This window comes from Haliotis cracherodii, unplaced genomic scaffold, assembly GCF_022045235.1.
Source record: "Haliotis cracherodii isolate W230 unplaced genomic scaffold, xgHalCrac1.p SCAF_5, whole genome shotgun sequence".
In the NCBI taxonomy this organism is placed as follows: Eukaryota; Metazoa; Mollusca; class Gastropoda; order Lepetellida; family Haliotidae; genus Haliotis; species Haliotis cracherodii.
This window is the reverse complement of record NW_027266308.1, coordinates 46,226,902-46,515,259: the sequence shown is the minus strand read 5'-3', so window position 1 is coordinate 46,515,259 and position 288,358 is coordinate 46,226,902. Positions and strand designations below refer to the sequence as shown.

Genomic DNA, 288,358 nt, shown 5'->3' with positions numbered 1-288,358 from the left:
CAGATTGGTTGTTTTATATCTGAAGATATACTTGCACATTGGTTATTTTATATCTGCGGTATACTTGCACATTGGTTGTTTTATATCTGAAGGTATACTTGCACATTGGTTGTTTTATATCTGAAGGTATACACGCACATTGGTTGTTTTATATCTGAAGATATACTTGCACATTGGTTATTTTATATCTGAAGGTATACTTGCACATTGGTTGTTTTATATCTGAAGGTATACTTGCACATTGGTTGTTTTATATCTGAAGGTATACTTGCACATTGGTTGTTTTATATCTGTGGTATACACGCACATTGGCTGTTTTATATCTGTGGTATACTTGCACATTGGTTGTTTTATATCTGTGGTATACATGCACATTGGTTGTTTTATATCTGTGGTATACATGCACATTGGTTGTTTTATATCTGAAGGTATACACGCACATTGGTTGTTTTATATCTGAAGGTATACATGCACATTGGTTGTTTTATATCTGAAGGTATACTTGCACATTGGTTGTTTTATATCTGAAGGTATACATGCACATTGTTTGTTTTATATCTGAAGGTATACTTGCAGATTGGTTGTTTTATATCTGAAGGTATACATGCACATTGGCTGTTTTATATCTGTGGTATACATGCAGATTGTTTGTTTTATATCTGAAGGTATACTTGCAGATTGGTTGTTTTATATCTGAAGGTATACATGCACAGTGGTTGTTTTATATCTGCGGTATACATGCACATTGGTTGTTTTATATCTGAAGGTATACTTGCACATTGGTTGTTTTATATCTGAAGGTATACATGCACATTGGATGTTTTATATCTGAAGGTATACTTGCACATTGGTTGTTTTATATCTGTGGTATACATGCACATTGTTTGTTTTATATCTGTGGTATACTTGCAGATTGGTTGTTTTATATCTGAAGGTATACATGCACATTGTTTGTTTTATATCTGAAGGTATACTTGCAGATTGGTTGTTTTATATCTGAAGGTATACACGCACATTGGCTGTTTTATATCTGTGGTTTACATGCATATTGGTTGTTTTATATCTGTGGTATACATGCACATTGGTTGTTTTATATCTGAAGGTATACTTGCACATTGGTTGTTTTATATCTGAAGGTATACTTGCACATTGGTTGTTTTATATCTGAAGGTATACATGCACATTGGTTGTTTTATATCTGTGGTATACATGCACATTGTTTGTTTTATATCTGAAGGTATACTTGCACATTGGTTGTTTTATATCTGAAGGTATACACGCACATTGGCTGTTTTATATCTGAAGGTATACTTGCACATTGGTTGTTTTACATCTGAAGGTATACATGCACATTGGATGTTTTATATCTGAAGGTATACTTGCACATTGGTTGTTTTATATCTGAAGGTATACATGGACAGTAGCTGCATCTATAAACAGCTGCATGTAACGAATTCCAATTTACAATTTACAATATTTACACTATTCATTAATGTTTAAAAAGTATCCTGAGTAAGCATGGCGTTCGCCTCCCTACCTGTACGGGGGGGTGGGGAGAGAGAGAGAGAGAGAGAGAGAGAGAGAGAGAGAGAGAGAGAGAGAGAGAGAGAGAGAGAGAGATTGAAGCCCCACACCTCAAACCTCCGCAGGACAGGAATGTTTCATTGATACATTTGGCATCGCTCAGTTCCAAGCAATATTCTCGTGGTGCAGTCTGAAATACCAAGATATAACACGAGGGATTGCCTCGACATCCACCCAGAGCAATGGGAGCATGACTGAAATCACTCTTCCCATGATTACACATTGTCATTACATGTTAACTCTGAATCAGACTTCCATAATCACATATTGTTATTACACCTGGATTACTTGAAAACCTATGCCCAGTTCCCATTCTGGGTCAAACTGCAAGAGAGATAAACAAAAATCAACGAAAACAAAACTAAAAACATGTAAAAACCTAAGTGACTTGGGTTACCTTAATGTACTACCGACTGCACACATCGCTGTTAAGTCACCTGTACCGCGTTATAAGATATATTATTCATCCAGTAACGGCAATGTGGAATATTAGCCAGAGCCAAGTATTGTGTGTGTGTTAACATCGCGTGATGGGAAGCTTCACCTCAAATTATGATAATAAATACCTCGATATCCCGCTGTGCGGCTCCTGTTGTACATGTTGGGTAATCCCTGCTCAGTGTGGAGTGTCATGTTGGCGATACATGATGGGATTAGAACACCATAGAATCTGATCAGACAGCATTAACAGTGTAACACAGGGACAAATCCTATAAAAACCTGGGAAAATGTTACACTAGTGTTGTGATACATCAGGCATACGTTTTTCTGACCATTTTTATTCCATATTTTCCTATAATTTTGATTATTGCTCTGACTGGTGGTATATTGTTACATACGAGTACTGATACCTTTATTCAGATCGAGCCCCGAATATCTCTCTCTCTCTCTCTCTTCCTCCCCTCTCCTCTCGCTCTTCCTCCCCACTCCCTCTCTTTCTCCCTTGCATCCTCCGCCGCTCTCTCTTCCTCCCCTCTCTCTCTTCCTCCCCACTCCCTTTCTCCCCTCTCTTTCTCCCTTGCATCATCCCCCTCTCTCTCTCTCTTCCTCCCCTCTCCTCTCTCTCTCTCTTCCTCCCGACTCCCTCTCTTTCCCCCTTGCATCCTCCCCCGCTCTCTCTTCCTCCCCTCTCCTCTCTCCCCCTCTCTCTCTCTTCCTCCCCACTCCCTCTCTCCCCTCTCTTTCTCCCTTGCATCATCCCCTTCTCTCTGTGTCCTAAAGGTTGTTTCATACGAGTTCACACTTGACAGTAAGCGACATTTTATGGATTGTCTTTGTGGACTACGCGATTTATTCCGCGCTATAAGTCGTTGAGATTTCTGAACGAATCCGTGATATGTTCATCCTGCTGGTGAAGGTATTGCAGTACGCCCCTGGCAACACGCCACGAACCTGTGTTTGCAGACTCAACCTGTGGCAGAGCCACTTTGTCACACGATCATCTGTCGGATCCTGTATGTAAAACTAGTCCCCCTCCCCCAACATTATAAATCTTTAAACCCCTTTTTGTTTCTTAAGTTAAGAAACGCCCTCATAAATATGATATAAACACAGAAGTCGGTTTTGCTACAGATACTGAACCGTCTCCACCTACTTAGAACACTGTACGTCCTATAAAGCAAAATCAGTATTAAATTCAGGTGCAAATACGTTAGTAGCCGAATTACGCAACGCAGGCAAAAGAATGGGGGCTTGATTTAATTTAGGATTATCGATTTCTGCTCGCAACCCGCTTGGTTTTATTTTAAACTCCCCCTAAGAAGATTTGCTGATGTTTACTGCGCATAAAGCGATTGTTAAGCGTCTATTGGAATATCTAGCTTTAAAGAATTTGCAATAAAATGGAATTAACGTTTATTCAGTGAACAGATGCATATCTGGTCATTCCTTCTGGTCTGTTGGTCTCAATCAACATTCAAATCCTCATTGTCCGAGTTTCACACCAAAACGAATATGCACGTCAACGCAACGACACCTGGTATTAGCCGATGTTGTTTGATACATGATTGTTTCCTGAAGAAATCCTGTTCTATTAACAGTTGCACTATAATGTACAATTATGGCATTACTTCCGTCCAATAACATACTTAGCACCAGCTTTGGATTGTAGCAAAGGATATCACTTCCTTTATCACTCTTATCAGTAAAAGTATTCCTTCATATCATAAAATGTCAATATCCGATATTATCAGAGCTTATCAAAATACGAAGCAATCACTCAACTGCCCCGGAGACTTATAAGCCAAAGTGTCCCTACCAATCACTCTCAATCGGCATTCGCCGTAACTATCGTACCTCACTATCTGAAGAATATTGTGAGTTATCTCCCCTGAGGCGCCGCCATAGCGGAAGATCGCATGCGGTCCCAGTTGCTATCGACAAAGCGAAAAGCCAAACTGTAAGACGCTTCCTCATCAATTATGTCAACTTGGCGCCGTGCTGGACATGCCATCATTATCAATGACCGCCGTTGGGTGCTGGTCAGTATATATATCGACCACGGGTTCAGTGTGTTCACCGAACTAGAATAGTAGGGGGACGGGCATTATTATGAGGAATTAGTGAATAAACCTGTCTCGATTGTATGAATATACCACTTTATTGTCTGGTTTATCGAGTTAATTGTCACACTACATCTGTCGATGGTTTCTTGGCTGAATAGACTGGTTGAACGGTGTTAAGCTTTGACTACTCCAAGAAATCTTGAGGCATAATTGATACGCTTATATTGGCGGTATGAATATATAGAAATGTAGGGCGCATCAGGATTAGTCTAAAGATGATGTTTGGTGGGAGTCCAGGCGGGATAGGAGTGTGTTATCTCTGGACTCTAGTCTCTCACACACACCCCAGAGCATATACTTGATAAAACAATCATCCCTATTCAACCCTTTATCTCCTTCTCAGCTCCGTCGGCTTATGTTCGTCCTGTTCGCAGCTTCGTCACTTGAAAGTAAAAAGCTTGAGGGTTCCTAGATACTCGAGGGTCCCCTCATAGTAATATTTTTAAGAAACCTCATACATAACTTTATTTCAAAGAGGTGAGTTGAAATGGGGATTAACGTCGCGACCAAAATTATTGCACTCATATAGCGACGTGCATGTGTGTGTGTGTGTGTGTGTGTGTGTGTGTGTGTGTGTGGCTGCTTGTACTAGTCCGGACTGATGCCGATTTAAAGTGCTTGCCCACTAAGATACCTGACATAACATGCCGCAGTTTAACACTCAGACACATACCGACTCCGAGCCGACAAGTCCTTGTTTTAGCCCCTTAATGCCGAGCGCCAGACAGGGTAACAACAAATACCATCTTTTAGCGTCTTTTGGTATGACGCTGCCGGGCGGACGCTCTACCACTAGACCACGGAGGCGGTCTTATTTCAGAGACTATATGTTAGTTCATGGTGATACTTACACAACAGAGTCCTGGCGACCTTTACATTCCATTTCATGCCCACCACAATTAGTTGGGTAATGTGTTTACGACATAACCACCGACGAATATATATTATAAAAACACTCATACTTCCCCATGGAAATTCTGTGTGGGCAGTACTCACGTGTTGATGTTCAAAGTTAGCCGAACTTATGAAACGTCTTGAGTTGTCATGTTCTAAACCCCAGCATGTATACTTATCCTTTGTGGGTGGAGAATTTATATAAGTAGGTACTTGATAGAGACAATACACACAATTAACACAGCATCAGCAATGGCGACTTACAGAGCTGGAGATAAGGCTTGACGTCGCATATCTCTCCAGCACGTCTTTATATGTGAGTTGCTTTCGAGTGAGTTTTGTTAAACACCGCCTTGAACAGTACCTCAGTTTTATCACTGTGCGTCATCTTGATGTGGGAGGAAAGCCCAACGTGCAGGTCTCAGAGATGTTTACCACTTTAGTAAAGTACACCAGCAGTATGGTTCTGATTATCCTAGAAACATAACCAGATCAAATCTGAAATTCGATCCAAATCATTCGTTTCTAGCACGCCGAAGGGCCGCAACTCTGCAAGTCGAATTGCGGCACCTTACGCAACTGCGCAGCTCGTGCTTTTATTTTAATTTATTTCTTTATTCTAATGGTTGAACTAACACAAGTGTTTAGTTGTATCCAACAGTAGAAATGTCGTTTTATATGAAGAAGTCGGTGGTCTGGTAGTTAAAGCGTAGCCTGGTCACGCCACCGACCAGGGTTCTAATTCAAACTTGGGTACAATGCGTGAAGTGCGCGCTATGTGTCACTCGTAGTGATAGCCTATATGTTTGCGGAAAGTGAACGAAGCCTCATTCATTCATCCAATATTGTAAAAGCACATCATCACTTACCAGTTTTACAAGACCGCCTTCGTAGGGTAGTGGATAGACTGTCTGCCCGGAGGACAAAAGGTCGATGGTTCGATCCCTGGTCGATAAAAAACGATAAAAGATGGCACTTGTTGTTACCCTGTCTGACATTTATGGGATAAAACAAGTTTCGGAGTCAGTATAATGTGTCTGAGTGGGGTATCCAACTCAAATTGCAGCATAGTATGAAACCGACAGGAGTCCGGACTAATTCAAGCATGTCACACACACACATGATGTTTAATAATAATCTTGAACGCGACGTTGAACCCAATTGCAGCTATTCTCCCCAACCAATATTACAGAATAATCCGAGTGCCAGAAGAAGACGAAGCACCTCCACCTGAAAGCTGCGTGCAGTACCTCTATAATGGCCTACTTCCTGAAGTGAACAGTATTGCTGTTGTAGTGATCGCTATTAAAGATAGATATGATAGGATACTCGGTTTTAAACTCGGTATTAAACTAAATCATCATTTACAATTTTACGATATTAATAATATGCAACTTTCCCATTTTGACGTTCCATTTTTAGAAATAGAAATAGAAATGCTATATGTATAAAATTTAATTGCCATAGATTGTTTTTAATCATGCATGATTATCACATGTATAAACACTTTGCCACGATTACCCATGATGACCCTAACATGCCACCCCGGTCACTGCACGCCAACAATTCCATGAGTAAGAAATTCGTCACCCATTTACAGTACACGTGGAACCGAGGCAGTTCAAACACCGATTAAATAGTTGACGTGTTTTATCTGTGAAAAGTAACTTTGTCCACGGTCAAACCTCATAAACGTTATACCACACCTGTCTGAAAAAGAGCGGTTGCATGCAGTTGGAACCGGAGTTGCACCAAATGTTGTTGCTATGCGTTTTGGTGTTCATCGTAACACTACACAGTCACTCTTGGGTCGGTACCAACAGACTGGCAACTTCAAGGACCGATCGTCTTGGACGTCCATGAGAAACGTCACGTCGGCAGGATAATCATATCCGTCTGGTTCACCTGCGAAATCGGTTTCAGACTGGAACTTTGACGGTCCGCAGCATCTCTGGCTTACGTCCGATTAGTACAACGACTGTGAGGAATCGATTACAAGAGCATTACATCCGACCCCGACGTCCAGCTGTACGTCCAATTTTGCTACCAGGTCATTGAACTGCACGCCTGGCATAGTCAAAACAACATCTGAGGTTCAGGTTAGATCTCTTCACAGATAGTCCAGGTTTCATCTTGACAGCAGTGATGGCCACCAGTGCTTTTATCGACGTTGGATGAAAAGTTCGGCTGACGCCTGTGTTCGATGGTGGGACTTAAATGGTGTAGGAGGCATCATTGCACATCACAGGACCCCTCCAGTGGTCATCGATACCAATTTGACAGGTGTAAGGAACCGTGACGGCTTTCTTTTTCGTCACGTCCTTTCGTTTCTTCAGACCCATGGACGTCACATGACTTTACAGCAGGACAATGGACGCACGTTGCATGTGTGATCACAGACTTCATTTGACAACAGAACATTCCTACACACCCTTGGCCTGATGTTTCTCCAGATCTGTCGCTCATCGAACATGGGATGAAATGAAACGTCGTTTCACCGACTTCCAAACCGACCGCGAGGTTGGTTCATCCTTGGTCCTGGACAGGCCTTTGTCCAAATCAGTCTGATCTGGAATGACTTTCCACAAGCTTTCCTCCATCATCTCGTGTCGTCAATAAGGCCTCGTTGTCAAGCTTGTGTCACTGTTTATTGTGTGTGTCTTTGTCTCTGCGTTGGTTTTTAGACCTCATTGAAAATTATTTCAGTTATATCATGACGTGTCAGCTTCCATTGGGAAGATAGCCTGAAGTGGCGTTTACCACTTTGTTAAAACCAACGAGAACGGGTTGGTGCGTGTAAATAGAGAAACATAATCTGTGATTCGAATCCGCGACAATAGACTTCTGGCGCACGAAAGGGACGCAACTCTGCGTAGCAGATCCCAATGCCATTTCACACACACGCATACTTTCACACACATGCATGCATGCCCTTTCACATCTTCATACACATTTACACACGCCTACACTTTCACATACACGTATGCACATGTCCACAAAACAGATAGTTAAAAAGTTTCTTGACACAACCCATGTGCTTTGAGGTAGTTTATTGTAGCTGCGTGGTTGTTCCAACTCGGCATGGCGAGTGTAACTTTATATCAATCACTGTTGGCGTAATGTTAGCCAGTGATGCATGGTCCCGCCATTTCACCGAATGGAAAATCGGCATGTCGTGTTGTCTCAGGAAACTAAGCAAATACATCAGTGAGTTATGTTGCTTTGCTGGATGATTTTTTCCATTAGGTCGATTCAATCGGAGCATTTATGAGGAGGCCAGATATAACGCAGTGTTTAGATACAGCCATATATTGTCAAGTCCCAGTTTGTCATTCTGCACAGCAACGACCAGGATGGCTGTTACGACTACTTTTACGACGACCATTACTACTACGTACAACTACTACTACTAGTACAGCTGAGACGACGATTGTTATAAATACTGCTACAGCAATTACTTATATCACCAATACTAGGGGGCGATGGGTGGTTAACGCGTTCGTTCCTCAAGCTGAAGCCCCAGGTTCAATTCCCATCATTGATACAATGAGTAAAGCCCATTGCTGGTGTACCCAGCCGTGATATTGATGGAATATTGGTGAAAGCAGCGTAAAACCATACTTAGTCACTTATTCACCACCATGGTATCACCACGACTACAATTTCGACGTGGATTGGCTGTCATTGAATCACTAAGAGCGTAGTTGCTACTGATTGACGTGTACAGTGACGATACTATCGATTGCGAGGATGGTGATTTCGAGTACCACTACGATGGTTAAAATTCGTTTGCAATATTATTGATTTTTCCTCCCTCACACAAAATCTTTAAAATACGCTCAAATCAGCTTTAGCTTTTCCATTTATTGCATTTTGCTTCTACCTGCTGTGTCTCCAAACACATTTCACTTCCTGTTATGAGCTCAGAGAAGGCAGAAACGTTCTGAGGAAATTCTCAAATTTCTCTTGGTTCCATCCCAAATATCTGTTACAATGAAAACTCCAATCTATTCCCATCATGATTTATTTAGTTTGTTTTGTTTAATTGTTTGTTGTAAAACACCGCACTCATAAGTATTCCAGCCATATGACGTCGGCAAGTTAACAATCGAGTCAGTCCAGTGATTGACATCATGAGCATCGAACAAATGGGATACGGCGACATGCATCTACTAAGACAGCAAGCCTGTCCACCTGATCCCGTTAGTCGCCTACTACGATAAGCATGGGTTGCTGAAGACCAATTCTAACCAGGATCTTCACGGGTGATGTATTTAGTCATTAAGCCATTGCTCCCTGTAAGTAAGACTACATATGGTAGTATACCGTACACCTGTCTCTATAGGTGTTTCCAAATCTCACAGATAATCACAGATATATGGCAACACTAAACAACAACTAAGCAACAAGGACACACACCGCTCATAAACTCGTTAAACGTGCTTCTCAACCAAACGTTTGGCAATGTTGCATCTGTCCGAACCTATACAGAGAGATGAGTGAGGTTTCCCGCAGCTTTTAGCAATATTCAAACACTATCACTGGGAGCAGCTTTGTTTGTTTGTACATGTGTTGTGTAACGCTGCAGTCAGCAATATTCCAGCTACATGACGGCGGTCTGTAAATAATCGAGTCTTGACCAGACAATCCAGTGATTGACATCATGAGCATCGATCCACACAATTGGGATACGATGACATGCATCAACCAATTCAGCGAGCCTGACCACCGAACCCCATTAGTCGCCTCTTACGACAAGCATAATCGCCTTTTCAGGTAAGCATGGGCTGCTGAAGACCTATTCTACCCCGGATCTTCACGGGTCTGTGGGCAGCTAATGACCCCTGACCTACAGACCCTGAGGAGGGTTATTAAAACATTGGCCATCTTAAGTGCTTTAAGTTTGCTTTTTGTCTTCTCGGGGAGGGTCATGAAAATGTACAAGGACATTGGGGGGTGTCATCAAAATATGACAAGCAGTAGAGGAGGGTCATTATTGTCAGTACCTTAGTGCATCAAAATCCTCTGAACCCCAACCCATCCTTTAACAAATGACCTGTCCCTCAACCATCTGGCCTCCTCTTTTCCTTACAGAAATACAGAAGCCTTTCGCTCCAGCCCTTTAAAAGCTATGTGCCCGAGTCCGTCCCGGAGAGATTTATTTCGGACACACACTGTGGGGATGAAGCGATAGCAGCCGGCGACAGCCGACCGCCGGGACCGCCAATATTGTTACACACATACATAATCCGTCCACGAAAATCAAATACAAAACATTAATATGTCTGAACGTCAAGCCCACATTGATCAATCTAAATTGATTACATTGCTAAGTTGAAGTTTTGTATTCCGCTAAAACAGAAAATATTACTTGTTTGCTTGCTCGGGCAGAGAAAAAAGAGAAACAAGTCTGATAAAAAGCAATACTGAAATGATTTGTATGTGGAATCATATTGATTTCTTCTGAGATACTGGAATAAAGTACATGATTCATGCGATTTACTTTTTCCTGTGTGAGTTTATTATGTACATAGTAGGGAAACAGCTAATAAGGCGACGCCTTTCCATTTCATGTCGGTGCCTTTCTGATTTAGAGGTTTCCCACTATTCTTAACGATTTAACACTTTACGGCAAGTGAAAGGTTGTCTCAATTCCTTTTCAATTAACAACTCGCCAGCAATCCTCTGGCTTCTAAAGACGCATTTAACGCTTCCACATTTGCTCACAGCATATTGTAAAGATGGACGCCATGAAGAAGACTGGTTTGCATGTGCTTAGTGCCATGCGACCCTTATTTCGTCCATCGACCGTGTTTTCTTGGACACTGGTCAAGCGAACGGACTTGATGTCCGCTAACGGACTTCTCTGGATGTAATTGCGAAGTAATTTCCAGCCTGCATGCGGTGCGGATGTCGATACTGCCCATGATACTACAGTATCGCTCTGGCTAATCTTGCAGCTGTTTTGCCCTAGGTCAGAGCCGAAAACAAATAATGTCTTGAACTTGTCACACGTGGTAATTAACGGCAGATTATTCATGATCAGGGCAGCATATCTCCATCACCTTTATGACCGCGTGTATTAACATTACAATCCAAAATGACGCTTTGTTGAGGCTTGAATAATTGGCGAATGAACCAGCACAGGCGTTTAAACATTCCGTTGGTGTGTGAGTATTGAATAATAAGATTCGATAATACGTAGGTTATCGTATTTCGCATCAGAGACGGGAAGATGAACCTGGCCATGTTGACCAAGACCCGGCGAGCCAGGCCGCCAGGGTTGAGGTCGTCGTGATGTGGACACACGATAATGCGGTCATTGTTGTGAATGAGGTCGTTACGAGGGAACAGGTCAGTGTTGGCTTGACCTCTCGGGTGTCCACATCAGCATCAATAGCCATGGAGTGATGTCAGAAGTGACATCGCTGCTTGTTAGCTCAGAAGAAATGACAAGGAAACGCCATTCCTTCTGTGCGAGCGAACATTGGGCGGATCATTGGGTAGACAAATTAGATAAAGATGGACGCCAGGAGGAGTATGCTCATCTAGATAGAAAGGGTTTAGATAGAGAGATGGTATATCATTTTGATAGGCAAAGGTAGATACACCTACTGATATATACGCTATTCGCTTGTATTTCGCCATCGATTTTCCCACCTTTAAGGTATGTAGGTGAGTGGTAGGAACGTATTTCGAAGTCATATAAAAAACCCGGATCGTGTCTCGATATAACGTGAGTCTGTGAGAAGACGGAAAGCTGTCGAGATTTCTTCTGGGAAATAACGGGCCTTGTGCCTCGACACAACAAATGTCTGTACAATATTAGGGATTTCATTTCGAGTTAAAGACAATGTTTACGAGAAAACACGGTATTTTCGAGATGATGGACATTTTTTAGACAAGGTAACACATGGCGCAAGACACATACCAGATTCTACTTTTGGTTAACGGAATCTATTATATTTGTAAGGATGAAATACCGTTTTTAATTCGTTAAAATGAACTATTTCACTTATGAAAATATCACTGCGAACCATACCACTCGATGAAAGAAACATCGTATTTCATAGCTTTCGTTAAATATCATGTATTTCGAGGAAACGAGAGACTTCTGAGAGTTAAAGGGATTCCTATTAGTGTTCACGAGAATCTTATTTAATTACAATTTTTAATTTGTTGATTTAATAACGACGATTCTCCATGAAAGGGAAGATATCTCATTTCGATATTACATGAGTCTTCGGAGACATAACTGGGAGTCATCTGTTACAACAGGTCTATGACATGAAACAGGTTTTCACGGTGTAACCGAACAGCGTAAAGTATTAACCGATGACACAGCAATAAACTACGACCGAGTAAACACAATGTGACGATAGTTCACACTTAAAGCTTCATAACGTCAGAAACAAAACACATTTCGTTATCAGTTTGCGTGAACACGGAGCTCAGCGTTTTCATACAACAATATTGATTGACACTTGTCATTAACAACGTCAATCAAACCAAGAGGTCATTTTTTCAACCGAAACAAGTTCAAAGGCGATCTGTCCCCAGATAACGTTTAGACTTTGCATGTCATTAGCATGTTCTTGTCAACAGGGCCGCCAGTAATGTACAAGAAAGACCACATCAGGCCCACAGTTGTCAATAGCTGATAGGTTTCGGCGCCTAGAGACGCCCGTTGACCAATTTGCCTTGTCCATAGCTTGTACATTGCTTGTTCCACGAAATGCTTGGTACGGTTGACAGCTGATTGAATGAAGCACACGCCACGCTGAGTCTTAAAACCTTTGGCGCACTGCCAGCCTCTAGCCTTTAAGAATCTGTTAAAATATCCTCGTCGAACACAAAAGTCAAGTCCCAGTTTAATCAAGCGAAATTTGAGATAATTGAAAATAGAAAGCTGCAATGAAACGGGTGTTGCAAATTTACCATCTCCTCTGTATGACCTGGGTCCAGGTTGTTACGAGATGTGACAATATTAATCAAGAACACCCATAGTGACAGCGGTTAAGGCATCGTATTGCCTTTACCTGCGTAATAGTCCTTCTATATGAAGAGTTCCAGACAGAAGGTTTTCATTTCTTATTACGGAATCTGACATCAACAGAAAGTCTAGATCAGTTTGCAGACCTTTCAGGTTTGATGTACTCAAAACCAATAAAAATTACAACCTACCAGCATGTATACCTGTAACCGCGGAAACCGTGTCTCTGTGCTGCTTTAAAACGATTTTTATATGACTTGTCGTTACACAGAGCTAGGGTCTGTACCATAGTGTTTTCCCCGATCCAAATCAGCATCGCACTTTATATGCTTCAGCATCGAGCCTGCGTCGTGATGTAACGACACATGCAACATGATTCCCTTCCTGGGACTCTTGCCTTCAAATATGAGTACTTATATTGTAGATAAGCTTGCGTGAGATTACGATTTATATACATTATGGCAGGGTGGTAATCCCGTTGGTTCAGAATCGAGGATCTATTAGGAAAACACTGTGGAACGGCTCGTAGCTCTGCGTAGCGACAAGTCAATATGAAAATCGTTTATAGGGAGCAGCGGAGAGATACGGTTACCGCAGCTGGTATAATTGCATGTTTCGCCAGTAACGCTCAACGTTCAAATATATTTTTAGATGTTTCTAAGGAAGTTATACAAAGCTTTAAACAACATTGAAGCAACATTATGGTCGGACACAAAGAAATGCCTTCACACATTGTATCACTATAGGGAATTGAACCCGATCTCTACGCTTTGACCACTAGACTACCGAACTGCTTCGAAATACTCTTGAACCAGCATAAATCGGCCTATCGTGTCCAGCGACAAATGAGATCGCCGTCTTTCAGGTGTTCGGGTTTGACTTCTCTTACATGCGAGCCTTCAGTTTCGTTCATTTTCCATGGCCTCGCCTTACGGTGTAACGGTATATTTTCACTCACTCACTCATTATCTCCCGTCCTCGCTGACACACTCGCTCACTATTACTCCGCTTTCCGTACTGTATTTATTTAACAGTCCGATTATTTTGAAAGTTCACTAAAGCAGGGGTCGGGTCAGAACGAGAATACGGTTTATTTCATCTGTCATGATTTTTGCTTGAGCACCAGAATTCCTATCTGGTGGAGTGTTTTTATCGATGTTGGTGTAAAGCAAAAACGAATTCTTGAGAAATGCAGTTATCGATACATTTGATTGATTTGTGCATCCCGATGATGACATTCAGTCTTTTCTGTACCAACAATCTATGCAAATGTTATTTCTGGAAGCATGTAAATGTCACGTACATAACTCTATCACATATGTTTTTACGTCACCTTTCTTTTCATTTATGCACGTTCGTAAGGTTATATTTAATGTGCCTTCTGCTACCAATCAATATTACACATAAAAAGAAATATTTAAATACTCAAAACATATTTATATGTGTAGTTGTTTTGAACAGTTATTTTATTGAAAGTAATTTAACATATTTTATTGTAAGAAGGTTGACATATTTTAATGTCCGAAGTAACAATGGGGCAGAACATAAGGAATACACTTTATACATCGTCTTCTCCAAATGTGGCAGTTCTTCACAATATTTAGGTATGTTGAATAGATACAGCTCCGGGCGACTCCTGTTTGAACGCCCGCGCACAGGTCCAAAATACATTCAGCTACCCATTGAAATGATCCGGTTGATCAGGGAAAGTGTCATCCGGATCTACAGGTAAGATTATAGACGAGAGTTGATTGATAAGTTCTGAGCCTCACATGGAAAAACTTGACCTAAAGACTTTAAAATGATATATTTTTCAAAATAATCCCCTTCTGCATTGACAACTTTTGCCAACAATTTTTGAGGGATTTTTATTCCAGTTTATTCCAGAAGTCCTTTTCTTGTCTGTCCAAAAGTTTCTCCACAGCCGCTATGGAGTCATCGTCAATGTGTTCTGGTTAGATCCTTCATCACGTTTGGGAACATATGGAAACATGACAGAGCCAGATCAGGAGAATAAGGCGGGTGATGAAGGGGTTTGAAGCTACACTCGTTGATTGTTGCCATGACAATGATTTGTGCATAGACTCATTGTCCTGGTGGAAGAGCACACCTCAGCAATCCAGGTCTTTTAGTCTTTTACGTGCAGCATAGTATGCTCCGTTTATTGTCTGACTTTTTGTCTACCATGATGGAGCCCTTGGCATCCTAGAACACAGAGGATGATGGGTCAGTCTTTGCCTTCTTTGGTCGTGTTGATGACAAATGCCTCCACTGTTTTGATTGCTGTTTGTTGTCACAAATCGTTGCAAGAACCTTTCTGGTCAGCTACAAACAGAGCTAGATTATCACGAGGCATGTGGCTGGTGCGTTTTTGAGCTGATACTTTCTTCCTACCCAAAGATTCTGTGATAATGGAACGTGCATTGTCCTGGGAAATGCCTACTTAACTAGCATTATGTCTTTCAACTCTGCTGCCCACCTCTTTACGGTGGTATAGGAAGGGACATCCTTCTCCAGTGTTGAACCCATATCTTCATGAATGGCTTTTGGTGTTAAGCCCATTTTCTGCAAGTACTTGATCAATGCATGTTTCTCAAGTTTGTTCATTTTAAAAAGGTCACATCTCCCGGACACAGACGGGGACATTTTCTCGAGTGAGTGAGTATGGTTTTACGCCGCATTTAGCAATATTCCAGCAATATCACGGCGGGGGACACCAGAAATGGGCTTCACACATTGTACCCATGTCGGGAATCGAACACGGGTCTTCGGCGTGACGGGCGAACGCTTTAACCACTAGGCTTCCCGACTGCCCCCATTTTTTCGAAGTTATACTACATATGCACGTTTGATAAAAAGAAAACCCGGACAGGGGTATTTTAACTAGGTAATGCTAAACATGTATGTTTAATAAAAAAAAAACGGACGGTGACATTTGCGCGGGGTAATACTACACAATGTCATGTAGGTTTGATACAAAACAGACGCGTGCCTATCAGCGCGGTAATACTACAAATGTAGGTTTAATATAAAAACAGACGCGGACGGGGTAATACTGCACGTGTCGCCATGATTACCTCACACGTGGGTAAAGCCGAACTGTCTGGATTAACGAGGTTATCGTATACATACAGATTGGAAATAAACCAGAACTGACCCGATTAACCAAATCATGTCGTTAAAAAATACACTAATTCTTAACCCTCCACTGGGATGCGAACTGCCACGTGGAACACTATTGCGGGAGTATCTCCGGGACAACTGAAGCCGCAGTGCTCTTTTGTCCAACAACTGTCATCTCCGCTGACGGTAACAAGTGTGTTGTTCTGCCCCTGGGGACTACTGTCGTTATTCGACATTAGACATGAAACAGCCGAATGTATCATCGGTACTGTCCTCAGCTGAAACTGCCTTTATCTAAACGAGAAAGATGACTTGGTAATTTCCTTGATGTCACGTTACTATATCATGCTTCCCTTGATCTACACTAAGCGAGAACGATGCAATATTCGTTTTAGTCAAAATCGATTAGAATAGTCACGATATTTTTCTGAATACACCACCTCTCATCTGTCTCTAGTGCCTGGCTTTTAATCAGTTTTATTGTACTGTAGTTCCACGTAAACACCATTATCTGAACGGCTGTGGGGTCCCAAGAGAAGCTCTATTAGCATTATCGTCTATATCAGCACCCCGTTTATCTCGAGCTCCGGATAACACGACATATTTTTGATAAGCCAACATTTCGCTTTCTGTGATCCATTCATCGAAGTTTCCCTGCTATTTTGCCTTTTACGCCCAGTGGAATCTCTTTCGATCTGTGTTGATGTTTTATATTTGCGGTCACCCAGTTATCTTGATATATTGTTTAATACGATGTAACTTTAGTCCCGGTAGGACGCTCATTGGAAATGTGGCCTAAAGTTAGCAACCCACTTGACTCGTACTATGGATAACTCGACATATATTCGACGGTACAAGGACTTCGAGTTTCATTTCTTTTGCGAGAACATGCGCTACCAACATGGCCACTCAATCGCGGACATCCCATAGCCAGCTCTGGTCATATCTTTGGACCAAAACACTAAAACATATCATCTCCATCCTTCAAAGGCATTTAAACGCATTGCATCCATCTCATTCTATTACAGGTGTCAAAACCCATGTAGCAGATCTCTTTAAGAAGGAAATCGTATGTATCTGTCCCTTGCATCACGCTGACCTGTCCTGTACCTCGATCGGATTGCAATCACGGTAGCTATTTCTTTAGAGAAAACGAGACTGGGTTCTTGTCTTGAGGTGGTCAGTGTTTTGGAAGCCAATCAATACGAGACAATTGACGAGTCAGTACACAGACCGAATGTTGTTGTCGAAGGTAACTACTGTGACATGGATGACAGGTGCGACACCGCCAACATGGCCGACACGTTGCCGCGTCTGGAACACGTCCCTTTGCGCTGACGTAGGTGGACAGGCAATTAGCGGCTGTGAAGACCTTAGATCTCAATGGCTGAAGGAGGTAGATCTATCATAGCTTGACATTGAGGCGGCACTGGAGCTCAATTTTAGTTGATGCCAGCGTCTTCTGACTCACGAACATCTGCATTACCTTGCTTCTCATAATGTCCTTATATGGGATGCTGGATCTGAATAGGCTACAAAAGATAAATAAGTCAGTTTAATTTACTCACTCATTCGAATGTTCATGGTGTAGTTGAATTAGCAATACATATCCCCTTTGGAATGCTTTAAGGTTGTGTCAGGGAATGGGTATCTATTGCTATTGGCTAACGTGATGTGGTGGCACGTGGTCCTGTGCACAGTGCAAGGTCACAAATCAGGTGAAGTTAAGCCAGGTCGGTCGCGGAGAGTCCCTGGATGGGCGACCGCGTTTCGGCAGCTTGGCTTCTGAGTTCCAAGGGCTTCTGTCCTGCCCAACCCTGAAGCACACGTGGCGTCTCATTGGGCAAGTTACAAGTGACTTTGCTCGCCTCTGTTAACCCAGCAGTGAATAGGTACCCGGTAGAATGAGATGGCATTGTGGTTGTTAACCGTCGAGCACCTAACAGACAGCTTGGGTTATATACTCCCACGGGAGCTGAAAATGATCTTTGAGTGCACAGTGACCGGGGTAATAAAAGCGCTTTGAACATGCCCCTGATTGGTGTGGAAGATGCGCAATATAAATGGCCTATTATTATTATTATTATTATTATTATTATTATTATTATTATTATCCTTCATCACGCCGATGATCCGGTTGATTCCACACGTGGATATACTCTGTGAAACTTATTCGTGACGTCCTCCGCTGACGCATCGCTTGAAGGGGTTGTGGCTCACGACACTACCACACTGTTTTATTCCAGATACATCTTTATAACGGTGGGCTGACATAATATGTTATTCCCCAGACTGAACTACCTATTATCCGACATATGAATACAACCAGAATCGATAGAGACATATTACAGCGACGGAGGATCTACACAGAAATATTGCTGCAGTATATCAGACATGAAGAAGCAAATCAGAAGTGTAGGATTCAGCTGACGATCTGTTACATACGTCCTGGAGAACGTCTGGCCTAGTCATCTAAGACGCCGCAATTTCCAAGTGAGTTGTGTCACTTGGTCGTGCCAAACACCCGTGGTCGTGGATTCGAATCCAAGATTCGCGATTATACTTCTAGGTTTGGTCAGCCCATGCTCGTGACTTTCATCGTAATGCATCACATTGGGCTTGATTCCCACATGACTCTAACACGCCGTGCTACCAAAGAAATAAACCAAATTCATCACTCTACACATGCCAACTTCTATTAACAGCATATACGACAGTAAAACATTAGATAGCACTAGTCAACAATAAGCGAATTAAGGAAAGGTTCCTAACATTATTTGTCAATGGGGTGGAAATGTGACATACAAAAGCAAAATCGATTCCAACCGGTAATAGAAGCAAATGACATATCCCTGATACGCTGTCATCTTTGAAACGAACCACAATATTGATACAAATGAAGGATGTCCGCCTAAGGCTTGGAAGCATTACATTAAGAGACTCGCCTGTCATTTGTGTTTGACGAGGGGAAGATGTTTACCAGTTCGAGAGGACATGAGCAGCAACAGGGAGGGAGGTGGTAGTTGGGAGGGGGGCGTGATAGCACTAGGGTCACGGTGGTAATGAGTACTCGCTACACGGAAGAATTTCCTACAAATTTTAAACCGGTGTCTGAACACACGTAAGAGCGATCTTCATCCAAACACAATCCCCAGAATGAAACTCCCGCCAAGCTCTCGGGCTGTCTAATCACATGGCGTACTGGTAGTAAATGAGCCCTCGAGGTGCTATTAAAGACATTTTCCAACATCCTTGCTGCGCTTGAATGTTAATTTGCGCCAATGGAATCGATTGGGTATACGTGATTTCGCGGAGTCGACATGAACTAGGATATTTGCTGACAGACCCTCCTCGGCTTCTGGTGGAATTCGTTCCCCAGTCAACGGTAGGGTCCCGCCGTCGTCTTCCAGTTCTCTGCCCTCCCGACCCAGTCGAATTGTGACATTTTCCCAAAACATATTTTGCTTTGAGGGAAGTAAGGGTAAACAATACACACTGCGCTGACAAACTGCTCGTCTGTCTGGTCCTGCAGGAGCAAATAACACCACAAGACGAACAATCGACGTTCGACAAATATTAGGTCAGAGAGATTAAAAGATGAGGCGCGGATGTATTGATCCCAAGACCCACATGGTTGCATATTTCATAATTAGTGAACAAAATATGCCCCCTCTCAGACGACGGGCTGTGTGTTTGTGCATGTTGATACTCCCTAGATAGATAAACATGATGTTCCAACTCTTCGACCCCCTGGCGCCTAGATCCACCAATCTAACCAAAGACAGAACTGCTCGATGGCACCAGTGGTTCGGTAGCCCTTTGCCTGCCTTCAACAATTGTTTGGGCATGACTCCATAAAGGAAACATCATAGAAAAAGAGCAGTTCATACATCGAGCTGTGTCTACAGCTCACAGATCATGTGAACATGTAGTATTAAGTCCTTTTATCTTGACCTATATACCAAGTGGTGCCAAAATAATCAAATTTGTATTCATTATTTTGTTATCGAAACAAAAACATCTATCATGATAAGGATCATTCTGGTATTATCTCCCCTCTACCAAATTTGTCCAAGGAACTGGGCTTGTGAGCACAGTCGTCAATGGATTAGGTTTCCAACTGGCAGTCTTCATGTCTCAGAATTGCACTAAAGAAAACTCATCAGTAATATTAGTCCAATTCCTGTATTCTTCGCCCGCCAATATCGATGCTCCGTTCGAGACTATCAAAGGAATTAGAGAAGTGCTAAAACGGTAAATTCGGAGTATTTCTTTTATATGGGGATACAAGACAATGCATTAAGGCTGATATACCCCATCCATGCTTTACTGATTATATCAATAGCTTTGATAAAGAACTGTGATCTGTTTAGTACATTTGGCCTGGCAGTTTTCTTTTCCCAAAATGGAACCCTCCGTTTGTCCATAATGCCATATAGGGGTTTCTTGTAAAGGTCCACTTGAAAAATAGGCCTTTACAAAGTAAGAGGCTAGCAACATCAAACAGGAGATCATTTGGTGTTGAAATGTTTTCCAAATTACATGAGTTGTTTTTATACATAATAACAGTTTCTTCTTGGCACATGTCGTCAGATTTCTATGGAAGGCTAGAAGGGGCATTGTCGCGTTGTTGCCATTACAAACACAAGCAAACGACGCGACATGTTGACCATTTGTGGCATTGTCGCGCTTCTGATATATTACCGATTTTACTAAGGACGACAATGCGACGACGCGACATCATTTTTAAATGTGCAACAACGCGACAATGCGACGACGCGACATTATTATTAAATGTGCAACAACGCGACAGTGCGACGACGCGACATTATTATTAAATGTGCAACAACGCGACAATGCGACGACGCGACATTATTATTAAATGTGCAGCAACGCGACAGTGCGACGACGCGACATTATTATTAAATGTGCAACAACGCGACAGTGCGACGACGCGACATTATTATTAAATGTGCAACAACGCGACAATGCGACGACGCGACATTATTATTAAATGTGCAACAACGCGACAATGCGACGACGCGACATTATTATTAAATGTGCAACAACGCGACAATGCGACGACGCGACATTATTATTAAATGTGCAACAACGCGACAGTGCGACGACGCGACATTATTATTAAATGTGCAACAACGCGACAATGCGATGACGCGACATTATTATTAAATGTGCAACAACGCGACAGTGCGACGACGCGACATTATTATTAAATGTGCAACAACGCGACAGTGCGACGACGCGACATTATTATTAAATGTGCAACAACGCGACAATGCGACGAATGGTCAAAATGTGGCATTGTCGCGATGCCCGCTTTGGTTAATTATGATGCTTGTTTGGAAGGGCGACAACATGACCATTTTTATTATCCGGCACAATGATAAGAAGCATTTGTAAACCTTACACACTTTTATATTACTTTGACATCGCCATCCGCGTTCAACCAGTGCATTATATCTCTATTCTATTCGATAAATACTCTGTCTTGGGTTTGAACCAGATTTGAATGAATGGACGCTAAGAATAGCCACCAAATAAAAAAACTCTCCTTAGCGAGAAATATTCTGTGTTAAGTTACTACAGATCAGGTTAGAAGCATTGGGTGCACGTTGAGAAAACGGACATTCACGTTGGCTTGACATTAGCGACAAATGTTACTTTGTAACGGGTCGTCATTTGTTTGTAATTTGAACTGTGGTGGCGAATGGATTTCATCCAGTTGTCTTCTTAATCCACTGAGAGGTCCTCAGTCTCTTTTCATGAGATGGGCAGGCGGAGTTATCATGTACTGTTCCAGTCCCCGTGTGTATCCATCAGGTAATATTCCCTTGTAGATTTAAACACCGACTACACTCTCCCAATGGTCGTGGGTTGCTCCAAAGTAGTAAACATCTGAGACCAGCATCACTTCGGGCTTCCATCACACATTAAGCTGACACGCAAGGGTATAACTGGACAATTGTTCAAAACGACGTTACCCAACTAACTCACTCACTCAATGACACAGGAGATCCCGTTCCAGCCGTGATGAGATGATTTGTATGTAATATTATTATTTCCTGGAATGGAATTAAAAAAGATACGGTTTTAAAACTATTAATTTCATATAATAATTTGAATCCACAAGGAATATCACCTTACTTATAAATACACAATTTTAAGCATCACTATATGCTAAACTATCAAAGGATTTGTCTCAAAAAATATTGAAATCATTTAAATCTGTAAGAATTTCTCCCCCAAACTCTCCATTACTCTCGCCGTTCGTCATTATAAGCAATCGTCCGGGACTCAGGTTAAATGTGCGGCCGTACGTTATGGGGGTGTTATATTTATTTAGAACACGACATTATTAACAGAGAAACCAACGCTGTCTATGAGATAACACGTAAATTGTCACCGTAATATATCGCAAGTGTCCGTTACTTTCTCTAATTATATCCCGATCTGTGAAATAATCTGCCCCAGTGTGTCAGAGACATATGCCATATCGTGTTAATATCATTTACGGGTCTTCATTCCCCAACACTGATACAGCGGTATGTGAAATTGATTAACCAACTTATGTCAGATGTCAGCCCCAGTAGACGTACATTCTCGCTGTGGCGTCAGGATGTCATAAGAGCATTGATTTGGGAGAAAATAGCTTTCATCAAAAGAGTGAAAAATTTCGTGTGATGCGTCCTTTTCCCATACTTACGTAACCGTTAAATGTACATGACAAGTTATTGATGCAATTACCAAATGCTATATTGCTCTTTAAATATTAAATATCCAATCTTTACAAAAGGGAACGGGTGACCCAGTTCTTCTAAAGCGCCACAATCCGCTGTCTGCGTCCTGTTGGAGAGCCAAGAATCGATATGGTCATGGGTTCGAATCCTGGTTCTCTCTGATTATGTTTCGAGGTTTCTCGGGTTTTAGTAAGGTGCAAAACGTACAAGACCTGAATTACTTGGGCATTTTCCTGAGAATTGACATGCGTGATATATAAAAAATACTGTTAAAAAGAATTCACTCGAATCCTTTAATGCACCAAAATATTCAAAACCCAAAAGAATTTCGGGCTTAAACTGATCCCATGTAACCCACGACTGTCGTACACTAAAAACGTGTTAGATCCTAAACACAAACTTAAACACGTTCTTTGTCCCATAGTTTTACATGTTAACCGCCTGTACTATGGAGACTGTTGTCGTGGTGTCTAGCCGGGAGAGCCACATTTCAGAAATGGCTATTGCCGGTAAAGCCACATTTTCAGCTGAGTGCATTTCGCCTATTCTAGCGGGTAAATAATTCATCCGATTACCGATACCTTTATATGAGTGTCCCACATTTAAATTACTAAGCGCGGTACTCCCAGACTGAGGGAGGCGACCAGTTCCTACACCGTTTTAGTGACGACATCATCATCTTCACTACAGACAAGAACATTGAACATTTGTGTACCGCAGACATTGTATTTTGTGATGGTACATCTTATGCCTGTCCCAAGTTGTTTGATCAGATTTATTGTTTACATGCTGAGGTGTTTGGCCATATGTTTCCATTAGTTTACTGTTTGTTGTCCAATCGAACAAAAGTTATGTCAGCATGTTTCAGTACCTATGCGATTTTGCTAGTAGAGGAGGTCTAGAGTTTGCCCCACTTACAATTCAGTTGGACTTTGAACGTGCAGCTCACAATGCCGTGACTGAGGTATTTCCTTGGACATTAGGTAGAGGGTGTTTCTTTCACTTCACCCAATGTATCTGGAGGAGGGTGCAGAAAGAAGGTCTGGTGTTGGACTATAAGGAAGATGAGGAGGTGAAGAAGCTGGTGACAAGAGCTGCTGCCCTCCCTCCAGTACCTCGTGACAAAGTGGATGATGTGTGGCTTGATGCCATTGCTGACTCTCCTGCTGGCCCTAAAGTGACTGCCTTCATGGACTACGTGACAACCTGTTGGGTTCAAGGGGGGGCCTTCATGCCAGAGATTTGGAACCATTTCGAAAACCAAGGCCACCATACCAACAATCACCTGGAAGGGTTGCACAACAAGATAAAGAAACTTGCCAAGAAGTGCCACCCGAACATCTACGAGGTAGTGAAGCTATTTCGGCGAGAGCAGTCACTCAAAGAGGTTGCAGTCCTGAGACTCTCACACCAGTGATCAGAACCTTCACGAAGAAAGAAGTACAAGGCAATCGATGCACGTATTGCGTCCCTGAAGATCCAGCTCCTGAACCCACACCTGAGTGAGATGGAATTTGCTGACCACGTGGGCGACCTCCTTCATCTGCATTATGATATGCATATGCTATTCATATTCATCAATGTAAAGTTTTGATGAATATGTTATCCTTGTTGAATAGAAAATGAGAAAACAAGACTTGTTTTGTTATATACGGTAACCTGTTAGAATCACAAAGCATGTTTTGACTGCATAACCGCGAGAGCCACATTATACAATCACGCAACCATAACCATTGCCGCGAGAGCCACATCAATTTGGGCTATCTATTTTCGAAATGTGGCTTTGCCGGCCTGTAACCGTTGTCGCAAGGGTCAATTCCTCGTCAACATCAACCGAGTTTGGTTAAGTTGATAATTTGTATGTTGATATTTTAGCAATTTCCCTGCAAGTCCTGGTTTTATGTGTATTATGTAAGTGCCTGGCAATATAATTTTCACATATCATTTCAATATATTTCATATATCTCATCCATATATGACTTATTGCCTATTAGTATGCACTTTATTGAAACAAATTAAAATTCGAAACTTGTTTTAACTTCAACTTTAAACATGTTTAAATTCGAAACATGTTTAAACGTGTTCAAATTCTGAACATGTTTATATTATGGGGATGTTGTGTTAAGGTGGTGTTTAGGCTGTGAGACGAAAGCTTATTTCAGTTTAGACCTACATGCGTTTAGATAGAAATCCGTTTAGGATTTAAGCAAATTCCTGATCATGTTTAGATCTAACATGTCTTGTCTGTGTTTACATTCTAAACACATGTTTACAGTGTAAGAGATGAATAAAATGGTCGTGTGGTCAAGTTCAATAACTTGGTTGACATTGCCCATATCAACCTCATGCTTATCTGGCCACGGTTCGATTATTTACAATCCACGGAAGACGCAAAATTTCTGACTCCGATGTAGATATAGAACGTCAACTGAATAATCGGTCTCGATTATGTGCTGTAACAGATTCAATTGGCGTAAAAGGCAAAATACTGGTGAAAATTACATGAAACATCTCACAAACAATAATCAAAACACTGTCGCATCATTTCACGAATGTAGCACTGAAAACTTCTTTCTTAACGCATCTTTCGGCGTCAAGTATTATCATTGAGATTTTAAAGAGCTGTTCTCTCCTCATGAAAGCATGATACCGATTTAATATCATATTCTGATTCATATTTTCGTTGAACAATAACTCAAGAATAAACATTTGACAGTAGTCACCCTTTCAGAAATATAATATCATTGCAGTGCCCATAATTGAAACGTTAGTATTGAAATATAAATCATTCATACACAACGCATGTTTTGTGGAAACATTTCAATAACGTTATCCTCCCACGAGAAAACGCGATATCATTCGTTCCAAAACTACAGTAAAACAATAACATGACAGCTGGATAGGCATTGTAGCTCGACTACAGGGATATTTTATAGCCCCCTGGGACTGTTCCACCGCTAGTTGTCAAGTCAGGCCTCACGAGTGGTACAATTCTGTCAATGGAGAACCGTTACACATAATATAATAACCAGCGGATACTGCTCGCCCAACTGAAGGGACACCTTGTGATGACCATCCATCTCCACTGCAGGTTGTTCATGTGTGAACTGTAGGTGCTGACCAAACTGTAGCTGCGGTCTGAATTGTAGGCTCTGTCAGTAAACATTGTCGTTACTTGTTGTTTTCTAAACCGTATGACTTTGTACTATCTGAACAGCAGATCCTGTCTGAAGTGTATTCTCGTTCTGAATTTTAAGTGCTGCTGAACTATAGTCTCTACCAGAATACATTGTTCTTTACTTACTGTATGTTCTGACTGAATTATATGTAGTGTCTCAACTGTAGGTTGTCACTATTGTCATCTCCTACTGTATTGACTAAACTGTAGGCTGTAAGTATACATTCTCTATTATATTGACGGAACTGTAGGCTGTAAGTTTCCATTCTCTACTATACTAACTGAACTGTAGGCTGTAAGTATCCATTCTCTACTATATTGACGGAACTGTAGGCTGTAAGTTTCCATTCTCTACTATATTGACGGAACTGTAGGCTGTAAGTTTCCATTCTCTACTATATTGACGGAACTGTAGGCTGTAAGTATCCATTCTCTACTATATTGACGGAAGTGCAGGCTGTAAGTATCCATTCTCTACTATATTGACGGAACTGTAGGCTGTAAGTATCCATTCTCTACTATATTGACGGAACTGTAGGCTGTAAGTATCCATTCTCTACTATATTGACGGAAATGTAGGCTGTAAGTATACATTCCCCACTATACTGACTGAACAGTAGGCTGTAAGTATCCATTCTCTACTATACTGACTGAACAGTAGGCTCAAAAAAAAGTTCAGAAAAATGCAATTATCAGCAAAGTAGGCAGACACTGAAGCAAAGCCAGAGAATTGATTTATCGTGCTCGGTTAATTAGAATATGACCTGTTAAACATATCTGAAACCACTCCCGAAAACAGAATTGTACTATGGATCAGAGGCCTTTCAGTATGGATTAAAAAATCATCCATATCTTTAGCCCTACTGACTGAAGTGTTGGCTGCCAGTATCCATCCCCTACTATGCCAACTAAACTGTAAGCTGTCAGTATCCATACCCTACTATACTAACTGAGCTGTCAGCTGTCAGTATCCATCCCCTACTATGCTAACTAAACTGTTGGCTGCCAGTATCCACCCCCTACTATACTGACTGAACCGTAGGCTGTCAATATCCATCCCCTATTAATCTGAGTGAACTGTTGGCTGCCAGTATCCATCCACTACTATACTAACTGAACTGTTGGCTCCCAGTATCCATCCCCTACTATACTGACTGAGCTGTAGCCTGTCAGTATCCATCCCCTACTATACTAACTAAACTGTAGGCTGTCAGTATCCATTCCCTACTATACTAACTAAACTGTAGGCTGTCAATATCCATCCCCTACTAGTATGACTGAACTGTTGGCTGCCAGTATCCATCCCCTACTATATTGACTGAACTGTAGGCTGTCAGTATCCATCCCCTATTATACTAACTAAACCGTAGGCTGTCAGTATCCATTCCCTACTATACTAACTAAACTGTAGGCTGTCAGTATCCATCCCCTACTATACTAACTAAACTGTAGGCTGTTAATATCCATCCCCTACTATACTAACTAAACTGTAGGCTGTCAGTATCAATCCCCTACTAGTCTGACTGAACTATAGGCTGTCAGTATCCATCCCCTACAATACTAACTAAACTGTAGGCTGTCAGTATCCATCCCCTACTATACTGACTGAACTGTTGGCTGTCAGTATCCATCCCCTACTATACTAACTAAACTGTAGGCTGTCAGTATCCATCCCCTACTAGTCTGACTGAACTGTAGGCTGTCAGTATCCATCCCCTACAATACTGACTGAACTGTAGGCTGTCAGTATCCATCCCCTACTATACCAGCTAAACTTTAGGCTGTCAGTATCCATCCCCTACTATACTAACTAAATTGTAGGCTGTCAGTATCCATCCCCTACTAGTCTGACTGAACTATAGGCTGTCAGTATCCATCCCCTACAATACTGACTGAACTGTTGGCTGCCAGTATCCATCCCCTACTATACGGACTGAACTGTAGGCTGTCAGTATCTATCCCCTACTATACTAACTGAACTATATGTGGTCAGTATCTACCCCCTACTATACTAACTAAACTGTAGGCTGTCAGTATCAATCCCCTACTAGTCTGACTGAACTGTTGCCTGTCAGTATCCATCCCCTACCGGTCTGACAGAACTGCAGGCTGTCAGTATCCATCCCCTACTATACTAACTAAACTGTAGGTTGTAAGTATCCATCCCCTACTATACTAACTAAACTGTATGCTGTCAGTATCCATCCCCTACTAGTCTGACTGAACTGTAGGCTGTCAGTATCCATCCCCTACTATACTGACTAAACTGTAGGCTGTCAGTATCCATCCCCTACTATACTAACTAAACTGTAGGCTTTCAGTATCCATTCTCTACTATACTAACTAAACTGTAGGCTGTCAGTATCCATTCTCTACTATACTAACTAAACTGTAGGCTGTCAGTATCCATCCCCTACTATACCAGCTAAACTTTAGGCTGTCAATATCCATCCCCTACTATACTAACTGAACTGTACGCTGTCAGTATCCATTCCCTACTATACTAACTAAACTGTAGGCTGTCAATATCCATCCCCTACTAGTATGACTGAACTGTTGGCTGCCAGTATCCATCCCCTACTATACTGACTGAACTGTAGGCTGTCAGTATCCATCCCCTACTATACTAACTAAACTGTAGGCTGTCAGTATCCATCCCCTACTAGTCTGACTGAACTGTAGGCTGTCAGTATCCATCCCCTACAATACTGACTGAACTGTAGGCTGTCAGTATCCATCCCCTACTATACCAGCTAAACTTTAGGCTGTCAGTATCCATCCCCTACTATACTAACTAAATTGTAGGCTGTCAGTATCCATCCCCTACTATACTGACTGAACTGTTGGCTGCCAGTATCCATCCCCTACTATACTAACTAAACTGTAGGCTATCAATATCCATCCCCTACTATACTAACTAAATTGTAGGCTGTCAGTATCCATCCCCTACTAGTCTGACTGAACTATAGGCTGTCAGTATCCATCCCCTACACTACTGACTGAACTGTTGGCTGCCAGTATCCATCCCCTACTATACTGACTGAACTGTAGGCTGTCAGTATCCATCCCCTACTATACTAACTAAACTGTAGGCTGTCAATATCCATTCCCTACTAGTTTGACTGAACTGTTGCCTGTCAGTATCCATCCCCTACTAGTCTGACTGAACTGTAGGCTGCCAGTATCCATCCCCTACTATACTGACTGAACTGTAGGCTGTCAGTATCCATCCCCTACTATACCAGCTAAACTGTAGGCTGGCAGTATCCATTCCCTACTATACTGACTGAACTGTAGGCTGGCAGTATCCATCCCATACTATACTAACTAAACTGTAGGCTGGCAGTATCCATCCCCTACTATACTAACTAAACTCTAGGTTGTAAGTATCCATTCTCTACTATACTAACTAAACTGTAGGCTGTAAGTATCCACCCCCTACTATACTAACTGAACTGTAGGCTGTCAATATCCATCCCCTAATAGTCTGACTGAACTGTTGGCTGCCAGTATCCATCCCCTACCAGTCTGACTGAACTGTAGGCTGTCAGTATCCATCCCCTACTATACTGACAGAACTGTAGGCTGTCAGTATCCATCCCCTACTATACTAACTTAACTGTAGGCTGGCAGTATCTATCCCATACTATACTAACTAAACTGTAGGTTGTAATAATCCATTCTCTATTATACTAACTAAACTGTAGGCTGCCAGTATCCATCCCCTACTATACTAACTAAACTGTAGGCTGTCAATATCCATCCCCTACTATACTTACTAAACTGTAGGCTGTAAGTATCCATTCTGTACCAGTCTGACTGAACTGTTGGCTGCCAGTATCCATCCCCTACCAGTCTGACTGAACTGTAGGCTGTCAGTATCCATCCCCTACTATACTAACTAAACTGTTGGCTGTCAGTATCCATCCCCTACTATGCTAACTAAACTGTAGGCTGTCAGTATCCATTACCTACTATACTAACTAAACTGTAGGCTGTCAGTATCCATCCTCTACTATACGGACTGAACTGTAGGCTGTCAGTATCCATACCCTACTAGTCTGACTGAACTGTAGACTGTCAGTATCCATCCCCTACTATGCTAACTAAACTGTTGGCTGCCAGTATCCACCCCCTACTATACTGACTGAACCGTAGGCTGTCAATATCCATCCCCTATTAATCTGAGTGAACTGTTGGCTGCCAGTATCCATCCACTACTATACTAACTGAACTGTTGGCTCCCAGTATCCATCCCCTACTATACTGACTGAGCTGTAGCCTGTCAGTATCCATCCCCTACTATACTAACTAAACTGTAGGCTGTCAGTATCCATTCCCTACTATACTAACTAAACTGTAGGCTGTCAATATCCATCCCCTACTAGTATGACTGAACTGTTGGCTGCCAGTATCCATCCCCTACTATATTGACTGAACTGTAGGCTGTCAGTATCCATCCCCTATTATACTAACTAAACCGTAGGCTGTCAGTATCCATTCCCTACTATACTAACTAAACTGTAGGCTGTCAGTATCCATCCCCTACTATACTAACTAAACTGTAGGCTGTTAATATCCATCCCCTACTATACTAACTAAACTGTAGGCTGTCAGTATCAATCCCCTACTAGTCTGACTGAACTATAGGCTGTCAGTATCCATCCCCTACAATACTAACTAAACTGTAGGCTGTCAGTATCCATCCCCTACTATACTGACTGAACTGTTGGCTGTCAGTATCCATCCCCTACTATACTAACTAAACTGTAGGCTGTCAGTATCCATCCCCTACTAGTCTGACTGAACTGTAGGCTGTCAGTATCCATCCCCTACAATACTGACTGAACTGTAGGCTGTCAGTATCCATCCCCTACTATACCAGCTAAACTTTAGGCTGTCAGTATCCATCCCCTACTATACTAACTAAATTGTAGGCTGTCAGTATCCATCCCCTACTAGTCTGACTGAACTATAGGCTGTCAGTATCCATCCCCTACAATACTGACTGAACTGTTGGCTGCCAGTATCCATCCCCTACTATACGGACTGAACTGTAGGCTGTCAGTATCTATCCCCTACTATACTAACTGAACTATATGTGGTCAGTATCTACCCCCTACTATACTAACTAAACTGTAGGCTGTCAGTATCAATCCCCTACTAGTCTGACTGAACTGTTGCCTGTCAGTATCCATCCCCTACCGGTCTGACAGAACTGCAGGCTGTCAGTATCCATCCCCTACTATACTAACTAAACTGTAGGTTGTAAGTATCCATCCCCTACTATACTAACTAAACTGTATGCTGTCAGTATCCATCCCCTACTAGTCTGACTGAACTGTAGGCTGTCAGTATCCATCCCCTACTATACTGACTAAACTGTAGGCTGTCAGTATCCATCCCCTACTATACTAACTAAACTGTAGGCTTTCAGTATCCATTCTCTACTATACTAACTAAACTGTAGGCTGTCAGTATCCATTCTCTACTATACTAACTAAACTGTAGGCTGTCAGTATCCATCCCCTACTATACCAGCTAAACTTTAGGCTGTCAATATCCATCCCCTACTATACTAACTGAACTGTACGCTGTCAGTATCCATTCCCTACTATACTAACTAAACTGTAGGCTGTCAATATCCATCCCCTACTAGTATGACTGAACTGTTGGCTGCCAGTATCCATCCCCTACTATACTGACTGAACTGTAGGCTGTCAGTATCCATCCCCTATTATACTAACTAAACTGTAGGCTGTCAGTATCCATTCCCTACTATACTAACTAAACTGTAGGTTGTCAGTATCCATTCTCTACTATACTAACTAAGCTGTAGGCTGTCAGTATCCATCCCCTACTATACGGACTGAACTGTAGGCTGGCAGTATCCATCCACTACTATACTAACTGAACTGTAGGCTGTCAGTATCCATCCCCTACTATACTGACTGAACTGTTGGCTGCCAGTATCCATCCCCTACTATACTAACTAAACTGTAGGCTATCAATATCCATCCCCTACTATACTAACTAAATTGTAGGCTGTCAGTATCCATCCCCTACTAGTCTGACTGAACTATAGGCTGTCAGTATCCATCCCCTACACTACTGACTGAACTGTTGGCTGCCAGTATCCATCCCCTACTATACTGACTGAACTGTAGGCTGTCAGTATCCATCCCCTACTATACTAACTAAACTGTAGGCTGTCAATATCCATTCCCTACTAGTTTGACTGAACTGTTGCCTGTCAGTATCCATCCCCTACTAGTCTGACTGAACTGTAGGCTGCCAGTATCCATCCCCTACTATACTGACTGAACTGTAGGCTGTCAGTATCCATCCCCTACTATACCAGCTAAACTGTAGGCTGGCAGTATCCATTCCCTACTATACTGACTGAACTGTAGGCTGGCAGTATCCATCCCATACTATACTAACTAAACTGTAGGCTGGCAGTATCCATCCCCTACTATACTAACTAAACTCTAGGTTGTAAGTATCCATTCTCTACTATACTAACTAAACTGTAGGCTGTAAGTATCCACCCCCTACTATACTAACTGAACTGTAGGCTGTCAATATCCATCCCCTAATAGTCTGACTGAACTGTTGGCTGCCAGTATCCATCCCCTACCAGTCTGACTGAACTGTAGGCTGTCAGTATCCATCCCCTACTATACTGACAGAACTGTAGGCTGTCAGTATCCATCCCCTACTATACTAACTTAACTGTAGGCTGGCAGTATCTATCCCATACTATACTAACTAAACTGTAGGTTGTAATAATCCATTCTCTATTATACTAACTAAACTGTAGGCTGCCAGTATCCATCCCCTACTATACTAACTAAACTGTAGGCTGTCAATATCCATCCCCTACTATACTTACTAAACTGTAGGCTGTAAGTATCCATTCTGTACCAGTCTGACTGAACTGTTGGCTGCCAGTATCCATCCCCTACCAGTCTGACTGAACTGTAGGCTGTCAGTATCCATCCCCTACTATACTAACTAAACTGTTGGCTGTCAGTATCCATCCCCTACTATGCTAACTAAACTGTAGGCTGTCAGTATCCATTACCTACTATACTAACTAAACTGTAGGCTGTCAGTATCCATCCTCTACTATACGGACTGAACTGTAGGCTGTCAGTATCCATACCCTACTAGTCTGACTGAACTGTAGACTGTCAGTATCCATCCCCTACTATACTAACTAAACTGTAGGCTGTCAGTATCCATCCCCTACTATACTAACTAAACTGTAGGCTGCCAGTACCCATCCCCTACTATACTAACTGAACTGTAGGCTTTCAGTATCCATCCCCTACTATGCTAACTAAACTGTTGGCTGTCAGTATCCATCCCCTACTATACTAATTAAACTGTAGGCTGTCAGTATCCATCCCCTACTATACTAACTAAACTGTAGGCTGTCAATATCCATTCCCTACTAGTTTGACTGAACTGTTGCCTGTCAGTATCCATCCCCTACTAGTCTGACTGAACTGTAGGCTGCCAGTATCCATCCCCTACTATACTAACTAAACTGTAGGCTGCCAGTACCCATCCCCTACTATACTAACTGAACTGTAGGCTGTCAGTATCCATCCCCTACTATGCTAACTAAACTGTTGGCTGTCAGTATCCATCCCCTACTATACTAATTAAACTGTAGGCTGTCAGTATCCATCCCCTACTATACTAACTAAACTGTAGGCTGTCAGTATCTATCCCCTGCTCTACTGACTGAACTGTTGGTGCCTTCCGAGCTGTAGGCTGTCAGTTTGCATGATAGCTTTAAGAACTGCAGAACCTCATGTACTATCTGAAATGCACCGCTTCACTGACCGTGCTGATGATCCCCCAATTAAGTTGTCAAACTTATGGACATGATAAGATTGTCTAAGCTGCAACCTTGTAGGGTTTCCTGGGTACAACTGGTCCAGAACCTGTGCTTGACGTGAGAGCTGGCGTAATGGATAGTGAGGTCGGACTCCGTGACTTGGTTGATAGCGTAGCATCGGACCACGAGGGTGGAGGGCGTTACATACTATATCCACCTCTAGTTTTCATTGTTCCGACTCGATAATGTACAAACCTCCATGATATAGTAAGTGTATTGCAGATTGCGGCGTAAACTAACAAACAATATTGAACTGCATGCTGTTGTATTTGACTGTATTGCTACTTAGGCCCTGTTTAACAATACATCTTAGCTACGTTTTAGTCCTTCGTACTAACTTGGCGAAAGATATTGAAAATTGTCTGACGATCTTACTTTGGTTGTCTGAAAGGAAAGAAATGCTTCTGATGTTTTTCAGTCTTTGGGCAGGGCGGAAGGTTTAGTCACAGTTTTACAAGCAAAATTAGTCCCAGATCATAGAGAATAAAATAGAAAAGAAATCCAGCTTGAATGATTTAGCATGTCTAGATTAAATAGAAATAGATTAGAAAAGAAATTCAACTTGAATGATTTGGCAAGTCTAGAAGTCTAGATTGCCTCATCTCTGAAGATCAACATTGCCCTATTTGGCCAACATTTGTATCCTATTTGATATTTTGTAGATATAAAGATAACTTTATTTCTGGGAATAAATGTTTGTCTAAAGCAAACTATGAAAGGTATGTTAAATAGTTCTCAGGATGGTCTCTGGTAGAAGGGCATAGTCATCAGAAACCTGATTGGTTTGATCCAACATAAAACCCCGAGTTACGGGAGGTTGTCAGGAACGATAGGTTGAGACGAACTGAATAAGATTTTTGTATCACGCCGATATACCGTTGGAATTAACTGTATGAAACAATGATACACACACAAACTGGCAGCTATACATGGTTCATGGCCATGTTGAATTCGCCACTACAATGGCAGCCAGACACATTTCAGACAACAAAACGACAACAATATGTTCAATTCAGGATGCAAAAATATCACACAGGCAAATGATCTCGTCTGGTTCATAAGATCGCACTTTCAACATACATGCCGACACATTTCTGAGGCACATCATTAAAAGACAAAAAGCAAAGAAGGAGAAAAAAGTTGGACAAAAGGCAGACGTGTAATCAGCATTCATGGCGCATGCACACATGAGTAGTGCTGCAAATCATATTTAACAGGGCGTATTTACTTCCCCGGACACAGACACAATTACAACCTTGCCTTGCTGTCTACACGGGAACCATTAATCCCGCTACCAATGACTCTTGTGATCGTGACGCTCTGCACAAACAACTGGTGCTGGTGGTGTTGGGAGACACTCGTGCTGGAAGGAATCACCCAACACAGCGCAGCGTGTCGACAAGAAGGATGTGTGGTTCTTGAGGAACCTCACATGTGTGTGTGGATTGGTTTGGTGCAAGGGGTGGTTTACATGTGTATGTGTGCGTGTGTGGATTGGCGCAAGGGACAGTTTACATGTGTGTGTGTGGATTGGTTTGGTGCAAGGAGTGGCTTACCTGTCTGCGTGTGGATTGGTTTGGTGCAAGGAGTGGCTTACATGTGTGTGTGTGTGTGTGTGTGTGTGTGTGTGTGTGTGTGTGTGTGTGTGTGTGTGTGTGTGTGTGTGTGTGTGTGTGTGTGTGTGTGTGTGTGTGTGTGTGTGTGTGTGTGTGTGGATTGTTTTGGTGAAAGTTGTGACTTACATGTGTATGTGGATTGGGCTGGTACAAGGTTGGCTTACCTGTCTCTGTGTGGATTGGTTTGATGCGAGGGGTGGCTTACATGTGTGGATTGGTTTGATGCGAGGGGTGGCTTTCATGTGTGAGTGTGGATTGTTTTGGTGCAAGGGGTAGCTTACATGTGTGGATTGTTTTAATGCGAGGGGTGGCTTACATGTGTGGATTGGTTTGATGCGAGGGGTGGCTTACATGTGTGGATTGGTTTGATGCGAGGGGTGGCTTTCATGTGTGAGTGTGGATTGTTTTGGTGCAAGGGTTGGCTTACATGTGTGTGGATTGTTTTGGTGCAAGGGGTGGCTTACCTGTCTGTCTGGATTGGTTTGGTGCAAGGGGTGGCTTACCTGTCTGTTTGTGGATTGGTTTGGTGCAAGGGTTGGCCTACCTGTCTGTATCTGGATTGGTTTGCTGCAGGGGTTGGTTTACATGTGTGGATTGTGTTGGATATTAGGTTTCTTGCATACCTGGGGGACACAAGCTCTTTTACGTGTCTGACTGCTCTCCGACTTGGATGTTAATCATGCTACCAACCACTGGTTTGTGTGTTTGTTGTCAAAGTCGCATTGTGTGATGTGGTCTTTCTCTGTGACTACACTTCCAACTGACGACAAAGAGTTATGATCTGCGAGGCATGAGTCAGAAAATGGTAGAGAATAGTTTGAATCACCAGCATGACATGCCCTGTTGTGAATGACCTGCTTCATTTCAATTGTGAAACGTCTAATTTTAATACCTTAGTAACAAAGGCATTTTTATATCAACACTCAATTATTATTTTTTCACATATTTCAATTTCACGTGGACATAAACGACACCTTTAATTGACATTCTAAAGTCTTTGTTATTTTTATCTTTTGTGTATTCCATATCTCGATATAAAATTCCTGTTCAAATGGGAGGTGTTGTTTCAGCGCCTGTATGGCCGAAATTGACACTTCAAATTGATAAATTCATTTGATTTGCATAACACAGGCGAACATCAAGATGAAATTGCAATAAACTATCGAGTTGTGCCATTTTCACGATAATTAATTTCACAATTTGAATTTTTGATTTCAGATAAAAGTTTTAGAGTCATGCTTTGCAAAGCTTTGATCTTTGGAATGAAATTGTTATTTCTTACATTATTCTTTAATCCCGTGATTGATTCTGTTCACTTCTGTTCAAACATCCCACCTAACCGTGGTGTTAGTCACGGGGAGCCCTCATCACTAATCAGTGTTTGATGTCCTTTGAAATGCAAACCTTTGAAATGCATACAACGCGTTCTTTACATAGCACATGACGTGTGTATCGCAAGATATTGACAAGAAGAGCAATTAAACACACGTCTATCGATCACGTTGTCTTCAGGCCTGGACGCAAGCAGCTCTGTACCATACTGTCACTTACAGCCGGTCAATGTGAAATAGATGCCATCGACAGAACGATGTACATAAATACAGTTATGAGAGAGACGGGGTTATCTAATGGTCAATGTCGAGCCGAGTTGTGGTAAATGGAAGCTCGGTTTATATTCCAGAGTGACAGGTTATTGGTAGCTGTAAGTGATATGAGCACCACTCAATCACAGGCTTCACTAAGGTAATAGGTAGGAACAGCTGGTTGTAATGAAATGCAGTTCAGGTGACGATCCGGGAGACTGAGGAGGTGTGATTGTTTTGGAAGAGTTCATTTCAACTGGGACATGTTCATTAATTGTTCACTGATTGTTCACTGATTGGGCACTGATTGTTCCCTGATTGTTCATTGATTGGGTATTGATTGACCACTGATTGTCCATTGATTGACCGTTGATTGTCCACTGATTGTCCATTGATTGACCGTTGATTGTCCACTGATTGTCCATTGATTGACCGTTGATTGTCCACTGATTGTCCATTGATTGTTGTTCTACGCCGCACTCAGCAATATTCCAGCCATATGACGGCGGTCTTTAAATAATCGAATCTGGACAAGACAATCCAGTGATAGACATCATGAACATCGATATACGCAATTGGGATACGATGACATGCATCAACGAAGTTAGCGAGTCTGATCACTAGATCCCGTTAGTCGCCTCTTAATGTCGTCTTTGCACATGGGCGTAATGCAAGATTTTATCTCAATTTTTCATGTAATGTAACGTTGTTACAGTGAAGGTTTGATTATCACGAAGCCTTAAGTCTTGTTTCGAGCGATATGCATATGGCAATGATGGCATGTCACATCATTTGATGTTTATCAAGCCTTCGCTCATGTCACCAGTGGGTTAACAAATGAATGAAGACGTGGGACATGATTCAATGTTCATCAAGCTTTTACTTGTGTTACCAACGATGTAATGATGTAGCCGCGGAACATGATTCAATGTTAATCAAGCCTTTACTTGTTTTACCAACTTTGGAATAATGAAAGGCGCGGAACGTGATTCAATGTTCATCATGCCTTACTTGTGTTACTAACGATGTAATGATGTAGCCGCGGAACATGATTCAATGTTAATCAAGCCTTTACTTGTTTTACCAACTTTGGAATAATGAAAGGCGCGGAACGTGATTCAATGTTCATCATGCCTTACTTGTGTTACTAACGATGTAATAATTATAGAGTGGAACATGATTCGATGTTACCATGATTTACTTGTACTACCAGCGACGTAATGATAAACACTCGTAACATGATTCAATGTTCATCAAGCTTTTACTTGCGTTACCTAGGATGTAATGATGTTAGCGCGGAACATGAATTGAGGTTCATCAATAATTAAAGGCGCGGAACGTGATTCAATGTTCATCAAGCTTTTACTTGCGTTACCAAGGATGTAATGATGTAAGCGCGGAACATGAATTGAGGTTCATCAATAATTAAAGGCGCGGAACGTGATTCAATGTTCATCAAGCTTTTACTTGCGTTACCAAGGATGTAATGATGTAAGCGCGGAACATGAATTGAGGTTCATCAATAATTAAAGGCGCGGAACGTGTTTCAATGTTCATCAAGCTTTTACTTGTGCTACCAACGATGTAATAATAAAAGGCGCGGAACACGATTCAGTGTTCATCAAGCGTTGGCTTGTGCTACCAACGATGTAATAATAAAAGGCGCGGAACATGATTCAATGTTCATCAAGCCTTTACTTGTGTTACCAACTTTGTAATGATGAAGGCGCGGGACATGATTCGAAGTTCATCAGTCCTTCACTCATATTAACAATGATGGAACAATAATGGTCATCAAACCTAGGCCTTTAATTCTACGAATAGTTTGAATGTGACGGCGTTCTTCACGCCTTTGCTCGTGTACTAGTGACGTAGCAGTGATTACATGGAGCTTGTGATGCCATGTTCCTTCCTCCTTTAGTCATGTTACAAATTTGACAGTGACAACATGGAGTATGCCGTACACCTATAAGTGACAGTAGTGGTAGTAGATGCGGCAGCAGCAGCAGCAACAGTAGTAGTGTTTTTAGCCACGCTAGCAGCAGGTGTGGTATATAAAGACGTAGCAGCGGTGCAAGTGACACTGGAAGCGATAAACGCGACCAGCGACAACCGGCACGGTAATAGTAGGTACTGTAGTAGTCGTTGTAGAGGCTGCAGTAACAGCAGTGATGGCATCACTGACAATAATCGAAGTCTCGACAACAGCAGCTGTAGAAGATGTGTTGAAAACAGTGGTAGAGACACGACATCCACTGCAAAAACGGCAGTAGCATGACACGCGTGACAATACAAGCGGTAGCTTTGGATACTAGCGTCCTTTGAACAGTCAAGTCGGTGTTGACGTCAGTGTTCACATTTTTAGATACAATGGAGCATGCTTTTTCTTCTACGATTTCAAAGAACGCCATAAGACTCTTGCTCTAACGTTGTTTGATCGAGACTATGCAACATTCGAGGCCCCAGTAAAGCTTTCAAAATGTCTTTTGGTAGACATCCAAAGTACATTCCAAATGTGACCTATCAGTGACAAAACTGATGTCCCATGCAATTCCCTATTCCCTATGTTCCCGTGTTTTTGTCAGGTGAACAATTGACTTGCCTTTGCTTGTGTTTATGACTGATATCGTCACTGTTGGATAGTGATTCAGAAACACTTGCTCATGATATAGTCGGAATCGTACAATCGACTTTGCTTTTAGCAGATTTCTTATGAATATGGGAAGGGTTTTGTCGCCCATATTTACCAAGCTGTGCATAGGACTCCCCACCACAACGTGTTACAGGTCGCACCACGCAGTTCTGCAGCATGTACTCTCCTACACTGGCAGCATGAAATGGATTAACGGTATAGGTGCGGGCTGACTGACAGGTGATTGACGCAACTGACACATGCATTCCCTAACACCAACACAGAAATTCGTACCATTCAACCACGCGGTAAAACTGACAGACAGTTCTGAACCCAGAGTGAAAAGCGCTTTCTAATACGTTCGTCTCACAGGCGGCACTCCCGGGCAAATGTCTGTTTGAAAGATTGAGTGATATTACGATAATGGAAGGAGAATGTGCAGAAGCCCGTCGTCAAGAGTGGCCCGCGGTTATAGAGTCCTCTGATCACTTTCCAGCAAGGTCAAACCATGTTTAATCTACTTGAGAAAAAACGCAATAATCCTGAAATATTTTCTGTTTTTCTCCTATTTAATTTTCCCTGAAAAGATTTTGTTTGATGCAAACTCGGCAGCAGCTTCTTGCCAAAGTTAAAAATGTTGCAAAAAATAACACCAAAACAAAATCAATATTTTGTCATCAAGAAACGACATATCATTTGGACTCTATTTTCTAACTTGTTCAAATGTATCTATTGTTTCGATGGAAATATGTAGAATTAAAAATATTATGTTTCTATTCAAACGTTCTTTCTGATGGCAATAAATGTCACAAAGATATGTTTCACACAAATCATCGACAACTCAATAGTATTGTTGTTGACATTTGACCTTTGATAAATAAAAGCTTTATCTTGTTTTGAATCAGCTATGAATCCTTTTGACATTGTAAGCACGCCTTTGAACCATATGAATAACGGAATTGTCCGACTGATCCGTTGATCGAAAGAGTCGATCTGTAATGTTGGTGTGTGAATGCGTTGATGTGCTTTGTGTGAGTATTCGTGAGTGCGTGTGTGCATGCGTGCATGCGTTTGTGTGTTCGTGAGAAATATACTTTGATTTTCTCCCCCCCCCCCCCCCCCCCCCCCCCCCCCCCCCTCCCTCGTAAATTGTTTTACCAAAGGTCAAGCTTGCTATAACGTCTGTACACTGCTCCATACATGAACAATACCCTGGTCTCTTGTGTGATTTTCAGCATTTTTCAACCTGAGTTTTAAAATTAAATCGTGAATCTCCTCCAGGGAAATTAGTGGAATTGACCAGTGCGAGGAAATCACGACGGAGACCTGGTTGGCTAAGTTCAAAACCTGATATCATCATCTGAGAAATCTGTGACACGATTCATACAAGTAACAAAAAACGGTCGATAGCAAAAAACGGAAATACTCATTACGGAAACATCATACGAAATCATTTTTGGCATACACATTTCAAATATGAAATCATGTTTTTTCTCTCAACGTTTCCACCGAATATTAATGAAACTATTTTTCTTTCTCTGTGATTAATCAACTGTTGCCAAAACATTTTTTACGACGATCATATCTGGAATAAGACAAAATGCCAGCGGTTGTGATGACTGAAAATGAGTAAACTCCTTCACATAATAGAAAAGACAAAAATGACGCTATTGCGGTTGGTACGTTTGGAATTATATTGCCAAGACAAGCAAAGATGTTTAATTTAGAAAATGGATGATCTTTGCAATCATTAAGAACATATTAGAGACACTGTTGTATTGCTACTCTGTTTGGCCTCTGACATGACAAAGTTAATGTTTTGTCCTGTCAGCCAGAATCGAAAATACCATTGAGTTGAGGTTCTGCATCGGGGTTGGTAATCCAGTCTGCAAAGGAAATTGACACATTCTCTTCATCAATGTCGTCAAATATGGAATTATCTCCAGATAGATTTATATTCAGCCTATGAAACGGGCGAGGGAGACATACGAATCTGCTACCATGCATAAATTAATGGTGTCGCAATGAGGCAGTGTCTTGTCATTTGAAAGCAAAATATAAATGGAAATGTTAAACATCTAATTAATAGTGTTTGACCTCAACCACCAGCCATCCACTCGTCGTCCTTCAGGCTATCAATTCATCCATCTTTCACCTGTATTCGTATACATCATAGTTGTCGATGGATCCCACCCAACGTCTACTCACCTCTCCTTATATCTGCTCTTTATATCTGTCCATGTATAAAGGAACCCTTATCTACCTCTGTTTATCTATTCAACTAAAACCATTTTTATATCTCCGTACCTAGCAATTCATATATCTATCGATCCATCTAGTGTCTATCTCTTCATTCGAAGAAATGTAGGATTCTGGTATGTGGGATCTATCTTTACATTTATCATTCTATGCATTTTGAAACTATCTATGTTGGTATCCGTTGGTATCCGTCCTTCTATTAACCTACCCGTCTACGTTCGTTCCGGAAGTGACGTCGCCAGTTCTATCACCCTTATCACTATCTCAGCACAGATGTTCTCCCGTACCAACAAATCAAAAGCATTTCTGAATACGAGTCAGGCGTAGGTCTCCCTCCAAAATCGCGACGTTGTCCGTGAGAATCCTCAATATGTTTCATAGAACCAGAAGACTGTCATAAATGAACTTTCAGCTAGTGACTCAATATCTTTCATGAGTTCCAAGACAGGAAGGGAATGATTTAAAGTCTTATTATGCTGCAAGCCGTTCCAGTTCTGTTTGAGACGGAATGTAAAAATCGAGTCGACTACTTATGATATCGCCGCTTGTATCAATCAGTCTATTTTGCAGTTTCATATTATTTAAACCTGTCAACATCCAATGTTGTGATGGCTGATGGGTCGTGAGTATTAATCATATTACATTGATGATTTAATACACTGGGTAATGGAGGATAGCTCCTCCGAAGACCAGGGTTGTCTCCCTACAGGTTACAAAGCGTCCCCCACTCCCCTGATACACTGCAAATGGCGTCGAAAGCTATATCTCCGCATTACTTCTATCGTCCTGTCAGCATGGTTCTCTGTGTATCAATGTATGTTAAATTTCATCTGTGTGTGTACATCTGTGTCAGTAACTTCTTTGATTGTCTGTTCATTCATCTATCAAGCATTCTGTCCGTCCGTCAATCCACTCAACTATTTACCAGTCTGTGGCTATGGGTGTCCCTGTTGTCTCAGGCACGATACTGTAGGTACCAATCCAAGATTCACATCCCGGGTCAGTCTGCATCTGAGTCACACTTGGCTCCCTTGTCCCATACAGATACAGAGACAGGGAAAGTTCTGATACATGCCTCCCTTTCTGTTTCCTTCTTCTACGAGATCTGTCCTTCATCCGCCTTTCAAAGATTTCACGTCCCATCATTTCATTGAAAGCACCCACAAAGGATGAAGATGCCCCAACTGAAACCAATCACCAAGCTCACCCTGCACCGCAGTGGAACACACAGGCGATAAATTCCCTAAACCTCATTACACACAACATGGGGAAAAACATTATTTAGCAGATAAACCTCTTAAAAAATCCGTCTCAAAACGATACACGATAAAATCACATACACCCAACCAATTTCATATTTGGCTCCGAGGACGAGATCCCCAGATAAAAAAGCCATCATTTCTGGAAAGGGAAACATGGCATCAGAGTGTATTTCATACGTCGGAGGGATAACCCAGCAAGAACCATGTCTCAATCCTTTTCCATTGTGTCCTGCGTGTACAACCAAAGGTGCTTGACCAAGAGGTCTGGTGAAGCGGGTCCCACTTACGTAGATTAACTCTGTTCTCCGATATACCAATTCCACACAGAAGCTTTGTCGGAACCTTCTAACAGGCGAACCGGTATTAATAGAGGAAAATATCGTACGTTATCCATGGATGTCCGTGATCTGTATGGCCGTCAGACCGAGTACGGAAGACTTACTACCTTGTCTGTCCGTATCGGCAACCTTGGGTAAAGTTGTCAATAGTTTCATATGTGTAGTGTGGGTTGACTGGGGTGTGTGTGAATCTGATCCAGCGTAATCAACACGCACGTGTTTAAATCTATATAACTGTCGAATTCTGTTATATTGCTGTCAGTTTTTATAAGGATTTACGATTTAGGTGTAATTGTGTTCGTGAGTTATACATTTGTCGAATAGTAATTTTAGAAAGGTGTCTTTTTTTTAAACCGAGTCTGTTACATCACGCATATGATTGGCACAATGGAATGAAAGTGCACGCGTTATAAGGGGGTAATCAGACCAACTGTGTATTCCGGCATGTTTGTGCTAAGATTAAAGGTAAGCGTCCATATGTTCAAATACGTGTACATTGAGTATGGTCAGTGTACTGTATTTAATTGGGATATACTTGAAGAAATTTTATCAAATAAGTAAATTGTAAATATGAACATTATTTCTCATCTGGGTCTGGTCGTTTATCATAAATACAATGGGGAGACACACACACACACACACACGCGCACGCACGCACGCACGCACTACACACACACACACACTACAATAAATGACCAGTCCTTGAGTGCAATAAACGTTAAACCCCATTCCAGTATTATGGCAATGGCATTAAACTATTTGAGCTAGTTGCCTTCAACACAGATTGTCTTGAACATGGACTTTATTTGAACCAAGCAATATATTGGAGTATATACTCTCTGGCTGAACATTGGACGAGTCCTTGATCAGTGGTTGCGTCGAACAGGCCGGCTATATACACTGAACACAGTGAACGTCGATTGTCTTTGAACGGATACTCATAATCAAGGGTTGCTTTAAAATCTGAGTGTGTTAGTGAGATTTTGGCCAAATATCAGCAATATCACAGTAGGGGACATCAGAAATGGGCTTCAGCCCTATTGGGAATCGAACCCGGGCCTTCGGTGTTAATACAAACGAACGCTTCAACCACTAGACTATCCCCCCAGCTCTCTGAATAGGTAACGTATACCATCGACCGTAGCAGCCTGAGTTGACTTATTCAAGCGGATGCGAATTTATCTTGCATTCCCAGACTTTGATGACCGTAAATCTGTGTTAAAGCCAATCAACACCCGTGGTTAATCTCGTTCGTGATTCGTAAATTCACCTATACCTTTCCATCGAAGTAAAACCATTTATGAGGCAACCGCCACATAACATAGAGTACCTCTTCTTCCAGTGACAATGCTTTCTCATTCCAACCCAGTTTTCTCCCGATCAATGGCATTAACAATCGTGATCGGTGTCATTTCAGTAACGCTGTAATGTTTTAAGAAATCGTACCACTCGCACTTCCGTATCAAGGTAGACCTATTTTTACCGTCAAGATCGGCGGTCAATCCGTCGGACGGGATAAAGACTTCGTCTAATAATGTCAAAGGTTGTTTTTTATTCGTCTGTCCTGTTCGTGATCTTTAATTTCATCGATTCAACATGCCTATGCACTTACAAGATTATTGGTTTCTCTCTGAAAGGCTATCGGATAGTGGGGACATGCTCAGATAGACCTTTATGCGTTTCAGTGCCATGAGCTGTAAAAAAGCATAACACTTGCTCTGTAGATGCATTCCATCACATGGCACATCAATAACGATAATGACAGGGGGTCGTTTTCCAGGCATATCTATTGAAGCCCGCGAAGAAATTGAACCATAATTGTATATACACATGTACCATTTTTATATACACTAACAGAACGTTTAGGTCTTGAAACTTGTAATCTGATTTCCTTGAGGTGACATTCTCCAATGTATCTCGACATTGCAATATGGGAAATGATAAATGTAGGATTTAAGGGAGAGGAGAAATAAACATAAAACACAAAACGTCTTAGGACAACAAGCCCTGACCATCCGACGAAATAGATGCTGCTTGGAGCAAAAGGCCTACACTCTAACAATACAACAACGTAGATGTCGAAAAATAATGAAAGTTTCATTTCGACAAGTGTTTAATATCATCTTCTAAAAATATGTGTTCCATTCATGTGGGAGAAGCATTTCGAGGTTTTATAGATGGTCGTGTCAGTGTGTCTTTTTCACATGGAATTAACTTGGACAGATGGCATTATTTGTGAACTGTCTTGCCTTGCATTGGGGTTGACGTAGTCAGTGTGTGTTACTTACTTTGAGAATATTTACCGCATTCTTTCATTGATGTGTCACAGACATCCACGTCAATTTCTCAAGCATGAAAGTTTTTCTGTCCCAAGTGTAAACGGACATTCTTTATTCACCCAGTAACAGCCATATCAGTGGAAAAGAGCATTACGTTCTTTGTACACATTAGTAAACACACTTTTCGAAAATGAAATGTGATAGAATATAGTTCTTTTAAACTGTTCCTCGAATGTTAATGAAAATATTTTGATACTTTCTTCTTACCCTTTAAGGTTTTGTATGAATCAATTTTGGTTCAAATAGCATCAATACCCCATGGTACTCTAGGATTTGAACATGAATAATTACAATGACATTTTCCCCTTATACGACCACGTGTTATATATAGTGCGTTTACAAACAAATGTACGTGATTGTTCAACTGACGCACAATCTTTGTTATTTCTACGTTGTTCGAATCACAATATGAAAAATGTATTTATGCCCGTGCTTATGTTGCAAGTATCAACTATATATAAGTATATTTATAGTTATCCGTGAATACGCGACTCATCAGGTTTAGGCATTGCTGATCAATAATATAGGATTCAAACTCGGGTTATCTGTGCGACGTATTACCACACAAACCACAGGCCTATTGGGTACATATTTAAAAAGTTGAAGTATTTGAAGTTTTACATGATGTTATAGCACATGCCTTTTCAGTAAGCCTTGCTTATATTCTTGGAGCGTCGTTGTGCACTTGCTCAAGAGTTGTTTGATCAGGATTGTAACACTCAGAGCCTTATTGAAGCTAAACGAAGGGTTTTGGGGTGGACATTTAAAATCACATTTCCAGGTTTGACTCATCGGTCACCCAAGTGGTGTCCAGTGCTATTATCTGTTTTGGCTTGTGTCGTGTCTTTCCGTATTTGCTCGGGTGAACACTTGCAGTTGCCTTGCCTTTGCGTGTGTCGCGGGGGCCACCAGTGAGGCTTTTATCTAGTAAATGCCTAGTATCATTGCAATTTGAAAATGATTCATAAACACATGCTCATGATATAGTCGGAATTATACAACTGACTCTGCTTTTATACAGAGATTTCGTATGCTCATGAAAGTTTTTTTGCCATTATTTTGTATATCCGAAGCAGGGTTGATTGTATTTTCGCATGTCGTTTTTTCAAACTCAATGTGTCATTGTAAACGAGACAGAAGCGCCTTCAAACCATTCTTAGTCGTACCAGGCGGTGTTTCAAACGTATTGGTTACCAGCATCTCATCATGGAGATGATGCATAGAGGTGCGAAACCCATATCAACTTCAAACTAGCAGCTCGAGTTTTGTATTATTCATGAGAAGGAACATAAACAGTGGCCATTTTCTGGTGCCTCTCACAAACATGTGCTTTACAAAGGAAACCATTTCTGTGTAAAGAAGATCTACAATGACAGAGATATGCTAATAGTCGCTTGTATTGAGTTGTTGAAATGCAGAACACACAATCAAATCTTTGTGATGAAAATTTATATTGTCAGCTCCTTACAATACACGGAATTCCTATTATTGGATTTATTTTATTGTCATCAAGCCTGCAGTATTGACCTTCTCTTGTGGAGCCAAGGGGCGTCTCGGCATATTCCAAGTTAGAGAATAATGCATGTGATTGTTTCATTCTATTTGGTCAAAAAACATAGTTATTTGGATCCAATTAGTAATTTCGATATGCGTGTGAAATATTATCATTGATGTAAATTGCCGACTGCTGCTATGCCTTCATGACATGATTGAGTGGAAGACATTACCGCTATTATTATCTCATCTCGACACTCCATTTGTATCTAAACAACGGATAACTCTATATCTTTCAAATGTTCTACAGACACTCGAGTAAACGAGCTTTCAGAGTACCCGTGTATGTGGTTCTAAGTGCTATGTTTATATACATTGAAATCATTCAGCTCGATATGTCGGTTAAGACTGTAAACCTATTGTCCGGGCAAAATCTTTATCGTTTTCATTGACTATTTCAACACTCCGCTTGTTTCGAACTATGGATGACTCGAGTTATTGCTTTGGGGCCCCTGGACTTGAGTTAGACATGTTTTGCAGTTTCACATCTAGCCTTGTCACCTGACAGCACGACCGGGACTACTGCGCATATTCTGTCAAAAAGACATCAATAATGATACAAAGAGAGTAGTGTGGAGGTGGAGGGGCTGCACTAATTCGGTGTAAAGAGTTGCTTCACTTAGGCGTGCCAGGAATCTGTGATCGTTAGTTCAAATCCTGGTTTGCCCTGATTGTGGGTTTCACAAAGAGGTCGTCCAAGTCCTGCATCACTTCGGATATCCTCCCGCATGAAGCTGACATATAACTGAAATAGTTTTCAAAGTGGCGTTAAACCCGACTCATTCCCACTCAAAATGGGCGACTATAATTCAGCTGACAGCTCATGAAGATAACTACAGGCGTACGACTGCAGAAAATATCATGTACACTTGTTGTCGATGCATATTGGTGTGTGCTAATACCCGGACAACAACCATCTGTTACCTGGCTCTAACATCTTAGTCTCCTCAAAGGGATGAAAGAGTTGAAGGATGTAAGGTTTCTCCCCAAAAGTGCATTACATCGTCATTTGGTAAATAGATCACATGCATGACGTCATACCGCACTTGTATGACGTCATACCACACTGCCTGTATGTTCTTCATATTCATATATAAAATAGTTACGCGATAAATTGCAAAGAACAATGAAGAAAAAACGTGGTTTATTTCACGATAAAACATCGTCCTATCATGACGTCATTTCTCCTGATTCGAATATGCGCTCGCAATTTGATGACGTCAGATATTGGACGAAGTGATTTTTAGAGGGAATCTCTATTTGTTAACCATCTGTCCGTAAAATGGACTTGTCCCACATTTATCGTACCATAAAACACTGCAGGGAGAATAATCAAACGGTTTATTCTCTTTGCAGTTTTTTTATTAAACGACAAGCAACGACCACACGTCGTTTATTTCCTAAACATGACATGCATGCATTACCTAGAAGAATAGAACTGAAGCAACCCATGCTTGCCGTAAAAAGCGACTATACTCGTCGGGAGTGGGATCGGGTGATCAGTCTCGCTGACATGCCTGATGCATGTCATCGTATCCCAATGGCGTTGATCGATGCTCATGATGTCAATCACTGCATTGTCTGGTCAAGACTCGATTATTTACAGACCGGCACTGCATTGGAATCTTGCTGAGTGCAGCGTTAAACAACAAACAAAACAAACAAAAATCGTTAGAGCCCTTTAATGGGAATCGGGTGGTTACATTGTGTGAACTGGTTTATTGTGTCATAGTATACCGACGGCTCGTGTCTTTGTTCATGCTGTCAACCACAGGTTTGCCTGGCTCAGACTTGAAGACTAGTATTTATATGATATTAAATTGATTAACTTGGCTATTGCTGACAGACTTCATATCTTAAACCAATCCTTCCACTGGAAGTTGTTCCTTATTGTCATAGGGTCGGGTAGCCTAATGGTTAAAGCGTTCGCTCTTCACGCTGAAGACTTGGGTTCGATTCCCGACATGGGTACAATGTGTGAAGCCCATTTCTGGTGTCCCCGCCGTGACATTGCTTGAATATTGCTAAAAGCGGCGTAAAATCAAACTCACTCACTCCTTATCGTCATCACTTCACTTTCCTTTGACAGCTGTATACCAAAAAAACCTTTCAAACCACCATACTACATGAAAAAGTATGACAAGGAAGATGTATCCTCTATATAGAAATCCCAAAGATCGATAGATATGCATGCCGAGTCGGACACCAGTTATTACTTCAGGCTCCGCTCACAGCGGCCTTGACCTGCCAGCTTCCACTGAATCAATGTCATGAGGTCATCTGTGGTCCCAGCGCCGTAGCTTTAATACTTTCAGAATCAATATTAGATATACAAAGGATAACAGTTGGTAGAGGGTGGAGTATTTGAAGTGATTTAGTCGCTGTCAGTACAAAGGAATTGTACACATTGAGTCGAGAGTAGTAACTTGATGGCTGTATAACACAAGCAAGACTCTACGGCACCTGTGTTCCAAGATAAAAGTGCTGTGATTGACGCATATTTTGAGTTAACAACAACAACTGGGGCATTTAAGCAGAAATCTACGAATTATAGATAATTGTACATTTTGTTAAAACGGAAACGTTTGAGACACTGTGGCTGATTAATATCCAAAGTAAGAACACAAGGATGATTTTAACTTGACATAACACACATAAAACCGCTTTATACCTTGACGTCAAACCACCAATGGCTATGAAACAAAAACAAAACTTCAGACCGCGACCGTCAGTAAATCAGATTCCTCTGGAAGACGTGCGGAGAGATATACAAGGCGCCAGAGTCCGCGGGAGGGGGACTACCTTTCTGGACCCTCCCGATGCCAGACGGTGGAAATTGGCGTTTGTGATGTATTTGTTGCTGTGGAGATTTCATTCTGTGTCCAGTAACCTCATAATTTGCCACATTGCCACAGATCGTGAAAGAACATTCTGTCTGTCCCACAACCTGTTTGGATGGGGTAGGCAATGCTGGAAGATCTTTAATACAATCACTATCTTATTGGCTTGCTTCACGTGTCTCCCTCACGTCTACTCGAACTCGTGTAGTACTATCACCGATAGCATCTCCTTTTCAAAAACCACCCATGTCTCTCTCTCTCTATCAATTACATAGCTCCTCCAAGCCGGACACTTCGGACCTTGTTGGTCAGTCGTGTTGGTCACCTCACTAACCACAGACAAATTAAACTTGTCTGACAAGATTCCGGCCTTTGATCACGTTGTAATGACCAGCGAGTGGACAATGATTGTAGAGGACTTCAACAACATACACCCCGACGCGTCTTTCTCGGTGTTACAATCGCTTCCAGTAGAGGGGCACAGTGTATACACCAGACACTGATTCGATCTCGCCGACAATTCCTTTGAAGGACTATGCCTCCAGGACAATGTTTGTAAATACTAACATCTAAAAAGTGCTCACTGCAATTGATAGAGTTTGAATAAGAATGTGTGGTAGATCTGTTTACGTCGTAGTAGTCAGTTAGTTGAATTACGACGGTCTGGGTGTGAATTCGGGTTTGGTAAAGATACACTGTTGGATAAAAGAAAGACATCGAGCGTTATCCAAAGGCGAGACGACATAAAATAACACGTGACCGCATACGACCCAGGTGGTTGTACTACCAGTAAGGACTTATATGTAGAAAATCCACTGACGGGATGCTAAATGCCTTGTTTTGGAGATTAAGCAGCGTTTGGACTGAGCGATCGATGGCTACCTTTAATAGCATGAGGATGAATTCGCGCCATCCCTGTACACTGTCGCACCAAAATAGCAAGTGATTCATTTAACATGCTGAGTTGGAGTTCAGGAGGCGTTGGGCAGTATTTCGGTTATATTACGACGTGACATTTGTTTTAATTTAGAAATGGCAATTGCAGCTGTGAAGCAGAAATATAATTATATGCATAAATGCTTCACTTATGAGATGATTCCCTTGAACAAACCTTTTTCTACAGAGACGTGTGAGTACGTCATACCACGGTGAGTCATCATAATGTGGCAGAATGGTCTAAAGTGAAGCAGGTCTCACACGTTTAACACTATGGTAAAACTTCGGGTATGGTCTTACAAACCATGGATCATAATCAGGATGAGTCTGTGAATCAAACCAGTCAGCGGATCCTGGCAGGGTTTAGGGACACAACTCGTAGTATATGATGGAGCGGCGCACATATGTGACCCAGGTTCCCCCTAAAAAGTATTACGACAACCTCATGGACAGTGATTATTTTGTGATTTTAAGAACGACCTAGTTTTCCGTTCTAGTCGATGAACAAGCCGTCTACATAAGGTTTTCTGAATACCAAGCCTGTGTCAGTGGTAGCAAGTTCCATTATCGTAACAATACCGATAACCCGTCCATCATACACGAATCAAGGTACTAGCAGGTGTTCTCCGGTGGTGTAAATGCTAGTCGACAGGTGGTCACTGAGAGAGTGATTATTTTCTACATCATGTAAGGCAAGTCATGTGTGAAGACCTCGGCTATGCACAGAAAGGAAATAATGGATAGCCTTGACCCCACAAAATAGGTCAAGAGTGATGGGTTTGGTTTAACTGCTTCAGTTACATCACGGCGTGTCAGCTTGATGGGGTAAGAAAGCCAGAGATGATGCAGGTCTTGGGCGTTTAACACTTTGGAGAAACCCACACGCTGAGGTATGGGGCTGACACACCAAGAAACATAATCAGGGTGAATCTTATAGTATCAAACGCACGATCATAGATTCCTGGCAAGCACAGGGGACGCAACTACCAACAGCGAATTGCGTCGCCTGAGACGATTTGGGTCATCTGTGATGGATAAACAGAATGAGTGAATGAGTGAGTTGGGTTGTACGCCGCTTATTCCAGGAATATCACGTCGGGGGACACCAGAAATGGGCTTCACACAATGTACCCATGTGGGGATTCGAACCCTGGCTTACGGCGTGATGGGCGAACGCTTTTACAACTAGGCCACCCCACCACACCACAAACATAATTAATGTATTTTGTTTTGGGTTCGCAGCTGTATTATAATAACCTTGTGTAAATGTAGACGTAGATTGACCATATCTGTACCTTAGGGTACTGGCTATACATTGGTTTGATTAAGTAGACGAGTTTCGTCCCTTGTAACGTTCCAGGATCAGCTGGCCGTGCTCGTCAGTTTTGTTGTTCATGTCAAGCATCCAGCTACCAGAATATAACAACTAAATGTTACGCCAGACCGTTTTTCCAGCAATATCACTCGGCCCTACAAATAACTGAGTCTGGGTCAGGCAAACCAGTGATTGATGACATAAGCAACGATCGAGACATGATTACACACAATCAGCCAGTCCAAATATTATTATTTCAATTCTTGTTCGTCGGAGAGGCGGCACGGTAGCCTAGTGTTGAAAGCGTTCGCTCGTCACGCCGTAGGACCGGATACGATTCTGTGCTACTGCAGGAATAGGGCCTAAAGGGGCGTAAAACCCAACGTACTCACATTTTAGTTGGCTCTTATAACAAACAGGGGACCGGGGCGTCTGCTGCTCCGAAAAACTCCACATGGCCCACGTGGCCTGATCTGTAAAATTGACATGGCAATAAAACATTACACAATTACGTCATTTGCAAATGTTCCATAAATAGAGAACACTAGTTGCATCATTTTCGTATTTTGTTCAATTCGGTATTAGAACTTAGATCCAGCTCATCAGATTGAACATGGCGAAAGAAGCAAATATGTGTTGCAGCGTCCATGTTCCGTGACATGTACTGTATCATGCCAACACTACGTATATCATCCCCACCAGTCTTTCAACCTTGACTCAAATAACATATCGTGCGGACACAAGATTTAAGTATTCGCATGACGGCGCGGTGTTTGGCACACTGGTATTATTGTTACCAGTATTAAATATCAGAACCCCTGTTGAGTAAATGGCAACCTATGTATGACCCCAATTAATATCCGCCTTCCGTGTAATAAACATGAAACACAACACAGACAGTCCCCATTATACGTATTTGTACAGTGTTATTTACAAGCCTATATACGGAGTGGTCAGCGGGGGATATATTGTTATATTTACCACCCATGTTTGTCCAGACAGGTAAACACGTGTTGGACAATGGTCAAACACTCGCAGGATATCTTAGTCGAGCTGTGCATTACGTTTATGTACAAGATATATGCGATAGTGAAAGGACGTGAAATACACACACACTATTACGGCCTGGTCAAAGGTTTTAATGCATTTTGGGTCAATCGATATGGTCAAATATTTGCTTCTCAAGTAAGAAGCTGGTAATAGCTTTAATTTCAGGTACTGCGTTAGAGCACGCCCCAGTAAAGATCTGGTGAAGCCTATGCGCAATAACATGATTACAAAAAGCATAGCATTAGAGACATATTGAATGTGAAAAGGGCTCGATAAAAATCCCCTTGAGAAGCATTTGTCGACCAGGGCAACGCCTGATGTACCATCTAAGTGCAATCTATTTCCCCAACTTTGTACCAGTGAAATGAAGCTAGCGTGTGAAGGGATGACACAGTCAGCATTATTCCAGGTGGATCTTGTAACCAAACGTTGATGGTATGAGCACCGCGCACGCCTACGGGGGACAATGACACACAGATCTGCCAGATCACACGGTGTGCTGATCCTCATATATAAGAAGCGATGGAGGGAGGTACGTGTTGTGTCGCAACCGATTGCACTTGCACTTGCTTTTGCTGACAACTGTAGACAGCAGTCGAGATATTCGCACCACCGTTGAAGATTTCAATCTTAGCTAAGATCGCGATCTTAAATCCAAGCCGTCTTACAATCGCGCTAAGATCGGTTTGTGCAAGAGAAACAGGACAATTGTATGGTGATTGCAATTGTAAAGTTGATTGTAGCGGCAAAAGATCGAGTGTGACTAAGATTGTTCTGTGGAAGTGAGCCCGAGAATCATCACAGGGAAAAGCATGAGGTACTAGGGACCCATTCAAACCGAGAATCATCACAGGGAAAAGCATGAGGTACTAGGGACCCATTCAAACCGAGAATCATCACAGGGGAAAGCATGGGGTACTAAGGACCCATTCAAACCGAGAATCATCACAGGGGAAAGCATGGGGTACTAAGGACCCATTCAAACCGAGAATCATCACAGGGGAAAGCATGGGGTACTAAGGACCCATTCAAACCGAGAATCATCACAGGGGAAAGCATGAGGTACTAGGGGCCCATTCAAACCGATAATCATCACAGGGGAAAGCATGGGGTACTAAGGACCCATTCAAACCGAGAATCATCACAGGGGAAAGCATGGGGTACTAAGGACCCATTCAAACCGAGAATCATCACAGGGGAAAGCATGGGGTAATAGGGACCCATTCGTACATGGAATCATCACAGGGGAAAGCATGAGGTAATAGGGAGCCATTCGTATCTGGAATCAACACAGGGGAAAGCATCAGGTTCTCACGGGGAGACAAGCATTGTACAGTAAAATCTGATCTTGAAGCTCAACGTCTTCATGTTCTCATCGCCGACAACCACCAGAGCCAAGTTTCACATTTCATGATAGCGACTATGATTAAATGTTGTTTAAGTACATCTAAGTCAGTTTTCACTTCCAGTTAGTCCTGCGACCCTAGCTTAAATGTCGACAGGTAGATTTTATAGTTGTATTTGATTACGTTGGAATCACATTGTTGAGGTTGATATATTTGGTATTTCAAAATGGTTCGACCGAAATCACTCCGCCTCCCCTCTACCTCCCCAAAACACACACACACACACACACACACACACACACACACACGCACGCACCCAAACACGCACGCACACACACACACACACACACACACACACCCACCCAAACACACACACCCAAACACACACACACACACCCAAACACACACACACACACACACACACACACACACACACACACACACACACACACACTGTGAGTAATTGTATATTGCATTAGGGCGCTTTTACAGACATTCCTGTCATCACAGCGACCCAGCACACAGCTGGAGTGAGTGAGTGAGCGAGAGATTTTGTGAGCGGGTGGGGGTGAGTAAAAGTTCATTAGTGAGTGAGTGAGTGAGTGAGTGAGTGAGTGAGTGAGTGATAGTATGACTAAGTGGGCGAGATGTGTTTTTAAGACTAAGAAAGAGTGAATGAGTGAGAGAGTGACTAAATGAGCGAGTGAGTGAAAGTGTGAGTAAGAGAGCGAGTGTGTGTGTGTTTACGCTGTAGAAGCAATATTACGGCGGGGGACAACAGAAATGGGCTTCAAACGTACCAATCGGACCCGGGCCTTCGGCGAGACGAGTAAGAGAGGGACTGAACATTTTTGCAAACTTTGTAAGATATCACTTAAAAGAATATGGTTTTTCACGTTGCCCCAAAACAAATCCTGCCGATAAGGACAAACAAACCAATAAAAGATGACTTAACAATAAAGAATCCATAAAAGGAAGGCATGCACGATTAAAGAGCTGTAGCAATTAATTTTGCTTCCCTACGAACTTCAGCTCTAAAGAAGACGAAATAGTGCGTGTTCGTCCTTCAGCTAATTAAATACCATGATTCCATCTATGATTAAGTTATTGAGACATACGTATTGTTCTTCGCCATCGTACAGAGAAAAGTAGGTAGGTCTTTAGTTTTTTAAGAAGTTCAACTCGCATTGTGTTTCTGCTGTTTATAACGTTTGTTTAAAGAGATCATGAACCATATCTTGGCTGTAACTCATTAGATGGGTCTTTGAAAGGAGATGAAATAAATTGATGATAAATACAAATGTGCTGCTGACGTGCAGTGAAAGCAATCATCTACAAGATTGAAAGAGCTCGTTTAATACCGTGTCGAAAGCGACCTGACATTCATCATACTCCAACTGCTTTTTAATGTAATTATGATTATTTTTTAAAAATTCTAAGTCACTCGTGAAAACATCGACGACAGCAGTAGTTTTTAATTCAATTCCAGAAAATTGTCATTATGAAAATAATCTTAATGGAATGAATTCAATAAAAACAACATGAATAAATTCAACACCGTCAATTTCAAAGTAATGAAAACACTGATATGATTAGCCGAAACATAAATCAGTAGCCTGACAACTTATGGAGCGAAAATCGAAGAATTCTCTCGAATATTTATCCGGAGTTAAAGAATAGGAATGAATTATCACATCATATAGAACATTTTAAGATGGCGAGTTCCCATCAGGGCACCGATACCTCTAATAGCACACATTGTAAAATGATTCTCGAGTGTAAAGTTTTGAGTAATTTTTGATGAAGGTATTGATTTACTCGGTTCAAAGTACATTTATCAAATTACGAGCATTCCCGAATTCCTAACTTATAATGTTCTCAATCATTAGCTTCATAAATTAGATGGCCAAATTATTTGGAAAATTGGTATTGAGGCTGCAATTTATTACTTAGCAAGACCACTCCAGTTATAAATTATTTTGGATATGATAGGCCCAATGACGTCCAGAGAGATCACAGATGCATGACATGCTCGTATTGGCGTAATTCAGACCTCACAACGTATAAAGTTCCAACTATGATTGAACTAAATTTTTCGGTTCGGATGCTCAATTTTTCAACCAGATGGAGAATTCTGAATTAAATCCTCTTACATTGGCTAGTTGCATCGCGGCATACAACCCCGGAATTCTCTGATGTTTAATATTTCAGAGTGCCCGATTAAAATATGTCTGGCTGAACTAGACGACATTTAAAATGTTATCGTTTCTTCTAAATATGTGAAGACTTCATTATCTTATTATAACTTCGCCTGAGAAATGATAATTGACACCTCTACATTATCATTCACGTTGGGTAAAGTAGACATTATTAAAATATTAGAACTGTCCATACTGTTAGTTTACCACTTAGTCGGGTGGTCTTTTTTTTCAACATCGTGGACAGGCATAATCGTGCAAAGGCGAGAAAAATGTTTACTATTATAGAAATGTTCTTTCTGTCAAACTTTCATTCCTAACAAACATACACTACTGTTTAAAAACGACCAAGACTCGTGGAGGCGTATTAAAACACACAACTAACTTAGTTTGAACTCCATAACACGCCAACTAAAAACAATTGTTTGGCGACTCACATGTATTTGTATTCAGTTGGTATTTTAAGTGCACAACACACCTCAGAAGCTTTATCTGGTTTGTTTTGTTGTCCAGTACCTGTAATGGGATGTCCTCAGATCTTTGTTTAGCTGTAGCGAGAACTAAGGCCTGATTTTAATGAGATTGGTTCTGTGTGGGCTCTGTGGGGGTGATTATGAATCCAGGGATGTACAGAGTGAGTCATATTTCCGAGTCTCCTTCCAACGCAATCTTATCTTAATTATTACTAAGCCAGAGATTAGATCACAGATCCTATCTCTACGAAGGTTAGTGACATGTTGACATCAACTTCGTGTAGCCCACACGCATGTTCCCGAGGATCCAATCAGGTGTGAGGCGTTACAGAGACCAGAGCAAGTTGGTCTTAACACAACACATCTATCTTGTCATATGCACCTAATCATACAGTCGAAAAGATCCTTTCCATATTCACAATGAATGTCTGCTAAAAGCATAGTCAATTGCACTGTTCCGAATGTATTGAGAAAATAGTTTTATGAATCACTATCAAAACAGTGATGATACGATGTGCTCGCGAAAAGGTGAGCGTATCACGTCGCACCGGATCGCTCCCGTCATAAACACATGCAAAGGCAAGTAAATTGTTCACCTGAAAAAACACGGTAGCATATGGTACAAGTGAAAATATGGAATTGCTTCAGACATCCTTTTAGCGAGTAATGCGTCAAATTTTGAAATGCCCTCCACATCTCTACCATAAATTTATTTGAAGGCTTTACTGAGGCCTTGAAAGTTGAAACCTTGGTAATAAAACAAGCTTTTGAACAAGAATCTTATGACCCTTTTTAAAATATTGGTAGGAAGAGCATGCTCAAAAGTTGTGAAATGTAGACACCAAAGGCTGGTGATGTTGGGACAAGACATTGAGGCAAGAAGGAGGCATCAATTGTGCTCCCTTTCTTGCTGATCTTTTTTTATGAATATGAATCGGATATTCTCAGACTGGCAGAACACGAGAAGTTTAACTTAAGGTTCAGGTACATCGATGATCTGATATCGTTCTTTGAATGTTAAACACCCAATTCCTTTCACTTCATTTCCGCAAATGAACTAGAAATAAAATAGACCAGTGAAACCGCCTCATCTGTTTCTTATTTAAATCTATGCATACATATTTTGTTTGTTTGTTTGTTTGCTGTTTAATGTCGCACATATCCCAGTTATATGACTGCGGTGGGCAAATAACCGAGTCCTGTCCAGACAATCCAGTTATTGACATCAAAAGCATTTATCTTCGAAATTGGAATACGCGAGTCTGACCACCCGATCCCGTTAGTCGCCTCTTACGACAAACATGAGTTGCTGAAGACCTATTCTTACCCTGATCTTCACGGGTCTATGCATAAAGATACAGGTGAAGATAATGTATCCACATGATAGTATGACAAGAGGGATGGCTTCGATATTCCAATAGTCAACATTTCCCTTATGTTGATATTCCATCAGCCCCAGCCTATGGAGAACTTGAATGCTGTAATCCTGATCAAGCGACTTTTGAAGTAGAGTCGTAGGGCGCTCTCCGAAATCTTCATGGAAAGAACATGCCCATTCGTACCTCAAATTTTGTGAAATGTAGACACCAAAGGCTGAAGCTAATGGAATATTGCGCGACATGAAGGGAAAATTGAATATTGGAAAGTTGAAATCATTCCCTTGTTTTGATTTTACCGAGGAGAAATTCAGATTCATATGCATGAAGAAACAGACCAACAAGGAGGGGAGCAAAATTGGTGTCCATGGGGATGCCTAAATGTCATATCCCCAAATTTCACAGAGATGCTATTTATGAGGAATTTTTGGCCAGTGCCAATTTGGGGATATCAGAATTTATTAATGGAATTTATACCTAAATTAATATTGCATAAAGTAAACTCTGTGTCTTACCCAGCTGCATAGAGCAGTGGTTTATCTTGTTAGCTTTAAATCGTTTTCGATTTCTTAAAATCTGAAATACTATGACAGCCTGAAATAAATGATGTTTGGCTAAGTCCTTTCTATATATTGAAATGCAGACGAAGAAGCATATTTCATTTTGCACGCAATATTGGCTTGAAAGTATATACAATAACTGGGTATTGCTGGTTCTGAGATCTGATTTATCTAAAGTTAAGAAAGTTGAGGAGAAATTCTATGTTATTCCAGCTTATTATTATTACAGCTTATTATTATTACATACATAATTCATATTAAACTTGATATGGAAATCACTTTCTGTGTTTTAATGTTTCTACAATTGTTCAAGTTCCATTATTTTCTTTGCTATATTTGTTCGTTTGTAACTACGCTTTGAGGACGAGAACAGTGGTGTCTAGATAAGAATGAAACTGTTACCTTGTGCCCATGGTATAACTGGTCTCAAGTACCCTGTGTCCGTGGTATAACTGGTCTCAAGTACCCTGTGTCCCGGGTATAACTGGTCTCAAGTACCCTGTGTCCGTGGTATAAGTGGTCTCCTGTACCTTGTGCCTGTCGTATTACTGGTCCCCAAGAACCTCGTGTTTCTCTTACAAATGACCCCAAATATACTATATATCTGTTTTAACTAGTCATAACACGTTCGCCGCACACTGAACGTAAAACTGGAATCGTTTGGACTTAACAGGAACATGAAGCATGGAAGCATGGTGACTAACTAGTAAGATCCTCACTCACTTAGATGACGTGAATCAGTGCTCATAATGTCATATATTATATACTTCAGTGTGGAGGACTGAGATTTCTGAAGTTGAGAAAAGTGGTATTTTCACTGCAGTGAGCATAACACTTGATATTTCATTGCTGTGAACATAACACTTGATATTTCATTGCTGTGAACATAACACTTCATATTTCATTGCTGTGAAAATAACACTTGATATTTCATTGCTGTGAACATAACACTTGATACACTTGATATTTCATTGATGTGAACATAACACTTGATATTTCATTGATGTGAACATAACACTTGATATTTCATTGCTGTGAATATAACACGTTGATGGAAATATTGTCATACAATAGTTACCTTCCCTCAAATTATCTCCCTTTGTCGTATGAGTCTGGCCCGTACACTAAACTGTTGACTTCCTTTTTACGCTAGTTCCACATTGACAAGGCAAATTAATGACAGATGTTCATTTATGGAGTTAATATCGTTTCATGCCGGTTGCTATTCTCTTTAAAATGTTTCGTTATAAATTGTAAATTTCTCATTTAACTCGTCAATCGAGACTTTTTGTTTTGCTAAGCACCATTTTTGTTACTTGACCAGCGTGTATTCTTTGGCTTCCAACAGCGGTCTCGCAGCTTTCAAGAATACTTTTTGTTAAAGTTGATTTTGTATATAACCATATTTATATATATGATACAGAAGTTTCGTGACCCTAAACATTTTTTGTTACTCTTGTTTATATTTTTTAAGATTTTGCAAACACGAAACTACGTTTTTAGTCACAAATACAAGGGCTGGTGAACCGTCCCTGTGTGTTAGGGAAAGGTTTAATTTACGTCTCAAGGTTTTACATGTGTCATGAAAAAATAATGTTCCTGTAGACTACACAAAAAGTATGTAATAAATAGGATATACAATGTGTCTGGTGAAATATCATGTTTTTCTCATCTCGTGAAGGGGGAACAGGAGATCTTTTCACTCGTGGCTCATAATCTCATACAAGTTCGTTGCAATGCCACATGATATACTGCACACATCCACAGTGTCGTCTGTTCACTTATTCACATGATCATACAGACAGCACTGGGACCCCAATTCTTTCACACATAACATATCATCTTGTTCTTGTATCTCACACATAAGCATCAAATGGAAACTTATAATCTCAGCTTGGTAGAGGAATAAAATATAAACATACACCTATTTCAACTTCAGTTTTGCGCTTTATGCACTCGTACTCCTATTTCCATTCATTTTCGTTGTATTCGTGATTTGTTAATCAACCGATGAGCAACAACTGTCACTGAACTTGGAGCTCCGCGCTTTGAGGTGTTATTCTTTGCGTAAGTTATTCGGCGTTCATGTTGTCGCCGAAAACAACTGACGAGTTGAGGGAAAGCTGTGGAATAATTCCAAATCTAAATACATTAGTGACAAATCTCACCCGCCAGAGGATTTGCTTCAGCAGGAGGTAGCATCATCCATTATCGCAGCAAGCCTTCATGTGATGTCTGACAGATTACCCAGCCTCAACAAATGCATGATTCACCTCTGACAATGCACAGTTTTTGTTCAATTTTAATAAGCACACGTGCGTCCTTGGCGGCTGCTTGTACTGTGCCGATAGATGGTCAAAAACATTGAACTGCACTGTTTCTTGCACTGTATGACTCACGATTTGCAGGTCTTCTGTCATTGTGGCATCGGAATTTTAACACGATTGCCATTTTGGAAGTTTTTATCACTTGCTTTTAATTTATAACCCGCATATGTGCACAGCTTCACCATTTGGCCTTTATAAGGAGACGTCTTTATTAAAGTTATCGGAGCAATTCTAAGATTTTAGGTGGGCTATGTTTGCTGTTAATGTGTTATTGTAGTTAGATGCCTGTTGCAACAAGCAAAACTGTTGATGAATCTGCCCACACACTATATTTTCCAGTTTTTATCATTTATCATTTTGTACATACAGGAGTACACTTATATTTACAGTTTAATCATGTATGGTGTTGGATGCAGCCATAACTTCTGGTTCTGGTCTTCAGCTACATTACTAAGATGTATTGCCTGACCATAGGCATTTATAAAGGGGCGACATTTGTTGAACGGGTCAGGATACATTCATGTTTTTTTGTTGGTCATAGGTAATAGCGTTGACACAATTCACCTTGAAGCACAACTATATTTAATGTCTGAGCATCCTCAACTACAATTCCAACCATAGAATTGACAATTCCCTAATCATATTGTAATCCGACCTCCAAAGAATGTGTCATTGTAGTAAGTCAGTGTACAAATTCAATATGGCGTCATATGAATAAAGGATGTCATGTTTTATTTATTCTGCAGTTCTTATTTTCAAATGCCCATTAAAACCCCAGATATATAATAAGGCGTAAATAATGTATCCACTAATAATGCCAACGGCAAGAAATGTGGTCCCAAATATTAAGCGATGAACATTAATACAACAATAGTTGCAGATTGATAAGTATTATTATTCATACAATCAAGGAACACGAGTCATCCACGAATACGTATTTTGTTAGAATGCGTATGTTTCTAATTAAATTAAAGCGACATAACCCTTTTAATAATAATAAGAAATTTCTGCTGATAACAGAGTCCATTGTACGATTCCGAGTTCACTATAATCATGATGTCCGCTGTCACGAGTGGCCGTGTCGAATGTGTATCATATCATTTCTCAAAACTTGTTATCTTTCATGATTTCTGATGGCGAAACATTTAAGATCTATATATTGAGAAATATATTGCTGTACGGAAATATATATCATTATTATAATATAAAACACTATCCTGAAAGTTGATTTGAATAATATCTATCATTTTGATACCAATCTGACAGGTTGTTAGTTTTAGAAGCAATAGTGGATTGTGTTACAAGTAACAGTGTCTCTCCGGACTTGCTGATTGGTCAACTGTGCAGTTACATTGACAGGTGGCGACATTACGTGATCCATATACCTCTTGCCTTTGTTTACATAGGTTGGTAAAGATAAAAAATAAACACTCAATTCCAGTAACAATATTTCCGATGCTATTCCGTATTTTGACTTAGTCTTCCCGTTTTTTTCAGGTAAATAATTGCCTTTGCATGTGTTTGTGACGGGTGACATCATTGCTACAGGACACACTCGCCTTTTCGCGAACATCTGGTATTATCCCATTTTGATAGGAATTACAATATACATACTTATGATGCAGTTGGAATTGTATAATGGACTTTGCTTTTAGAAGAAATTTCTTATGAATATGGAAAGGCTCTTGTCGCTTTTATTTTATGAATATGGAGTTTTATGAATATGAAGCTCATATTTATTGACATTCACTCGACTCACCTCAATTCCATATTAATCTTGCCAAGCATTGGGAGGAATGGAGGAACTCATATTGGAGCAGGATTCACAATGGAACCATGATGTGTGACCTCTCCATTGCTTTCCGAGATATTTGGCAATAAGGCGATGTGACTGGAATACATATCCATAATTACGAATAGTAGAATATTGCGAAAACATTTTCATTCTCAAATGACAGTTGTTTTTGCACCCAGTGGAATGAGTTGGTGGCTGCTTGAGTGAGTGACTGGGTTGAGTTTAAAGACATTGTTTGCAATATCACCACGGCGTCTCAGATTCATGAGGGAGGAACGCATGCAGTGATGCCGGTCACGCATAAAGGACACGATTCGACACAGCGAATTGCGGCGTCTTAGAGAACCAGGCCACCGTTCCCCTCTCCCCTCAAACTACCAACTAAATACCATACCATACATCCACGTAACTGCGAACGATGTAAAATATCTATGAAAGGAAACGTTTTGCCTAGAGCATACTTCTTCACAAGTTGACATGTGTACCTCCTGCGTACCCAGACTTTAAAGAGAGCTCTTAATAAAAAACAGCGAAATACTTCCAGCGCCCGATTATTACACCGCCGTGGAACTCTTAAGTGGTGGCTGAAGATTTTCATCACCCCATGTCTTCCATTGCCAGATGAGGAACAATGGTTTTTTTCATTGGGATTGCATATTTGTGTCTTTGCGGGTCAGAAAAACGATTCTTCTCCTCGGCTTGCTAGTAGAGTACAGTAGTCATTATCATCAAATTCAACACACGTACACTTCTGATCTCGCTTTGAACAAATATCTTGATTTGAAAGAAAAGGAACACTTCTCCCAAAGAACACGTGAAGAAAGAGGCGAGTAAAGAACAAAGAGTTAAAATAATTGACACTTAAAGAACCATACTGATTCTAACGTGCAGATTCATTGTGTTTGGGAGTGACCATACTAATGACAACCTGTGCACTTCCATACTCGGGAACATTTTCCTGCACAAGCACGCAAGCTATAAGCACAAACATACACACACGCAAACCTTCTCATTCAGTAATGAGTCTCACGTGCATACTTAAGGTTAACAATGAATGATACGTGATATTACAATGCTCAGCAATCTCCAGCTATGTCTAAGTGAGTGAGTGAGTGATTGTGAATTTTTGAGTCGACATCAGCAATATTCTATCTATAACATGGAGATCTGTACTTCAATATGCACGGACCAGGAATATCAACGGTTGACAGCAAGAGCAACGATCCACACCATACCAACTAGCTTAACCCCCCGATCGTCTCGAGTCGGCTCTTACCACAAGCATGACTTACTGGAGAACCCCGAATCTAAACATCGGTTCCGTGGATCTCTTGCACACATCGTCTTTGTATGTTTGTTGTTTCACGCCGCAATGTCATTATTGTCATTATTGTTGTTTATTTTATTAAAATGATACGCTGATGATGATGACTGGTGTTTGATTGGCGGACCGTAAATAATCGAGTCTTGCCCGACAAACTAGTGATTGACATTATTAGCTACGTACAACGTTATCGATGTACTATGACACGCGATCAACCAAGTCAGCGGACCTGACCACCCGATCTATTAAACCGCCTCTTACAACATGGGTTGCAGGGACCTATTTTAGCACGGAGGAGGAGAATATACCTTGAACGTATCCAAGAACTGCAGGTCGTAAAAGACTTCGTGTATGGTACGCCTTAATTACGTCTGTAAGTAGATATTCATATCAAACTCTCCATCATTTCTCTTACCAGCGGGGTCAACAAGTCCCTGGAGGATTTTAGGAAACCTTTTTTGCTGAAAATCCTCATCATATAACAACAATTCAATGCTGGCGCTGTTTGAGCTCTAGATCTAGGTATATTTAAATCTTGTGTCCTATACACTATACAGAAGACGTGACGGATCATCTGTCTCGCCCTCGTTAAATTCTCACGCTATGTTCCGTGTCTAATCAGGCCAATTGTGCAGGACAGTGATACACGAGTATGTGACAGACACCCCTGCTAGACGACACGGGTTCAGACACGGGTTTTCACGGCTTTTGGTATCACTCGCATCTCTTTGAATGTAAATTCAACTGGCCATGGGTGAAGAGCAGCAAAAGACACAACAAAACAATAAATAAATTATATACTAATAATGATGTATATCTACATGACGTCATACAAAACTCCAAGGAGATTACCTTAGACCATATCAGGCAATGGAAACTTATTTTCCAGCTTTAAAATGGTCATCAAGGTAGGATATGTGTTTATTGGTCTGCTTGAGTTCTCGATTATTCAGTGTATTTGATAGAGAATCTAACCCTCGTGTCTTTTGCCATCACATATATCATGAGTCGATACACGTTTAAAACTCCAAGGCTTGCCCAGAAATTTTAAACTTTTATCTATTTAATATCCCCAAAATCATTCTTCCAAATTGTTCAGTTGTACACAGTAACAACCAGTGTTTCTGACGGGTGCCACCGGTGGAGCAGGATAGTACGCTCACCTTCTCACAAGCACGATATAATGGCAGGGGTTTCTTATGATTAAGGAAAGAGTTTTGTCGCTTTTATTTCACCTGAGCGGCAAACGTAAACCTTCGACCTTGGTCTGTTGTTATATAATGGAAAGATTGTTCAAAGTGGCGTTTCACTCTCACTCACTCACTCACTCACTCACGTATCTTATCAGATAGAGCTGGAGATAGCTGAGCATTGTAATATCACGTATCATTCATTGTTAACCTTAAGTATGCACGTGAGACTCATTACTGAATGAGAAGGTTTGCGTGTGTGTATGTTTGTGCTTATAGCTTGCGTGCTTGTGCAGGAAAATGTTCCCGAGTTGGAAGTGCACAGGTTGTCATTAGTATGGTCACTCCCAAACACAGTGAATCTGCACGTTAGAATCAATATGGTTCTTTAAGTGTCAATTATTTTAACTCTTTGTTCTTTACTCGCCTCTTTCTTCACGTGTTCTTTGGGAGAAGTGTTCCTTTTCTTTCAAATCAAGATATTTGTTCAAAGCGAGATCAGAAGTGTACGTGTGTTGAATTTGATGATAATGACTACTGTACTCTACTAGCAAGCCGAGGAGAAGAATCGTTTTTCTGACCCGCAAAGACACAAATATGCAATCCCAATGAAAAAAACCATTGTTCCTCATCTGGCAATGGAAGACATGGGGTGATGAAAATCTTCAGCCACCACTTAAGAGTTCCACGGCGGTGTAATGATCGGGCGCTGGAAGTATTTCGCTGTTTTTTTATAAGAGCTCTCTTTAAAGTCTGGGTACGCAGGAGGTACACATGTCAACTTGTGAAGAAGTATGCTCTAGGCAAAACGTTTCCTTTCATAGATATTTTACATCGTTCGCAGTTACGTGGATGTATGGTAGAGTAGTATTTAGCTGGTAGTTTGGGAGAGGGGAACGGTGACCTGGTTCTCTAAGACGCCGCAATTCGCTGTGTGGAGTCGATTCCTTTATCTGTGCCAATCGTCGGTTCGAATCCCTGAGAATAATCATTAAAACTATTGTCAATATGTTGTTAAGGTAGACTGATTCTGAACTTACGAAGGTTTTCCGTAACGTAAGTATCTTTGATGACGTTGTCTCTCCTAAATCCGTTTCGGTATTAGAATCAAGGTTCCCCGTAACCGTGCCGGTGAAAGTAGGGCGACTGGTGTATAACTGGATCGCCCTGCGGCAGTGGGGCGACCCGAGGACCTACTCCTCAACCAGGGGTTGTGATAAATTACAACCCGTTCATCTCACAGCTAACCAGTTTCAATTTCAGTGTTGAACCCCAGTCGAAATTTCAAGAAAAAAATGAGACCGTCTCGTTCGGCATTAATAATTGCGCTCACTTCGACCCAGTCAAGCCAAAGGGAAGCCGTAGACCTTCTTCCAGTATCTCAGGCCTGTGGGAAGCCGAGTATTTTGGAGATAATTGCATTTTGATACCATTGAGTTTTCTACAACGAAGTTGCTGCGAGGAATAAAGGTTTCCAAACTTGATTTATCGAACAATACAAAACAGGAAAAAACATCAAGAATCTTCTACATGGAATGATTCCACCCCAGGGCTCTGTTTCATCCCCAACCTATCCTTGATCATTCTGTCAGTGTCAAGCATCCATACTCCTTAGCACCCACTCGTAATAAATTGTTCTCCGTAACAGAAAACGTATGTACAGAACGGAAGCTGTATTCCGTTTAGCAACCATGACATTTGCAGCAAGCGCCCCTATAACTGTTAAATCCTTGTCACGCTCACTTCAAAATGACAATATGCTTGCCCGTAAAGAACATTTCAACGTTTTGGCAATCTTATGCCTTTTTCACGAGTCCTTGACTAACATTTTATCCCCGAAATAAGTTATCTTTTCTGAAAATGCATATCTACAAAATATAAAATCAAATCCAAATGGAATCCAGAAAAATGCTTAATTTCTGGCCTTAAGCTGAGGTAATCTCGACTTGCCAGATCATTCTAACTGCAGTTGGATTTAATTTTTTTAATTTATTCTCAAGGGTCTGGGAGACACTCCCTACGAAATCAATTCGTGTGTAAAAATGTATATTCGTTCGCACTTCCTACAGAAAGTGAAACATTATTTAAGAGAAGCGTCTTTCGAAACTCCGAAATTCCAAGTGAACACCAAAATCGAACAAGAAAAATATTGAAGAAACTAATGAAAAGAGAACGTAAATCATGTACATTGAAATACTGAAAACATTTAAAGCTATTTCCACAGAGTAAAGTATTTTCATCGTGGTAGAAATAGACATAATTTGCAACACTAAAAACTAAAATGGAAATCACGGAAAGTAGAAAGAAACAACAGAATGGTATTCCGCTGCGAAAATTGCGATTATTTCCCTGATGGGCGACCGTAAGAAAATGTGTTTTTGTATATACGTTTGGTGATGTTGCGCCGAAGGACACGTTACAACATTCAAACCTGGTTGTAGAAACGCAAATGCTATTTTGTCGTATACTGGGTTTTTTTTAACCGACGTAAAATGGTTGATATTATTGATACTAGTCACGTTTAATGTTTAAAGAGCAAATAACTATAAATAATTTTGGGACGCCGTTTACTACTAGTGTAACCATATGCTTTACATACTGTCAGTGCCGTCTTATGAACTGACGGCCAAAAGAAATGTCCACTTTAAAACTCAAATTGCAAAAATTTAAGAACACAATTTCAAACTTCATCAAGGCAAAAACACAACAATGCTCTATGTAGAGGATGATCCGCGTCCGCGGTAGTTTTTTGTTGTTGTTAATTAGAAAATGCGATAAAGTGAAAAATACGTGCCGCTTTAGCAGCAGAAACTACACGTGCAGTAAGGGTATAGAAAAGATACGGACAGCATGTCAGACTCTCACACTTATAGAAACCCAACACAGAAATGCAAAGACTGACACCCGAACAACGCGAGCGAGCCTCGGGTATGATACAGATGGGAGCCACCCATGCCCACATTGCTTGAACGTTTGGTTGATCCCGTGTTGCTGTAACTAACCTAATGAAACGTTCCAGACAGACCGGGCAGACATCAGACAGGCCCAAAACAGGCAGACCAAGGGTAACTACGCCAAATGAATACCGGTACTTGCGTACTTTGCATTTCCGGATACTATTCCTGACAGTGACGTCATGAGCGACGAATGCCTTAGGGCATATGGTTAGTCGACAGACAGTGTCCGGGCGACTCAGAGCTCTAGGAATTAGGACAGAGGACAGTTGTTGACTGCGTAACATCGTCGTAAGAGTTTTAGATTGGCCCCAACTAGGGCTGGGACGAGTCCACATTTACTATCCGAGTACCCACCACCCTATTACCCGACCCTACCCAGGTACCCGCTGTAGATATTTAGAGAATGGTACAAACTGTCCGATTTGGAAAAGTTTGACCGTAGCCCTGGCAAAATGTATTTAGATACACGTGTAATAGGATCAGGTCATGCATTCACTGAAGATGTACATTCACAGAAAGAAATGGAAACATTAGTGACTTGTAGTGTAACCACAGAGTTTTAGATAATGTTTGTCTTTAAACAATATCTCACGTGACTAACCACAGGTCCGGGTAGGACCCACCCGACCCGAGTACCCGAGTAACCCGTCCAAGCCTTGCCCCACCTGTACGTCGTTGGCAGCGACTTGAAACACTAGACGACTGACTTTTGGGGCGCCGGAGTGTTTTGTAGCAGGGTGTGGTCATACACACTATTACTGTGAATTCATTGAACTTGAGCCGTTTCAGATGAGTGTGCCCTTTGTCCATTACGTTGAAAGCTTGTTTCTGCTACCCCACCTTAATTCGGGCAACTGTCGTGCCAATATCGAATTCTGTATGACTGTCATTTTAAATATTTATTTCGTTGATATTTTGATCTTTTCAATACATGCATCTATTTTTTGTGTTTTCTAGACTCGAGTGAGTTAAAACTATGGCAAGTTTCTTTTGGCCGTCTGTTTATACTCATAATTGTTCTGCTGTGAAATCTCCTCAAGTCAAACTCCGTTAATTTATTATATACTGCCCGACAAAAGAAAGTATACACCAACATTTGATGATGGCTAAAATTAAACAAACAAGAAATGGTTATGCGATGAAGCTGCATTTGATACTGGTATCAGAGGCGATATTACACGCATCATTTCAATTAGTATCTCACAACAGGCCAGATGAGAACTTAAACATTTCGCCAGCGTAAGTTCCGTTTTTAATAATATTCTCCACTTTCTTGTCCATTTTAATGTGGATTCTTGTCATAACGCTTGATTACCCAAGAAAATAGTCAAGAAAATTTACACGAATATTATCAATATGGGTTTCGGCGTCCTATTTCAGACGCGCATCGGTCCGTGCTAATTACCAACGTGAGCAAGAGTATTCGAGTTCGCATACAATAACACAACATATTGGCGATGAATAATGTCACTTGATGACTTCATAACCACTTTTTATTCCAGCCATATCGCAGCAGAAGACCCCAGAAATGGGCTTGTCACATGATGCTCATGTGGAATCAAACCCGGGCATACAGCGTGACGAGCGAATGTTACAACCACTAGACTACCCCACCAACCCCTCGAATCATCAAGCAAAAAGAGAACTTCAAGGAATAATGTGGACGGTGCAAGACAGGTACTTCGAGAGAGCACCTCGAATAATCCATATTCGAGATAAAAAATACTTTCACGTACATTACAGAATGTATAAACCAATGCTTTGGTCAGTCCAAATCGGATACCGAATAGTGTTTGTTGCTTAAACCTTGTTGCATGTCAAGCAATAAATCGTTCCGACATGAAACAGCACTCATATATTCAATATCGTATCGATTCTTCAGGAGATAATGGTGTCAATGAGAGCTAATTTTAACGGCCACCAGTCTAACTCCTCTTTGACGTTACAAACCAGGAATCACTATTACATCACAGAATTGTACGGCGCTTATAGTCGTCATACCGCTGTCGCATACATCATAACGAAGCTTTATTGAATTGCAACATGCGTTCCCAGAGGAATCAACGGTTTGGTCGAGAATATTAGTGAAGACAAATAGGGAAATAATTGGATTAACATTTCGCTGAATGGTACTTGGATAGTTAGCCGTTACCCCATGTCACATACGCCTTCGTTTATACATTTAGATGGACAACAGCCTCTTTATAGATCAATGAATCACAGGGACTTATGTTCAGGTAATATATACAAACAGGTAGGCGGCAATCATTGGCATTTGGTTTTCTGGGTGTGTTTTATAAATCTGCTAGGAAGAGTAGAATAACTAACAGTTTTATTTATCAGTGACATCCAAGGTTACCACGTCTACCTCCACTGATATATCATAGTGTTTCAACATCATGTGGGAGTTGAAGTGATGATACTTACTTGAAAGCCACGAGCGTGGGTATTGTGTTGACAAACCAAACATCACAACCAGGGCAAATCAACACAGCGAATTGATGCGTCGTAGGCGTACGATTCACCCGTTTCAAGCAACGAAAGGTAACCAACAATATTACCCATAGGGATGGGGAAGTCAAGTGTTATACATTTCAGATAGTTACACATGTTCGTTTCAGTGATTCTCAATGGTGATTGGTCAGATTTAAGAACATGCCGGCACAATATGATATGACGTCATAAATTGCTGACATTACGTCATCTGAAAAGTAGAGTCTTTGTTGAATAGCTTATGTCATACTTTTTACCTAATTTTCTTTCTTAAAATGACAATGAGTACTATATAGAAAACTCTACCCAACCCCTGGTGAGGCTCGTAGAAAACACCATTCCTTCACTAGGAAGAGACGGTGCATAATGCCTCGCAGGTTGTTAGTAAATTTCTCTTTGATCAAGCTATAGATGTACACAACTATTTAACGTCCCGTGAATATTCCGGGTTAGAATTTGTCTTCAACAACTGATGTTGTCGCCAGTGTCGACTCACGGGATCAGCTCTATTTGACTTGGTTGATGCACATCGTCATATTCCAATTGCGTAGAACGATGTTCATGATATGTCACTAGATTTTGTTTGTGTGCGGCGTCAAACAACAACAAAAACATAACACATCTATACTTGACATTTAGAGACGTTTATATTAGCGAACCGGTACATGCATTTACACGGGCAAAATGTATACAAATGTATGTAAGGGTGACTTCGTATTTTAACCGTTGTTATCAAGGATTTTATTGCCGCCGATTAAAACTGTGACTATCCCGATAGCTAAAAATGTCCCATTGCAGAAACGTAAGTGTTATGTTCCATTAAAATAATGGCGTTTTTTCTGTGTTGGCGGTAGCTCTGGTGACAATTAATAATGACCAGATAAACATAAAAATCATACTTTTTATTCGCGATGCTAGTACGAAGGAAATTGCAAGCGGGATATTTAGATGGCGAAGAGAGATTCGCCAGTGTAAGTTAATATTTTCCCCACATTCTTGTCCATCTTAATGTGAACTCTTGTCATAACGCTAGATTATCAAGAAAACTGACACGGACATTATCAATGTGGGTTTCGGTGTCCCTATTCAGACGACCACGGTTCGTGCGTACCAACGTACCATCGTAAGTAAGCATATCCGAGTCAATCCGCACGAAGAAATATATTTTGACCATGTATAACGTCACGTGAGGACCTATTGCTCAGATCATACCCCACCCCCAACCCCCACCACCACCCCCAAAAAAAACAACCCTGTCTTCAATGAACAGAGTTCGTGACCTGAGAAAAATGTTAGGAGTCAGGAGTGTTGCCTTAGCCCCAGCCCAAGACAAGCATATGTACGTTTTGGCCAAATTCTGGTCAGGTACCAAACTCTTCTCCTCTCCTGTCGTGAAAGCTCATATAGCACTATCACTATCTACTATCGTCTGACATGCCTTATTCAAGCGAGATATGTGCTATCCAGACAATATGTATCTAGACCCAAGGAGCCAATCCGCTCATTAACAATGGAGAAGGGCGAGACAGCCGCACCGAGATGTCTTCCCCTAGATGACCACGATGAGGCGAACATGGTCCACCGACTCCGTCCAGACTCATAAACAACACAAATAGGAAGCCACTAGCGGGGAAACGATAAAGAATTTTGGCTATCAGCTCTTACACCTTAGTCCAATGAACTCCCGGAATATAGAGGGGGAAATAGGTGAAGTGGTAAATTGGATCTATGTCGTGGTCAGCATGAAAATATGCATCGTACTAGCTGATGTAAGAAGAAAACAAGTGATCGAAAGTAAGAGCGCTGATTACGTTGCCATGGTAACACAGGTGTGCGCTGATCCTCCTAGTTGGTCAATTACTGTTCGCACTTGCGAGGCGTTGCGGCCAACCAAATTGACCGGGCTGACGCCGACCTAAACGAGTAGACAGGCAGGGACCGATTTCACTTTGGCTGCGATTGGAGGACACTAAACATTACATTCATTGGTCCTCGGTATGGAATGTAAATGGCGGACTATGTGCAGGTTTCGAGTGAGGAAAATTTAAACCCGACACAACATCAGCAGAGCAGTTTGTAATAATTTATCACCCCAAACAAACTGTAGATGTCTATACATGTCGTCATGTTCATTTGCATGCGGACGTTACGCATGCGCATCTTTAACCGGACACGGTACAAATGCAAGAGAAATATATCCTTGCATACTGACCTAGCACAAATACTTGTGAATATGTTAATACGTCAGTAGTATTACTTCAGCACCACCTGTAAATAAAGTCTGGGAGCCAGATTGTCCGGAATCCTCACAAGATTTTAACTAAGTCAATACCGATCCTGAGAGATATGCTATTTAGCTGTAGCACGTAACAAATAATCCTTAACGCCCTGCAATTCAGCCCGGAAAGATTTCTATCTAAGTAGCATTAGGACGTTAACACTTCAGAGGCCGAAGGAAAAGTCAGCTACAACCCTCCATCTATTTCTTGCACAAGGGCGTTGTTACAAATTAGAAAACCCCAGGATCACCATAGACCCACCAGGGGGAAGAAAAACACATCATTACCTTCGCAGGCATTGATAAAGCTCTAGGTGGTCCATTGAGACTCGACCTAAGAGTTTTATTTTCAGTGATTTATGCACACAAGGATGGAAATGTCACTGATGTGAAGTCCTCACGGTGACGTAATAAGAGGACGAGGACCCGGTTGATTGATTGCTTCTCAGCCCCCACACGCTAAGACATAGTCAGAATGTCAGACAAAATACAAAAATACATTTGGATACTATTTGAAACAAAACGATTGGTAAGGAAGAGGCAGAAAAAAAAGAGTTCTAATGAGGAAAGATGTTCCGATCCTTGTACCAGCTGCCTTGGATGTATATATCAGGTGAAGTGGCCAGTCATCAAACTGAGGAGTCTGGTTGTATAACCTTACTACGACATAGGACATGGAAACAGTACAACACAAATCTAACAATAGCAAAACTCCTACCCCAGTAGCTCGAGGGTCCAGTTATCAAGCCTAGAGTGTGGTTGTATGACCTTACGACATCGAACAGGGAAACAACACAAGGCTGACTTTAACAAATCCCATACCAGTAGCTCGAGGGTGCAATAAAGGTAAAAGTGTTATCTGCTGCCGTAAAGGGAAGACGTACAGTAGACAGAACTTATAGCCGGGGGATTGCACGTTTCTCTTGATTCCAGTGATCAAACCTTTCAACCGTTTTCTGGACTTTGGATTGGAACGACCGAAACCTAATAAGTGAGAACATTATGATGGTCTGACTTTTGTAGAGCCAAGTTCTACCTCTTTGCGGTGTTTTCTTTAAGCCAGCCTTTTTAACGCCGGGGACCTATCCTGGCCCGTATTAATATCTTATCACTTCTGTAACATGTCCTGAGTGCAACCCCCAAATTACCCAAACCGTTATAATGTCAGTGTTCAACGATTGGTCATGATCATGACTCTTGGTTTGTCAGCAGCATACATGTTCATGGGTTTTGGTGCCACTCAAAATAGAACAGCGCTAACACGGACCAGTTAATTTGGACAAAACTTCCATTTTTCTAGTCAAAACGGATCACTGTGGTAAACACATACCACATTTATACAAGACATTTATGAAACAGAATTTGCGAAATTGGTTTGTCCGCATCTTTGCTCATGAGTTTGAACGATTTGCATCATGCTGAGCAATCTTCATCGCATTGATTTGACCAGTAATTACATACTGAACCGCAAAAGAAACGTCACCATGGATAGATGTATGAGAACATTGTCCAAACACTGTAAACATACTTTGAGACATATTGAAAAGATGAAACTTGGCAAGACTGATCATCAAGGTTGACATGAAAGTGTCAAATGTTTTTAAAGTGAAACACAACAAAAGATCTCTGAGAAAATGGCATCACAAGTCACTATCTCGTGTGTCCGCCATGTGCATTGATAACTGCCGTGCAACGTCGATACATGGAATGGATGAGGCGGTTGATGAAGGCCATAGGCACTTGAACCCACACTCTGAGGAACGCCTGACGCAGTTCAGCTGCAGTTGTCGGCCTTGGTCGGACGTCATTCAGCCGTCTTTGAATCTCGTCCCACAGGTGCTCAATGGGATTTAAATCGGGACTGAGGGCAGTCCACAGCATGGTACTGACGCCATTCTGCTGGAGCAAGTCTATTGTTGCTCTCGCAGTGTGGGCACAGGCGTTGTCATGCTGAAACCCGTGGTTGCGGCGATATGCCAAATGAGGTATGGCGTGTATTCTCAAGACTTGATCAATGTACCGAGCTGCTGTTACACCATTGCCTCTCCCTGGACCTATGTTCTGGAAGACCACAGGGCCGACCCTCTGTGCAAGACCAATTCCACCCCACACCATGATACTCGGACCAACCCAAGAGTCTCTCTCAACAACACAAACATCCGAATAACGTTCCCCACGGCGTCGCCCCACTCGCCCACTGAAGACGATCCCGGCGATGACGTGATGTCAGAATGGGTCCTCGGTATGGCCTGTGACAGTGGAGGTGTTTGCTCGTCAAACGTCGACGCACGGTGTCCGCACTAATATGTCGCTGGTCTGTCGATCAGTTTCCGCAGCAGTAACAAAGCGATCTTGAAGATGCTGTCGCACAATCTGACGATCCTGGCATCGGGTGGTGACTTGGTCTTCCACTACATGGTCAGTCATCTGTAGTGTTGGTGGTCTGGTACCGTTGCTGGAGCCTGTATATGGTCCTTGTGTGGACTTGAAATGCATTGGCTGCTTGCCGGGCGGTTTGTCCAGCTTGCAATTATCCAAGGGCTTGGTGTTGCTGATTTCTTGTCAACCTTGGCATGTGGTAGCAATTCAATAACAAATGAATGTTATCCGATCTGGGTGGATTTTTATGGGGCAAGAAATGGGGGAACGCATGTGCATTTCAATTTGCACGGAACTCACGTGCATCGGGTTACCATGGCCGTTTCCTTGATGCGTTTGGAGCGATCGGTTTTATTGTCATCTGCTTTGTTTTTTTATCATCAAATTTTCTGGACAAGGTAATGTTAAATTTAAGAGACTATGACAAAAATTACCCAGATATTTAAATGACAACTTTTCATGCAATGTCACTTGGGGTGACGTTTCTTCTGCGGTTCAGTATATAATTACATGTGACATAATGTTGAAAACAACGTTAAACCCATCTCAAACAATCACTCACTCACTCACTCATTCACTCACTCACTTTGTTTAACAACGTGTTGATCAGTTGTCCAGTCATATCACGGCGTGTCAGCTTAATGTGGGAGGAAAGCCAAAGGTGGTGCAAGTCTCAGACATTTACAACTTTGCTGAAACCCACGAGCACGGGTAAGGTGCTTACAAACCTAGAAACGGGATTCGAACCCAAAAACATAGGTTTCTGAGTGCCAGTGAGGTGCGGGACTTAGACGACGTGGCCATTTATAGAATAAACCACAGATGCTGTCATCCACGAATTCATGACAATTGCACGTGGCAATCACGAAAGGTCACGTGACATTATATTAATAAGTAACACAATATCAGGAGCAAATTATTACAATTTTACAACGCGGGTACTATACAGGGACCCCACACAGAGCACTTATACAAGGATCCGGTCCCACTAAACACAAGACTACCTAACTGCCCATTTCAGGTTTGTTAAATGTAACATATGTTATAAACCACAGTGTTTGATTAAGTAGTATGCCGTATATATTTGGCACCCAGGAGTCTCAAATTGTAGTGCGTGACGTATGACGTGACTTTTATTTCTCCCGTGACAAAAAAAATGAACTCGTTCCTACTGAGGAAACGATGTTCCATGTCACAGCGTTCACGTCGCCGTGGTCGAACTTTACAGCAAAGACATAAACAACGGTAATGAATCTGAGTGCCTAATTCTAAGACCTCTAATACTGAAACCTATTCTCAACGGATTGCTAAATTTAGGGAAAAGAAGACAGCTTGTCACCAAAGTACCAGACTGTTTAAAATATCCACTTTGGGTCAAAATTGAGATATCAGTTTTATCTTCTGTGGTATTAGGCCACAGCATGGGAAACGGCGTTGAAGGAAATTACGTGTGTAAAACACTCTTTGACTGTCGAGTTCAAGTCGTTTTTGGCCCAATGGATCACACGGATAAATCAAGATGGCGTCGGTTTTATAGCGAGCAGACGACAGGAGAATTTGGCAGACGCCGGTCATGTTGTCTTCGCGCCAGAGGTCGTAGATCGCAACCACAACGTCGTAGACGATGACTTGGCGGAAATGACATTCATTTGCTTATCCCATTTCATTTTGGATAACGGGATAGAGGGGCCCTTGTTATACAATAGGTGTCAGACGAACGAAACGTAATCGCTTCAGATAATGCTTATTATTCTTTATGAGCCAGATCGATTTGAGTGTCCCTGAGTTCGCTTGGTAGCATGTACAGACGTGTACATTACAAATTTTACCAGAATAATACATCACCTTCCCCAAGAATGTATAGTTAACTTGACAAGGATGTACTTCGGACGGTCCAGATATATAGAAGTCGGATGTAATGAATACAATGAAACCTCGTTTACTGCAACCCGGCGTAAGTGTCCGGTCATTTATCCACACCTGCGCTTGTCACCCTGTTTGTTGTTTGGGGATAAGATATTTAGGCAAGTAGAAGACATTCCCAATTGCGTGGATCGATGCTCGTGATATCAATCACTGGATTGTCTGGTCCAAACTCGATTATTTAGAGACCGGCGTCATATAGCTGGAATATTGCTGAGCACGGCGTAAAAGAACAAACAAACAAAACAAAACAAAACAAACAAGAATCCCCTTGGACACCGATTGCGCTCCTCTCCCTGCTGATATGTTTTTTATGTAAATGAGACAGAATTTCTGCTCGGATTGGCAAAAACAAAAATTAATAAAAAGATCGGGCCAAGAAGTTTAGCTTATATCGTCCTATAACTGTCAAATACTCAATACCCTTTCACTGATTTAAACACCTGAACTAGAAATAGGAGAGACTAGTGAAACAGCCCCGTCTGTTTCATTATTAGATCTATGCTTAAAAACATGGAATGACAGGAGATATGTCCAATTGTTTATGACAAAGTGATGACTTCATCCTCCCAATGGTCATATTTCCCTTTATGTTCCAGCAGCTCCAGCCTTTGGAGTTCACATTTCACAACTTTTGAGGTAGGATTGATCATATTCCTTCCACGAAGACTTCAACGAGCGTTATAGGACTCTAGCTCATAAGTTGTTTAATTCGGGTTTCAACATTTAAGTCCTTAGAAAAGCTTTCAACGGGTTTTATTGGTGAACATTTGGAGAGGAAATGTATGATTTTGACTCGTCAGTGACAAAACGTATGTCTGATGCAATTCCTGCTTTGACTGGTATCATAATTATCTTCCTGTGTCATTTTAGGTGAACAGCTGACCTGCCTTTGCCTGTTTGTGACAGATGTCGCCGGTGGGGCAGGGTACACACACCTTTCCGCGAACACCTGGTATCAACACTATCTGATAGTGATTCATAAACACATGCTTACGACAGAGTCGGAATCGTACAATCGACTGTGCTTTTAACGCAGATTTCTTATCTTTATTGACAAGGTTTCAATGTTACCTTGTCCAGCTCTTCTGCGACTGCGTAGACGGCCAATAGTAGTGGCACAATAGGACAGCATCAGTACACACACTTATCATGGTATGGACAATGCTTTCGTCAATACATGAATGAATGCTGTTTTCGGCCGCGGTCAGCTATGTTCTGGTTTTATCACGGCTATTTGTAGCTTATCGCCCCGTCCCGGAAAACCAGGGTGGACATCATGAGCAAGAATCCACGGCACTGATGAAAACACCATCAGCTAGGTCACACATAGTAATGAACCAATGATCCTATGTTTAGTCGACTTTTCAGACCAGCATTGTTATTGGCAAAGTTACCTATTGTTCTTAAGCATCCCTGCTGTGAGTAGACATGCTGGAATCAAGGCTCTGCAATGTAAACAATAAAAAAATCGATAACGATTTTATTCAAATTTAATTATCCAAGAACTAAAACTGATTTACTGTGCATGTAACTGACGTTTATCATCCTGATGCCATTTCAACACAAACGGCCAGTCTATATATTTCCTATACAATTTACCAAATTGAATTTAACAAAATAAATGTATTGCAGCATGCTACTTCATCACAATCAATATGAAATCGCTAACGTGGGCATCTAGCATCTCGTGGTCAGGCCGGTGTAGTCTAGGCAATAGGACAGCAGGGCAATTTCAGTAGGAAATATGGAGCCTTGATTGATAGGCTGATTACGTCCCTAGTCGTAAACTGACCATAAGGAGCCTGGTCCACGTTAAGCTACACGCCATTGCCCAATCACTGATACGTGTTAAATCGGAAGAAAAATGTACAGTGTTTTGGTCTGCATACTAGTCTAGATTAATGATAAACGGTTTTTCATAACTTTTCATTAAAAGTTTTATCATTTTTACGTGCGACAAGATACGAATATGCACACCCCAAGAGTATTGACGGATTCAATTAGATATAAAATATCGTCAAATGAAATTCTGTTAAAAAACGTACGGGTCTTGGAATTAAAAATTAATGCATTTGTCGTCAATGTATAAACATGGCTATATATTGTGCATACATTAGAATGTACAATCGAATCCTCATATGTCTGGAATTCTCGTGGTCAGGCCGGTGTAGTCTAGGCAGTAGGACAGCAGGGCAATTTCAGTAGGAAATATGGAGCCTTGATTGATAGGCTGATTACGTCCCTAGTCGTAAACTGACCATAAGGAGCCTGGTCCACGTTAAGCTACACGCCATTGCCCAATCACTGATACGTGTTAAATCGGAAGAAAAATGTACAGTGTTTTGGTCTGCATACTAGTCTAGATTAATGATAAACGGTTTTTCATAACTTTTCATTAAAAGTTTTATCATTTTTACGTGCGACAAGATACGAATATGCACACCCCAAGAGTATTGACGGATTCAATTAGATATAAAATATCGTCAAATGAAATTCTGTTAAAAAACGTACGGGTCTTGGAATTAAAAATTAATGCATTTGTCGTCAATGTATAAACATGGCTATATATTGTGCATACATTAGAATGTACAATCGAATCCTCATATGTCTGGAATTCAAGTATTACAGTTCGTATGTACCTGAAACTATTTGGTACCGATGGCCCAGCGGACTAAGTTGCGTCCCATGGAATGCACTGGTCGCAAGTTCGACTTCCAATGTTGCCCGATTGTCACCATATATAATTGTCAGCGCCGTACCCATGCTCTCATGTTTCGTTATAGACGTCAAGTCCCAAGCTGGTTATTACAGTATAGAAAAGTGAGGTTCATTTTCAGACCAGAACCTAAATCTAAATGTGTTCATGTAATCTACAACTGTTTCAGCCCCTGGTGTAGTGATCACTTGGTTGTCTTACCTTCTTGCATCAGACGTTTACATGTTGTATCATATATGGCAAAAAACTGCACTTCCCAAATGCAAGTGTGGGGTGCCTTATTTGTATGTTTAAAATATTTTAGCAAAATGTTTATCACATAAATTCCTCATTTTTTACCAACCATCATTATAAATTTTGAACAAACACATTTGAATTGTCTCAAACTATTTTCGTATTAGAAATACTTTTAAATACCAAAGACATATAATATATAACCTTTCAAACAAATGATCCGATAATTGCTTCGAAACAAATGTCACGGTGTCAGTTTCAGACTATCTACACTAACTGGTAGTCTCACTGAGTGTAAAGCGGGAGTGATTGAGTGTTGTTATGCGCCGCAGTCAGCAATATGTCAGCTATCTCACGTCGGCCCATGGCTGAAGCAAACTAATGGTTCAGAGTGGTTCATGAAAACCGAATCAGTACTATGTATACATGACTATATGGAGTTCTGTGGGCACCGGGGGCGGTCGGGTAGCCTAGTGGTTAAAGCGTTCGCTCGTCACGCCGAAGACCCGGGTTCGATTCCCGGCATGGGTACAATTTGTGAAGCCCATTTCTGGTGTCCCCCGCCTTGATATTGCTGGTATATTGCTAAGAGCGTCGTAAGACCATACTGACTGACTGGGCACAGGGATTCGCTGTGCACAGTCACTTCTGTGTACGGAAATCCGTTTGTTGTGGGTTCGAGCACAAGAATAGCTCTGATTATGATCCTTGTTTTGTGAGTACCCGTGCTTTTGTTTTTACTAGCAAACGCCTTCAATCTGCGTCACTTCTCTTCATTAAACTGACACGACGGCATACAACTGAAATTATGACAATTTTACTCAACCCGGCGTTAAGCTCAACTCACCCGTGTACTGGTAATCCGGGATACGTTTGAACCAACACACAAAACGCGTTTGAGACAAGTGCACAGAATTTGGGCAAACATTTGCCGTTTGGCTCCAACTGAGAACGATGAACTGCAAAATAACTAAAGATCGGTAAGAGTCTAGTACATGTCAATACGGTACACGACAATGAATATCCTGTACCCAACAATATCTGCTGTTTGTTATTTAGTTGATTAAGAAACTTTAGAAACATCTTGAACATTTCTTCACAATGGTACGCGCCAGTGGGAGGACCTCATACATAGTCATATGGGGTTAATTGTCAGGTCACGTCTCAACTTATCCTGGCCCACCATGGCCAGTAGTTTTGCATATTGTCTATCAATCGGGACTGCATCAAACCGATTTGTCCTTCTCCGACCGATTAATTAGCATTAATTTGGAACATATATGCTTTTTTAATTCAGTCAAATACCCATGCATTGTTTAAAACCCTTTCCATCTCTCGAAGTGACAGTCCCATCTCATCCAAGGTTATTTCCAGACAGTTTTGTCTTTAACGTTGACAGGTACAGTTGCTGTATGACTTATAATCAGAGATACCGTGTGTTATTGTCTCCTGGCTAATAAGGCTGACCATCATAACAACAGTCCCTGGTGTTGTAAAATCCTTCATTATCATAAATCCATATACTAGTACACCTATGTCTTTTCCAGTCTAGCTACGCGAACTAAATAAATACGATGGCATCCATCCAAACAGTCACTCTAAAATATCATAATAGATGCAGATGAATAGGTACATCTGCTCAGCTTGTAGGTGTGCTTACGTTCACTGGTGCAGCTAGGCAGCAATGAGGTGTAGGCCATTCACATGAGTACTTTGTATCGTTCAGTTTAATTGAAATTCAATTATTTCTTTTTTTTCCGTCTACCTCGGCATTATAGCATAATGGTAATTTAATAAAATATTTTATGCAAGTAATATATTCTGTGTTATGTACGCGTTCGAATAGTTTTTGCTTTGATTTGACAGAATACGTATGTACTCCGTACCATAAATGTTTAGGGGGGCACGGGTGGCCCAGTCGTCGAAGGCGCCGCGATTCCTTGTTCGCCCCGATTATGTTTCTAGGTTTGTCAGCACCATACCCGTGTTCGAAGTGGTAAACGTCTGAGACCTGCATCACTGCGGGCTTTCCTCCCACAATAACCTGACACGCCGCGATATAACTGGAATACTGTTAAAAGCGGCGATAAACCCAACTCACTCACTCACTCACTCACTCAGAAATGGTTAGACATTAGGGACCCACCATTTGATATTCAGTGGTGGGGATTTGGTGTGGAGGCTCCAGATATTTCTGTTTCAGCTACAGCTTTAAATCGGACACAATCACTTGTTTAAGAAATGTCTGGGACAATGTATTATTTTTGACAAATTCCCAGCGCCCCCAGTACTCCCCTCGCTTCTCCGCCCCAGGCTTTGAAATTGTCGGTTCCATACTAAGCTAAGGCTATTTTTGTCCGTCTCCTGGGCTTACTTACATATTTATGTGACATCTTTTATTGCCTATGTTGACAAATTCTACGTAAATATTATCATATATTCAAAACGCCAAGGGAAATCTGAAGAACACAATATCATTAATATGTTTTGACTAAAACTATCAATTTCCTATTGCTAATTATCTGTATAAATATTTCTGAGAAGCACTGACAATTATAAATTGGGAAGATAGCAATTGCTTTGTGTTAGTACTAAGTGGCCGCAGTCGAGGCGAATTATGAGATACCGGTACATTGGTGGTTTGTAGGCCCAATATATCAATGTCCATTTAACGCCTCATTTCCGCACACCATTATATCTGCTCTATGTCGTGCTTTGACATTTTACTGGCATGGTGCTCATCAAACCTTTATGTCTTCATGACGATGTTTACCATTCTGCAGGTATCCGGGTCATAACCCAAGAAGCATGGGTCAGATATTCTATGCATCTCTGTAATCCTCTTAGAGTGGACAGACAACAGTGATAGTTTAAAACATGCACTGTTTCAATCGCAACCCGATGTAAATTCCACAAAGATACTAAAAGATGCAAATTCCATTCGAGAAAATAGCCACAAGAGCGCTAGTGATCTATTGGGAATAGTAGAGCGAGAAACTGCGAGAAAGCACGCGAGATCGAAGTGACGATCGCCATGTAACATCCCCACGCTCCTGGCAGCTGTAGCATGTGTTTTTTAAAGACATTCGGATGCACATGGACGGGGTCTTTTTTGCAACCACAAATGCTTTTATCTAACACATGCTTTGGTATTAATGGAGAGTGAATGGGACAATACCATGTGTGAGTAATACGACCTGTAACGGGACATCTGCAGTTATCCGCATTCGTTGAAATATCCTGAAACTGAAAATTTCCACACCAGCAGCATAATTTGATTTGAGAAACAAAAATACGAAAACTGTGTTTTCTTTTTAAATGTTTATTTTGGGTTTACACGCAATGGTGTGAATCACAATCAACAACACAGAGAAGGTTGAAAGAGTAGGGCTTCAATTATGAAACATTGTGCTTTTAAAAAATCTGCTACCAACACAAACACGGTTTTGTGAGAGTATAGCCGAATTATGAAATATGACACGTGCATGTGACATTATATTGACATACATGTGTAGGATAATATGAGACTTTAGCACGGAATATAACTAAAACAACGTTTCAGGTTCAATACAGCTACGTTGTGGCCTGGGCAACCAGCGGGAGGGAGTGAGTGAGTGACATTTTACGCCGCTTTTAGCAATATCACACCAATATCACGGCGGGGAACACCTTCAATGGGCTTCACACATTGTACCCTTGTCGGGAATCGAACCCGGGCCTTCGGCGTAACGAGAGACGCTTAAACTATTTGATACCCAAATGTGTGTGTGTGTTTGTGTGTGTGTGTGTGTGTGTGTGTGTGTGTGTGTCACTGTGTGTGTGTCACTGTGTGTGTGTGTCACTGCTCTGTGTGTGTGTGTGTGTCACCGTGTGTGTGTGTGTCACTGTGTGTGTGTGTGTCACTGTGTGTGTTTGTAGTAGTCCGGACTAATGCCGATTTATAGTGCTAGCCCACTGAGACACCATGTGCTGTGTGCTGTTTAACATGAATACCCCTCTCAGACAGTATACCGACTCCGAGTTGACCAGTTCTTGCTTTAGCGCCTTAATGCCGAGCGCCAGGCAGGGTAACAATAGTACCATAACGTCTTTCGGTATGGCCACGGAGACGGTCTTGGAACATAAGTGAGTGAGTGAGTTAAAATTCAACGTGGCATCGGCATTATTACAGCCATATAGAATGGGATGTTGAAACAAGTATTCTAACAAAAACATGGGAAGTGTCTATAGTATTCTTTAGAATGAGAGGGGTAATGTGTATGTGCACTGGACTTAACGGACCTCTGAACAGTATTTCAGTTATATCACGGCGTGACACCTTAACGGGATGGTGGGGTGGGGGTGGGGTGGGGGCAAAATGATGCAGGTCTTCGGCGTCTACCACTTTGAGCAAACCCACGCTATGCATGGGCGGATACAGCTTTTTTGAAAAGGGGGGGGGGGGGGGGGGTGCACAATTAAGATCTATTTATTGTCTTTGGTGGTAATGCGCACCCCACCCCACCCCACTCTCTGTATCCGCCCATGCTATGTGAACTGGCCCTGACAAACAAAGGATCATCACCAGGGCGAATCCGAACCCACGATCACTGAATCGTGGCGCTGACAAGGGACTCCACACTACAGCGAGGTGTGGCGCTCACAGGGGACTCCACACTACAGCGAGTTGTGGCGCTGACAAGGGACTCCACACTACAGTTAGTTGTGGCGCTGACAAGGGACTCCACACTACAGCGAGGTGTGGCGCTCACAAGGGACTCCACACTACAGCGAGTTGTGGCGCTGACAAGGGACTCCACACTACAGCGAGTTGTGGCGCTCACAAGGAACTCCACACAACAGCGAGTTGTGGCGCTCACAAGGGACTCCACACTACAGCGAGTTGTGGCGCTCACAAGGGACTCCACACTACAGCGAGTTGTGGCGCTGACAAGGGACTCCACACTACAGCGAGTTGTGGCGCTGACAAGGGACTCCACACTACAGGGAGGTGTGGTTCTCACAAGGGACTCCACACTACAGCGAGTTGTGGTTCTCACAAGTGACTCCACACTACAGCGAGTTGTGGCGCTGACAAGGGACTCCACACTACAGGGAGGTGTGGTTCTCACAAGGGACTCCACACTACAGCGAGTTGTGGCGCTGACAAGGGACTCCACACTACAGCGAGTTGTGGCGCTCACAAGGAACTCCACACAACAGCGAGTTGTGGCGCTCACAAGGGACTCCACACTACAGCGAGTTGTGGCGCCTGAAGCCAGTGGGCCCACACTGCCCCGCCATTCTTCAGACAAACACACGGGTGGAGTAGTGTTGTTCCTCTGAAATGAACAGTCGATTGAAGTCGATGGCGTCATCAGTAGACCTGATTAGTGAAGCGACACTAATGTCATTCTTTACAATAAGGGAAAGGAAGACAATAATAACCTCAGAACAAAACAGTGAACTGATGCCAAGAAACTATTGATGTAGTCTGTCTTACAGACCCTGATACAAATACATATCAAATACAGCCCATGCAAGTCTATAATGTTTGGCAAGTCTAGATTACTGCAGTATCAGGAAAATGAAGAGAGTCACTGGGCTCCCTTTTATTATATTTATATTAAGATAACTGAACAACTGTGTTTTCTGTACGATATGTTCATTTCAGAGACTAGATGTTAGTCTACTATTGATGTAAACGAACATGATCCTAGGGTTTCTCACACCATACTTCCAACAGAGCAGGGCAGAAACCACAAAGCTCCCAGAAACACCATGTTGTCAGGGGGGTGTAGTAGGCCTAGTTACAATATAAAGAACGGCGGCTGGGGATACCTCCTGCATGCTGTGACTGACTACACAGCGTGACAGTATTGTAATAGAGTTCCAATATACGAGAAGATTCTACTTCGATCCACTATGTTTCAGAGGCATAAATGCCATGGCGGTAAGCCAAGGGAGAAATTGCAAACGCGTTTGTTTCATAAACCTTTCATGAAACATTGTTTTCCAGAATATATTACAACCCGCGTCGCCATCATCAACAGCAGCCCAACGTGGTGCCAATGCAAGGTTTCTATTCTTCACAAATGGTTACACATATCAAGCTCTCTTCAAATATAAAAAAGTTTTAATCAGATTGTGGCACGGATATTTGGTTCAAACACCCCGTGCTATATTATCTATATATCACCCAACAACCCATTGAGGAATAAACTTTAAGGTAATGGTAACCGCAAATACTGCCGCCAAATCGCCTACGTTTGACCTGTTTGACCGAGTCTGCTCCTAAAACCAAGCGAACTCAAACACTCGGTCTGTATCAAATCAAACAGAGAAACAAACACAAGTTTAGGATATTTCTCTCTTCTAAATAAGAACGTGAGGCCGTTGCTATCAACAGGGCGTGTACCCATCTCGGTTTATCATACAAAGTAAGAAAAGATGGCAATATAGAGACGTCAGGTTATATTTCTTTGTTTAAAAAGCAATCAGTCCTGATGTGTCAAGCATATAAATAAAGTTGGCAAAAAAATGCCTGCTGCCGTACAAATCACGACCTTAATCTCCTTGTATATCACACTGCCATTCTCTCATGTTTGCTTTCAGGGCTAACCCTAGGAATCAATGTATTAGGTGGTGTTTTTCAAAGCCAAATAAATGCGAACATTAAGTTTGGTTCTATCAGTATACATAATCTTTCAATGAGAGCCAACGAAGGCACGATGTGATAAGAATGAATGTCAAATGTTATTTATTCTTGCTGAATGCAAAAGGTGTTATCTCTCATTTTACTATTAATGATTGGATGAAGCAGTAATTGGTACTACTGGCTTCATTAAATGATAATTATTAAATTTTGATAGCTAATTCTGATAAGAACAGCAATTAAACGTTGAAATGGGAACATAACAATAATCTTGTGCTTAGCTTTTTCAGAAAATTAAATAAATCAAAACGTGTTTAAAAATCCATTTCATTCCTTTCCCCAGGGTTCAGGATTACTGCGATACGTTAAGTGCAGTAAATGCAATTGAAAAACTTTTCCACTCAGTAAGGATAATTTAAATACATGGTGATTCTAATGAGTTACATACTCGTATATTTACTGCGCAACTATTTAACATTTTCAAAACAACATTTTGTCTACAGTTATCTTAACATATTAATCTCCGGGTTAGAATGGATCTTTATCAACCCATGCTTGTCGTAAGAGGCGACTAAGGGGATCGGGTGGTCAGTTGATGCATGTCATCGTATCCACACTGCGTAGATCGATGCTCATGATGTCAATCACTGGGTTGTCTGATCAGGACTCGACTATGTACAGACCGACATCATATAGCTAGAATACTGCTGTGGGCGGCGTTAAACAACAAACAAACAAACTTAACATGTATCATGGAGATAATTCATATACTAAATTTAAACTCTCTTTCAGTATTCACCTTTATCCTGTCAATTTACCAGGTAGGCAAGGCATGCCTACAAATGTCCTATGCTGATCTCCATACATTGGTCCTCCATCCCCCAATGCTAATCCACTACACACTACTAGTGCTCCCATACTAGTAATATGCTGATGTCCACCTGCCTGGGGAGCGGGAGGTCGGCGGTTCGATCCTCGACCGCGTCATACCACAGAACGTTACACGATGGTATTTGTTGTTACCCCGCCTGTCGCTCGATATTAAGGGCGTGAAACAAGTAGTGGCCTGGTCAGCTCGGAGTCAGTGTTATGTGTCTGAGTGGGGTGTCCCTGTTTAACTCGGCATGGTGTCTCCGATGTCTAGCTTCATAAAACCGGCACCAGTACAAGTCCGGACTAGTACAAGCAGCCACACATTTACAAGCACGCACCCACGCGCACACGCACGCACGCACGCACGCACGCACGCACGCACACACACACACACACACACACACGCACGTGTATGCACGTCACCATATACGTGCAATAATCTTAACCGTGGTGTTAAACATCATTTCATCTCACCTCATGTGCTGATTTCCATACGTTAGTACTCTCGCCATACATCCTCTTATGCTCTACCTATACTACTCTCTCCGTGGGGATTTCAGTCCCCAGCAACCTGTGTTTGTTTGTTGTTTAATGCTGCACTCAGTAATATTCCAACTATATGGAGGCGGTCTGTAAATAATCGAGCCTGGACCAGACAATCCAGTTAATTGATATCATGATCGATCCACGCAATTGGGATGCCAAATCAGCGAGCCTAAACCACCCGATCCCGTTAGTAGCCACTTACGACAAGCATGGGTTGCTGAAGACTTAGTCTAACCCGGATATTCATGGGTGCCCCATCAATCTATGAGTCGACAAATGGATCGGGTGATCAGGCTCGGTGACTTGGTTGATAGCGTGTCGTCGTACCTCGACGGCGTGGATCGTTAACAATATCAATCACAGGATAGATAATGTCCAGGCCGCTTTCATAGAACTGGAATAGTGCCGAGTGTGGGGTTAAACAACAAACAAAACACCTGTACTAGTTTTCCCATACTGGCCAGCTGCTAATTTCCATACACTGTCCACTCCCAATCCATCGTCCAAGTCTGGTCCACCTACTCTAGTCCTCCCATTCTAATCATACGCTGATTTCCATACACTGGTCATCTTACCATGTTCCAATACTGATCCACCCATTCTTGTGATATGATGGTTTCAATACACTAGTCCTCTCCCCATATATACACCAATTATCATCTACCTATACACTGATCTTCTCACCATCCTCAAATTCTGACCATCCGATACTAGTCCCTCCAAACTAGTCATATGCAGATGTCCATACACTATCCAATGCTGATCCACCTACATTAACTCTCTGATACTTGCCATAGGCTGATTCCCATACACTGGTCCTCTCCCCATCCCGCGAACCTTATGTTAGAAACTATGGAAGCGTATTAGTGCCACAGTCTAAAAACATATCTACGTAGATAAGTCTTTCATCTACGTAGATAATACTTACATGTACGTAGATGTCGTGCTTTATTAACGTACGTATCGTTACTCAGACAGTGATGTTGTCTTGTGAAGTTGCTACAAGTTGGATACACACTAGTCTATAAACACATTTATATGTTAAATTGATATTCCACTTTGTCAAACTATCAGCGCTAAAATATTAACACAAACTGCAGTTCGCTATACACGTCACTAATTATAATAGTGATAGATGGGCTTGTCCGTGATCAGATATCACTTCGCTGTATCCGTTAGTTCGCTATAGAGAGGTTGTAATATACGTAAATTTTACATGATATAATTATTTAGGAGATAAATCGGGGATTTTTTAACAGTTCGTTGTATCCGTTTGTTCGCTATATCCGGGTTCGTTATATCCGGGTTCTACTGTAGTTTCTATATTTTGAGTTATTCTTACCCCTTCATATTTGCGTTTTACCTCTTAAACCTTATTTCCGCAAAGGAGGAATCATGAATCAACATATATGAGTGATTTCTCCGGCTTTCACCATGTTATTGATGAATAATTTCGTTAAAATTTGGCATAACAGTTGCTGACATATACCGTATTCGACGTAATAAGCGCTCGCTCTAATAAGCGCCCACTGATATATTGGCTAGTGAACAATCCCAAATAGCAACCCTTCCGTTTGATCATTGTACACAAGACTTATTTATTAGCGTATAATACACACTCGTGTTTATATGCACCCTTAATTATGGACAATTAAATTCTGGAAAAATATATCTGTCGAACACAAACATTTCAGGCTGTCACTATAAACAACGAAATTTATCTTTCAACTCTTTTTTTTTTTTCATCAACATATTATTCTAATAAGAGCCCCCTATTTCTAATTTTGAGAGCGCCCTGGGCGCTTATTACGTCGAATACGGTAGTTGTTTGTTTGTAGTTGGGAGAACATTTTGTGCTCTCCTTTCTTAATTGCGGTTGTAAGAGAGTCCAGTAATTTCGACAAATTGAAATGAAGATTTGCTTTATGCAGTGTTTAGATAGTGCCTCAAAAAAGTCATATCAAGGTAGAAAGTCAAACAAATCGCTCGTTATTAATTAAACCACAGGTTGTAAATGTCGAGTTCGGAACTAGTGTCGATTACTCGAGAAAATAATGTGACCTTAGTCGATGAAAGCATTATCTACGTAGATTATTGTATATTCTACGTAAATGTAAGTGTTATCTACGTAGATGAAAATATCAACCACGTTGTTGTTAGTATCCTCTACGTAAGAAGCGGTTTCGGTTTTTGTTGATCGTTTATCGAACGCCTGAAAACAATTCAGCAGCGGGTTCGTTATTCAAACGATGTATATTTAAACAACTATATGCAGTCAATCTAATAACCCATTACATATATCGTCATGAACATGAGAGCAGGTTGTCTGACAGGTACACCTTCCAACAGCTGTGGGAAGCCAGGCTATCTAATAACTATAACATGTATTTTACAAAGACTGAATGACAAACCGCTGGTGGTTAGGTTTTAGTTACTTGTATTCAAACGTTTTGAATAAATGGACAGCTATCTATCGGACGACAAGCTCTTATTTCTAGCATGGAGACAGTTTTAGTGAGTTGTTAGACTGAATCAATATAGCTGTATAATAAAGATTGAATACCCTGCTGGCTTGTTTGTAGGTATTCGAAAAACGAATAAAAACGTTTTGCGAACCCGCTGATTACTTTATGTTGTCAGAAATGGAGACAGGACCATACAATGGGGATTAACACATGGCCAGTATGGAGAACTAGTATATGTAGAACCACGTCTCACATCAGGTTCCTCACAACCCGTCAATGCTGATCAACCTAAACCTGTCATAGGCTGATTTCAATACATTGGTCTATCCTCATCATGTGTTTGTTTGTTTGTTGTTTAACGCCACACTCAGCAATACTCCAGCTATATGACGGTGGTCTGAAAATAATCGAGTCTGAACCAGACAATCCAGTGATTGACATCATGAGCATCGATCCACGCAATTGGGATACGATGACATGTTTCAACCGTCAGCGAGTCTGACCACCGGATCCCGTTAGTCGCCCCTTACGACAAGTATAGTCGCTTTTTACGGCAAGCGTGGGTTGCTGAAGACCTTTTCTACCCCGGATCTATCCTCATCAGCCAATGCTGACCCACATATACCAAGCCTCTCATTCTATCAATATGCTGATTTCGATACATTGGTTTCCAATCACCCAGTGCTCACCCACATACACCCACCACTTCTATTATAGCCATGTGCTGATTTCAATACATTAGTCTGTCCTCATTATCCAATGCTGGTCCACCTATACCGGTCCTCTCATACCAGCCATATGCTGATTTCAATACATTGGACTATCCCCATCCGGCAGTGCTGGCCAACCTATACCGGTCCTCCCATACCAGACATATGCTGATTTCAATACATTGGATTGTCCCCATCCGGCAGTGCTGGCCCACCTATACCGGTCCTCCCATTCCAGACATATGCTGATTTCAATACATTGGACTATCCCCATCCGGCAGTGCTAGTCCACCTATACCGGTCCTCCCATACCAGACATATGCTGATTTCAATACATTGGACTATCCCCATCCGGCAGTGCTGGCCCACCTATACCGGTCCTCCCATTCCAGACATATGCTGATTTCAATACATTGGACTATCCCCGTCCGGCATTGCTGGCCCACCTCTACCGGTCCTCCCATACTAGCCATACGCTGATTTCAATACATTGGACTATCCCCATCCGGCAATGCTGGTTCACCTATACCGGTCCTTCATACCAGCCATATGCTGATTTCAATACATCGGACTATCCCCATCTGGCAATACTGGTCCACCTATAGCGGTCCTCCCATACCAGACATATGCTAATTTCAATACATTGGATTATGTTCAGCCGCCAATGCTCATCCTCCAGTGATGATACCGGTTGTATGATGCTGTTCCAATCCTTCCATACCAGTCACAATATATTTTTCCTTTGCTACGAGTTTTCTTAACTCACATTGCCTGCAAACAAGTCAGCCCTACTGTTTGCTTGTGGTGTACGTTTAAACACGACCCTTTTTACAACACCAAGAAGTTTGCGCAAGTGAGTACCTCGAAATATTGGCATTTGGTGCATCACAAGCGCACAAAGTTAGAGAATTATTGCAACAGAGGCGAATGCGGACAGAAAATCAATCGATGATCTGGTAATCGCGGAAGGATTTTCAATGCTATATTTTTCTATTAGAAGGTACACTCGGAGTAAAAATGATTAAACATGTTGTAATATCTTATTATCAATACCGCGGCACCATTGTCAAGTTCAATATAGTGTGGAGAGCGTAAATTATCACCTCGATATAACAAGTGACTCGGGAAACATGAAAATCCCCTTCGTTCGTTGTATAATTTTCATAACGTTCTGGATTTATCGTCTGGCACGGATTTGAAACACGTGGTATGGTTTCGATTTCGAACCACTGATGCTTTAATTATTATAATGATTCAGAGCGCTATATTGGAGATCGATCTGAATCTGCAGCACTGCCCGGATGCGATTGACAAGCAAGTTCTTCATAGAGGGCGTTCGTCGCAGCAGGTCTACGCTTTTGGTGAATGGAAGCGTCGGCGCTGTTTGCTTGCGAAGAAAATGGTTCCTATTGGGAGTTCTGGTCAAAATGACACATTGGATGCGCTTTAAATCTCGCAATACTTTACAACAGTGATTTCAATGAACATTTTAGCTATGAGTTTAAAGGTAAGTGTCATGGAATGTGTTAGATCAGTCGTGTGGCAGGTGTTCTGGCGCTAACATTAGCAGACGTCACAATCAAAATTGATATCGTCTGTTTCCAACGAACGAAACCTGTCAAGCTGCATCACATACCTAATTTGATTTTACGTTGCTTTTCCCTACGAACCAGTAACAGACATAAAAGTTATCGTAGTTTATAACAGAATACTACTCTCTGACAGCGACCGGAGCTGCCACATTTCATTTTTGATAAATAGATATCGATCCGAGGTATCCATATCGAACATGTCGTCTGCTTCGCCGGAGTGATGGGAATTGCTATGTGGCGTATATCTAATTCATAATATACAAAACAGACTACTTCTTAATGGCTACTTGATTAATGATTCAGTTTATTAGTAAAATTTATTTTCACCATCTCTTCGTGAAATCTAGAAATGTCAAATGTATCTCATTCTGCTGTCGTTAGAATTTTCTTTCCGACCGAAATGTTCATGCTTCCCTAACCCGTGTTCTGTGACAACGGGGAGCGGTCATGGTGTCATTACACACTATGGACGTCCATTATCACAGGTAGGAACTCCCTTGGCATAACGCTATTACAACGAGCACGTGTTCTGTTGTGACTTCGAAGCTCGTTTTGTCGACACAGTTTGACGTCTTTGTATTATTTAACAACTTCTGTGAGTGATATGTTTTATGTGTTCTGGTAAATTTCTTTCTTTAAGTAATATGGTCTTAAAGACGTGTGTATTCACGGCTAACTGAGTTTGGGAGTGTGCAGAATTGTAATGAAAATATTGCACTGGCATTTGAAAGATATTCAAGTTTTGTTTGCAGATCTATATTATTGTTTAGAGTGAATAAGAGATGGGCAGTAACTAAGTTTGAAACACTCATTTAGTTATGTCAGGGTCTTGTCATTTTTTACAGGGAGTGTCAGTTCTATTTTTTTCCAAAAGAAAATATCTAAATTTGAACATTTAATAACTGTTCAAATTTACATAATTTCATTATCTATATGATTTTAATGCTGTTGGTAATATTTGTGATTAGATATGGTCTTTATGTGTTTCTTGTACAAACATGTCTTGCTGTTTTGAGAGAGAAATTAATCAGGTTATCTCTACAGGTTCTTCAAATTTTTGGGCAATTTCATGGAGGCATAAAAAACATCTGCTCTCCGTCAAGGAAGTGATTTATCGACCGATTCCATTTCCCCTCCTGGAGCCATATGCTCTACTAGTCAGTGGAGGTGGACTTGTGATTTACATATTTATGGAATGCAGTGTAGAATAGACATCTTGGGGGAATTTACATGACTAGACCAATTGCATGGACAAAATTACTTCGAAGCAATGATAGGATAAAACCTGGTTTAAAACCATGGCTTTTTTTTCAAGAAAATGAAGTATTGAAATCTCCATCACATCTTCCTTTCAACTTCAAGTAAGACTTCTTGATGATACAAATGCAATGTTCAAAGATCTTTTAAGTATGCATTTGTCTGAGAGTACTGAAAGTGTCCCCAAAGCAATGGCAATGTGTGTGTCGTCTGTTAGCTGCGAGGAAGCTTTTTGAAAAGAAAACATATTGGTGTTTGACAGGGCTTGTAAAAACAACATATCTGTAATTGAATGGATATGAAACCTGTCAAATGGCCCAGGGAGAGAAAGATATCTCCAAGATGATGTACAAATAGTTTTGGATTTTCATGTCACTTATGTGGAATGTATGGATTGATCTTTCTGGTGTGGTGTTGTGTGAGTAACTTCAACTGACTGCTCCATCAGAATTTGTTTTCAGTCTGTCATGGTATTGATGTAGTAACTGTAGTTCAGAGAGAATGTCTTTAGCTTAATTTGTATTCTGAGTTTTTCATCTTCGATTAGGGGCACGGGTGGCCAAGTCGACTAAGGCGCCGCGATTTGCTGTGCAGAGTTGCGTCCCTTGGGCACGCCAGAAACCTATGATTGTGGGTTCGAATCCCGGTTTGCCCCGATTATGTTTCTAGGTTTGTCAGCACCATACCCGTGCTCGTGGGTTTCACCGAAGTGGTAAACGTCTGAGACCTGCATCACTTCGGGCTTTCCTCTCACATTAAGCTGACACGCCGTGATATAACTGGAATACTGTTAAAAAGCGGCGTTAAACCCAACTCACTCACTCATCTTTGATTATCCACTGCATTATATCTTCAATCGATAATGTAGATGTAGTAATACGTTGGATAATCAACAATGGACTTTTCTGACGGGAACAGAAAGTAATTACCAATTATTTTATGTTAAATACTGTACGAAAAGTAATAATATTGAGCGAAAATTGGGAATTATGTATATTGTAAATAAAAGCAACAACATCCTTTGCATAATCATAACAAATCTCTGTATAAAGCAGATTCGGTTGTATTCTGACTATATATCATGAGCAGGTGATTAAGGTGAGCACATTATTCATCACTGGTGGCATCCATCACAAACACATGCAAAGCCAAGTAAATTGTTCACCTGAAAAATCACCGGAACATTGGTACAAGTAGACATAGGGGAATTGCATTGGACATCATGTAACACATGTAAAAAACATATGAAAATGACTATTAACTGTGTTGAGAAGAATTCAATAGGCCAATGAACATTAAAGACCACAGAACGCTTGATAAAACTGCAATATGGATGAATCACAAGTTCATTTGAAAAAATATTCTGCCATTGCTGGATTTTATTACCCTAGTTAAAGAGTAACTGCATCGCTGAACTGAAGATATTTATTGGAAACATGCTGGTCTAAAGATTGTTTAGGATTATAATACATTCTTGATGAATCCCCATCTGGACAAATGATGATGTTTATCCAAGTTTATGTGTCTGAATCTTACTGTCTTCTAAGGTTGCCGCCAAACAGATGTCAATATCTCAACCAGGTCTGCCTTGCTAGCCCTTCTTTGTGTGATTGCTGTATTTTTATTGCGAGAAATTACATGATTTCTTGTCTGTTGGTGTTGTTTGGGTAAAACAGGTATTTACCAGTCATAGATATGATGTATAGGTTCAGCAAAGATAATATGTGTGCTTGTCTGAGAATGGTTTAAATATAACTTTAGGCGTTGATAACCTTTTTTGTGTTCCATATTTGAAATAACGAGAATGATAAAAGATGAAAAAGTAAAATTTGTGTGGCAACATGTGGTCAATGGCTTCACAATTGGTTTGCGGTTCATGTCAAACAATCTCAAATGTGATTGCTGGTGTGTAGACAACAGACACAAATCTGTAGTATTTATATATATCATGAACTGAAGTTGAAAAGAAATATGTGTTATTCACATCTGACTGGTTCAAGTGTTCAACTGACCCATATCTGTTGCATGTAGTGGCAGGTGCTATGAGGAGGGCAGGACATGCTTACCCTTTTTTGCGAACAACTGGTGTCATCACTGATTTTCAGTGATCCATTACAATAATTTTCACCACTATTTTGCCGTTCACGCCCAACGGAATCTGTTTCATTGGATGATCGATACTGGTAGATTCATATTTGATTGCCAGGATCCTATGATAGTGGGTTTCAAATCCCATATTCACCCTGATTATGAACCTTGATTTGCCTGCACCATACCAATGCTTATTGGTTTCTAAACATCTCAGACCTGCGTCACTTTGGCAGGTTTTTCCTGTAACTTCATGATTTAACTGAAATACTGTTCAAAACTTCGTTAAACCAAACTCAGTCACTCACTTAATGGACTCACATTGTTACAGTTACATGAAATTCTGAGGATCATGTTCGGTCATGCAACTATCAATATGACAGTAGCCAAAATGTAGATTTTGAATAGCAGCTAAATGATTAGTGATTTGACATTATTTCTACTAAAGGGGGGTACGGGTGGCCCAGTACTCTAAGGTGCTCCAAAAGACTTTTCAGAGTTGCATCCTTTGGGTACGCCAGGAACCTACAATTATGTGTTCAAACCTTGATTTGCCCAGATAATGTTTCAAGGTTTTTTGACCATACCCTTGCTCGTGGTAAACGTCTAAAACCTGGATCACTTCAGGCTTTCCTCACACATTAAGCTGAGATGCTATGATGTAACTGGACTGCTGTTCAAAGCAGCGTTAAACCCAACTCCCTCCCTCACTCACTATTTATCAAACCACTAGTCTCACAGATCTACTATCATTAAGACCATGAACTGCTGACATGAACCTTGGTGCTTTTATATCGTGAACCAATATAAAGTTCATATTCATGAACATCATGTACTTGTGTCTGATACGCTACAGAAGGCTCAATTTAAAAGAGTGATTTGCATCAGTGAAAACAATGTATCTTTATATTGCTTCAAAAACATTTTTATGAATATTTCATAGAATTCTACAGAAATAGTCATTTAGTAAGCTTGGTTAATTGTAAGGACTTTTTTAAAATGGCCATTGTAATTTATTTGTGGTATATTCAGTATATTTCATTTAGATTTTTCCATAATTGTTTTCACACAGTTGCACAGATGGCATACATGAATAATTGCTAAGTATTAACAAGGCATGATGGGGTTACAGGTAATAATATTTTGTACATATAGCAGTACACAGATTTATTGAAATATATTGAAATACAAACACATTGGCAATACCCATGTGTAAATCTTATTGCCAACTACATTTAAATCAATAAGTGAGTCATTCTAAAGAAACCACTGGAGACACTGATAAGAAAGCACCAAGATTATAAAACAGCGCTTGTGTTAAGATGTGGTTAAGAATTATGGCATTATGGTTTCAATTGAATCTGTAATGTGATACAACCAAATAAAGCAGTGAATGAAAAGGAATGAAATTAATAAGTTAGTTGCCCTTTAGCTTGACTCTGAGGATGTCTTTTTACCACAAGATATATATGGGTATGTCACAATCGGGGAAACAACATGATTAACAACATTTCAGGCGCAATATGAAAAACACTAGTCAAGTCCGGTTAAGTCTTCTTCAGACAGAACAAATGGCCCTTTCCCATAGAACACCCTACTAGAAATAGATCATCACACCAGCCTCTCCCTGTTCGACTGTTGGCTGAAAGGGCAAACTTCCAAGTGATATCAAACAGTCTAAGCCCTATACAATATTCTTCAGCCATGGACTCTCACCCCCAAGAAGAATTCCAGGAAAAAAAAAATATCCAAATTGGGCAGTGGAGTTTGTGGTCAGTTGGCCTGGAGGAGAGTTGGGTATTGATCAACGCCCATGGCTTGTAGAGCAAAGGTTCTATAAATACCATGTCAGGTGGTCTTGCATCAAACATTGATGACCCCCTCAGCAGGCATTTTGTCACATTTATAGCAGATCTTGAACATAGTGTTACGACATCCCTGTTGGTCATTGCAGACAGCAGACTGCATTAGACCTACCTACTGACAGCTTTCAAGACAAAGTCACAATTATTTTCTTGTTTTATACATAGATAGATTATTGATTTCCTTTAATGTGGATTACATACATCATCTTGAAGAGAATATTTTACATGATGTTAACTGATTTGTTCCTTTTACCAAGTCTCACGTTTGCAGATCTTTGTTATTGTGGTGAAGAATGACCAAAAAATGAACAATAACTTACAAAGTGTCTGTTATTGTGACTGACATATTTTATAAACAGGTGGCTGTGATATAGAGCTGAACTACTTCTGATTGCATGCAGCATTAAAACAACATTCACTCACTTTTGTGTTCTTACAACATAATGGTGTTATTTGCACATTCAATATTTCTAAAATAAATTCCATGATACTCTCAGATGCCTTTATGTTTGGCTGCAGAAGTAAACCTATTTACTTGTTTCTCAGCCAGGCTTTGTTATTGTTAAAATGATAAAAAGTCAATTACATTCCTGCTACTTTATGTATAAAGGTTTCTCAGCCTGATGGGGTACCCGTGAAAATCAAGGTTAGAATAGGTCTTCAGCAACCCATGCTTGTCGTAAACAATGACAATGCTTGTTGTAAGAGGCGACCAACGGGATCGGGTGATCAGACTTGCTGACTTGGTTAGTGCATGTCATCGTATACCAATTGCGTGGATCGATTCTCATGATATCAAACATTGGATTGTCTGATCCAGACTCGATTATTTACGGTCCGATGTCATATAGCTGGAGTGCAGCGTTAAACAAGAAAGAAAGAAACACGCTTCAGGGCACAGTTCGCTTGCACGTTTGGTACAATGTGTGAAGCTCCTTTCTGCTTTCACCACCATGATATAGCTGGAACACTGCTAAAATCCAACTCACTCATTCTCAGTAAGGTGAATGTTTCTATAACCTTTTTTTCATGACAGCTGGAGAAGAAATACATAGATCTACTAGCTCATGGACATTTTAGTTGTCAGAAATTATGGTAATATGTATATGACAATAGAGGCTATTATCCTTGATTTCTGACACTTTTCATAGTGTATGGCCTGTAAAATGGCCTTCAGCTACACAAGGTACACTGTAAGAAATATCTATCTCTACTTAAATGTCTTTGCAAGACTAATGAATTATTGTAAATATGACATTTACGTATAGGTAAGAGCATGAGGACCTGGGCCCACTGGCACAAAGCGATCTTAACGCTAAGATGATTGTAACTCCAATACTTTAACATAGGCTTACAATAGTCTTGCGCTAAGATTGCTTTGTGCAAGTGGGCCCTGGAGCCTGATTGTTGAAATGATTAATCAGATTTTAACTGACCATTTCAACGATTAGACGACAAGGTCCAAATGCCATTTTTAGAAAGATGTTCAAGAACTCTATCCTTAAATGTGAGAACACTGTGCGAGTCACCATGCGTGATGCATGTGAAATGTGTTCCCTGACCCATTCGCACATGCACTTTGCTCTTTGGTGACTCAGGTTATGAAATACATGTCCTGGGGCTAGTATACAATTCATATAGGACCAATTGGAGCACATTTATCAATCACCTAAATTTTACTTGCCCATGTTGATGGGCATTATATTAGCAAACAGCCCTGATCAAGATAAAAGTAATTTCTTTTCTGTTTCTTTCTTTCAACTTAAAGCTACCAAATCACATGTACATATAATGCATAAAATAACATACAGTGTATTGTATAAAATCATAACGTATCTATCACTCCGAATGTATATTGTATAAAGTATATATTCCTTGTCACTGAGGAAGAAGACGACAATCGCTTGCCTTCGGTGTGAACTTTGCTGGTTCGAACCCAGCTTATAGTGAGACACGTTTTTCTTGTAATTGTTCCATCATCAAGGGAAATGATAGGGGCAAAAGGATGTTCCATCTTTGCCAAGTTGTGTTTAACTATCAATTCACTTAGTTAATGCACGGTCAAAGCCAAAGAGCCATAGTTTAATTGCAATTATCATAATGTAGGTTTACCTTTTTGAAATGAAGTCAACTTAGCAATAATTAATGTCACTATTCACACACATGCTGATGTTTCCAGTAAGTGGTATCTGGAACAACAGTCAGGTTTTGAGTTCATGAATTTGTTGGAAGTTAAACATAGTTGAGTGTATTCTTGAATAAATGTCAGGCATTTATTTATTTCAGAGGGTCCCGTGGACAGTTAATATAGCGATGCTTTAACACATATGATGCAACCTATTATTCAAGGCTGTTGGACCTGGTGTTTATTCAAGGCAGGAATTTATTCAAGGATTTACACTATATTAAAGTCGGAGTGACTGGCAGATTGAGGATTTGAAAAAGGGATGCAAACTACCCAAGTCATGAAGTGAAATAAAACACATGACATAAGTCTAAGGTTACAAGTAAGTCACTAAAAACTTTACAATCTAATGTAAAAGAAATATGAAAGCAACAAACAAACTCTCGATAATCATAAGAAATCCCTAAAAGAAGGCAGAATTCCAACTACAGTAAACTAGGGTTATAAAAAAAATCAAAGAGACCACTAATTTTAGTTTGTAATAACCGTAGTTTGTTATGAGCATATATACAGCATATACCGGTATACAACAAATGGCCAGGATGAAAAAATAAGTTCATAATATTGGTCTTTTTTTTTTAAGTGTGTTCGATAGTTTACTATATCTAATTAGGTCATTGAAAAGTTTAACTGTGCAGTTGGCGCTCTTTATTACAAGGAATTATGAACCCAAATTGAATTTGATTATATTTGGTGATTAATTTATATATCATGCTACATTCAACATAAACATTGATAACTTTCAAGTAACTTCTTAGTTCTGGTGTTGGAAGGATAATTAGCCTCCGTGACTGTTAAAGCATCATGTGCTTCGTCATGGAACACATTTCCGGACCAGACACAGATGTTGCATGCACAATAGTGTTGGTGTTAATGAATTATTCTGTGCATGTGAAATGAAGCATCTTTAACATGCATCGGCTTGAACATCGTGAGCAGAAATAATGCTTTGAACTGAACTACAGTTTGAATTTATATACCATGTTATATTCTGTAGACATGATGAACTAAACATTAACAATTGATTTCCTTCTTTGTATGTCATCAGTGCTGAAAACTATTACAGTTTTGCACATAATGGAAATGGTATAACAACAAACAGACAAAAAGGTGAAAATTCTTTCAACTATATCAATTTTTTAATCTGACACGACTGTAAAAAGAATATCATAAGAAGTGTTCTGTTTGTTTCTTTTCTCACAATATTTTTATACCACCAGTAGTGAAGTGTTGAAGTTGTTTTATGGAAATTAATTATTAATCAAAATCCATACAGCAGAAAAGTCAAGTCTTTCACCTTGTGCTCCAAAGTGGGAGAATCATTTTCAGCATCTTCTTAAATAGACACATTCATTCATCCTTATTTACTGCATGAGAACAGGTTTCTTTGATTTCAGCTCACCCAACTAAGTATAGAATGTGAACTCTAGATAAAAGAATCTATCAAATAACATAAACTTTTATATGCAGTTTAGCAAGAAGGTTCACAAAAACATTGTCTACAGAGGCATGCATCTGAAACCCAGAAGTTAATTAAGGTTTCTTTTGTGACAGTTGTTGTTCTGAATTTCAAAGGTTTTCTTGCATGCTGAAGTCTTTGATTGTAATATGTGCCAAATTACAATCTCATCTCCTTGGGGAGAATACTATTCTTGAATGCAAATAAGGGTAGTTTTCAGTCAAACAACATCCGTCAGTTAAACCATCCTTTTTTAAACTGAAGCTATGTGACAGGATATTTATAACAAATGCTGTGCATATGTGTTGGCTGGAATAATGATGACCATGGCACAATGTCAAAGACCATCACTTGTGTATCTCTCTTAGATAGGATTATTTTCATCACATGACAAGTGGTAAAATCAGCATGTTTAATGAAAGTGTACTGTGGTGTTAGATAGGTGTTAAAAAGTTGAAAGTACAGATCATGAATTTGTGGATGGCAACAACTTTGTAGATAGTTAGAAATCCCAACATTTCAGGCTTATTTAAGCTTCTTCTTTAGTTTTTTTTCCACATAGAGATGCTGGAATAGTGAGCTGAGTGAATGTTGCTTTTTGCTGCACTCTGCAAAATTCAAGGTCTATCTCAGTAATTAATCGATTCTGAACCTGACAAGACATTATGACAGATTTCCAGATGGGATGGGATTTATCGTCATTTTCAAGATGATTGCACTTATGTAATGACGTGTGTGTGTGTGTGTGTGTGCGTGTGAGCTCAGACACAGTATACTGACTCTGAGCTGACTTCCCTGGTTTTATCCCTTTCATGCCAAGTACCAGACAGAGTAACAACAAGTACCATCTTTTAACATCTTTTGGTATGACAAGACTTGGGATTGAATCACCCACTTTCTGCTCTCTGGGCAGACGCTCTATCCACTAGACCATGGAGGTGATAGAATATAGAGTATGTTTTTACAACTGACTGAAATAGGTATGGCAAGTCTGAGTGAGTCTGCCTGGTGAGACAACACATGGATGAGCAATTGTCAGCAACTTGAGACATTTTGGATTTTTACCACTGGCTTGTCTGGACCAAGCTAATGATCTGACTAGATGATCTATGATTATCTATGATTGTAGTTGCTGTGGTAACACCATAGTAATCACTCTGTGGTCAGATTATACTAGATGGGACAGGTGACACCATGATTCATGCAGAGTTCTGTCCCTTGGGGCAATGTGGGTTCGAATCCAGGTTCACTCCAATTATGTGTCTAGATTTGTCAGCACCATACCAATGCCCATGGGATTCACTGAAGTGGTAAATGTCTGTGTCTTGCATCACTTCAGGCTTTCTTCCCACATAAAGCTGACATGCTGGGGTATTACTGGAATACAGTTCAAAGAAGAGTTAAACTCAATTTACAAACTCACTCACCACTCAGATTGTACTTGATAAAAAATGTAGGTTACCCACCAGGGCATAATAATACTGATTAAAGGCAATGTTAGTACAGCAGAAATTCTTACCCATTGTAAGGGTTTATGAAGACATTTATTATTGGTATACAATATTGTTTGATAAAAGAGAGATGGTACATTGTAATAATAAGGATGAATACTGCCACTTGACAGTGTGTACAGCTATTCATTGTGGTAGTGTATTGCGATATGTACTGATACATAAAGGAAAAACAACTCCTTGGTGTAGTGGATAGAGCTTCTGCCCAGAGAGTGGAATGTCGTGGGTTCGATCCCCAGCTGCATCATAACGAAAGATGTTAAGAGATGGTACTTGTTGTTACCCTGCATGATGCTTGGCATTAAGGGGGCTAAAACAAGGACTTGTCGGCACTGAGTCAGTATACTGTGTCTGCGTTGGGTATTCATGTTAAACTGTGGCATGGTATCTCAGTGGGCTTTTACTAAAAAATCTGCATAAGTCCAGAGTAGTACAAGCACATACATGCATGCATGCACGCTGCTATATAAGTGCCTTAATCTTAGATGTGACATTAAACCCCATTTTACTTTACGTCACCTAATGAAAAAATACAATTGGGTATTTGAAAAGGACATAATGTTTTGCATAACAAAGAGTCAGTGTAGTGTTTCCATTTTTCAATATTCCAGCCCTATCACGGAGGGGGACAACAGAAATGGCCTCCACAAATTGTACCCATTTGGGGAATCGAATAAGAGACTGCGGACTGACGATGAATGCTTTAACAACTAGGCTACCCCACCGTCCCACATTTTTCCATCAGTTTAGCTGAATAGATTGTTGATAAGTTATATTGAAATTTTACTTCAGGAAACCTTCCTCAATAACGTTGAATATGTTTTCATTCACCTTTGAGCCCCATGGAAGGGCATATGTCATTTCCTGCTGGTTGTCTCTTTTTGTACAAGCCCTTTGAATTTTGATGAAACAATTCCACTAGGATATTTTAAGCATTGGTGCAACAAGATGTGATGTTTAGAGAGTTAGATTGCCACATACAGCAGGTGTATGTTAAGTGGCCCAGCTGAGAGCATTGTCATCCTCCATCTTAACATTCACCTGCAATGTTTGGTTAGAGATAGTGGATTTTTGTGTGCCTTGTGGTCTCTGCTCATTGAGGTTGCAGTCAATATACTCACTTAAGTTGGGCAAGAGAACTGATGTGAATGACATTTACAGACGGGAGCAGAACACATATTTTATAAAAAGTGCTTTTATGAAGATGTGTAACAGTTGTCTCATTATGTGGAGTGGGTTCCAATTATATAATGTTCATTTTTGGCTCATTAGGTGAAACCCGGAGACTTCAAAAACATTTGTGCAGGCAGGCAATTTGTTTTGTTTTAAAGAGTGACAAATTTGTTTCTGTAGTGTCTTAATTTCATATTTTGACCTTGATCTCTAAATAGGATACTGTAGATGAGGTGTTATTTTTAGTCTGAAGTATTATTTCCACCAAACTGGAGCTTTTGAAGATGAATTACTATTGAGGAGTGTGTACAATCTATTGTATTTGTTGTCAGAGTTACCGCAGAAGAAGCAGTGAATGTTTAGAAAGTATCACTAAGTTTCAAAACTTGAAAGTTGTCAAGTGTTCGCTTGACAGCGTGAAAGAATTGACAGAGATTTTTTGGAGACATGTATTACTTGCAACATACTAACACTCCCAACACTTGAAATTGCATTTTCGATTTAGCAAATTTTAGAATAAGAAACTATCTTTAAAATGACATGTGCCTGAAAATCTATAATCTGCAATCAAAAATGGCTCTTCTCAGACTCTTGGATTGAGTTTCAATTGAATGTAAATGAAATTCGCAACTTTTGGAGCCAAATTCATTTTGTAAAATTGGAAATGGGTTTTGCACTAATTGGAATATTCTTTTGAAGTTTTGAGTCGTGATTCTCAATGTTAGAATCGTGCTGACTTCTTCATAAGATACCACAGAATTCAAAATCATGTTGTAGGAAGTGAGCATGAAAATGGTCAGCACAAATAGGTTTTTATTGATTTGGAAAAGTTTTGCCTGAAGGGTAATGTGAAAGATTAACATGCCTGTTTTCCTAACCTAGATAGGGGTCAGTTGGGTAGTTGCAACAAGCTCTTTTTATGCTTGCTTGTCTTTCAGATCCTAGGGACTGAAGGGGCCAGGTTTTGTCTGCCCTCCCGTCCTGACCCGATCAGAGGATGTCAGGATTAGATCCTGCAGCTTCTCAAAATCAGCATCAACTATGACCTCTGTTCTGATTCTTCTTGACATTATTAAATGGTAGTTTGAAGGGCATATAGAGCCTAAAGATGCAATGATATTTATCTGGACGTTTACTACTGTATTATATTAATCTAAGGACGCCTTCAATCTTTATTTGATTAATGCTGAATTTTGTACACGTAAAGAATGGAAAATTAGCACTAGCCCGCTAGCGTGGACAAGTTCTGTTAATGTTAAAAGTATCCTAAAGCTAGTAGAAGTTCATACATTTTGGGTGGGTATTGCTATGTGTTATCACTATTCAGGCTAGTAGATGTTCTTGGTTAATTTCCATCTCTGCACAGCAATGGCTCCTGGCAGGTATTCAATTTGGGCCAAACCCATTCAAGAGATTTAAAAAAATAGATGGCTCTGCAGCTAACCTGAATTATTGAGAATAAATGACAGCCTTGTGCAAAGTCAGATTGCAATTTTGTGCAATATTTAGAGAAACCATAGCTGGGAATATTCATACAAAGTTTAAGATCCACAGTCCTTGTAGTGCCAGAGAAGAGGTGTATAAAGCAGTAACACATTTCCAATGCGACAACTATGATGGCCATGTTAAAAGTCAGATCAGAATTCTGTAAGAAAACGTTTGATACCCCACAGCTGGGATCATTCTAAAATGTTTCAGCTCCATGTGCAATGTTGTTTCAGAGATGTTGAAAAATGTAAAATTAACGAAGGATGGATAACTGGACGATGGTCAATGTGCTGAGACATAAGCTCATTGGTTTTCAGTCGGGTTAGCTACAAAGGTATGGCTTCTTTGTAATGGTAAGCCAGCACCATGCCCATTCTCGTGGGTTGCACCAAAGTGGTAAATGTCTTGGATCCGTGCCACTTTTGGATTTTTACCCACATTAAGCTGACATACCATAATATAACTGGAATACTGTTCAAAGCAGTGTTAAACCCAACTCACTCGCTCATTATCAGGGGTAAGAGAGCCCCATGCCGATTGAAGTTAGCGTACCTATTAAAAATGACATTTGAATGTGATCATACTGGGTTAAATGCTTTGTTTGTTGTTTAACAATGCACTCAGCAATATTCAAGCTGTGTGATGGCGGGCTGTAAATAATTAAATCTGGTCCAGACAATGCAGTGATTGACATCAAGAGCGTCGATCCTTGCAATTGGGATATGATGACATGCATCAACCAAGTCAGCAAGCGTGACCACCCGATCCCTTAAAAGTCACCTCTTACGACAAACATAGTAGCTTTTTATGGCAAGCATGGGTTGCTGAAGACCTGTTCTACCCCGGATCTTCACGGGTCAGGTTTATATGCATTTTATGCATATGCAGTCATACTGATTCATAATGTTAGTGTGCATATGCCTTACAGTGATATTGTCGATGCTCTGTATGCTCGATGCTCATTATTTCACTGAAATTGATCCATATTTATGTTTGTTTATATACTTTCACTGCATAATTACATGCTTGGTTGAAGTACAAAATCAAGGTTAGATACAGCCATGAATCCGAGTCCTAAGACTAGAAGTTACCTAATTAAAACTTGTCCTAAATATGCTGAATTTAACTCATGTTGTCTGACACAACTCATAATGACATTACTCCTGAGGTGTTTCTGTGAAATAATTCAATTATTAAACCTAATGAATTTAAACAAATACTCCTATTCCTATTGTGTTTTGAATCCCCATGAGCAAATTTCAGGTGTTTGTGTTCTTGTGATACATCTTGTACTCCATAAAAATATCACACTGGATAAGTTACTTTGACCATGCTATAAATGTACCAACTCAAGACATACTTTCAAGTTTTTTGCTTACACATTCACCAAATTGTCAGACTAGTGCCTAGAAATTAAAAAATCTTTTGAAGAAGTAATGTCTCCTGCCCAAGAGGAAGCCATGGGCTGAAGGAAGTGATCTTGCAGCATGGGAGTTTCAGGTTTCATGGGCTTAACTACAAATCGCATTCTTTAGAACATTTCAGGCCAGTTCGTTACTAAGTTTCAGTCTAAAATCAATACAAGTGATCCTGGTCCGGCAGAGTGTTTTATGCTTTCTTGAAGAAGAATAGGAGCAAATCTCTTTGTTCTAAATGAAGATTGATAGGGTGTTTCAATGTTTTCATCATGAAACAGTGATAGGTTTGAAGTATGCACCCTCTGCACAATGTATCGTGTGGTAATTTACATAAACTGATCGGGCCCTGACTCCTAAAAACACTCCTGTTCTCTCGGGTGGAAAATTCCTTTCAGAACAAAAGATCCACGTGGCCAGATTTTGCAGCTTTCGCGTCTGCATGGACATTTTGGATGAATTTAATCTCTGTAACTTACTCAAGTGGAATGATTAACATTTTTTCAACGACCACAAAATGTTCATGCAATATCTGAAGAAAGTACTTGGTTTCAGCATATTGAGGTGATGTTACTAGTTGCTGCAAATTTGATATTAACAACAGATTTCATGCTTGAATGACAACAGTTGGAATGCTTGCAATGGTCATGCCATAATGGTATTTTTGTGCTTGTGTATCAAATTTGTAACAGGAACTGTTTTTCCTTAGGGAATAATAGTTTTTGAATGATTTTTGTATAGGGTGAGCTGAAATGAGGTTTAATGAAGTGTTCAAAATTTCTGGACTTGTATAGGAATGTTCATGTGCGTGTGTGTGTGGTTGCTTGTTAGGTCTGGACATATGCTGATTATATATTGCTAGCCCACTGACATACCATGCCACAGTCTGACATGGATACCCGACTAAGGCACAGAGTATACTGAGATGGAAGTGTTCTGAAATTTGTGTAATAGAAAACAAAAATCCAAATTCTTGCATATATGATATGTATGAGAACTGTTTTGCAATGAGTATCTTAGAAATGCTCTATAAAACATGTTAGTCATTAGTATTATTGAGTTTTCAAATTTTCCTTCACAAATATCTAAGAGAAATAAAATATTGGTTGTTTTTATTAAGGTAAGCAGACATGTGTTTGTAACTGGCCTGAAATGGTTATATGTACCTATGGTTATGTATATCTTATCTTGATCATGCTATGTATACACCAACATTAGCAATTTTTTAATATGGTCACAGTGGTTTTATTATCATGAGTTATTTGAATAAAATTATTTTTCGTCAAAAAGGCATGCCACAGTGACTATTCATCATTTGAAAAAATACATTAACCAAAAGGAATCAGATTTGTCAAACAAAGTCAAACATGTATGCACATGATTAAAAGATATGATGTAAGGGAATCAGCAATGAATTTTGGAGAAGGTATGTCCAGTTTGGCAGGGCAGTAAGTGTTCGCTGTCCATCTGAGTGGCAATTGCAGATCACCTCAGACACGATTCCTGACAGCCTCTCTAAGTGTAGGACAAAGTTCCAGAATGTGTGTATGTGGATGTGCCTGCAAAGGTCATCTGTCCTTCAAATGGATTTTGTAGCTGTGGAATTCCTTTTCAAAAATCAATTTGTGTCATTTTAGCTTTCAGTTATATATACCTTTCCCCCAGAAAATCAGTCTGCTCACAGTTACGTAGCCTTTAGCCTCCATGACTGCATGGCTTACAGGCAGGCAACATGGGTTTTGTCAGTTTCTGAAGTGTAGACAACAATAGATGAAATTTGTGATTGAAGGCATGATAATGTTATGTTCCTTAAGTGGATACTCGTTCACATATAGACAGAAGGACGTGGGTGAACTTATGACAGCCATAGCCATCTTGGTAACACTTGACATTATGATTACTTGCATCACATTAGGTTTTATGATTTATTGCAATTGTTGCTGTCATTTTCGAGACCTACTGTATACAGCCCCCATAGTCAAAATAATGGAGAAAATTATATGAATGGTGCACTGAAAATCATTGATGACACTTTTTATAGCCACTGAGTTTCCTTTCAGAATTTGATCTCAACAAGTATCCTTGTTTCCTACATGTGTTTAGGATGTCTTCTGGAGAGCAGGTCATAAGGCATATGTTTCATTGTTGTCTCAATACCTAGGGGAAGTCGGCTCAAGCAAGTCAACTAAGGAACAAATTGCCAAAAAAGTATTTTGCTCTTTCTAATTGTCTTTTTTCACACAAAAACAACTAGACTGGAAATCAAATACAAAAATGGCATTTTTAAGAGCCTTTGGTTCCAAAGTCTAATCTTAGAATACACTAAGGAAAACTGCAAATGTTTTTGACAGAAAAATGCCAACTCAAATATCAAATTTGTGGATTTCTGGGGAAAAGGTTTGTTTTCGCCTTACAGCTAAAATGGATAGAATTAGCATAAAATGGTGCACAAGTTATCAGGCAAAGTGCATGCCACTCTAATTTGATAATGGCCTTCTCTTGCCTGAAAAAGAGCCTAAATTCAATCAGTCACATATTGCCATATACCAGATAGCTACGAGATAAATCCCAAAGATCAATGAAGAACGAAGCGTGGTGTATTTCACGATAAAACATTGTTCTATCATGACGTCATTTCTGGAGATTTGAATATGCGCTTTAAACTTGATGACGTCATGTATTGGTCAACGCTATTTTATAGAGGGAAGTGTCTAGTAAGTTGTTCCCAAAAGATGTAGCTGGGCTGTGCAGCTAAATGTAGTGGCCGAACGATCGCATCCAAAAGTGAGAGAGGTGTGACAATTGGTATGAGGAAAAAAGATACAGAGAATAAATCATGAAGCGACCACATAGTTAATGTAGCAGGGCATGGAGTCATCCCACAGGTGACATCCTTACCTTGTCAGTTTGCTGACGGGGTTAACCTCTTTGGTCATGTGGACAAGGCGTCCGGCCTCTGATCAGAAGGTCCGTGGTTGGAATCCCATCATGGGACTCTGAAATTTTATGGCCGCTACATTGGCGCCCAACGTGGGGCTGAGCATGTTCATGTTAGATATGAGCAAAATACGCCTCAGTACCCTATTATGCGGCCCGGGACGTGCCTTCTGTTTATGTCAGCTTGCTGACGGGGTTAACCTCTTTGGTCATGTGGACAAGGCGTCCAACCTCGGATCAGAAGGTCCGTGGTTCGAATCCCATCATGGGACTCGGAAATTTTATGGACACTACACATACAAATGTAAACAGGCATCCGACTGTATCAGTACAGCTCTGTCAACTTGTTTGATTGACCTGGCACCTCAACTGATCAACTGATAAAATGTGGTCTGATGGTGTCCCATGTAAATGTATAGAAGAAGCAGATTGAGGTTAAATCTAACTATATATCCTATTGCTACATTTAGGCAGTAGTCTGATACTTTGACCTTCCTTGCCGGTGCCAGTCATCATTGCACTGTCAGTCATTGCAATATCAGTTACAGTGTCAATGTCCAAGAAATTCCGTAAATTGGTATTCAAAAAGCTCACAAAATTTTCACCCTGTTGGTGGAATTGAAGGTCAAGGCCAAATGCTGCTCTCGATCTTTGTGAGGTCCATTTTTAATTTTGTGTTTCAAGGCCACTGACCTCTCTTGTGTTCTTTATGTGGGTAACAACTGCTAATCATATGTTAATTGGTAATTTGTTTTGTTGAGTTGTTTCAGGGATATGATATCCAAATTTTATATATAATTACAGAATTTTCGTTTTTCCGAGCATTATCATTTGCAGACCTCATTCTGTTTAACTGACCTCATATATACTTGAAGATATGAAAGCTTGTTCTTGTCGCAATATGGCTGAAATAATGACAATGTGGTGTTGAATGTTAAGTCACTCACTGACCTCCTTCATCGGGTAGTTAATGGCAGACCTCTATCTTTCTGCAAATGAAATGCAGGGGCTGAAAAAAAGTCTAGGTCTAGGTCAAGGTGTTGTTGTTAGTGTATTATATGAAACTAGGACATTGCCACTGTTTATTTATGGTAATCAATTACTGGCAGTTTTATGTTCATTTTAAACTTTGAGTGGCGAGACGGTGGGAATTGAACATGACTTGCTTGAATGTAGCCATTGATCACCTTTTCCAATCACTGCTAATTCCAGACACGAGGCTTACATTACTGTATCCTCACCTTATATCTGTGATCCATTCATATGATTATCACCACTATTTTTCCATTTACGCCCAATGGTATCGGTTTCGGCAGATAATCGAGACTCTGGCCTTGATATATTACCTTTGTCATGGAGTCGCTTGGTTTATCAACACATAAGTGGTAGATAAGACACTGATGTAATGTTCAGAAAGGACCAGCAATATACTGCTTGTAAGAAAAAAAGAATGGATTTTCTAGGCATGTGGATGTCTTTTTTAGAATTTGGTCTCCAAAAGAATCCAAGGTTTTTCAATTTAACATATTTAGACCACATGCTACTTTAGGTCTTCCAGACTTTTTACTTACTTGCACTGCCATTGGCCAAAGACAAGCTATTTGTATTTTTAAAAAGAAATTGTCTGCCACTGCCACCAACTTTGCTTTCTAACCATGATTCATCTCTCAATACCTATAGAAAATACTTCAGCATGATATGCAGACATTGAAATTCAAGTTACCTATAGAAAATACTTCAGGATGATATGCAGACATTGAAATTAAAGTTAAGGTAACTGGTTTGAATATGTAGTCTGTGTCTTTACGAATTTGTCTACATCCTGACCCTGAGTAAATATTGGTTTGGCCTAGTAAGGACAGATAATAATATAGTCCATACTAAAATCCACTGAAGATGTTGCCAAGAGCCAAGTTTGACTGAAATGTCAATCAAACATAGCTTCTTTTCATAGTGTGTAGTCTATGCTCTACCAAGATGACCTGTGTTGCTGGTTTATGTCTGGTATTTTGTTATTTGGAATTTTTTCACAGCACATATTTGGCCATGAAGTTTAACTGAAGCTTAAGGTGACCTGTAAACGTTCAATAATGGGCAAAAAACAAATCCCTTTGACAGATTTTACTACCTGAACTAGAAATAGAAGTGATCACTGAAATATTCTCATGTGTTTCATATTTATGCATACAAATTCACCAACGAAAAGCTATCTACAAGACTATGACAACATCCATGACTTCAACTTTCCAATAGTCAACATTTCTTAATTTTGAGAAATAGTCCAGCAGCTCCTGCTTTGTTGTATACATTTAACAACTTTGGGGGTACAATCGACCATGCTCTTTCTATGAAGATTTAAAAGATGTATGACAGTTGCTTAAAAGTTGTTTGATCAGGGTTACAACATTCAAGGCCTCATTGAAGCTTTCCAAATGTTTTATGGTAGACATGTAGAGGACATTTCCAAATTTGACTCAGCAGTGACCAAATTGATGCCCAGTGCATTGCTCTATTTTGTCTGATGCAATTTCACATTTGTTTTTATACAATATGTTCACCTGTTTTTTTCTGGTGAACACTTGACTAGCCTTTGATGGGTTTGATCACCTTCTCATGAAGAAATTGTATCATCACTATTTGATAACGTGAGCTTTCGTGGAATGAATTCCATGTATTGCTTTCAGGGAATATTCAGTTGAAATGTGCATAAGAGTTGTCAAATGAAAGCAGATCATTTTGCGAGGTATTTTCCTTCATAGCGAAAAGCATGGCTCTACCAACAAGACATACATGTTTATACAATGCAGAACATTTCTTCTTTTGCACCAAACAAAAAGAAATTCTATTATTAAAATTCTTGAATTGAAATGATTAAGTTTTCATTCTAAAAGCAAGACACCAGCTTCTTTTTTCCAGTTCTCTGAAATGTCAGTTTTAGTTGGACATTTCTTCTCAAATTAATTTCATTCTTGAGGCTCTCTCCTTTTTGAGAGAATGAAAATGTGCAAGATATGTGTTGGACAAAAAGTATTCGCCACTTTCATCCAAACCTCTGAGTAGAATGTTAGCTGGTTGGTTGCTTTGTTGTTTAACGCCGCACTCAGCAATATTCCAGCCATTTGACAGCAGTCTGTAAATAATTGAGTCTGGACGAGACAATCCAGTGATTAATATGAGCATCGATCCACGCAATTGGGATCGATGACATGCATCAACCAAGTCAGTTAGTCGCCTTTTACGACAAGCATAGTCACCTTTTACGGCAAGCATAGGTTGCTGAAGACCTATTCTACACCGGATCTTCACAGGTACTTGTATAAAGTAACAGCGTTATTTTAAGAAAGAAAAGACACAAACAACAAAAAGCGAGTCGGTGGAGACAGTGATAAAACACATCATGGCAGTGAAAGCTATATGAATATGTACATAAATAAGTTGCGAACAACTGGCAGTTGGGACCAGTATATCAATTTCAACTACACATTGACTATGTACTGTCAAGTGATTCCACTGCGTGGTCATTGTTCTTGCCCATTGCCTATCCAGACTCAGGCTGCTGTGATATTCAGAATATTGCTGAATGTGGTGCAAAACAGCTTTCACAGACTTACTGTTATATTTGTACAATTACTATCTGTACTGATCATTACACAATTTCAGTGTCGGTGAAGTATACATAATTTAATAATGGGATAGTTCTGATAATCATTTTGTATTTCAAATGTTAAAGTCTTGCCGTGATGAATTATATTGCTGCAAACTGAGGCATTAAGACAAACAGTAAATTTTGAAAAATGAATGTACTGAACATTATCCTTAAAACTTTTCTTGTGTTATCACTGGTGAAGAGTTTGTAATGCGATTTCTGAATGTTGAACAAAATGTTAGGTGGTTGATATTTGTTGTAAAATAGGAATTAACCTTTTACATTTCCATGTCTGATAATACAGTGAATCATTATTAACCTTCATTATGTATGGTGTAAGTTACACAACTGTGTAAATTAAGGGTTTGTTTCATTGTATGTACAGAAACAAATCCAGGAATAGTTTAGATACACATTCATTAAAACTGGTTCCTGCTGACATTTTTAACTTCAGAGTTATTTATCCCCATGCAATATATGGGGTGAGGTGAGTGGTGGTGATATTGTTGACTCCTCATCTGTCTGTCTGTCCATCTGACCGTAATCATTTAGTTTCTGGAGAGTGACTAAAAAAACGTTCAATATTTTTCAACAAAAATTGACAGATATATCAAGTACGTCCTGAAGTGGTGCATTTTGCTCTTTACAGATTATGCATTTTTATGTTTCTCGATTACCATGGAAACAGTTTGGACTTAGACTTATAAGGGGGCGGATTTTGTTTCCGAAGCACAACTCAAAAAACATTCAATATCTTTCAACAAAACTTGGCAGATACATCAAACAGATCCTGAAGGGTTTTTTTGCTATTTGCAGTGTTTTGTCATTTTTGGGGGATGATTTCCATGGAAACAATTAGTCTCAAAGGTGGGGTAGGTATTGTTTCCAGAGCACAACTTGAAAACTGTGAAAGACTTTTCATCCAAACCTGGTACATGTATTATTCAAGGGCTGAAGTGGTGCCTTTTGCTATTAAGGAAACTAAAATTAGACTTAGCTGAAACTAATTTTGGTGTTGTTTCTGGAGCAGAACTAAAAAACTATTCAACATTTTTCCTGTTTGCATGGCAACAAGTTTGACTTTGATGCTGTTCATAATAGTGTGTTTGTCCGGACCATATCTCTAAAACTGATAGGACCTCTTTCTTGAAACTGTGCCCACACAAAGACCTCCTATATGACAGCGGTCTGTAAAATAATCAAGTCAGTGATTGACATCATGAGCATCGATCCACGCAATTGGGATCAATGACATGTATCAACCAAGTCAGCGAGCCTGACCACCTGATCCCGTTAATCACCTTTTACGACAAGCATAGTCACCTTTTACGGCAAGTATTGGTTGCTGAAGACCTTTCTACTCCGGAATCTTCACGGGTCTGGAAACTTGGAGTCTTAAGTTTCTGTGTGACAATTAGACTACATTCACAAAAGCAACCTGATCTGTGGAATGTTTTTCATGCACTTAATTTGGAAAGGTATAGCTTTGAAAGCTGAATATGTAGAATAACTTTGTAGTTGTGTAATGAAAACCATGTGGAATGTTTTCAATTTGGAGAGCTTAATAATGTCCACTGTTTTTGTTGTTGTAATTACAACTTACTCAATTGGTGTATCTGGCGAAAGTAGAAACATTTGCAATCACTGATTTTCAGTGATCCATTCATGTGGTTTTCTCCACTATTTTGTCTTTTACGCAAAATTGAACCTGTTTCAGATAATCGAGACCTATATTCTCTGGCATTGACGTTATGTATTTGCTCAAATCACATGGCAAGTCAAGGTGTCTTCACATTCTAATGGTTATGGTATTAAAATGTGACTAAGTGTATACCCCCGTAGTCATGAGCCCTTTTGACTTGTGCATAAGATACCCAAAGGTCTTATGCTTAACTTACAGAAAAGTTGTTTAGAATAAGTGGGATGAATTTTATCTTAAGATATTTTAGTATTGCTTGTGTATGTCTTTGTCTGATACTATGTAAGGGAGTAAGTGAGGTGCTATTCTGAGGTGTTTTTGCTGCAACCATCAAACCCTCCTCTTCCCAAAATGCTTAGAACAAGTATTGCATGTTTTATCATTTATCATGCAATTGACTTGCCTTGGCATGTGTTTGAATGACTTACCTTTGTACGATGGGTGCCACCAGTGTGGCAGGATACACTTCACTTATTTGGTATCATGACTATTTGATTGTAATTCGCAAACACGTGCTCATAATTGTCAGAATTGTACAATAGACTTTGGGTAAAAATCTCAAAACCGACAAATTTTCTGATTATTAACTTGCAAAAATAAAAGTGTCCCTAATATAATTTTTCTCTTGATATTAGAGACTATGATACTTGAGAAGTACTTTCTAGTTCAGTGCAGTGCAGTGATGTGTTTAATTAATTAGAAAATAATTAATGAATTAGCCTAATCTGCTAGGACATTCAACTCCGTTACGGATCACAAATGGAAAGTAATTTTAATAGCGCTAGGTTGCTTTGAAATATAAAATCATATTCAGCAATTAACATTAAGTGTGAATACAATTTAGTGTTAAAGAAATGGAAACTGGCTAAATAAAATGTATGATTGGACATTTGTAAGTGCTCGCTCCATATTTCAAAAGTTTGCCTAGACAACAAAGTCATTTACATGAAAGAGGGTATCCAAAATATAGTATTTTTCATCTTTTGTCACAACATATATTATCATTAATCCTAATCTAAAGTTAAAACTCATAAAAACAACAAAGTTTTTCGTCAGTTGTCAAAAGAAGTCATCTATTAAAAAAATTCTGACGTAACAGAGTTGAGTTTGTTGTAACTGAGTTGTAACTCATATATTTTGTTATTGCTCTCTAGCATAAAATAACAACCTTTTCATCCCTTTTGAGATGAAATGTGAAAATACATGCACTGTGTTGTGTTACTTGTCAGGACTTTGGTACTCATGGTTTATGAGCCAGTTTCTGCAGTAATGGCATACAAAAGTGGGTCTACTAAATTACTAATGTTCAACCCTTTGTATAGACGTTGAAATAAATAAGCACAAAGTTGCTTAAAATGCTATTTTAGATCACTATAATATAGTTACAAAACTTCAAGATCAAATCTCAGATCAATCATATCATCAACACTGTCAGAAAATATGTTGTTTATACATGCATAATGAAATTGGTTTCTGCAGCCAAAAGACAATAGCCAGGCACTCCCATCAATGTAAAAGACAACAGTTCTGTCTTCAATAATTAGTCCACTGTCTGAAAGAGTGTTATCAATAGTATCAAATCCACATTTTGCACAGGTCCTAACATCTTGTTCATCCGAAACATCAGAGCAGTCTGAGTGACTATTTTAAAAAAAATTTTCTTACTACAGACTGTGGGAAATTATTTGTCAGGTATAGGGTTAAAATTAAATAAAATATTCTTGAAGAACAAAGCTATGTACAGACAATAACTATCGAAATTGTGCAGATGCACAAATTTTTCCTCTCCGTTACGCTGTACAGCATTACAGAGTTGAGTATAACGGAGTTGAGAAACCTTACTATAAATGGCTCATATCCCAGCATGCTTTGCTTTTTATGGAAATTAAAATACTCACTGCTAACATGGTCTTGCTAACCAATTTCTCTTGGAAAAGTGAAGGAAATAAGAATGAGATATAGATCTATAGACAGTGTAACAGAGTTGAGGCTCAGAAAACATACTGTACTTAACAGACATATGTTGATGTCATTGGCTTGAACATTGTACATAAATGTGGCATCTATCTATCACCAGCAGATGAACTTCATACACATGTTGCCAAAAGAGGAAGCGTATGAGAGTTATCTCCCATAGCACAGTTATTTTTTTAGTATTGGTACGTTGTAACGGAGTTGAGTGCCTTTTGAGGGACATCTTTTTTTTCCTAATTTATTTTTTTTCAATTAGGTTTTAGATAATAATGATAGGATACGTGTAATTAATGTTCATTTGAGAGTGTGAAAAACAAAATTTGCTACATTTTTAGAATATTTAGATATAGATAAGGTATTATTTTTTATTCTGGTCCAGCTGAGGGACAGCCATGTTTTTAGTAAATCCAGAAAATATTTGCTTATAAACAAACAAATATTAACTTGAAAGTACATTTTTTTAGCATTTTACATTTGAAGAAGTAGAATCTACTTGTGAATAGTCTTGAAAAGGAAATCAAATATTTTAAAATACATTTCTGCAAACAAACTACTGATGTACAGGTCAAGTGGGAAATTGTTACGGTGTTGAGATTTTCACCCCTTTGCTTTTGGCAGAGATGTCTTATGACTATGGAAATGGTTTTGTCGCTTTACCGGGTATTTGAATGAACATTCTATCGAAACATGTCCCTCTACAATATGACGTATTAAGTGGGTGATGTTCTCTTAAGCACAAACAAGTAACTTTCCTTGTATTCTTAAACATTTCATTTACAGAGGCATCGGAAAGAATTCTTTGTCACAGAATGTGTCTGATCCATAAGAATCCATCACAACTTGTCCAGCTGAAGGTCATCAGTCAACTACATTTAGCAATTGATTGGTTGAAGTGACAAGGTCACATGACCTTGTTGACTGGTGGAACCTCTGTAGTAGCAACAATTGGCAGTCACAGTAGTGCCAATCTGCCTGATTATCTAGTGTACTGCCCATAAAGTGAGACTTAGCAGGCACACCGAAAAACACCAGCAATAAGTGGGCTTTATGATATTAAAGCTTGATTGAGAGATAAATAACTCAACAGTTTTTTGCACAGAGCTCAGAATTAAGTAAATCATATGATGGAGATGATGTTACACTTCTTTGTCAAAGTCATGATTATTCATGATTGTTTCCAGAATGATGTCATGACTTGTTAACTTAACTGTCATCACATTTTCATTCATTTCTAATAGTTGTGAATGTGTTGTGTTGAGTTTCAATATTAACATGTTTTACACAGGGAATCTGTTGTGGCATTGTGAGAGAATTAAAGATGAATCTCCTACAGTATACTTGCCCATTGTTTTTCGGAAGTCACAAAAGTTTTATTAATATTTATAGAAATCATAAAACAATGTTTGCTGTGTTGGAAAACTACCGTTGTGACACAAGAGAGAAAAATTCACCAGCAGAATGATGACAGATTACAGACTAAAAAATAACATGAGGTGAATAAATACGTATATGACATTATCCAACATCAATGTGGGCTAATGGCAATGTCTAGGAATCTAAAACATCATGATATTGGGATACAGATTTGTTCATGCCAATAAATTTATACAAACAATCCATCAAACTTTGAATATTAAGGAATACTATTCTGAGAATAATACCAAGATCCAGAGATGAGAAACATTACAGGGATGTGTAAAAGTATAATATGACTTTAGATTAGTTGTTGGTACGGGATTGAATAAATTGAGAAGTCTCAGAGATGTGATATTGTCATAGGATATGTAACACCATAATGGTATATAAATTTACTCATGGCATTTAGTCTTCAGATTAGATGATTATTTTTGTGCAGCACCGTTTAATCTTGCTGTGGGTACTGTTGATGATGTATGGTTGAAGAAACTGCTTAACCACATCCCATGATACTATACACGGGTGCTTGTTACCTTTAAATGTAAAAATATTACACTGAGGTTATCAATGAGTCCACATTACAGAGCCAGACTGCCTCCGTGGTCTAGAGGTAGAGCATCCGCCCGGAGAGCGGAAGGTCCGGAGTTCGATCCCCAGCCGCGTCATACCAAAAGACGTTAAAAGATGGTACTTGTTGTTACCCTGTCTGGTGCTCGGCATTAAGGGGCTAAAACAAGGACTGGTCGGCTCGGAGTCAGTATACTGTGTCTGAGTTTGGTATTCATGTTAAACTGCGGCATGGTATCTCAGTGAGCTAGCACTATAAATTGGCATCAGTCTGGACTAGTTCAAGCAGCCACATACACACGTCCATGCAAGTCGCTATATAAGTGCAATTATCTTGGGACGCGATGTTTAACCCAATTTCACCTCACCTCACCTCACCTCACATTACAGAGCCACACTTTCCTTACTAGATGGCTATTAATTTCATACAAATATTACATGTGGATCATTTTGAGCATATCTGGTGAGCTGAAGAACCTTACCTCTAGTATGGAAATGTTTACTTTTTGTTATTTGAATAAATCATGTCCTTAGATTCAATGAAAGGTGGGATTTGTTCCCAAAGCAAAATATAAAACTGTTGAATATATATATATGAAACATTGTTTGCTTGTCAACCTTGTAATGAAGTGGTGCCTTTCCTGTATATAGGTATACAGATTCATTGCAAGTTATCCAGTTAAATGTTGAATTGTGTTGTTCAGTTCAGATTCAAAAAGGATTTCGTCTTATGTTTGTATCTGTTCTTTTGCAGAGATTCAGAGAAGAATATTGATCTTCAGAAAGATCTCCAAATTCACAGGTAAGATCAGATTACTGTATACATTTGGGTTTCATTGATAATAAAATAAAAAATGGGTGCAAATGAAAATCTCTGCCAAAAGCCAAGTCCACTGCATGATTCCAACTATGTCATAAGCATGTGTTTATGAATCACTATAAAAAAGTGATGATACCAGGTGATTGCAAGAGTAATGAGTGTATCATACCCCATTGCTGTCACCTGTCACAAACACATGCAAAGGCAAAGTAAGTGTTCACCTAATCAAACATTGAACATAAAATATATTACATGTCTAACAAGGAATTGCATCAGACATTACGTTTGCCTCTGATGCGTCAAATTTGAAAATGAGCTCCACATTTGGAGAAAAACATGTTTGATCATTTATATATACATGTATGACTAAAGTGAAGTGGTTATGTATGACTTTAATTGATTTTATAAAGGTACATTATGTGGTGTTGTTTTTTTGTTTTGTTTGCAACATTAATGTACAGCATTGTACCTTTTAGCATGTTCCAGATTGTTGTCAATATTAAAGAATAGCCCAACAAAATCTATACGTCCCTAATTATATTAAGACCCAAAAGATACATCCATGAAACAAACGTCAACATAGGGACACATGTGGTTTTAGAACTGCATTACTTTACATAGTAGAGTTTCATCAGTAGTCATGAAATATGAAATAAATAACATCAACACACACCAGTAATCCTGTAATACAATACAACAAACTCCTTTCTTTAATCAGAAGACACACAAGAAACACATAGGAGATGGGTTTTTTCAGTGCAAGTGTTCATGTACTTGTTGAATACATTAATTATCTCAGGGTTGGTGTTGCAGTGAGGGAGTGAGTGAGTGAGTGTGATTTTATACCGCTTTTAGCAATATCATGGCGGAGGACACCAGAAATGGGCTTCATACATTGTACGGATGTGGGGAATGGAACCCAGGTCTTCAGCATGATGAGTGAATGCTTTAACCACAAGGCCACCCGACCTCCTCCAGTGATTGCAGTGGTAGTGGGTGATAGCAACCCTAGGTGCATCATTTTGACTGCATTTTCAAAGGCATTCAGTATCATACCACAATAACTGGATAGGCATTGCTATTGTTGGAGCCCACATGAAATGGAGACATATGCAGTCATAATTATCGTATTCAAAATATTGTGAATGCCCAGCTGTTATTAGTAGCTCATTAATCACCTGGGGAAGGCAATGGGTTACTGTTCTCAATGCTGCGTGGCAGTGAATGCCGGGGACTAAATATCTCCAACGATCTGGTATGAATTCTTGATAATGCTTAACTCTCCTGTAACTTAATCTGCACAGATAGCAATAGAAATACCTTTCTTTGATGGCACTGAAGAAATTGGTTTTAAAGAGCAAATGTCTATACTCAGTTATTTTGGTTCATTATTTATTTGTGTACACAAGTAAGATGATTTATTTGTAATAATAATTTTGGACGTTGAGGTTCTTATGATGTATTCTGTGTTAAAAGGTCAGATATGTCCAGTGCGTAGTTGTAAGTACAAGTTCCAAAATTCACAGTGCACAAACATAGTGGCATAGGAATTATGCAAGCTGCGCAAGGAAGAAACTACAGCCACATCTATTCGGTCATTGGCCTTAGACCAGGAGGTGTCATGATAAAGAATTATAGAAACTTCCACCATAAATTTGGCGAAACCAAATGTGAGAGAGTTTACATTTAATTGTTTGTTTGTTGTTTAACGCCACACTCAGCAATATTCTAGCTATGTGACGGCGGTCTGTAAATAATCAAGTCTTGACCAGACAATCCAGTGATGGACATCATGAGCATCAATCCATGCAATTGGGATACGATGACATGCATCAACCAAGTCAGCGAGCTTGACCACCTGATCCCGTTAGTAGCCTCTTACGACAAGCATAGTCGCCTTTTAAGGCAAGCATGGGTTGCTGAAAACCTATTCTAATCCTGATCTTCACTTTAATAGTAATTGCTGTTTAATCCTATGGTATTTGACTGTCTCAGTGAAGAGTGAGAGTGGAAGGTCTGGGGTTTGATCCCCGGCCGCATCAGACCAAAAGACGTTAAAAGAGGGTACTTCTTGTTATGCTGTCTGGTGCTTGGCATAAAGTGGCTATTACAAGGACTGGTCGGCTTGGAGTCACTATACTGTGTCTGGGTGGGGTATTCATGTTAAAATGCGCCATGGTATCTCAGTTGAATTGGCATTAGTCTGGACTAATACAAGCATCCACACACACACACACACACACACACACACACACACACACACACACACACACACACACACACACACACACACACACACACACACACACACATGCACATCACTATTGAGTGACCCTTACCTCCTACTAGATCCGGGTAGAATAGATCTTCAGCAACCTATGTTTGCCATGAAATGCGACTATGATTGTCGTAAGTGGCGAACAGGATTGGGTGGTCAGACTTTGTTGATGCATGTCACCGATCCCAATTGTGTGGATCGATGCTGATGATGTCAATCACTGGATTGTCTGGTCCAGACTCAATAATTTACAGACTGCCATCATAAAGCTGGAATATTGCTGAGTGTAGCGTTAAACAACAAAGCAACCAACCAGCTAACATTCTACTCAGAGGTTTGGATGAAAGTGGCGAATACTTTTTGTCCAACACATATCTTGCACATTTTCATTCTCCCAAAAAGGAGAGAGCCTTAACAGCAAACAAAAATGAACACCTCCTATGGTATCCTGAAACCTCAATTATGGTCACCCTGTAAAGCTAGTACATGATCTTTTCTGTGCTTCAAAGGATGTATGTACACTTTTTATGAGCATCGTAGCATCTTAATGAGTTTCTTTGAATGCCAGACACCCAAAATGACAGAAAACCAAATTCACTCAATCACTATTTTCAGAGTACCAAGAAAAATATTTCTTCCTGGAGGTTTTAAGTTTTACCTCACCTATGATGGATGAATATGAAAAATCCATATTTACTTTTTAAGAGACCAGGAAGAGCTTTTTAAGAAGGATTGGTATCTGTCCCCACTAAACCACATGTGCCTCATCACACAAATTGGTAGTCCCTGTCCTCACTAAACCACATGTGCCTCTTCACCAAGCAGTCTTAGTAACTGTCACCACTGAACCATGTGTGTCTCTTCACAAAGCAGTCTTAGTATCTGTCCCCACTGAACCACATGTGCCACTTCACAAAGCAGTCTTAGTTTGTATCCCCACTGAACCACATGTGCCACTTCACAAAGCAGTCTTAGTTTGTATCCCCACTGAACCACATGTGCCACTTCACAAAGCAGTCTTAGTTTGTATCCCCACTGAACCACATGTGCCACTTCACAAAGCAGTCTTAGTTTGTATCCCCACTGAACCACATGTGTCTCTTCACAAAGCAGTCTTAGTATCTGTCCCCACTGAACCACATGTGCCACTTCACAAAGCAGTCTTAGTTTGTATCCCCACTGAACCACATGTGCCACTTCACAAAGCAGTCTTAGTTTGTATCCCCACTGAACCACATGTGCCACTTCACAAAGCAGTCTTAGTTTGTATCCCCACTGAACCACATGTGTCTCTTCACAAAGCAGTCTTAGTATCTGTCCCCACTGAACCACATGTGCCACTTCACAAAGCAGTCTTAGTTTGTATCCCCACTGAACCACATGTGCCACTTCACAAAGCAGTCTTAGTTTGTATCCCCACTGAACCACATGTGCCACTTCACAAAGCAGTCTTAGTTTGTATCCCCACTGAACCACATGTGCCACTTCACAAAGCAGTCTTAGTTTGTATCCCCACTGAACCACATGTGCCTCTTCACAAAGCAGTCTTAGTATCTGTCCCCACTGAACCACATGTGCCACTTCACAAAGCAGTCTTAGTTTGTATCCCCACTGAACCACATGTGCCACTTCACAAAGCAGTCTTAGTTTGTAACCCCACTGAACCACATGTGTCTCTTCAACAAGCAGTCTTAGTATCTGTCCCCACTGAACCACATGTGCCACTTCACAAAGCAGTCTTAGTTTGTATCCCCACTGAACCACATGTGCCTCTTCACAAAGCAGTCTTAGTATCTGTCCCCACTGAACCACATGTGCCACTTCACAAAGCAGTCTTAGTTTGTATCCCCACTGAACCACATGTGCCACTTCACAAAGCAGTCTTAGTTTGTATCCCCACTGAACCACATGTGTCTCTTCAACAAGCAGTCTTAGTATCTGTCCCCACTGAACCACATGTGCCACTTCACAAAGCAGTCTTAGTTTGTATCCCCACTGAACCACATGTGCCTCTTCACAAAGCAGTCTTAGTATCTGTCCCCACTGAACCACATGTGCCACTTCACAAAGCAGTCTTAGTTTGTATCCCCACTGAACCACATGTGCCACTTCACAAAGCAGTCTTAGTTTGTATCCCCACTGAACCACATGTGTCTCTTCACAAAGCAGTCTTAGTATCTGTCCCCACTGAACCACATGTGCCACTTCACAAAGCAGTCTTAGTTTGTATCCCCACTGAACCACATGTGCCACTTCACAAAGCAGTCTTAGTTTGTATCCCCACTGAACCACATGTGCCTCTTCACAAAGCAGTCTTAGTTTGTATCCCCACTGAACCACATGTGCCTCTTCACAAAGTAGTCTTAATATCTGTCCCCACTCAACCATGTGTGCCTCTTCACAAAGCAGTCTTAGTTTGTATCCCCACTGAACCACATGTGCCTCTTCACAAAGCAGTCTTAGTTTGTGTCCCCACTGAACCACATGTGCCTCTTCACAAAGCAGTCTTAGTTTGTGTCCCCACTGAACCACATGTGCCTCTTCACAAAGCAGTCTTAGTTTGTATCCCCACTGAACCACATGTGCCTCTTCACAAAGCAGTCTTAGTTTGTATCCCCACTGAACCACATGTGCCTCTTCACAAAGCAGTCTTAGTTTGTGTCCCCACTTAACCATGTTTCCTCTCCTCACAGCAGTCTTAGTAACTGTTGTAACTATGCCACCTCACAAATGAGGGTTGAAGCTTTGCTATAATTAAGGCCACATGTCACCTAGTGCCAGTGTGTTCTCACTTTCTAAGACTTGACTAATAACACACAGATTGGTTAGACCAGTAATATCATTTAGACCCCAAGCTTTCAACTAAGGGAAGATCTTAAAAGCTTAATGGCTTGTAACCTGATCATGAAGAAATTGACTTTGTCAGATGGAGTTTTGCAGTTGGTTGTATGGATTTGAAGCCTGGTAGAACTGATAGTTCCAGTGTGAATATTTCATGACCAGGGGGCTGGCATTGCATCAGATAGCTCAGCAATGAGGGATGTAGGTTTTCCAAGTGTCTGTCAGATTGGCTGCAGGATCATGTTGTCAAACAGTTGGCAACTCATACATCTTCCTGTAATCCTAGAGTTTATCCATGTGTCAGGATGATGCTTCCATGATGGGATTTGGTTCAAGTTTTTGGGAAACCATTACCAATATGATTTCACTCCTGAACATTTGTTCATGAATGCGTCTATGTTCTTGCATCCAAGAAACATTGCTTTTTCTGCTTTTGACACCTCCGTGACTTTCAGTTTTGTCAGACTTGTGAATGCAGTTTTCTCTGTTGTAAATTTGTACCTGAGATATTTATGCAATACAGGGGCTCGTGGATTTTTTACTTTTTTTCATATGAATAAGAAACTAGCATTGTAAGATTGCAAGGCATGGCTGAGGCAAGAAACTGAACCTTCAATACGTTTGTGTCATCTTCAGATGCAGTATTAGTGACACATGCGCATGAATGTATTGACCTCATGACTAAAATGGAAAGCAGCTCATAGTTCTCCTCTGACCACTGTCTGCCCTTTCTGTCAGCCGAACCAGAAGACATATCAATATTATTTGTAACTGAGTATATCATCTATTCAGCTAATAAGACCAGAGCTGATTATGGTAAAGAACTGGACACATTTGACTTTCTTTGACGTGATATTTCTAAACGTACAATATCTCATTAATACATCATAGATTGGCTATATATGAATAGCTACACATCAGTATTATGATGAATGTAATTTATGAATATTTTGATTCTGTTTCTATATGTATTTATTGGCACAAGTCATTTAGGAGAATGTGATTTCTGTTTGAAATATGATTAGAAGGCTAGTGTTTTGTCTATAAATTGAGATACCTATATTGTAGATATGGTTGAAGGTTCATACCAACAATACTATTAAAGACATCAAGCTCACCTGGGTTGTAAATGAGTAGCTTCCTGTAGAAAGTACAGTTAAACATTTCTGCCATGCATATACAACATGTTATTGCCTTACGCCTAAGACACTAGCAAAGGATGGGCTGTAATTGAAGGCCAAGATCGCAGATTATGAAATAGAGAGATTTCACTTTTAACGCTTTTTCAGATACGATGTCCAGTAATATATTAACAAAGTCAAGTCTTGTGAGTTACACAAACTCTGAGTTTTGTACCAATTAATTCAAGTCTGACCTGAGTTGCAGAATCTAGAGTTGGGTACCAGTGAAATCAGGTCTGACTTGAGTTGCAGAATCTAGGTTGGGTACCAGTGAAGTCAGGTCTGACTTGAGTTGCAGAGTCTAGGTTGGGTACCAGTGAAGCCAGGTCTGACTTGTGTTGCAGAATCTAGGTTGGGTACCAGTGAAGACAGGTCTGACTTGAGTTGCAGAATCTAGGTTGGGTACCAGTGAAGTCCGGTCTGACTTGAGTTGCAGAATCTAGGTTGGGTACCAGTGAAATCAGGTCTGACTTGAGTTGCAGAATCTAGAGTTGGGTACCAGTGAAGTCAGATCTGACTTGTGTTGCAGAATCTAGGTTGGGTACCAGTGAAGTCAGGTCTGACTTGAGTTGCAGAATCTAGGTTGGGTACCAGTGAAGCCAGGTCTGACTTGTGTTGCAGACTCTAGGTTGGGTACCAGTGAAGTCAGGTCTGACTTGAGTTGCAGAATCTAGGTTGGGTACCAGTGAAGCCAGGTCTGACTTGAGTTGCAGACTCTAGGTTGGGTACCAGTGAAGTCAGGTCTGACTTGAGTTGCAGAATCTAGGTTGGGTACCAGTGAAGTCAGATCTTACATGAGTTGCAGAATTTAGGTTGGGTACCAGTGAAGTCAGGTCTGACTTGAGTTGCGGAATCCAGGTTGGGTACCAGTGAAGTCAGGTCTGACTTGAGTTGCAGAATCTAGAGTTGGTTACCAGTGAAGTCAGGTCTGATTTGAGTTGCAGAATCTAGAGTTGGGTACCAGTGAAGTCAGGGCTGACTTGATTTGCAGAATCTAGGTTGCGTACCAGTGAAGTCAGGTGTGACTTGAGTTGCAGAATCTAGAGTTGGTTACCAGTGAAGTCAGGTCTGATTTGAGTTGCAGAATCTAGGTTGGGTACCAGTGAAGCAGGTCTGACTTGAGTTGCAGAGTCTAGGTTGGTTACCAGTGAAGCCAGGTCTGACTTGTGTTGCAGACTCTAGGTTGGGTACCAGTGAAGTCAGGTCTGACTTGAGTTGACTCTAGAGTTGGTTACCAGTGAAGTCAGGTCTGATTTGAGTTGCAGAATCTAGGTTGGGTACCAGTGAAGCAGGTCTGACTTGAGTTGCAGAGTCTAGGTTGGTTACCAGTGAAGCCAGGTCTGACTTGTGTTGCAGACTCTAGGTTGGGTACCAGTGAAGTCAGGTCTGACTTGAGTTGCAGAATCTAGGTTGGGTACCAGTGAAGTCAGATCTTACATGAGTTGCAGAATTTAGGTTGGGTACCAGTGAAGTCAGGTCTGACTTGTGTTGCAGAGTCTAGGTTGGGTACCAGTGAAGTCAGGTCTGACTTGAGTTGCAGAATCTAGGTTGGGTACCAGTGAAGTCAGATCTTACATGAGTTGCAGAATTTAGGTTGGGTACCAGTGAAGTCAGGTCTGACTTGAGTTGCGGAATCCAGGTTGGGTACCAGTGAAGTCAGGTCTGACTTGAGTTGCAGAATCTAGAGTTGGTTACCAGTGAAGTCAGGTCTGATTTGAGTTGCAGAATCTAGAGTTGGGTACCAGTGAAGTCAGGGCTGACTTGATTTGCAGAATCTAGGTTGCGTACCAGTGAAGTCAGGTGTGACTTGAGTTGCAGAATCTAGAGTTGGTTACCAGTGAAGTCAGGTCTGATTTGAGTTGCAGAATCTAGGTTGGGTACCAGTGAAGCAGGTCTGACTTGAGTAGCAGAATCTAGGTTGGGTACTAGTGAAGTCAGGTCTGACTTGAGTTGCAGAATCTAGGTTGGGTACCAGTGAAGCAGGTCTGACTTGAGTTGCAGAATCTAGGTTGGGTACCAGTGAAGTCAGGTCTGACTTGAGTTGCAGAATCTAGAGTTGGGTACCAGTGAAATCAGGTCTGACTTGAGTAGCAGAATCTAGGTTTGGTACCAGTGAAGTTAGGTCTGACTTGAGTTGCAGAATCTAGGTTGGGTACCAGTGAAGTCAGGTCTGACTTGAGTTGCAGAGTCTAGGTTGGGTACCAGTGAAATCAGGTCTGACTTGAGTTGCAGAATCTAGGTTGGGTACCAGTGAAATCAGGTCTGATTTGAGTTGCAGAATCTAGGTTGGGTACCAGTGAAATGAAACCTTAACCAAGTAACAAGAACTGAAGGTCAGTACCAGTTTAATTAAGACTGATCGGAAAAATTTTGAGGTCTGCATGTCCAAAGTGTTTGTGTTTGATCTGGTATGATACTTAAGCCTGCCCTAAATTATGGGATATTGAGATGTGTTATAAGGATAACATGTCTAACCAGGCATCATGATCTGTCAATGAAACCAATCGTGACCTGGATTACACAATCAGCAGGTTTGTGTGAATTAACCTGGCTCTGAACCACAAGAGGATGAATATCTGTACACATGTTGCGTCCAGGGACAGAGAGGCAATTGATTTCCTTGTTTGATTATTTCATGACTTGTGTCTATGCAGGAAATGCACTGCCCTGTACAGAGCTACTGATGGAAGCTCAATGGAAGATTAATGATTGTTTCACATCCATGGAAGGCTAGAATCACTAAGTTATTGAAACATGATTTAGACGCATGGAAGAATTTAGTCTTGTATGGTATTAGTTTCTGTCTGTTCAAATTACAAACTACAGTGTACTGTGGCACAGTTGGCTTCTGAAGGTAGTCATTTGAGAGCATAAGAATTAAACACACATACTGCAGTTCAGATCATGTGTACTAAACTTAAAGAAGTTCAGATATAAAAAAGCCACTTTGATTTGTGCTAATAAGTGTTAAATTGGCCAAAGTTTTTCAAGGTTGTTTTCACTCGATCTGCAAAGCTTAATTACATCGTTCCAGAAGTTTGAAACAATCAACTCTCAATGAGGCATGCATGTGCATTATTTAGTATTGTAGGTGCAGTTAACTGTGGTATACCCACTCAACCTTTAGTCAGCAGTCCGTAGCCTCAAGCACTAGCTAATCAATCTGTTCAGGAATCCAAATGCACTTGATGCCTTCCTGATAACACCAGCATTATTAACAGGTGTTTGATTTATGATTTGGATTAATCTCGGTGAAGACAAATAAGAGGATTGCCAATTGCACTGACTGATGGACAGGGTGGACAGGCAGCAGGACAAACATACCTTCCAATCAGCTTAGACATTACATGCTGATGTTTTGAGGGTTTTTTTTATTGTGTAAGAGAGTCAAAAATTGTAATTTTTCAATTGACTAGATTACCTTAATATGAGAATACATATGAATAATGATAATACATATCACTGAAAATGAATGAAATATTACTTGACAGCTTAACATCTTGATCTGAGCAGTGTTGCTATGGTTTGAAGGAACAAGTTTTACCAAGATTTTAACTTTGGATTTTAATATTGGAATGGTTTTGTTAAATACAGAATGTTTTCCTTTATTCCTGTGTCTTCAATCCTCTTATTTGAGCAACCTGTTGTAAAGTACTCTCATGTACCCTCTGTTTAAATGAGTAACAAGGACTCCAAACACAAGGCTGTGTACTTCTATATGTTATTTCACGTATTCCACATAATATTACAATGTAACTGGAAGTCTTGGAGGAAATTGATGTACTCTATTGTCCCTTTTAGCCTCTAAAAAGTTAATTGTATTCCAAGGAAGATAGATACTGTTTGTTAATCTGAATGCAAAAAGGCCAGCTCTTGACGCATGAAAGATCATTTTCAGATTAATCTGAAAAAGTAGAGTGCAAATTGTTCTTACTACTTGTGCATGTCAGTTTTAGAAAATAATTCTTTGAGCTCTTTCTTTATTTTTAGTGGTATGTGAGTCAATGATTGTTTTGCTGAAGGAAATGTTTTACCGTATTTTCTTGAGTATAGTGCGCACCCATGTATAATGCGCATCCCCCTCTAGCGGGTTCAATATTTTGGAAAAAAAGAAATTTGAATATTATGCGCAGAAAAAATTTACACCGTACCCTTTCAGCGAAGTCCGGCAAACGAACGGGTGCTGAGAAACTTTGTCAGTACAAATTCGAAATTTGAGATAAAAAATCACCAGACATGTTTATTTACCGTTTAAATAGTATTTATTGTTCTTTTAGGCATTGTTATATCTAGGGATTAAGATTACCTTGTGTATTTTCTCGTAAACAAAGCCGGAAACAGCAATCAGCTGTACACACGTTTTCTTGGAATCGACCGGTGATTCGGTCAAGACACACCCAATGATATAACTTTATAGGATTTTTAATGCAAGGATCGGCAACAATTGTGTCTGAAACTGTTTTATTTATCAGGAATAATATATTCCATTATTTTCTTAATTATATGCATCCTTTACTAAACATATTTAAAATAATAATAACCCTAAGCGAAGCAGCTGATCGCTATTCCCGGGTATTATTTTTTACATGGAACATGTCTGACTAGTCACCGTCAAGGCTCACGCACACGTGATTACGTGAGCGCGAGAATTTCATGTTGACATAGAATCGTCAAACAAAAACAAATATGTCTTTTAACGAGTCAAAGTATTTCATTTATGATATATGTATCCATCCTCTGTCAACTAAAGTTCGTTTCAAGGCGTCAATAGCGGTATTCTGACCGTGGTTGCTGTTAATAACGGTGAGTTGTGCGATCTTCCGATCGATTCTCACACGATTTCGCCGAAATTAATAAAAACAATATCATAAGGAAGTTTGAATAAAATTAATGAAGTAAGTTACAAACATAAGTCCAGAAATACAAAGAACACAGACAGTGTAATTACGTAATTATTTTGCATACTTCAGTATGGATTTGTTGACATGGTATTTCTGGTGTTTCGTGCTCACGGTAATGTCTTTCCATGGGGAAAAAACATCCAAATCATAATTCGTGTATAATGCGCACCCCCTTCTACACAGCTGTGTTTTTTCGAAAAAAAGTGCGCACTATACTCAAGAAAATACGGTATTTGTTGGAGTCAAGTTGTTACCTGATGTCAGACCGTGATTACCAGAGACAGCTGGAGCTAGCTCATTATTTTTGTCTGGTTATTTTCTGTCAAGCTTACAGCCCATGGTACTTAATGACATTGGACCCGTGAAGATTGTTGGGTAGAATAGGTCTTGAGCAACCCATGCTTTCCATAAAAGGTGACTATGGTTGCTGTAAAAGGCGACTAACGGGATCAGGTGGTCAGGCTCGCTGACTTGTTTGATGCATGTCATCAATCTCAATTGTCTGGATTTATGCTCATGATATTAATCACTGGATTGTCTGGTCCAGATTCGATTATTTACAGACCGCTGTCATATAGCTGGAATATTACTGAGTGTGGCGTTTAACAACAAACCAACCAACCAACCAACTTAATGACATTGTCACAGGTCAAATTCACTATGAGACTATGAAGTTGTGAAGACTGATGTTTTGCATAATTTGGTTTTAAAGAAATTAGTTAAATTACACAATTTAATGAAAAGAAAAGTTAATGAATATGGTTTGATAATCATTTCTTTGAATAAAGCATCAATGCCAGATAAGAACCAGTATTGATTATCCACCAAAACAGATTCCATTGGGCATAAAGGCATAATAGAGGTGAAAATTGTAAACATGGATCACCGAAAATTAGTGCTGACACCAGGTGTTTGCAGAAAGGGTAAGCATATCCTGCCATACTTGTAGCACCCTGCCACTCACATGATTTGCTAAAAAGGTAAGTGTTGGTTTTTTCCAGACGCCACACAGCAGTACTCTTGCCATGCATCAGCAACCTAAAAACAAACCAGAATTATTAGAAATTAACCAACATTATTACAAGATATAATTGTACATTTTGCTTTTTAAAAAAGTTATATTTTTAAATTGTTGAAAAACATAATTTATTCCCATGTTATCTTGATTAGACTGTTTGTGGAAAATACTTGATTTGATGTGTCTTAACAACTTATGTCCAGGGATCAAAATGCATTAATAAACAATTTTTGGTTACAAAATCATTTTCTCATGAGGGAGACCGGGAGATTTCATCAAATTGCAGGAGTTTCACGCAAAATGCGGGAGGGTTGACAGGTCTGAAAACGCTTGATAACCTATCTAAATTGAACAGTGAAGAGAGAATGAATATTTGTTTGAAAGCCTGTAGTGTAATTTTGTTCTGTTGGAGGTCTTATGGAAACTAATCCTGAAACAATGTCTGAGAAAATTCCATTAAGTTCAAATTAAGAATGAATCATTACTGCAGAGCAAGGTACTTTGCTGTCTTAATGTGGAAGCACAACAAATTCCTGCACAATGTTCACTGTGATGTTGAACCAGTCAATGTCAAGAACCAATTTGTGAAGTCAAAAATGGCGTTTGATTGCAATTTGTTATGGAAACTGATTCCATGGTTCGTAGTGACCTCAATGAGTGGAAATTAGGTAAATCTACTTAGGCTTGAGGATGGTCAGATAATGGTCTTGTATTGATTCAACATGGACTTACCGACATTGCAATGCTATCTAAGCTACTGACCTTGTTTCCATGTCTTTTATTCTCAATATTGATCATCAGGTTTAATAAATGCCACATTTCAGCATACTGAGACGATTGCAAGCCAATTTTCATCATTCCTCTGATAGTTTGAATCTAATGTCGTCTTTTATCTTTCTTTTGTTAATGTCCCTCTTTTTTAACAATGCTTCTAGAAAAAATGCAACGTCCTCGTAAATGAAATACTTCATATGTCAACATGGTCAAATTAAGTGAATCTGTACTGAACAAATTTATCAACATAATTGGATGTCGCGACATGTTCTAATCTCTATTTTGCCCATGGCTGTTTCCCTTACTTCAGTCTTCACCATGGATGCAATCTTCTGCTCTTTGGAGAACTTACCAAAATCGCTTCATGATTTAAAGAAGCAAACATAATCAAGGCTCTGTACTTCCATTGGCAGTGTAGATTGGTAGTTGAGCTATTTTTGTTTATAGAAAAATTAGCACTATCAATGAGTTGATAATGAAAATTCATTCAAGTGCAGTCAGAACCGAGAGCCAAACATATTAAGTCCTCTCAGCTTGCAACGTGTGTGCATGCATGCTTTAAGAGGTAATGGCTCTATCAGTTCAACACGAGCATTGGTTGCCTGGATTTTCTTTTGATATGAGCCATAACTGAGATTTGATGGAAGTGAAGGAAAGCGATTTATATTGATCCTAGGCTTTACATTACGACCCCACCAAGCTCACATTTGAGCAATGCACCGTAGAAAGATGGACCACCTTGACCCGAGGAGTAAGAGTCAGAGATTATGACCATTTTGTGATAGATGGGTAGTGTGTAAACAGGCCACACATCAGCCACTGCTTACCCTTGTTATTGGTATTCGTCATGACTTGGCGATTGGCTACGATAAGGTAAAGCTGGTGAAAAAATAAAATAAATCATTTATTGATTTTTCTTTAAGGCAACATGCATACTCTGGTTTGGGCACTCTTGTTTTTATGGTCTGTCTATGTAGGAATAATTTCTATCCTGCGAGAGAGTAGTGGCCTTGATTAAGTTTGTTGGTGAGAAAGTTTTGTTATCTTCTTGGAAAGGTCATATCATCATGCATATTGTAGGCGTGGATTTCTCTTAATTTCTTGAAGAGAATGTCCTTCCTGTAAAATCTGCACATGATGTCTGGCTTTTTTTGCCTCAATGTTGATGGTAAAAGTATTGAACATGCAAGCATTAGATCATTTCGGAGAGTGTTTTTGAAAAACGCTTGAAAAACTCTGATCATAATGGTTTAATGCACAATTCTCATGGAAGAATTCCCATGAGATTTGAGACCATTACCATAAAACACCTAATTTAAAGTTCAGTAATGGAATGAAAGTGCTGACTTGGATTATATATGTAAACTTCCGCTCCTGTGGTAGTTGACCAACATACAAGATCATCTCTGAACATGACTTAAATTCTCTGACCTAAGTGTCTTCATCCATTATGACTGTCATTTACCCAATAGTAGATAGCCTATCTATGTTAGCAAAGAAAATACACCCCAATGTTTATTGACTGTCCATACACTTTTGCAACAACAAAAAATAAAAAAGGTAAGATATTCAATACAATTTTCATAATATTTTCCTCTTGATAGATTTTGAGCTATCTCATGCTTCTGCTTTTGAGGGTTTAAATAGATATGATGATTTTATTGCATGAAACATAATCCATCACAGCAAGACAGTTTGTCAATTTCAAAATTTCTTTGATTTATGTTGCCGATTATGCCAATTGATTTGGAAATCCACAATTCTGAGCAGGGAGAAACAGGGTCACTGTTCATCTTTTCCATTTTCTGTTCCATAAATTGATTGCTTTGCATTTTTTGTATGCCCTAAATCATGAATAGAAATTTTGTTAAAGTAATATAGGTGCAGTTCTATTTATGTTTTCAAATTGGGTTTATAATTGAAATTGATTTGACCATGGTTTATTACAAACAGATCTATTGATTACTCAGAAGTGGAAGGGTAACTCGTTACTTGGTGAGGATTGGTTATATGTGATCAATGCCTTAACATTGAATTTTCTTCAAGAAATCCTGACCTGGGATTGTTCATGCGACCTGGATAAGTGAAAGTATTTTAAGATGTGTGGTATTACTAACATTATCTGGGTTTTTTTATCATATGTTATGAGTTTGAGTGATTGAGATGGTGTTTTTGCTTCAGTTACAGCATGGTGGGTCAGTTTAATGTAGGGGCGACATGATACATTGGTTTTGAATGAAAGTTTCATCCAAGTATGTGATACACAATGTTTTTTTCTGTATCAATACAAGACGGTACACTTGCAAAAATAAATTATTTATTACTACCACCCCTCACAACCTTTGTGTCAGTCAGATATTGCAAAATGTATTGTAATTAGTGTTTCAAGTTCTCAAATTCACTATTAAAAATAGCCGCTATGAACATATGTCTGCAGCTAGATATTCTTTTGGATCCTGCCCTGAAATATTTATAGCCAAGAAAGACATTTCCATCTGATTTGACTGGTACCATATTCAACATAATAAGCGCTCAGGCCTCTCTCAAAATTAGAAGAGGGGCCATAATTAGAATGTAATTTTGGTTTTAAAAAAACAATGGAAAGGTCGTAAATTTTGTGTTTTTGCAAACTCAGAAAACGATCTGTCTCAGTATTTTACCCATTTAGATATATATGTCTCTTGCAAATAATGCTACATGCATGCATGTATTAACTTACATATCTACATATTTGTGTTAATGCAGCTCCACACATTAAGAATGAGTAAAAAAGATTGTCAACACCATTGTTCCAAATAGGAAGTACCGGTAATCAGGAAATAACCCTAATCAGCCGGTACAGTTAAAAAATTAAATGTAAACATGCAGTTTGTGTTTGTGATTTTCTTTATTTGTTAGATGTTAATGTGTGTTTGTTAAAAACTATCATGTCATATAATATATACTGAACCACAAAAGAAACATCACCATGGATATATATATATGAGAAACCTTATTTGTCCAAACACCGTAAACATACTTTGAGACATATTAAAATGATGAAACTTGGCAAAACTGATCATCAAGGTTGAAATTGAAGTGTCAAATGTTCACAACACTAGTCTCTGAGAAAATGCCATCACAAGTCAGTATCTTGTGTGTCCGCCATGTGCATTGATGACTGCTGTGCAACGTTGATACATGGAATGGATGAGCCGGTTGACGCAGTTCAGCTGCAGTTGTCGGCCTTGGTCGGACGTCATTCAGCCGTCTTTGAATCTCGTCCCACAGGTGCTCAATGGGATTTAAATTGGGACTGAGGGCAGGCCAGTACATGGTTCTGATGCCATTTTGCTGGAGGAAGTTTCTTGTAAATGTTGCTTTCTCAGTGTGAGAACAGCCGTTATCATGCTGAAACTTGTAGTTGCGGCGATGTGCCAAATGAGGTATGTTCTCAAGACTTGATCAATGTACTGAGGTGCTGTGACACCATTGCCTCTCCCTGGACCGATGTTCTGGAAGATCACAGGGCAGACCCTCTGTGCAAGACCAATTTCACCCCACACCATGATGCTCGGACCAACCCACGAGTCAACCCATGTGTCGCTGGTGTCTCCATGGTCTGTTGAGCAGTTTTTGCAGCAGTAACAAAGGGATCCTGAAAATGCTGTCGCACAATCTGACGATCCTGACGTCGGGTGGTGACCCTTGGTCTTCCACTATATGGTTGGTCATCTGTAGTGTTTGTGGTCTTGTATCATTGCTGGAGCCTGTATATGGTCCTTATGTGGACTTGAAATGCATTGGCTACTTGCCGGGCAGTTTGTCCAGCTTGCAATTGTCCAAGGGCTTGGTGTTGCTGATTTCTTGTCAACCTTGGCATGTGGTAGCAATTCAATAACGAATGAATGTTATCCGATCTGGGTGGATTTTTATAGGGTAACTGGGGAAACGCATTTGCATTTCAATTTGCATGGAACACACGTGCATCGGGTTACCATGGCCGTTGCGTAATGGGTTTGGGCGATTGGTTTTATTGTCATCTGCTTTGTTTTTTATCATCAAATTTCATTTTTCCTGCCTAGGTAAAGTTAAATGTTAGAAACTTTGATAAAAATTTCCCAGATATTTAAATGACAACTTTTCTTGCAATGTTACTTGGGGTGATGTTTCTTTATATAAGAAATAACAGTTGTTTAACATCGTCAATGCACAACTTGTGTCAGCGACACCTCACCTGTGCCAGCTCTGCATGAATCACCTGGTCACATTTAGAAACAAGATATTAATGTGTAGTTAACTTTTAAACTTTAGTCATTCAATTGTCATTTTAAAGGCATAATTTATTTCATCAGATGATCAATCAGGTCATTACAACAGCTGATTGACAAGCAGAGATGTTTGCTATACAATAAACATACACTGAACTCATTGAACTGTATAGCTTTTCAAATGTTTCAAACTGAGTGACAAGAAGACGTCTATCGAAGAGCTTTTATCAAACATACAACATGTACATTCTGTCAATTTCACATGTCCCATGCCATACTTTATAAAGTTATCAACATTTAAAGACGAAAAGAATATAATGTCTTTATGAAACAACTTTGATACTGCTTTCAACTGCTTGGCTAGATTGTGAAGTATAAATGGATGCTTTGCACACACAAAGAAATACTGCATTATGTTTGCCTTGCTTGACAACGGCAATAAGGATAAAGAAGTTATCAATAAATGGTATCTACTCTGTCATCTGCCAACTTCTAAGTAATGCCTTTGTTGTTTAATGCCAGACTGCAGTATTTCAGCAATATCTGTAAATAATTGAGTCTGGACCAGACAATCCAGTGATTACATCATGAGCATTGATCTGCACAACTGGGATACAATGACACGCATCCACCAAGTCAGCCAGTCTGACCATCCCAAAAGTGGCCTCTTATGATAAGCATTGAACATGATCAACGAGAAAACTTTCTGAAACTTGAAATAATGAATATTTTGAAACACAGTAATTCTGGGATTATGAATGAATGTCCCATCAATCTATAACTTGGACTGTATTTTTTACTGGTCAAGCATAGAGGTGTCAATTAATGACGTATCTGGGGACCTGTACTTGTATGCGCTTTAGACTTCTTTATGCTCAAACACAGGCTCACTCAACTCATTGACGGCGTCCAACTCCATACGTAGATTATTTTGCTTTGCTGATTGGCTTCAAGCTTCCCAGGTGTCGGCTCATCAAATCCATCAAATGGGTCATTGGAGTCTGAGTTGTCTGCAGAGAGAATGGCATCCTCGGCCCCATCTAAGGCAATACTTATTCCACATTTAAGGAAGGATTTCTGTACTATGTCTGGAGAAACAGAACTCCACGCCTGCTTCATTCATTTAAGGACCAAGGTTTTTTCTTGGGACTTCCTGTTGTTTCCTTGGTCAGAACTGGCTTGGCATTGAATAGCAAATTTTATACTGGTCTCTGTATGCATCTTTGAAGTTTCATAGTTGGAGACAGTGTGTGCCAGAACCAGGAATTATAGCAAAATCGCTGTTGTAGTCACATGACAAGGATTTCTTTCTGGCGGGCGTACGATGTGCTGAGAAAGCATCCCAGAAGTGTACAAGTTTGAGCATTCAAATATGGTGCAACCAAAGCCCAAGCTTTTGGTGTCTTCATGATGACTACGTCAATTGGGACATTTTTGATAGGTCAAACACCTTTAATAGGACAGGTGGGGGCATTATAGTATCATCTGTATATGCAGCCAAACAGACAGTCAGGCTTGTTTTGCCCTCCGTTTATCATGGTAATGGTTTTAGTTCCTGTATCCTCCTAAGTTGAAATGCCAGGCATATTGATCAACACTGGGGTTTCATCCATGTTTGCAATCGCTGAGAGTGGCTAGGACTGACGCCTCCTCATGTATATCATGTAGCCCAGAAATGACATCATCGTGACACGCAGTATAGTTTCACTTTTTTTACCTACATGTGATGCCCTACAGAAACTGATATTAGACAACAACCAACTGCAACTTGCTAAAACATTGGATTTCGAGCTTGCTTCTGCAAACTCAATGCCTCTTGCTTTAATGCTTTTCCTGTAACAATTCTTACTGCGACAATCTCTCATCCATGTAAGTACCCTTTTTTCTATGTGAGGAAAGTTTATTTTTCGACCAACTCCAGATTGACATTTGGTTTTGTCACACATAGTTCGCAGTTCTTGCTTCTGCATTTTCTATTCTCGCATACACTTTCTATGAACCCCAAAATGTTTTGATCCACAAATTGTATGCTCCCTTTGTGACTTGCCATTCATGCTTGCACAGTGAACTTTACACTTGCCACAAATTACGGTTGCACTGGAGACCTCGTAGTAGATGCGTATTGATGCATAATTGGTCAATATAGTAATCATGTGACTAAATTTTATATTTTTATCTTGTACTGTCGTTACTTTGAATGCAACAAGCATGGCCGATGTTTACATGTTTGACAGTTCGATCGGAGGATTTTATGTTTATTGTGATATGTGGCAGGAGTAAGGAGAAGTATTAACAATGAATCAAGAACCTGATAACCCATCCAATGAATTTGCGGTGTTTGTTAAAAATGGTGCGTGTGTAGTGGGACACTTTCGTGTTTCAAGCATGACCGTTTGATCAATTGTGTCATCACCGATCCAAAATATAAACATTCAGAAATTGCAGTCTCGAGATACTGTGTCAACTATGCTGTTTGGGTTCATCAAGATTTGCTGCCTGATTGAAACAAGTTCTACAGTTAGATTACGCAAGTTTTTTGTACATAAGTCAGTCAGAAGGGGCGCTTATTGGGGTTGTTCACTTGCCAGTATATACTGAACCGCAAAAGAAACATCACTCCAAGTCACCCGATGTCAGTTCCATGCAAATTGAAATGCAAATGCGTTCCCCCATTTTTTGCCCTATAAAAATCCAACCAGATTGGATAACATTCATTCGTTATTGAATTTCTACCACATGCCAAGAATGACAAGAAATCAGCGATACCAAGCCCTTGGATGAGTGCAAGCTGGATGGACAAACCACCCGGCAAGTAGCCAATGCATTTCATGTCCATGTTAGGACCATATACAGGCTCCAGCAACGGTACCAGACCACAAACACTACAGATGACGGACCCCGTAGTGGACGACCAAGGGTCACCACCCGACGTCAGGATCGTCAGATTGTGTGACAGCATCTTCAAGATCGCTTTGTTACTGCTGCGGAAACTGCTCAACAGACCATGGGGACACACCAGCGACACATTAGTGTGGACAGTTGACGAGCAGACACCTCCATTGTCACATGCCACACCGAGGATTCATTCTGACGCGTCATCTCCAGGACCATCTTCAGAGGGCACACAGCACCAGCATTGGCGCCACCAGCAGTGGAGAAGAGTCCTCTTCTCAGACGAGAGCCATTCCTGTATCTCAACAGCAGATGGCAGTGAGAGAGTCTGACGACACCATTGGGAATGTTATTCAGACACTCATGTTGCTGAGAGAGACTCGTGGGGTGGTCTGAGTATCATGGTGTGGGGTGGAATTGGTCTTGCACAGAGGGTTGGCCCTGTGGTCTTTCAGAACATAGATCCAGGGAGAGGCAATGGTGTCACAGCAGCTCAGTACATTGATCACGTCTTGAGACCACACGCCATACCTCATTTGGCACGTCGCCACAACCACGAGTTTCAGCATGATAACGCCTGTTCCCACACTGTGAGAGCAACAAGAAACCTCCTCCAGCAGAATGGCATCAGAACCATGCAGTGACCTGCCCTCAGTCCCGATTTAAATCCCATTGAGCACCTGTGGGACGAAATTCTAAGACAGCTGAATGATGTCCGACCAAGGCCAACAACTGCAGCTGAACTGCATCAGGCATTCCTCAGAGTGTGGGCTCAAGTGCCTATGGCCTTCATCAACTGCCTCATCCATTCCATGTATCGACGTTGCATGGCAGTCATCAATGCACTTGGCGGACACACGAGATACTGACTTGCGATGCCATTTTCTCAGAGACTAGTGTTGTGTTTCACTTTAAGAACATTTCACACTTTAACTTCAACCTTGATGATCAGTTTTGCCAAGTTTCATCTTTTTCTCAAATTTTCTCAAAGTATGTTTGCAGTGTTTGGACAAATAAGGTTTCTCATACATCTATCCATGGTGACATTTCTTTTGCAGTTCAGTATATAATCACCGTGGGTGCTTATTGTGTTGAATACGGTGCGTGTATCATGATATGTATCATATCATGATCTTGCTGTATTGTTTCACCACTAGTTTTATGTGTGAGGTAAACCCAATTGATGCAGGTCATAAATGTTTATCACATTGGATAAATAGAACCTATAAGCATGGGCATTTTTGTTACATGTGTGATGATGTGGCGATACAGTATTGTATAGCCCACAATATACTATGTTGATTTACACCCACTGTGTCACGATACATACAATACATATCATTTCAAGTTATATTGATGTAAAATTACATGAATAATGACATATGTAAAATGCTGAACAAAACTGTTCAACAGCCAGCTTATGCAGATTCTCCTGTATTTCCAGGTTGGCTATAAATAGCGCAACATTCACAGTGCCCTCTCGACAATATGTTTCTGCCCTTCAATATCCCATCTTCAATCTCTGAAATTAAAAAAAACACAAAAGATTCAGGGTTGTCATTCACCAGCAAAAAGAAAGAAAATCGTACCGTACTGTATTAGGATATGAATCACCCATTATCTCAAGATACGTTTGATAACCCCACCATATCCTTACACCGCTAATTGTTATGCTGCCAAAGCAAGGCGAATCTGGAATTTGAACCTTTGATCAACAGCTCCTGCCACAGCCATTGGGCACAACCCTTCCCAGTGGAGTGTTGCACTTTAAACCACTGTGCCCTTCATGAATTTTGAATGTAGCTCAGTGTTTTACTGATTATCCCCACCAATATACCAACCAAGGTTGATTCCCAAAAAAAGTACACTGAATGAGGGGCCTTTGTCATTTTTCTGTGTGGTATTGTGATTAATGTCGGTGTGAACCAAACTTCGTTCATTGTGAATCTAGATAATTGTGTTACTGCATATAAATTTGAAATGTATGGGTTCTTATAAAATGTAAAGTTAAAGTTTATTTTAGAAAAGAAACGTATTTCCAACATATTGCTAATTTTGCTGTATAAATACCATGAGTCTGTAATGATACTTGTACTTGAATCTGGAAGACTGATCCAAAGTGGAATTAACTGTCCAGTATCTTTCTGGCAGCTTTTTCCAACCAAGTAATAGCAGAAAATTGTGAAAATGATGTGCTACACTGCTAAATTCCATTTTTTGTGAGCAATGTTTAAAAGACGTCAATACTGACTTCTTCAACTGGAATCAGGTGCTTTAATGGACAACTAATTTTATATTTAGGTTTGTAGCTTGATGTCAAAGAAATAGTACTTGGTGCAACTATATATGGTAACCAAAACATGTTTGATGTTTTGATAACGTACAAGCTAGAATGATCTGCTTTTGGCTTAAGCGGCAAACACGAAGTATTTCCTTCTCTCACTATTGAAGTAGCAAAGATACTAAAACCCATAATTGTTCTATCATTAGTCAACCGCCATCCATGATGTAAAGATCAGTGATTATATTGGAGCTCTGATTCTTTATGTTGCATGTTCTGTGTTCCTCCCCATCCATGGTTAAACTCCCTACTTTGAAGTCTTAAATATTCTTCTTCAGACCTAATATTCATCTGTTACATTGTAGTGTCAGTCAAGATCTAGAACTTCATTTTAATTTTACTCTTTGATATCTGATATGCTTGTGTCAGTGGATGAATTCCTTTCTTACAAAAACCTTTGTTGTCTTATTTTCATGTCATTTCCTAGGCCCCAGGGCATTTTTTAAGATTGCAATGCTGGGAATTTGCCTCAATTTAAATGTCACATCTGAGGTCGGATCAAAAGTGCTTCAGGTGTAGCCATTCACCAGAAACAATGCTTTAAAGAGTTGTTTTGTCTTCTGCAACATACTGTTGAGGGATGCTTAATGTTTACACAAACACATTTCATACAACAAAAGGTAGGAATTCATGTCTATATGTGTTATGAATCCATCTGTTGCTCTATGGTCAAATATGGTAAACTCTAGAAGAACTAAGTCATCCTGTGGATCTTTAATACAAACTCTTATTCACAAGAACAGTAATATCAGCTGACATATCTTAGAATAACATTACATATGTTATATGACATTTTCATTTCATTATGGTTGACACTGAATCTTCTTCATGCTATTCAAAGTTGACTGTAGTTTGTTTATGTGGAAGTCTATCATTCGATTCAATATTTTATATTTTGATTAAATCTCTCTCCAACAATTGAATTGATGCTTTGGTTCCTTAAGGGTAAAAGTTAAAGTTACACTTTGGCATCAAGATGATGACCAATGATATTCAGTAGACATACTGCCAGGCAAAAGAAAAAATACTCTTGAAAATTGAATTTGATCAAAACATTACAAATGATATTGAAACATTACTATGCTGAAAACATTCACCAAAGCACTAAAAACTTAATGTCCAAAACACAAATTATGATACCTGTTTCAAATACATCGCCATTGAATAACCGTTTTGTTTGTTTCATTTATAATCACCATCAAACATGAGTGTGTACTCTCTTTTGGTCGGCAGTTTTGTTTATCATTTTAAGGAAAATACATCAGGGCAGGGTACGCTGAAAAGGCGATGTCCTACAATTCGCTCATGTGAGTAGGACTTTGAACCTTCTGCATGATGACCATGGCAGTTCCCCACCTGGCCAACCCTAAGGTTTACATGATAGGGTGTCTTTCAGCAATCCTATACTTAATGCATTGGTGTTGATGAAAGGGAATACCTGAAGAGCATATGGCCTTCCTTGTAATGCAATACCATCTACATTATGTCTTGTACTCATATTCCTTAATATCTGTTAACCTTAATATTTGATAAATAGCAAATGAACAAATCGTTTAATGAAATATCCCAGGCATTACCTTGAATGTGAATGGTGTTTCTAGGCTGAAATTTCTCATACCTTGAGATGACCTGTTTAAGAGAACATTGAGACCTTGTATCTTTAGGCTAGCTAGTCTGCAGAGATGATTTCGGTGAGTCATGTGACAGCTCTTGCTTTAGACATTACCAGTTGCTATAAAATAGATGAGCCAGCTCACAGTGTTAGTGGCGGGAGGGATGCTTTGTAACTATGGTCCTTTGAAACTAGGTCTTGGAGAAGCAAGAACAATGAGTCAGGGTGGAAATAACGCATTTAATTACCAAGCTGTACTCTACAAAGCTTTATTGTGTTCGGATCAATATTTAGAAAATTGCTCTTTTCCTTACCGTGAATGTTTAAGTACATTTTTATTAACTTTAAAATTCCTTCTGGAAATTTCTCATTCCAGTGTAGATGCTTTATGACTGATGTTTACTTGAATCATACAATATTAACTGTCAGTTGAAATAACACTGTAAGAAAATTCATGTTCATGGGGAGACTGCAAAGCAAATATCAACTTGATTATACTGTGTATGATATAAATGTGTTTGCTGTATGTTGCCATCAGTAAATGTACAATGATGTCACTGGATTTTCAGGTCCATCGCTTCATTGACAGGTTTGTTTACAGAGGGCCATTGTCGCATGGCAGGAGTATAGTTGTGCAGAGTCGGGCAACAAACAAATACTTTTTTATGTGAATGGTGAGTGCTACCGGCAGGGCATGATGTACTTACCCTTTTCGTGAACACCTGCTGTCCAGTCCTATAATGTTCACTACTGCTATTTCGCCTTTTACTAGCAGTGGAATCTGTTTCGATGGATCATCAAGATTGGTTATTTTCTGATATTGACACATTTTATTATGGATCTATGAAATACCATTTCATTACTTTCTTTTGCTTTATAAAGTGAAACAGTTTGTGAAACATTTGTCTGCATGACCAGTGACCATCTGCAAGCAGAAGCAGAATTGTGAACAACACATACACCTGTACTGAACCGCAAAAGAAACATCACCCCAAGTAACATTGCATGAAAAGTTGTCATTTAAATATCTGGGTAATTTTTGTCAAAGTTTCTAACATTTAACTTTACCTTTTCTGGAAAATTGAAATTGAAAGTTGATGATAAAAAAACAAAGCAGATAACAATAAAACTCATCGCCCAAATGCATCACGTCAATGGCCATGAGTTCCGTGCAAATTGAAATGCAAATGCGTTTCACCATTTCTTGCCCTATAAAAATCCACCCAGATCGGATAACATTCATTTGTTATTGAATTGCTACCACATGCTAACATTGACAAGAAATCAGCAACCAAGCCCTTGGATGATTGCAAGCAGGACAAACTGCCCAATGCATTTCAAGTCCACCTAAGGACCATATACAGGCTCCAGCAACGGTACCAGACCACCAACACTACAGATGACTGACCATGTAGTGGAAGACCAAGGGTTACCACCCGACGTCAGGATCGTCAGATTGTGCGACAGCATCTTCAAGATCGCTTTGTTACTGCTGCGGAAACTGCTCAACAGACCATGGAGACACACCAGCGACACATTAGTGCAGACACCGTGTGTCGACGATTGACGAGCAGACACCTCCACTGTCACATGCCACACCGAGGACCCATTCTGACACCATGTCATCGCAAGGACCGTCTTCAGCGGGCACACAGCACCAGCATTGGCGCCACCAGCAGTGGAGAAGAGTCCTCTTCTCAGACGAGAGCCATTCCTGTATCTCAACAGCAGATGGCAGTGAGAGAGTCTTGTGATGCTGTGGGGAATGTTATTTGGATGCTCGTGTTGTTGAGAGACTCGTGGGGTGGTCCGAGCATCATGGTGTGGGGTGAAATTGGTCTTGCACAGAGGGTCGGCCCTGTGATCTTCCAGAACATCAGTCCAGTGAGAGGCAATGGTGTACAGCTCAGTACATTGATCAAGTCCTGAGACCACACGCCATACCTCATTTGGCACATCGCCACAACCACGAGTTTCAGCATGATAACGCCCGTGCCCACACTATGAGAGCAACAAGAGACTTCCTCCAGCAGAATGGCATCAGAACCATGCAGTGACCTGCCCTCAGTCCCAATTTATATCCCATTGAGCATCTGTAGGACGAGATTCAAAGACAGCTGAATGATGTCCGACCAAGGCTGACAACTGCAGCTGAACTGCGTCAGGCATTCCTCAGAGCGTGGGAGAAGTGCCTATGGCCTTCATCAACCGCCTCATCCATTCCATGTATCCACTTTGCACAGTAGTCATCAATGCACTTAGCGGACACTTTAATTTCAACCTTGATGATCAGTTTTGCCAAGTTTCATCTTTTAAATATGTCTCAAAGTATGTTTACAGTGTTTGGACAAATAAGGTTTCTCATATATCTATCCATGGTGATGTTTCTTTTGTGGTTCAGTATATTAGGTTTGGGGTTGAGTCCAAATTTACTACCTGGGTACTCACCCCCCTACTACCCGCTGTAGATATTTAGAGATAGGTACAAACTGTCTGATTTGGAGAAGTTTGACCGTAGCCCCGGCAAAATGTTTTTAGATACACGTGTAATTCGATCTGGTCATGCACACACTGAAGTTTACTGCATGAAGTTTTATCTTTATTCAAACATATAAAAGTCAGAAGGAATGGGTGCATTGTCAGAAAGAAATGTGAACATTAGTGACTTATAATGTAACCATAGAGTTTTAGATAATGTTTGTCATTAAACAATATATCACGTGACTAACCACGGGTCCGGGTAGTCCTGTGGGTACCCGGGTCCTACTCAGGACCCACCCAACCCAAGTACCCGAGTTACCTGTTCCAGCCCTAACACTTATGCTGTAACACTAATCATTGTGGAGATTCGTAAAAACAACTAATGATCCAGATGAAAGATTTAGAACCTCATTGTTAAATAATGAGACATAATGAGACAAATAGTGTAGATAATTGAAGATAATTATTACATAAATAACAGACTGAAATATTTCTCACGAGTGAGTGAATGATATTCCAATATTCCTCCTATATTGTGGTGACCTGTAAATAATTAACCAGGCCAACTCGCAGAAGAAAGTTGTCAACACCATTGGTGCACAGTGACATGCAATCCATTTTATGTATGTATGCGGTGCCAACAAACCAACAAAGCAAAAATTCATAATCAGAACAAAACGCTGTACAATGACATTTTGGTACCTTAGACCATAGGTTCACCCATGCTGCCATGTACAGCAATTAAACAAAGTCGGGTGCCAACCCTTGTTGAAAACAACTTGTGTTCCTTGTGCGATATATATCCAATCACGATACCACTGACAGACCAACAAGTAACAGATTTCAACAGTAAAGTTGCTTATTTCTTCCATATTGCTTGTCATAATTAAGTTGGCGACTAACGGGGTCAGGCTTGCTGACTTGGTTAATGCATGTCATGGTATCCCAATTGTGAGGATTGATGCTCATGATGTCATTCACTGAATTGTCTGGTCCAGACACAGTTATTTACAGAACGCCATTATATATCGATAAGTGGGTCGTCTAAAAATAGCACTGCATCTCAGTCATTGCGATAAGCATTTAAGCATCTAAAAAAGGCAATATAACTTAGGCAAGTTGATTGAAAACTTTGAACCACTTCGAAAATATTTGTCTTCACATATTTTTGGAATAATTTCAGTGCAGGAGCATTCAACAGGTGATGGGTGTTGTCATAGCAGTGGCCTCATTTTCTGAACTAGATGTTGATTTTGTAAAATGTTCTCAGAATGGACTGTTGATTTGTGCCATAGTTCTCATATTTAAGCATAAAAAAGTAGGCTTGAAATGGCAAGGGAGAAAACTAGACTTTGATATCATGGACACTCTTGTCTTGGGAATATGTGTTTACCCTTGTGTTTTGAACTGTATGCACTTACATCTAGGGGGCATGGGTGGCCCAGTCGTCTAAGGTGTTACAATTCACTGTGCAGAGTTGCGTCCCTTGGACTCTCCAGAAATCAGTGATCTTGGGTAGAATCCCGGTCCGCCCTGATTGTGTTTGTAGGTTTGTCAGCACCATATCCATGCTCATAGGTTTCACCAAAGTGCTAAATGTCTGAGACCTGCATCATTCATGGTTTTATTCCCACATCAAGCTGACATGCTGCGATATAACTGGACTACTGTTGAAAGCAGCGTTAAACTTAACTCACTCACTCATTTACATCTAAAATACAGGAAGATTCAGGTGAGCTATTATCTGTCACTGACAATTATCAGAAACTTCACAATTGACAAACGTCCTTCAGTGTTAATCTTAATGACACTGTTGTAATAATGAGAATAATTAATGTGCATTTTTCATGAAATGATTAACCACAAATAGCTGAGTGACTACCAAGGTACAATTTGAAATTATCAGGCTATTACACTTACCAGGTGAACTACAACTAATAGATCAGACAAAATAATCACCAGATATAAAGACAGTAAGTGGTAATGCTGCTTTGGTTTGGTAACTGTCTACAGTGTGTGTTATAAATATTCTGGGATTAATTTCTCATTTTGAGTTGTTAGATGGGAATAGCCCAGACTGATCCTTTCCTCTGGGTATCATTATGTGGAAATAGCAGTCAGTAAAGCACCAAGACAGGGTCAGCTTTGGTTAAGTGATTTGTATTTGTACTGGACTTTACCCAAGTACTGGACACAAACACTGACATAGACTTCAATCAAAGACTGTGCTTGGCAATGAGGACTATTAGTCAAACAAACACTTCACAAATACAGAAATAGATTGGAGGCTACCTGATATATAAGGTCTTCTAGGTATACAGAGTGAGGTGAAATGGGGTTTTACGTCATGTTCAAGATATGTGGGTATAGAAAAAAAACGTTATAGTGTAATTTCTAATACATTTTTTATATCATCCCCATTTTCTATCGTTAAAATTTTCATTTAATATTATCTATCAATAATTGTTTTGTCAATAATGCATATATAGATTACTTAACGAGTCACTGTTTTTATTTAAAGTGTATTTAAAAATGTATCAAATGAGCAAAAGCAAGTAATAGAAACGGTATCTAATGGGAAAAGGGTTGTAATTTATTTATTACTCATTTGAACTTAGCACATTATCGAAAATTCAAAGTTGAAACAAAACATTTCAGTTTAAGGATGGAGTATGAATACATTACATTCATTGCTTATGATTCAGACCACAGACTGTTCTCGCCAAGATAGATTATTAGAAACGAGAAAATTCCAATACTAAAAATAATGTTCATAATAGCATTTATATACACAAACATCACCAAGTTAGAAACATCTGCAGTCAACAGAAAGTATAGCTTCTAACTCAGTTTCCGCATGTAGGTGAGGAAAAAGCCTGTGTGACTCATCGAGTCATGTCATGTTGGCTATGTGACTTCATACAAGTCATCAGATGGTTTCTTTGTTATAAACTTAGTTTTAATTTCTGTTAAGCTGCAGCTTCTGTACACGACATGAGATTGTGTGAGGACGACATTTCTAACAACTCACACTTAGTCCAAGGGGCGTTACTTTCATTTACAACACAAAGTTGAAGGTCTTAGGAAGACATAGTGATGAATGTTATGATCTTTCAATATAAATGATTTGTTTGTAAGTGATGCTATGGACCTACATAATGCCACCATGCTTGCACTGCAACCATACAAAAGTGAGAATCTGTATGATTGCTCTGTTTCTAATGCATTTGTTCGCGAGTTCTTCAATAGGTCATAGGTAACTGAAAAAAGTAAAATATGTCCATAATACAGTATTGAGTTGTGCATGCATCTCCGGTGATTTGTGAAAAATGTTAGTGTCCATTGGAAGTAGATGAATGTGATGTTATTAAACACTGCTTAATAATGGTGTTTAGTTATTAAAAAGGCAGTGAATGGTATTTAATGATTTACTGATCAATAAAAAGTCATGAATCATTTGTCATTTGACTGCAACCTTTTCTTTTTAATTAAAAATATATATGTTGTAGTGATTTTTATCCCCTGCCGGGCCAGAATAGCCAAAGGGAGATTATGTCGTAGCGCAGTCCGTCCGTCCGTCCGCCCATCCCTCAGAGGGTACTAAGCTTGTGAAATCAACTCCTCCTACAGTTTCCTGACACTCTACACACAAGATGTTGACATGTTGATGATATGCATATCGCAGTCCCATTTCATATCGATACATTTTGACAGAGTTACTGCCCCTGTTTTACGGAGCTTCATTTGCCTAATTGTGAGAGAGGGTACTAAGCTTGTGAAATCAACTCCTACAGTTTCCAGAGAATATCCCTGACACTCTACACACAAGATGTTGACATGTTGATGATATGCATATCGCAGTCCCTTTTTCTGATTTTGACAGAGTTACTGCCCCTGTTTTATGGAGCTTCATTTGACTCGTTAAAAAGATTAGTGTGGGGGATGTTGAGCTCTCAGAGCACTCTTGTTTGTAATAGATTAAAGCTAGTAAATTTAACTGAAATTGGCTTTCACCATGAGAATCCTATGGCATATAAAGCTGAAACCTAAACTACATCTTGAAATACTTATCAGAGTGCTATGACCTTCATTTCTTATGAAACAAAGAATTATTTTAGTACTACTTTCATTGTAACTGAAAAGTTTCTGAATTCAGCTATTATTTATTGGCTAAAACACTGCTCTACCAATGTTCAATAGGGAAAAACCCATGGAAAAACCCAGAATACATATTCACGGACATTACACGGCAGGTAGGGTAGCTGGGTGGTTAAAGCGTTTGCTCGTCACGCCTGGAACCAGGGTTCAAAATGTGTGAAGCCCATTTCTGGTGTCCCCCACAATGATATTGCTGGAATATTGCCAAAAGCGGCATAAAACCATACTCACTACTTGCGGCAGTTTGATAGGTGTATATAAAGGTGGAATGTGTCGACAGCAGACTCTTAACTTCTGTTAATACCAAAATTATTACGATGTTATTTTGTCATGAAGTAAAATTTGGCTAATCCAGACTTCCTTCACTCTGTATTCCGGACTGAACTTATGCATGATTAATGCTGTCTGGTCGGGATTCAAATTTCACACAACTCATGCAGTACCTGGTAGGCTGTTCTCATCAATAAGCTGCCGTGTATTATTGGGTAGATCTATAGTTTGAGCCTTTACAATCTTCACTGGTCGACCTGACCTGTCTCATTTGAATATGCCTTACTTAGCATTTCCTTGTTTAGCATAAGGTTCCGCTGACTTCATGGAAGTGAGACCACATGTGAAGCATACAAAGTTAAACAGTATTATTCAATCAAAATTGATCAGATTATATTCATCAAAACTATTTACAATGAATGATTATTTTGAAAACTGAACGCAGGGTCATATTTCCTAGACAAATCAATTTTCTGATAATTCAGAGGAAATAGTAAACACTATGTAACAAGCATGGCCAAGCACTTCTTTTCATTTATGTTTACAAGTCAGACACTTTGTAAAAGTTTTAGATTACATTTTGCACACAACGCAAGTAACAGAATGTATTACGGAGTTTGTAAAAGTTTTGCAAGGATAATTCTTTCAGTTAATTTGTAACATCATCGATACAGGGACCTGACTCTTCTATAATTTCAAATAAATATTGTCGGTATTGGCAGATTAAAATGATAAATGTACGTTCTTTCAAAGGATACCTTTACACTCGGTATATGGCTTTGGGGTACAGTGCCTATAACTTCCCTGCAGTTCCCTACATTTGTCCACAGTGTATGACAAACACTAATCAATAAATCAACACTATGTTCCACTATGTTTAGAGAAGTAGAAGTCAACTTAGGCCACATTACTTTTTACTTTCTTTACCGATTTTTTACAGGAAATACATTGTCAGAAGGTGAAAATAAATTGAATAAATAAAAAATTAAAAAAGCAATTCAGATTTTCTCACCAACTACATGTTTTTTCTTGTTTATTTGTTTATTAAGCATTTATACAAAATCATTAATAGTGGGTCCTTGTTTAGAATATATATCTTTGTGTGCAATAAGTTATCAGCTTATTGGAGGGATAAAAATAGGATCTATATTTTTTTCCATTTCAACAAAATTAAGTCAATGGATTTGTAAAGCAAGTAAAAAAAGTGTAGCCTTATGAAGAAGTCTGTGGTTATGTAATGGTTACAGATGCGACCTTGTCGTGACACGTAGGCCACTGGAGTTACCTCTTCAATCTAGTTAGGCTAGGGCTGTTTCAACAACACCCATCTATCTACATCTGTCATATTTATGATTACCAGCAAACATGTTGATTAAAAGTTGGTGTTTAAAAGTATTGAATATATTTTTACTTTCCTTTGGGTCCAGTCAGTTGGATATATTTACACCAATGTGTAGACATGTGTTTTAGATATTTTAGCTTTAACACTTTTTCAGAAGACTTCGAATTTGTATCTGTTCGTGTGTTGCATAAACTCACTAGAACAGTGTACATGTCCAACTAACAATAGTGATAAGTTTTGCATGTTTTACACAAGCATGCAGCTTATAAGGAGCTCTGGTATAACTCGGTCATAAATTTGTTTTCATCGGTGAGATTTTTAACAGAACAGCAATGAACAATCAATTACCATAATGCACAGAGCAGTAACAGTAGCAATCTCCATTATAATATTGACATTCCTCAACACAAGCTTTTACAATAAATTGACAAGGTCGTACCTCCAACCAATAAGTGAATAGCCAGACATGGCTCTTTACCCCCCAAAATTTAGCCATTGTTCCCCTGTCACGGCCCATGGATGCAAACTGTAAGAAGGGACTGTGTATGCCCCAACATTTAACGATTGACCTGTCCATATCTTGTCAGAGAAAGAAAGGCTAGGCTTTGAAGGGACTCAGTAGTGAAGCGAGATCGCCTGCTAGTTGGAATGTCGCCAGTGGTTGGCTCACCTCGGTTCAGCGATGAGCTCTCTCCCTCTCTTTTTCCCTCGTGTAACACGTGAAAGGGTCCCAGTGCATGAATGAATGTGGGTGCTGGATTGGCTCTCTTGACACAGGTTATCGTACAGTACGCAAGGGAAGGCAGTGTGCCAAAACGCTATCTGTGTGTCTGTCATACGCACTTGTGGATATACATTGCTGCTGGATTTTAACCAGTTCAGACAGAATATGTGGGATTTTCATATTTGAAAACATGTGAGGTAGGTGTTTGTTTTAGGTGTGAGTTTGTTGTTATTTGTGTCATGAATGAAGATATTTATTGTGGACAATGTTGTCCTGTGTTCTGTTGAATGTACTTGTTTATCCAAAGGGCAGACACAGCGCTACCTGGGCATAGCATGTTGACTGAAGACAATCGAATCAGGGTTATTTATACTTTCGTTATCTTATAGTTTATTAATACTTCATGACTAATAAATGTGGGAAAGGAATGTTCTATCTATTTATCTATTTCTAAACTCAGATATGATTCCTATTATATTGTGTTTTATGCTTTTTATCTAATTTTACTCTTTATGAATAGGAAAATAATATTTTAAGTTTAGGTATTAATAAATCATCAACCAGGAAGATCATGAATTAAAGTAGTAGGATCTGCAGAAATGAGAACATTCATTCGTGTTATAGTAAATATTTCTGCATAATTATTCATGCTATTTGATTGTTGTTCACAGAAATAAGGATAGAATGAAAATTAATATTTCGCAAATTGAAGGCTGATCTATGGGGAAAAGGGGTATGGTTTTGATATTGATATCTATATTGTTGGCATAACAAATGCAACAGATTAGCCCAAAGGCTGATATTGGTTGCCCTGTCACATTGCCTTGGGACATGTTGGTGGGTAACAAATGTTTATGTAGAAACACAAGTATCTTGACAGATGGTGACGTTTGTGGAAGGAATGTCATGTATATAGCTGTGTAGAACATTTCTGGTTTGCAGCGAAGGCACAGTTATTGACACGTTATTCTTTATTTACTGAATGTAAAAAACACAAATTTCTTGTTGCAAAATATCTTTTGGGTAGTAATATGGTATTTATTGATATTTTGTGTAAAGGAAAACTTACGTAGGAATCTCCATTGAAACATTGTTGTATGTCATAAACCAGAAGTTGTTGTCCATAAAGTTTTACCTTTTTCTTATTTACTCACCAACTTCTAGAATGTCATTCAAACATATTCTGTGTATGTATGCAAATTGTTTTCATTTGATATCCTTTCTAGGGTATGAATAGCAAGTGAGTGAATATTTATGCCATAAAAACATCAGAAGCATGTAATATGTTGTCACATGAATTAGTGAGTGAATGAATGTATATTTTTACTCACGTTGTTTTGTCATGTCTACCTGAAAACTAAAAGGTTCGAATCAGATAAACCAGTGGTTGATAGCAGAAGCAATAATTGACACTAGTGTCGTATACATATTCTGACACAATTTCATCATGGTTTTCCATTGTAACCAACAGATCCCCATGTTTGTCAGGTCCTATCACAAACATGGGGCATTGGGTTCTTGTTTGGGTCCAGGATCCTTACAGGGATACCTGGAAGACACAAAAGCAATAGTGAGAGCATTGACCCTTGCCTCTGGAGTGTGACGACATATACCAGGAAACTGGAGATTTCTAGACAGTCACTGGTCTAATAAAGTCGTTCATCTTAGGAAAACCATTGTGACCACCTGAATCCCATGTCTGTTGCTTTGGGGACAAATCTGTGGTTTTGGAGACCTACAGTTAATTTTGTTGACTCAAACTACTTGAGGATGTAAAGATACATTTAAAGTTACCTGTATAGTTCAAGGCGAACCTTGTACAGATACCCAAATATAGTTCAGATAAGGATTCTGTTGATACCAGAAAGTTAATCACTTACATGATACATCAAGTTAATTGAGTTTCTTCAGTGTTATAATTCTAGAGTCTATGGATGGGGTCATCATTTATATGAGTCCTCTCATGCTAAAATAGCTATTGTGAATTGTTGTTTTGACACGTTTCCACATCGACTTCTTTTCCAATCATTAATAACATGGTCATATTAAAGTGCATATCAGTGAGAAACAGGCTTTATTGTACCACATCTTTCTGTTATTGACAGTGTTCCTGGGTATTGACCTACAACCGCTGTGTATGGATATTGCAATGGGCAGAACAACAGGACACACTGGGGGGGGGGGGGGGGGGGGGGGGGAAGCACAGGTGTTCAGGCACATAATGATAGCACACGTTTGAAATCAGACACAGCAGCTGGATAAGGTACTTTAAACTCAATATAATCAGAGAACCTGGGGCTATATTTAAAAATACTAAACAAAAGCTTGCTCTGTGCTATAGATTTCATGGTAAATTTACATTTGAGATCATAGAATATAGTTTGAAAGTGAGTGAAGATATATTTCAGGTGATGCATGTTGATGTTATTCCTATTGCTATTGAAGTGGATGATATGCAATAATATTATATGCATCTGTGTTAATTGTCTTCTCTTTTGGAAAATTGCATTTGATATGTCACATATATTATCATTAACTATCATTTACTATCATAACAAATTGTTGTGCTTTTGGATATCTGACCAGTCCTGTCTTTGATGCCAATATTAAACATTTATTGATGTAATGATTTTGTTCAAGTCACCTTTACTTTGTATTTAAACAGCACTTTCTGCAAGAAATATGTATAAAAGAAAAATGAAAATCTCTTAATTGATATCCTTTAGAGCAATATCATTGACTTACTTTAACCATACTTATGTTAAGTATTTCATAGGATTTTTTATGTTGATTATATTAAGTTTTCAGAAGAATGCCTGTTTTTACTTTTGAAAGAAAGTCATGTGTGAAATTGTTACTACATGCTCATGTTAATGTTTTTGAAAGGAAGAAATTTCTGCGTGTTGATATATATGATTATGATTACTGTTATGTATTCGAGAAAGACATCTCCCCAATGATTGCCCTATTCTTCAGCAATGTCAATTAGTAATACAGTGATAAAAATAGGCCATCATCAGGGCAGTATCAAGCCAGACAATAAACAAATCAAGAGCTGCATATTTCATCAGTTGTGCTGTGTGCAGCCCCATGAGTGTAGAGTTGTTGAAGAGAAGCAGTGTTGAAGCTGTGTGCTCATGTAGCTGTCCCGCATAAAAAAAAACTCTCTTTGATATCACAGATAAGGAAATAAGATCAAGCATGCTTTGTGGTGTAATCGCATCAAGGTAAACTGGGCCATACAGGTGGCACAAGTGATACACGTATCAACTGTCACAGTTTATGCTGCTTCTATTGATCAACTACCAGGAACTTCAGGACACACAGAAATGCATGCCAACTGGTATATATCGTCATTGGTGACTGATGTACATTGCATTCTGAATCAGGCAGTTGTTGCATAAAATGCAAAAGAAAGATTTTTTATTTTTTTTCAGCTACATTACACTTATTGCAGTTATTCGACATAAATGAGGAAACACATTCTGGAATGGATTAGGTTCATAAATGCAAGATTATTCCAAGCATTGGTTGGTTCGCCAGCACATATGTGGATCACATTGTATTTAACGACAAGACAGTTTTGTGTAGGTGTTCAGGATGAAACAGTAGTATCAGGTGCTGTAAGTTTGTTCATGCAGTGTGGGACACTAGTTTATCACACTGATAAATGATATTGGCAGTGAATGAAGAACAATAGTATACAGATTATATATAACCTATATACGCATGGATGTGAAATTATTCTTTTTACCAGATTAATGGTAAGAATTTATTCACATTAAACACTATCATCTGCAATGTAGATGTGCAAATTTCCGACATTAAAATAGGTTTCATCACCTCAGTACATCATTATTTATTTTATTATTTTGTACATGCACACATTTGCTGTTATTCAAAGTCCCCTCCATAATTACGTCATTCAAAACTTGCCCAACTGGAATAATAAGCATACCAAGCTGGCAAGACCAACAGTGGAAATTGCTATAAAGAGATGTTTGATGATATGATACAAAGATAGTGCACATGATGCATACATAGTTAAATTAACGTGAAATAGACGGAAATTGCAGTCCACTCCCTGTGTGGCAATGATGATATGGAGAGTCTGCAACCTGAGGCTTGTATGCTTTGATCATGAACAACAGAAATTTACGCTCCAGGTTTTGTTTGTGCAGCGGAACATGCACGACCACTTGTCTGTGATATATGGCTTGATATTGCTGGCAGTGACAAGACTAGTTTATGATTCTCTAGGTGAGAACAATAAACCTTCTAAAGCTTTGTATGTCGTTGGCATGTGAGGTTTATTTCTCTTTAGGGTATCTTTTTTTACAGTGAATTTTCTATTAAGTGAAGACAAGTACCACAACTTGAAGGCTTTAGAAAGATTACAGGGTCTCACTTGATTTGGTGAAAACTTAAATCTCAATGTGAGTACATATTAGTTTGAAAAACAGCTACAAAATCCTTATGTATCAATATGTAGTGAACAAAAACATTAGGGATCATGAATATTTCAGGGGATAATTTTTGGAGTGAAGACTGAGTACATTATTTCATAAAAATATCCCCAAAAATAATCATGATCCCAATCTTCTTTTTGTTCAATATATGTTATATGTGGCTATTATAATGTGCACTTTACTTGTATTCTGTTAAAGCATGAAATGTATATTTTAACTTGCCTATGACCCTGCAACATTTATCAAGGTAATGATATGTTCTTGAAAGTTTTGCCTTTCAAGTGAATTTATGTTAAAAGCTCTGAATTTTCCTTTTACTGCTAGTTGTTGCATTAAAAACACTAAAAAAATATTAAAATCATCAGCTTCTTACTTAGCTAAAATGTCAGCTTCCTTCCACACCATTATTGAACTTCCTGTCTATTCATAACTCCCAAGTTCTTTTCATAATTAACCAGATTTTGTACCAGCAGTTTGTTACAGCCTTACTGAATGATAATACAAAAGACCAATATCAATCTTGCACAGTAATCCTAAAATGAGATCAGCCCATTTATTATTTGATAAAAAAACAATACTGGATCTTCATTAGTTGCCTGTATCCCAGCACACATATCGTTCATCTGTCACTGCATGGTTATTGCGCCAAGAAAATTGCACTGCATGTGGTTTCTATATCTAATACAATGTTGACTGCATTGCAGCAGGGTTCTAACTAACCATTGATCTAGAGGGCATTAACTAAGTGAAGGATTGTTTTTAATGTCCACCTTCCATTTGTAACTTTTAGCCATCCCTGCTGACTCATAAATGGCCAGCATTTACAGTCCTTTTGGAAAATGATTGTTATTAACGAGTGCACTAATGACTACTCATTGTTGAAGTTCATCTCTCCCATATTGGCCAAGCAATAGTCTGTGTTGTACAAATGTAATTACAAATCTATTCTCTCACAGTCCAGAATCTCATGACTGCAGATAAAAATAAAACTTGTTGGCAATCAAGTTACATGTTCTTCTTTTGTAGTAACAGGTCTGTACGCATGCAGATTCCAGCATAATTTGATAAAAGGCTGCATGGTTAGCCTCAGGGTTAGACTACTATAGCATCTCATCAATCTTAAATCCGGAAGAATAAAATAAGATTTAAACATTCTGTTGAGACAATGGTATAAAGTTAGAAGAAAGGGTGTTATAGGCAGATATTATTGGCCATAAATAAGAATGATGGATTGAAAAGTTACAAAATATACAGTTGTCACTTCTTTTGAAGAAGATATTAGATATGAAAATTCCATCAGGGTCTACTGCTTCCTGCATATGATATAGATCCATTCAGAGACTAGATGTTTCCATCAAGGGAACGCAGCAGTCGGTTGTAAAACATCTTTCACCATGTTGAAAGTTGAATGCTGTAAACATCATTGATTTTCTGCTCATCAGCCTGGATGATATTGACTTATATCAGCATGGCTATAGAGTTGAGCAGTGTACAGTGTGATTTCTGTTATTTCACTTGCGCCCAACTCTCTATGTGCAATATAACCTTGTATACTCTGCTCGTAGCTTCACTTGGTCATGGCTTTGAACTTAGTGTCTGGGGAAATGTGGACCCGGGGAAACAGTTGAAAATGCTGTTTTAGTGCTGTTAATTTCAACAGTGCTGGCTTGATGTACTGATGAGTGAGTATGGCTACATTATACTTTTATAAAGGGGTAGAAGTAAGTTTATTACATTTAGGATGTATTTGATATTTTATTTACGAGAAGGGATTGCAAGATACAATCATGAGCACGGTGAAAAGATGATGCATTTTGAGATTTTGTGAACTGCATAACATTTGGTATATGCCTGGGATGCCTTTTACAGTGATGCATCAAGAGGATGATGCAAGTCAAATGGAGTAACCTTTTATGTGACTATATTGCTGTATTTGTTATTCATACTATTCACAATCAAAGCATATTTTGTGGCACTGGAACTCGAAAGTGTGATTGTTTTCATGATTTTAAGAAACATTTCAGAATGGCATACCCCTTGTTTCATGAGATTGAGTTTGGTTAGATTGTCTTAGATTTTCTTAGATTATCAGAGGTATCTGTTTAACTGGATGTTAGAAGTGTATTGATATGTATACACTACTTTTAACACCATTGTTGAAGTGTGTATAGAGGCAATTGGTAGGAAGGAAAGGAAATATAGGTCAAAAGTAAATGGTGAAAGTTGTGCCTTTGAAATGTGTATCATGCATATTGCTGCTTGAGGATCTTTCAAATAGAGGAATTTCAAAATATCAAAATGACTGTTAATGCACAGATGTCAAGCTTTAAAGTAAACACAAGTGTACTGTACAGAACATATGCTATGTATAGCATGGTAAAAAGAAAACAGCTGTTGGAGTATAGCTTGACAATACATTTCATGATCTGCACATGCGTAACAAGTGATCAGTAATATGAGAACGGTAGAATACAGACTGCATCAATTACATTAATACAATACACCACACATGTACAAGGTTCACTTCTATTTATTATGATTATCGAATGTGCCTACCATGCCATCAGTTTGAAAAAGTGTACAATCACCCATGAATCTCATTCATGAAATGTCATGGGAAAAGGTTATGCGCACAAGAAAGATTGAGGATGTAAATATTATTGTTGCAGATCTTCTTTATCCCAATGAGGAGATAATTGAAGGGTAGGCTTGTTAATGACCTGTCAGTCTCATTTATCTGTCTGCTTTTATCCCTCACAACCTGACCCAGATGAATGCCAGTGACACACTACTTGCACAAACTCAAAGCTATTATATTCACATTTTATTCCTTGCCTAGCAGTTGACAGTCACTGTGATCAGGGATATGTTTGTACTGTATACTAACGTATATGTATCTAGTGGGCACTTTACATCTTTGTGACATGTACAAGGGTAGTTTGTGCTTCAACCTATTAATGCCTACGTTATGTAACATGTACAAGGGTGGTTTATACATCCTTGTTTGTTGCTCACTAAATGATCTAATGTGTACAAGGATGGTTTATACATCCTTGTTTGTTGCTCACTAAATGATCTAATGTGTACAAGGGTGGTTTATACATCCTTGTTTGTTGCTCACTAAATGATCTAATGTGTACAAGGATGGTTTATACATCCTTGTTTGTTGCTCATTGAATGATCTAATGTCTACAGGGATGGTTTATACACGCTTGTGTTTGTTGCTCACCAATGATCTAATGTGTACAGGAATGGTTTATACATCCTTGTGTTTGTTGCTCACTGAATGATCTAATGTCTACAGGGATGGTTTATACACGCTTGTGTTTGTTGCTCACTAATGATCTAATGTGTACAAGAATGGTTTATACATCCTTGTGTTTGTTGCTCATTGAATGATCTAATGTGTACAAGGATGGTTTATACATCCTTGTGTTTGTTGCTCATTGAATGATCTAATGTCTACAGGGATGGTCTATACAGACCCGTGAAGATTCAAGGGTTGAATAGGTCATCAGCAACCCATGCTTGCCATAACAGGCGACTATGCTTGACGTAAAAGGCGACTAACGGGAACGGGTGGTCAGGCTTGCTGACTTGGTTGATACATGTCATCGATCCCATTTGCACGGATCGATGCTCATGATATTGATCACTTGATTGTCTGGTCCAGACTCGATTATTTACAGACCGCCATCCTATAGCTGGAATATTGCTGAGTGCGGCGTTAAACAACAAACCAACAACAATATCCTTTAGTTTGATGCTCACAGAATGATCTAATGTGTACAAGAATGGTTTATACATCCTTGTGTTTGTTGCTCACTGAATGATCTAATGTGTACAAGGATGGTTCATAGGTACTTGTGTTTGTTGTTCATGGAATGATCTAATATGTACAAGTGTGGTTTGAACATTCTTCTATATTGCTCACTGAATGATCTAATGTGTACAAGGATGGTTCATACATCCTTGCTTGTTCACTGTATACATTAACTTATAATAACTTGATTAACAATCTTGCAATGTGTGCAAGTGTGGTTTACATCCCAAGGTTATTCGACAGTCGGTTTTCAGTTCAACCCTCTTCCTGGCATTACAGCTTTTGCATACATTGTGAAAAATATGGGAAATGACACTGACACTTTTTCACCAAATGGTCAAGTCTGTTTTTGAGAACCCATTGTTGTATGTTCAGCCTGTATAATACAGACATTGTCACTGTAAGCTGAAATTCTGTATCTGTGAGGGCTGCAACGAATACACTATGAGGGGAATACGATTTGTATCATGAATATAGGGTAACGGATATGAATAATTATTCACGAATACAATAACCATGATAGCAAGTCAACAGTTGATGTATTATTTGTTATATTCAGTGAAACAATAACATAAGTTATTTGACATGTTTTGTTTGTTAATTATTGTTATATTAAACATTTACATGCTTCACTTATCCAGTTACTAGTATCTGCTCTACTGTGACAATGACCAGTGACCACAATACTGTCAAATTAAATATTATAAGAGTGCTGACTTTAAGGAAATCTGTGCATACAATGTTCTTATTGATATTTTTAGGTACAGGGTATGCAAATGAACCTGATTGCATATTCATAAATATTCGATTCTAGAGGCCACGAAAATAACGAATTCAATTCATGAATGGAAACGGTTTGATTCACCGAATACACGAATGAATCGTAACAGCCCTAGTATCTGGGAGGATTTACCATAGAACACTGTGTCCTGTAACAGCTGTTGTTAATGGTGATGCTTCGATGGATGTGTATATGCATCATACATTATGTGGACATATGTACAGCATTGATGTAGCAATGTAACATTCCATGTGTGTTACCTTTTAAACAGGATGTATAGAAACTAATTCCTGTTTTATAAGTCAAATATATTGTCAAACTTGTTTAATCTAATCACTGAAATGCATTTTTCAGTTTGCATTATTAACGATAATACCATCAACAACAAATATTTTAATCATATTTACACTTTTCATCTGTTTAAAACTTTCCTAACTGCAGTCTCATAACATTGTATTCAAGGAATAAAAATATGTCAGTCAACAATAAATATGCAAATATGTGTGTCACTCTGAAATAAATAGTCATACAGTGAACAAACATCCCTTTGATGGTAACTATTTCAATATAGAATTTAGAAAAATACAATTTTCCCAGCCACATTTCAGTACTTAAGGAAAATCTAATGTTCAGTCATTTTCCCCCAAGGTTGCCAACTGTGGTACATGCTGTCAAAGAAGATATGTGTCAATAAATATGTTTTGTGCGACACATGGCCTATAGAGTTCAAAGTGTACATATTTAGAATGTTGATGGTAAAGGATAGAAAAGCAAAAATGATGGGCTCCCTGCCATGGCATTGTAATCTATTTTCTTTATGGTCTTGTTCTATTTGTAAATCTGTGATAAATGTTTTATCAGTTTTGATATGAGGCAAACATTGCCCTGAATTCATACAGTGTGTAATATGTTCCACGTGAATGACCAACTCTGTTCTCTTTTTGGGTGGCTTGGCCTCTTTGAGATGAATGAATGGCCATCTATGATAAACATGAATACCAAGACATGCCGGTTTCGTGGGATACTTATCCAAGCCCTTCACCTCAGTGTGTCGATAGGTTGCCCGTTCAGATCCTATCTTGTTATTCATTATACTAGGGAACTTCTTTTATTCTTCTTAAGGATATTTTGAGAGTTTGCTCAAGTGAAAATTTATGGGATGTTTGTTGGTGTCAATTAACTTACATCGTGTGTCAGGAATGAATTGGTTCATTGAATGTTTTATGTTGATGTAGCTTCATATTTAAGAAGTTAACTGAGCTGAAATAAGAGAAGATTATACTATTATGAAAACAGTAGCTGGTTTATCGTGTTTGAAGTAGTCTAATGGTTGTAACCCATGACTGTGAGTGATACTACATAGAAGCTTGCCAAACCTCAATAATACTTACAGCATAAGCCAAGCTTTCTCTTTGGTGAAAAGTTCTGCTCTATTATACATTAAAATATTTGTATAATAAAGAATTGAGATCAAAGGAAAGTATGACCATACTTATCTAAAGCCAAGAGCTTCATTATGACAGAGGGCCTGGGTAATTCATTGACCTCTAAAACATGACCATTTTTTCACAAACATGGATAGCCTGGCCCACATATAATATTTCCATGATGTGGCCAACATTTTCAACATAAAATGCCAAGCAGTATGGAAATATTAAATATTACTTTAATAGCCTTGTGACTCTGGGCATCAAAACAAAGGTGATGTAACTGGCAGGGATGAAACTGCAAGACACCAGTCCTGATTACAGGAACCAAAGAACGAGATTTAGGCAAATTTGAAAACATGCCTTATGGCACATGATCCAGGCCAGTGTTTCTCCTAGGCCAAAATTGTGTTTGCATGACCAAGAACGTGCCCCAATGAGAAGGTCGAAAGTCAACATGGCGACCGCGATTACTAAGTTTCTGGCTTGATTGCATATCAAACATAGGCGATAGTTGGCAAGGGTCATACAGAGACTCAAACAAATCTCCCTGGTTTGTGGTTAAAGCACCTTGTGTCGCAGTGTAGTGACATTACTCAATGTCAACACATGGATTCCCCTATGTATTTGTCTCAGATTAAGATGAATTTTTGTCTGCAAGGCTTTGTTATGGCTGAAAGATAGAACTGCAGATTTGCCAGAAATACTGAACTCAGTTATTGAAAGCTGCTTAAAATGAACAATTTATGTTATCATGCAGGAATGTAGCATTGTCTTTGGTAAACAATCACACACACGTTATTTATACAGGAGAAGACGTTGTGAGAAGGGTTGAAATATTTATGATGTGGGAAAGGTTTTAGTTCTATGTGGTATTGATAATAAACCTTGTGTATGAGCATATCTTAGGTCTCTTTTGTTGGCCTCTCCAATTGACTTATGCAGGGATCAAACCATGGTACGGAGTTAATACAGTCATCCCTCGCTACAACGCTACCTTAGGGGTCCAAATAATTGATGAGCGTTAAAGACAATCAGCGACTTAACTGATGTTGAGTGTAAGGGGGGTAGATGACCAACACAACAGTACATGCTCGGCCTAAATAACGCAATCTACACCACACGTTGTGTATCGGAGTTTGAAAAAAGATTAAAACATAGTAGTTGTTTGTGATTCATAGTGTAAAAAGAAGGGGGCAAGAAAAATATTTGTCAAATGTTATGTGCAGTAAAAAATTCATCATATCCCTTCAGCGAATTCAGGCGAACAAACAGGTATATTACAAACTTGGTCAATTAATATTCGAGAATTGCGATAAAACATCACTAGACATCATGATTTACCATTTAAATTGTATTTCCTGCTCTCCAAGGCATAGTTTTATATGCAGAGATTCAAATATCATGTTATTTTAGTTGCTGCCTTTACTATAGATATTTGAATTATTAGAAACATAGCAGTTTGGAACAGCTAATTTCTGTTGCTGGATATTTTAAATGGAGCAATTTGACCTGTCACCTTTAGGCTCTTCCCGCGGTACATATTTGATTGCGAAAGCGTTATGTTGACATATAATAGTCAAATTGCGACAAATATGAAGTGGTAAAGTGGTTGCTGTAAATAATGGTGAGTTGGGTCAATCTGATGATCAGTTCTCACATGATTTCTCCAGATTTCTTGACTGGAATTTCCAGTGTAAGTTGCTCGTGGAGATCAGAAGGTAATTTTTTTTGTGGGGGGAAAAAGCATTGTGTCAGTGTAAACTTGAGTTTATTAAAAATGTATGGGATTTTGGGAAGCCTTGTGTTACCATGCGCTATAACCAAATAAGCGCTATATTGAAGGGTGTAATAGTGAGGGAACACTGTACCATTATCTTTCATATATGGTTTCTACCCATAACTCCACTGTTTAGTGTGCAACAGGGGCAGTCGGGTAGCTGGTGGTTAAAGTGTTCGCTCGTCACGCCGAAGACCTGGGTTCGATTCACAACATGGGTACAATGTGTGAAGCCTATTTCTGGTGTCCCCCGCCATGATATTGCTGGAATACTGCTAAAAGCGGCAGAAAACCAAACCTCACTCACTCATTAGTGTGCAACAATGTATGAGAATGCAGCAGAATGAACTGTTAGGGTTAACAAGTTTAACAGCCTGCTAACCTGAAACTGATCCTTGGTAACCTATGGATACATGAAACAGCTGATTCCCTGGGTGATCTTTTGTGTTAAGCTATTCTATTTTACATCCAACTTGAGTTTCATGTGATATGATATTGTAGAATATCCTAATGGTGAACACTTCATGTATATCATGTCATTATGACCAGATCTACAGAGAGTTGGATATTGCTTTTGACACAAATGGGTTTTAGAAAAAAATAGATCCCTGTAAATTGAAGTGTGAGGTTGCACCAGGACCATATGGCACTGAAATCACAAACACAAGACACTAGCAAAACATGCTTATTGTTTAGACATAACAACTGTGTAGGTGTCCTTTTTGGCAACAGACCAACTGTTAGTTCGTAATACAGTATGAAGAATCCCCAGGCCAGGAATGTATGGGTCTATTACTACTGACCTCTATTACACTATGTCCATATTGTAGTCAGTTTCTATTTGTGCAAATGTTCAAATGGATATTCAATACCTTTCCACATTTACGTGATTGATGATACACCATGAGTTCCTCAACACTTCCTCTATGTTACCCTTGTATTACTTCTAGGGTAATTAAAACATTGCACTTCAAGATTCACTTAAACATAGCACACTTCGTAACCTTGAATCACTTTGTATGTACAACTACCTTGTTACAATTTGCTCGGAGGATAACAAGCTTCATTAGGACCTTACAATCAGTTCTTAATATGTATGTTTTGTTCCATATTGCACAAATTCGATTTACCAGTGACTTTTTTTTTGTAGCTGATAGGTTGTTATATGTACTAGATGGAAGTATGTGACAGTACTTTATCGGGATATACACACAGTTGTGAAAAAAGCGTGAAGCGAAGAAACTGTTCCTTTTCATGTCGATAAAGACCTGTCCTAAGTTTTCTGTCTTAGAGCAAAGGCAAGTACTCCAGTGAACGGCAATTTTTGCTTTCCACTGAAAAAAAGCCCAGGCATCTGAACATCTACAGATAATACTTGCATCTCAAGCAGCACTGTTATATGAGGTGTAGTGCTTGAAGTACATTATCGGGATGTCATTGTACTACATTTGAGCCAAATGACCCACGCCCATTGGGCCAAAGTTTTTAACTCTGCTCTAACCTTACATGATAATACAACTGAATGTATGTCCCTGTTGGGATGGTGTGGTAGAAAACCCAGTACAGTGTGATTGTCATAAGATAATGTATATATATATGTAATAATGTATTAGATGTACATAACGGTTCTAACTATGGGCTTGACTCGGAAAATCGTAATTGTGTTTTTGAAATTAGCTTCGTTGTACGCATGCTGAAAAAGGTTCATTGGGTATTTACGGCATTGGGCATGCATTCACTTATTGTATCAATCATTGGCCAGTTGCATGTGGTAAAAATTGCCCTGCTTGTGTCATTGGTTACTTACTAAATTAGATCCAAGGTCAGCATACAGGATTACCTGTATATATATGTCTAGCGTCATAATCTTAAATAAATTTCACTGTTGTTAACCTTTTTAGTCAAATCAAGGGAAATATATAATATATGATATCATATTCAAAGAACATATTTTCCTGAATTTCCATCATTCATGAGAAGAGTAATGGGATGTCATCTTTTGTCCTGGACGATCAACGGCATCACAGATGTGATTGTTTACAACCATTTCTGTGAAGGAAATCAATTTATTGAGTGATCAAGTGATATATGGTAGTTGTCTGGTGGATTCTGACTGCTTGCAATGCTGGAATATATCAATAGAGTTGACAAGTAATGGTTGCTTTTATTTATGTCTGCTCTAAAGGTGGGCCGAGAAAAGATTTTACGCTGGAACTGAAATTAAATGTTACAAGACATGCTCTTTGAGTAATTAAACTTTTGCAGATGTACATATGTTTTCTTAGGTCTAAATCATCAGGTTAAAGACATTAATGGAATAATAATAAATAGGAAAGAAGGTGAGGTTAGGTGAGATGGGGTTTAACGTCGCATCCAAGATTATTGCACTTACATAGCGACGTGCATGCACGTGTGTGTGTATGAGTGGCTGCTTGTACTAGTCCGTACTGATGCCGATTTATAATGCTAGCACACTGAAATTCCATGCCGCAGTTTAACATGAATACCCCACTCAGACACAATATACTGACTCCGAGCCGACCAGTCCTTGTTTTAGCCCCTTAATGCCGAGCACCAGACAGGTTTTATATTTTGCTTTGGGAACAAATCCCACCTTTCATTGAATCTAAGGACATGATTTATTCAAATAACAAAAAGTAAACATTTCCATACTAGAGGTAAGGTTCTTCAGCTCACCAGATATGCTCAAAATGATCCACATGTAATATTTGTATGAAATTAATAGCCATCTAGTAAGGAAAGTGTGGCTCTGTAATGTGAGGTGAGGTGAGGTGAGGTGAAATTGGGTTAAACATCGCGTCCCAAGATAATTGCACTTATATAGTGACTTGCATGCACGTGTGTATGTGGCTGCTTGAACTAGTCCAGACTGATGCCAATTTATAGTGCTAGCTCACTGAGATACCATGCCGCAGTTTAACATGAATACCAAACTCAGACACAGTATACTGACTCCGAGCCGACCAGTCCTTGTTTTAGCCCCTCCATGCCGAGCGCCAGACAGGGTAACAACAAGTACTATCTTTTAACGTCTATTGGTATGACGCAGCCGGGGATCGAATCCCACGGAGGTGGTTGGAAAGAAGCATATTTTTTCCTTGTTTTATGTGACCAGTTTTAACAAGTACTCAAAGTGCTACATTTATGGTTTTCATAATGTTGAGGTCTAAGAGTTCAGTATCTTTTCATAGTATATATTGTGAAGGGCAACTGAATTGACACTCAGCATTAGGTCTTGACTTCAGTAGGGGAAAGTGTTCTTGCTGTTATTCAGCAAGGCAGATTAGTCTCTCTTGCAAAATTATTTGATTTCGATCAGTTGTGATCAGTTGGGAAACCTTGGATCTTATGTTTCTGTCCTTGGTGTATATTGCATGCTGGGAATGCAAGGAATGTGATTGGAGGAGGTATGTTTGTCCCTTCTCATTAGTTGTGAGATGTGGATGTCGTGTTTTTGCAAATGCCTTTGTTAGAAAATAGAGATTACTTCAAATAACCATGTACAGAGAAGGAGATTTCCAATTGCACTTCAATCAATATGTCTGCATGGAGATTTGCTGTCGAAAAAAAGTTAATTGTTCTTGTTAAATACCATTAACATGACAAATCATCAAATACGTTTTTTTAATGGGACTTTCAACCCACTTCATTGCAGCTCACATTTGTCAAGATTTCTTTAAAACATTCTTGCTTAGCTTTTTTTTGGGAAGGTAGGAGTAATTGAAGAACATTTTTATAGGTTTTTCATTTTGCCGATCTGCACATGCAGGACTTAGCTTTTGATGATGCTTTTCAATAGAGTAATTTATGCTTTTGGCTTTTATCAATAAGATTATCAAGTGAATTGTAAAACATCTATATATCTAAGATGCAACCTTGAGAGATCTGGCCAGAATGATGCCAACAACATTTCGCCTGTCAAATTAAGTATACATATATATGAGCTATTCATTACCAATTTGCTTAAATTTGCCTTAAATTCAGCAGATCTGAGTCATCTGTCAAAGCTGTGATGAATCTGGCTGAGCAAAATCAATTTTTCATGTGACTGAATGATTAAGATCAAAGAATTTCAAAGGCAGCTGCAGCAGCGTTTATCATTGATTACAGAGATGTCAACAAACAAATCACTGCAAGGGCGTCACTTTGTCATAAACATTTGCATTGAATGAGGTGAAAAATGCAGTTCAAACGTTGGCGTAAGCATTATCTGGTCCACAAATTATCTCTCGCAATGCAATACTGTGAGATCTCTATAAAGAAAACATTTTTTTCTGAGATAACTCTTAAATTAGGAACGCAATTAACATATCATGGTACCGACAACTTGCACATAATCATCACATGCATATAATACTTTTGGGGAGGCATCCATTGTATGAATCCCCTTTTTGAAACATAAAGCAATCGATTTTGGTGGCAGGAGTACAGAAAGTGCAGGAGATGTCAGGGAGTGAGGTACTTCTCAGATTCAGGATGCGTTAGATCCGAATAAGATTACAAGAAACCTTTGAGAGCCGTATACTCCTCGTTGCCAAGTAATAGGGAGAGGATTAAAGGAAAGTAATGATTCTATTTTGATGATATCTCCAGTGAGATCAAATGATTTTCATGTCACCATGGCATTAGGAACCAATATCTGTTTAATTCCAGGGAAATCTAGGTTAGATAAGATGTGATGTCAACACTATAAACTTGGTGAATGTAGATTTACAATGCTTCTTAGCTCTGATTTCTGTTTTCAGTGAAGGATTCCATTATACTTGTGCTTTCACACAACTAATTGTCAATAAATAAGTTTGAAGCTAAGTTTATCATACTGATCTGATACTTATTCATTTCACCCATATATGGTGACGAACATAATGTGTGCATATATAAAATGTCAATAACCAGTCTCGATTTGAATGCATATTTATCTTCAGTTAATAATAGCTTCATCTTTGTAAGACGTGGGTGCGAAGCACACATTGTTAATCTTGTTACTTTAACATACTTTGAACCTGTTTTTCACCTCGGTGTAACATCAAAAATAGAATCCAAAAATGTATATCATTATTTGAACTTGCATAAAGAGTCCTTTAATCATTTAAAATATTTCTTCCTCATTACTTAAACCTGTATGTACATTTCCCATAGTCCTGATGGTAACATATTTCAGTTGGAAAAATGATACATGTATGCTTGCTATTGATGCCTATCCTTAACCTGCTGACAAGTTTTGAAGTTGGGATATTTGACATAGCTTGATAAGCAAAACCAACAGCCTCAGGTAGCAACCTGTCCAACAAAAGTCTTTTCATGTATCAAGATGACAGCCAAAACATGCCACAAAAAACTACTTAAAGGGGATAAGCATTGTGTATCTAACACACATGATGTTGAATCTCGGTGATAGTGTGTCTTTCAGTAGTGGAGGTGCTTGTGGACTTGTGGATTATGCATTTATCTAGTCTGAGGTAGGTCCAGCAAAGTGTAGATGGAAGTAGATAGCAGGCAATATGTATACTGGAAGTTTCTTGGTCTCTGGTGTCATCACTATTTGATAGTGATTCAAAAACACATGCTCATGATAAAGCCAAACTTTACAAGGGACTCAGAGATTCTTATGATAATGGATAGCGTTTTGTCGCTTCTATTATTAAAATATGATAAGGTCTTGATTTATATTATCAAAAAGAGCATTTTGTCTTTTATCTTATCGTTGTTCTGAAATAGTTAACAAAGACTTTTATACTATTGACCAGCTAATTAAACATGTATAAGTAAAGTTTTTTAGACAAAGTAACTCATCGACTTTCAGTTTTCTGTAAGAAGATAAGTAAAGACTTCTTTTATTATTGAGTAGCTCATTCAGTATAAATGTTAACTCTATTTGATTAGAAAGAGATTGGACAAACGGATAGTGGAATGTGTTGATATCTATCAGTTCCTGGTTGGATTTCTTAATTTTTGCCTTATGGTATGTAGCATCCTATTGTCAGTTCATCATATTTTCAACCTCTGAAGTATGTGAAGATCCGGGGTAGAATAGGTCATAGGCAACCCATGCTTGCCATAAAAGGCAACTAAGCTTGTCGTGAGAGGCAACTAACGGGATCGGGTTGTCAGGCTCACTGGCTTGGTTGATACGTGTCATCGAACCCAACTGCATAGAATCAATGCCCATGATACCGATCACTTGATTGTCTGATCCCGACTCGATAATTTACACACTGTCGTATAGCTGGAATATTGCTGTGTGCATAATTATATCAAGATTAAATTGTGAAAGCCCTTTGACTTTTTAATATTTATAACCATCATGTATACTACAATATTGCTGAGTGCGGCATTAAACAAGAAATAGACAAACAAATCAACCTTGAAAGATGTGTCTCTTTATAAGCACTTTGACTTTGAATATTTATAACCATCATGTATACCATAAAGTAACCATATGTATGATAATTATTTTTGTAAGAATACAATTCTTTCTATAAGGGATAGGTAGTAGGGTTGTGTTGCGCCCAAATGAACCCCCTATTACCTGACCCTACCAGGGTACCCACAGAATGTCTGAAGAATTGGGTAAAAAAATTCGAAGTGTTTTACAGGAGCCCTGGCAAAAAAAATTAAGATACACATATAAAGTTGCTCGATGGTTCAATGTTCATGATGTTTGTCGTTGGATTGTCTGGTCCGGACTCGAATATTTACAGACCACCATCATATAGTGGGAATATTGCTGAGTGCGGTGCACTAAAGCTTATCTTTATTCAAACATATAAAAGTCAAAAGAAATGCCTGCATAGTCAGAAAGAATGTGAACATTGGTGATTTATAGTGTAACCATGAAGTCATAGTGAATGTTTATCAATTAAACAATATACCATGTGACTAACCACGATCCTGGTAGTCCTGTGGGTACCTGGGTCCTACTTAGCACCCTCCCAACCCTAGTACCCGAGTTATCCGTCCCAGCCCTAAATTAGGTAGGTGAATATTTCCTCAGTTGGGGTTGTATTTGATTAATTTCTGCTTATTACAGTGAAGATAAAGACAATTGACTATTCATGTTTTGTTGGGGATATCACTACATAAGTTATATGGCAAGAAGTCCCATGTATATATGCCAAAAACAGTGCAAGAAGAACACCAAGGTGAGGTCCTGCCCTGGTCACATATTCATGGACGTGGTTGTCATTATCAAGGGGGCAATTATTGCTAGGACTACGTCTCCTTTCAAGTGTTGGTCTCAGTGTAGCCTCTGCCACCACCACCTTTCTTCCACTTGAGCGTTATCTTGGCGAGATCACTGACTTTATCCCTGTGTCTTCCTCTGTAATCCGTGGATAACTTCAGTCTCGTGTGAGGGATAATCCAACATCACAGTCAGAGTATTTCACTCTCTTTGCAGCCAGCAAAAGGCTTGAGATTTCTGAAGCTGGCACTTTTCAAAGAGACATTTGAATTATTTTGTTTCTGAGAAATACAACCTTTGGAATTTAAACACTGTAAATCTTGCATATTCTTTTTGGGTGAGCAAGCTTGTTTTTGGTTTCTGTAGGAAAAGGCTTTAAAGCTTTGGCTAAATGGGTCATGTCATGTGTGAATTTAAATGATCATTTGTCAAGAATGTAACTAAACTTTTACGGCAAAGACCATTTCACACAAAAAATAAAGGGATAGCATTTAACTGGCTTCTGTGGTGTCTGTATGGTAATGTCATCCATCATCCTGTTAGAAGAATGCAGATGTGTTTATGATGTATCCAGAAGCATTTTAAATGTAACATAAGAGCATTTCAAGGCTGTTAGGTCTCATTTAACCTATAGGTTCAGTCATATATATGACTGATTTAATGATGCATCTAGTCTTTTGTATTGGATCTGTAACATGATAGGTTTGTTCTTGTCACCAGAAAACTGTAAACTTTAAGGTAAATTGTCTACATAAACTGAAGTGAGTATTTAGCTTGGGACATCATGGCCAGTGTTTGTGTGTGAATTTTATTTCTCTGCTGATGTCAGAGAGTGGGTAAAATTGTGTGCTACTTTGCTCTCTGCTCTTTGTAGATGCCTTACATAAGACTCATTAAAAAGAGATTAGGCATGTTATTACACTTTGTATTATGGACACTTTGTGGTATTTATGACCATGAGATGTTTTTCTTTTGTATTGATGCAGGAAATAGGAAAAAAACATTCATGCTAGCATGATGAAGTGCCTGTTATTTATGCTTTCTCTAAGAGGTGATAGTTATCACCATTGTACACAAGGCTGGGAGATAATTGATCAGTGAGGTTTGAGATTCAAAATTCATGAAATTATGTTCAGAATTTCTGCATCACGTTACATACCCCTACCATGTGGTACATAAGCACATAATCACAGTTTTTAAAGTAAGTATTGAAGCCATTAGTTCAGTACGATGTTTGGCATTTGATGAAGCATAAAAATTGAGTGCTACATTGCTACAACAGCGCTAGCACTGTGCACAATCAGCAATTACTCTCGTCATAGAAGATAATTGAACAATAGAGCATTGTCTGTTATCAGTCCAAATCTTGTCCATGTTAAATAACCATCTGAGTGGGAGATGATTGTGTATACAGGGATAAGTATTAGGTATAAAAGCAGTTGTTATCTGCCACCAGGCAGAATAATCAGTTGAATGGTGTGTAATAAAAACGTTTGATGTGATACGGCCTGTCTACATTTACAACATGGGGCCTAATGTTGTATGACTGTAAATGAAGACAGAGACAGCTCCCCAAGACTGTAGCTTTGTCCTGCTGTATCCAGTTTGACTTCTGCTGTGAGGATTTCAGTGTAAAAAAGTAAATGTTACAAACAAGATTACCCTCCGGTCCATGGTTTCTTACAAACATTACACTATGAATTATTTGTTTTATAGTTTAATAGGCTTGTACAGGGGTAGAGTCCATATGGCAAATCCAACTATTCCACAGCTGAATTTGGTCTAGTGGTTAATTTAGTGGTTCTTTTGATTATTGATATGGTTTCGTGGCTTTTCACAACTTAGATTTTTGGAGCAAACATGTAGTCCTTTCAGAGTGAAATTTGTTGAGGGGAAAGTGGATCAGTGGCCATGTATAATCCTGATTATATTGTCAAGTTGGCTTGTATAATGAAACAAAAGTGATGAAACCCTTTCCATTATCACAAGAGGTGAGGTGAAATAGGGTTTAACATCGCTTCAAAGATTATTGCACATATATAGCAACATGCATGCATGTGTGTGTGTGTGTGTGTGTGTGTGTTAGACGGACTGATGCTGATTTGTAGTGCTAGCCCACTGAAGATACCATGCCGCAGTTAACATGAATACCCCACTCAGACACAGTACACTGACTCAGAGCCGACAAGTCCTTGTTTTAGCTTGTTTCAGACAGGGTAACAACAAGTACTATCTTTTAACATCTTTTGGTATGCCGCAGCCGGGTATTGAACCCTGGTCCTTCCGCTCTCCGGGCAGACGCTCTACCACTCTACCATGGAGGCAGTCCCATAATTTTAAGAAATCTATTTATGAGTCCCTATCAGGTGCCAGTGTTTATGAATCACTATCAAATAGTTATGATACCAGGTATTCGCAAAAGGTATGTGTACCTTGCCTAACTGGTGGCACCCATCACAAACACATGATGGTAATATCAAACATAAAAAGGATTGTGTGAGATAGTGTGATGATAGTAGGGCTGCAACGGTACACCTAGGTCACGATATGATACGTATATCAATACTTACATCACGATTAGATACGTATCTCGATATGCTACGATACACAAGAGAAGACAGACAAGAGATAAATGAACTAAACTTGGTTTATTAAGATGAAAAGTTAAATGAAAGGGAATGAATGTTCATGATTCATAAAGTATATACTATAATGAGTATTTTAACTCAATGAATCATCTGCCATTAAATTCCATGTAATGGCTAGCAAACACAAACGTAACAGTCCTACATGGACTAGATAAGTACCAGTAACTTGCCATTTTCACAGTAAGTCCCTGGTGGTTTCTCTAGCAAAGTACGAGCGTCTGCTTTTTCAGACATGTTTGAGTTAGAAACCACTCAGCCAATCAGAAAGCTTGCACTGCTACTGATATATACAAAACTAGCATAGCCAGTGTGTTTTCGAAGACGTACGTGTGTGTAGCGAAAATTATAAAGTCTGATATAGAATTTGAAATTCATTTAAAACACATTTAAAACGTATCTCTAATAAAAGTTTATTAAAAAACACTTCATAAATCTTGCACCGTATGGAGTGAATTGCGATCCTTCGGTGTCCCCGGATATCGTTTCAGCCCTAGATGATAGTTAAAATTCATAGATATATAAATATATACAGTATGAACCTTTCTAGCATTGCCTCAGGAGAATTACAAAGAGGCATCATAATACAAGGCAAACGTTTGGATTAACAAATGTGTCAACATTGATCACAAGCTTAAAAGCATACTTCAAGCAATGGGTGAATAAGTCAGTCAGTTGAGTCCTGGACTTCACCCAGTTGACTGAAATGATGGTAATATCTGACATAGGCAGGTTGTAATCCTGGGTACTGCTTCTGATAACATGCAGCCAGAGCTAACTATTCTCAAATGTAATTCAGTTGGTCCATATATACATAATTACATTCATTGCCAAAGTGTGGATGCTTTCAGAACCCATAACCAGTAGGAACGGCTAGACATTACGGTAACATATCTCAATAAAATCTCCAACAACTCTGGCTTGGGATGTCTATGGAAAGTAATCAGAAAATTGTCTTCATCTACAATTGTTAGTCCAGTTACTGAACCAGCGACTGGGACCATTCCTTAGATGAAACTGATATTATTCCTGGAACTTAATAGATGTCTCGAGATTCCACAAACCCAATCTTCTGTGCTAATGTTCGTTGAAATGAGGCTCGGTTTAGTAAATAACTCGCCTTCTTGGTAGCTCAGAGCATCAGAATGCTGCCTCATAAATTGTGCAATGATTAGTTATGAACGCATGATTACCAACTTGCCAGAGATTGTCTATGCGGAAAATTTGTCATCAGCTGGTGAAGTGCCTGTTATTAGATTGTGGACATAATGATAAGGTTAAAGTCGTATGCAGAAAAGTCTCAAGAGATGAACGTGTGATTTGTTATCTAATCCATCTGTTTTCTTTCAGGAAGAAGAAAAATAAACATGCGAATTGGCCATCATGTGAAAACATTTATTCCACAATCTCATTCCTTGTGATTAGAACACGCATGACCTTGAAAATGATTTTAATAATTTGTAAGAAAGTCGTATTAATTAGCCACACATGCTCATGGTTCTCTTTTATTTTTCAGATTTGGATGCTTCCTGCAATAGACAAGTGACTGAGTCGTGATACATTTGCCAATCTATGCTAGTAGCTCAACTATGAAACACCACCGTCATCATCTGCATATCAACACTCTTGGATTCTATCACATCTTGCCATAAACCAGAAGATAGAGGTGTCCATCTTAGTATGAGGTGCTAATTGCATGTGAATCATGATGTTCAGTGCCAAAATGTCACATTACGGAATGTTCCTGTTAAACCTTGTGCTTCTGGCGCTGGTCCTACCCAGATGCCTTGGCTTCTCCCTAGATGGTTCCGCAGGGTCTTATGCAAAATTTCCTGGCTGGGAACCATGCTTAAATGGAACTCTTAGTTTTGAATTTCAAACAGATCGTCCAAATGCATTGCTATTTTATTTTGACAGTGGCCAAAAGAAGTACTTGGAGCTTAAACTTGTTGGCGGCATTGCCAAATTGAAAGTTAATTTTGGCAAAGGACTTGTCATATTATCTGCTGGGTCAAATTTGAATGATAATGCTTGGCACAAAGTAGAGATTATTCGAAATAATTTGGACACTACATTACTGGTGGACTCAATTGAATTCAGAAGAAAATCATTAGGAGTTGATTTCGATTCAGAAAATGTTACTGAAGATAGATTCTTATTCATGGGTGGATTACCTGAAGAATATGATCGTGAACTCTCAAAACTGTCACTTCCATCAGTCCTCTTTGAACCAAAGTTCCGTGGGTCTATTCGGAATGTGTTTTATAGTAATTGTGGTGCTTTACCTGAAAGGCCAGAAATGATCGATTCACAAGGAATTCTGGATAATGAAGCCGATTTATGCGAGCAAGGGAACCCCTGTTTAAACAGTGGATCCTGTCTGACAACTGATCATGGCCTCGTATGTGACTGTACACGTACAGAGTTTCAAGGAGAGAGATGCGAAATTGGTAAGTTCTGATCAAATTTCAATTGACTTTAAGGCTGAAAAAAGGACTTACATCTGTGGGTGGCTAATGCATCACCCTTGACATTTGGTCAAGTTAAAAATGCTTTCAACAGATTTTTTAGGGCACAGCCACTAAAGGAATATTTGGTGATCTGAATAAAGTATTTGTTTTCAATTTAAAGCTCAGGCCACTTTACCATGTTTGCATGGTCATCTGCATAAGTAGTGCAGCCTTAGAAATAATCTCTATTGAATTGAGATCTAGTAGACTGACTAAATTGTAGTTCTCCCAAATCTTATAGACTGACTAAACTGTAGTTCTCCCATAGATCTAGTAGACTGACTAAATTGTAGTTCTCCCATAGATCTAGTAGACTGACTAAATTGTAGTTCTCCCATAGATCTAGTAGACTGACTAAATTGTTGTTCTCCCATAGATCTAGTAGACTGACTAAATTGTAGTTCTCCCATAGATCTAGTAGACTGACTAAATTGTAGTTCTCCCATAGATCTAGTAGACTGACTAAATTGTAGTTCTTCCAAACTGAACATTAATGTTTTTACTTTTTGGGGCAAAGGCACTAATAATTCTGTCTGTTTTAAATAAAGTGGATAATGTATATATGCATTATTTCTCTGGCTTTAATGCTTTTTTTTGTAAATGTAATACAGGTGAAGAAAAACTATTCATGATTGGCCTGTCAAATTCTATTGATAAAGCTTCTCTTTCCCACTTCTGTTTCCTGTTCTGACTTGTAGCATTCTCCTTGATCTGGTGGATATTGTATAGGAGATAAAAAGTATTGATCTGATCATGGGTATTTGGATGGATTGCTTCTCATCTCAATACCTGGGTAATCAAGCAAATAGAATTAAGATACATCTCATTTACATGGGAGTGATTCTCCATGCACAGTACACTGACCATGGCAGACGGCAGAATGAGACAAAAATGTCATAATCACCGATGCAATACTAGCCTCTCCAATGTGAATAATGTGCAAAAATGCTGTCCTTGATACCAAGGGAAACATGTAATTTCAAGGATGTATTAAACACAGTTACAACAAATTGTCATCTGATTGAAAACTTGTGATTTAAATAGAACAGTCATTATTTCCTTGCTCATCATGTACGAATAATGACATAAGTGTTTGAAGCCTGCTATGGTAAAATCAATCATCTTTGGCCGAGTTTGTCTTGATCGCTCATCAAAAAACTGCATGTGTTGCGAACACTATCTTTTTATCAATACATAGACATCCTCACCAACATTCAAGTAGCCCCGTGTCTCGAGTATGTTTACCTTGGTCTTGTGTTGATGTAGGATGCTTGCTGACAGATTTGGTGTAGATATGGAGAAAGCCATAGGTACCTGATTTGCTTGTTGATGCCTCTGTCAAAGAATTACGACCATTGCAGATCTTATGTTTGAATCTTTGGCTTATGACATTTGGTTTAAATCAAACAAAACATTTGCTTTAATGAAAAAATATATTTTCCATGTGAGCGGACATTTTTTTCTTCACTAACAATATGGTATGGATCACATTACATACTTAAAAGGGGGGCACGGGTGGCCCAGTCGTCTAAGGCGCCGCGATTCGCTGTGCAGAGTTGCATCCCTTGGGCACGCCAGAAACCTATGATTGTGGGTTCGAATCCCGGTTCGCCCCGATTATGTTTCTAGGTTTGTCAGCACCATACCCGTGCTCGTGGGTTTCACCGAAGTGGTCAACGTCTTAGACCTGCATCACTTCAGGCTTTCCTCCCACATTAAGCTGACACGCCGTGATATAATTGGAATAATGTTAAAAGCGGCATTAAACCCAACTCACTCACTCACATACTGAAAATGTCAGGCCTGTTCATGAAGGTAAATACTGAATTACTGAAAGTATCAGTGCAAAGTTTCAAACATTTACTGATTTCTTAAACTTCTTTATACATGTACAATGAAACCAAAATACTGTTTGAATTTTAACCATATCTGAGCTAAAAAGCTGGGAAGCTAGAGCTTCTTGCATCTCTCTTTTTGTTCTGTATTTTTATTATGAAAAAATAAACCAGTTTCCTATCCTGTAGATCTATTCAGAGATGTCCTTGTATCTGATATCACTGATATGACCAGAGCTCCAGATAACGTTTTGAGCAATTGAGTTTTTACTCGAAGGTGTCTGTTTTAATTGGGTAATTACATTTTTCATTGGGTAACCAATATTATTCTCTCATCTGTGCATCACTCTATTGGGTTTTTCCCAAAATGAGTAAACATTTTGAGATTTCAAAAATACTTAAACAAAATTTTAGATGTATATAACTGTTCTAAATATAGGCTTGACTCAGAAAGTAAATTAGCTCGTAATTGTGTTTAGGAAATTAGCTCCATCGTACGCATGCTGAAAAACGTTCATTGGGTATTTACGCATGGTGTTTTTATACATTTGAGTTTTTCATTTAATGCATGCATTTCTGTATGCAAGTTGATTGAAAGTAGTTGGGTTTTGAATATTCTTTGGGGTATTTTACGCAAATACACAACTTATATGTAGTTCTGTATTACACTTGTTTCCTGCATATAGCTTTCTAATACCTATTTATTCAAGGAATTGTCCTTCTAGATTGTAGTCCTGTAAATTAGAATAGAGGTCAGCTAAAAAAATTGTGCTAATTAACACATTGTATGTCATATGCATGTTTCAGTATCCAAGTAATTTGTGGTTAGGAATGTATTCAGAATTTATTCATGAAATGGGTTAGAAACATTTCTATTCATGTGTTGAGTTCACAATTTAACAACACCTGAATCTTGGACCTGTATTGTGCCTGATTCCCCTTGATTCTGTGAAAGATGTCTTTGATGTTAACGCCAGATGAGGTTTTAGCCCCTGCTGCGTAATAAAGAGTGGGGAGTATAAGACAAAGTCAACAAAAGCAAACATTACAGCATTCTTTACTCAGCCCACCAGTCTAATCCAAGGCAAACAGTTGGCTGCTCGCCACACATAAAGGGTTGATATGTCACCTACCGCAATCCAATGACATACTCTATTGGAATGTATCGATATTTCTGTTTCAACTCTACAGGACAGCAATATAATTTTAAATGATCTCATTATCCAAGGTCATGGTTAGTACATGCGAATTACCGCATAGTCCAAGAAGCATGTCATAATAGAACCGAATGAAACGCACCATAAACTTCATTGGAAGGGTGAATTGTCCATTAAAATTAATGAGAATCCTTCCTTGAGTTTTTTGTGGTTAGCCACTGTCACTCAATTATTTATAAGGCATTGCTGATAGGAGTGAGGCATGTTTATTGTCTTCAGGAAATGGACATAGCTTTAAATCACATTAGAGAAATTGGGAACTTGTTTAAGTGCTTTAAATAAAGTCTGATGCTTTACGTCAAAGGAAAGCCTGTGAAAAGTGTAAAATGTTTTGTTAAAATATAAGATTAAACCTTAGATTTAATCACATCTTTGAAATTGTTTTCCAGAATATTTATGAACTTTTAATGATTTCAGAATATTTATTAATTTTGTGAAGTGCATATGCATGTTACATTTGTTACCTCCTTAACTAGTGTGACAAATTGGTTGAATTGATTAATAATTTAGCTTCCCTAGGAAATGTGACACATTGCAATAACAAAAAAAGAAGTTGATTGATTTTTTATTTGATGACAACTTTTTTTCCATTACATCTCACATGTGTGCACAACTGCGTGCTTCCATGGTGTAGTAGATAGATGTCTACATAGAGGGTGTAAGGTAGCTGGTTTGATCCCCGGCAAAAGATGGTTGTTGATGTTACCCTGCCAAGCACTCGTCATTAAGGAGATAAAAAAGGACTAGTCTAAGCTTGGAATCAGTATTTTAACACTATAAAATTGGCATAAGTCCAGACAAGCAAATAACACACACACACACACACACACACACACACACACACACACACACACACACACACACACACACACACACACACACACACACACACACACACACACACTAGTACAAGCAGCCACATGCACACACAGCCACACCATTGAATTCAGCAAAATTCTAAGTTGTAAAGCAGGTCCTCGAATATTTTTTGTAAAGTGTCATTACATGACATGAAATATATGCATCAAGAAATCCACATCTACAGCACTATTTATACTACACAGTTGACAAGCTAGCTCATGTAGAACATGACAATTTGCAGTATAATTGATGGTGTGATCAATCGGAAACACAGAGGACACATGTTGGCAGCAGGAAATAGCAAGACTACAGCAGCCATGTTGCAGCTGAAGGCTGATCCTCTCAAGTCAACCTCCCGAGTATTAGCCAATATGTAATGACAGTCCAAGCACTGTTGAGTGAGTGAGTGAGTGAGTGAGTTGGATGAATGAACATCGAAACCCTGAAATAATTTTTTTTTACAGAAAAATGGTTGATAAATCATCTTAATAAAACATAATAAATAAGAGCCCAAAGACTTTCTTCTAACTGCAGTAATCTGGACTTGCCAACTATTATAGACTTCCATGGGCAGTATTGGAGATATTTATTTCAGGGTCTGCATGACAGACTATGAGTGAGTGAGCAAGTTTGGTTTTAAGCCACAGTTGACAGTAAATCAGTGATATCACGGTACGGAAAAGGATGCTGGTACAAGCTAGAGATGTTCATCTCACCGGAAACTTGTAAACATGGTATTGTGCTAACAAGCTAAGGATCATAAGCTGGACAAGTCTGAGACTCGAACCAGTGGATCCTGTCACGCCGAAGAGACATGTCTGACTACGACATCTTATCAGTCAAACATGGTAAAGAAGAGATCTAGTTTGCCTGTAATCCAGGCAAAGAAGATTAAGGTGTTGTTAACCATGGTCATCAGTAGTGGCTGTTAACTAGCAAGGACTCTGTTTACAACATTCCACAACAAATTGCCTCGTTATCTAGGGAAATAATCATGTTAAATGATTCATGGGATATTTTAACAGCCCAAAGTATCAATCTCCATGCTGTTCATTAGTGTTATGCAAATAAAGAAAATATAAATAACACCTAATTCGATTAAGAAGGGAGTTAATGTATCACTACCACCAGCTAGTGGATGATGTGGAAACACAGACGGTGGCCGTCAATATGTTTTGGGTATCAGGAAAGTGACCAAAATGGCACGGTCACTTCCTGTTCAGCAATTTCCCTGTTGAAATTATCCTATCAAAGATGATTAAGGACCAGGTTTAATTTGTCCAGAGACGTCTAATCAGTGTAAAGTTTCAATGTCCATGCTCAAATCTGTCACCATGTTTCATTCTATTTTGCTTTGCTTTGCTATAAATGCAGAGGATATCACTGTTTATGTATGATTGTGCATGCTTGCAATTGGATTATTCTCAGAATTTATCTTACACATGCACGGTCTCAGCAGGAAATAATCTTTCTTTGGCAGGAATGTAATTAGGCCTGTAAGGAATAGATCATGGGATAGGTCCTTAAATGAGAAATAAAAACAGTGCCATCATGGAGGCTTATCTGTTTATTAGACATACGTAATGGCAATATTCAGGATAGTGTGTACTGTACTGCAAATTTACTCTGTAAAATTCCATACTTCAAAGTGTCTGGGTGAGTTGGGTTTCAGCTTTTAGCAATATTCCAGCAATATCAAGGCAGGGGAGACCAGAAATGGGCTTCACACGTTGTACCCATGTTGGGAATGGAACCTAGGCATTTGACGTGATCAGCGAACACTTTAACCACTGGTTATTAAAGTAATAGTACTTGCCGGTAACATAGACTTACGACAGTTGTAGTTCTATAATTGCTTTGTTGAACTTGGCCCAGGTAATTTGGATAAGAAATTATTGGAAGAGTGAGTAATGTTTATACTGTTTTTAGTAATATTCTATCAATATCATGGTGGATTTCACACACTGTATCCATATAGGGAGAAAATTGTTTTTAATACCAGTTAACTTCCTTGGTAAAATTTCTTCCTGAAAAAGTCATTAGTTCAAGGTCACATTTCAGAAGAACAAACTGAACTTAAACATGTCCTTGATGATCGTTCATTTAAATCATGAGACTTCATGAATGGCAAACCAGTTGAGCACAAATCCGCAAGGATTTCTGGTATTTGATATTTCATAAATCAAATCTTTCAGACACGGTACCCCTCTTTAATCAAATGCCATAGCTGTTTTCCTCATTTCATCATGCTCATTTTAACCCCAGAATGTTTATTTATGATGGCACCAAACTAAGGCTCTGACACCCATAGAATAAAACTATTTTATGCCATGCATGGCTTCATCGCATGGCCAAACTGGTTTTTGATAATTCCAAATCTGAAAATAAAGATTTATCGGCTAACAATCCACGGCTTGAAATGGCATGTCAATGTTGTGTCTTCCTTCATCAGGTTACTTCAAAAGATATCCCCTCTTAACGAGGCCATTTCTAAATGCCAGGCCACAAATTAGTGAAATCAAGATGTAAAAATTATAATGGAGCATGCTTGTATTTTTAAGCATAAAGCTTGACAGCTCCACTCAGTCATGTAGTCTCTTTACGATTCTATTGATGAAAAAGAATACAAAATCTTTGCAGTAGCTCAAATAAAAAGTTGCTTTGATGTTCATTAGAGAAAGCTGGCAACCAAATTTGCAATTCATTTTTTATCTGGAATGGGTAAAAAGGTTAATGTCCTATCAATTTGCTCGACATTTTACATCAGATTTTAACTTGAAATATAGTTTTAGACTTAAGCTAGTTTCAGCTAGATGGCATTCAGTCATAACAATTTCCACACATGGTATTAAGGTAGAACACAAGTCAACAAATCATTCGTTAGATAGTCCAAATGAACCATAGGCTCATGTCTTTAGTGTTCATCTGACCATTGAAACTGTACATATTCAACATCTCCTCTCAAACTACAAGACATGGAGCTGAAATTTTGTATTCAAAGCAATAGTGTTCCTATAAAGGATACATAGAGAATACTTTTTCTTTTTTCTTTTTTGTCAAATGCTATTTCAGGTCCCAAACCTATTCATTTTTTCATGTAGCATTGTTCATTTTGATGTGCAGCATGTGAAAAGGGCAATAATGTTACGTTTTTTCGGAATACTTGATTTCTGACCCTTTATGATATTTGACCTTCAGCTATGTACATTTATCTTGACCTAGTTACACTGCATCCCAGTATCAGTATGTGTATTGGCTTACTGACCCTGAAAAAAACAAAAACAAATGACCCTACATTTCTGAATAATATGGGTCTCCTTCCCTATCAATCATGACACCTGAATTTTCATCACTTGAAGATCAGAATTGGATAGTCCTATTTACTGTCCCTCCATGGTATAATAAAAGTCCTGACTTAACCAGAAACTCAAAGTGTTATCAAACGCATGTGTCTCAAATTCCTGTGATTAAGAAAACAGGATATACGACAACCTTGAAGTAATATATTGCTTGCTCATGAAGACAACAAGAATTTATCGAATTTATTTTGCAAACAAAATAGCCAGCAATACTTTTTACCAAAGCTCTTGACTATTGATGATTTAAATGTTCAGAAAGGAATTCATTCTAAATCTTCATTGATATGGACATGGAGCTTTCTCTATTGGCACTTCCGATATGTGGTTAATCCCATAATTGTTAACTATGGATGTTTAGTTTTCTAAGCTTTGATGAATTGTTTTTCTGTTAGCGCAACTATTTTTTCAAAGACATTTCTAATGGAGTGCGTTGTGATGGATATGGTAAATTGGCTTTGTTGGACCTCAACTTGCTAGTATTTAAACATTAATGTAGAAACCGTACTAAGCATTGGCATTACTGGCAAAGTTATGTTATTTTTTTTTCGGAAAACAAGTGTTTCAAATTTGAAAGAATGATAGAGGACACATCTTGTCAAGTCTAAACTACTCAACTATTTAAAGATACAATATTTTCAAGATAACTTAATAATGATCAGATAAAACGTTTTCTTTGAAGAAATTAAAAAAATACTGGTAATGTAATATTACCCGTGTCTCACTTGCCTTAGTGATGCTTTTCTGTAAACAGAAGTATAAATGATCAGCAGACAAATTGTGTGAACTCAAATTGTTAATTAGAGATCATAGATTAATTAAGACAGCCATCTTCCCAAGGCAAGGGAGTTCACTGACTATAAAAGTCCAGTTTCCAACCTTGTCAAACAACGACAACAGATTGTCAAGGCATAGTCCTATCAAAATCTTGTAATGAAATTGACATCTGGTTTGTAAACTGCCGTGCAGATCTCAGTTGATTGCAGGATTAGCAAAGTATGTGTACTGCCAACTCGGCATCAACAGATATTTTCCACATCTTTTCATGTTTTAATCAAGGTGCTCATTTGATTTGATGTACTTCGCGAAGTAAGACACTTTTTATCACAATATAGAGTTTGATCATTGATCAGGTCATCTTGACTGGGAGTCGCCATTTTATTAGAATCAAATGCAAGTGACATGAGAGGTGGAATCTGATTGGTCAATATGAGGGACATACAAGGGACATAGCTTGTAAGAACCATTGGTAGCGCTATGATTGAGCCAAGAAATTCCAGCCTAGCTCGCCAAGGGTGGGAACTGAACTTTTACAGTCAGTAAACACCCTTTCCTCGGGAAGATGTAAGACAGCTAGGCCAAACTGTTTTCAAGTCCATGTGGACTGGAGGCTGCTTACAAATGTTCCTCTCAAAGGTTATTGTTTCAGTTTTTAAGAGAAGTCAGGACAATAGTATGACTGTCCTTCCAAAGCCTAAATTCAGGCAACTTTGTTAATAATCTTGATGAGTGTATCTCACCAGGAAACCACATGAGAGGGGAAATATCATTTTTTGTATGTACTGGTCCCAACTCAGAAATTATCCATGTTTGCTTGGTCTACCAACAAGTACGAAAGACTTTGATGAAGTTGCACATCGAGCGGTGTAAAGAATCAATACTTTAGCAATTCGTAGAGTGTGATTTCTCAACTCGGCGAGATGTCTTTGATGTTACAGTTAGGGTGGTGCATGTTGTGCTCTGCAATATCATAGAACTTACCATCCACGATTGATGACCTTACAAAGGGAAATAATCATGTTTCTGACAGTTGACAAATGGAGGTTGTGAAAGTATGTTTGATGGGGAAGGAATTAATACACATCAATACCTTTGTGTGCTTTGTGCCCAGGTATTATGGAGTAATATGTCACAGGTAGCAATTGAGTAATATGTTATAAATATCAATTTTGGCTTACCGTCTCAGGAGTTTCCTAAGCTGGAACAATATCAACTTCTTTGAGAGGCATTTAGAAGTTGGAATACTCAGTAAGCATAAGATATATGGATGAACAACTTCTTTATTACAATTAGGAGCGACGTTTGTGTAGGTTCTAACATTGTTATCATTTGCTTGATAACGGTCTTAGAACCTGCACCTAAATGTTATCCTCACTGAGTATGAGGTAGATATAAATTTTGATCAGATAAATAGAGGTTAATCTTTATTTCTTTCATTAACAGTACAAAACCAGACATATACTATTCATATTAAGTAGGGGATTTGTTTTTTACTGTCTGTCAGTTGTCAGGTGTCATCTAGAATATGAAGTTATTGAATACACACACCTGTAAAGTTATGCACAAACATGTCACTGTTGGTATTATATCATCAGGCAATAGCTCCTGGGAGGGCATGAGATCGTTTTCCATGAAAATGTGTTAAGATTCAGTAACATGCAGTTGAAAGCATTTTCTTCTAAGGAATGGCAATGACATCCCTACTAAACTCAGAAAACATTTTGAGTGATGATCAGTTGTGGCATCATGTTTCCAGTCTGTAAATACTATTAATGTCACAGAGTTTTGTGTTGCTGTGGAACATCCTTTGAAACATCACTTGCTACCCTTGTAGTCATCCTACTTGACCACAATGATCATAAGCAATGTCTTTGTTTGTTGTTGCAATGCTAAGAAATGTTACTCCTTTATCTGTTGGTCTGAAATATATTTAATTCTGTCTGTTCAGCTTTGTGTTTAGTAAAGTTGGATTGGCAAGGGAAACTGAATGTCCCCAACTTGGTGTGAACAGTATATGGAATGAGTATCCATGTATAACCTCTCTATTAAAATAGATATGTCCCATGAAGAAACTATTTACCAAACTTAAAATCTTTTTTGTTTGTTTTCCCCCAATTTGCATTAAAATTGAAATGTGTGTACTTGTGTGCATGCACGTTCCGTGCATGCATGCGTGAGTGAGTGAGTGAGTGAGTGAGTGAAATGTTTCATACTTGACTTGTTTACTGTCTGTAATGTAAATAATTGAGCAAATAAATCTGGTTGGTATATGGCTTCTGTGACCCCCTGGAGAGTCCTTGTCTTAAAAGGTCCAAGTACCTTAATCATTGGAGCCCAGTAATGACGTGTGAGTTGTTACAATGAGCAACCTGGCTCATTGTGTGTCATCTTGCCCCAAAGCATGCAGATTGTTGTTCAAACTATCAACCACTGGTTAGACAGGTCCATACTTGGATTATTCACAGGCTACTGTTGTATACCTGAAATATTGCTGACTGTGGCACTGTGACTCTACTAACCTGTCCAGCTATGGGATCAGAATGACCTGTCATTATGTCCAGGCCTGGAGCAGTGGCTCCTGCATTGCAGACAGAGCTCACACAATGAATAGATATCAGTAGTTGTGTAGCTGTATTGAAGTCATTACTGTGATGACTTGGACAAAGAGTGCAGATAACAAGCAACTTCACAGACAGCAGTACTTATCTTCTGGTCTCTGTCTGGCTATAGCTTGATCTGCATGATGGCTTGTCCTAGATTTTCTATGTATATCGGCAGAACTGTCTTGAAGGTTTCCCATATATATCTCCTTGTCAGTTGGGTTGTCTAGATACACTTGCTCTTATCGGGTTTGTGTTGCAGTTCAAAGTCTACCTCGTCAGACTCCAATGAATGCACAATATACAAATTTGGCAATAAAGCTTTTCATGCACTACCTCTGTGAAGCGATTGTGAGGATGTGAAGTTTCATGCAGCTCTTGTTTTTTTAACTTGAAACGACTTTACACATCAGAATATTATCTTGGTTGTTATAGTCAGACGAACTAATGCTTCATCGACTCATATGATAACCCACAGCTTAGAATCATAATAGATGCCTGATATCATCAGATTCGCTAAGAGCGCCTCTGTGGTCTAGGGGTAGAACGTCCGCCCGGAGAGCGGAAGGTCCGGGGTTCGATCCCTGGTCGTGTTATACCAAAAGACGTTAAAAGATGGTACTTGTTGTTACCCTGTCAGGCACTCGGCATTAAGGGGCTAAAACAAGGACTGGTTGGCTCGGAGTCAGTATACTGTGTCTGAGTTGGGTATTCACGTTAAACTGCGGCATGGTATCCTCAGTGGGCTAGCATTATAAATCGGCATCAGTATGGACTAGTACAAGCAGCCACACACACACACACACACACACACACACACACACACACACACACACACACACACACACGCATGAAACCCCATTTCACCTCACCTCATATTCCCAAAGGATTTCCATGTTAATACTTTTACAGCACAGTGGTTTAGAAATATTTAGAATGTACTTTTACATTTCACAGTGATAGAGATGTATTTGATTTCAAGTGTGTTACTCAGCACTCTTAGAGATATTTAGGTGCCCTTGGAAATTTAAATGTGCTGACAAGAATACTTTTCATCAATAAAAATCATGTTATTTGAAATTCTATTCATTAAGTGCGTTCACATTGTCATCAGTTTCAAAGTGTGAATGGAGGCACCAGGAACCATGCCTTTAGCGCTGTTATACAAGACACACAAAACCCTGCATTAGAAGCAAACAGATTTGTTGTCCAGTTCAGTTTTGCTTCTAGTATCATCCCACTTGAAACACATAATTCAAATATCTGATTTCTCAAAACATTATTTCTTATTTGTGTCCCTATAATGAGCAAGATGAACACAGATCTTCATCACAATGTGTTCTCTTTAAATAGTGTATATGAACAAATTTCTTGATCTTATGCTCTTATATTTATGGGCATTTTGTTTATAATGGCTACGTTAACATAAAACAAAACTAAAGAAACATGTTTTGGTGATCTTATATAAGATATGAAGGTTCTTCCCCACCTGGTAAGAGTGCAGCTTGTATTAGCTATATTTATACTCCCCTGGTGCTCCTAATATAATGAGATAATATGATAATGTGGTACCTCACACAGCAAGGTAATTAGATTGCACCGTATGTCTTGGAACTACAGCTTTTTATATGGCAGATACTTACATGTCAGAGTTTATCAAAGCTTACAGACAGGGACCGCTTTCAGCATTACAGAAGGAACACTGACAGGTAGTCTTTGTTCCAGTTTTATCGTTCAGAATTTTTACATAATTTTTTAAGCACGTTGTTTGATGTTATTTAGAGACTTCTTTAAATGGTAAAGTATAATAGATTAAAAGAGTTTATTTGCTTTGATACATTTGTAAAATAGTATCCAAGACAGACACCATATTTTTTATTATTGGATTATTAGATGGTGGTCTTGAACATAGATTTGAACCAAGTAATTTGATTTTGAAACTTCTGTTTGTTTGTTGTTTAACTCCGCACTCAGCAATATTCCAGCTATATGATGGCAGTCTGTAAATAATCAAGTCTGGACGGGACAATCAAGTAATTGATTTCATGGGCATTGATCTACACAATTGGGATATGATGACATGCATCAACCAAGTCAGCGAGCCTGACCTCCCAATCCTGTTAGTTGCCGCTTCTGACAAGCATGAGTTGCTGAACACCAATTGTAACCCAAAATCCCAATGGTCATAAAGTAGATGCATTAGCCAGGACATTTTAAGAAGAAATAAATAGTTACTTTAAAAGCATGGTAAGATCACCATTATTTGACCATGACAAAGTAAATTTAGACTTTTTGGCACCAACAAAAGTGATAGATATTGTTTGTGGTTGACATTATGTTAACTGTAGGTCACAGTTACATTTAGTTAACAATTGAAAATTTGCCATGGTAGAATTATGCATCAAAAAATGAAGTGGTTGGTATTCTTTATGTCAGGTAATGTGGATCTCCAATGATGTCTTCATTGAAATTGTCAATGAATTAAGTAAGGCATTATAGTGTACTCACAGGTCATCAGAGAAATGTAAGAATGACAAGACTCACTGACAAGGGATTGTTTCACTGAAAGAGCTGCAACACAATATTCTATTCCCTATGCACTGAACATAAGCAAATGAGAGGACAAAAGGAGCACAAACAGTATGTGACTCTGTTTCAAAGCAGGCAATACATTTACCTTAATTGGAAATAGATGTAAATTAGGTTGACGGGAACCTAGCATTACAAGCCAGGAACCAGCTGCTACTACAGTGAAAATTCATCAGCAACATACGTAAAAAACCTCCCTGAACATAGTGTTTATCCACCAGGGGAAATCAAGCTCAACCTTTTACTGACAGTAACATGAAATAAAGTGATAGGTACACAGGCCCTGCTTATGTTAGAGACTGTTACCCAGTACCACATTAACTGATTACTATGGTAACAGTTCAGCTCAGAGCACTGCCAAATGTAACGTAATAGAATCAACGGTCAAAGTCCGAGCTTATGTCACGGCCTTTATGCGTTAACTTCTACATTACTTCTAACCTAGTGGGCTGTAAGGTAACCTAGTGGTTAATGCGTTCACTCATCACGCGAAAGACCTGGGTACAATGTTTGAAGCCTATTTTAGATGTTCCCTACCATGATATTGCAGCATAAGACTATACTCACTCACTTCTAACTTAAGATTTAGCTGGTTGGTTTGTTGTTTAACGCCGCACTCAGCAATATTCCAGCTATATGACGGCGGTCTGTAAATAATCGAGTCTGGACCAGACAATCCAGTGATTAATATCATGAGCATCGATCCACGCATTTGTGGATCGATGACATGTATCAACCAAGTCAGCGAGCCTGACCACCCGATCCCGTTAGTTGCCTTTTATGACAAGCATAGTCACCTTTTACGGCAAGTATGGGTTGCTGAAGACCTATTCTACCCCGGCGTCTTCACGGGCCTCTAACTTAAGAGGAATCTGTCGCTGATGTAGTAGTTGTAAAATGTCCATCTTATTTTGACATTTGAAATGTTGTTTCTATTCATTGAAGCAGTATCTCCTTGGATCTCACCCAAGCAATATCCCCTGTGGAAGCCAGTTTGGGATGAGAACTGGAAAGCTTCCAATATCACAACCTATTCAAGTTTTTGCCTTGCATGACTATAGTAGCATTGACTTCACTGAAATAAAAGAATGACAAATTGCATTTTAAACCTGTTTCATTCGAAGTCCTTAAAGTCAATCTATCTATTGCTCAAGATAATGAAACTCCATTGTCATGGCAGAACCCTTACTGGCACTATGGTCTGATAGTGGCGCTTCCCTTGTCTGGAACTATGGAAAACTCACTAACTTTTCAGTTTGAGGTTAACAAGGTTTCACTACATAAATCTATATTGACAGACATATAATAAGTTTTGGTCAGTTGTGGTGTCGTGTTGGCCTTACTCATCATATATATTATATGGAAGTGTGACAGGCATGTGACCATCTTCAAGCATAAGTGGACCACTGACTATTGTAGCCGGTTGAATAACAAAGGCCACTTTATTGGTCATAGTTCACACGCAATTTGCTAAAGCTTTGTTGTGACCAGTGAGCAGTTTGCACAGCCAGATCAGCCAAACAATTAAACAATTACTGTCTCATTACCGGGTAGTTTATTGTTTGCCTTATGTCAAAGGAAGATCAGTGATAATAAGTATAATACCCAGTTATGTATTTAAACTCATCAACACGATTCATATGATATCAGTTTCAATGATAAAAGATACCTTTTCATGAACCAATTAGTGTTGTTACCTTTTTGGTAAGGGTCTTATTCATAATTATTTGAGACAATCCAGTGATTTATTTGAGACAATCCAGTGACTGATATCATGAGCATCCATCCACGCAATTGGGATCGATGACATACATCAACCAAGTCAGCTAGCCTGACCACCCGATCCTGTTAATCGCCTTTTACGACAAGCATAGCCACCTTTTACGGCAAGCATGGGTTGCTGACGACCCATTCTACCCCGGAATCGAGAGAATAAAGTACAGCTGTAAGTGATTTTAGCAGTATATTGTGAATACGAGACCACATTCCATTTGTGATCCAGATCACACAATGCTTCATAGCTGGCAGCAGTGCAGACAATACAGAAGTCTCTCTCTATGTTGGTGATGAGTGAGTGAGTGAGTTTGGTTTTACACTGCTTTTAGTGGGGTACACCAGAAATTGGCTTCACGCGTTGTACCCATGTCGGGAATCGAACCCGGGTTTTTGGCGTGACGAACAAACGCTTTACCACTAGGCTACCCGACTGCCCCCTTGTTCGTGAAAAATGACATGGTACCAATGGAAATCTTAACCCAACATATTTTGATGTCGATAAATTTGTGAAAATGACTTTCAAAACTTTATTCCCATTGTAGGCATGTGATTGACATGGATAAATAATATACTCCATTGGAACTTCAGTTCATCATGTCGTATGACTTTTTTGTACCTCCTTACTACAATAGTTTAATTATTACACTTGCTAGTGTATGTAATACCAAATATCCATAGATTTATCTGTGTTATGACAGGCCATGTATGGCTTTCATTCCTGCATTGTGACTAATTATTTAGTTGATAGATTGAAATAAAGTTACCTGTTCACAATACAAAGTATAAATGTTTGATTTGACTATGTTTGTATATCTCTATATATATCTATATCTATATCTATATCTATATATATACACATGTATCTTTCTAAGTGGTGTTGTTTCCTCAAGTAAAGAAACAAAGCAACACACAGCTATGTTATTTGTTGATGTTATTTATGTTATCAGACCATAATCAAGTACTAAATTTACCTGAAATAAACAATTATCACATAAATTATGTAACATTAACTATTCCATGATGTAAAGGGTACATACGAAAGTATATGTGTGTTGTTATTGTTACCTTACTGGTTAACATGGCAGAAATCTTGGCTTTGGTAAAAGTTTATGATGGAGATAGGGTCACTCATGGGAAATTGCTCCCAAACCTTTGATAAATGAATCTGATTGGCCTAAACCTGTGACACAGTGTATGCATAGTTTTAACATGTATGTAGATTGTTATGATTCTTTTATTTGATCAGAATCTGAATTTGTAAGTCTATGAATAACAAACCAGTAGAATTCAAATGTTAATCATGATGAAACATTTGAGCTTGACCGATTCTATGGATCATTATGAGTCTATCGATGCTTAATGTCAGAGGTTGTGCTGACATCAGATCTGATGGTTCAAAGTGTGCACATCTTCAAACAACTCCTATGAGCTGTTTATCCCCCATTAACAATAAATTACCACATACATTTTTTAAGCAAACATCTGAAAGCTTTTGCCTGTGATGATTTGGTATTATCAGTGGCAGAAATATTATACAAACATGCTAATTTTAACCTGCATTGACATGAGTAATTGTAATGCTCTTTAATCAAATTATTTTGCCCGAAGAAGGGATTGCAATGACCATTTGGATACTAATTCTGTCTTTTTCAGGTCTGATCAATAACAAGCCTCATCCTGAAAGATTTATTCCCTTCTTGCTTCATTACTCATGAGTCATATGTGAACTGGATGCTAATAATTCATTTCTGTGGTACTGTTGGTTCCCTTGATGATCTATAGTGCGAGTAATCAAGTGAGGCAAATGACAGTGTGAAAAGATGCACTTTGAATTTCCAATCAGTATTTGAAGGAATGATATGATTTATATTTGGCCACATAAATATTATGAAAAACTGAAGACACCTAGGTAAGGGATTGACATAAACAATAACATCTCTTTGAATTGTTTTTTGGTTCAAGCAAGTTTTTATATTCAGATCCTTCATCATGACAGGGCTGTTCTAAATCATGCCTTCTGACGAAGTACTACTGAAAGTTTGTGGCACTAATTAGTGCACTTTATTCTGAATGTATTCAGAGCTATTTGTCTTTTGCACTAGACATTCTTGTCTTCAACCCAAGCTTTCTGGTGAAATCTGATATTTACTAACTTGACCAGAGATGGCTACCCAGTCACCCAGTGCACTAATATTAGACAGTCTAGACAAGCTCTGGACAAAGTAACAAGGCTTTGTGGATATCATTTCATTTCTATGAAATAGTCACTGTCTTGAAATGTGTTAAATTTGTAAAAGTATTTGACACTGTATGATTACTTTCAAGGTGTTACAAATGCAACGTTCACATGTTCACTAATCTGTCTTTCAATTTAATTTTTTAATTGTCTTGTGTTTTTGTCTTATATACCAAAGACGTACATAGATATATGTATCTTTACTTACACATATCATAATTGTATTATTTAAAAAAAAAATATTATTAAATTTGTATCATAAAGATGTTTTTCCCCATAACCATCCTTATCAAGACATCAGCACTTGACTGTAAGTTCAGAGTTCGGAACACTGTAAATAGTTCATCACAAAGCCAACTTTTTCAACTTGATATCCTATGAATTATTCATCAGCACCTTTTTCAACACAATCATAGGACCATGAGTATGTGTCTCAAGGCTTAAGTCCTATTTGTGTAGCTTTTTCAAACAATGTCCATGACGTCTGTTTCACAGAAAGAGTGTCATGGTACTTAACAATAAGTGCTTTGAAATGGGTCTGTATTATGCTGTAGGAGTCATGTTGCATGATGGCAGTGTGGGCAAGAACAGCAGTTGTCAGTCTCCTGCCAGTGTGGGACGTCTTCAGCATCACATTTCTCTCTTTTCCTGTACATTGGTAAATAGAATAACCTCCTTGATGTAAACAAGATCGTCTTTTTATGACATGGCGGCGGAAGTTGCAGTGCCCCTTCTCTATGCATAGGTTAGACCCAAATCCTATCCATTATTCAGGTCCTCTGTCACTTTATTGTTCCCACCTGACAACATCGCTAGATTGCCATGGATGTGTAATTTCATGAATGGAGAAAAAGAGCTGAGGCCGCGACCAGAAAACAAGTGGCTACAATCAATAGGGGAGATTTTTGTTACGTGTTAGAGTTAAGGCGTTTAGAGTTGTCACAGTTGTTGAGGACTAGTCTGGTGTGTTGGATACTTCTTAAAGATTTATGTCGTTCAGGCTTGGTGGTTCTAACCGATTTCATTTGGGAAAACATGTGTCAATTGTTTCACATGTCATGAACGAAAATATGGTTTGCTCAGTTTGGATGGAGCTGTGGTGAAAGAAAAATCTTTTCGAATTATCATTAAGTGGGTTTGATGCAAGTGGTCTGAAATTATTAAAGTGATACAAGAAATTAACTACAAGTGAGGGTGTGGAGGTTTTTTGCTGCTGTAAGCAATACTGCAGATGTACTAAGGTGGAGGGGCGCCAGGAACAGATTGTACCCATGTGGGGAATTAATGCCTACCCTTGTACATGACTAGCACTAATAACTAGGTTGACCTAGTGTCAGAAATAAACCACGAAATGTCCATTATATTACAAGCGTGGCAAGATATCACTCAAGGAACAATTTTTATGTTTGTAAAAGTGATTAAGTAAACATGGATAACATCCTGATTCCCTGCCCAGGCATATGTTCCATTAGGATGGCTTCCAGTGTTACAACATGGGATCCTTCAGCTATAGGGCATTACAGTATTTAGGCTGGCCTCCAGAACCAATGCATACCTAAGTAAGGGTAGAGCGCATCAAGTGAATGTGTGAGAATCACTTTGGACACTGTCATTATGTCACAGATAGTCTCCACTGATGTGGTAATCAGAGGCCACTCGGGAAGGGACCTGGGGGAAAATGCCATCAAATGAGAGGGCCTTTGTCAATCATGTCCTTAGTTTCTTGCTACTTCTTATTACTTTTTTTATTCACTTCAGCAAAGAATATGTAAGCCTTGTCAACAATGGTTGTTTGGAGAGAGAAAAACTTTGCGATTTTCTTCTTATTTTTTCTCATATTTTTGCCGCCACATATTATGTTGGATGAATTGATATTAACGTTTACATAGATTTTTGCATATGATATCAACTAAGCTATTTGAAGATTTTTCTATCCGAGAAAACACTTTTGTGTTACATTACCAGTTACGCACCAATAACCTCATATGCTGGTACTGTTCTGTCATCCGCATGATATTACTACCACTGGTACTATCATGACTACTGAAGTATATTCCACTTGTACTGTTGTTCTGAATACCACATGTGCTACCACTGGTACTATCCTGACCTATGAAGGTTATACTGCTGGTGCTGTTGATACATGTGATGTCACAGTTATCACCCTGAGTACCGATGGGTGGGTGGGGGAATAAGTGTTTTTAAAATTATGGAGTTAGTTGTCAATCTGTTTGACAACCAGCCCTTGTATATATCTTCTTTCACAGATTTACCTTTCATGGGTATCTATGTATTGATAAGTGAAATATAATATAATGAATATATCTGTATACTTAAGTTATGATCATGCTAGATGTTGCCATGTAGAATTAATATGACAGATTGTGATGCACAATGTTATATGTGTGCTGATTATGTTACTGTTAAACCCACCATGCTCGTTCCAGCAGTGATCATTGTCAAGGAAAAATTGCTTTGATCTTAATGTAAAGATACACCTGCACACACGCGTCACTGTTTTTCTCTAGCATGCACACAAATACACTCAATGTCTTCGTATCACGAGAAAATACTGCCATGATGGTAATTTTTGTGTTTAATCCCAGCACTGTATTGATCGGAAGCAAGGTGTGTCATTGTAGTAATTAAGGCAGTATATCATCCTCTTGGGACCGTATCGGCAAATAATTTCGATCGCGGTCGTTGGTGTGCCTTTGATGTCCAACCAAATGACGTGTTGGGTGTATAGTTACCATCCTCAACATTGTTGGATGATCACCATCTTATCATGGTCTTACTCAGATAGTATGTGTACAAGATTCTTGCTCGTCATTATGGGATTGTTTTCATTTAGTAAAGCATTATCCAGTTGCTGTTTCCATTGAGTAGAGCATTATCCTGTTTCTGTTATGCAAATGTTTACATCATGATAAACTAATTCTTTATAGCTCATTCGTGATCAGATTTGGTACCTTAGCATATGAATATTGATGAAATGATAAAATAGGCCATCTTTCATTGTTCAGTTGTGTTGATATTATAGCTGTAATTAAGAAACAGATTGTCATGTAGGGTGGGGATACTTGATAGGTATCAAGGACATACATAAACATCTCCAATCAGATGTTTCATCAAGTAGACTTAAATAATGAGATGGGTTTCAGGTTTATCTCTTCAAATCTCAAATATTTGCCATACAAGACATGGCTTGAGATATTAGCACTGGCAGTCTGCCAGCACAAACTACTTTCTCTTGTAACTGACTGATAATAAAGGAGACCTTGTTGCAAATAGATCTTGACATAATCACTAACATTTATGCAACATGTGATAGCATGAACAACACCTCTGAATGTGGATCAGGATCATAGAATCTACAAATCAAATGAAGTGCCTCCAGTGGACGTATCCTTTCCCTCAAGTCCCCATTTTTACATGAAATAACACACCTCTGTTTCCAGACCTTTCGATATCTGCCCTGCAAGTCCATCATTTTATGTTGTAAATAGCAATAAAACAAATTCTGAAATAAAACAGAGGTGACAATGTTGTGTAATAATACCTCTGAACTGGCAGGGCCTGTTCAGCACAAGTGCTTGCTCAAGTAGATCCTGGTAATCTTGATCATCAGGGTTTCATGGCTATTTGTTACACTGCTCTTGGTCATGTCAATAACTGGATATTAGCCTGGAACTGATAAGATTTCATAACACAGTATGGTCTGTGTGGCTTTATATTTGTAACTTGTCTGTTTATGAAATATGTTGATACATTTGAGAAGGTTAAAATTGTCATATTTCAACAAAATTAGGCATCCATTTTGGTTTTGAACCAAGGCTTCCCATATGACAGATTATGAGGCTGACCGCTGTTCCACCCTGTTGGGGCGGTGGGGTAGCCAAGTGGTTAAAGCGTTTGCTCGCCACGCCGAAGACCGGGGTTTGATTCCCCGCATGGGTACAATGTGTGAAGTCCATTTCTGGTGTCCCCCGTCGTGATATTGCTGGAATGGTGCTAAAAGAAGTGTAAAACCATACTCATTCACTCACTCACTCACTCCACCCTGTCTTGGGATTAACAGATCATGACAGGTAGGAATTCCACTCCTAATAAGGTCTTCTGGTCATCCTGTGGTTGAGTGGATAGGACATCTGCCCAGAGAGAGGAAGATTGGTGGTTCTATCCTCTGGCTGCATCCTACCAAAACATGTTAAAAAGATGGTACTTATTATTACCCTGCCTGGCATTTGGCATTATTTAGTAAAGCAAGGACTAGTTGTCTTGGATTCATATACTGTGTCTGACTGGGGCATCCATGTTAAACTGAGGTACAGTATCTAAGTGGGCTAACTCTATAGATCCAGCATAAGCCCAGACTAGCTGGTACAAGCAGCCACACATATTTGCATGCACGTTGCTACATAAGTGAAATAATCTTGAACACGACAATAAACCCCTTTCCACCTCATCTCCGGAGTCATTTCATGCAAGATCTTGGAACTACATAATTCAAAGTGATGTATACATGCATCTGGTAAGAACACCATTAGACATTTGGAAAATAGCAAAAAGATTTTTGAGAACATGTCAAATTGAGGCATGGGTTACATTGATTGTATATGACAGGCACAATAGTGAGTTCACTAGTTTGTCAATAAGTGTATGTTCACATTGCACAGCAGGGAAGCCTTTCATAACTCTGATTGTGTTCTTAAATTCAGCCATCTACTTAATTAGAATTTTGATCCTGTTATAATTGCTGTCATTTATCATACGGTATCTGAACATGGGCTTGGTCGTTTCCAATCTGAAGGTATGACATTTTCGAATTAAATGTCCTCATAGGATGAGAGCTATTTTCCTTAGATTTCCCATGGGGCGTCTTAGGAGACCATAGATTTAATTTTGGTATGTCAGAAGCGGGTATCTTATGGTAGAAGAATGGTCATTCAGTTCGGCACAGATTGTTTCTAGGATAAGTATTAGTACAAGGGGATTGGACAAAGATTCCTGCTAACGTCATAAGATAGCTGTTGATTAAGCCTTCCATATCGTGTGATGGACAGTTTCATGAAATAGTTATTGATTGTCATCACTCATGTATATGTAGTAGCTGTAGTTGATCCCCTTAAGTCTGGGAGGTCAATGTATTCCAGCTTATTTAACTGATAGAAGTTTAGGTGTGTGAGTTAGTGAGTTGGGTTTAATCCTGCTTTTAGCAGTATTCCAGACACATCACGGCGTGTAAGCTTATGTAGGAGGAAAGTCTGAAGTGATGCAGGTCTCAGACCACTTTGGTGAAACCCACGAGCATAGATATGATGCTGACAAACCTAGCAACATAATCGGGGCAAACTGAGATTCAAAAGAAGTGTATGTAATGCACATTATGAAGCTAATTTATCACATGTGAAAATCTCTTTCTAAGAACAGGAACAGCAGATGATAGTCCAAAGATGTCTGTCTGACAAAATAAGATTCCTTTTTTGTAAGGTGGTAGCAATAACTGCATAAAACAGCAATCAAGTGGTAACTTTTATGAGCATTGAGGCTTTCACTGAAATCAAAAACTCCAGCAAGTGAATATTATCATTCAACCATGATATCTTCTTAGAACCTGAAATACTTTTGATAATGATCATGTCTTAAAATGCACAAACATTTGGACAATAAGTGAAGAAAGGAATCAGAAAGATATCCATCATGATGATCCCCAGACTAAGAGAAGCGCATATTCTAGCCAAGACTCCTGTCGTCATCTTGGAAGATAGGGTTCAATAGTTTGGTGACATTTGGCAGAGTTTCTACGATGCATCCCTTGAGCTTCATTTCATAAGCATTACATTGTATTGATTCATTCAAGACAGACACTATTTTCAGTTGGGAGTCTGCATGCAATGTGCTAGGTGTCTTCATTATACAAGGGGGAGGGAACTGGTTTCTATTTGAATTTGTAAAATTAATTTCAAGTTTAATCTGCAATCTTTTTGTGTGTGATTGGTGGAGTTTTATTACTTTGCAGCATCCCAGCACCATCAAGCTGCCAATTCATAATAGAAAATAAAGTTTGTAGACTGCATTGTATTGTTTTTAGGGTTGAAAGGAGAAAGAAAATATCAATAAAATTTCAGTCCATGAAGTGCCGTAAGACAGGCTGGATTTTAAGTTCAGTAACATCTATTTCTGTTCTATCAATGAATTGTCGTAGGGTTCTATGGAGACTGTGTGATATTGCTTGTTGACATCACTTTTTGGCATTTAGAGGTTTTCAAAACAGATATTTTTTCAGAGGATTTAGCGTGGATCCTTTGAAGTTTCTAAAAACATTTTATTTCCAATGTTATGACAGAAGCGTCATCATCAGGTTCTGAGATCATATAACAATGCCCCAGGTGGTTCCGTAGGTGTAAACTGCAAATCGCACTCAACACAGAGGTGACACGCAGGTCAGCTAATCAATATCTGATAATAACTTCTCTCAGTCATATGCCCTGGGAGAATAGAATATGATGATTTAGACGTTTCCAACCTGTGTTTAAATGCCCATCGTATTTGAGTGCATTTGCTGAAACAGTTGGAATCCTTGTCTGATAAAGTGATTATGGGTCTCAGATTGATGGCTAGCTCTTAAGGTGTGATGAGAAGCCAGCAGTGGTTCTTCAGAGCTTTGTTGATTCAAAGCTTTATTGAAAGAGAAGTTACAATTTGTAATTGTTGATGGGTCATTCAGTTCATGCTGACTGGAACAATTTGTATCGGGGAAGTTTTTATAGATACTGGAGGAAAAACTTCAGTCTTTACGAACAAAATCTTAAGTTGGACCAGTGACATTGAGAGATACTGAGTAGACTTTCGACTTATCTTCATCACTGCAATAGCTTCTCAGTGTCAATTCATCACAGTCATTCCTTTGATGATTTGTGGTCTAAAGGTGTTAAGATGATGCAAAAGAGGATTGAAGAAGGTACAAGACCCTACACAATATGTATTATTTCATTACGATTATCCTTACTGGGGTTGTAGGGTCATGATTGATGCTGTTTGGAAGAAACAAATTCTGTAGAAACACATTTCATAGTTTTGAAGCAGTATTAGATATAATAATAAAAGTGACAAAACCCTTTCCATGGTCACAAGGAATCTTTGCTACAAACAGAGTTGATTTTATGATTCCAACTGCATCATGACTGTGTTTATGAATCACTATCTAATAACCATGAGACCAGGTGTACGTGTACGTATTCTATCCCCCAGTGGCACAGTCACAAACACATGCAAAGGCAAGTCAATTGTTTACCTGAAAATAGAAGAAGTTCATGTTATGAGGTGTACTAGTTGCTTTTTGTTGACAATTATTAAGACAAGGGAGCACATTATTGATTCTTGACTTGACTTTTGCATTCATTTCCTTGAAGATTTTTAAAAAGAAGATATGATTTAGCTGACAATAAATCTGGAATGTTGCCAAAGGACTTGGTTACTTAGTTAAATGTGGTTATACAGACTATGCATATGTTGGGCACATGGTAGTCTGCAGACATGAAAGTAGTCCTTCAATGAAAAAGTGTCTTTATTGACTGCTAAATGGATTTTTCACATATTCTGCTATTACCAACTGTCAAAGCAATTAACAGAGAGTAAATTTGAAATGAGAGATCATGTTTGACATCTGTGCAGAAACCTGACTTAAAGCAGAGATTTCCTTTAAGTCCTTAAGTTGAACTATTTTGGTTACATTAAGCATTGCCTGTATTGACATAGGCATTACTCTGAGGTGTTGGCTTAAAGAGATAAAGGTGTCTAGAGGTACTTGTATGAGTGATAAAAGTTGCTGAAACCATATGAATATGACCATCTGTTACTTCCAAGATTACCAAACATGGCAGTATTTGCAGGCTGGAGTCTGGAAAGCCTTGGGGTATATGTTCATGTTTGCCTAAACCCAGTCCAAAGTCAGATAGCACTATGGCAGCGCCTCAAAATGGTTTTCTGAGCCAGAAATACCACAAGGGCCTTCACAAATGTCAAGGTCGTTGCTGGCTCATGTTTTATTATATGTGGGAACGATTCTGTCATTAACCTTGCTTGCATCATTACGAAAATTGTAAAAATCATCCGTGTACGTTGTGAAGCGCAGGCTGTAATATTCAAACCACATTGATCTTGGTGTTGTTATGGCACTCGTTGCTTGCAGAATCTGTTCAGTGTGGAGAGGAAAGATGGAGGGAGTGGGGTGATGCATGGGAAATCAATACTGTTTCACTACCGCTGATCCCATGTTGGAATTGCTCCACGAGCCGTGGGAAGACCACACTCCCAGTTACATCAGTTCGCTGATTGGGACACTGCCTTCAGTAATGTTTGGTGATCAGTGCCTATAATCATAGTCGATGGTTCCACAATGAAATTGCTTAGCTCCCTTCACCACTGTATGGGCTTTTGATTATGTTGATATGAAAATGGCACAGGTATTAATTGTACTATTGAGACATTTTCATATGTAGTTTGGGGGCATTTGTCCTAAAATATTGCCACTCATCGTCAGAAAAAGTTTCGTCTTATTTGAAGGATGAGACGCATGCAGGGTTGATGCAGATAAAACAGAAGATACACATCGCTTGTTCCAAAAAGAGTCTCATCCTAATGTGTATTTCAAGATGGAGACTAAAATTCTTTTTGAGGACATTTTTGTTCCCATGGCAATGTTTAAGTAGAAAAGTTACGGAAACAGATAGCCATGTCACGACAGTATGAAGGGTTCTTAACAAAACTGTTTAATTACAGGCCTTAAGGTCAAATCACTTGCTACCAACCAATAACACATCAGTAAACGTGGTTTTCTAATGACAACTTATTGTCGGGTATTGATCGTAGAATTTACTCCTGCTTGTACAATATTAAAAAGCTTAAGACAATATTGACCAGAAAGCTTTTGCAGTTGTTGTATCAAATGAAAATTGAATGAAAATTCCAATACATGCTTCGGGATGAAGGTACCAGGGATTGTGTTTATGTATGTTTTAGGCTGGCGTGACCAATCAGATAATGTTAGTGTAGTCAAGAGTTGTTGCCTAGCTAGGTTTTGAAGTCTTTGTTTGATTTCTAAGATAAAAAGACTTGCTAATGCCTTTGGGTGCTACTTTAGAATTCCTTAAGCAGCTTAAGAGTTTTGGCTAACAAAATTGAATTTGTGGAAATGTTTTTTTGTCAAAGATAATTGCAAGGATTTGAATAATCAGATAATTATTTGAAATGAACTTAAGTCTTAAAAATGCTGTTTTCAGTTGCTTAAAATTTATGCTAAATTTGTTTTATAGGCCGTTCTTCCCAAAATATCAACATATGTTAGTTTAGAAAAGCTTAAACCATCCTTTGTTTGTCTGTAAAATCAATGCAATAATATTGCTGCTATTCAGTTATATATATACAGCATGCCACTCAAGGTTCACTAGTCATTATCTTCTCTTACAATGTGTATGAATTCAAAGCAAGAATTAGAAGTCTGACTTTTTATTTCTTGTCCAACCGTGAGAGGCTCATTTCTCCATAATCATCGATGTTTATGCATGCCAAACAGACACATCAACAAGCTTCAGATAATATTATGTTGGGCTTATACAAGAATGAGACTATAAGACAAAATACTAACTGACAGGTTTCCATGTACTGACAAGACCATATGTGTGTATATTAGTATATGGTCTCTTGTGCTGTTGAGTATGTTCTGTCTTAGAAAGCTAGTTGTTACTGATGTTGTTCACTAATAATAACTCTGTGATGACGCTAATGACACTAATCTTAGTAATTATCCTGATATATTTGCTATGTATGACACACCACATTAATAACAGGATGCCTTGATGAATCATGTGGAGTAATGGTAGGTTATTATTCTCAGATACTTAGACATGTCGATATCAGACATTCACTCATTGTGTGTTCATGGAAATATGTGCGTAACCATGGTGATGACAAACTGTAGATTATGTTTCCTTATTTATGACCAAGCATTGTCCTATATATTTCAAGGTAACAGCTTTGAGCCTTGATTATGTGTAAAACTGGTTCTGACATAAGCCTTTGACTATCCAGTGGAATAAATGTTGACACAAGAAGAAATTAATGTATACTACTCAAAAGAAGTTAAAGAACTCCTGCTTCTATTATGTTACTTTAGTTAATCTGTCATGTCATGGCATAACATGATAATTATGTGAATCGGATGAAATGAAAGAATCGGATGTTCTTTAACTTCTTTTGTAGACAGAAAACATGAAGAATAAGATCTTGTAGCTATAGTTACCAAATAAGGCCCTGATTTGATGAGGGACGCAGCTGGCATATCTCTTTTTTGATATTGTATATTATTTGAGCTTTCATTATGTATTGTCTGTAAAAGTTGAAACTAATATATTAGTAATATACAAAATAAAATGACAGATGGAGGTGCCTTCATGTATGTAAACCTCTTAGGAATTCATTATAATAGCTTTGTAGCTTTCAACAAGAATGATTCTTTTTCCCCCAATGAATAATGAGGTTGGCATTTGAAGTCCAGATTTTATACAACTGTGATATATTTAGGAATTTATTTTTTCAGAGAAGATTCCATCGGATGCCACATTCCTTGGAGCGCAGTATTTTAGTTACGAGCTTATTAGTAGAGGTGACCCTATTGTCAGCAACAGTGATGAATTGAAGTTGGATTTTAGGACAAAACAAGTCAATGGAATACTGTTTTTCACAGGTAAGTAACATTTTGATAGTCTTTAAGGCCTCATTTTGTCTCTGTGTTCTGACAACTTATTCATCAGTGACATGTGTTAACACCATGTAACCCTAACTACTAGTGAAACAATTTCAAGTATTGCTCAGAGAAATAGGAGGTAGATAAAAGACTCAACTGTGTTCTCATCTTAACTGCATGGAGTTAGTTTTAGAAAAACTGTAACTTCACATATAGTTATTTCTGAAATTTGTTGTTGAAATAGGTTTTCTATTGACATTAGCTTGTGTAACACTTAATACATAAATACCTAGAACGTATTCCACAAGGCCATCTTAGTGTTATGAGGGTCGTAACTCCCAAACTATGACACAGACTTCAGTAACTAAGATTGCTTTTTGGAATGAGGCCTTAAATGTGTGGAGTGGCCTGAGGCACTTGTAGTAACCCATTGATTTGGATCCTTGGAAGAAGCATTACTTTGGTACTCTGGCCAGAGTCAGTCAGAACTAGTCTGATGGACAAACAGCGCTCTAGAAACAGTAATTCACACTGCATATATGCACTTATGATAAACAAGAATCTACAACATATCAATAAATCCTAATTTGTTCTTTTGACCTTAATTTTCTTTTGATGTCAGTTCCTTAAGCTACAAGGAAGCCAGCTCTAATGGCTGTGTTTCTGACGCTTTTTATTTTAGAATTTCTCAAACATGGTATTAAGATTTTCTTGTGTCATTACAACTAAATACAAATGTGATTGATACCTCCTAACTTGACATTTAAACTTAATTTGATTTTGTGTTTAGTAATGAAATTGGAAAGAACAAAAAGGCTTTAGAGCGATGCAGAAATAAATAACGAGATTTCATTCAGCAATTCATAATTTGGAATTAGCAGCAGTTTCACCCTAGGGCAATGGTATCAAAATCTTGTGAAAAGGTTATCCAAATTTCAATTACTTGATTTGTTTTTCAGGTGATCTTAAAGATTACTTGAATGTAGCAGTAAGAGATGGTGGAATAATTGTTACAATCAATCTGGGCTCAGGGGCTTATGAAGCCGAGGTCCGACCAAGTCATGTGCGTTTTGATGATGGCCGCTGGCACCACCTTGTGGTCAGAAGAGAAGCAAGGGAGGTAATGCTGACATTCACAATCCCACAGTGTCAATGATCTATTATCTATATACTCCAGTCCAGTGATACATTTATACTACCCTATATTATATATGCCTATTGCACAAACCTGCACCTCCTTAGTTAAATGAATAACAGCGCATGGAGATATTGTTTTGAAGAAATTGATTATATACACTTAGAATGTTTACACTTTGTTGAATGAGATAGTTTGTTCTCTTTGTTTTGAAATGGAACTTGGTTGTTCCCGTAAACGGGATTTAAACCCTGATGGTAAAATCAGACTCCCGTAGTCGCCAGAATCTGTTTATTTGCCTGCATGGAATGTTAGCAGAATGTAAGAATTGGTTTGACATTTTTATTTTAGAATGATGTGCAAGTTTTCGAATGTGATCAATTTTTCTTGAAATGAACCAAGTTTTTAGATCATTTCCATGAAGAGTTTTTGACACAGGCAAGCTAATACCATAGTATGCACAGAGAGTGATATGTTAACAATTTGTCACATGATTTTCATAATTTGTCTTTATTTGTTGCAATCTTTTTTTTTCCAATTTTGTAATATCAGCTTACTAGGGACAAAGGGGTTTGCTTTGTAAGTAATTTTGCATGTCCCGGGCATGCTAGTAGATAGGTATAGCCCCCTCTTCACCCGCCTTGTCCTGTATGTTTAACCCTCCTATTGTAATCAACAACTATTCTCTATATATTGTGCTGGTTTATGGGGGTTTGTCTTGTTGAGATTGACATCGTCAACAACTGCAAGTATCACATACATTTCAAGGAATTTGTGACCTTTGGGAAATGTTGAATAATTGTATCATGTTTCTTGTTAAATGTTTTATGGATTAACTCAATGTGATTTTTTTTATTTCAGCTTTTTGACAAAAACATACCAAAAAGCAAATTGCAAGATTGTTTAACATATTGATATGTTTGAAATAAACTGAGATGTATGAATTTATCAGTGGTCATAAGTGAAACACAAAGTTGAATTCAATGGAAAAAACCCTCTCAAGTCTGAAGTTATCAGCTTTGCTTACTGATGCTTACTTTAGTTTGGATGTTTCATGCAGCTATGATATTGTGAAAACATCTTTTCAAATAAGACTTTAAATGTGATTTTGGTGGCAATAATTTAAATTGATAAATAAATTTATGTTTTTTTTTACATAAACACTTTTGAAAAACATTTACTTGGTGGAATCTGTACAACTTTTGCATTGGTAAATGAAAACATTAAAAAGTCTGTTGACTCAATATGTTTCAGTCTATACAGTGCATTGTCTTAATTTACTTGTTTAGAAGTCATAAAGGAATTTTTTCTTCTTCAAAATGCTGATGAATCAAAAAGTAGGTTAAAATTACTAATGGAAATTCCTGCTCAAACAGTATCAGAATAAAATGTTCGAATATTGTGTACCTGAAATTATGGTCACTTTTATGACAGTATTTGTTAATTTTAGTTTAGGACCCTTTTATGATTTTATCTTGGAAATAACTAGCAGAACACTGTTAACTCAGACATGGTACAAATCAAGACATTGAAGATCAACACAGGATGTGAACAAACTGATTTTGAAATTAGAAATAAAATCATAAATCAGGTTCATTCACTGGTACTTGTATGGAGTAAAAGAAATGGGTTTTTATGGTTTCTTATGAAATTATGAAAGGATTCATGTGTACTCAGTGTCATTATTGAAGGGTCACCTAGGTTTTCTTTGTTTGTTTGTTTGTTGTTTAATGACACACTCAGCAATATTCCAGCTCTATGACAGCAGCTTGTGAATAATCGACTCTGGACCAGACAATCCAGTGATTGACATCATGAGCATTTATCTACGTAATTAAGATACGATGACATGCATCAACCAAGTCAGTGAGCGGGACCACCTGATCCTGATAGTCACCTTTTACGACAAGCATAGTTGATTCTTACGACAAGCGTGGGTTGCTGATAACCAATTCTAACCCGGATCTTAATCTGTAGGTCACCTCTGTATATAGGGTGTCCGACATGAACAAACGCCAACAAGCGTCAATAGGTCTGAGTATGTTGACAATGTGATTGATAGTTGAATAACGTGTCATTTATGCCTTTGTCACACTGATTGGATGCTTTTAGAAACTGAAAACATGGACAGTGATTAAAATCCCTGAGAAGTGCAAGACGGAAGGTGATAAAAAAAAAGCTACCCAAAACACATGCATGAATGCAACCAGTGGTTTACCCATGTGCAATGCATGACAAGTAACAGTCAATGTGGGTATAAGTAGTTCATTCCAGATATAACTGAACTACACTCTTGAAAGTTGAACATGCAACATTTTTTTAATACTTTTATCTCTTATTATCTTCGTGACACCTCAATAATGATGCTCAGTATATATTGTGACAAGAATTAAATTAACCTACAGACTTTATGGACAGCTGGAAGTAAGGCACAATCCTATGTCCATATGTGTACTTGATATAAGAGATCAGATAACACTTTGATTCATAACTTAATTCAGCATATCAATTGGTTGTATTTGTTTAGTGTATTATTTACTTTGATATAATACTAAAGATAAGTTATCAATCAATTTTGAAACTGAAATCTACACTAGTTGAATGTTGTAATTGTTGGTCTTTGACCGTGCTTGTTGAGACTTCTCTTGCTGAATATCCCCTCTGATAACTCTTTGTGTCTGGATAAGGTCATTCTATAATCAAAAGTTCTGTTTAGCATATAGTGATAATGTTAAGTTTGTGACTGGCATTTAGAAGTGATACACATAAGGAAGAGAATTTCTGGATTGCCAACATCTTTATTATGAGGAACACAAAGTTTCGGAGTATATGCTAAGTTCTTCATCAGGTGAATGAGCATTCACAGTATTCACCTGATGAAGGAGTAAGTATGTAATGTTGTGTTCCTTATAATAAAGAAGTTTACATCCTTAAATTCTCTTACTTAGTAATAATGTTCTTCCGTACCAAGATTGTATGCTGTACATATTTAGCCATGATTTTAGTGTCAGAAATTTGCAAGAGGTCAGTTGAAATGGTATTTAACGTCGTGTTCAAGATTATTGCACTCATATAATGGTGTGTGTGTGTATGTGTGCGTGCGTGTGTGCGTGCGTGCGTGCGTGCGTGCGTCCATGTTTGTTATTGCTCTGATGAAAGCTGAATGGTTTGTTTAACAATAAAAGTGAGAAATCTTAAAAGGGACAGTACGTTGATGGGTCTGTTTTGGGTTTTTATATCATGAACATGCCCGATTCAATTCTCAAACCAAAACAACAGAGCTACAAACAGCTAAGCTGGCAATGCAGGTGCTGTGTAGATGAAACTGACTTCAGTCTTGATTTTTAATAGAGGCAAATTGAAGAGAACTAAGCTTGTGTGTTTTTCCTTCAGCTGTGTTACAAAAAATACTATTTGGCAACTTGATTAGATTAGAAGCCAGTGTTTATCAAAGCCTAGATAACAATATAAATATGCCTTGGTCTCCTACCCAAAAATCCTTGCGGCCAGATTTGTGACCTCTGTCACATCATCACATCTTAGACAGTCCATTCATGTGTTATGCATTGGTGTCATTCTGGATGAGTCTATACAGATAATTAGAAATATGTCATGAAATGTTTAACTTTTCGATTGTTAAATCAGTTTCCGATCAATAGTATTGATTTCAGTTAGGAATATCGATAGTTTTAATTGTTTTAACCATATCAATAAAATTCATGCAATGCTGTACAAATTTATTTTTCTTTTGATCATGAATGGTAGTAATTTACACATGGTAATGTGGAAGTTTCTTTTTCTTAAATTATTAGGGTAAAGAAAAAACAAATAAATCATATCTCAAACTTTACTTCTATTTGTTGTTATGGTTATCACATTCATAGGTAACTTTAGATCCAAGGTTCAATCCAACTCTAAAATCCATCTAAAATGATACACTGAAAACTATCGATATTTATCGCAATAGTTGCTTGCAATATCAATAGTTATCGCAATAGTTTCTTTCAATATCAATAGTTTTCGCAATAGTGATTTCCAGACCAATAGTCACCTCTACTTACTACTACGCTCAAAACAATATTTATAGTGCAGCGAAAGGCTTGCATTAGGCCCGTCTGTTCTTATTTCAGAATAAGTGAGTTTGTTTACAAACAGGAGAAAAGTCCAGTCACATGATAAGCCTACGCTGGTGTGGTGACTGGACCAGAAACGGAATAAGGCGAGCAGAGCCGAGTAAGCTTGGGGGTTATAGGTTACTATTTGCAAACAAAGCTTCAGAACAGTCGATGTCCTGTCCCTTTAAGCAACAAGTTTCTTCAGTTTTGAAAGTCTTCGTCCAACAATTTGAAGGCAGGAGAAAAATATACTTAACCTGTGATATGTTTTATCAGTAATCTTTAAAAGGCAGAGACAGTGGAACATGAGATGACATGTTTACTATACCTAGATATCATAATCATAATGTTACATTATAATAGGGACACAAGGAACCATCAATACTGCTGAAGGAGTTGGCATATTTTTATCTTCTAGTGAGCAATCTAAATGTTACTGGAGAGAAAAATAATTTGTCCCTTATGACTTGTAATACTAAGCAGTATATGTGAGTGAGTGAGTGAGTTAATCCTTTACGTCACATCGGCCATATCGTGACGGGAAGCAGTATATGTACACTTATAAGATACAATCACACACTAAGTATTAATGGTATTGGACAAATAGAAAGGTTCTGAATCATATTTATACTACTCATAAAAAGTTGAGGAACAAACCCATGACATGACAGATTAACTATAGTCAAATGAAACAAATTGGATCCTCCTTAACTTCTTTTGTGTAGTATATATGTGTCCAAATGATGATATTGGCCCCTACATATTTTGTGTTAATTAATATGATATGCATATACCTAAAAAATATTTTTTCGCATTTTCTTGTGGATATTACTCTTGTTTGATGGTATCTGCTGGAAGTATTTGCAGTCACATCAGCAGGCCATGTAACATTGATCTTGTTGTTTGTTTGTTTGTTGTCGCACTCAGCAATATTCCAGCTATATGACGGCGGTCTGAAAAATAATCCAGTCTGGACCAGACAATCCAGTTATTGACATCATGAGCATCGATTCATGCAATTGGGATGCAATGACCAAACGCATTTACCAAGTCAGCGAGTCTGACCACCGATAGTCGCCTCTTACGACAAGCAAAGTCGCCTCTTACGACATTCATCTTGATGATAAGTGTGAGCAGGTCTTGATTAGAATTGATGCAATCAGATAAGGCATCTAGTTGCTTTATGATGATGGTACTGAAGTATTGGTATTTAAAATTATGTTTGATTTTCTGTGAAATAAATGTCAAGTGTTAATATTGAATTAATGCCTTGAGTTGAATGATTGAGGACAAAATGGGAAGAAATGAAACTTGAAAATTGATTTATTTTCCATTAAGCAAATAAGTGAGTAATGCTATTTCCAGCTTCAAAGACAAGCATTATATATTTATGATAGTATTTGTAATATGACCCTACTGTACCACCTAGGAGTAATACCTAATCTTCTTACAATGCTAAGCAGTACTGCTATAAGTCTATTAGTGTGAGAAGTAAGCGATGAACAGATTGAATTAGTAGGTATTTCATCAGTCATGGTACTGATAGCCTGACTTGTTGGACTGTTTGATGTTTGGAGACAGCGTATGATATCGAGTACCTAAATCACCCTTGGCAGGTTTATGAAGCTCTGTGCTTTTAGGTTAATTATAAAAATGTAATTAAAAAACATAAAGATGTGATTATGCTCTCAAAAAGAAGAACATTATTACATTTTTGTTGTGTTCTGCCTTTGTTTTATTAGTTTTATTAGCGGTAATCAGTGAAAATAGTCTTTCTATAGTGAATGGATGCTTTTCTCATTTCCACCCCTTTTCATCAAAACAAAGGCCAGTATAAACACACAAGATGTATCTACACAGTAGCGCTGTCAGAGATATAGAACACAGTGATACATGTACATTCAGAGTGATAAAGTCATTTTGGTCTAGTTGCTGGACATAAAATTAGTAAAATATGAGGGGATTACATATGTATTTTATAAATGTCAGTGGGTGAGTATCTTTTTACTCTATTAGCAATATCCAAGCTACATCGGCTGGGAACATCAGAAATGGCTATACACATTATATTAATGTGGTGTATCAGTAAATTCCATGGATCTTGTAGGATTAAAATCTGTTTGAAAGGATGAACGTATCCTGTGTATGTAATGATTTATGTGTGCTGTTGACAGGGTCTTAAGATAAATTAGCTTCAGTTTATGGATTACACAGTCAGCAGTGATGTACAAATGTATAGGAAGTGTAGAGTGACATGACCACTCTCTTGGGACACCCAACACTGGTTGATGGATGTTTGTCATGATATCCATATTATGATAAAACGAATGGGAGCTAGGTGTAGGGTCACTGAAGTCGCGGACTCCACGTGAAACATGTTCAGAGATGAGATGGTTTCAGACAGATTTGTTTTATACATGGTACATGAATGACAATCCTAGATTGATTAGGCAAACAATGATGATCTTTCATGTCTACCTAGGTGATTCTGGTTGTAATCAGTTTAGAATCGTCTGCAATACACTTGCAACAATCCAACTTAACACAGCAGTTTTAGACAGGTCCATTACAACTGAAAGTCAAAGGATCTTCATTGTGTATGTTGTTGATTATCTTATATTCCCTACATCCAGCTGAATAATTGATTATGAAAAATACGGCCTTAAAAATTCATTTCATCATATCCTGTTGAATTGATTCAATACTTACAAGGGTTCTGTGCTTCCAGACTTACTGCTGACTGAGGTGAAATTGGGTTTAACATCGCGTTATTGCCCTAATATTGCGACTTGCATGCACGTGTGTGTGTGTGTGTGTGTGTGTGTGGCTGATTGTACTAGTCAGGACTGATGCCGATTTATAGTGCTAGCCCACTGAGATACCATGCCGCAGTTTAACATGAATACCCCACTCAGACACAGTATACTGACTCCGAGCCGACCAGTCCTTGTTTTAGGCCCTTAATGCCGAGCCCCAGACAGGGAAACAACAAGTGCCATCTTTTAACGTCATTTGGTATGACGCGGCCGGGGATCGAACCGCGGACCTTCCGCTCTCCAGGCGGACGCTCTACCACTAGACCACGGAGGCGGTCTACTGATGACTGAAATTGAGTGATGAACCCGTCTAGACTGTAACAGCTACATGCTGTATACATGCACTCTGCCTTCATGGTGGGTGTAATTTACCAAGGACAAGTTATACATGTCTCCACGCAATGATAGGAGATATCATTTTTATAGGGGCGGTCGGGTAGCCTAGTGGTTAAAGCGTTTGCTCGTCAAGCTGAAGACCCGGGTTTGATTCCCGACATGGGTACAATGTGTGAAGCCCATTTCTGGTGTCCCCAGCCATGATATTGCTGGAATATTGCTAAAAGCAGCGTAAAACCATACTCACTCACTCATTTTTATGTTCTTTTGTGTTAAATGACATGCCATTATCTGTATATGGTGGTTGATAGAGAAGGGATTTTAATGGATGCCAGTATGAGTATTGTACAAACACGGTAAAGTTCTTGCTATTGAGTCTTTGTTACTTTAACTGATAAACTGCAAGATTTAGTGAGATAACCTCATGTAAAGAAAGTTATGGATATGTTACCATCTCAGATAAACTCTATTCACATCAGTTAAGGCAATCAGGGCCCCTTTCCTCAAAGCGATCTTAGCACTAAGGTGATCGTAACTCCCATACTTTAACATAGACTTACAATAGTCATAGTGCTAAGATCGCGAGGAACAAGGCCCAGGGCCCCGTTCCACAAAGCCATCTAAGCGCTAAGGTGATCATAACTCACATACTTCAACCTAGACTTACGATAGTCGTAGCGCTATGATCGTAAGGTCAAGGCCCTGGGTCCCGTTCCACAAAGCTATCGTAGTCTATGTTAAAGTATGGGAGTTACTATCGTCTTAGCGCTACGATTGCTGTTTGATGGCAGTAAAATATTTGCACAGTGGTAGTTGCTTCATGTACTCGATTTCTTCTTTCCGAGACACAATTGTAGTACAGGGTCATGTTTTGGTCAGTACTATCAATGAATCATGGCCTCTAATGTTAGGAAACATCAGTTGACCTCTCTAAAATTTCCTGCCTCCTTTCTCCTCCTTTCTATTTATGTTGACTACCATTTATTTTGAGCCATTGTTTTGTCCTGTTTTGTCCACAAATGGCTACTTGTGTGTAGCGATGTCCACTGTTATCTAAAGGAGGATTGTATTTTTGTTGGCGGGCTTGCCATGTGTTAAGTAGATGACTCTTCATGCTTCCGGTGATAATACCTCATACTCAACAGCAGTGTTGTCATCTATGTCTTAGTCTATTGCTGTCAGTCAATGTTGTGCATTTCATTCGGCTGACAGTGATTGCCTTCTCAAACAATACTACATAGATGTGTCTACGTTGTGTAGAAGGTTACATATTGTTGCATGGAGTATAAATAAGCAAATTGAACGTATGTTCCTTGATTTAAAATTTAAATTTGTTTCTGTATTAAATTTGGAAATAAATATTTGAATACGTATCATTTATCTGCTATATCATAAGAGTGGATATGTTTCATACAAAGTTCTCTTTTTGAGAGACATTTACATGGATTGACATTGATAAGAATATCAAACATTGTAAGCTATGTAACTTATGCATGGAGAAATGTTGTCTGTGATGATATCATAGGCAAATATATTGTGAGAATATTAAAAATATCCTAAAATGATATTGCAGGAAAGACGAATAAGATTAGATGTATGTGTATCCAAATTGTGATATTGTATGTGTCAGGTTTAAAGTTTTGTTATTATCAATGTTATCTGATCAGACAAAGTCATACTGAGTTTCAACAATTTTTATTGCAATTTGTTTGGTTGCAAATTAATGAATGATGATGAACATTTTTGTTCTTCAAATGTAATGATAGTGTTGTAGAAATATTTCTTTGAACTATTTTGGGTCTTAAATTCTTGTAAATGATCTCAAGAAACATGAAATACCTATCTGAGAGTGTTTGACAATGTCAATTACACTTGTGTTTGCATGGACACACAGTCTTTAAAACTTCCTATCAACATTGACTTCAGTGGTGTCCACCTTTCAAATTTACTGTCTAATAGTTGGACTTTCAAAACTTTCATCAGGTCCTATTACAATTTTTTCGGGACAGTTTAATGGTTATAGTCTATTGATCGGGGATATTGATCTATTCTATTATTTCAACTGGGTATTTGTTTTCATGGTTATTGCATGAGAAAATCGGGCACTTTTTTCATTTGCATGTCAGAATGAGGCATGTTTATTGCATGTGTTTATGTTGTGAATTCATCACCATAATTCCAAGCTATAAGTTATGCATAAATAAGATAACAGTTGCACTTGATTTTCATTTTCCCCCAGTAAATTGTTACTTTGACATATTCAGCTATCAAAATACTTGTAAAAAAAAAAAAATATTAGAAAATAATATAATCATGATAGCCTATTTCCACACATGAATGATAACAGGAGCGGCTAAAATGTAGCAGGAACTTAGCTCTTCTCATTCAGATGCAATAAAGGATTTATCATGCTAGGAATCATCTTCATACATCATTGTTATATGGTACCATTTTCTAAGGCGGTATATACACATCTTCCTGAAATGATTTCTGGAGAGGGATGTTCTTTTAGAACATGGTTCCATATTATGTTGTTTTTAGTCAATATTTGAAAGAAATAAACATTTCTTGGGCTCTAAAGCTAAATGACTCAAGTAAGACATTATCAATCAAAATTCAATTGTTGAACTTGCAGAAACAATTCTACAAGGAATTACTGGTACTGAACTTTGAATACAAAAGAATCAAGAAGGTTAAGATCATGGAACAACATGATGTCTAATACTATTATGGTTAAAACTGCAATTTTAGGAAATCATGGAATTATATTAACCCAATTTTCACTCAAATCTGTTTTGCTTATAAGATATCAGTTGAAGTGGATGGTGTCCATAGAAAGTCCGGCAGCACAACTGGCCAGTTCACCTTATTGTCCAGCAGTCTCCTATATGTTGGAGGGAGCCCCAACACTGCCACGCTGGTTGGTTCAAGGGTCACCCAGAACTTCAAGGGATGTATGCGGAAGGTCAGTATATGTATTTATAACAGCATATGCCAGGGTAATTGGTTAGAAAAACAAATTCCATGGTCCTGCTATTCCACAGTTAACTATGAACAAAGAATATCAAGGACAAGCATGAAACCTGTTTAGTTAGAAATAAGCACTAATAGATATGTTTCAGAAGACCAAGAAATGCACGATCTATCTGTCTTGCTGACCAAATTTGGCAGGACCTAGACATTCCTCTGCATAGAAGACCAAGGTGTACTGGGTGTGTCTCTGCCTTGAAGACCAAGACCGCCTCCATGGTCTAGTGATAGAGCTTCTGCCCGGACAGCTGAAGGTCCGGGGTTCGATCCCCGGCAGCGTCATACCAAAAGACGTTAAAAGATGGTACTTGTTGTTACCCTGTCTGGCGCTCGGCATTAAGGGGCTAAACCAAGGACTGGTCGGCTCAGAGTCAGTATACTGTGTCTGAGTGGGGTATTCATGTTAAACTGCGGCATGTTATTTCAGTGGGCTAGCACTATAAACCGGTATCAGTCTGGACAAATACAAGCAGCCACACACACACACGTGCATGCACGTCGCTATATAAGTGCAATAATCTTGAACGCGACGTTAAACCCAATTTCACCCCTTGAAGACCAAGATGTATGGGGTCTGTCAATGCTTTGAAGCTCTAGATGTACTGGATGTGTCTCTGTGTTGAAGACCAAGATGTTCTGGGCCTATCTCTGTATCTCTGAAGGCCAAAATGTACTGTCTGTGTCTCTGCCTGGAAGATTAAGTCATATGTGGGGTCTATCTGTACCTAGATTTGTGAGATGTACTGGGTCTGTCTGTCTGGAAGACCAATATTTAAGGGTCTACCTCTGCCCAGAAAATCATGTTCACATGCAGGATATATCTTTACCAAGAAAACCAATTAAGATGTGCACAACTTGCCTATGCCTTACTGTCGATGACACATTGGGCCGTTCACTGATTAGCTGACCTAGCTATGGAGAACCTGTATTCACCCAAAAAGTCAGGACTATCTAATCGACTTGGTCATCCAAAACTTTCTCATCTGTAAACTTGAGTTTAATAATCTAGTTCAAACTGGTAATAACATTACACCCGCACCAATCACAGCTTCCAAAAGAGGACACTCATTAAACAGTCTAGACAAAGATTTCACAATGCTACCAGACCATGAAGATTACCCTTCAGTTGATGTTTTCTGTGAGCAAACTGTTCTGAGCACTCCTTGCTACTGGATATTATAACATGTGATACTTAGATTCTAATGGGTTCATTCATGTGGAACTAGTTGAAACAGTAATGCTTGGGATGAGAGGGATGAAAACCCTCCTGAAAGGTGAAATAAGTCAAGATCCTTTAAAGAATTAATGATTTCTTTTCATGCTTTTTGAAATATACTTCAAAGTCAACTGAATTCAGTGTAAACATTAACTTAGGCTTTTAAAACATTATTGAAAAATAAAAAAAACACCTCATGGATCTGCAGAATTTCAGTGATTAGTTACGTACACTGAGTGATAACAATCTCAAAACAACACAGCTTGAAAACATTAATGTTTATTGCAAATGGAAGAATGTGAAAACAGCACAGCTGGAAATTATTAATGTTTGTTGCATATGAAAGAATGTGGAAACAGCACAGCTTAAAAACATTTATGTTTATTGCAAATTGAAGTTGTTGGACAGCCTCATGTTTGTATGAATATTGTTGAAATCCATTTGAGAGTTGGATAAAAGTAAGCCAGGAAAATGATGGTAGTCCTCAAGTGTATTCTGTTAATTTTGTGTATTATCCTCAGTTACAAACAGGTCCTGGAGAAAACATATTTCTTGTTTAAGTATGACGATTGGTGGGAACATCAAACAATAGTTATCATTGTTAATAATTCTAAGAATACTACCTGGCAGCAATTAATTGTTATTAATTGACAGTGAAGAGGACGTCTGTTGAAAATCTGAAAATTTGAGTGAGTGTGATTGAAGCCAAAATACAGGATTTATTGCAGATATGTAATAGAGGTAGAAGTTTCATAAGAATTATAAATGACATTGGTTTGATTGGAACTAAACATAAGGCCAGTTGTACAATGAGTAACATATGAATATAAACAGCACACATTAACAAGACATTGTTTTATGTGGATTCGCATTTTCAGAAATTTTCCAAAAATCATGTCCAGCATCGGTACCTCAATGTCATTAAGACTCCCTAAGTAAGTTTTGAATACTTTATAAATCATATTAAGAAATTCTTTTTTTCAATATTAAATCCACTGCTCTGTTGATTTATCTTGACATAGTTCTGCATCACAAAGCTCTCACTTGTCAGCCTGAAGATAACCCTGGGACAAGGTCAGAGAGTTCATAGTTTTATCCTGAAACAGAAGCCAATTATTGTTTGTTGACAGAGAGGCTGCAAGGTGACTGGATTGGTTCTGGCAGCTAAGTAGCCATGAACTATAATCCAAAACTTATTGTTTCCTTCTCATTGGATTTGCTCTTGAGATAGAAGAAGTAATTGTTCATTACTGACATCAAGCATAGGCCAGAAGGAAGCGCATGAAGGTAATGGGATGTAGTGTAATTGTCAGACCATTTATGTGATATTATTGAGGGAAATTGATATGACAAGACCTTTCAAGTGAAGATGATTAAAACTGGTAAATTTCCGTCTGATCCTGCAACAAAAGCTTTGCTGATGCAGTTTACAGTACCCTCAAGATTATCAATTACTAATAAGAGCTGCCATTGATAATTTGACAGGAAAAATATAATTGTTGGTCATGTGACTGCTGGAGAATAATTGTGATTTATTCATCTTAGAGAAAGAAAATGTTTGAAGATCAGAATGATGGTGTGGAAGAAAACAAAGTTTATTGCATTGTTGATAAACCGTTACTGGTATGAAACAAATTAATATCTTGTGCCTGGGTTCAGAGGAGGAAAGAAGTTGCATGGATAGAAAATTCTGTTAGATGATGTTGGCTACTTTGGGATTACAATGTAATAACATTATCTAGTATTAATGAGAGCTTGGGTATGAATACAGACTTAATACAAGATTTTATGCCATGTTGGTGTGCTTCATTATGTCTAAGTTAACTAATGATTTCCAATGGTTCAACTGATAAGTGACAAAGTTGATCAGAACCTCAAGTGTATTTTGGAACCACAAATGATATTATTCTTTTCCTTGTATATCGAGCAGTAATGCAGCAGCTCCAGCTTTTGGTGTCTACATTCCACAACCTTTGAGTTACAAGCACCATACAACTAATTTCTTAAGAGATCATGGTTACAGCATTCAAGATCTTAGGCTTTCAAAAGAATTTTATGGTAGACATGTGGAGGGTATTTCCAAATTTGATGCATCAGTGACGCCAAAAAAATAAAAATAACAACAGATTTGACATTTTAATAGATGTGCTCATGCTTTACCTTGGATAAAGTATGTTTTGAAGACAAGATTTTGAGCTTGAAAAAAAAAAAAAGCCAGAGATCCAGATAAGCTGCGTATGTGCGTAAAATACGCATCAGAAATGCAGAAATACGCAGTAAAATAATATCCAAGCGTATCAAATACGCAACGAACATTACAGATACGCTACAAAATAAAACTTGTGCGCATCATCAAAATATTGTGAAGTAACCCTGCGTATTCGATTGGCAAATCAGCAACTTATTTTGAAATTATAAACGGGCATTCCGTCAACCTTGCCCAACTCCACGATGACAGTTACATCATGATCATTTGCCATCACACTTTCTTGTGGAAGTATCGTGGTATTTTTGAGTCCTATAAAGCTCTCGAACCCACACACCAGTTTGCGGGGACTAGATGAATAGTGTTTTTAAACATTTAACTTAAATACCCACATGTGTAAAAACTAGTGGGTAACAGAAATTTGAATACCCAGATAGAATAGCTGATACGCAGTGATTTTAAAATGCATGGGTAAAATACCCACAACACCAAAAGCTTATCTGGAGCTCTGAAAGCTTAAAGATGTCAGAAAATTGTGGGATCCATGTTTGACAGTCTGATAGATGATGAATAGGAGGACACAGGGAACACTAAAGAGATTGCCCGCAGTATTCCCCAATCAAGATGGCAGCCTGACATGTCAGATCTTCTAGTTAGATGTGTTCAGCTTCAGACAGATCTTTTGTATGTTGTCTCTAAAGACGAATACCACTGCAAGGAATAATCAGAACCATTTAATTCAAACAGAAGGATAATTCACAATAGTTGACTCAAAACTTGAAAATGAAAGATCATGTTTAAGCTCACCTATATACCACATATGTTGTGTCTTAGTGAACATTTTCATTCTTTATGTCATGTTTGTCCCTACATTTCAAACTGTAATACAAATTAAAGACAGCATGGCATTCAGTAATAATGCCAGTTTTATACCATACTCACCAATGTGTGTGGTATTCATGTAAATTCATTTTTATCTTTTATTGATTTTATTAGAACAATTGAAATTGAGCAGATTGTTTTATGGATACATCCTGTGTACTGTAAATAAGACTGGTCCAATTGGGACTCAAGTTTTGTTCAAATGGTATTTAAATATTTTGTAAATTTAAATATTTTCACATTCAATGAAAAAACTTGTCTTGTTTTCTTCAGGTACGATACAAGGCAGACACCATCGACCTTGACCTTACAGAACTGGCCAAAACAGATCATGGTCTGATAACAGTCCATGGTGGTGTCATCTTCAACAAGTGTCAGGAGCTGGTGGAATCCCATCCCATCACCTTCACAACCCCCAACTCATTCCTCACACTCCCCACATGGGATGTCAGGGATAGGAGAGGCTCCATTGCCTTCCAGTTCCAGACAACAGAATCCAGTGGCGTCATCATGTACAATCCTGGCCCTGATGGACATGCAGACTTCTTTGCTGTAGAGATGCTGGATGGTCATTTGTACATGATTGTTGACCTTGGAGAAGGATCAAAGAAGGTCAAGGCCAGTCGGCATCCAGTCAGTGATGGCAATCCGCATGAAGTTTACATTGATTATCAAGGTCCACAAGGGTACATTACCCTTGATGGACAGAAGGAGTCCTATTACACTGATGGGAAGGATGTTGATTTGAACTTGTCGGGAATATTCTACTTGGGTGGAATAAGTAAAAAACATGACACATCCAAGCTGCCACATTCCATGTGGGCGGGGATGCTTCGGCATGGCTTTGTTGGATGTCTTCAAGATTTGGTTGTCAATGGTAACAAAGTTGACCTGGTTGCCACGGCAAGAGCTCAGCGTGCACAGGGAATTGCTGAATACTGCCATCGTATGGAGCCTCAATGTGCAAGTCACCCATGCATGCACCGAGGACAGTGTGTGGAAGGCTGGAACAGATTTGTCTGTGACTGTAGATCTACAGGCTTCAATGGAGATGTCTGCCAGACAGGTTTGTACAATGCTCTCTATGGCCCTTTAAAATATTATATACCTGTATATATCGGTATATGGTCTCTGTATGGATATATTACTTACAGTTTTGTTGAAGTATTTGCATTGAGCCATTTCTAGCTGTGATCAAGGATGAAGATAAAATCTGATTTTGTCAGAAAGCTTGCAGTAAACCATGTCAAGGTTGTTGCGGATACTTTATGGGATGATTTTGGGGAGTATGTAGACTAAAAAATTCAGTTGATCAATCAATTATAATCTAAACCTTTTTTAACAAAGGAGGCTGAATGTAGATGACCTTTTCTTACTCACCTGTGGCTGAGAAACACATTTGAGATAATTGGTAATAAACGTGTGAGATCAAATTCCAGGGCTGTGATTGGCTACTCCATTGTAATGACGTCAGATTATTAAGGACTACTTTCCTGATTTTAATTCATTGATAAGTTTCTTGTTCTACAGTCAAATTTACCTTCGTCTGTGTTGAAACTTTATGTGTTTAGACTGTTTAATGACCATTCTTTGATCTTATCTAGTTTGTATTATCATCATCGTCTTGACAATCCACAAACAAACTTGAATTTTTGTGTGGACAGTCACACTAGGTATATAAATAGTAAGTAGTTATCTGGATGACATTATTCATGACCATTGTGTTTTTATTATGTCACACTGAGGTAATGAGAATAGACAAAATATACACTTGCACATTGCTAAAAAGATGCGAGGCTGTGTAAGAAGCAGATTACTGCACTCAGGCTTATCGTATAGCATTTATCTTATAGCTTGTTTTCAACATGTATCGATACGTATTGAAACAACACATAAGATAAAAGTGAGTGAGTTTGGTTTAACACCACTTTTGATAGTATTCCATTTATATCACGGCGTGTCAGCTTAACGGGGGAGGAAAGCCTGAAGTGATGCAGGTCTCAGACGTTTACCACTTCGGTGAAACCCACGAGCACGGGTATGGTGCCGACAAACCTAGAAACATAATCGGGGCGAACCGGGATTCGAACCCACAATCATAGGTTTCTGGCGTGTTCAAGGGACGCAACTCTGCACAGCGAATAGCGGCGCCTTAGACGACTGGGCCACCCGTGCCCCCCTAAGATAAAAGAATCTGACAGACATTTGTGTTGTAATCGCTATGTCTGTTATAAATAATTGATATTTCCAATCATTTATCATTATTCCAAACAATCATCCATATCTCAATAGTACCTTTTAGCATTAGGTTATTCATAGTTTTCTTGTACCCAAAAGTAAGGTGATATATACCAAGTATTTGTACTGCGTATTTTGCCGTGAAGATTCCGGGGTAGAATAGGTCTTCAGCAACCCATGCTTGCCGTAAAATGTGACTATGTTTGTCGTAGCTCCTGTAACTGTATGTCTGTGGCCCGCGAAGATCCATGCTTCCCGAAAAAGGCGACTATGCTTGTCACAAGAGGCCACTAATGGGATCAGGTGGTCAGGCTCGCTGACTTGGTTGATGCATGTCATCAATCCCAATATTGCGTGGATTGATGCTCATGATATTAATCACTGGATTGTCTGGTCCAGACTCGATTATTTACATACTGCCGTCATATAGCTGGAATATTGCTGAGTGCGGCGTTAAACAACAAACTAACCAACTACTGCGTATTTTAGAGCTAGACTGGTGGCTCAATGATGTGAAAAGCTGCCAATGTTAAACCTCCCACTCAGAAGACCAATAGAACAACAACTGACAACTCTAATTGATATTACTGTCAGTCACATTTTCATAACATATTTTTCATTGCCCTTTTGCAATAAAAAATTAAGTCTGCATTTCATTGGGACTGTTTCCGTTTGCTTGTATAATCTGTGAGCAGCTGATAACAGCAACTATCAATTATTTCGGCTATGTTTTATTTGCTCCGTAGATGATGTATTGTCTGGCTGATGGATTAATTTAACTATTCAAATAACTGACCAGACTGTTACCTGTCAATACAACTTGTCCTAGGGCATGTATTAGAGAAAATTGGTCTGGGGGGAATTGAGCAGTGTTTCTCCTTGTGACTCCTGCGACAGAGACTTGATTAGCAGTGTAGGTCAAAAGTGAATACTCTAACTTCATTGACATGACTACTAAATTTGTATTGAACAAGACAAGAGACTTTTTCCCAGCCCAACTATTCTGTCACACAGTTAGCCTTGGAGGTTGCCTGTTGTATAAATACAGTCCAGGTTGCAGCTGTCCGTAATGATTTTATTTTTGGTCTATTTTAAGATGTTTTTGTTTAGATTTTTTTTTGTAAATGCTTGGAATGTTTTGAAATGTTGAGTAGAGGGCCAACAGACTTAAATGTACTGACTTTATTGAAGATCTGTTATAAGCTGTGCATTACATATGAAAGTCATGCTAATAAGTATTACATTTACAAATATAAATGGGAAATCTGAAAAAAGCATCTACCTTCGGTCATTGAAATGCGTGAGTGAAGTGAGTGAGTGAGTATGGTTTTACACCTCTTTTAGCAATATTCCAGCAATATCACGGTGGGGGACACCAGAAATGGGCTTCACACATTTTACCCATGTCGGGAATCGAACCCGGGTCTTCGGCGTGACGAGCAAACGCTTTAACCACTAGGCTACCCGACCGCCCCTCGTGAGTGAAGTGACATCGCTCAGTCACTGGAATGAACAGTTAGCAAAACACACTGTTCATGTTCGGTGTAAATATGTGCAGTCTGATATGACTCAAATGATTGTACAATGTGGCGTTTAGGATGAGGCAACATGACAACATTCAATTGTCCACACATCTGTTATCTGACCTTTGCATACAGTCTACCACCATTGTTCTACCACCTATTTTCAGGTTTCGATTATCCAGTCATCAGATATTAGCAGCTGAATCTTAACCACAGCTGTGTCTATAAGAAATCATATCTGATATAAGGCATCTTTTTAAATACCAGTCAGCATATCTGGAGTTTCAATGAAACTTTGAAGGAGCTTGGTTAAGTCCCATCACTTACCAGGAGACACAATTCTTGCTTAGAAAAAAAAAAAGTTACTTTGTTAAAGTTCATATCGTCCAAAGTCATGTTTCAGTCTCACAAGATGGAGTGTTAGGTACGCCATGCGTAAACAGTTTTCCTCATTATTAACAAGGGAAAAACACATTGTCATCAATCTTGGCTTATAGTTTTACAATTTTTTGTTCTGTCTGGAGGCATAGCAAAACTGCATTATTTTTTCTCCTTATTCTGAGTGAGTATCTAGCAAATAATGAAGCTGAAGCTGACGCTATTATCAAAGTTTTACCATGACAGCAATGTATTGTTTCTGGTCCAAAATGAAGTTAACTCTGGTGACAGTTTTCTGTATAGGAGCTCTATGGGAATGTACATATAAATTGCTCCTCGCTCTAGCAAGTGCAGGCCAGACAATATTTTATGGTATTTCCTATCAAAAATGACATTGAATTAAATTGACTTTGTTCTCATTTCCCCAACAGTGTTGTAAATCTCTGGTTGCATTGATTAAGCTATGTTGCCAGACATTTAAGTTTTAGGAGCTTGTTGTGAAAGTGTCTGGTAATCAATGTTTTGATTCCTTACTGAAGATACGTTGTTGGTAGGATGGCATGACCATAATGGCTACTGTGCATGTAAAGTGCATACATGGATGATATTTATGCATGACCTACCTTCAGCTGTGGTTCAGTGTTCGATGTGTAATGTGACTGGACCGTCCCAAAGTTATTATGTTTCTGGTCCCCGTATACCCATCATTTTAATGCACCCTGACCCCACTCAAGGGAAATAACTCTCAACATGCTTTCTTGTGTCTGTGCAGGTTATGGGTATAGGTATGTGTGTGGATTATAAGGCCTTTTGCACTTGCTGAGTGCAGTTTATACATCCCCCTACTTAACTTTCCATTTCTGCAAACCTGGCATTTTAAGACTAGAGACAAATAGATTTTTCCTCCAGAATACAAAAATTGTACATTTCCAGACAGTGTTTGTGAATCATGCAAATGAGCGGGTCAAAAAAAGAAAAGAAAAGTCGTCATGTCAATTTTGGCCAATAGAAACGGACAGAAACAGTGCTTTTGAGTGTCTTTTCAGACACTATGAACATTTATCTGGTTCAGTTTCGATTTCTTTATATGCTGCTATTATAGTACCGTAATATTATAATAATAGGCTATTAATATTGTGCATATTTCCACACCACTTAGGTGTATGCTCTAAGCGCTATTATTACCCCTGTCACTAGATCAGTGTGCACTGAAGAATAATTCTCAGCTCCCTGGGGAGTATACAACCCAAGCTGCCTGTTAGGCGCTAATATTACTGACGTCTAAATGGGCGAGGGTGGTGGGGTAGCATAGTGGTTTAAGGCCCAAATGGATACAGTGTTTTGAGCTCTTTTCTGGTGTCCCATGCCTCCATATTCCTAGGATATTGCTAATGGTGGCAGATAACCATAATCACTCACTCACCTAACCCCCTTTTCCATATAAAAAATATACACTCTCTCTTGCCCTTGATCATTCCCTATGGACTCCATTTTGGACAGACCCCCTCCGTGGTCTAGTGGTAGAGCGTCCGCCCAGAGAGCGGAAGGTCCGGGGTTTAAAGACATTAAAAGATGGTACTTGTTGTTACCCTGTCTGGCGCTCGGCATTAAGGGGCTAAAACAAGTACTGGTCGGCTCAGAGTCAGTATACTGTGTCTGAGTGGGGTATTCATGTTAAACTGCAGCATGGTATCTCAGTGGGCTAGCACTATAAACCGGCATCAGTCCGGACTAGTACAAGCAGCCACACACACACACACACGTGCATGCACGTTGCTATATAAGTGCAATAATCTTGGACGCGACGTTAAACCCCATTTCACCTCACCTCACCCCCCATTTTGGACACCTGATCACCTTCTTAGTTGCTTTTAGTGTCAGGCATGTTAATAGTAATACATTTTACATTTGTATCAATATTCTCATATTGAATTAGTGTAACAAGTTGTTGTAGAATCTATTGATGCATTGATGCTACCGTGTGGAAATCCTTTTACCCAGGACATCAAAGAAACTAGCTGTATGTTTGAGTATTGACTGAGAAGTGCAGTCAATTTCTCACCATGCATATCCTGGATTCAGTCGATGGTTCCTGGTAACTTAGTTAGGTTGGTTTTTAGGGTTTACATTGAGACCATTAAAGTGAATTAGTTGATATGATAATTGCAAGTCTGTGATTTTCATCAAGTTATTCCTGAAATCAAACCGGGAAACTTGTCACTGTCAGTCAGTGCTTGGATTGATGGTCTGCAAGGACCTCTGTCCAGTCTGAATGTCTATTAATGTCAGTCGTCAAACAGTTTTCTCAAATCCATGTTGGCGTTGATCTACTTTCATCAATAGCAGTCACATTTCAAATTAACAAGTGTTATATACAGAGACACGCTGACAACAATTTGATCTGATCTGAGATAATTGAGGCTCCTATCTTTTATTGTAGACTAATGTTCCTGAATGGTATTACTTTCAGTTAGTTTTGAGAGACATTAAGTGACAAGGAGAATTTTGAGACTTTGCTCAAGGTCTGTGTCTAATGTTAGATTGACTTTTTTCTGGACATGAACGAACTTTGATAAATTTATAGTAGGCATTCCCTATGCTTCTGTGTTGTATGTTATACCAAGGAGATCAATGTGTCAGACAAGTAGGAATAGTTTATGGAAAAGTAGTGAAATCTACATTTTCTTTAGGCAGTTAAGAAAATGATAAATAGAATATTTCTCTTAACTGGTACTCTTTTGCTTGAGTGATAGAGATTAATAGCTTAGTGTGCTTCCGTATTGGAAATATCATATGTTAGGAATAAAAATTGTTTTATGCAAGCCTTTGGTGAGCATAATGCATGTATTTTATTTCTGATATATGATATTTTGGGATGTTAGTCAACAGTTCATTGATAAACAAGGCATCACATTAATGTATGGATCTTGAAAGTAGTTCCTGCTAGATGACCTCATTTGCATATTTATCAGATCGTGATACAAATTTTATCATTTTTTCAAATTGGTTTATCATATTGAAAATCCAAGTCTGTAATATATAATGAATTTTTTTTGATAAATTCATCCACTGCTGTCTGATTCTTGAATGTATATTTTCACCATCTTTCAGTGAGAAAAACATATGTGTTTATATAGAGACAGAGAGATGTGAAAATGGCTTAATCACTTCTTAAGAAAATAATACCAAATTTCAAAGATTACTATCCAAGTTGAATTTTTAAAAAAAACATAATTTGCGGAAAAAGATCAATGTTAATGTTACACAGACTCTTTCTGGAGGCAATATGTATCACCCTTTGACATGATAAAAAACTAAAGGAATCTCAAGTTGTGTCCCTAGACAGGACCCAAGTAGGTTGGCCTGTTTTATAAGTCTTTGGACTGCCATACATCATGTGTTTTTGATACCACTGATGCTTTTTCATAGGGAGCCAATTTGTTCTTGAGACATCTGATTTTGGTTCGAAGCCCCCAAACACACTTTACTACTTACTTCATTTATCTTAGAGGTGAGGTGAAATAGGGGTTTAACGTCACGTCCAAGATTTTTGCACTTATACAGTGACGTGCATGCATGTGTGTGTGTGTGTGTGTGTGTGTGTGTGTGTGGCTGCTTGTACTAGTCAGGATAATGCTGATTTTATAGTGCTAGCCCACTGAGATACCATTCCTCAGTTTTAACATGAATACCCAGCTCAGACACAGTACAATGACTCAGAAATATTTCAGATATATCACAGCAGCTCATTAGATTCCAAGCACTCCCTTCGTTTGCGTAAGAGCTTACTAAAATGGGGATTGCAAAGAGTGATTGCATGTCATCGATTGACAGGATACTGTGGTAGTGCGCACTTACTCATTGTGAAACAATGTAGACACTGCAGGTACTTCTGGTGTGATATATGTTATACATGTTAGGAGGTGAGTTCATAATGAAAACTGCACATACCCAACACAGCCTGTACAGTATTGTTTGTGTTGTGTTGTAGTTGCAACTATTAACAAAGTTCTTGCAACAAAATTAATGTTACATTGTGATTGTGCTATAGAGTTTGCAACATTGGTGTGATTAAGCAACATTGTGATAACCTGGACAAAATGTATTGTATCTGCAGATAGAGTGAGGTTTGGTTCCAACATTCAATTGTATTCTAGCAATACCATGGCAGTGTATAACAAGAATGGGCTACACAATATTTTTGAGAATTCAAAATGATGTTTTGAAAACAATATGATTCATGACAATACAAGATCAATGTTTTACTGATTGTTCACTTAACTATATATACATTAATATTACCTGACAAGATAGAGACACATACTGAGAACAGGGAATTGATATGAACTACATAATTTCAAGTATTCACATACTCAGTTGTTCTGTAACTTTCAGTGATGTACCTCTTTGTTTCAGCTGCTACCAGTCTCCGCTTTGATGGCACTCAGTATGTCAAGGTCAAGTTCCCAGAAGAGTCATCGACAGAAGCTGAAGACATTTCCATGCGATTCCGCACAATGCATCCCAATGGCTTGCTGTTCATGACGACCTCAGACAAAACATCAGACAGGATGGAGCTGTACCTTGAGGCTGGGGCTCTAGAACTAAGAGTTGATGTTGGCAGTGGAACTAAGGTTAGTTTTCACCTTAAAACCTGTCTCTAGATCTAAGGGCTTAATGTTGCAGTGGCACTAAGGCTGGTTGGTAAACTGAGACAGAGCTTTAGAACTAAGTGTTGATGATAGCAGTGGCACTCAAGTTAGTTTGTACATTGAGGCAGGGGCTCTAGAACTACAGGTTGGTCTTTGAAGTGGCACGAAGTTAGTGACTTCGGGGTGGAGCTTCAGAACTACAGGTTGATGTTGGCAGTGGTTGCATTTTTGAGGATGGGGCTACACAACTAGTGGTGACTGTATAATGTTTACAATTAAGCTTACTTTGGTATTTAGAGGGAGGGGCCTGCGAACCTAAGTGAAACGTTGGCAGTGGCAACAAGGTTAAATTTATACCTTGAGGCCTAGTATTGGTTGTGGTGGGTCAACTGTGTTACATGCTAAGGGAGAATATCGCACTAATACCGATGGCTCTGTAATACAGTCGAACTCAGGTTGCTGGTTGGCTGCTGTGATGCTTCCAATTAAGATTAATGGTACTGACACCAAACTTAGTTTTCCACTTGGACACTGGGGGCACTAGATTATTTGTGTGCAGTCTAATGGGCAATCTGTTTCATTTTGTCTTCCATTCACCAACCCACCAGGTGCACTGACCAAGCCAGTCTAACCTAACCTTCAACCGATAGCGCATGTGGTATGTGCCATGCAGGTGGTAAATGTTACTGTGACACTTACAGATGGTTAACCGGTGCAGCCTTTACCTTAGTGTCGTTAGCGTCAATGCCTGTGTATAGACAGTACAGCTATCCTTCTAAACAATTATCTATCTATTGTCATGTCCTGAGATATATGTGTATTTTCTTATGCAGTACTATGTCAGGGATGACCTAGCTCCAGTAACTGTATCTCTGTGGCCCGTGCTTGCCAAAAAGGCAACCGCAAGAGGCGAGTAACAGGATCGAGTGGTCAGGCTCGCTGACTTGGTTGATGCATGTCATCGATCCCAATTGCTTGGATCAATGCTCATGTTGTCAATCACTGGATTGTCGGGTCCGACTCGATTATTTACAGAATGCCATCATATAGCTGGAATCTTTGCTGAGTGCGGTGTTAAACAACAAACAAACTGTATCTCTGTGCTGTGATTTTGATTTTGATTTCCATACTCAATTATTTACAGACCGCTGTCATAAAGCTGGAATTCTTGTGAATGCGATGTTAAGCTACAAACAAACAAACATTCAAAGATGCACAGAAAATTGCTATTCCAGAGTAACAAAATATATGCCATTGTACAGATAATCACTAGGCAACAACAGTTTTTCAATGAAGGGGTAACAGTGAAGCGTTTAAACTTGGCTCTGTCTCTATATGTCACAGTACACATTCAGCTCAGAACCGTATACAAAGTGAGGTTGGATTTTCTCACTTCAAAAGGCGAGTTGTCATTCTTTGGGACACACAGATCTCCCACTGTGTTGTTAGTGTTGAACAGATCCCAAGGCAGGAGTACTATACATTTACTGCAGATTATTATTCAGATCTTAGAACGATTACAAAATAGTAGGTGTTGCATTATTTTTACTGATACTTTCATTACACAGGAACTGACAGTGGGGAGTGTCCTGAATGATGACCGCTGGCACACTGTTGTCATCAAACGTCGAGCCCAGACTATTGAACTTGGTATAGACTCTCACAGACCCGTTACAGGTAAAGGGAGACAACTGTCTAGGACATTTTATGTCACTTCAATGAATTGGTACACAGGAGTGATTCTTTTTACCGGTAGTCATATGCAGTAAAAGTCTAAATTCCCAGATGACTTTGTCTGAAGGCCCTGTCGGGGTACATTAATTGATAGCAACAAATTTGTTGAAATAAGTTATTGTATTCCACATGATTAAATTACAGTCGGTCAAGGTGTTCATTCATTTATTTCTGGAAAAAGAAATTTTATTAAAAATATTAAAAATCATATATTTGTGTTATTGCATTTAATGTCTAACGAAAATGAAATGTGTCCAAAATGAAGTACCTGTTAACAATTGATAGGTAAATATATATCATTAATGATTCAGAGGAATGGCAGAATTTCTGACTACATGTCACACCTTTATTGAATCAATTCCAAATAATAAGCAATTGATTATTTTGGCCAAAATGAATGGTAGGGGTGGGACGAGTCCAAATTTACTCCTTGGGTACCCGGCCCTATATACCCGCCGTAGGTCTCAAGTTGGATACAAAATTTCCGATTCAGAATTGTTTTACCAGTACCCTGGCAAAAAAATACTTAGATACACTATTGTTTTTTGCACTGAACAATATATCACGTAACAAACCATGGGTCCGGGTGGTCTTGTGGGTCCCCGGGTCCTACTCAGGACCCTACCGACCTGAGTTCCCGAGCTCCCCGTCCCAACCCTAAGTTATGGTATATGGCACTAAAAGTATGGACTAGTACAGGAACTTGACATGAAGAAAGAAATATGATGAACCCTGTGTGTGTATTGTATTTCAGACCAGCTTCCAGGACAGGAGACCTCCTTAGATTCCAACGTCATTTACATTGGCTCTTTAGAGCCCCTTGCTGCTGGTATAACACCTATGTTTGTTGTGTATGGTGCCATGTGTCAATGTTTTCATTTTGCACTTATCATTTCAAGGTTTTAGTTTCAGAATTTTGAACAACATGGGCTTGATTTTTTGACAGGTTTCTGTTTTATTGGGCACATCTTTCTTTGGTCATCTTGTGGTTTCTTCATCCAGAGTATTTATGTTACAAGTGTATCACATGGGATGTACTGTTTGCTTCTTTCAGAACGCATCTTAATATTATGACACTAAATGAATTCCTTTATGTTTGGTCATGTTTTAAGGGGCTGTTTTGTAATTAAAATCTTTGCTGTAACAAATTTACCAGAAATTCCAGATATAATTTCTATGCTCATAAATTGGACCAGTTCTTGAGCTTTCAAAAGCTTTTATAATCAGTACTAAATTCTGTGTTGAAAACAGCATATTGTGAAATAATTATGAAGGGACATGTTTACTAAACCTTCACTCTTGCACTCCCATTTAAAACATGTTGGGGAGAAATCATAACTAGCTAATAAAGCCAGTTACCTAAAGAGGAATTACTGGTCATCTGACATTTAACTTGTTTGACTTACTTTGAACAATGCGGGTAACTGGTTCCGAGAGTACTTAACCATCACTGCATGATGACCTCTTTGTTTCTTCTACCACACAACTGCATACATTGTTTTACAGTGCTACAATTTAGTTTTGATGTAGAATCCACATTGTACCGTTAATTATCTATGTAAGCTATAAAACTTATATACAGCGCATATTCTTATGAAGCATCTTCATGTGAAGCTGATTGTAGTGACTTGAGTAGTTAATGGGAGACAACTCTGTCAGTGCATGTAATGTGTCTTTCCCTTTGTTGTATTTTGGTCTGCACATTACATTCAATCATATGAACTATGATTACTTCAAACCATGTTTTGTGATGTACAGGTATACTGTATCTGGCATATTAAGTGCTATGATCAAATAAATTCCCCACCTGTGTTAGTTTTAAATTATCCCACGATGAAGATAGATGGAGTTCCTTCATCTGTAGTATTTATTTATTTTTTCTATACTATAGCGAGGTATTCATAAGGCTAACCTACTTTTCAAACAAGGATGAATTGGTAGTTTATTGGTATAAGTGACCATTCATGTGTACCCAGGACTTTATATATGATATTTATCAATGTCACATTATGAAATGCTATGCAATTATTGAAAACACACTCAAGTAGGCTTAAGATATTTTGGTATTCATCATTACTTGATTTATAAATCAACAAAATTTTAACCATCAAGTTTCATCAACAGTGTTATGACATTTTTCATGCGATACTCATGCTTTACTTCTGAAATTGGCCATTTTGACAGAAATATTAACCGTTATATTTATGACATTGCAGCTGACATGGGTGGGAGAGTGGAGGATCTGGACTTCCGCGGCATCAAGATCGGTCACATGATGCTGGACGATAATTCTCTCGGGGACTATTCGGGCTTCATCGGATCTATGCAACAGTTCCTCTTTAACAAGAATGCATTCTTCGAGCTTGCTAAAATAGGAGATATAGAAAACATTGTTGTGACAGCTAGATTTAGCACTGATGACTATGTTGTGAGGGACCCTGTTACCTTCAAGTCAGCATCTGCATTTGCAACTTTGAATCAGCTTCAAGCGTATGAGGATTTTTCATTATCTTTTCAATTCAAAACAACAGAAGCTTATGGATTATTGTTTTATAACTCTGGCAGAGGGCAGGATTTCTTTGCAATAGAAATGTCAGAAGGATATTTGTACTATGTATACAACATGGGCGATGGCTCAGAACGGATACGGGCCAACTCCAAGTCAGTGTTGAACGACAACAAATGGCATGAGGTGAAGTTGTTGCGTCCACAAACATACAAACAGCTGATCAGGGTGGACGACAATACCCCAACCGTGGACAACCTACAGGGAGCCCACGCTGTTAACTTCAATTTGGAAGGACATTTGTATGTGGGTGGAGTGAGGAAGACAATGTACCACTCTCTGCCGAAAAATATCAAGTCTCGCCATGGGTTCCTGGGTTGTTTGGGTTCTTTGGATTTGAACAGTTACTTGCCACAGCTTGTGAAGGAGGCGGACACCATACATGAGTCTGTGGTAGAGGGATGCAAAGGTGAGGAGGTCCTATAATCTCAGCTTCACAACATTGTGGAAGCAGGGCCCATTTCATGAAGCCATTTTATGACTACAATTGTTTGTCATCACTCCCATAATTGAACATTTACTTATGTCAGTCGTAGCCCTTAAATTGCCTCGTGAAATGGGGCCCAGACAGAAAATCGCCATTTGACTTATTGAGTGGAATCTCGTTGGCTGTTGACAACTTCTATTGTTGTGGCTGTTGTGAAGGATGGATTATTGTGTGAATTAAATTGAACATATTCACTCAGACATGAATGCTCGTGTGTTGATAGAAGTTAAGTGGAACTCTCATACCTGGTTCAATGAATGTAATGTAAGCCTCTGTCATGTAACCCAGTGTCATGCAACCCAGTGTCATGTTACACAGTGTCATGGTAGCATAGTATCATGTAACAGTGTCATGTTACACAGTGTCATGCATCCCAGTGTCATGTTACACAGTGTCATGGTAGCATAGTATCATGTAACAGTGTCATGTTACACAGTGTCATGCAACCCAGTGTCATGGTAGCATAGTATCATGTAACAGTGTCATGTTACACAGTGTCATGCAACCCAGTGTCATGTTACACAGTGTCATGGTAGCATAGTATCATGTAACAGTGTCATGTTACACAGTGTCATGGTAGCATAGTATCATGTAACAGTGTCATGTTACACAGTGTCATGGTAGCATAGTATCATGTAACAGTGTCATGTTACACAGTGTCATGGTAGCATAGTATCATGTAACAGTGTCATGTTACACAGTGTCATGTTACACAACGTCATGCAACACAGTGTCATGGTAGCAAAGCATGTAACAGACAATGCCCTTGAAGATCTAGGGTAGAAAAGGTCTTCAGCAACCCATGCTTGCCTTAAAAGGCGACTATGCTTGTCGTAAAAGGTGACCAACGGGATTGAGTTATCAGGCTCGCTGACTTGGTTGATGCAGGTCATCAATCCCAATTGCGTGGATCGATGCTCGTGATATCAATCACTGGATTGTCTGGTCGATACTCGATTATTTTACAGACCGCCGTCATATAGCTGGAATATTGCTGAGTGAGGCGTAAAACAACAAACCAAACCAAATCATGTAACAGAGTGTTCTGTGCCTGTTGTTGATGTGACTTACTTCTACTGTTTCCTCCTGCCCTTTCAGGCCCCACGACCCAGTGTCAGGCTGATTCCTGCAACAACTACGGCCGCTGTGTCCAGCAGTGGAACTCCTACAACTGTGACTGCGACATGACATCATTTGAAGGCACCACATGTAATGAAAGTACGTACAATCGGCATCCTATAGATCAACTGAAAACAATCACATTAGTCTGCTACAAACCCTACCTGAATTCATAAAGTTTTATATTGTGAGATACCGATACTATAGTGAGTGAGTGAGTGAGTGAGCTGGGTTTAACGCCGCTTTTAACAGTATTCCAGTTATCGTGGCGTGTCAGCTTAATGTGGGTGGAAAACCCGAAGTGATGCATGTCCTAGACGTTTACCACTTTGGTGAAACCCACGAGCACGGGTATGGTGCTGACAAACCTAGAAACATAATTAGGGCGAACCGAAATTCGAACCCACAATCATAGGTTTCTGGTGTGCCCAAGGGACGCAACTGGGTGCCCCCACCGATACTATTACTCTTGTAACAAATTTATGTAACAAATAACATGAATATTTTAGTTTATAGAAGGGAACCTTGTAGTGATTGTTTCAGCTGAAACAATGTAGTTATTAAGCAACTTGCGAAACCCGAGCCTCATAAGTTTAGCTCATAACAGCCCATATATCTAAGGTTCAAAACAAGGTTTATACAGGCTTGAAAAGGACTTGAATTTAAGTGACAACCTTGAAAAACCTTACAAATCACAAAAATAGCTTATAAAAGCCTTGAACCTGTATAAAATGACACATACTTGCAAATAAAAGTGTTAAATTTCATGATAGACCTAATTTATTATCACCAACCACAACGTGGGGCTGGGGATATAGGAACTGAGGTCGTCCATCTGTCCTTCCGCCTTTCCGTCTGTCTGCTTCTTCTATTTAAGTTAGAGAAATGAAATTGTACACACTGATATTACTGGTGTTATCTTTAATGAGTCCAAAAATAGGTGCCTTAAGTTTGTTTCTTTACAGAGTTATGGCCCCAGAAACTACTGAAGTTACTTGAATGAAAGTTCCCTTGCTACTTGTTTTTAGATTTTGAGCATATACAGTTATGGCCCCTCATCCATGTTATTTTAAACAGTGCATAGTGTCTGCAATGGGGACAGATTTTCTCAGAAACTACTGAAGTTAGTTTATCTAAGATATACAAGACTGAGTTCAAGAATTGGTGCCATAAATTATCTTTTCCAGAGAAGGGGTCTTTTGTGTGTATTTATTTCACATTTAATAAATTTATTTGATTATGTGAAGCTACCCTAGTGCCCATCTCTTCTTAAGGCTTTACAGGACTCTTGTTTCATAGTTTATATTCACTACTATATGAACAACCAAAATTCTAATGTTCCCCATTGCAGGGGATAGTGATTACGCTGTTTTCTTGTTTTATTTGTTGGTTCTTGAGATAAATCTTGTTGAAAAATCTGTGATGTTCAAACTGCCCAATAGGTGTTATGAGTAATATATTTTTCTGCAAAAAAAAGAAACACAAAAGTAGTAAAATCGTAAATATCCAAAAGTATAAATATGTTGCCAACATCTATACAAAACCTAGTTCCAAAAATGAATTGGCCATTTCTGCATGGGTAGTGGAAAGAATGAGGTAATGCAGAAGTTTTGTGAAAAGATGGAAAAATCGCAAAAACACAGCAAAGTGAGAGCCTGGCGCCGACGCAGACCAACATGAAAATTCTGAAAAAGATACAGGACAATTTGGGCTGTTTATACAGTTATGCTAATCAGTGTGTAGGTCATCTTATGATGTCTGTGTGTTTGCAGAGAGCACCACCTATGAGTTTGGACCTAATGGTGGCATGGTGATCTTGTCCCACCCTCAAGGAAAACATCCTAATGCAATCCGGGACAACTTAGCCCTGGGCTTCACAACACGGTCCAAGGATGCTGTACTTGCCAGAATAAACAGTGGGAACTATGATGATTACCTCGAATTGGAACTGGTAAGGAATCCCTTTGATCAAGGAATACTGTATGCATCTCAGTAATATCAAGTGCAAATATCTCCCAATCTGTGTGACTGCTACAATGATATTAAATATGAAACAGTGTTTAGTCTCACTGCCGTTAACAGATTTTTGTTTTGGAGGAGTGGGGTGCTAATAGATTGAATATGGTATTAGTTTCCTATCTAGTAAATGATAGAATATGGGATAAGTTTCATAGATATGATTCCAAGAGCCATATTTCAGGTGCTTGACTTTATTTGTTAGATATTAGGATTGCTTGATAAGATCGGGACCCATCAGAATGATTTGCATAATAGTGAAATCTTGTTTTGTGGACATGGAATGATGTTATAGAGGTATGTCACAAAAAAAACCTGAGTCAGTAAAATAAGCAGGGGTCTGTGGCCTTTGGGAAAGGGACATACTGGAGGAATATGAACTATTTTGTAATTCATTCTATGTGAGGCTCAGAACTTATCAATATACTCTCGTATTAGGAACATGAGAAAAAAAGAGACTGCCCCATCACTGCCCCTGAGAACTTAATTGTTTTTTCTTAACATATGGTCCATTTTCCAGGTAAATGGAAACGTGTTTGTGGTGTACAACATGGGGACATCAGACCATCCAATTGGAGAACTGTTTGAGCGTGTGAACGACGGGAAATACCACATAGTCAGGTTTACAAGAAATGGCGCCAACTCAACCATCCAAGTTGACAACGCCATGATGCAGACGAAGAACCCCCGAGGTAGGTGTGCCCCTAGCGATAGTAACATTAACTGCATGATTGAAATCTCTAAGTATATAGTGACAATGTTGACATCTGTGAAAGGTCTCGGTGGAGCATGGATGCATGTTGACAGAGAAGTGCTTTACCTATTGACATCAACTGATTCCTGTAGACAGTGATATTGACATGCTATATTGTACAGTCTCACTTGCATGAGAATGAAGAGTTAGAGAGGATACTAACACAATGCAGTGTCATGGTAAACTTGTAAATGTGCTATAAATGCTATAATTTACCTGTCAGGAAACTTATCATGCTGAGGTTATGTGGATGTAATGGGTTTTATTCTTCTAGTGTTTGTTTTATATGTTATTCAATATGTATGTATGAAATAACAAACATCTAATACAATTTTTCTTTGACTTTGTGATTACTTTGCTGGCCGGGAGTTGTTGTTTTTTTATAAGCCTTGTATCAACTGTAAAGTTATTTCATGACAATAACCATACAATCTATGAAGATGTTGTTTCCATAATTGAAAAGTAAAATGTTTGCAAAAAAGTTGAGGTTTTCCCTCAAAGGCAATGCAGCTTTTTGAATAATTGTTGGTAAAAAAATATATGAATATTTAGATGGTGTGGTTATTTCAATGAAATAACGAAGTTTACTAGACAAATATTGTATTGTAAACCAAAATCAGGATAATCTTTGTCGTGTTCTGTTAGGAAGTTATGGAATGGGAGACAACTCTTTAAACACTAACAGTTTCACTGGATGTGAATAGACCTCTCTGGTCCAAACATGACCTAAATTCTTCTTAAAAGTATTGATTTCAGTTTGTTGAAAAATATTGGATTATACTGTGCATCGCTTGTATGGTGAAGGCTGTTAAGTATGACTTGTGGTGCTGATATATATTTCAGAATAAGTGAGGGAGTTCAGGATTTATACTGCTCTTAGCAATATTCCAGCCACATCACAGCAGGGGAACACCTGAAATGGGCTTCAGACTTTGTGGGGAATAAAACTTGCGTCTTCAGAATGACAAGCCAACACTATTGTCCCGCCATCATAATAATGATCTGTCAGTAGTAAATTGTTTTACTTTGTACATTCATACAGTGAAGCTGAAATTTTATACAGGATAAAACTAACGGCATAAAAAAATCAGTAAACATATCAAGATGTTCGCTATATGTAGGAACCACCAAATTTACACAGTTTGATACGCAAGTAGCTCTCTGTATGCATAGGGGATGTTGCCACTTTTGTAGGTATATAGGGAGGTTTGGTTGCAGGGCATGGTAAAGGGGGCTAGCCATCTGAGGCACAATTCCTTGTGCAGAGTTGTGTCCCTTGGGCTTGTCAGAATCCAATGACAGTTGGTTCAATTTGTCCTGATTAATTCTAGGTTTATCAGCAGTAGACTGGGTTTCACTATTGTGGCAAACTATTCTTATACCTGCATCACTTCAAACTTTCCTCCCACATTAAGCTGACATGCCATGATATAACTGAAATACTGTTTTAACTGGCATTAAATCCGAGTGACTCATTTATAGTTAATTTCCTTTACAGATATTATGGCTACAGCTTTTCTAAAAGTATTTAGATGTGGGTTCTGACATTAAGCCATATGGATGTTGTGACATTGATGTCATGGTGTGCTAAATGTCAACAATTACGATATCAAAATAATTTCATTACTTTTAGCGGCGGGTTGGAATTGGTCTGCTGCAAAATAGTCATGTTATTAACGGCAACTGGTGGTCAGGCTCGCTGACTTAGTTGATGCATGTCATTTTATCCCAATTGCATATATCAGTACTCTGATGTCAATCACTGGATTGTCTGGTCCAGACTCGATTATTTACAAACCGCCATCATATAGCTTTTAGTGGTTTTATTCACAGACCAGACTAAATCATGCGTAAAAAAACCCCGAAAAACTTGACAGTTGATAAACCTAGAACAGTTGAAATTATGCATTATCTCTTAATCATGTATTAGATTTGTAATTTGTTAAATTTGTAAGTAGGGATTTATTATCCTGGTTTTGGTAATCTAACGTAGTAGTCAGGGAATGTTGTATGGTATTGACCAGGGCACCGTTCCACAAAGCGATCTTAGCGTTACGACTATCGTAAGCCACTGTTAAAGAACGGGACTTACGATCACCTTAGCGCTAAGATGGCTTTGTGGAACGGGGCCCAGGATGACTTCCTGTTTGTCTATAATTACAACTGCAGTTGCCAGTGTAATTATTATCATGAGATAGCTAAAGATGAACTGTTTTCCCATGTTAATTTAATCTCACCTTTTCAATTGGAATGTTTGCTGACTTTATATTTTGTTTTAATTACCATGCTTTATGAATATCTTTTTTATTATCAGCTTAATAGCTACAACTAATATATGAAATGTATGTCTGGACAATTAAAAAAATTGTGTTAGAAGTAATGATTGAAATATATAATAACATTACATAGAGTAGGTCCCCATGCTGTAAGGAAGCTATGCTTGTCATAAAAGATGCCTAAAGGGATCAGGAGGTCAGCATTGGGTACTTGGTTGATTGATTGGAACATTGCTCATCCCGCCCATCCCTAGATTGTCTGCTCCAGACTTGATTATTTACAGGCTTCCATCGTATGGCTGAAATCGCTGAATGTGACATCAAACACACTGCTGACACATAAAGATGACTATTGTTAGTATGAGCTGTGTTGTTGCTGGTGCTGCTTCCAAGGAAATTTATTGAAATTGAGGTGTAGTGAGAATATCCCATAGGAAATAAGTCACTAAGCCTCTTGGCAGTATTAAAGTATTATGTTGTTCTAATTTAAAATTCTAGACAAACTTCAATCATTTATAATAACGCAATTCCCAAATAAGGCTGCAGCAGACGGAATTCTGTTGTTTCTAACAACAAATTCTACATGGAGGGTTTGTTTTGACAGCATGAATTTTTGATACTGTTTCTATTCCTGCATTGATTTTAACATGTTCATCTTCTTTGGGCCTAATTACACATTGCAGTGAGATTTTCCTTCCTTCTCATGATGTTATGCTACTTGTCTGAATGTTTTCTTAATACTTCTGTGTATTGGCGAACACAGCTTTTCTGTATAGTTGCATGAAACTGCAATTTGATCGTTTTATTGCTGGGTTTGTACAACTTTACTTGTATTCAAATGATTTAAGAGGATTCAAAACTGACACAGAGTTATGATTACCATATTTGCTGTATATTAAGTTCCCTGCACCGATTAGCATCCCCCAACGACTTCCAGACCAATTTGTGAAAAATCTTTGTACGCACCCCCTAGTAAGACCAAAAATATATGTGACAGTCCATATTGTCTTGTTTATATTACAGATTATTTTTACAGAAAACAGATTCACAGGGTCATTTAAGTTGCTAGTAACTTATATCATAAATGCTTTTATTGATGTTTGAATTGATTGTTTTCACTGCCGCTGTATCTCTGAAAATAAATTTAACTCATTATTTATGGTTTTAATAAGCGCCCCACTTTGTCCATTACCCTGTGCCCAGTGTGCTTATTAAGGTGAATACCCATGTTGTTGACATTCAATGCGATGTATGGTCTTTCTTCATTATGACTACTGTAATTGTGACATCAATCACTTTATGATCTCACATGAAACCTCTTTTTAACCAATCAGAATGAAGCATTTATCAATGTCATGGTCGAATTTATGATCAGACATGTTAATTTGTTCTTGTTTTATGGTCATGGTTTAAAAAACTGCTTTTGACCTTAGAAAATCTTTCATCATTTTGTATTTTCCAGTTGGTCTGGAAATAGTAAATAATGGTTAAACCTGAACTAATTTTTTAAATATTTATGATGTATACAAACTGGAAACTGAAATGTTGGAAAGATAACCTTTCTTTAACCAGAAACAAAACAAAATTTGAACAATAAGGGCAAGGAAATTGATGTCACAAAATAATAAATTCAGATGTAAAACTGTGTGCATGAAAGTGTCATTTACATGTTTTGGAAGCTACAAACAGATGGTGAAAAAGCTAATGACCTCTCACTCTAGTTTTCTGGCAAAACTCGAGAACAACAAATGATTAGTTTGTTGTGACATATGTCAATTTGGCTGTAACATGTACTGGTTGGAAAAACTCAGCTCCCACTTTCAAATCCTTAATGACTCTTTTAAAACAAGAAAAAATTCTGCTTTTTGTTTCAACAAATATGGTATCTGTATTTGATATGTATTTTTCTTAGTGGTCATGGCATTTTCATGTCTGATATATTTGGTTAGGAACATTTTTGCATCATGAAAATTTGAAATGTTTAGCTGTACCTTACTTGCTATGTACCAAGTCTCTTCTGTATCAACATTTCCTGACAAGAATACGGTACTTGTCATATATTATAGGTGATGTTGTTCCGGTGAAAATTGGGGGATAGGCGTCTTGAAAATAAGACACAGTAAAAGAAGGAGGTCGCCAAAATTTATCACACCTATAGGGGTGTATGTGGGGAGGAGTGGGGGAGGGGACATGAAAAAATGGCACAGTTCTTTTTTATATGAATACAAAATTTATATAGTTAAAAATTCTTTCATATAAATCGGAACACTTTGATTCTAGTCATCGTATCATTATTATGCATGGTACCTGTGGCTGTTTGTTTTAGGGGAAGGGGTGGGTCATATGTTACATGTATTTGGGCGTGGGTGGGATATAAAAAAGACCTTCCATAAAATTGGTGGTGGGTGTGTGGGTGTGTGTGTGTGTGGAGGGGTGGGGTGAGGGAGGGGTAGCAACAAAATATGATACAGTCCTAAGAACAATCTAACCAGCCCACCCATTCCCCAACAGACTTTACTGTGGATGACAAATGTTTGTCTTTTAGTTCATACAGCTACTTGAAAATGAGACTGAAAACAAGAAATACAATATGGTTTTGAAGGTTTCTTCTAAATAGGGGTACTACTTGGCACAAGTCTGCTTGATGGAGACAATTTTCACATTCTAACCATTGTGTGACTTGGGAATAAGATCCCTTTCTAGCTGTTCTGAAAAGAATCTCCCCAGGTCCGCGTTCCACAAAGCGATCTTGTTGCTAAGGATATCCCATGCTTTGACTTAGACTTACGATCATTGTAGCCCTAACATCGCTTTGTGGAGCTGGGCCCTGGACTTTCGCAAGCTTAAATGGACTTCCCAGTCACCCAATATTTAAATTCACTTCCGTACATCTCATCATTTAAATTTCATTATCCCTCATTTCAACCAAGGATGAAGTTAATTGTTTCATTTGCAATGCAAAACAGAAGACAAGCCTGACATGTATGACATGAACTCTTTGTAGAGAGAGATCTTGTCTCTATTTCCCACATTTATAAAACTCACCCCTTAACATCAGAAGAGCTCATTAGGCCCCTTGTGACTATACGTGTGACACTACGTTGAGTGAGTGAGTTTAACTTTAACGTCGCAACAGCATTATTTCAGTCATATAGCGACAAGACCAAATTGATATATTCACAAGTAAGCCATGAATGCAAAGTTATATTTAAAAACAAATTTTATCAAGCATATTTGGGCATAACAATATCATTTTACAGTTTTAAAACATGAGCTATGGGCCATCAGTAACCAAAGCGAGGCCACCTCGCTTGGGATCATGGGGACTTACATTGCCCCTGCTTCCTGCTCGATACTCCAGCAGGATTTACGTCATCACTTTACCTGCAGGTGATTGTGCTTAATACTAGCCGATATTAAGAAATATTCAGCAATGAGTTGACTTAAAACACTGGTTGATGATAGTTACATGGATTATGATAGGACTTACGTGTCACCCACAGGGACAGTGACACTATGGTGCTAATGATATAACTGAAGGGACTGACACTATACATGAACCAGTCACAAGTTAATTGCTATTTGCACATGATACTCAATGCCTACAAATGAAAGTTTCTTTTTCATATTATTGACCACTAGAGAAATATTAATGTGAATTTAAAGATCACGGGACCATAGTACTGTGTCCATGATCAATTAGCATAATAATCAACATAAAATAATTACTCTACTTGGGCACTTTGTTGTGGTGACCCGAAGCAACCCTCTATTTGTGTCATCAAGTGTCTAATGTAGAAATGGTGTTTCTTTACAAGTACATGTACTAGTTTGTCTCACAGACTTGGAAGTTGAGTTCTACCCCTGTTGACATTTTACTGAGCCTGTCAAAGTTACTCCTCAGCTTACTTGGAGGTTAGAGTGGGCAATGGAAACAGGGAGACCTTGTTAAACTGGACACTTCAAGACACCGCTGCCAAGGAGAAGAAACCAAGAGGATCATGTTCTGAATTCAACTCATTTAGGGCACATTCTTGATAGTTCAAATTCAATGCATAAATGCCTTAGGGGAACTTATTTTCATATCGCTCTTACAAAACAGAACTTTTGATATCTCAAGACATCAGTGATATGCAAACTCATGTCACTGTCAAGCCAATTCAAAATAATTAGAATGCCAGGACACAAATTCTGTAAAAATACTGATGGAGTCATGTGCTTGTATTGGGGGTGGAGATGCAGTAGAGCAATGTGTTAACAAGCATATTTTCTCTGCAAGTCTCCTTTTGCATCCTAGACCTTTGGCCCTATATTTAATACAGTGTGGTTATAAATTCTGTGAAATGTTTCTTATTTTGGTTTGGATAACATCAGTAGGTGTTCTCTATGGCTTATAAGCCTGTTGGCAAAATTATATTTTGTTTTGTTGGATATCATAGAGGCTTCGAAAGTAAAACACATTTATTTTGTATCACAATGTTTTTCTTGAATTCAAAACGTCAGTGCCAGAGAATAATCAGTCTCAACCGTGCCGATTCCAGAAGTCATAAAAGGCAAAATAGTGATAAAAGTTATATGAATGGATCACTGAAAATCAGTGATGACAACAGGTGTTTATGAAAGGGGTTAGCATGTCCTACTTTATTGGTAACATTTGTGTTTAAATTTAAAGTAGCGTGAAAATATTCAAGTAAATGACAGACGCTTTTGAAAGATATTCTGGCAGAAACAAGAAGTATGTGTGCTCTAAATTAGTGGAATGCAGTCAGGAGGTTACTTCACAGAAGACAAGTGTCCAGTTTACCAAAGTCTCCCTGGCTCCTCCTCATGGTGTTTGTGTGTCATCTTCAAATCAAGAGTCAGAAACAGCTCTGTATGAGCAGATTTGGCACATCTTTCAAAGGCTGATTAACGATTGGATTCCAAACAGAACGGTAATAATGTATGTGGACTTCACAGAATATCTTTGCGGAAATATCACATGTGATATGTTTCTTGGGCCTCCCACCATAAAAAAATATGTATACCATAAGGAGAATTTGGAAACAAATACAACTTATTGTAATTTGATGCATTTTTTTTCTTCAAAATGGAATCTAATAAAATCAGTTGCAGATGCCAAAATCAGCATGACTTTTTCTAATGGCGCCAATTCTACTTTTGAAGTCCACTTTGGAGAAAAATCAATATCAATTAGCAAACACCTTGATGTCACATGTTTCTAAATTGCTCAAATGAATATTGTGCATTTATTCTACTCCTGGGAAAGCTGAGGGTTAACTAGTCCTAGGGAAGTTTCTATTTTCACCCTCTTTGCCTTCCTACAGTCTTTTCCTGGCTTTTGGATGAAGTCATCGACCCAGGTAATTGACAGCTGTCTGTCACAGGTTGCCACGGTAACCACTAACACTGCACAGACCACATGACTAATGTTCTGGTTTCCATGACAATGTTTTTCAGCAAACTCGGGCACTGATGCATGGTCTGATCACTTGGGCACGGGGACCGATACATCTTAATTGATTCAAATATTCTCCGAGTATTGATTTTGATGGAAAATTGCTGGCTTTGCAAAAGTTAAAGAGCAAACCGTGATTGAATGATGCACCCGATTATTGGGTTTATTGACCTTTGACCAATTATTGATCTGCGATGGTGTGAAGGCATACAGCACTACATCTCCTTACTCTGAATCAGTCATAGAGTTTCCTCAAATACAGTGCTGCCACTTTGATGTTTGGAAATCTCATATGCCTAGGCTTGGCAAATATTTATCCCTAGTTATGGAATCAGAGACACTGGCATATCCTGGAATCCTCTTTCTGAAGGATCATATTCGAGGAATATTTACACTGGAATATAGGATTTGGCTTCAAATGGCTTTTGCGTTTTTCAAATTCCACCTCTTTGGATGTCTAATTCAATGAAATCTTACTTGAATTATCTTGCAGTCTTTTTTGTATTCAGTCGCATTGCTGTTTTAGATATTTAAAACGGTTTTGATATTGAAATGATAAAATAGTTGATATTCTAACCTCCTGGTAATTGATATTCCCTTGAATGGACGTGGGGTCGTAATCCTCATATATCTGATGATACTCTGAATGCCAATTTCTACTTTATCTCATAAAATCATAAAAGCGAGTCTCTTGCGTGTTTACATATATACTAGTATATCATTTTAATATCTAGAATTCCTGACAGTGAGTGACTAGACTTTTGAATAGAATACACAGTGTGTCGGATTAATGTTAGAGAAGGCCATTAGTGATGAAGGTCATAGATGTTTACAACTTTGGGTCAAATCTAGCATTTCTTCAAATATGGAATCGACTGCATTAGTTCTGAAAGTACAAAACTGTTCATGATCAGATAACTGAGTTTATGTTTATTTTTCAAGGCAGCCAGGACAGTTTCTAATTTCAATAGATCTTTGCTAGATAAAACTGAACTAGGTCAGTTCAGCTTTTTTTTATAAAAACAACTCTGGCAACAAATGATGACATTTTGTAAGCCTGTATAAGCATGTCTGTTAGTTTGCCCTTATATGGAATTTATTACATACAGGCTTACTAGATTAGTGTTTGTTGCTTACTGAAGATGGAGTTAATATGTCAGTCAGTCAGTCAGTCGCAAGCAGGATTACTTGGCTTAAAAATCAATAAACCCACATCAGGCTGCTTTGGAGTAATCTTACAAGTTTTCATGTTTGCGTGGTATTTGTTTAATTTTTTCTCTCGAAACTTAACACTGTCATTCTCAAATACATTAAATGTGTTCTATTTCTGGTTTGCTGATTATTCCTATGGCCTTGTTGTGCACATTGCCTGACCAGGGAGATCTGAATACATCATAGATCAGTGGAGAACAATGGTGAAACAATGGTTAAACAATGGTTAAACAATGGTGTTGGATGATTTAGTTACAGTGTATCACAGTGAAACACAACACACACATCTATCACAAGCACTGTCAGTGCATCATTTTGTCAACACTAATTATGATGTCAAGAATGATTATTATCTTTTTTTAAGTTCCCTAATTCATAGCTTACTCAAACTGTTGACACAATCAACATTTACTGTCATGTTAATTTAGTTAGATTAATTTAAAAGGTTTGTAAAGATAAATGCACTGCCTGCTGCATTATAGAAAGTGTAGGATATATATTGCCCTTATCATATGAGTGAATGTTATTTTATGTCAGAGTCAGCAATCAACCATAGCAATTTTACATAACAAAATCTGTACTAGGTAAACAAGTGGTTGATAGCACAAGCTCTTCCCACAAGGATAGGAACTGTCAGGGTACAATGACACACAATTAGCCAGGTTACATTCTGACCACCTTATCCCTGCTTTAGTCAGCTGTTTGACAAGCATAGGGTATTGAGGAGATGGTCTTTCCCAGACTACCCGAGGTGTATCTTATCGCATACAGAAAAGCAATAATCATTTATCACTACATTACATTACTTTTTAAATTTTGTCAAATTGATTTTTTTAAACAAGTACACTTATCTTTTTTCAATTTTTTCTAGAAAATGAAATATTTGTAAACTTAGTGTTCATGATTTGTGTCATACATTAAGAGTACCAATTATGTATCAAACGTTTCCAATATCTTTGCTGTATTCAGATTTTGCTGATATGTTTATGTTATCTAGTTTATGCACAGATGTTTATAAAGAAAGGGATTTCATCATTCTGTTCTTTTTTGACTAATCAGGCGCTCAGCTGGAAGTGTTCAATGACCAGGCAGAGGTTTTGATAGGTGGAAAACGAGACAAAGATGGGAACCTCATCAAACCCTTCGAAGGAACAATATCAGGTAAGATGTGACAGAATGATTATATACTGAGGTGAGAGTGAGTGAGTGTTTTTTAACACCACAGTTAGCACTATTCTAGATATTCAGTTTACACAATGATATAAATGTGCTGTCCTTTTACAGAGAGAGCTCAGTTATCTGAAGGAAACATAACTCTTGATTAGGTACTACCAATGTTTTCAAGATACAGAAATTCTGCAGTACCAACTGGATAAGTTACATGAAGTCAACATTGTACAATCTCCATGGAAACTTAAAGAAACTTTACCCAAATAAAATATATATTGATAATTTGCATATTATTGCATGGCCCCTTTTCATTATTTCTTTGATATTTACTTACTGATAAATATTGGCGATGTCTTTTTGTGCAAATAAAGCGACAAAAGCCTTTCCATATCCAATATAAATCTCTGCATAAAGCCGAGTCGATTGTGCAATTCCAACTAAATCATGAATCACTATATAATAGTAATGATACCAGGTGTTTGCAAAAAGGTGATCGTGTCCTTCCCCACCAGTGGCACTCATCACAAATACATGCAAAGGCAAGTCAATTGTTCACCCGAAAAAAATATGGGAACATATGGTTCAAGTCAAAATAGGGAATTGCATCGGATATCATTTTTGTCACTGATGCGTAAATTTCTTTGAAAGCTTTACTGAGGCCTTGAAAGTTGAGCTTGTGTCGTATGACACTCTTTGAAATCTTGGTAGAAAGAGCATGTATCTCAAAAGTTGTGAAATGTAAACACCAAAGGCTGGAGCTGCTGGAATATTGCTCAACATGAAGGGAAAGTTGACTATTGGAAAGTTGAAGTTGTCCCTCTTATCATACAATCTTGTATGAAAATATGAGGTGAAATGGGGTTTAACGTCGCGTCCAAGATTATTGTACTTATATAATCATATACATGTATGTGTGTGTTTGTGTGGTTGCCTGTACTAGTCCGCACTGATGCCGATTTATAGTGCTAGTTCACTGAGATACCATGCCGCAGTTAAACATGAATACCCCACTCAGACACAGTATACTGACTCCGAGCTGACCAGTCCTTGTTTTAGCCCCTTAATGCCGAGCGCCAGACAGGGTTTCAACAAGTACCATCTTTTAAACGTCTTTTGGTATGACACGGTCGGGGATCGAACCCCGGACCTTCCGCTCTCCGGGCGGACGCTCTACCACTAGACCACGGAGGCGGTTGTATGAAGATATGAGAATGAGCCATGAGAATGGATGAAGGTTGTGAAATTGGCACCTGCTATATCATTCATAGGGTCTATTAAAACTTAGGAAGATATGTATTACCAGCACATAGAAGATTCATCACAAAATATGTTATTGATATGGGAAATATGAACCAGTTGTCAGGAGATTGGTAGTAGTTAAGTCTATTCTTAGACTGATAACACCTGAATTATTGATGCAATACCTACGATAGGTTGATTTAAAAAATGAAGCGACAAAACCCTTTCGGTAGAGAATTGTATGTGCACAAAGTGATGATCTCATGGCATCTAGTCCACCAGTCCATAGACTAGTTAAAATCTTGAATGACATTGTTTTCCCCTCCGATTTAGTTTCGGTATACATGTATTACGATATTCATCCGAAGTCTGCAGGAATTGTCAGGAAACTCCAAAACTGGAATACAAGAAATCCCTAATTATGTGGCATTGTGCAGTTGACTTGTATGTCCATGATAACAGTACCAATAAAGAGGAAGATGAATTTTGTATTGAATGCAATGTTAAAATACTAAATAATTTTTAATATAAACTTTTGTGAAATCCCAATTTGCCTGCAAAGGGCGCTTTGTTTGAAACTCCAGATAAATCATTGCTCTTATCATGGCCGAGTATCATGATACACTGAGCATTATTTGAATGTGTACATCCCAAGCTGTTGTTTGACATTATATTGTTTAATATTACAATGTAACTGCTATTGCTGTGAACATTGCTCTCAAAGGAAACCTCTGGTTTTTGGGGGGTATTTTGGGGGTGTGTGGGGTGGGCAGTTTTAGGTCAAATGCAAAGAAAAGAATAATGAACTGAAGACATACACCCAATCTGTTTTTCATTTCACATTTTGTGTAATGGTGGGCTCAAAACTTAGTACAAACAATACCAACAAATTTTCAGTACAGAAAATGGGCCACCTATCATCATATTAAACCAGTATTGGTCACATCAATTACCGGTAGAGTTCATTCACAAACTCTCATTGACCTACTTGTGATTCTTTGTTCAAAGTTACCCAATTCAGCTGATAGAAATTACCGAACGCAAGTGTCCTTCAGCGCCGACAAGAAGGTCAAATCAAGAAAGTTGAATGGAAAATGTATTGATCCTTTCCAAGTATACTGGATGACAGAGATTTGAATCTGGTTCATATTGAGAAGTGTCATATGCATTCTCTTTTTCTTTATATGTAATGGTTATTTGGCCGAATTAACCCATTAACATCTGGGTTAGAATAGGTCTTCAGCAACCCATGCTTGTCGCAAGAGGCGACTAACGGGATCGGGTAGGCAGACTCCGTGACCTGGTTGATGTCATCATATCCCAATTGCAAAGATCAGTGCGCATATCAATCACTGGATTGTTTGATCCAGATTTGATTATTTACAGACTGCCATCATAGCTGGAATGTTGCTGAGTGTGGTGTTAAACAACAAACAAATATATGGCTGAATTATAAATACTGTTTAGTAATGCCCAACACCATTATGCTTTCATCTGTAAAAATAATGCATTTTATTTTACAAATCTTGCTGCCAGATATGCCATTCAAAAGTCCCTGATATGTAACTAACTGTTTTTTTGCAAATACTGTATTAGAATCTTTCTTTGTCATGAAAATAATAGAATATATTAACAGTCAGTTTGAAGGAAGGTCAGAGACCTTAATAATATTGTCACATGGACGGACCTGTAGGCCTTTCTACTGCTTACCAGTCAGTGGATAAATTATTTTGTAACACAAAACCACCCATCAGTGGTTTACAATTATGTTTCAAGCTTCAAATGACACTTTTAGGTGTGTCTTGTAATCTCTCTGAAATATTGCTGATGGGTAATTAACCATCAACTTTGAGTTAAGCAACTAGCTCGATCCTGCTGAGCTGTTGATGCAAGCTTCACCCATCCATCACAGTAAGCATGCAAGTTAGAACTCTAAGTTCTGTTTAGAACTTTTCTGTGTGTGTTTGCTTATCATATGTGAAGTTCAACGTTTGGAGTAACAGATGATCTCTGCCTTCTTCTTGATAATATAAATATTTCATACATCCAAGTTTTGTAAGTGGAGTCCAGCATACCCAAAGATATTGGATTCATTTATCATTGTTTGACAAACAATACTAAACAACACAAGGGAATTGTCATTTTCTCATATAAGAATAGTTTACAATATTTATGACAATGGGTTATTTTCAAAAAAACAATACATTGTTGCTCACATTTTAAGATGTGAAAAGTGGCAATGTCTGAAACTAGCACTTGTTGTTACTCTGAAGTATTAGGCAATATTTTGTTGTCTATAATTTGTGAATAAGAGATTTCCTACAAGTAAGTTGAAATACAATTGATTTGTATTTCTGAATATTTTGTATTTCATTTTTCATGATATAAGGCTAAAACTGATTAAGATGTGTGTTGTTTATACTGTCAAGACAGTAACACCTCAAAACAAATACTTTAACATTCTTCTTTTTTGTTGTTGGTATAAGTACAAAATAAACACATCATATATATAAAGTGAAATTATATGAAATATTTAAAAAAAAATTAAGATAGAGGCAGGCTTAAACAGTTCTCTGTTGCCTCTTCCAAAAACACATATATTGCAGTGATTGATTGTTTAGAATAGCAACTTTTGTTCAGTCTGCAACTAGAACATGAACTATCACATGGAAGGTAATAGACACCCTGGCTTTTTCTATGTCAGAAAATAACTGGCATTCACAGGTAACAAACACTGCATCGATGAAATAATACAAACTCATTTCATTTGTGTTATTTCCCACAACAGATGTCCAAACTATTGCACATTATCTTTTCACACTACCATGGACTTCAATGGCATGAAGTCGTCACACAAGTATACAGAGATATCAATAAAATATTGATGACATTGTGCAAGGCAGATATCAGTTGAAGTAAATTGCAAAAATTGAACAACGTTATTGATTTATGTTTGTGTGCAAATTGGAAAAATAATAGTCATTTTAGAACATGGAAACATTAAAGGTCAGGTGAAATTCAAAATGAGGTTTATCTACTGTAGTCATATGATCAATGATACATGGGATGAAAGTACCAGACGTCAGTGAAATGTGAATCATTTGAGGTTGGAATAAATTCTTTATTTATTTAACTTCCTAGTAAAAATAGTGTATTTTGTGAGTGGCCTTTAAATTGCATAAACAAAATCCATATTAAATGTTTTTGTTTGTTTGTTTGTTTGTTGTTCAATGCCGCACTCGACAATATTCCAGCTGTATGATGGCGGTCTGTAAATAATCGAGTCTGGACCCGACAATCCAGTGATTGATATCATGAGCATGGATCCACGCAATAAGGATCGATGACATGTATCAACCAAGTCAGCGAGCCTGACCACCTGATCCTGTTTGTCTTCTTTTACGACAAGCAAAGTTGCCTTTTACGGCAAGCATGAGTTGCTGAAGACTAATTCTACCCCGGATCTTCACGGGTCAATATTAAATGTAGCATTTCCAACAGTCATATCATATTTTCCTTTTATGCAATTGAAAACTAATTGGCAATAAACCCGCTGCCAACCATCCCTATTACCACCCATATTATAAATACCAAGAAGGATTTGAGTGATTTGAAGTTCTCTTTTGGCAAACTATTAATTTTCAACATTTATTGAGTGTGTGGGTGTGGGAGTGAAGCTCCTTGACATTATACACTAATACTTCAATAACCAAATGAGGTGGGTCCCTATGATCTTTTCCAAAAAAGGCAGGGGGTGTCAACATTGCATGTTCACAAGTGTGGGAGTCAAACATCCAGAATAGCCCTTTGAATTCTGATTTCCAACCCTGATGTGGCACTGCAGGACAGAACATATTGCAGGACATGACCACTGATATATGATTGTTCATATGCAGTTCCAGTGTGTGTGTTTGTGTTTGTGTGTGCATGCTATTCAGATCATACTAAACATTTATGCATATAGACATTTCATAAGTGATCAGGTATACTGAGATTATATGTTTTGAACAGCACCATTACTAAGTCATTTGATGATATGTTTCAACAAGATCTATACTGGCAGACTTTTATAGAATATTGCATCTCTCCTCTCCCCAAAAGCTGTATCCATGCTGAATGTTTGTGCTAAAGGACCCTTATGCATATCGTCCATACAACATTATAGATAAAGGATAAGGCTACACTGGTTAACCATCTATAAGTGTTGCAGTAACACCACATGAACTATCACTTTATGGTCGAAGCAGCACACCTACTGGGTAAGGGGTTGGAAGACAAATTGAAAAAGATTGTCCATTAATTGGTTGGTCAGTGTCTTGTATCTGCTGTCAGATGATCCTTAAAGCCCCACCCTGACTATAAATAGCCCACAAGGTGGCGGTGATTCAGTTTCAGTGTTTTACATGATGTCACCTGTTTACGCATTAACCAATGAAATGTGTGTGTTATCATGACGTCATATTGACCTGTCAGATCTCTTGTATAAGCTCCGCCCACTAGAGTGTGGTAGTTCCTACCGCAGATGCCCTTTAAATCAAACTATTAAAGAGTGTTGCCTTATTCATCAGTAAGAAAGTAGTCCTATTACATATTAGTATTGTTATGGTGTGTTTTTTAATAATATGATACTGTGTTCTGGATAGACAATTGCAGTTTCCATGTATTTGATGTATAAGTAAAGTTGGATAATTACTTACTTTTATCTCATAATGGTTGTCATGGAAACAGATCAGAATATGCTTTCCATATCCTTGGATCACAATTCTAAGCACCGTAACACTATTCGGTATCATCAATCTATTCAGAATATACACATTTAAGCATCCCAGTTGCTGTTCTACAAATGCTCATATTCTTATGTTCATTTTCATTTTCATAAAGATCCAGGTTAGAAAAGGTCTTCAGCAACCCATGCTTGCTGTGGGAGACAACTATACTTAAGAGGCGACTAATGGGGACTGGGTGGTCAGGCTTGCTGACTTGGTTGATGCATGTCATCGCATTTCAATTGCATGGATTGATGCTTGTGATATCAATCACTGGATTGTCTGGTCCAGACTCAATTATTTATAGACCGCCTTCATATAGCTGGAATACAGCTGAGTGCAACGTTAAACAACAAACAAAACAACAATAATAATCTCTTTATGAGAGAACTGGTGTTTCGGTTCCCATGTATACATGGTTTCATGATGAGACAAAAAGAAAAAGCTTGATATGAGGTATGATTCAATCAGAGCGAGTGAGTGAGTGAGTTTGGTTTAACGCCACTTTTAACAGTATTCCAGTTATATCACGGAGTGTCAGCTTAATGTGGAAGGAAAGTCAGAAGTGATGCAGTTCTCAGACATTTACCACTTCAGTGAAACCCACAAGCATGGGTATGGTGCTGACAAACCCAGAAACTTAATCAGGGCGAACCAGGATTCAAACCCACAATCATAGGTTTTGGGCGTGCCCAAGCGACGCAACTCTGCACAGCAAATCGCAGCGCCTTAGACTACTGTGCCACCCGTGAAATCTGCCCTTGTACTGGGAGTGTGCCTTTCCGTCTTATCTACAGTTATCTCTGAATATGATCAACTCATATGATGTCTGTAGAAATCATTTGAAATCTAACACTCACAAAATATATATAAATTTGATAGCTTATCACAATTTCGAGATAAGAATACATAGTGCTATCATAAAACTTGTACTGGGTCCCAACTTTTAGTTTACTTTAGAATTTTGCACCTTTATCTCAAAAGGTGGGCATGTCCCACATTAACAGTTTGAAGAAGCGCAAATAAGCACCCCTCATAAGGGTCAGCACTTCTCCTAGATATATCTAAAACCTTTTCCTTGCACGACTTCTCTGTTAAAGGTCAGTGCAGAATGAACTGGTTCAGCCAATTCTGTACTTGCCTTTTCATCTAATTGTGAAAGGTAATCATTATTGACAAATAAAACTACAAAACACTTCCTGGTTCCATCAAAGGTGTTAATAAAAGTCGGATTAAAGGAGCTGCATGAAGCTACTCACAACATCCAAGCAGTGAATTATTAAGATTAAGGCGAGAGTGACACTTTGTTGTTTTCGTTAAGTGAACAGACTACATGTATATGAATTACAAACATAACCTGTTCTCATTTTTGTGAGATGTACACTGTACATAATTTGTCAAAATTGTTTATGATCATTGCCTGCGAAATACATTTCAATTTGTCAACGAATACACATGTATTAATTTTGCATGTATGCAATCATATTGCTATGGACCTAAAATACTGTTACCGGTACTTGATCTGTCTGGCTGTCCATTCCTCGCTGCGTCTAATGTCTGGATGTTTTAAAGTTACAACATGGTTCAACTAGGTTTGAGATAACCGGTTCCGACTGTGTTTACACTCTGCCGTGATACAGCGGGAATACTGCTTACAACGGCATAAAACAACATTCTCTTCATTACAGGTGAAGCCGACTGTGGTTCAACATCAGTAAATTGCTAGATTATCAAACATCCGGTTTAAACAATGCTATATTTCTTCAAAATGAAGTGGTCAACAGGGGCAATTTGTATTTGATGCCTAGATTATCTTCAGTGTAAATGTCCAGTATATTAATCCCACCCTACATTATTAAATCTCCCAAACTAATCAGGATATACCTACTCTTCCCCAGGTCTTGTCCTGAACAGCATGAGGATACTTGATCTAGCCAAGGAAGGGGATTCCAGGATAAATATACAAGGCGATGTACGGCTTAAGGAGGAAGAAAGGTGAGACTGCTGTTGTCAGCAGAGAAAACAAAACATGTCAGGTACAGAATACACTTGGGTAAGCAAGTGACATGATGACTGGTGACTCATCTGATGCAGGCAGACAGATTAACATACTGTTTGTCTCCCTATCAGGAGCAGCCCTGCTCAGCCTCAGGAAAGTCTGACTACACTAATTAATTTGTAGGCAAATAAGTAGCTATTTGGGGGCATTTTCTCCTTTCATTTAAAAAAAATAAATTCAATGTTTCGATGTGGTAAGGATTGTTAATATTAAGGGGCTTGTTCCTTTAGAGACCTTGGGTATGGCAGTTCACTTAGCCATTCGTTTAGGGACAGGTCATTTATATTATAGGGGTGTGAGATTCAGGGGTTGGGAATGAAAACATGACACAGTTCTGTTTTTAAAATTTATTTTTTTTACATTTAAAGATTGTTTAATATAAATAAAAACTTGATGTTGACACAGAGACAGAGTGTGTGTATGTTAGGGTGAGTCATAAAAACATGTAACATGTAAATGGAGGAGAGGGGGGAGTGGGTCATGAAAAAAATGTTACACCCCGATAATAAATGATCAGTCTGTCAGAGTACATGTTTGTTCTTTTGAAGAAAAGATTGGTCATCTCCAGACATTGCTAGTTTTGAACATTAGCATGAAGACAGGCTGGTTTATTTGTATGTCTACTTTCATGATGATTAGACAAGGCAAGGTGTTGACGGGAAGCAAGTTAAACAGAACTAGTCTTCTGCAAGGTTGGATTTGGGCGCTGGTTCAATGGTTTTTCCATCAGTACACAGTAGTTTGGTAAAGCTGGTTGAACGGTTGATTTATACATACACTTTTGCTTTAAGCTCGAATTGTACAGTGATCAGAGTTTGGTTTTGACAAAATACCCTTTACCACTTGATCTTGTGGTGGTGTTTGTTGTTTAATACCACACTCAGCAATATTCCAGCTATATGAAAGCAGTCTATAAATAATGGCGTCTGAATCCGACAATCCAGTGATTGACACCATGAGCATTGATCCATGCAGTTGGGATATGATGACTTCCAAACAGCCAAGTCACAGCGTCTGACTGCCCGATGCATTTAGCCGCCTGTTACAACAAGCATAAGATGTTTGAGACCTATATTCTTATCTATGAATCACTGTGTATAGATCTTGTGGTGTAGATTAGGTTCATTTAATATTTTTCCTAAATGTAGATGTTTATATTTTAATTATCCATACACTGCTACTGCAAACTAGTTGTGAACAGATGAATAAAGCATTGTTTCATGAATAAAATAATACTTTTTATTCAGGATTCCAGAGAGTAAAGGTGGAGGTTTGAGACAAGGTCATAAGATTAAGTATCTTTTTGTGTTTAACAAGTGTGTTTTTGATGAGTGGACATGTCTTCAGAAGAGAATTCAAACCAATCCTGTTCTGAGATGAACTAAATTATTCAACATCAGCTTGACTGCAAAATAATGGCATGAGATTGAGACATAATGATGAATTCTATTTTGTTATAAATTACTGTTGTGGCAGCAATGAATAATTGATGTTCATGTCACATTGATCTGGATAACTATAGCATTGTAACAGTCACTTGCCGCAATGCTTTATCAGAGAGTATGTCATCACCCTGACAGTAGCCGTCTCCGTGGTCTTGTGGTAGAGCGTCCGACCGGAGAGCGGAAGGTCCGGGGTTCGATCCCCGGCCGCGTCATACCAAAAGACATTAAAAGATGGTACTTGTTGTTATCCTGTCTAGCGCTCGACATTAAGGGGCTAAAACAAGGACTGGTCGGCTCGGAGTCAGTATACTGTGTCTGAGTTGGGTATTCATGTTAAACTGCGGCATGGTATCTCAGTGAGCTAGCACTATAAATCGGCATCAGTCCAGACTAGTACAAGCAGCAACAAACACACACACGTACATGCACGTCGCTATATAAGTGCAATAATCTTGGACGCGACGTTAAACCCCATTTAACCTCACCTCACCCTGACAGTGAATACCGAATAATTATAGATACTGTAATAAGGAAGTAGCATTCCCATACACTGAAGATAGCTGGCATCCTAAATATGTATCTTATTATTTTTTTACTTTTGAATTGAGATTAGGAAAACTTGTGTTTTTGTAACTATCATATCCCAGTTATTTTCAGTTGAATTATTTAGAACCTTTTGTTTTTGTTAAATGTCATAGTATATAGTTCATAGTCACAACAAGGATTTCAAACTTTACCATACAACAAAAAGTATGCGAATGTGCCCTTGACTTCTGGAAAGTTGGGTTTTATGTAGAAAAGATTTGAAATTATTGAGGTGTTGAATGTCACTTTAGGAACGAAAGAACTGACAATATTCAGTGAACTTCTCTAACCATAACCTAGAGAAACCAGTAGCAGTCTTAAAATCTATTGAATCATATTGCATAAACAAGTCTTGAAAATATTCTTGAATAGTGAAAATGAAATGTCTCCTGCCAATAAGAGAGTGGGTCACAAACAGATTTAGATCTAAATAGGGAATGCGAAAAATGGTAATGAGATTGTTACGAGCAGTGCCAAAAAAAGACTAATCGATAAAGAGTTCTTAGACCCTTTTACAAAAAAGGAAGATCCAATTAAAACATTCAGTCGTGTCTTAATTAATATATGTCCTTAGGTCATCACTATTTCATTAATGCATGCTACCCCTTTGAAATGTTTCAATTTTTTTCTCAATCTGAAAGTAATTATTGTAAAGCATTTCAATGGCAATAGGATCTATGCTGAAAAACATATTCCACGAAGATTAGATTGTTAAGAATTTATAGAAATAGAAACTCATGGAAATCATATTAGTATCAACAGAATGTCTTAATTTGAACATCCATGACAGTTTCATGAAAGTGTTTCAAAAGTGCTTCTGTGTATGTTCGAACAAGTGAGTGTTATGGTGTAGTCAGCAGTATTACTGGCCTATATAACAGTGCTCAGCTGAGATATCAACCCCCAAAGGTAATTTAAGCTGGAGAGTCAATGACTATCAGTGGATACAATCATAACATCTCAGATTGGAGGGGAATCTATGCCAAGATTACACTATTCTACAGAGTACTTTAAACATACTTCATTGACAAACATTTAAAATTACATCCTGCTCAAAATAGTATTTTCTTGCTAAATGTCAACCATTTACCTGAAAGTGTTTGTAATAAATAATATGAAATTTGAAATTTGAATTTTTTTAAAAATTATTTAACAACCCTTTCTGCAGTATCCATTTTTTTATATCATATCTATGTTTCACTGGGAAGCCAAGTACAGTCAAATTATGAAGTTATGAACAAATAGCTGCTCATTGCATTTAGGTGGGATCCTATTCCCATTTCAGTAAAGATTTGTCTCGTTTTCTAGAGTAATATTAACATTGTAAACTGTTAGTGTGTAAATGCATATTTACTATGGAGCAGACCGGACACAGACAACTAGATTTGTAGCTTCTTTACAAGGCGTACATGTTGTGTTCAAAGGATTACCAATGATGCATCGATTGTTTTTGTTGTTGTTTCGTATGATGTACTTACAGAAATAAAATTAGCAAAGTTAATCTGTCTGAATAGTTACAAGACCTAAATAATACAGAACTAAAAGCAGAAACAAGGTTATCTTACCTATGTCGATGGTCTGTTTGTATTAAAGCCTTTAAGAATTATAAAAGCTCAATGTTTTCAGGCAATGTTACATGTTTGAAAATGCTGTAAATACAACTTCAGTCAGCCGTTATTCTAACATTGTAAAATCAGGCAATGATGCTAAGGTCTGGTAATTTTGTTGGACCTGTTTCAAAAGATGTCTTCTGTTTGCCAAATATCTCTGCATGGATTCATTAATGGAAACCACAGAGAAAACTAATCAAATCAAAAGCTTTTTCAAACTGGTCAATAATATTATGATATATGGGCTCTCCCTATGGTGGTCTCGGGTTTTTATGGCCACTTTCTCCACTCCAGTAGCCAAATGCATATCATATGTTGATGCAAGGGTATCATTACACACATAGTTTTTACACACATACTTTGTCACACGTAGTTTGTTTGGAAAAACAAAAAGATATTTTTAGCATTAGTGGTGTAATGATCCCGTGGTGCCACAATGCAATGCGATACACACTTTTATTTTATAAGTTGATTTTCAATCTCTTTGCTGGTGAATCACAACCCTGAATCATTTGTTTCTAAATTTCAGAGATCAAGATGAGATACTGTAGGGCAGACGCATATAGGCTAGAGGGCACTGTGGATGTCATGCTATTTGTAGTCATTTAGGAAATACTAGAGAATCTGCATATACTGGTTGTTGAACAGTTTCTGTTATTCACACTTTTACACCAAAATACCTTTTAATGTAATGTATCATATGTATCAGGATAAAGGGGTTGTAAATCAATGTATTGTATTCTAGGCCTGGTATCGGGATACAATACTGTATCAGATAAAATGACTCATATCTCATGATCACATTGATAAACATGTGTTAAATATTTTATATCTAACTATACCAATAGAATGAAATTGCTATTTGAACAAATGTGGTTTCAAAATCTTGCAAGTCTGAGTGTCTTGTCCTTGATTCTGTTATGCTGCATTTGACCCATATCACTGTGTCATTATGATCTTGATTTAGTACCAGTAAACTCTCCAAAACCTGATTAATAATAAAAGCTCCACTTTTCCAATCATCAATGGAGACAACCACTACAAAATCTGAACAAGAAAACTCAACTGAAAGACAGTATGAGTGTTGTTAAACTAAAGTACTCACGGAAATGAAAAAAACCCTGTCTTTTCGACCTCAGATCTTAAATTATTGCAGTTAATATACAAAATATGTAAATATTCAAACAACTAAATTAGTACTAATTGGGCCGTGGCACAAATACAGCGTATCAAATGTTTTTATGCCTTTTTACACGTAAAAGTGTGTAAAAATGTGAATAAAACAGACTATTGTGAAACAGGGCATAACCAGGTGTAAGTAGATCAAGGTGACCTATGACACCTTGACGACAGGTGAGAACAGGTGCGTAATGCCTATAGTCTGTTTCTGCTATGTCAATTTGGACTTAGTTTTAGTTTTGAATGTTGAAAGTGCCGACAAATTACCTCCTGTAAGGTACATTTTGTATTGTTCACTGAGATCAAACTAGCAAATCCAGACTAGTACTTTTCGAGTTGTTTTGTTATTTCGTATTTACAGCTACGTAACACTTTGTGTCAATTTTTAAATTGAGAAAAACAGTTTCTTTTCATTTCCGTGAGTACTTTAAGTGTATCATTAAAGACAAGGAAATTGATCATCAACATGTCTCAGCCATGGCAGAGAGCTGTGTTCCTACTCACATCCCATCATTCAACTCTGCTGCACATTAGTTGCCCAATGTCAAGGTTGAAGACCTGTAATCTACTTTGTTGTTCATCGCTGGTGGTCTTGATTACTTTATTGATTTCAGGGATCAATATTCTCGTACCATCTGATTGATTTCTTTCAAGTAGACATGTGCTCCTCAACAGATCCTATCGCCTTGGATGTTGCAGTTGTAAATCCTGTTTCTAATACCCTTGGCTGTTATTATATTGGCAGAGCAAAGGATTATTTCAAAATATGCTTGTGTCAGCTTCTTTGATTTTATTTGGTTTTGTGTTTGAAGCTGAGAAAATACACATTGTTAAAATGAGATAAAAAATGGCTTAAGTATTTGACCTTTAACGTAACGGACGATGTGTTAGAAGACAAATTTAAGGCTCTGGAACCTGATGCCTTCACATTGCTTATGAAAGGTCAACTAAAGTTTGTATTAGATAATGTTTGAATGTCAAGCTATGTGTCCAGTACTGTGAATTCGAACCATATATTTAATTACATACATGCTCAGATGTGTCCCAACACTTGGTATAACTTTACAGAGATTCACTATTGGAGGCCCTTGAATTTATTGTATCTGTTTTGTTGAGACTCTTGTCCTCTTCTTGTGACAGATAGAAATACAAATGCCTAAAAGCCATTGATACCTTTATTTAACTTCAGTATTACAGTAAATTATAACATTACTTGTGAGAATGGTGTAGTAAATTACACCATTGCTTCTGTATTACCCGGTACATATTCCAATGTTTGAACAGAAACCTTTTTGGTTCTAGGAATTTCAGCTTTCTTCTACCTCATTTATTGTACAGATACAAGTGAAAGGAACCACAGTAGTCATGACAGATTTTCAGTTCTCAAGGAATAAAATAATTTTGATGAGTGTGTTTGGGGGGTCTGCAATGGCATAAGAAAATCAGGTTTCACTTACGCAGAGAAAATATGTTCGATAATATTTTGGGGGAAACACATTTTAGTATGATTAATATTCTGACTGTGTGTGTGCTGGCTTCCTGTATTGATACCAAAGAGATACCTCTCTCTTTCCACTGTCAGCACTGATACACGAAAGCTCTTCGCTTGTGAGCAATTCAGATTCTCCAACACAAACTGTCAGTCCTTTAGAATTTTTATGCCTTTGTATCGGTATATGAGCCACACCAAGACCTTCAATATAGATATCATATCGTCTGGTTTGAATCGATTTCTCCAGTGTCATTCAACTTTATTGTGCCATGGCCATGTCTTGGAGGGCTATTTGGGCAAAGATTCAATATTACGATCATTGCGAACTTGAGATTTACTCAATTTATCATGTCCTTCATTCTCGGGGTATTGGAGATGGGTTTGATGCAGCACAACTGAATAAGAGAAAAGGGAATAGAAATTGAAATTGTCTGAATGGAGATATGAGGACCATTTTGGGTTGAGATTTTAGCAAAAGTGTGAAAATGTTTTGTGCAGAATTTTTGTGTGTAGATTTTGAGTCAAATGACAATTGACAAAGTTGGTTTGTAGTTTATGCCCATGGTACATAACGCTACATAAACAAATAACAAAGCAAATAAGTGCATAGTTGAGGTATCATTTTAATGTATTCCATGCATATGTAGGAGATATATCGTATAAGAAGTTTGTTTATTAAACTTATGTTGGTGTAAAATCAATCAGTTAACATGTCTATAATGAGGATTTATGATATTTGACACTGATGCAAATTTGCATTTATTAGCAATATTGTTTCCTTTGAAAACCACATTAACATATTTTCATATAACCCTTCGTCTACAGTGAAACAATAATAGGCTAGACTGGGACTGTATCAGGCTCTGTATCAACAATGAATGTTTATAATGTCTCTGACAGAGTTGTAATCAACAAAACATAAAAATGGCAGCAACATTACTATAGATTGGAAACACTGAGGGTCTTGATTGTTGCTCATGGTATCAACCACATGTGAGCTTTGAATATTTAAAGGCCTGTCTGATAAACCAGGACTATTGCTGACTGGCAATGGCACAATTCACTTCGGTATGGTTATAAGATCACCTCATTCAGGGTGGTTGGATGCTACTCTACATACTCTTTTGTATTAGTATTTACTTCTGCTAGTTTGATGTCCTTTTGACAAAAAGTACCATACCTCACATTATTTTATTGTCCCCAACAGAAAGTCAGTATATGTGTTCCCATCTTTCTTTACTATGTTAATACACCCGTGAAGATCTGGGTTAGAATAGGTCTCCAGCAACCCATGCTTCCTGCTAAAGACGACTGCTTGTCAGAAGAGGCAACTAACGGGATCAGGTTGTCAGGCTCGCTGACTTGGTTGAAGCATGTCATCGATCCCAATTGCGTGGATCAATGCTCATGATATCAATCACTGGATTGTCTGGTCCAGACTCGATTATTTACAGACCACCGTCATATAGCTGGAGTATTGCTGAATGCGGCGTAAAACAACCAACCAACCAACTACTATATTAATAACACTTTTTACATAGTCCTACCAAACATACATGCTCAATATCAATAGTTTTTTGAGTGATTGGCTTGACTCATTTTCATTTCGGACTAAATAGAACTTCAAGATAATTACAAAAATTATATAGGGAATCAATAGTTTGACATTTGAACATTTGTTTTAAGTTAAAATTCATCTTAGAATATTAAAATTGAAAATTTAATCTATAAGAATGAGGCAGGAGTATTTTGAATAAAAGCGACAAAAACATTTCTCCGATCATAAGATTAATAATAATAATTAATCATTGATATAATCATAATCATTACTAAAATAATAGTCCGTTGTATGTTTCCGACTATATGTTGAGCATGTATTTATGAATCACTTTCAAATAGTGATGATATCAAGTGTTTGCGAAGAGGTGTTCTTTCTGGCCTCACTGGTGGCACCTGTCACAAACACATTCAAAGGAAAGTCAATTGTGGTAGAGATGTGATAGACATTTTAATATATTTCCTTGAATTTTGTAGTGTGCATATATACAAATCTCACTGATTTAACAATTTGGAACCATATTTTTCATTCAGCGGAAAGAAGTCTGAGACACACAAAAACAGGAACACCATACCAGACGAGTCTGAAATGCAATCAACAATGGGGTTCAGGGTAAGTGCAGTAGCAATCTATGGCCATTTCCAGTAGTGAATTATTGATGCAACATGTAGTCTTCTGTAGGTAGCTCTTTCAAAGGAAGTTGCCATTCTCGCATTATCATTTTGATTGTGAAATATTCATAAGCATTGTGATTCAGAGACTCTGTCAACTTGCACTAGCAGCAGCAGTGGGGGAGTCTAATTGTGGACTGTCCTACCACGTACACTAGCTGAAGGCTCGTCCTTACCTTGTACTTGGCGCCTGTTGACGATACATCAACAAGCTTTGTGTCTCTCTCAGAGTGGACTCTTCTAATTGCCGATTTAGCTCAAAAGAGGGCTTTTGGAAATTCCTACGTTGTACCCTGCCAGTATATAGCAAGGACTGAGGAGTCACGATGTTGAAATATTCCTCCCATATCATCATTTGCCTTATCATGTGTATCAAGGTAATGTTGGCAATGTTCATGTCTTTGAGATTGAATGGTCTTAGTTCCGACTACATTTCAATGTAGCCATATGTGTCTGATGTATATTTTGACTTCATGTTCATTTCACATTATTGCGAGTTCTGTGATGGAAAGACTAGCATGACATAGATCACAGGGAGGAGAGAGAAAAATCAATACTCGTGTAGCATTTCAGTGAGTCTTCGTTTCAGGAAGAGATGTCTTTCCAGAAATTGTCTAACTGTTGTCCACTGATGGCATTAATAATGTTATAGCCTTAAATGGTTGTCTAGAGTTAATTCCTAACAAGTGTAATTGCAGACCTAAATTGTATAGCTTTTGTTCAACCCCCAGATTTTCCTGGCATCAGACCTCGGTGTGATGATCCATTGATCATAGTTATATGTGTTCGTGTTTGTTGTTGTTACATGCTTCTCTTTGTGGAATAATTCATCGTTGAATCGAACAGTTGTTATTGTTATGAACTGTAATTATTTCCATAGGTTTAAACAAATCGATATTATTAGCTATTAGTTCTGCTATTATCGATTAATTCAGATATTAAAAAAGATGAAATAATTACGCCAATTGTGATGGGAGGGTTTGTGTTGAATGGTCATGCAAATAGCATAACATCTTCTTTGAGAAAATCACTAAAACATATATAATTAATTTAATAACTTCCCTTTCAACATTCAATTGGTTTGCTCTAGTTGGATCATTTACAGTTAATTGGTTTTTGTCTAAACAGAGTAGTGGGGCTACATTAAATAATCATGGAACATAATCTTGTTATGATCGTAAGCTAATAGGTTGGTCAGGATATTCTACACTAATGAACTTATTGAGAATATTAACCAAATCTCCAGTCGAGCAATTTCCTGATTTGATGGCAATATACAAGAGATGACATGTGCTGTATTTAATGTAATTGGGCTGGGCATCAGTTGCTGTGTGGAGAACAGTCCTAGCATGCAGTGTACATTTAAGCTCACACTAATGATGCCATATTTTTGTTAAGAGGGGGCACGGGTGGCCAAGTCTTCTAAGGCACAGCGATTCGCTGTGCAGAGTTGCGTCCCTTGGGCACGCCAGAAACCTATGATTGTGGGTTCTAATCCCGGTTCGCCCCGATTATGTTTCTAGGTTTGTCAGCACCATACCTGTGCTCGTGGGTTTCACTGAAGTGGTAAACATCTGAGACCTGCATCACTTTGGGCTTTCCTCCCACATTAAGAACTGGAACACTGTTAAAAGCGGTGTTAAACCCAAATCACTCACACACTCACTTGTTAAAATGCATAAATAGGATTTAGGAATGATGTGAATTCTTATTCAAAAGTAAACATGCTCGATTTTCTTGGCAGAATTTAATATGTGGTATTGATAATTACGGTGGCCCATAAGGGACATGGAGTCTGTTTTTCAATATTTTGATATTTGACTTACTTTTATCATAACCTTTTGCAAATTAACATGATTTGTCGTACAAATAGTGCGGTTCATTTTAGTTTTTAACCTTTTCGTTTTTGTTTTTGACATTTTCATTTTAGTTTTTGAGATTTTCGCTTCACTTTTCAGCAATTCAATATCACTTTATACATGATTTATCACATATTTGTATGACAAATCGTTTTAATTTGCAAAAGGGTGCGATAACAGTAAGTGAAATATCAAAATATTGAAAAACAGACTCCATGTCCCTTATGGGCCACCATAAGTAATGGCTTAATGGTTTGTCAAATAAGTATGATTCAAAGATAGTTTCATTAAAGTGATATTGTGTTATGATTTGATAAAAATGAAACATTTGCGCTTGGAAATATTCAATCTTGTGCTTCTTTCTTAGATAAATGATAATGTTGCCATTTAAATAGTGTAAAACATAATTAAGGACCTTTTGTATATCACTGATATAGTTTTTTCATCCATTACTGGCTTAGTTCTTAACAGTCATCCTACTGTGAAAATGCTGCTGTAACATTTTGATCAGAACAAGTTACACAGGGAGTAAGGTAGAGCAAATGAAATGAATTATTGATTTGTGTTGCTATAAATGGAAGATATTTCTTGATGAAGTTACTGGGGAGGAGTGTCAGTCCTTCCTTTGCTGGAGAAGTGTCATTGTTAAGGATTTCTTATGTTCTATAAATCTGATTAAGATTTTGATGAATGTGCAATAATCTCTTTCCGAAGCCTCCAAAGAGCCAATAATATTTGCAGACATATAAATTCATTTTCGATGAGAATAAATTCTAAATGTTGGAACTGTAATAGATATTAAAATATGCAAGTAAGGAAATCAATATTTAATTATGAAAAATATGATTTAAATGAAAATATCTTTAATTCTAGTAAACAGTACATTCATTTAATGCTTTTGAGTTTGTAGAAAAAGGTCAAATTTTTAGAAATCCACAATAATGAGTCTGATATTAGGCTTTAGCTAATATGAACTTCATTGCATCAATTTCAAGCTAACTGAAAATGGTGAACCATGGACCAAGTATTCGCAAGTCACCACCCCTCTGCCGAGTGACTCAAAGGCACATAAAAAACGATCCATTATGGACAGTTGGGAAATGGTCAACACCAGTAAACTACGACATTCACAAAGAAAACATAAGCGTAGAGACAGAAACGTGTACAATAGACAGTTTCGGTTGCTTGTATTGGGTGACAGGGATCCTGATGACAATTCTATGAAAAGGGACTGGGAAGTTGGAAAATCACGGAATCAAAGAACCCATGGTCGAAAGGGGACAACCCCTGATTGGCGACAGGACGATCAAATTGCATCTAATGTTCCTCAAAGGGTCTCATCAGAAGAAGGAACCTGCCATTTTGAAGCAGGAGGAAGTTTTGTGGATATGGAAGGTCATCGCTTTCAGGAGGGGAGCGGCAGTGACACACCTGAGATAGACCCTGAGGATTACTCAGACTATGATACAAGTACAGAAATTATTACAACTTTATTGATGTCTGACCCACCATCCACAACCCCTGATGAACCGGAGGAAGAGCCTGACACTTCTAGTGTTACCAAGGTTTTGGTATTCAAGCCAAAAGATAATGAAGTACATACACCATTGTCAAAGAACAGAACTGAAGAGACATCTCGCCACTTCGTTTGGACAAACAGAATGGCTGGAATGTTGAGTACAATTGGACCAACGTCAACTTTCATGGTATTTTATCTTCATATCTGGGCATGAATTGGAGATTGAAGATGTTTTATGATATATAGAGTCTTTAGTTAGTATTTCTGGTCTTCAAATATTGACAGTGTTTGTATATGAAGGTTCATCTGTCTTAAAACGTTTTACATTATATTTGACAGCTTTTTATTTATTTCTATCTTTTATTAATTCAATTTAATGCAAGGGGTATATATATATTTACCTGTGTGTTTATGTAACTTGGCAGGAAAGCATGTAGGTGTACAAAGCGTTAACCTTTAGAATGCCAATGTAAAGTAATAATGACTTAAGACATTCATGAAGAAACACTAAATATATTAAATTAATAGAAGGAACCCATTATTGATTGACTTTTAATAGTTTAACATTGATTTTGTGTGGTATGCATCTTGCAGACTAAAGGTTAAGATGTAGTCTTTTTGTGGCTTTAGCTGCTTGGTTTTGTGAATTGATGCATGTGCAAAGCTGCGGAGTGATATTCATTTATTTACATTTTGAAACAATTTATGTATATGTATATCTTTATCAATTTTCCAAAGACAGTGTCTTGTTTTAGTGTTTACGAAGATGTTTTGATTTGATTTTTCTGAGCAATATTTGAACAGTCATGAAGCATTTCCATTTTAAGATTAGTTCGTGGACATATTTACAAGGAGGTACAATGGTATCAGTGTAAAACAGGACATTCTGTCCTTGTTTCTCTGTATTGTGGGGGGGGCATGGGGGTGAGAATAGTGTAATTTCTAAGTAGCATTATCATTGGGGTGAGATTACTGTAAAATTGTAGCATTATCATTTTGTTCCACTTTCTATAATTCTTAAAGCAAATTTAGTTTTGAAACACTAGTTAGATAAAATTGAAAACTAAGACAAACGTGTTTTTGCATACCATCTATGCTGCTCAAGTTTACTTTGAAATATATGCACATAAATTCGTGCAGCACAGCATTCCTTGCAAATCATTATCCTCTAAATAATTACTGACTTGCCTTAAAACTGTGTATATATGTTTGAAATGAGTATGCCAATAGATTTGCTATGTAACCATGGTAACTGTTAGTAGTAAACATATCCTTCTACATATGAATGTACATTGTGGCACAATATTGGCATGCTAGTGTAATATGCATCTTCAAATAAACTTTTTTCAATTCTTAGTGTGTTAGTTTTCTTTCAGTCTTTGTACGATTTATTCATGGTTGGTGCTCTAGAACTTTTACTGTGAGTGTCTATGGTCTTGTCTTCATGGCACCTTATTTGAATATATGCACCACATGTGAATCAATAGTCATGTTCACTTGCTGTATGTTGTTTATATGTATCCCTCATTCTGTACAAAGTAGCAATTCTATAATGAAAAGGGGGCGGTCGGGTAGCCTAGTGGTTAAAGCGTTCGCTTGTCACGCCGAAGACCCGGGTTCGATTCCCAACATGGGTACAATGTGTGAAGCCCATTTCTGGTGTTCCCCGCCGTGATATTGCTGGGATATTGCTAAAAGCGGCGTAAAACCATACTCACTCACTATAATGAAAAGACAGCATATGTCAAATCAGTATGCTTATTTGTGTTTCATGAAGGAAGGAAATTATGCAGATAATTTTAGAATTTACTGTAAACCTACATACATTTCAGAAATGTGCTTTTGTCCATCTTAGATAGAAACACTGACAGTAAATGTTAAGTGATGAAAATATTCATGTTCCGACTATTGCAGGCATATTTGCTACTTGTGATTACTGCATAAGTAATGACTATTTGATTTCCAGTCATTTTTGCAAATGGATTTAGACGTAATATTAATTTTCCCATTCCTTTATTCTTCAGCAAATGACACCAAAGCTTGGTGTGACAGATGACATAATATATTTTCTATAATTGTCCCATTTTTTTTATTCAACAGCAAACGACACCAAAGCTTGGTGTGACAGATGACATAATATTTTCTGGAGCTGGCCCTGGCTGTCACAGTGATGACGAGGATGATTGTACCTCAGTGGGCTCCGGCACAGAGGACGACATCATCACTCCAACAATCATCATTAAAACTACACCCGCACCACCTACAACCACTACAAAAAAGTAAGGTTCTCTCTGTCACTTGCCAATTTCTGGAAGTTACTTAAATGTGACAATTGTCTTTCCCTGTTCATCAAATCCCAAACAACTGATGAAGATGCACAGGCTTGTTTCATAGGGTGGATGAATACACTTCACCAGGTCCTTCCTTCCCCCAGAATAACTTATAGCAAGATACTAGATCTGTGCCAATAAATTGTAATCAGGAGATATTTTAAGATGTCAGTGTCTCTTTTTATCTTTAATAAAATGAAAGAATTGAAAAATTGAAATTACAATATTAATTATATGAAAGTGGTAAATTTTTCTGATTGGATATTTTTGCAGCTAATTTTCAGTGTGTAAGTGATTTGTTTGTGGTTCTGGTTTGTCGGAAACTAGAAATGATTTCATATTTTTGAAGCAACAATGGGTCTCTTGTTCTGCCAACTTGTAAATGCCTATCAAATATGTAAAATGTCAATGCCAGTGAATAACCAGTCTCGATTAACTGCTGAAAGTGACTGCATTGGGCATAAAGGTCAACATAGTGAGTGAGTGAGTGAGTATGGTTGTAGGCCGCTTTGAGCAATATTCCAGCAATATCACGGCGGGGGACACCAGAAATGGGCTTCACACATTGTACCCATGTTGGGAATCGAACCCGGGTCTTCGGCGTGACCAGCGAACGTTTTAACCACTAGGCTACCTGACCGCCCCAGGTCAACATAGTGATGTAAACTATATGTGGCAAAGGGCAGTGACCTTTAGACCTTCAACATGTGGGTATCCAGTGTTAACTTACCACACAATCTTGATTGTTTAATACATGTGTATTAAATAATATCTACTTGCCTTCTTTTTCAGACCAACTTGGAAACCACCATGTGTTGGATCCAAATGTCCCCGGACAGAAGAGGTTATGAGTTCAACATCTAACCGTGGAACAAGCCTGGACCCTGAGGGTAATGATGGTAGCAACACAGGCCTTCATCCAACAGGGGAGACAAGTGGGGGCTCGGTGGCCAACAATGGAGGCGGTACTCCTGTCAACATAGGACTCATCATTGGAATAGCAGCAGGGGTTCTGGTTGCTATTCTCATATTAATATTTGCACTGTACAAATTTCGCAGTCGAGATGAAGGAACATACAAAGTGGATGAAAGTCAGAACTTTTCCTATCTGGAATCTAAAAAGCAACAAGGCAATGGAGCTTTGTTAGGTAAAGGAGAAGAGACTGGCAAAAGAGGGAAGAAGAAAGATGTAAAAGAATGGTATGTCTGAGTGGAGAAACATCCCTGATCCTTGCCAACATTCTTGGAGTGGTGAAGAATGTCTTTGAGTTGTGATAAGAAGGATGATGTCATAAAAATGACTTGTCACAGTGTTATCAGATGGTACTTATGTTGGTAGTAGAATCATTCAAGGGAGGATTAATTGTTGGTGGCAGAGTTTTACTGCTCATGCAAAACTCAAGAATTGTAAGACAAGAACTTCATCAACAAATTGAGTGTGAGATACTCAGATTTGTAGTCATGAAGATTGCTTCTTGGAGAAAGTTGACAGAAACAATGCGATTGGATTAATTCTGTTACGACTGCAGCTAATGGAAGGAAATAACTCCATTACAAAAATGACCATAATATGATATATCATTATGTGGGCATACGTGTTCATACTACTTACAAGATACAGATAATTGCTCACATGTATATCAAGGTGCATTGCTGGTGAATAGAAATCAAGGTGGACCTGTTCAGTGTTGAAGGAGAAAGTGATGTGAGTGACTGGTGATAGGACGCTGGCTGGCGAGTTTTGGGAGCAGTTGTCTCCCTTGTTGTATCCTGACTATTCCTCCATGCCATACATGTTGATTGCAAATGTGATCCGAAAAATGAGTGAACGTGGTGCTGAGGTCGTGACCTTCAGGTCATACACATGACCTATCCTTGTTGACTCGTTAACTAATCTGAATCTGCTGTGCGGTGCATTAGTGTACTTGAGAGATTTATGGAAATGTATCTACCTTAATTTGATTATTGTGAAAACACTCTGGGTTGTTACATTGGAAAATATTAAAGTCTCTCGTGCTTTATTGTGTTGTTACTATGTTAAAGTGTTATGACAATTTTGATTTACAGCATCGGTTATCGTGTTAATTTTCAGGTAAAAAGTGTAACATTGTGTCATATGATTAGTAGATCAGCTTTACTTTCTACAAGTTACAAATATAACTAAGTATGCAGCTATATGATATGTTTTGTTTGAAGTTGTAACAACCTTGAGGTGTTTTGCTATAATCTATTCTCAGGTACTCTCAAGGAAATATTCATATTAACAAAGGATGCAAAAACATTTTGCATTATAGATATACCATAACACATTATAGGCAAGAATATTGACTATTTGCACATATCTTATTAACAACTTTTGTTGAATTTTGTTTTTGTTTGATGTTAGTGGTTGATACAACATGTACTCAGAATATACATAAAGTGCTCTGCGGTTCCATTTTATCTTCCATCTTGACGACAACAAAATATTTATGAAAAGAATTATGAAAATACTGATCTAACTGATATAACTCTTTGAATGTCAAATTAATGTTTAGTTTCAACTAAATCAAAATATGTGTTGAATTTTATTTTCTACATACTTTTTTTATATGATCAGTTTTTGCAACTTCCTCTTATATTGTGCTTTATAGTATCGCAAAATATTACTATTGCTGACATTTGAGATACCACATTTCATTCTAACCTCAAATATATGAAGGTTGTTATGTTCCTTCTCATTTTTAGTATATTAAGTATTTGGCCCTTGGTCTATTCTTCAATATTATGAATAGTGCAATTAACTTAGATATGGATCTACACTATGTATTAATTAAGCAATAATGTAAGATACATTGACCATATTAAAATTTATATTACAAGTCATATTTGAGAGACCATAATGTTCGATGATCATCTTATTGTTTAAATGTTTATTTGAGCTATTTTATTAATCAGTCCACAAATGTTTAAGATAATTGAAAATGTCATTATTTGATTTTGGTTTAATACTTACATTCACAAGTTAAAACACCAATAATACAAATACTGCATAATTTTCGTGTGAAAGCTTTAATATTAAAGTTGTGTATTTATTTTCATTAAGTATACACAGACATTTACTGTTGAGTGATACTGAGTAATATTCCATTTTTGCTGACAATACAATGCATTCCAAAATGATATTAGTCATTGGATAGAGAATGTGTTGCAAGATGATTTCAGGAATTTGTTTTCCTATATTGTTTCCACCTTTTCCAAAGAATTGAAGTGAACTATAAATGACCAATGTTATGTCAGATGTTTTTAACCACTTTTTTCCTTTTTTGGTTATTTTCAAGGTATCATCTTTTGTTAGGTATTTTATCAAGACATATATACTGACTGATTATTTTACTTTTTTATTGTTGCAAATTAAACTTCAACAATCCATTTCAAACAAAGCAACAATTTATTTTCAGGATTTAATACCAATTAATGATATTCAGTTTCAGTAAGTTCTTTCCTGTGTGTACAACTAGTTGTGATTTTACAGTGATGAATGCGCCATTCAAAACTGACTGTTTAACAGTATTTGTAAATATCAATGTCACAATTTTTGTCCTTTCATAAACCTCTTTGTCCAATTCCAGTTGTTCCATATTATGTTAGCAGAATGATCTGTAAAATAAAAGCATGTGAACATTGTAGATATGTATGTTTTTTGAAGATGTGAATGTGTTCATGTGCTTCTCGTCTTCATTGTTGCAGCTGTATGCTTGTACAATACAAGTCACCGTTAGATATATGAGTGTGTGAATGCTGGAGCACTGTCTCCATGTCTAGTACCTTTCAAAGCTATATCTACTTCCTAGTTATTATCTTTGGCTTCATAAAACTAAATAAAACTTGTCATTTGTAGTTAGTATCATTTCAATTTAATGCCTTGTAATGTCATTGTTAAAGAAGACTATACTGAATATCGATAAAACACTTTCCGCAGATATATAGGGACATTTTATATGATAGGAACTTTTAAAATTTCCCCATTTTAATTTCTATGTATGTCTTTCAATACATGATGTGTTTTATGATTTCACAGTTGGTTGACATAATACAAATATATCATATACCATTAAATAACTGCTAACAAGACCCCGTTATCGGTTGTATACATAAGACTAAGTGATATTTATTCTTGGTTCTCAGGCTCCAATTATACCAATGAAACACCTATTTAGGATAACATTGAGTATCTGTTTTAACATGAGGAATGAAATCACTTTCTTGGGTAGCAGTCTTCACTTTTCAAGAAAGACTGTCTGCCTGCACTACTTTTGTTCCAAAAGCCTGAGAATCAATTATTTTTCATCCTTCTACATGTACAAACAAGGAGCTAACAATGTCAGCATTGTATACATAGTGATATATACTGGATCAAATTAACAACTTTTATCCCATATCACGATAGTGAACAAATAATGTTAACAGTGGTAAATGAAACATAAAAAAAATTATGAAGTGAAAATGGTAACATTTGTTGTATGGTAACTTAACAAAATAACGTTATAATTTTAGTAATATTAAAAGGCAACTTATGGAACTGATATATCACTAGACGGATTACATTTTAATGACAGATCGTGTACAGTATCAGTTTTCAATGTAACTAGAACATTTTACATTGTATATTGTGTTTTGTATTATACATATACAGTTGAAATAAACGTTTTTGTAAATAAGCAACTGTGCATGCCTTATTGTCTGTTGATAGGAATGTGGGATTACTGCTTTATAGGGCATATTCAACTTGTGGGAAGGACAATTTTGAAAAATATAGAAAAATGAGAAGAATTTACATTTTTCACCAATGGATCTTGGTGAGGCAGAATTCTTGGTTAATCTACAGACTGCTGTGTAACTGTTGCCATTAATTATGAATGATGAAAATACATTCTTTGTTGTTTTTGTTCTTTGTGTATGTGGCAGGTGCTGCAGAAATGTTAACTGTGTGAAAAAGATGTTGTTCTCTGCATGTGGTGTTCATAGACATGTAATTGCCGAGAAACTTGTTTTAATGATGAAATGATAAGATCTCCTGCCTAGGTACCCGACCCCCTATTACCCGACCCTACCCACTGAAGGTAATAAGAGTTTGGCACAAAATGTCAGATTCGGAATTATCTTACCGGAGCCCTGGCACAAAGTATTTCGATACATGTATAGAACAATTTGGTCATCCATACACTGAAGTTGACTGAAGCTTTATCTTCATTGAAATATATAAATGAGTGAGTATGTCTTTACACCAATTTTAGCATTATTTCAGCAATATCAGACAGAAAGGAATACCAGAAATGGGCTTTACAGAATGTATCCATGTGGGGAATCGAACCCGGTTTTATTGGGGTGATAAGTGAGCGCTTTAACCACTAGGCTACCCCAACACCCCTCAAACATGGGGTCAGAAGGAATATGTGCATAGTCAGAAAGAAATGTGAACATTAGTGACTTGTAGTGTAACCATTAGTTATTGTGAATGTTTGTCTATTAAACAATTTATTGATCCACTAAACACAGGTCCAGCTACTCCTGAGGGTACACGGGTCCAATCAGTACCCACCCGACCCGAGAACCCAATATTACCCATCCCAGTCCGAGAAAGAAACTTGCCAGAATCTAAAAGAGTCGTCATTTCCAATAAGGCATTAAATATAGAACAGGATACTGAGCAGTTTCTGTTATATATTCCAACAGTTCCAACAATGACCTTGCCACTCTTTTAAAGAATGACTAAAATAGTTTGTTATGAGAGGAATACAGTATACAGTGGTAAAGTCTAATGATTTTTTAATGGGTATTGATTCTCCAGCATACCTAATATCAAGCAAGGCTACTCAGTGGAGCTGTATTATACCAGCACCATACGGTGTCCAAGGGTTTCACCAAAGTGGTAAACATCTAAGACCTGCATCACTTCTGTCTTTCCTTCCACATGAAGCTGACACAACATGATGTAACTGGAATACTGTGCAAAGCGACGTTAAACCAAACTCACTCACTCACTATAAGTTACAGTGCAGTCTTGTACCTTTTCTCATCTCATTGGGACAAAAACAAGGTGTAACTTTTGCAGAGCACCCATGCAAGCACACCGCCTTCACTTCCTGCAGGTTATGCATTTACTGCAGGTGAACAGAGGCACTTTCCTGTTGTGAGGTGAGTGAGGTGAAATCCACTGAAATGGGGTTTAACGTCGCGTCCAAGATTATTGCATTTATATAGCGACGTGCATGTAAGTGTGTGTGTTTGTGTGGCTGCTTGTACTAGTCTGGACTGATGCCGATTTATAGTGCTAGGTCACCGAGATACCATGGCGCAGTTTAACATGAATACCCCACTCAGACACAGTATACTGACTCCGAGCCGACCAGTCCTTGTTTTAGCCCCTTAATGCCGAGCGCCAGGCAGGGTAACAACAAGTACCATCTTTTAATGTCTTTTGGTATGACACGGTCGGGGATCGAACCCTGGACCTTCCGCTCTCCGGGCGGATGCTCTACCACTAGACCACGGATGCGGTCCTTTCCTGTTTTCCTTTCCTGTTGTGACATCTGGCAGTGCAACAGTGTGGGACTGGAGACCTAAACACTCTACAATCTGCAACCTGCCATGCTTCACTTCATCTGACTCAGATCAAAGTGTATTGCACTCCGTCAGCTTCTCATTAGATTTTATTGATTCAACAGCTTAGCCTATGTCTATACAAGTAATGACTTTGTTGTGACCTACTTGTAATTAGTTAGTTTCAAGTGTCCTCTCACAGTCACTGTGAATAAGATGGCCACCACTGCTGAAACATTTTTTTATAATATCGAGGTGTAAAGGTAATGAAACTTCTTGGTCTTGTTATCTAGCTCATCTGTCTGAAAGTCAAGTAATTTACACATAAAATATTTGAATGACAATGCAGACAGCACCCTTTGTTATTATCTTAATCTGTTGATACTAACCCAGGTGAGCTACAGTGTCATGGCACTATTTATAAACTGTTGTTTTCCTACTAGTTAATAAAAGAGAAGGTTGATTATTGTGTAAAGTCAAAATGATCTAATAATGTATTTAACTTGAACTACAGATTAATGGATGATGACTGCAATAACCCTGACACCTCTCAGGCAGGTGTAATAATCATGCTTCTCCCAGTAAGCAAAAGGCAAAGGGTGATCATTTCAGTTTAATAACAGTTTACCTGAGATATTATGATTTGCTGAATGTTGAAGGAAATAACAAACAAAAATGCAGATCAGGAATAAAATTGCTATGTCCCTCAATGGAACAGCACATCAATGACCTTGTGACAGGATGCTATTTCCATCTCTGAAGTATTGGCAACATACATCACCTGCTCACAGTGTAAATAACAGCAGCAATGACAGGCTCTATGATCCTATCAAGCACAGATTATTGCAATAACCTTCTCACACTGTAAATAACAGCAGCAACATGGTCTATGATCCTATCAAGAACAGATTATTGCAATAACCTGCTTGCAGTGTAAATAACAGCAGCAACATGGTCTATGATCCTATCAAGGACAGATTATTGCAATAACCTGCTTGCAGTGTAGATAACAGCAGCAGCAACATGGTCTATGATACTATCAAGCACAGATCATTGCAATAACCTGCTTTCAGTGTAAATAACAGCAGCAAAATGGTCTATGATCCTATCAAGGACAGATTATCGCAATAACCTGCTTGCAGTGTAAATAACAGCAGCGATGACAGGCTCTATGATCCTATCAAGGACAGATCATTGCAATAACCTTCTCACACTGTAAATAACAGCAGCAGCAACATGGTCTATGATACTAGCAAGCACAGATTATTGCAATAACCTGCTTGCAGTGTAAATAACAGCAGCAGCAACATGGTCTATGATCCTATCAAGGACAGATTATTGCAATAACCTGCTTGCAGTGTAAATAACAGCAGCAACAGGCTCTATGATCCTATCAAGGACAGATTATCGCAATAACCTGCTTGCAGTGTAAATAACAGCAGCAACATGGTCTATGATCCTATCAAGGACAGATTATTGCAATAACCTGCTTGCAGTGTAAGTAACAGCAGCAAAATGGTCTATGATCCTATCAAGGACAGATTATCGCAATAACCTGCTTGCAGTGTAAATAACAGCAGCAAAATGGTCTATGATCCTATCAAGGACAGATTATTGCAATAACCTGCTTGCAGTGTAAATAACAGCAGCAACAGGCTCTATGATCCTATCAAGGACAGATTATTGCAATAACCTGCTTGCAGTGTAAATAACAGCAGCAAAATGGTCTATGATCCTATCAAAAACAGATTATTGCAATAACCTGCTTGCAGTGTAAATAACAGCAGCAACAGGCTCTATGATCCTATCAAGGACAGATTATTGCAATAACCTGCTTGCAGTGTAAATAACAGCAGTGGCAACATGGTCTATGATCCTATCAAGGACAGATTATTGCAATAACCTGCTTGCAGTGTAAATAACAGCAGCGGCAACAGGCTCTATGATCCTATCAAGGACAGATTATTGCAATAACCTGCTTGCAGTGTAAATAACAGCAGCAGCAACAGGCTCTATGATCCTATCAAGGACAGATTATTGCAATAACCTGCTTGCAGTGTAAGTAACAGCAGCAAAATGGTCTATGATCCTATCAAGGACAGATTATCGCAATAACCTGCTTGCAGTGTAAATAACAGCAGCAAAATGGTCTATGATCCTATCAAGGACAGATTATTGCAATAACCTGCTTGCAGTGTAAATAACAGCAGCGGCAACAGGCTCTATGATCCTATCAAGGACAGATTATTGCAATAACCTGCTTGCAGTGTAAATAACAGCAGCAAAATGGTCTATGATCCTATCAAAAACAGATTATTGCAATAACCTGCTTGCAGTGTAAATAACAGCAGCAACAGGCTCTATGATCCTATCAAGGACAGATTATTGCAATAACCTGCTTGCAGTGTAAATAACAGCAGCGGCAACATGGTCTATGATCCTATCAAGGACAGATTATTGCAATAACCTGCTTGCAGTGTAAATAACAGCAGCGGCAACAGGCTCTATGATCCTATCAAGGACAGATTATTGCAATAACCTGCTTGCAGTGTAAATAACAGCAGCGGCAACAGGCTCTATGATCCTATCAAGGACAGATTATTGCAATAACCTGCTTGCAGTGTAAATAACAGCAGCAAAATGGTCTATGATCCTATCAAAAACAGATTATTGCAATAACCTGCTTGCAGTGTAAATAACAGCAGCAACAGGCTCTACGATCCTATCAAGCACAGATTATTGCAATAACCTGCTTGCAGTGTAAATAACAGCAGCAATGACAGGCTGTATGATACTATCAAGCACAGACCATTGCAATAACCTGCTTGCAGTGTAGATAACAGCAGCAACAGGCTCTATGATCCTATCAAGGACAGAATTTTGCAATAACCTGCTTGCAGTGTAGATAACAGCAGCAACATGGTCTATGATACTATCAAGAACAGATCATTGCAATAACCTGCTTGCAGTGTAAATAACAGCAGCAACAGGCTCTATGATCCTATCAAGGACAGATTATTGCAATAACCTGCTTGCAGTGTAGATAACAGCAGCAACAGGCTCTATGATCCTATCAAGGACAGATTATTGAAATAACCTGCTTGCAGTGTAAATAACAGCAGCAATGACATGGTCTATGATACTATCAAGGACAGATCATTGCAATAACCTGCTTGCAGTGTAAATAACAGCAATGACATGGTCTATGATACTATCAAGGACAGATTATTGCAATAACCTGCTTGAAGTGTAAATAACAGCAGCAATGACATGGTCTATGATCCTATCAAGGACAGATTATTGCAATAGCCTGCTTGCAGTGTAAATAACAGCAGCAATGACAGGCTGTATGATCCTATCAAGCACAGATTATTGCAATAACCTGCTTGCAGTGTAAATAACAGCAGCAATGACATGGTCTATGATACTATCAAGAACAGATCATTGCAATAACCTGCTTGCAGTGTAAATAACAGCAGCAACAGGCTCTATGATCCTATCAAGGACAGATTATTGCAATAACCTGCTTGCAGTGTAGATAACAGCAGCAATGACAGGCTGTATGATCCTATCAAGAACAGATCATTGCAATAACCTGCTTGCAGTGTAAATAACAGCAGCAATGACATGGTCTATGATCCTATCAAGGACAGATTATTGCAATAACCTGCTTGCAGTGTAAATAACAGCAGTAATGACAGGCTGTATGATCCTATCAAGCACAGATTATTGCAATAACCTGCTTGCAGTGTAAATAACAGCAGCAATGACATGGTCTATGATACTATCAAGAACAGATCATTGCAATAACCTGCTTGCAGTGTAAATAACAGCAGCAATGACAGGCTGTATGATCCTATCAAGCACAGATTATTGCAATAACCTGCTTGCAGTGTAAATAACAGCAGCAACAGGCTCTATGATCCTATCAAGGACAGATTATTGCAATAACCTGCTTGCAGTGTAAATAACAGCAGCAACAGGCTCTATGATCCTATCAAGGACAGATTATTGCAATAACCTGCTTGCAGTGTAGATAACAGCAGCAACATGGTCTATGATCCTATCAAGGACAGATTATTGCAATAACCTGCTTGCAGTGTAAATAACAGTAGCAACATGGTCTATGATACTTTCAAGAACAGATCATTGCAATAACCTGCTTGCAGTGTAAATAACAGCAGCAATGACAGGCTGTATGATCCTATCAAGGACAGATTATTGCAATAACCTGCTTGCAGTGTAGATAACAGCAGCAACATGGTCTATGATCCTATCAAGGACAGATTATTGCAATAACCTGCTTGCAGTGTAAATAACAGTAGCAACAGGCTCTATGATCCTATCAAGGACAGATTATTGCAATAACCTGCTTGCAGTGTAGATAACAGCAGCAACATGGTCTATGATCCTATCAAGGACAGATTATTGCAATAACCTGCTTGCAGTGTAAATAACAGTAGCAACATGGTCTATGATACTATCAAGGACAGATTATTGCAATAACCTGCTTGCAGTGTAAATAACAGCAGCAACAGGCTCTATGATCCTATCAAGGACAGATTATTGCAATAACCTGCTTGCAGTGTAGATAACAGCAGCAACATGGTCTATGATCCTATCAAGGACAGATTATTGCAATAACCTGCTTGCAGTGTAAATAACAGTAGCAACATGGTCTATGATCCTATCAAGGACAGATTATTGCAATAACCTTCTCACAGTGTAAATAACAGCAGCAACAGGCTCTATGATCCTATCAAGGACAGATTATTGCAATAACCTTCTCACACTGTAAATAACAGCAATGATAGGGTCTATGATACTATCAAGGACAGATCATTGCAATAAGCTGCTTGCAGTGTAAATAACAGCAGCAATGACCGGCTCTGATACTATCAAGAACAGATCATTGCAATAACCTGCCCACAGTGTAAATAACAGCAGCAACATGGTCTATGATACTATGAAGGATAGATTATCGCAATAACCTGCTTGCAAGAGCTCCAACTGAACACATATAACAACTGCCAAACATCCACAGTTCACCTGCAAGAATTATAACAGAATCCTGGAAATCCTGTCACATTCCTCTACTTATGTCTCTACATTGGCCTCCAGTCAAGCAGAAGATGTGATATACAGGACCCTCACACTCAAGCCCCAGCTGATATGTGTGAAATAGTGAAAGAGTACTGTCCTTCAAGCCCCCTACTTGCAAATCACCAGATGTTACTTTAGGTCTCTAAAGTGCAGCTTCGTACATTCGAAAAGGTCTTTCACCTGTAATACAACTACCATATTTGACGTAATAAGCGCTACGCTCTAATAAGCGTCCACGGCGACATTTGCTGATATATTGGCAGCAAACAATCCCAGTTAGCACCCCTTCCGATTGATCATTGTATGCAAGTCTTATTTATTCGTGTATAATACGCAATCGTGAGTTATATGCACCCTTAATACGCACAGACCTTTCTTTTGTATCATTTCAGGCTGTCAGCATAAATTCACGATCATTCAACTGGGTTTTTTTTCATCAAAATTTTATTCTATTAAGGGCCCACTATTTCTAATTTTGAGAGCGCCCTGGGTGCTTATTACTTCGAATACGGTATTCAGTAAAAATCCCCTTCCTGTAGATTTAATCAGTTCAAGAAACAGCTAAAGATATACATGTTCCTTTGACATTTAAATATTTATATTTATCTGAGCACACATAGGTGTAGGTTAGCACTATATAAGTGGCCATATCATTACTTATATTTGAATATTTATAAATTGGTGAAACTCTGGAGTACTGACTTGGCAACGTTACTGTTGTGTACCTGGGATAAGAGATGATTTATAAGCAATATGAAGAGTATTTTCTCATTACAAAATCACACCAACTTGCAGATTCTTCCAGCCAAGGGATGTAACTCTGCACAGCAGACACATTAACCACAAGGCCAACACACCACTCCAAGGCTAGAGTGGATTCAGGTGTAACATATTTGATGATCTGGTGAAGTGGTTGAAAATGAGTGTATACTTTCATCAATGGAAAATGCATTCACCAGTGTTGAACTATGAAGAGGATGCTTCTTTTCATTTTTAACCCTCCAATCTAAAATGCCCCACTTCCAAATAATATTTTTATTCAGTTCCTAATCGGTGAAGATCCGGGGAAGAATATGTCTTCAGCAACCCATGCTTGCCGTATAAGGGCGACTATTCTTGTCCTAAGAAGCGACTAACAGGATTGGGTTATCAGGCTCGCTGACTTGGTTGATGCATGTCATCATATAACAATTGCGTGGATTGATGAAGTAGTTACAGAAACTTATTTATTACTTGCCTGTGAAGAGATCACCTGTTTAATAAACATTCAGCTGTATCACACATTGTGTAATACCAAAGCGGGTGCTTATGTACTGCAGGAACAAGTTCCACTAACAAACATTGAAAGCTCTCAACACCGCTTGGCTTTTTCAACAACACTGCGTGAGGAGATGATAGATCACTGAGAGGAGCTTATGCATACTCAATGACCCAAGCAACTCCGTTGCTGGGCTGACATCACATGGCATTGTTTCACCGGTGGATCTTGTAACAAAATTTCACAAATCACATCATAGAGTATTGTAAACTTTGTGGTGCAGGCCCATTCCACAAGGCGATCGGAATATAGGTCAACGACAGTCGTAAGTTTCTGTTAAAGTATGTGAGTTACGATAACCTTAGCGCTACGATAACTTTGTGGAACGGACACCTGAATTCTAAAGGTGGGCCGTTGTATGTTATTAAATTAATATGTGCCAACAGTTGAGGTGATGGAAGTATTATTCTGTTAAACTCAATTGGATTACGCTGTGGATCGTGTGTCTTCCTATTCATACACGACAGTGACATTCTAAAAAAAAGTTATAAATAGCAAGTAATAAATTAAATACTTAACTTGCTCCCATGTAATACCAATTTTATGAAACCTGTGAATAGTTCTGGTATCTGAATTGCTTTCGCTCATCAAATAGCAGAACAATTCACTGGTTTCATAAAATTGGTATTACGTGGGAGCTTGTTTAGTATTCTGTATATACCGTGTTCAACGTAATAAGCGCCCCGCTCTAATAAGCGCCCACGACAATATTTGCTAATATATTGGCTAGTGAACAATCACAATTAGCACCCCTTCCGATTGATCAATGTACAGAGACTTATTTATGCACCCTTAATTATGGGCAATTAAATTCTGGAAAAACACATCGGTCGTATATAAACATTTCAGGCTGTCAGCATAAACCAAGAAATTTATCTTTCAACTGTTTTTTTTTCACTTAAGATATTTCTAATAAGAGTTCCCTATTTATAATTTTGAGAGCACCCTGGGTGCTTATTACATCGAATATGGTATTTAAAAAAAATAATATTTAGACTTTTAATTCAAAAATTATGTTTTAAAAGCTGTTGCTGAAAAATTAGCCAATCTCCATACAAAATTCCAGCACCCCCATCCCAGGATATCAAATGGTCGGTCCCCTTCCATAATGTATTTCCTCCTGTGCAGTACCAAGATAAGTAATAAAACATTCCCAAGTAATGCAAGGCAAACATACTAGTAAAATCCTAGATAGTTTTTATATTTGTATACTTATCCTGCATTACTTCTTTATGCATATTACTGCTTGTTCTTGACAGAGAAAAGAGCTGTGTGAAGATCTCTGCTTGAAGAAGTTGTTCCAACAAGCTGAGAGGCCAACCCTATCACACAGCTCACACATGACCAGGGGAAGTGACGTCACGGATCCTCACATTACTCTTAGTCACTTGCTGAGTGAAGACCTGTTTTTGATCTGTAGCATAAATTTGTTCAACCCTTACGTGTTTTGCTTTTTGAGTTAATGTTCTTTGTGCTTGTGTTGTGGATGCGGTTTGTATCTTTTTACATTCTATGTTTTTAACATGTGCATAACTATTTTGACACCTGCTGGCATTTTCTCAAAAAAGAAAACAATGGAAATCCCAGGTGTCTTGTTGTTTCAAGTAGCCATCTTGAATATTTTACGTGGCTACGGTATTATGAACTGGCTTATGTGCTATATTCTTCTTACCTGGTACTGCTCCAGTGCCATCCCTTTACATTAATTACAAGTATGTTGTCTTACGTTTTTCATAATATTTAATTCATAAACCCACATAGTGGGTTAACAAAGTATAGCATACATAATCGGGCGGGGATGCAGTGTGATTTTATACACGTCATGTATACGTCAGTTGTCTTTACAGACAAAATGAAGAGAAATGATGAGGATAGCCTTTGCAGATTGTTACAGCTTTTCACTTCACTTCATCTTTCTTTTCGACTTTTAACAGAGTGGGTTCCCTTGTTTACCGGTTTCCTGGTCTGTAGGTGTGAAACTAAACTAAACTAGGAGTATGTTATATATTTTTCCCTGTTCTAAAGAGGTACCTGAATATGTTGCCCTATGTTCAGTTTAAGTTACAAGTTTTAAAACAAATGTTGGAACATTCTCATTAAAATCATATCTTAGTTCTCCGCTAAGGACCTCTTTGAGGACTAGTCACCTCATAACGACCATTCATCTGACCAATCAGAACATCGCTTACCAGATCGTTACGGGCTGTATGACTGGTCAAGATCATAGTTATCTCTCGCTTCAATGGAATAAACATTTGAAACTGAACAGATTATCCATGGGCCGTGGGAAGTATTGCTATAGAATCTTAGTCATCTATTAGACATTCCAGAATGTTCTTTTGTGAAGTTATCAAAATTTTAATCAAGAACTTTATCATAGTGTAGTCTTGAATGGAAGTTGTC

At 38.6% G+C, this 288,358-nt stretch overlaps 1 protein-coding gene across 7 annotated transcripts; it reads left to right on the top strand.

Annotated features, from left to right (window-relative positions):
• Positions 1–93,883: 93,883 nt before the first annotated feature.
• On the top strand, positions 93,884–277,620 carry LOC139444068 (neurexin 1-like). 7 transcript variants are annotated; one of them, XM_071224973.1, is made up of 21 exons: positions 93,884–94,037; positions 121,557–121,604; positions 178,331–179,264; positions 207,175–207,321; positions 208,281–208,441; positions 209,009–209,035; positions 218,530–218,688; positions 223,331–224,123; positions 231,613–231,830; positions 233,417–233,525; positions 234,337–234,411; positions 235,799–236,557; positions 237,734–237,853; positions 239,527–239,705; positions 240,291–240,462; positions 250,530–250,631; positions 258,544–258,640; positions 267,107–267,185; positions 270,099–270,809; positions 272,723–272,901; positions 273,745–277,620. In XM_071224973.1, the coding sequence occupies exons 3-21, from the start codon at positions 178,520–178,522 to the stop codon at positions 274,160–274,162; spliced, it is 5,250 nt and encodes a 1,749-aa protein (XP_071081074.1). In that variant the 5' UTR covers positions 93,884–94,037; positions 121,557–121,604; positions 178,331–178,519; the 3' UTR covers positions 274,163–277,620. The 7 variants fall into 7 exon arrangements, with proteins under 7 accessions (XP_071081074.1, XP_071081078.1, XP_071081079.1 ...); XM_071224977.1 differs by lacking the exon at positions 209,009–209,035; XM_071224978.1 differs by lacking the exon at positions 234,337–234,411.
• The last annotated feature ends 10,738 nt before the right edge of the window (positions 277,621–288,358 follow it).

What these genes read in the sequence shown, in the direction of transcription:
- LOC139444068 (XM_071224973.1), top strand. Translation starts at nt 178,520, where the DNA reads ATGATGTTCAGTGCCAAAATGTCACATTACGGAATGTTCCTGTTAAAC. An exon ending in AGGCACCACATGTAATGAAA is followed by an intron (nt 237,854 to 239,526) that starts GTACGTACAATC and finishes GTGTGTTTGCAG; the next exon opens with AGAGCACCACCTATGAGTTT. An exon ending in CCTACAACCACTACAAAAAA is followed by an intron (nt 272,902 to 273,744) that starts GTAAGGTTCTCT and finishes CTTCTTTTTCAG; the next exon opens with ACCAACTTGGAAACCACCAT.